The following is a 288,358-nucleotide window of genomic DNA, read 5'->3' on the forward strand; positions in this document are numbered from 1 at the left end:
CTGTCTCCCAAAGCTGTGTAATTTGTAAATTACGAACGAACGTTTTCCTATTGTCCTTGAGTAAACGAAAACTGAATAAAAAATATCTCTGACAGAATCCAGAAGCCGGGAAAATCATTTATTTGACAAGAATAATAACACTGTGAATTATTCATTTATATGTCTTGGGTGCATATTTGAATCAATTTCTCTGCCAAGTTAAAACCATCCCTAAACGAGACAAGAATCTTTTTTTTTTCATTTATTACCCGCCTGTTCGGGAATATTCGGACGTGCACTCTACCGCTGCACATCAGAGCTGGAAGTGGACCATCGCAGCGTCGCATTGATCAATGCCGGTTTTAAGTCAACGTTCATAGTTACCACGCTGATTCCAGATTCAGGAATCGTGGACAACGATGTCATCAGTCGGACAGAGCCACGAGTCGCCCTCGCTATCTCTTAAACAGGAGAACTCTATCAGTATTTGACTGACAGTTGTTCATCTGACTTCCCGAAGAATTGAACCAATAGCCGAGCGGGACACATCCAGTATTGACTCGCGCGCAGAGGTCAGAGTGCGCGGCGTGTTGCAGACGATTAACTCGACTGTGGAGTAGTGAACTGGCGGACCAGTTGATCGTATGGACTGACAGACACGAGGAACCATGGACGCATTTCTGACATTTGGAGTTTCTCTTGTGTTCATATTTTTATCGCTTCGGACAACTAACCAGTCATCAGGTAGGTGCCCCTTGTTTTCAAACACACACACACACACACACACACACACACCTCACGTGTCCAGTTAGGAAATTGAAACAGTCATCTTACACTCTAAAAGTACTGACAGAAAAAGCTCATAGACAGTTAACATGGCTGTATGATAACCAATCTGAAGGCATTATTAAGTCATTGCTGGAGTCCAAGCTTGGAAGAGGGGGTGAGTATGATAGCCTAGCGGTTAAAGCGTTCGCTCTTCACGCCCAAGGCCCGAGTTCGATTGCCCTCGTGGACACAATGTTTGAAGCTCCTTTCTGATGTCCCTTGTCGCGATAAAGCTGTTATAATTGTTTGTTTTGTTTGGTTGTTGTTTAACGCCGCTCTCAACAGTATTCCAGCTGTATGACGGCGATCTGTAAATAATCGAGTCTGGACCAGACAACCCATGATTGATATCATGAGCATCGATCCAAGCAATTGGGAACGATGAATGTATCAACCAAGTCAGCAAGCCTGACTACCCGATCCCGTTAGTCGCCTCTTACGACAAGCATAGTCGCCTTTTGTAATATTGCTAAATGCGGCGCAAGAAACCAGCTCGCACTAAGCTTAGATGTTCGTATATTGCTTCCATGTCTATGCAACATGATTTGGGATAACTTGAAAACTATAACAATCAAATACCTGTCAGTCATTGTCTAAGAAGCATCTAAACAGTGTGTGTGGAGGTGCGGACTGTGCACTCAAACATTTACCTAAATTATTTAAATTGATGACGCTAGGTGTTGCAGTACTAATTGATTTAGTGGCTGTGCCCTCGATGGGGGGTTTAAGAAGCGTAATATTATTGAGAAGGTATCGTAAGTCCAAGTCAGTCAAAGCATCTCTGTATCTACCATTGTCTTAAACGTAGAATATTTGTCATCTTAATGTTTAACCACAGGCTGAAGGAATATTGTTGTTGTTTTTGTTTGATGTTTAACGCCGCACTCAGCAATATTCCAGCTATATGACGACAGTCTGTAAATAATCGAGTCTGGACCAGACAATCCAGTGATTGACATGAGCATCGATCCACACACTTGGGATACCATGACATCCATCAACCAAGTCAGCAAGCCTGACCAACCGATCCCATTAGTCGCCTCTAACAACAAGCATAGTCGCCTTTTACGGCATGGGTTGCTGAAGACCTATTCCACCCCGGATCTTCACGGGTCGAAGGAATAGTGTAAATCCTACTGGGTAACCGCGCAGGTAGAGGAAGTATCGTTAATCCCCACCGCACTTAACATGGTCGCCAAACTTGGACTGCTGGCGATCTAAAGCTCATTTTTATGATGTATTGTTTTGTAATGTGATGTAATTTTATGGTTACATGCTACGTTTAAATATCAATCTATGATAAATCTATTTTTTTTATTGTTCTTTGTTGACAGGCTAGTTAAAATGTTTCTGATATGTTTAACCTTTAAAAGTCACGATATGGCCGAAATATTGCTGTTGTGACTTTGAATTTAACTCATACTCACTCACTTATTGATTTAGTTTGTTTGTTTGTTGTTTGACACCACACCCACCAATATTCCACCTATATGACGGCTGTCTGTAAATAATCGAGTCTGGGCCAGATAATCCAGTGATTGACATCATAAGCATCGATCTACGTAACTGGGATACGATGACATGCATCATTCAAGTCAGCGAGACTGACCACCCGATCCCGTTAGTCGCCTCTCACGACAAGCATAGTCACCTGTTACGGCAAGCATGGGTGCCGAAGACCTCTTCTTACTCGGATAATTTACAGACCGCCGTCATATAGCTGGAATATTGATGTGTGCTGCGTTAAAAAAAAAACAAGCACAAGAGCCGTCTAAATAAAGATCGGGTGGTCAGATTTGTGATTTAGCTGACTGCATGTCGTCGTGTTTCAATTGCGACCAATCAATCACAGGTGTATCTGGTCCACCCTCGATTATATACAGACGGTCGTGATAGAGCTGGAACATTACTGAGTGCGGCGTTACACAACACTCACTCAACTTAACCTTGCTCTCTCCAACATCAGTCTTTCAATGATACTTTTCCGAACACCTCAACAAATTAAATCTTATGCAGCAATCAAAGTAAGAGGCAAATCATCTTTAAGAAAAGGTATGCATCTCCAACCCTTCACCCCTTATCGTGAGGACTGGAAGCAACTGAATCCTAAAAAGGGCCCCATGTTTAACCATACCATTCATTAGGCACCCCTCCTTCCAACACACACGTTATATTATGTTAATTGACCAGTCCCTAAACAATTTTCGAATTAACACCTTATTTACTTGAATAATAGAATAATCATGAATACAGTTTTAATATACAGGCGATCCCCCTCATTTTTCATGACCCCTTAATCTCAACCCTCCCATATAAAATTATCAGTGCGGAAGTTTTTTTACATGCTATTGGCATATTATAAAAAATATCATAATCGATTAATCTGTAGAACTTAGCACAAAAGCTTATTGATATCGCGCCCACAACATACAGAATCATTTCATCGAAAGGTTTGGTACACCTCAGGTTTACCTGTGTTGTGATGCGGCTTTACAGCATCAGTGATGCTGCAGTCGCTCCGCACAGTACCCAATCCCCGCCAGGTTCATGCTTGAAATAGTGAAAACTCTCATATGACATCTGAAACCGGCTATCTCGATTTGAAACCATGAATATTTTACAACAGTTGGAAGATGGGGCTGATGATGAAGGAGAGTTGTCTGACGCTTGGAGGTTCCATATCAATCACAAAATCAACATCAGTCGCTGCGGCCTTTTAGAACTTTCAATATTTCATATGTATCCATTTCCAGTCATTTAATATGCGCATTAGCATTTATTATACCATAGTATTCAATTACCCAGTGAATGATCTAACATGCCATGATCATGCTATTTATCAGAATTAAATTGCAAGATGGTAGGCTGGATAATGGAGAATGTAAGGCTCACCAATTTAATCAGTACTTATGAGACTCAATTGTAAATCAAATGGTCTCAATTTCCCTCCAAATAGCCCCATCACTTGATATTTTCGAGTCAAGACTTAAAGCTTTTTCGCTTGACAACTGCGCCTCATTACTCCAGTGTAATATGAGTGTGTTTTGTCCGCGCTTTTGAGCAAAACCTATCTGTGTGTCTGCGAACTCAAATTGTCAGGTGTAGATCAATCTAGAAGTTTGAGATGACACTGATGGCACAGATAATGTCTCAATTTCACAAATTGCACTAATAACAACGTGTAAACCTGACTTTGAGATCCAGAGCGTGACTTACGTCTTCTGAAATGCCTACCCGATTTCTTAGAGACTGAAATAAGGTGAGGTGCGGTGAGGTGAGGTGAGGTGAGGTGAGGTGAGGTGAGGTGAGGTGCATGTGGCTGCTTGCACAAGTCAGGATGGTTGGTTGGTTGTTTAACGCCGCACCTAGCAATATTCCAGCTATATGGCGGAGGTCTGTACCAAAACGAGTCTGGACGGCAATCCAGTGATTAATATCATGAGCATCGATCCACACAATTTGGATCGATGACATGCATCAACCAAGTCAGCGAGCCTGACCACCCGATCCCGTTGGTCGCCTCTTACGACAAGCATAGTCGCTTTTTACGGCAAGCATGGAATGCTAAAGACCTATTCTACCCCGGATCTTCACGGGTCGCACTAGTCAGGACTGATGCCAGTTTTATAGTGCTAGCCCCTGAGATAACACGCCGCAGTTTAACATGAATACCCCACTCAGACACAGTATACAGACTCCGAAACGAGTCTTGTTTTATCCACTTAATGCCGAACACCAGGCAGGGTAACAACAAGTACCATCTTTTGACGTATTTTGGTATGACACGGCTGGGGATCGAACCCCGGGCCTTCTTCTCTTCGACTGAATATAAGGTTTGGTATGTTCCAATGGAAGGTGTTAATATGTTGAATGAGGCGATTAAATGCCATCAGTGACACATTTTGTCAGCCTGACTTTTGAGAGACGTTTGAGGTTTCAAACATTTTGAAAGCCTTTTCACAAAACGAAAATGCAATAACCTGTCACTGATTATAAATTCTAGTGGAACTCCTCCTTTCAATATAAACCGAAAATGGTTCTTTTCAAGAAATAAATAATTATTTCATAAAGCTAGCGCATAACTTCATGTAAACTTCATCCACGGCGACACAGACACGTTGTAAGAATATACACTCCGTGAAATATTGCAGCAATACAACATATGTTCATGGAAATAACGTAGACAAATGCCATGAGCTAACTCCACTCGTGATTAAATTGCCGTCCCGATCTTCACCGTGAGTATAGTTATAGTACGTGTTGATGGATTAATAATGTCACAGTCAGCGTAGTTTGCATCATTCCCCTGCGCCATCAGCAACAACAGCCCGACATTGTCATCCAACAGAATACAACTGCCGGTACCTAATCTACCTGCCCATCACATACTCAAAGCGCATTTCCCCACTCGGCCAATCATTCCCTTCAATAATCATGTCTCGCAGGGCAGCGAATATCTTGATTGACTTATTAATTATCTCTGACAAGACTTTCTGTAGATGCATTCAGGCACGAACGTACATTAAACTCAATGGGGGCAGCTTTTTATCCATAATTGATACGGTTAATTGGCAATCTGAATAAGAAAAGTGGGGTATTTCACAAGCGCTGGTGGAAATACGTCACAACTGGCGTGAACCGTGTGCAGCAGTGATTTTGGGAAACTAATTACTTGGAAGTCAATTGCATATATTCATTATTATATGAATGTACTTTGAAGATGAGGTGAACAGAATGGCCTGGTATTAGCAGATTAAGCTAGACCTGAACTCCAGTTTGACACTTTGGTGGATTTTATGAAATCCTAATGAGAAATCATTGGTCAAAGTGGATTACGGAGGCAAATCAATGAGTTCACCTAAAAGACGTGAAACACCAGAAGCTATAAACTTTGGTTATAGAAGGCCATTGTAATGTATAAACCTTGGACAAATTAGAACAACGGTCGTCAGTGATGTTGTATTTCATTGCACCCCCATGTGCAGATCCATTAGACTCTAAACGCCATCCCAACGGAGAAATATCTCATTATGCTATATTCTGTATATGTAGTTCCAGTACTCGCGTGTAGTCCTGCTGAATACCGGCACGATCTTGCCAATCAGCTGCGGCTCTTCACGCTTCGTGACACACACATAAAACGCTAATCCAGCCGTTCTCAGATGCCGATCAGCGAGAGCTCTGCCTGCAAGGTCAATAAGACTTTTAATGAAATATTGCTGTTTGCAGTGAGGGAGTGAGTGAGTGGGTGAGTGAGTGATTGGGTGGATGAGTGAGTGAAACCTATACTTGCAAGGTCGTTCAAACTATGTGTGAATGAGTGAGTGAGTTGGGTTTAACGCCGCTTTTAACAGTATTCCAGTTATATCACGGCGTGTCAGCTTAATTTGGGAGGAAAGCCCGAAGTGATGCAGGTCTAAGACGTTTACCACTACGGTGAAACCCACGAGCACGGGTATGGTGCTGACAAACCTAGAAACATAATCGGGGCGAACTGGGATTCGAACCCACAATCATAGGTTTCTTGCGTGCCCAAGGGACGCAACTCTGCACAGCGAATCGCGGCGCCTTAGACGACTGGGCCACCCGTGCCCCCGTTCAAACTATGAAATATTGCTGTTTTCAGTGATGTAACTGAGAAAGAGCTTTCTTTTATTTGTTTGTTTGTTGTTTAACGCCGTACTCGGCAATATTCCAACTATATGACGGCTGTCTGTAAATAATCGAGTCTGGGCCAGACAATCCAGTGATTGACATTATGAGCATCGATCCACGCATTTGGGATACAATGACATGCATCAACCAAATCAAACGAGCCTGACCACCCGATCCCGTTAGTCGCCTCTTACGACAAGCATGGTCACTTGTTACGGCAAGCATGAGTTGCTGAAGACCTATTCTACCCCGGATCTTCACGGGCCTGCTTTCGTTTAGTAACACTCAAGCAATATCAAGGGAGGGACACCAGAAGCGGACTTAACACATTGTACCACATGGGTAGTCGAACCCGGGCATTCAGTGCGACGAATGCTATCCTACCTCCTCTGATTCTTTGACTGGTTGAGTTAGGTTTATCACTGCTTTCCGACATCATTTCAGTTATATAGTGGATTGTCAGAGTAAAGCCGGAAGTGAAGGAGTTCGTTGGCAATGAACGCTGCCTCCATTGTTGCAAAGCCACAAGCAGGGGCATGGTGCTGACAGACCAAGGATCATAGGCGAGGCATATTTGAGATTCAAACCCAAACTCAGCAGATCCTGGCACGGCTAAGGGACGCAAGTCCATGCATCAAAATTACGAACACAGGGTCATTCGTACTCCAGACGATTGAAAAGCATCAATCAGGGGTATGGTGCTGACAGACCAAGGATCATAGGCGGGGAACACTTGAGAATCAAACCCAAACTCAGTAGATGCCGGCACAACTAAGGGACGCAAGTCCACGCATCAAATTACGACTACAGGGTCATTCGTACTCCAGACGATTGCGAAATCTGTCTTAGGACAGTGGATTGAACGTTTTCTAATTGTACAGAAACGCCAGAGTCACAAGAAATTTGCATGTCAGACAGAAAGATTATACCAGGTTATTTGTCGTTCCATGCTTACGGGTGAAAGATGATTGTTTTTGGTGGGGTTTTTAATGTTATTGAAACGTCGATGTCATAATTTCCTTAGGAAAAAGGAAATTTGGTCGATATGGAATATGCATATGTCCTGAAGGGTTACCATAGATACCACGAGGGAACGCCATTAAGGTGGTGTACAGGCCTTTCTGTCTCTGTGTTAAAACAAACCACTATGTAATGAGGTATTAAAGCTACACGTCCATGTATTCTATTGCGGATTCGAATTCGATTCATTGTTTGTCTGCACCATACCCGTGCTTTTGGATTTCACCACAATTGTTTGTTTGTTTGTTGTTTAACGCCGCACTCGGCAATATTTCAGCTATATGACGGCGGTCTGTAATTAATCAAGTCTGGACCAGACAATCCAGTGATTGACATCACGAGCATCGATCCACGCAATTGGGATCGATGACATGCAACAACCAAATCAGCGAGTCTGACCACCCGATCCCGTTAGTCGCCTGTTGTGACAAGCGCAGTCACCTTTTACGGCAAGCATGTGTTGCTGAAGACCTATTCTACCCCAAATCTTAACGGTTATAAAAGGCAAAGGATCGATAGGATAGCCCACTATTAATGTACCACTATGGTATCGCTGAGCTTTTTTCAATCGTCATAAACCATACCCTCTTGCACTGGCTATAACAGACTGATCTCTTGACTACGTCTTCCTATTAACCCTATTCTGTTTTCTCAATCCCTTTGTGCCTGCCACATAATACGGCTGTGTTGTGTAATAGTCACTGCATCTCCACAGCCTATGTGTTATTTTCTGATAACCAGCTACTCACTGTGGTTCTGGCTGTGTGTGGTCACGCAATAGTACCATTTCTCTTTGTGTACTCATTTGACGCGCCTCTCCGTGAGGCTCTTGCGCATCACTTGATGAGGCTCTGGCGGATTTCCATCCTGCGCATTTGACATTCAAGATTACTCCCATGATCAAACCTTCTGCGTCACATATGACGTGAGTATGGCTCCTGAATATTTGTTTTGTTGAACGAATGAAGGCGTATTAGCGCCTTCTGATAGTTCATCACCAGTTTAGCATAGCAACTCCGTGAGTCTCTTATACACATAGAATGAAGGATGGCTCTTGCTGTGATCATACCAAATTGCGAGTCGTTGCTTTGGGGGATTGCCTAAAAGTCGGGCCAAGAAAAGCCGGACCGGGCCGGGCCAGCGGGTAATACTAAAAATGGATTGCAGAATATTAAAACGAAACGTGCATATCGAGGCAGATCTCAAATGTCCACAAACGTATAGTTTTGCTCATTTAATTGATTAGCCAATAACACTTTGGCCCGTCATGGCCCGGCCCGCCCCGACCCGGTCCGACTTTAAGGCAATGCTTTGCTTTGGAGTCCATAACCTTTAGATTTCTTAGGAGGGGATAACGCTGGTTCTTCTTCTGATCTGCTGTGGTTTCTCAGCATATTACCCCCGGGTACCCGTCTAGGGAGACATTTAATTGTTTTTTATCTCTGTTAGTCAGTTCTGCTGTGTGATGCCTCCGTGTGTAACCCATTACATTGTTAGACTGTCTCTCCGTAGTCAGTTCTGCTTTAGGAATGACAATGTGAGGTGTTGTCTCTCCGCGTGAGACCGCCTTCGTTGTCCAGTGGTAGAGCGTCCGCCCGGAGAGCGGCAGGTCGTAGGTTCGATCCCAGGCCGCGTCATACCGCAAGACATTAAAATATTGTACTTGTTGTTACCCTGCCCGCGACATGGTATCCAAGTGGGCTAGCACATCGGCATTAGGCCGGACTAGTACAAGCAGCCACACGTGCAGCCAAGCATGCACGTCGCTATGTAAGTGCAATAATCTTGACCGTGACGTTAAACCCCATTTCACCTCACCGCACCTCTCCGCGTGAGCCTCAGGACATGCGACTCTGCTACCTCCAAACCGTGGCATATTCATATTTTGTGAAATAATTTAAACTAAACACAGGATTGACGATGTCAGGAGGGCACCCTGTTTTGAATCAATCATTTCGCTTGTCTGGGAGGGCCGGAGTCCACAGTGTCAATGGTGGCGTGGGTCAGAAATAATCCCGATAGTGATCCTTGGGGTGAACACCAAGTTCATGGGTTGCACCAAATAATAAGACACAACCCGTGCCACCCAGGGCTTCCGTTCTTGATAGGCTGAGTTGCGTTTAACGCCACTATTAGTGTAACACTATGATATTGCTGAGCTATTTTTCCAACGTCATAAACCATACCGTCTTACATTGGCTATAACAGACTGATTTCTTGACGTAGTCGTCTTCCTATTAACCCCATTCTGTATACTCAATCCGTTTATGCTTGCCACGTGATACAGTGACTATTACACAACACAGCCGTATCCCCACAGCCTCAGTTGATGGCCCCAATAGTATTGATACATAACGTTCCACACCTCTGTGGCCAATCTTTAGACAGACTGACAAACAGAATTATTTCGTATATATGGCCATGAGGCCAATAGTACAATGTGTTGAACAGTGAGTGAGTGAGTATGGCTTTACGCCGCTTTTAGGAATATTCCAGCAATATCATAGTGGGGGACACCAAAATAGGATTCATATATCGAACCCGGGTCTTCAGCCTGACGGGCGAACACTTTAACCAGTAAGCTATGCAACCACCCCGTATGTTGAATACAATACCTGTCTCAACGTAATCTGACACAGCAGTGTGATCAACGAAGATTCTGGTTTTAGTAGCCATAGTAGCTTTAAAGTATCGGAGTAGCTCTCTTCGTGACAACGATTCCGGTTGTCTCTTCAACTCAACACAACACAGTGCCTGAATAGGTAATTGTTAATTCTCATAATACAATATCAACCTGAATGGCAGCGTCATGTCCGTAACAGACTCAGGCAGGGTAACAACAAGTACCACTTTTTAACAGCTGGATCGAACCACCGACCTTCCGTTCACCGACCAAACGCTCTATCCAGTACACCAGGGAGGCGGTCAGATCAAGATTAGAACCTACGAATTATTTTGCATATATATGACACTAATTAATGCTGAACTATTGAAGAATATCAGTCAAATCGTAGGTTCGACACAGACTTTAAATCACCCGAACTCGGACAGTTTATAATTGTCTTTGTAAAGTTTTATAATGGAGTGGAGTAATTTTATCTTGAAGTTCCGTCTGTAACATAAACTACAATTAACCACAACGAACATCCCATATCGACAAGGCATAGATCTATTTTCTATTTATTCTACACCGCGTAATACGTCCTGCTGTCACAATTATGTATTTCCCCTGTCTCCATTTGTCGCCTTACAGCACATTATGTGCGGTTGATGACCGTAACGTCGAAACCACGTCGCTCCAGTGCAACGTTCCTTACACTCTTTTAACTTCAGCAAATGTTGTAAAAGTCCCTTTTCACTAGAGAAACCATATCGACCTGTCTCTTAGATTCCAACCTTGACACTCATTGTCGCTGCGCTTGATCTACATGTACACGTCCATTTTGACACGTTTCGATTACAGTAAAGTACGTTTATAACAAACACGCTTATAACGAACTGACGGATATAACGAACTGATTTTTTTCTCCCGACTATTTGCTATGGTTATGCTGTATAAATGCTTATAACGAACTACGGTTATATCAAACTAAAGTTAGTGGTCCCTTTGAGTTCGTTATAACCGTAATTTACTGTATTTTACTCACTCACACGTTAAATACAATCACAGTCTCTAAACTGTAGTTGGCATGCTGATCAAATATACTCATCCGATAAAATAATGCGACACAGCACCTTGTGATGAACCATATCCATAAGTCTAGTTTCAGTTGCCACAGTAGCTTAGTAGCTCTGCTCGTTACAAGGTTCTCAGTCTACATGTGGGATGGCTCTTCTACTCAATACAACAAAGTACCTTCAAAGGTAACTGTCAATTCCCTAAATGAGCTCTCAGCCTGAGTGGCAGCGTCATGTCATGCAGAAAGCGTATAAGGTATTCTTAGGGATTGACCTGGGTGACTTTCTCATTTCTGATAGAAACCTAACGACAGTTGTTTCATCCCAAATGACTAATCAATGCCAATGCTCTTCACTCAGGTAATATAGACGGTGATTGTTACCACTGGTTTCACCCATCTGGCTTTAGTAGACTACCATGGCAAAATAGCTACTTATTCAGTCTACGGATCGTGTGTATGTCCACAGCAACGTTATGTCATTAGGCCTTTTGTGTGATGGCGGCTGACGAAAACATATTTGGAAAATCGAATTTCTGTGTAAGAATATTATTTTCAAAAACATCTGTTCTGAACTATTGGTTTGAGCTGGATCTAACAATGCCAGACGATCTCCGGTTGTGTTTTGTTCGCTTTAGTTTAGGCACGAATTTCCGTGTATGAATATTATTTTCAAAAACGTCTGTTCTGAACTATTGGTTTGAGCTGGATCTAACTATGCGAGACGATCTCCAGTTGTGTTTTGTTCGCTTTAGTTTTTAGGCACGGGTGGCCCAGTCGTCTAATGTACCACAATAAGCTGTGAAGAGTTGCGTCCCTTAGACATGCCAGGAACCTATGCTAGTTGGTTCGAATCCAGATTCTGCCTTATCATGTTCCTAGGTGTGTCAGTTTCATTCCTCAGCTCGTATAAATTCACTAATGTGGTAATTGTCTAAGCCCTTCTGGGGGGCACGCGTGGCCTAGTCGTCTAAGGCACCGCGATTCGCTGTGCAGAGTTGCGTCCCTTGGGCACGCCAGAAACCTATGATTGTGGGTTCGGATCCTGGTTCGCCCCGATTATGTTTCTAGGTTTGTCAGCACCATACCCTTGCTCGTGGGTTTCACCGAAGTGGTAAACGTCTGAGACCTGCATCACTTCGGCTTTCCTCCCACATTAAGCTGACACGCCGTGATATAACTAAAATACTGTTAAAAACGGCGTTAAACCCAAGTCACTCACTCACTTAGCCCTCCTAATCTTGGGCGGTCCATATCAATTAATACACTTTGATGTAACTGAAATACTGTTCAAAGTGGGACATTTTGTTGTTGTTGTGCGACTAAAATTCTGATCTGTGCTTGCACTAGAAAAATAATAAATCGTTAAGACTATGTTAAGTTATAAGAGTTTCAACAGAGAGTAGCACTAAGACTGCTCAGCTTTTTAGATGGATACAGTCAGAATAGTTATTACAAGGAGGCTGAAAAACATGTACCATTTACCATTTACCCATTCATTCCATGTCAAGTGGTTTGTGGCCACCGGATATCGTTAACTCAAGGTAACAAAGATTATTTATCACTCTATTGCATGAGTGTATCACCATTAACGGGCAAGGATGTGGCCCCGTTGTGAAAGCGTTCGCTCGTCACGCCGAAGACCTGGGTTCGAATCCCAACATGGGTACAATGTGTCAAACCAGATGATGGTGTTCCTGGCGTGTTTTTGCCGGAATATTGCTGAAAAGCGGCGTGAAACACTATTTACCAACTGACTCCCAATTAAAAGTAGATCAGTTTTAGGCTTATCACCAGATGAATACGGTCGGATGTACCCCATGTATGGGCGTGCACCCGATCCGATAACCCAACAGAGGGTCTTCAAACCGTATTCTATTTATTTATTGTTTGTTTGTTCAACGCCGCACTCAGCAATATTCCAGCTATATGACGGCGGTCTGTAAGTAATCGAGTCTGGGCCAGACAATCCAGTGATTGACATCATGAGCATCGATGCAATATTCCAGCTATATGACGGCAGTCTGTAAGTAATCGAGTCTGAACCAGTCAATCCAGTGACTGACATCATGAGCATCGATCAACACAATTGGGATAAGATAACATACAAGCCAAGCCAGCGAACCTGTCCACCCAATCCGGTTAGTCACCTCTTACGACAGGCAAGGGTTGCTGAAGACCTATTCTAACCCAGATTTTCACGGGTTCAAACCGTATTCCATGAGCCATAAGCCTACTGCGAATTGATCGTACCGCCATGTTTATGATTTACCAACATATTCAAACGGAGATTGAAATCCTGAGCGTTTGTTTGTCGTCATGTTGCCTGGTGTGCTCTTGACGACAATTTATATTTTTATACACTACGCATTATACATTTTCAGACGTCGTCTAGTTGAGTGAGTGAGTGAGTATGGTTTTACGCCGCTTTTGGCAATATTCCAGCAATATCACGGCGGGGTACCCCAGAAATGGACTTCACACATTGTACCCATGTATAATTCAAGTATGATACATGTAAGTGACATAATTTCTTTTGTATAACTCGTGTGATGTTGTGGTTGGAAGAGACGCGACTCGTCGCTTGGGCGTTCACCACCTTCGTGAACCACCTAACCAAGGGTCATAATCGCAGGGAGATTGAGATTAGGGTAGAGGTGAAATATGGGTTTAACGTCGCGTTCAATGTTATTACACTATTGTAGCGCCTGCGTGCGTGCGCGCGTGCGTGCGTGTGTGTGTGTGTGTGTGTGTGTGTCTGCTTGTACCAGTCCGGAATAATGCCAGACTTATAGTGCTAGCCCACTGAGATACCATGCCGCAGTTGAACATGGATGACCCACTCATTCATTGTATACTGACTTCGATACAAACAGTCTTTGTTTTATCACCTTGATAACGAGCGTCAGGAAGGGTAACAACAAGTACCATCTCTTAGCTGTGGGATCGAACATCGACCTTCCGATCTCCACTACACCACGGAGGCGGACAGATTGAGATTAGAACCTACGTCGTGCGCCGTCTATCTCTCATATACTTACTGCTGAGCTATTGTAGGATGTCAATCGAATCGGCCGGTTCGACAAAGACTCTAAATCAGTACAGCATACGAACTGACAAAGTATATAATTATCTTTGTAAAGTTGCATGGAGAGTAGATCAATTTCACCTTGACATTCCGTCTGTAACATAAACTACAATTAATCACAACGAACATCCCATATCGACCAGGCATAAATCTATTTTCTATTTAATCCACAACACGTAATGCACCCTCCTGTCCCAATTTTATATTTTCCCTGTCTCCATTTGTCGCCCTACGGCACATTATATGCGGTTGATGACCGTGACGTCGAAACCACGTCGCACCAGTGCAGCGTTTACTTACACTCGTTTAACTTCAGCAAATGTTGCAAAAGTCCCTTTTCACAAGAGAAACCATATCGACCTGTCTCTTAGATTCCAACACTGACGATCGTTGTCGGTGCGCTTACTCCATGTGTACACGCTATAGAGAATCCTATTTCTCATCACTCCGACTACGTTTAATTGATAAATTTGCCTGCAATAGTCTCAGAAATTGATTATACTCATCCTAAAGTGGCAGTCATGTATCTCGCCGACTGATTATTGAAACGTTTCAGCGGCTTGCAGCTATCCGGGTATTAGTAATTCACGGCGTTTCACGCCATCGTCGACGATGGAAGTCTACACCACCGCGAACCACTACAAGGGGACGCTCATAGACCCAGACAGATTAAGTCCGTCGGAAAGAACATTAAAGAGAGGAATGGGTTATGTAATTCTCTGTTGACCGGATGAATATGGTCTGTGTTGGTTAGACTGATTTTATTGGCAGAGGTTCTATTAATCTCTGGAGTTAGTTGGATTTAAGTGCTCTGATTTCATACGCAGTATGGCACCACTCATCTCTGTTGTATGTCCGCCAACACTGCTTCCACTGGTGTCGCTTGTATGAATATCGTCTGGCAGTGCTTTGAAAGAGATGGATGATACCTTTACTGTTGCACCCCTGTAGAACAATGTCTGAGTGAATGTTAGCAAAACTATTTTCTCTTATTTGATATGTAAATCCCTCTGACTGGAGTCTGGATGGACGCTTTTGGTATTTCCTATTAGCAGGAATCCCTACAGAAACATGAGTAAAGTTCAACACTATTGGTGTTTAAATTGGCACAGATCAGTGTAAAAACGTACTTTTGTTATACACCTCAGAATGTTGTGGGTTTTAACTAATGTATATTATACAGAATAACAATATGACTGTAGAATATCGCCGGGTATGAACTATGATACCTTGTAGGTGAGAAAATAAAATATTACTTTTGAAGAGGATGTTGTGGAACGGCGGATGTAGATAGCCAGTCGGTAAAATATTCGTTCTTTCAAATTCGGTCTGCAATGGCCATGTCACCTTCAATGCTGGTCCATTAGAGTTTGCTCTGTTGTCGAAGAGCAAGGATGTATACTGTTCTGTAATCTTGTCAATCAACGTTCGCGTTCAGTGAATGTGTCAAGAAATGTGTTCAGTAAATGTGTCAAGACGGGCGTTCAGTAAATATGTCAATACATGCGCTCAGTAAATGTGTCAAGACGGGCGTTCAGTAAATATGTCAATACAGGCGTTCAGTGAATGCGTCAATACACGCGCTCAGTAAATGTGTCAAGACGGGCGTTCAGTAAATGTGTCATGACAAGCGTTCAGTAAATGTGTCAAGACGGGCGTTCAGTAAATGTGTCATGACGGGCGTTCAGTAAATGTCTCAAGACGGGCGTTCAGTAAATGTCTCAAGACGGGCGTTCAGTAAATGTGTCGAGACGAGTTCAGTAAATGTGTCAAGACGAGTTCAGTAAATGTGTCAAGACGGGCGTTCAGTAAATGTGTCAATACACGCGTTCAGTAAATGTGTCAATACACGCGCTCAGTAAATGTGTCATGACGGGCGTTCAGTAAATGTGTCATGACAAGCGTTCTGTAAATGTGTCATGTTAAGCGTTCAGTAAATGTGTCAAGACAAGCGTTCAGTAAATGTGTCAAGACGGGCGTTCAGTAAATGTGTCATGACAAGCGTTCAGTAAATGTGTCAAGACAAGCGTTCAGTAAATGTGTCAAGACGGGCGTTCAGTAAATGTGTCAAGACGAGCTTTCAGTAAATGTTCAGTAAATGTGTCATGTTAAGCGTTCAGTAAATGTATCATGACGGGCGTTCAGTAAATGTGTCATGACAAGCGTTCTGTAAATGTGTCAAGACGGGCGTTCAGTAAATGTGTCAAGACGGGCGTTCAGTAAATGTGTCAAGACGAGCGTTCAGTAAATGTTCTGTAAATGTGTCATGACGGGCGTTCAGTAAATGTGTCAAGACGGGCGTTCAGTAAATGTGTCATGACAAGCGTTCTGTAAATGTGTCAAGACGGGCGTTCAGTAAATGTGTCAAGACGGGCGTTCAGTAAATGTGTCAAGACGAGCGTTCAGTAAATGTTCTGTAAATGTGTCATGTTAAGCGTTCAGTAAATGTATCATGACGGGCGTTCAGTAAATGTGTCATGACAAGCGTTCTGTAAATGTGTCAAGACGGGCGTTCAGTAAATGTGTCAAGACGGGCGTTCAGTAAATGTGTCAAGACGAGCGTTCAGTAAATGTTCTGTAAATGTGTCATGACGGGCGTTCAGTAAATGTGTCAAGACGGGCGTTCAGTAAATGTGTCATGACAAGCGTTCTGTAAATGTGTCAAGACGGGCGTTCAGTAAATGTGTCAAGACGGGCGTTCAGTAAATGTGTCAAGACGAGCGTTCAGTAAATGTTCTGTAAATGTGTCATGACGGGCGTTCATTAAATGTGTCAAGACGGGCGTTCAGTAAATGTGTCAAGACGGGCGTTCAGTAAATGTGTCAAGACGGGCGTTCAGTAAATGTGTCAAGACGAGCGTTCAGTAAATGTTCAGTAAATGTGTCATGCTAAGCGTTCAGTAAATGTGTCAAGACAAGCGTTCAGTAAATGTGTCAAGACAAGCGTTCAGTAAATGTGTCAAGACAAGCGTTCAGTAAATGTGTCAAGACGGGCGTTCAGTAAATGTGTCAAGACGGGCGTTCAGTAAATGTGTCAAGACGAGCGTTCAGTAAATGTTCAGTAAATGTGTCATGTTAAGCGTTCAGTAAATGTATCATGACGGGCGTTCAGTAAATGTGTCATGACAAGCGTTCTGTAAATGTGTCAAGACGGGCGTTCAGTAAATGTGTCATGACAAGCGTTCTGTAAATGTGTCAAGACGAGCGTTCAGTAAATGTTCTGCAAATGTGTCATGTTAAGCGTTCAGTAAATGTGTCAAGACGGGCGTTCAGTAAATGTGTCAAGACGGGCGTTCAGTAAATGTGTCATGACAAGCGTTCTGTAAATGTGTCAAGACGGGCGTTCAGTAAATGTGTCATGACAAGCGTTCTGTAAATGTGTCAAGACGAGCGTTCAGTAAATGTTCTGCAAATGTGTCATGTTAAGCGTTCAGTAAATGTGTCAAGACGGGCGTTCAGTAAATGTGTCAAGACGGGCGTTCAGTAAATGTGTCATGTTAAGCGTTCAGTAAATGTGTCAAGACGGGCGTTACGTAAATGTGTCAAGACGGGCGTTCAGTAAATGTGTCAAGACAAGCGTTAAGTAAATGTTCAGTAAATGTGTCAATACACGTGTTCAGTACTTAAACAAATTTGCTTAGGCCACGCGTTCAGTTAAAGGATGAACTTAGCGAGACCAACTGTGGACCCGCACTGATAACCCAACAGAGGATCTTCAAACCGTATTCTATTTATTGTTTGTTTGTTGTTTAACGCCGCACTGAACAATATTCCAGCTATATGACGGCAAGCATAGTCGTCTTTTACGGCAAGCATGGGTTGCTGAAGACCTATTCTACCCCGCATCTTCACGGGTTTTATACAGTGGATAATCGCGTTTGTCTGTTCAAGTAATGATGTTTCTTGGTGTCTATAAATCTCCACCCGAACGAAATTCCTTAAAATTACATGAACAATAGCATAAATTACGTTTGATGCATCTTGTTTAGTTATTAAAAACACAGCTGCAAATTCCGCCAAGAAGGTCATCACAGATTCGACTAAGCTTGACCCAGATGAGCTTCCATTAAATATTGATATCCCTTGGCACATATCAATTCATACACTAGCCATGGACCGCGGTAATGATGTTTCATACTCAGATATATATGAAGTTCGCGTGACGCGAGTAGCATAATTCCTATTTTCAACCTTATTTCATTAAAGGCGTCACTATTTTGTGTGTTTGCTGATAAATATCGCTTACCGAGTGTGTGGACGCATGCATAATAGATGCCCTCTCCGCCCCTGATCTAATGTTCCGTTGTTGTAGAGTTTCATCTTGGCCATCACTTAGATCTATGTCTTCTCTCGGCCAATCGATTGGGTCTTTGTTGCATCTATCCCTCACGCGCTCGGGTCTCCCCTTGGTAAAGCGCTTTGATACTTCAATATCGGCTAACCTCAGTTGTCACAATACTGTTAGACTTATTTAGACGCTAACCTTGAAACTATACATTCTACGCACATATTCAGGAAGCAATTTAGAACTTTCGCTCTGAACGCTTCGCGCTTAACCTGCTCGTTCGCGACTCTTTTCTTTTCACCCGCAACTCCTTTACTAAGCATTCCCATTCGAAGGGGGCACGGGTGGCTCAGTCGTCTAAGGCGCCCTTGGGCACGCCACAAACCTATGATTTTGGTTAGCCCCGATTATGATTCTAGGTTTGTCAGCCCCATAAACTGCTCGTGGGTTTCACCGAAGTGGTAAACGTCTGAGACCTGCATCACTTCGGGCTTCCCTCCCACATTAAGCTGACACGCCGCGATATAACTGGAATACTGTTAAATTCGGCGGTAAACCCAACTCACTCACGCTCTCATTCCCATTCGATCTCAGCGCGTTTCTATTTGCTCTCCACGAGTTCTGATACGACCTCAGCGCGCTCCTATGCGATCGCAACGCGTGCACATTCGCTCGCAACACGCTTTCGTTAAAGTCAGCACATAGTACCAATTTGTTTCAAAGTATTGAGCCACCTGTGATTATCCTTGGGTTCAATTGTATTAACTTTTTCAGCAACATGAAATCATTCCATGACGGTTTAATGTGGTAATCACCCAACCAAGTCAAACAAACGGTCCTTGATTCAGTTGACTTCCGGGACATCTATCCAAGGGTGGGGCCCGCGCCCTATTTAGCCAACTAGCTGTAATCACAGATCGCTTTCACTACAAGGATGTGGGCGATATTCTACACTTTAATACACATGGGAGGTCTTGTCGATTGGGTAGCCGGGAGGTGAGCGGGTCCTTTCGTCCTGCACTATATAATGTTCGATTTTCAAAATACAAGGCTGGTGCACGACAAAGCCTCATGTTCCCTCGTGTAAATCAAACATAAATATGCCTGGGAGGTATAAGTTGTGTATCCACGCACTCAGTGAATGTGTATACTTGAATAAACCATGTATTGAGGTACATCCCTGCATTCTTAAGGACTCCTTTAGTAAATGAAACAGGAGCTGAAAAAACGTTTTCTTAATTGAAATGTTTTGTTCTTTAAAAAAATATAAATTGCACCAATGCCATTAGCATAAACAGAACATGACACTGTACATCGCCTAGAGGTAATTGTACTTAGCTACATACCATTCACTCACAGATATAAGGTCAAATGAGAATTTAGCATGATAGAAATGTCATACACTGCTTAAAGCTTCGCGATTTGATCGTTATATCGGATGCATTAGACGCAGCGGGAACATTTGCTTGTACATAGTCAATTAATTACTGAAGAAGAGTCCTACGTGGTGGTCTCGTGGTATTGTATTTGACTACCTAAACATGTGTAATCGATCTTTTTGCTAATAATATGTAACGGTTTTTCATGTACATCACCGCTGGATTGCAAACAAGGTGTAATGTACACCGAGACAGGTGTATCGTACGGACAATGTTCATGGCTTAAACTAATATTAGCGGAGCATACCCGATACTGCGTGATCCGTTTGCGTTGAAATTCTCTTTTCGGTTTGATCTCACAAAAAAAACAACCTTTCAATCAGTTGTCAGGATGGGTTTATATTGATTTGGGTGTAAATGCGGGCGTGGAATGTAAAATGGATACAGAGTGCGAGAAAGCTCTTTTTGATCTGAAGGTTTTGATGTGTTAAGAATTGAATGGTCATCAATTCTAAATCAGTTATCTCTGTGAAATTGTGCGTGTTGATTAAATGTCCATTTGTCTTATGGCCCGTTTGTGTGTGTACATTGTAATGAAAAGTGTTTAGGTAACACACGGGTTGAAATTTATGGACGGAGGCTAATTGCACTAAACTATCTTGAATGAAACCTGTTAGAATGGAGGTTCCTATAGGTTAAGTGTGGGTGAATACTGCTTAGGGCAGTCAGCAATCCTCAGCGGCTTGTGAATATTCGAGTCTGGTCAAGACAAGGCGCTGGGGACGTGTTGAGTGGATGGTTTATAATTTGTTATATATTTTTATTCTTTCCTTCAGGGTGGAGGACAGCCTAGTGGTTAAAGCGTTCACTCGTCACACCGAAGACCCGGGTTCGATTCCCGACATGGGTACAATGTGTGAAGCCCTCTTGTTGTCCCTCATAGTGATATTGCTGGAATATTGCTCGGAGCGACATAAAACCTTACTCACCCACTCATTCACTCATCGCTCCTTCGGTAATGCTAACTCGTACAGACATTTAACAAATTTGATAGCAAATGCTGTTTCTATGGCCTTTTTGTTAATGTTCTTCAATACAGCAAAAAATTATCGGATTTTAACGAAACGAAATAAGTTCTCCCGAAAATTATGCAAAAAGACAGTTGAAAACAAGAAGAAATTGCCCCTCATAAAAAAACACTGTAGCGAGGATTTTTTAAAAAGAAAATTCAAGCTCATAGTTTTAAATAAAAAATATTTCGGTTTGGAGCTGTAGGTGAAAAATATCTAATATCGAGATTAAATCCGAGGCACGGGGTGGAGGGTCGTGTAAGGCACCACAGTTCGCTGTACACAGTTGCGTCCCTTAGGCATACCAGGATCCCATAATCGTGGGTTAGATTCGCATATGTTAATGATCATCACCGTTCTTGTTGGCTTCATCCATCAAATGAAACACAATCAGAGGGGCGATCATAGGATTCTGGTACGCTTAAGGGGCGTAACTCTGAACAATGAATTGCGGCGCCTCAGACGACTGGGCCACCAGTGATACGAGTGTGAATAGCGCTAATGACTACAAGACTACATGTAAAGATAAAGTTTTGTTGAGGTTATATAAATAATTTAACACAAATTATCTGCTTTGTACAAAATTATTCTTAATGCATATTTTAACCTTATCTACATTCACAAATACCATTCGTACTGCCGAATGTCACGGTGACTTGACAACTAAACCTTCATGTTTGCAGCGTGTTGTGTTGTGGTCTGCAAATTAAATACAATGCAAAAAGGTTTTGTTCGGTTAATCAATAGGAGTGTGTCTGTTAATTATGACGTGCGAGTACTGTTATGCGATATCGCCACAGCTGCATATTATAGTGATTGCAGCATATCAACAGCAGCGACATTTGCGTGTTTTAATGATGTACAAACAACGGCAATCCACGGCGGATACCAGGTAATGATGTTGCCTACGCATCGTTCTATAGAACGTAATGTAATAATGATCCCTGACTCAAATATTCATTTGGGAGGATAATTCAGAATTTTGTTAAGAAATTAGTAGTTTTTGTGGCAAGGTGAAAATAATCAATAGCAGGTTGAGCTCATATGGTCTTGGAATTTAACATTTGAAAAATATTTCATCACAGAGTTAAAAACGCACTGAACAGCTACACGCACTAGGGTTCGTCCTTGGCTCCAGTAACGGTAGAGCAGCGTAGTGGTCAAAAGCGCTTGCTCGTCTTGCCGACATACCGGGTTCGATCCCCCATATGATATAACGTGTGAAGCCTATTCTTGATGTCGTCCTCCTTGATACAGCCGGAATATTGTTGAGGTGGCGTAGAAGCTACCTCTGGTGACGTCATGGAATTCTTTATAAACATACTGAACAATTACATAGGAAAAAGGCTACAGGGTGATGAAGCGGTGGTGGAGTCATGTGGTTAAAGTATTTGCTTGTCTTGCTGAACACCGTGTTCGACTCATACATGATACAGCGTGAGAAAACCTTTCCCTGTGATATTGCTTGAATATTGCTGAAAGTGGCGTAGAACCTAGCTCACTCACACCCCAGACCGCAGTACAGCCCTGCTTCCTGACTGTGGAATGCCTGCGTTTGATGTAATCAAAACCAACCTACATGACAAGCCTAGCTTGGTATCAGCAGCAGACTAACTAAGTTCAACAAATATGTTTATGGCGCAATAAAAGCTTTTACTACATGTTAGTGTGACGGTAAAACAGACCAGATTTAGTCTGAGTCTAACCAGTATCATGTATCATGTTGAGAGATCTGATGATTTCTGATGGTGATAGAATGCCTACAGGAATGAAATACTTCACTCAGAAGAAAAGTCCCTGATTACTAACGGTGTTAGTAAATAAACACTCACAGGCTAAAGTGACTGTGGTCGTGTTCTTATTAATCATATTGTCATTTCTCGGATTTTAATCAAAGAATGTTGAAATTGTACGCTTGTTTAAGTGGACCGCAAAGGAACCAATGATCTGCCCAAGGAATATCAATTTTGTTTAATTAAATTTGAACAAGTTCAAACTTTCACATTCATATTGAGACTTGAATGTTTGTGTTCTGTCAACAATGTACTGTTAAAATGTCTGTTTATTTTTTAAACACATTTGGTCTTTACAGCAGTTTAAAAGATACAGACGGATTTTCTTTGAAGATTTTTTTTTTATGTACATGGACGGTTCGCAATCGATAAAGCCATATAGTTCAAATCATCGTTAACATTTATTTGCCGCCATCATTTATTTTATATGATCACAGTAAGTTTTGCCTTTTAAAGTATAGGTTATTATTTTGAAGTTTTTATATTGTCAAAGAAAATGTGCACATAAAACTGCTGGAATGATTGTTCTTAAGCGCATGCGTAGGCTGTAGTCACATGTGTGTTTAAATGGCACTGAACAACCTATTAGTGGCAGTTGGCTTTGTCATTGTGAAAAGTAGTGGAAAAGATCAATATCTTTCTGAAATAGGTTCGTGTGACAAGTAAATGGGAAGTGCTCAGAAACTTAATGTCTTTACGAGCCGATGTGAGTGAGTATGGTTTTACGCCGCTTTTAGCAATATACCAGCAATATCACGGCGGGGGACATCAGAAACGGGCTTCACACATTGTACTCATGTCGGGAATCGAACCCGGGTCCCAAGAGCCGATGTGAGTTACCGTACCTCTTTGGTACCCGTGATGACGATTACCATGGGGATGATGAAGCGTCCAGTCCAGATGCCGAATGACCAGTACTGACCCCAACAGACGCCCTACCTGGTCTACAGATGTGTCTTTACGCTGACGTCATGTTTAGGTGATGTGAAATTTGCTTAAAGGGTCGCATTCAAGATTATTTCACTCATATAGCCAGGCAGGGAAACAACAAATACCTTCATCATCGAATCCCCCACCTCTATCCACCACACCACGGAAGCGGTCTATGTTAATGTATGGGGAGTAAGAGTGAGTGAGTGAGTTGGGTTTAACGCCGCTTTTAACAGTATTCCAGTTATATCACGGCGTGTCAGCTTAATGTGGGAGGAAAGCCCGAAGTGATGCAGGTCTCAGACGTTTACCACTTCGGTGAAACCCACGAGCACGGGCATGCTGACAAACATAGAAACATAATCGGGGCGGGGATTCGAACCCACAATCATAGGTTTCTGGCGTGCCCAAGGGACGCAACTCTGTACAGCGAATCGCGGCGCCTTAGACGACTGGGCCACCCGTGCCCCCTGGGGAGTAAGAACCCTCGTGACGCAGGACCGAACACTGCCTTAGGTGGTATTGTACTCCGACAGTGTGGCTCGATGCTTTGTTTACGCCAGGCCTATGTGAACTCATTCACACTGAGAACAAAGAGGTTGTTTATCAAATACTTCAACCAAATGCCACGGGTACTACCCGTACGATGAAATATCGAGTGTAATGACACATAATCAGAAGAACGGTTGCAAACTTAGCGTCTCTGAAGGGCGTACAGGTGCCCAGTCGTCTAAGGTACCGCTAATTGATGTGCAGAGTTGCGTCCCTTGGGCGTGCCAGGAACCTATGATCGTGAATTCGAACCCCATTTCGCGTTGATTGTTTCTACGTTTGCCATGCCCATAGCCGTGTTTGTTGGTCTCTGACGTAATTTCGGTCATCAAACTGACACGATGTGATATATCTGAAATACTGTTCAAAGCGTGGTTAAACCAAACTGACTCACTGAGACTTTTAACACAGACGCGTTGATGTTTGTATTGAAGGTTGTTTTAAAAAAAATAATTTTTTTTTTGTACGACCCCAACTTTAACCCGTATATGAATATGTTACAAATAAAAGCGACAAGACCTTTTCCAGGTACACCATTTTTCTTTTGTAGTGGGTGATTATTGTTTTACTCCGCTTTAAGCAATATTCCAGCAGAACAGCCCTGCACCTTGACTGCGGAATGCCTGCGTTAATGTTATCAAAACCTGCCTAGATGAGTGAGTGAGTGAGTGAGTATGGTCTTGCGCAGCTTTTAGCAATATCCAGCAATATCACGACGGGGGACACCAGAAATGGGCTTCACACGTTGTACCCATATGGGGAATCGAACCTGGTTCTTCCGTGTGATTAGCAAACGCTTTAACCACTAGGCTATCCCACCGCCCCAACTCTTTTTGTTATAAACAACATCAAGTAGGTGAGATCAATGTATGTAAGCAATACAAATGTTTTCCTGGTAAAAGCTTTCAAAGAATATTTAGTGGTAGAGTGTTTTTCCGCTTCAGGGCAGTTCAATCAAGACAACGTGATCAGTCTAAATATATATTTTGCCTCTGTAGCTCCATCGGTTAAGGGGTTGATAACCCCCTGAAGATCCGGTTTAGAATTAGTCTTCGCCAAAGCATGCCTGCCTCGACTAACGGGATCGGATGGTCAGGCTAGCTGGCTTGGTTGATGCATGTCATCGTATCCCATTTGCGAAGAAAGATGGTCATGATGTCAATCACTGGATATCTATATTCAACTAGTTACAGACTGTCATCATTTTGTCTGTAATATTGCTGAGTGCGGCGTCACATAACAAACAGGGTAACACCGAGGACCGACATCAGATTGACGCTACAAAGACAACACACAAAATTAAAAGTACTGCTATTACCATGGCTCGTTGAAATTATTGAACGGTACAGGACTCCGTGTCTGAATTAGTCCCTGGAACCCCTGGTGTGTACAGGCCGACGAAACCGATGATTCGGTGGCTACAAAAATATACCTGTATAATTGAGTCACGATGGCGCGGAACATTGTGCATTCAATCAACCACTAGTTATCCTCGCACAGCCTCGATTACATGAAGGTGGCAATGATAAAGTTAGAATATTGCTAGTTGTCGTGAAAATATAAAACGTCAACGCCAGAGAAAGATCTGACGAAAACAATTCCATTGAGCGTAAAAGGCAAAATGGCGGTGACAATCATATGAACGGATCAGTGAAAATTAGGATGACACCAGGTGTTCCCGAAAACAATTTCAAACTCATCAGTTTAAGTAATATGAACCCGTTTGGGAGGTTTTAGGTTGTTTTGACCTGAAATAGAGGTTATGGGGTAGCCTAGTGGCTACGTTGTTCGCTCTTCACGCCAAAAGCTTGGGTTCACTACCACCCGTAGGTAAAATGAGTCATATCCATCTCCCTGATTTAAACTGACCCCTCACATACTCCAAAGGAAATACGTTCATGTTTGCGAAACGGCCGTATTATAAAAGCAGAAGTACGGTGAAGACAGTTGCGGATCGGTAAATAACGTGCTTAATGATGGCGCTATAATGCGATACATGGCAAATTCAGAAGATATTGGTGTCAATCAAAGAATATCTAGCTGTTAGCTGGACGGGCTCCGAGATAAGTGACACTGATATTGACACTGATGCTAACCTGAAAAGCCTTATTGATATAAGATATTGACAACTGGTAATGAAGTGATGTTATAGCTCTTATCTCACCTAAGGTATATATGTTTAACCTCCTATGGTAATGATACATCACATCCGTAAATGAAACTACATCTTTTTGCAAGTCAGATGTGCATTATTTTGCGCTGGGGCAAATATGAACAATCCGATTAAGTGAACCTTAGCATATATGGACAAGGAAAACAAACACGTTCTTAAGCCGAATTAATACGGTAGAAACTTTAACTCTAGCCATTTGTAAAAAAGGTAACATAAAGATTAAGATGACCTTGTAGTGTTGTTCAAGGTCACACTTTCGGTCTGTGGTTTAGTCGTGCTGAATCAGAGCCTTCGAATTAATAATTTATAAGAATAGGGCCGTTTTCACAGCAAATGAGATGGGAAAGCTCCGATTTCCTTCCACCCCGGGTCATTTTGATAAGAAATATATCTTTTGTGTATATTGTGCTTTAGTAGGTTTGGAAAATGACAACATGATGGAGACGCATATGGTATGCTGGCTGTTCTCGAAAGCCGATGAGAATGTTAATTATTCACGATCTGTCAAACCCGGATGAAAAGCTATACCGTTGTTGGCGATCTCACAGTGTTCAAGTTTGTGAAGCGTTGTCCTATAGGAATCCGCCGTATAAGATGTTTGGTGTTTGTAACAGGATTAAACCTAAACGCTATTCCCGAGTGGACGATGCTCTTTAATAATACATGTTATATAAGCCAGAAATAAATTGTGATTCGTCCAGTTTCTATTTTCCATCCATTACAAACCACGATCAATATAACATTAGGGCCTTGTTTACAAAGCAACTTACAGAATGGCGGCACGAAAACTGTTTAGTGGTGCCGCCAATACCAAAGAAAAGTGTTCCGTGTAGCAGGAATTGTACATGCAGTTCCGCAAGGGAGACAATCGATGCGACACAGAGGTGTCTGTGGAAGCAACTTGTTCGTTTCTGATTGCAGTTATTTCAGGTCATACACAACCTTCTGAGAACAGGCATCACGATGATGGCATTTGTTTGTTTACAGAAACATTGTAAGGGTGATACAAGAAGATTAAAAATACTGATGGCATGTGAAAGTCGAGCTGTAAGGTTATCAAGACTCTGCCCTTTCACGTCATTACGCAACTTGGGATGAATAATATATAAGCGGAACACGCCTTACGAGAAGCAGACCTAAAAAGGATTTTCACGATGGTTACTCCCTAGATGGAGCATTGTAAATCTTTTATAAGATTATCGACCCGCGGCTGAATGTTGAAATGATGTGACGACTGTTGGTCTGATGAGTCCTCCCTTTGTCTGATATTTGAACGCTTAGGGGGTTCGGGGGCCCGCTTGTCTAAGCCACCACAATTCGCTATACAGAGTTGTGTCCCTTTGAAGTGCCAGCACCATATGACTTCGAACCTCAGTTCGCCGTGATTATGTTTCCAGACATGTCATTTCCATTCCCTCATTACGGGTTTCAGGAAGGTGATAAACGTCTGAAACAGCCATCATTTCTGCCACTTCAAACTGACATGCCGTAATATATTTCAAATACTGTTCAAAGCGGCATTAAACCAAACTCACCCTCTCTGGAACGCTCATCGTAGTGACCAGTACAGTTTGTAACACATTTCACCATTACATCCTACTCGAAACATATGGAAAAAAGCAAACCCGATCCTTGACAGGAGCTCGAAAATCACGTTACCAAGATTTCCAAATATTTAATTAAGGTCTACACAAATATACTCTGAAAATGGGAAACTTTTTCCACATGTAATATTTGCTCTGGATAACGCCCAATTGTCACCGGATGAAGTCAATCACAAAAAAGCTGCTTCAGCTAAGAGCTTCTATTGGCTCTGTGGGCAACAGGAACCCAACGCCAATAATGTCAACACAACCCTCCGTTTCAACAACGAAGCAAATTATAGAAATTACCGAACTCCCATGGGCTTCAAGAGAGTCAATAAAGTGTTTTGTTTTATTTGATATTAATCATTCGAAGATAATGCTCCATGATTAAGGAAGTCTCCCAGGGAATAGATATTGATGTGGACGTTTGTGTTAATGTACATACTCACGTGGCCCATGTCAATCCCTCATGCTTTAGTTGGACGTAACAGGCCCAATGCGTGTCCTTCTTGTAGTCCGATTATTATATATATAATCTATATTATCTATCTATTACTCATTCACGTCGATAAGATTAGGGTAGTTCGCAAACTTTGACAACCAGAGTACAAGACAGTCATGTAATTTGCACGTATAGCGTGTCTTACCTTCATCTATAATCCGTTGGCGGTTCGGTAAAATAACGCTGGCGTTGATCAACGTGATATTTTCTTCGGAAAATGGATATATTGATATATGCTATGCGTTTGCTATCGGCATGCCTAACTACAATAAACCTCGCTTTCTCTGTCTTAATTTTCTGTCTTGTATACTTTAGAAGAAAACTAGATAGGAGAGCCTGGCATCAATTTTAAATCAACGATAAATAAATGATCGTTGAGCATGTCTACATGTTGTGTACGGGTTGAGGTTGTAATAACATTGGTCATGCCATGTCGGTTATATGTGCAGCTTGCGTAGCCCATGACGTCATTGTTGGACAGTCAGTGGGTGAGTGAGTTGTGTTTAACGACCCTTGGAACAATAGTTCACTTTAATCGTGTGGTCATCTTCCCGAGGCAGGGCGTTTAACTGACTATGAAAGTCCAATTTCCACCCTTGCCGAACAAGACTTGAGTTTGATATTGACTGGACTAACGAGTCTATGCATAGTCCAATAAAAATGTGTAACGATCTAGACATCCGGTTCGTAAACAACATGGATTTCAAGTGCTGTTTTCGGTCGACTGCAGGATTTGCAAAGCATATGTACAGCTAACGGGGCGTCGACAGGTATTTTGTAAATCTTTTCATGTTTTAAATCAAGGTGCTCAAGTGATTTGGTGAACTTTGCTGGGTCAGCCCCGTTTTAGTACATTTAAAATCAGATCGTCTTGACTGGGCGCTGCCATTTTGTTTGAAGCAAATGCAAGTGATATGTGAGATGGAATATGATTGGTCAATAGTAGGGATATAGAGGGGACATAACTACTAATAGTCACTTGTGGCGCCAGGATCGAGTCTGGAAATTTCAGTTTAGTTCGGCAAGGGTGGAAACGGAACTGTAATAGTCAGTATACGCCCTTGCCTCGGGAAGATGGCGTGTGGCGGGAAAGCCCAGGGAACAACACGTACATTTTGACACATGGATTATGTATACGATCCTTAGTATTTCAGCACCACTCGTGGATTTCACGGGGCGGTCGGGTAGCCTAGTGGTTAAAGCGTTCGCTCGTCACGCCGAAGACCCGCGTTCGATTCCCGACATGGGTACAATGTGTGAAGCCCATTTCTGGTGTCCCCCGCCGTGATATTGCTGGTATATTGCTAAAAGCGGCGTAAAACCATACTCACTCACTCACTCACTCAAAGAAGAATCAGTTTATGGGTAACAACTTCATTAATATACCATTTATTATAGCGACGTCTCGGTATAGACCCTTATATTCTCATAAAACAATAGCCCCATCTCCTTTACACATAATCCCACCTGGGTCTACTTAATTCTGTTTGATTGGCTTCTTCGTCATATGTTCTCTGTCCATCATGTTTCATTGTTATGCCTCTATTAAGAATAATGCAATTCCATTGGTTAATCCGTGCCACGTGACGAAACAATACATAAAATGATTTCAATGTTGACCCCCAAAATGATGTGACTGACACTGACCTCAAATATTGACCCGTCACATGACCAGTATTGACCGGACACGTTATGAATAATGACGCGTCTGCTAGAAAACAAGATGGCGTCTGGTATACTAACAATTTACGGTTAGCAGCTAGGTTCCTGACGGTGTAATGAAACAGATGACGGTTTAGGATATTGACCTCGTGAAGAGTAATTATTTGTATTATATCTTCCCTCTTAGGTTATTGTTAACCCATTCATGTTAATCTCTTTCATGTATATTATCAGTCTTCGCTTGACAATGGTATATGGATCTATACAGAAACGTCGCTATACTAGTATATTAAAGAAGTTGTTATCAATAAATTGTGTCCACTTTGTCATCCGTCACCTTCCGCTATCAATATATTGATGGTAAAAGGTGATTGGGTGGTTATGCTGGCTACTAACTGAATAGTAAAAATTCATTTAACATCAGTTAAATATTGTGGACATTTAGTTCATCTCGGGGATATAGATGAGTGCCTGATTTGTGCCAACAAAGTTTACTGAGCGGTAAATATAGACAGGGGAAGTAACTGCTTAGTGACCAACCCGCGCAATTCATCCTGGGGTAGAAGTGACAACATTTCAACAGGTTCCTGAGGTGGAGGAGCGTTGATCTGACGGGCACAGAGGAAATCACGGTCTGAATTAGGGATCTCTTCAGTTGACGAGTTCGGGCGATCTCTGCCACAGATTACAATGTGACGGCCATGGAATTCCAGAATGGGGAGAAGCAACTCTTTGAGGTGCGCCTTGGGAGACATCGGAAGTAATGGCGGCAGTGAACGTAAGGGACCCCATTCAAGCCTAAGACGATCAGAATCCAGTGGCATGTCTTACAGAGCGAGCTCATTACCTCGTCAGTTTAGGGGCCGTGTTATCTTCGATGGTTATGTTCGCGCATGCAGATGGTGCAGATGACGGTTTTTGTGTGAAAATACGGAAATTAATTATTTAGTTGAGATTGATGGATTAGGTGTAAGGAACAGCTGTCTCAATGTCAAACCTTCGAGGTCGAGTGTCGTTTATGCATAAAGCATATCGATAGTATGGAAAATATTAATAATTTGTTTTAAAATCGTTTTGCGTTTCCTGGTATTATAGGCAACATGTGTTATGTTTGAATCATTTTGTGTTAAAAGTGTTAGATCTCCTTTGTAAGTGTGCAATGTGCCAACGTGTGCAATGATGGAGGGTTAGGGATTTGTAATGTGCAGTGTGTTCAACTGACTCCCAGTATACGGTGCAATTTAATACAAATTGCCTTTATAGCTTGATGTGTGAGACTTAAGATGCGTTCTTCGTAAGGTGCGAGGCTTAAAATGTGTCTTTGTAGACTGCAAGACTTTATATTAGAGGTGGCCTAGGCGGTGTTTATTACTTAGAAGGTGGATTTCGTGGTGTGTAATAATTAGGATGGGTCGTTCGTAAGGTGCAAGACATAATATGTGCCCTTTCGTAAGGTGCAAAAGCATAAGATGTGCCCTTCGTTAGGTGCAAAAGCATAAGATGTGTCCTTCGTTAGGTGCAAAAGTATAAGATGTGTCCTTCGTTAGGTGCAAAAGCATAAGATGTGTCCTTGGTTAGGTGCAAAAGTATAAGATGTGTCCTTGGTTAGGTGCAAAAGCATAAGATGTGTCCTTGGTTAGGTGCAAAAGCATAAGATGTGCCCTTCGTTAGGTGCAAAAGCATAAGATGTGCCCTTCGTTAGGTGCAAAAGCATAAGATGTGTCCTTCGTTAGGTGCAAAAGCATAAGATGTGTCCTTCGTTAGGTGCAAAAGCATAAGATGTGCCCTTCGTTAGGTGCAAAAGCGTAAGATGTGCCCTTCGTAAGGTGCAAGACATTGTATGTGCCCTTTCGTAAGGGGCAAAAGCATAAGTGTCCTTCGTAAGGTGCAAGACATTTTAATGTGCCCTTTCGTAAGGTGCAAAAGCATAAGATGTGTCCTTTATAAGGTGAAAGACATTTTAATGTGCCCTTTTGTAAGGTGCAAAAGCATAAGATGCGTCCTTCTTAAGGTGCAGACGTGTCTTTGTGAGGTTTAAGACTTGTGACCGGTAGACAATTGATAATGTTATAGGAGGTTTGAATCGAAAGAAATACGAATGTTGTTGTTTTTCCAACAACAACAATATTTATAATAAGAATCACTACATGCACAGTGTTGATGCACAGATGATGATGATTGTTTTGCTTGTTTTTGTAACATTGGGTCTTGTTAAGATCTCATCGTGTCACCCCCAGCAATAGGTGTAACAAGATGATGATGATTGTTTTGCTTGTTTTTGTAACAATGGGTCTGGTTAAGATCTCACAGTAACAGGCTGAGTATAAACAAAACAAAACTGAAATCAATCTTTGCCAGTAATTTTGATCATCCGGAGCCCGCTCACAATCCCAGTAAGGAGTTTGGTAGCAGATTCTCTTCAAGAAATCTGTTTTCAAATTAAGCCCGGCATTAGTGTCTCATCGATCTCGCTTTGTTCAGTATAGAATTTCGCTTTGACAGCGCTGAGCTCTGACGCTGCTCGTTTTGAAAACTTTTTGATCCTCGTATTAATCGTTCAGCTTTAACTTCAAGTCAGGTTCTTACTATTTAATCATTTGGGTTAGCTTTCTGGCAGTAGAGGTGTTGAGAGGATTTTCATTTTCCCTAGGTCAGTGCCTGCATGCATATCACGTGAAGTAAAATACACAGCGGTGTACAACGCGATTGTGAATGAGTGAGACAGGATTTACGCAATTATTCCAGCAATATTACGGTTGGGGCTTCACACGTTGTACCCATGTTAAGAGTGAGTGAGTATGGTTTAACGCCGCTTTTAGCAACATTCCAGCAATATCACGACGGGGGACATCAGAAATGAGCTTCACACATTGTACCCATGTCGGGAATCAAACCCGGGTCTTCGGCGTGACGAGCGAACGCTTTAACCACTAGGCTACCTGACAACCCAACCCATGTTAAGAACATGGTCGTGAAATAGCTGCAATGGAATGTGGCGACTTAAATTTAGATAAATCTAATGCTAAGAAGAGAGTACGATCCACTGTATGATTCCGACTTTACCGTTGGCATGTTTTAAACCTGTTTACTCAAATGAAAAAAATTGAGAAACTGTGTATGAATACAATGTTTGAGTGAACCGCCTCATATATAATGTAGTTCCATAATATTAGCAGCCATACTTGTCTACAGAAAAACACACATTTCGGGAAACCCGTATCAAAACATGTTTGGAATGTCAGTCAATAATATATTGATCAAGCAGACATTGCATCGATGTATTGGGATTAAAAGTAGTTCCTAGGTGACCTCATTTTATGACCCGTGAAGATCTGGGTTAAATTTGAAAAATGTATGCCATTATTAAATGTTTTGTTTAGTGTGATTATTGAACAAGTAGATTGTGAACATACTACCAAGGCTTATCAAAGGAAACGTGAGTTCCAAACATAGAAATGTGTTTGTTATTTGCACACTGAATTACAGTAAAGTACGGTTATAACGAACTCAAAGGGACTACTAATTTTAGTTCGTTATAACCGTAGTTCGTTATAAGCATATATACAGCGTAACTACAGCAAATGGTCGGGACCAAAATAGTAAGTTCGTTATATCCGTCAGTTCGTTATAAGCGTGTTCGTTATAACCGTAGTTTACTGTATCCACTAGCAGAACTATGAGACGGTATGCATTCCAGCTGACTCCTCGTTTACTGAAAATATTGTCGAACATTGTCGAACATTGTCGAACTCAACCCAGCGAAAAGTTGTAGTGTGCAAAAAGTACGCATATTTCTGCTAGTCGATACTTTAGTGTGCAACATAGACAAGCCATAAGTGAGAGAATATATTGATGTCAACTTCTTTATTATGAGGAACACAACGTTTCGGAGGTGAATGAATGCCATGAGGCAGATGTGAGGTGAGGTGAAATGGGGTTTAACGTCGCGTCCAAGATTATTGCACTTATATAGCGACGTACATGTACGTGTGTGTGTGTGTGGCTGCTTGTGCTAGTCCGGACTGATGCCGATTTATAGTGCTAGCTCACTGAGATACCATGCCACAGTTTAACATGAATGCCCCACTCAGACACAGTATACTGACTCCGAGCCGACCAGTCCTTGTTTTAGCCCCTGAATGCCGAGCGCCAGACAGAGTAGCAACAAGTACCATCTTTTATCGTCTTTTGGTATGACGCGGTCGGGGATCGAACCCCGGATCTTCCGCTCTCCGGGTGGACGCTCTACCACTAGAGGCAGAGAGCATATATATGTACATGTAAGGACAACAAAATTAATAACAAAAGGTGGAAAATATTAACAAAGGGTAGAAACTAACAACAGATGATTGGTGCTGATAGGTGATTGACAATAGACAATAATAAAGAAGTTGACATCCATATATTCTCATCCTTATGTACCCGTGAAGATCCGGGTTAGAATAGGTCTTCAGCAACCCATGCTTGTCGTAAAATGCGACTAACGGGACGAGTGGTCAGACTCGCTGACTTGGTTGATACATGTCATCGATCCAAATTGCGTGGATGGATGCTCATGATATCAATCAGTGGATTGTTTGTTCCAGACTCGATTATTTACACACCGCCGTCATATAGTTGGAATATTGCTGAGTGCGGCGTTAAACAATAAACCAACCAACAACCAGTCTTCCTAATGTGTGTCACTTCTAAATACCTTTCAAAGACCTGATAGACAAGCCATTTCTTATTTTCTTTCTTTGGTTGGTATATAATCTAACCCTGCTTGCTGATTACATGTGACCTTTTTCAACGCCTTACATCACAAATTATGTTTCATGAAATTGTACACGGATGACAGTTTATCGGAAATCCACTAAGCTCTCACGACAGTAGTGCCATAGATCTGAATTCAGTGCAACCCACTAACAGATCGAAGCCAGACATATAAATTCTTCACACTGCTCCAGTACGTCAGGGATTGATACATGAAGGTTATTAGGTCCCCCTGTCTGTTATCCCCTGTCCGTAGAGAACACCACCACTCTACCCTAACCACCCCTACCCCCACACGCACTGGATAGCCTCTTGCTGTTACCTCTTGCTTTAATCATTCGGGGACACGGGTGGCCCAGTAGTCTAAGGCGCCGCGATTCGCTGTGCAGAGTGGCGTCTCTTGGGAACGCCAGAAACCTATGATTGTGGGTTCGAATCCCGGTTCTCCCCGATTATGTTTCTAGCATCATACCCGTACTCGCGGGTTTCACAAAAGTGGTAAACGTTTGAGACCTGCATCACTTCTCACACTTTAATCATTCATACATTGATAATCCCTAATCATTGCATTACCCTTTACCAACGTAATACGTTGTATGACTCGACAATGCATTGCCCCGTTGTGTTGCCCGTTAGAATATAACAATAATTGTTTGATATGTATGATTGTCGTCACAATACAGTTTGGATGTTGAGAAATGTTCTGTTCAATGGGCACGGATGGCCTTTCATCAGCTCTGCGCAGTGAAGAGTTTTGTCCCTTTGGTGACAGGATCTGTTGGTCGCGGGTTCGAATCCCTGATTCGCCCCGATTATACTCCTTGGTCAGAACCCTACTTTCTGTGACACATCTTTAATATCTAACACCGCGATATAACTAAAATACTGTTAAAAGCGGAGTTAAACCCAACTCACTCACTCCAATATTTAACTTAGAGCCGGGATGTGATAAAAATAAAGTCACGTTAACCCCAAACACACCCACTCACTCGCAGTTACCAATCGCTCCAGAATCGGTTATTTCGGTAAACAGACCTAATACATATTGAGCGTACATTGGTGTAATTAATGTGTCATTTCGATGATTTGGGGGTAGTCTTTGAACTGACTATAGAATGGCAGGAGTAAATACGATATTAATACCGTGTCTTCAAAGACAGTAAATACGTCAAATGTTATAATTATTATGTAAGTTTGCGCCAGACAAGATCAAACACTGCGACTATGTTTGTGAATGGCTGTAAAAGAACTGGCATGTTAGACATGCCGATATCAATATTGTGGAACTTACTCATCATTATGCTACTGCGTTCTGCGTTAAGATTCTAGTTTCGATCTTCTGACCCCTACGTTATGTTGCTTGTTGTGTTACCACTCCCTCGTCATCATAGGTTACCCATCACCGTAATCGTTGGGTTTACCCATTACAGTAACCGTTAGGTTACCATCACCATAATCGTTAGGTTTCCCATTACAAGAACTGTTAGGTTACCCACTGCCGTAATCGTTAGGTCAACCATCACCGTAATCATTAGGTCACCTATCACCGTAATCATTAGGTAACCCATCACCGTAATCGTTAGGAAACCCATCACCTTAATCGTTAGGTTACCCATCACCGTAATCGTTAGGTCACCCATCACCGTAATCGTTAGGTCACCCATCACCGTAATCTTTAGGTTACCCATCACCGTAATCGTTAGATTCCACATCACCGTAATCGTAAGGTTACCCATCACCGTAATCGTTAGGTTACCCATCACTGTAATCGTTAGGTTACCCATCACCGTAATCGTTAGGTAACCCATCACAGTAACCTTTAGGTTACCCACTGTCCATAACCGTAATCGTTAGGTTACCCATCACCGTAATCGTTAGGTCACCCATCACCGTAATCGCTAGGAAACCCATCACCGTAATCGTTAGGGAATTCATTGACGTAATCTTTAGGTAACCGATTGGTAATGCGTACAATTACGGTGAGCGTGACTTTTAAATAAGCCAGACAGAAACTACTGAACGTTATTATAAAAAATACTTGAAATGAAATTCCCCATGAGTATACATCTGCTATGCGTCAAAAATAAGTGCTGCACCTATTTTCAACTCGTCGGATCTCATCGCGTGCACAATTCGGTTGCAGTGTCTTTATCTGTGCATAAACATGCATGACGTGCGAAAAACAGACCACGCTCACTATAAGATTACGGTTTCCTAACTGCCTGATAATAGAGTGGTCGTCTTTGCGCTGGGAGATGTCAATGATTTCGTACAGCTCTGCATTTTTTATGTTAATGACTACATACACAATCCGGGGAGTAATTATTGTTAATTTTGTTATTTCACTCTTTTGTGTTCACCGGCATAAACGTTCAATTTCCATAAATGCAGTTTTGTTTTATTGACGTCAATTATCAAATATACCACAGCCGTAGTGTGAAGCCGGTATTATGGGCTCAGAGACTCGTTGCTGAAGAAAGCATCAGTCTGTCGCACTTAGTCTCCTGCATCACCTCTGTCTTGAGGAACGGTAAAGGTTAAGCAGCTATATGCAGCGGTCAATGCGAGAGTCGTTTATGAGTCACAGATGGATATTTATGTTTTTGCTTATTTAGATCAATGGCATTACCTTAGTTATTACTCAGACCTCTAAATGTCAACGCAAAAACTTTGCATGTCGACCTTTTCTTCAGCTTTTATCATCCGTCTGACTCAGAAAGTGGGTTGAGTAAAATACATCTGAACAACTTTCTCAAGCATTAACTCCCCTGTTTCATAAACATGCCTTTGAAACTAGGAGTTTTGTTTGTTTGTTTGTTGTTTAACGCCCCGCTCAGTATTATTCTAGATGTATGACGGCGGTCTGTAAGTAATCGAGTCTGGACCAAACAATCCAGTGATCAGGCTCGCTGACTTGGTTGATGCATGTCATCGTACCCCAATTGCGCAGATGGATGCTCATGATGTCAATCACTGGATTGTCTGGTCCAGACCAGATTACAGACCGCCGTCATATATCTGGAATATTGCTGAGTGCGGCGTTAAACAACAAACAAACCAAACCAATCAAGACATCAAATAAATTCTCTTTATGGAGGAACGGTCTATTGAATTATTTTTTGGGTTAGAGCTGAGGCCAGTGTTTTTCTTGGACAAATTCCGTCTTCTTCCCAGTATAACTTGTGGCCGGTCCCTTATTTTTGCACCAGTAAAAAGACAACTCGCCCACAAAACACATTCCTAAGAAAAGAACTCCCAATGTGAAAAGGTCCAAATTGTAAAGATCCACCATATTTTTTAAGTCAGAGTCAGAGTCCTGTCTAGCCCAGTTCTAGTAATCCTCACAGAACCTCCCCACAAAGAACCTGGAGAAACTGCACAGTCAGCTATAAATGTCTCCAATAGCTACATTTACTTATACAACTTTGTCCCTAGGAGACAATTTTAAACATGAACGCCATATTTGTCCGACGACTCTACCAAAACAAAATCTCCTCCCTGTTGAAGTAGAACTCATATGGTTTACTTTGATCTAACACTAACCCCTCAATTTAATTATTCCTCTTCTGTTTACACACGGGGTGAGATCGGGTTACCCCCGAGGCAGACAATGGGACAAGGCTGGTTACTGAGCGAAGCAATCTCCCACTCGTCACCATGTCGCTGAAGTGCTATATCGCCGGATCTGCTGATACCCTTCGATTTTCATCCAAGGCCTAACTTCAAAGGAGTCCTTGAGGATTTGGCTGTGATGTTTTCGTTGTCGCTAGCCTAATAGCTATCTAGTCCTATTTAACGTCGGAATGCTGTCCCGGTCACGTGGTACCCTTGTAGATATGAACGAGGATCCACTATATTCCGGAGTCGAATCGCTTCAGAGGCTCCATTTGAAATCTCGGTTGTCTCTAGACTCGCGTTTCCTTACCGCTCTTTACCCCAGACTGTTAGCAAGCAGTCTGCGGCGATAGAGATAATCGAAGTAGGCTTAGGTATACCAGTGTAAGTTTATCAGATTCCTCTTGATTATGTTTCTAGGTTTGTCAAAAGCATAGTCGTGTTTTCCCAAAGTCCTGTATCACTTTGGGCTTTCCCACCAAAGAAGTTGACGAGCCGAGATACAAATGAAATACAGTTCTAAACGTCGGTAAACCATACCCGATGACTCATTAACACATCGTACATGATCTAAAAGTACTCAATGGCTAGATATCCTAGAAATAACGGAGGGAGTCGAGACGTGATTTGTTTTCACCGATCCTGTTTCCTACAAGGGCCTTATAAACCTCTCCCTCAACAAATCAGACAATACGACTCGAATATAAAACTTAAGGAAATCAGATCAGATATAAAGTATGTTTCGTCTGAAAATGCATCGTTTGTTCCACGTTGTAGCAAGACACTCCTAATCCTATGGTAACTTTACTATGGTGTGTTCTACACGTTTTACGAGATAAGTAATGTTATAACATTTGGATCAGTTATAACAAGTACAGATTGATTATTCGTGAGATTTAAAGTTGGTTGAAAATACGGAAGTTCAAGGTTGCATTAGTTAATTGAGTTTTATTTTGAAGAAAGTCTTTGGATTATTTCCTTTTGGGTAATATAGGCTCAGTCTCCTTCCAATCTAAGTCAATTCAGACTTTTTGTCCCGATACGAAACTTCTCTGCGTAAACACCTGTGGACACCTCAATACGAACTTTGACCGTCCAATCTAGATCAAGGATCCCAGGGATTCTGAACCAATCAGTTGTCAGCTTTCCAAAACAATAAATTTCGAATTTAGCTAAAAACACAACAGAACACAAAGAGTGTAGATTCCATGGCGCTCAGATGCAGGATACATAAGATATCCACAACAATATAATTGCGCTTTATGCGTTTGTTTTCGGAACTCCCCGATTGTATTCGTTTTCGACATACAGAAATGAGATATGTTTGTCAGTATGCTTCATTCACTTGTGCTGAGAATTCTGAAGTATCGACGCTGACTGACAGATCAGAACGTTCACCTGAGGCGACCTATTAAGGAGGTCTTCAGGTAGCGTATCGAAGTAAGACATCCAATTTTAATGAGATTGAGTCTCCATCACGTCATTTTTGAATTGATATATTCCCCAATTTTGAAAGTGTGCGCACGGGTGGCCCATCGATCGACTTAGGCGCCACAAATTGTGCCAGAAACCGAGCTAGTCTTGATTAGCACAATCAGACACACACACGCACGCACGCACGCACGCACGCACGCACGCACGCGTGCATGTATATAAGTGCAATAATCTTGAACGAGACTTTAAGCCCAATTTCACCTCACCTCACCGGAAGCCAGAAACCTATGATCGTGTAATACGTTGAATACTGCTTAATGTTGAAAAAAACATGGAATACGTTGAAAAAGTTCGCCTAGATTAAGTTTCTAGGTTCGTTAGCACCAGGGGCTTTGAGGTAGCCCAGTGGTTCGCTCGTCACGCCGAAGACCCGGATTCGGTTCCCCACATGGGTACAATGTGTGAAGTCCATTTCTGGTGTCCCTCGTCGTGATATTGCCGGAATATTGCTAAAAGAAGCGAAAAAAGATACTCACTCACCCACTCCCTCTTCAGCACCCATGTGGTAAACGTCTACGACCTGCATCAGTATTTCCACATCAAGATGACACGCCGTGAAGATCCGGGGTAGAATAGGTCTTCAGCAACCCATGCTTGCTGTAAAAGGCGACTATGCTTGTCGTAAGAGGTGAATAACGGGATCGGGTGGTCAGGCTCGCTGTCTTGGTTGATGCATGTCATCGTATCCCAATTGCGTGGATCGATGCTTATTATGTCATTCACGGGATTGTCTGGTCTAGACTTGATTATTTACAGACCGCTGTCATATAGCTGGAATAATGCCGATTGTGGTGTTAAACAACAAACAATGACAACAACAACGACACACCGTGATGCGGAGATACTGTTCAAAGCGATGTTTAGCCCAATTCACTCATTCACTCACTCACTCACTAACACACCTGGGGTTTATTAGAAACACTAAGAGAAGCCGCATCAGTTATCGTCCAGCCGATGGCGTTTTGCGCATGTCACGCCAGTCACAACGAACGTGACTTTCTTTCGAGTTTTTTTCTGGCCAAGTATCTTGAAGTTTTAGTGTGTAGGACAACACAGACCTTGATATGTTTATTTGTATGGAAAACGTAATGAAAAATAAAATTAAGTAACTGAAAGGTTATCGTCACGGAATTAAATCAAATGTCTTCTGTTTACCTGTAATAACAATGACAGTTAAAATGAAAAATAAAATGTCCTTTAGCAAGGTTATCCTTTAATAGTTCTACTTTTATACTAGTGACGTACTTCTTCAGACTATATATCAAATAGCATGAGACAGTAATTACGTACCTTAAACAAAGAAGTTTTTTGTGAGATGAAAGTATATGTGAGCGAGTGTATGATTCCAACCAAATGGGTAAATACATGAAATGCGTTTTATTTGTTTGAGGTAGATAAAACCAACATATCAAATAATTTCACATTTTTTTCATGTGCAATACAAATGAAGCATGTGGTGCCTAACCTTTTCCAAGTGCATATATGCGTAATATACTGAACCGCTAAAGAAACGTCACCATGGAAAGATATATGAGAAACCTTATTTTTCCAAACCAGTTAGCATATTTTGAGACATATTAAAAAGGTGAAATTTGGCAAAACTGATCATCAAGGTTGAAATTAAAGTGTCAAATGTTTAAAGTGAAACACAACACTAGTCTCTGAGAGTCAGAGTCACAAGTCAGTATCTCGTGTGTCCGCCAGGTGCATTGATGACTGCCGTGCAACGTCGATACATGGAATGGATGAGGCCTTTGATGAAGGCCATAAGCACTTGATCCCACACTCTGAGGAACGCCTGACCCAGTTTAGCTGCAGTTGTCGGCCTTGCCAAACAGGCTTTTTCAAAGAAGTGACCGAAAACAAGCACATCTGGAGTATCCTAGCCAAAGTGGGGAACATAATATGAACTGTTTTTTTAAATGAAAATAACAATGAAAACGAGTCGTCTCAGAGTTTGGCGTGTTTTTGTGAGGTTACTTTTTCGCGAAGCTGACCAACCCAATGTGTTTTTCGGCTGAATAATAACACGTAATGTTGTAGGTGAATTTAGGTGCATGTAGGTGCATGTAGGTGCATGTAACTGTACACAAAGGCCGCGGGACACGTTGTTTGACTCACTGTCGAGGATCCATATATAAAGCAGTTTTATGCATGTGTCTATCACACGATGCAAGACAACCTTACGGCAGCCGTGATCCTTACAAACTGTTCAACTTGCTTCCGTTAGCTTTTGTCTTCAAATCAAAGTGTATAATACATCATCTCTTTTATGAACAGAATAACACATCTTATAACTGACTTTAAAAATTCAGCTTCCGCCTTTGCCGAAGTAGGCTTGAATTTAGTGACTCGATCGTAGCGTCACCAGTGGCTATTTCGAGGTCATGTCCCATCTATGTCCCTTCTATTTTCCAATCAGATTCAACCTATCGTATTATATTACTTGCATTTTCTTCACACAAAATGACGGCGCCCATTCTAGACGATCTGATCGATAATCAAGATCTATATCGTTATAAAACGGGTCTTATCTCGCGAAGTGCATCAAATTTCTTGTGCACTTTCAATGAAAACATGAAATGATAATATCTGTTAACGTTACACAAGCTTTGCAAGTCCTGCAATTGACCTAAATCTGCGCGGCAGTTTACGAACCGGATGTCGATTTTGTTAGGCGATTTTTATTTGACTATGCATAGACTCGTAACTACACCCAAAACAGAACTCCGAAGTCCCAGCCTGGTTCGGCGAGGGTAGAAACTGGACTTTTATTGTCAGTAACTCCCTTGCATTTGCCACTGGAAAATGAGAATAACATGTCTTCAAAACGAGCGTTATGTTATTGAAAGTATCTGGAGGTACACGGTTTAAAGCGAATTCATGCATCATCACCTATCATGCAGTAGCTAACGGATGAAGCCGAATGGACCCGAGGGCCAGCGGAAAAGGGACCACGTGTAACATGTCTTGTGATTGGTCTGTTGTAGTTTCATAATACCTGTGATTGGTCGTTTGGGCCATGCTTGGACGGTCGGGTAGCCTTGTGGTTAAAGCGTTCGCTCATCACGCCGAAGACCCGGGTTCGATTCTCGACATGGGTACAATGTGTGAAGCCCATTTCTGGTGTCCCCCCGCCGTGATATTGCTGGTATATTGCTAAAAGCGGCGTAAAACCATACTCACTCACTCGTACAACTTCAAGATTACAAGGTTCAAATATGGGGAAGTACGAAATGTTTGGGTTGTCTGAATAGATCATTTTATGATGCATTTCAGTCTAGCAAATATCGGCAGCCTTTATCACGCAGTGAAAATGTTTCAGTTTCACACGAAGCAGTAACTACAACGTCCGGAGTTTAACGAGATATGAGCATCAGACGGTTGAGTGTAGCCCCCTTTAAACAGAACGTGACATTCCACGTTTCTCACGGGCTGCTGAACGCCTGTCTGCGAGCTGCCCTGTGTTCCGTGTATCACACAAGTAACAATCCACGTACAATCTCCAGCTCCCATTCATTACTGTCAGATGCCAGGCATCGGTTGTAGAATCAATCACACACGCGATAGGCTTCTGTTCGGGCTTAGACCTAATTCCCGAATCTGATCTGAACGTATGAACGGGACACTATTCCCCAGCTTCCATATGCTGATCAGGAGTAGATAGTAGAATATTTATGTGGTATCCATTTCGTTGTGGGATACGTCTCGGTGGCAAGTCCGTCTCAGCACGATGCTAGCACGGCCCTATTGTCGTATAATCGTATATGTCTTTAACGGAGGCACGGGGGTCGCAATTCGCTGTGAGTTCTATCCCTTGAGCACGCCAGGAACCTAAGATCGTGGGTTCGAATCCCGGTTTGTTCCGATTATGTTTCTTGGTTTGTCAGCACCATACCCGTGCTCGTGGGTTTCACCGAAGTGGTAAACGTCTGAGACCTGCATCACCTCGGGCTTTCCTCACACATTAAGCTGACACACCGTGATATAACTGGAATACTGTTATAAGCGGCGTTAAACCCAACTCACTCACTCACTCGAATAACCACTTGTTTGTCTCATTTGCAGCAACCATCAAACATGGGCGTATATAGGAGTTTAGTAGTATAAGTATATCTGTATGTTATAACAATCAGATGAGTGGGTTAGTTTATAGTGTTATAACTGGAATACTGTTGAAAGCGGCGTTAAACTCAACTCACGCGCTTTGTATGTACCGTTATTTTCCTTGGTCCCCTGCAACGGATTAGCCGACTCATTGGTTCATTTGGTCGGCTTCGGGGTTTTCCGTGGTTTGTACTCGGACGGTGTTGGGCGTTGCTCAAAATGTTATTCATTGGCTTTTCCAGCCCAGACTTTTTTTTACTTATTATGATGTGACCACCGTCATATAGAAGGAATATTTCGCTGGCGTGATAATCAAATAAACGCTTTTCCAAGGTAACTCTATATTTTGATGCGTAATCAGCGCACACACTTTAGCGATAATGGTCGGTACACGTATGTTGGTTTGAAGTTGGGTCTGGGTATCCTAATCGTTTGAACATGCCTTGTGACAGCGACACTTCGGGCCTTCCTCCACATTAAGCTGACACGCCGTGATATAACTGGAATAATGCTAAAAGCGGCGTTAAACACAACTCACTCACTCGCTGTGACGGCGAAGTACTGGGTTCGATTTCCAACAGCGTGTGAAGTGTGTTCGTGGCGTCTCGCTGCGATATGACCAAAATAATGCTAATAATGGGTAGAATCAAACCCGGGTCTTCTACGTGGCGAGCCAGTGCAATAACCACTGGGCTACCCCACAGCATCCAGAGTTTGAACACTCGGTCAATAAATATTAATTCAAACAAATAAGTAACTGTCATCCTGTTTTATGTGTCATTCTGTGAATGTCTAAAAACACACAACTCAGAGGTCCTTATTTTGTCTCGGAAGATTGAAGTTAATTAACTTTAATTAGGTTGAAAATGGATCCCATAGGATTTGAATTAAAATTCGAACAAAATGAAAATTCAAAATGTCAATTTTGGCTTGCCGTTTTCTTTTCCAGTGTGCTCTCTACAGAAATTGTTTCGCAATGACTGGTAATGTTCATTCCCAATTAGAAATGTACAACAATACGAAAAAGAAGGGAATTTGAAACTTTGTGAACTTTGGAACACCACGCATTAAACGCCAAGCTACCGTATCTGTCGACGTCTTTACGTGTGGTTTGTTGTACAATTATAATCTCGATCATACTGTAAAGCCTTAAAGTCATTTTCATCATCATCATCATCATCATCATCATCATCATCATCATCATCATTTGTATTATGATTATTATTAGTGTTAGTATTAGCAGTTGTGCTAATATTACTACTACTTCTACTAGTAGTAGTTGAAGTAGTAGCAGTAGTAGTAGTAGCAGTAGTAGTAGTAGTAGTAGTAGTAGTAGCAGCAGCAGTTGTATACTTTGTTTGTTGTTTAACGCCGCACTCAGCAATATTCCAGCTATATAACAGCGGTTGGTAAATAATCGAGTCTGGACCAGACAATCCAGTGATTGAACAATGAGCACAATTGGGATACGATGACATTCATCAACCAAGTCAGTGAGTCCGATGCCGTTAGTCGCCTCTCACGACAAGCATAGGTTGCTGAAGATCCATCCCCACCCGCATCTTCACGGGGGTCATCAGAAATGATGTCCATATTCATACCCCAACTTAACATCATATCTCTTTGCAATCTAAGTTCTGATTTAGTTTACGGCGTGGTCTTGGGAGGTCGTTGTGCTAAGACGCTCTTACGACAAGCATGCTGAAGATCAATTCTATCCCGGATCTTCACGTGGATATATATCCTGCAGGACAAAACAAAGTATACACTTAATACTTGGATTTTGCGAATAAATTACAAACGTTATCGAAATGTTATATTAGTAGGGTGGAAAAGTCGCCGAAACACAACTTTGATACCTGTATCAAATAATCCACAATCGAATCACCACTGGGAGCACGGATGGCCCAGTCGTCTATGTCGCCGCGATTCGCCGTGCAGAGTTGCGTCCCTTGGGCACGCCAGAAACCTATGATTGTGGGTTCGAACCCCGGTTAGCCCCGATTATGTTTCTAGGTTTGTCAGCACTATACCCCTGCTCGTGGGTTTCACCGAAGTGGTAAACGTCTGAGACCTGCATCACTTCGGGCTTTCCTCCCACATTAAGCTGACACCCCGCGATATAACTGGAATACTGTTAAAAGCGGCGTTAAACCCAACTCACTCAGTCACTCGAATAGCCATTTTTTTGTTTCATTTTTAGCCACCATCAACCATCAAGCATGGGCGTACAATTTCTTTTGCTCGGAAGTTTAGCAGTATAAGTATATCTGTATGTTATAACAATCAAATGAGTGGGTAAATTTATAGTGTTCTCGTGTTCCCTAACTTATAAGAAGTTTGAGAAATTCAATCAAAAGCAACAAAATACGACAGAATTCATTTGACAAACTTCATGAAAATCAAATCATATCAAGTGACTTGAAATAATGAAATATAAGCCATGCATCCTGTCTTACCATAAATAGTACGGTACAGCCATACATGTCCATGGTACTACATGATAAAGGATTAACATGATACAAAGGATGAATCTTGAACGTCAAACTCTATCTACAGTATGGCGCTTCCTGAAACTGTCACCTGCACTAGCGATGTTAATCCACCAGACGTCGTGATTGCCCAACGCAGCCATCCCAGATTACACGTGCCATATTTCTTTAACTGGATGCGTCTTCAATATTACAGCCCAAAGCCACGATCAAAAGACGATGGGGAAGTTTCCGACACATATATTGTCGTCGGAAGTCACCATAGTGGTCTGCATAGTGATTACCTGCATTGCATTGGATCATAAATCAGTCTGATGAATAGGAATAAGTAGTTTCACGAAACTTATTACGTAACACATGTTTATTCATACATATCCTAACGCTCTTATAATCGTGAGTCTGTCTAAGTCTTTAAACCGACCCGCGAAGTTCCGGGGTAGAATTGATCTTCAGCAACCCACGCTTGCCGTAAAAGGTGACTATGCTTGTCGTAAGAGGCGACTAACGGGATCGGGTGGTCAGGCTCGCTGACTTTGTTTGATGCATGTCATCGTTTCCCAATGGCGTTGATCGATGCTCATGCTGTCAATCACTGGATTGTCTGGTCCAGACTCGATTATTTACAGACCGCCGTCATATTGCTGGAATATTGCTGAGTGCGGCGTTAAACAACAAACAAAGTATACAACTGCTGCTACTACTACTACTACTACTTCTACTACTACTACTACTACTACTACTACTACTACTTCTACTACTACTACTACTACTACTACTACTACTACTACTACTGCTACTACTTCAACTAATACTAGTAGTAGAAACGAACAAGTCTGTCTCAGTCTTTCAACCATACCATTTATCCTTGCCCTTGCGGTAATTCCCTATACTGATTGTCTTAAGGTTCTCAATCTCCCATCTCACTGGGGCACATTTGTCAGTTTATAAGTAGTTGCTGGTTTCTCTCAAAAATTGTTGATATTTCATATTCAGAGACAAAGGGTAAGTCTAGTCTAATCTATGCACAGCATGATTGTATGGTATTAATTCATATTGGGTATGCCGCCCGTTTGGTTAAAAACATTTCTGTTGCGCTGTGTCTACCAATGCGCACATATGTCCAAACCGTTTGCAGCTTAAGTATAATTTTCAGACACGTGTTAACGACACATAGAACTCTGTCAGGGTATTATTAACGATACTAGATACCACATACATGTACACCGCTAAAAGCAAACAATAAAAACTGAGTCCATTTAATTGATCATTGTCAAGACTGATAGATGAGAAACCTTTTCCTAGGGAATTAAGTGATTAGTTCTTGTCGATGGTATTTTTGCCGCTTTAGAGAACAATGGCCAGCTTGTGATGGTTGAGCAAGCAGTGGCCTGGTCCAAGGTCTATCCCATGGATTACAATTTCCTGGTCTTTCTAGCCGTGTCGGTTGCTCAGCGTAAAAGGCGGATATTAAAACCATTCCCCGGAAATAATATTTATTTCTCTGGAGACTTTGCTCTTTGGCGGTTTGGGCTTTATCACATCTGTTTCACCATGGTATAATTAAAATCAGGGTAACGCAAAATTACCACTCGCCTTTTCGTGGCTTTACTTCTTTCAATTTGTGCCTTAGAGGAATATTAGTGTTTTAGTAAATATGTTATTGCAAGTCAGCGTTTTATTATACATCTCTCAAAATTAAATCTGTTACACGACGTACCGCTGAGAGTGCGTTATTTTCAAGTAGCTTGGATATTATTATTTAGTGTAATAGCCAATAAAGGTTTCTTTTCGTATGGTCCTTCTTAGTAGAGTTTTACGCTACTGCTTACAATATTCCAGAAATATCTCTGCGTGGGACACTAGAAATGCCGTGAAGAACGGGATAGAAAAGGCCTTCAGCAACCCATGCTTGTCGTAAGAGGTGACTTACGGGATCAGGTGGTCAGGCTCGTTGACATAGTTGATACATGTCATTGATCCCAACTACGTGGATCGATGCTCATGATATTAATAACTGGATTGTCTGGTCCAGACTCGATTATGTACAGACCGCCGTCATATAGCTGGAATAATGCCGAGTGCGGCGTTAGACAACAAACAAACAACACTCACTTACTGAGAACTCAGATAAAGAACAAAAAACATGGATGCCAGGTTAAATGGGGAAAGCTGGTCAGTATCCCAAGCTAGAAAGTTTCAATATTAAGATGTTCCCCGCCGTGATATTGCTGGAATATTGCTAATAGAGGCGTAAAACCATACTCACTCATTTGAAACTAGCAGCCCGGCTCTGGTAGGGAAACATGTAATGTATAGTAACAAGGATGCTGACTAGCCGGCTAAAATTTCCATTTTAAGGAGACATGCTTTAACACCATGAAAAAACTGATGTTTGTTTTTTTAGATTAATTTAAACATCTCAATCTGTCACTTTATCAGATTTGAGATGCCGCAGCTTCCCGCAGTCCTCTAAATGTGATTGCACCGAAGATCTATCCCCCTTCCCTCTCCCCACCCCAATCTCGCCATTTGCAACATGCTTTGTAATAAGGACAAAAAATACCGTTACAACAGGCTGAAGCGACTGCATGAGTGATATTGTATTAAATGGAATCTGTTTTTTATTTACGTTGACGGGACTTAAGATTACGAGAGTCTAGTGCTGTAACAGCCCTCTGGAATGAGGCCATCTGGGTGTTCCCTTAGTGCCAAGAATGGCGTTATGAATGTACCGCGTGTTGAAAAACGATGTGTGGCTTTTCACTGTGTAGAACACACGCATTTTATAGCAGGGATTTCATGCATTATCTAACGCTCCTTTACAGCTAGCGTCATGCTGAGTGTTTAACAGGTTTTTGTCATGTTTTTCCTGGAACTATGAAGCCTATAGCGGGAAGCAGAATGTTTTGGTACTGAGACACTGTTTTGGCCGCTATGTTCAATGAGATGGGAGAGGTTTGGGCAGTTTTGATTGCTATGATTATGAGAAAAAAACGGATATGCTTAAATTTGGTTACAACCCGGCACCTGCTGTACTTGTCTTTTGGAGGATTAGATTTCGGGCAACTTGATAACTAAGTCTTGTTTATATGTCTACTCTTTGGCGTTTGATTAACAAGTAGTTTGTGGGTGTAGTTGGGTGGTAGGTATTTGTATGCTGGCTGGGGTGTAGATGTCGGTGTGGTTGGGTGGTAGGTATTTGTATGCTGAATGGGGTGTAGATGTCGTTGTGGTTGGGTTCTAGGTATTTGTATGCTGGCTAGAGTGTAGATGTCGTTGTGATTGGGTGATAGGTATTTGTATGCTGGCTGGGGTGTAGATGTCGGTGTGGTTGGGTGGTAGGTATTTGTATGCTGGCTGGAGTGTAGATGTCGGTGTGGTTGTGTGGTAGGTATTTGTATGCTGGCTGGGGTGTAGATGTCGGTGTGGTTGGGTGGTAGGTATTTGTATGCTGGCTGGAGTGTAGATGTCGGTGTGGTTGTGCGGTAGGTATTTGTATGCTGGCTGGGGTGTAGATGTCGGTGTGGTTGGGTGGTAGGTATTTGTATGCTGGCTGGAGTGTAGATGTCGGTGTGGATGGGTGATAGGTGTGGGTGTGGCTAGGTGCTAAGGTGTGGGTGTGGTTGCGTGTTAGAGGAAGGTGTTGGTGGCTCAGTGGTGGGTGTGGCTGGGTGGTAGGTGTAGGTGTGGCTGTGGTTGGTTTGTAGGTGTGCGTTCTGGGTTTTTTAGGATGTGATACTGTTACCTTGCAACAAGTCATTTCAGACAGGTGATGTTCGTCCTGGGTATGACTTCTCCATCCTTGGGAGTACACGTGGCCCAATCCTCTGTGTAGAGTAGCGTCCCTTTATCGAGCCAGGATCCTCTGATCCTTCCGTATGATCCTTGGCCAGACAGCACCATACCTGTGCTACTGGGTTTCACCAGTTTTCCACCATTGTTTCAACAATTTTCACCAGTTGCAGACATCTACATCCTGCATCTTTTCTCTCTTTCCCCAACTATCAATTAACCCCCAACTATCAATTAACCTGCAACGCCGTGACATCAAAACACCTAATAATGGTATTTCATTTGATATTCTCAAGTACTTTATCACCTGATGATATTTAGTGAAAAGACAATATTTTTAATTCCACCCCTTTTCTTGGCGCATTTGTATCCGAATGAGAACCCCATTTGAAAGATCTACGTTGTGGATCCGATATTACATTCCTATGAAATGTAAAGTTAATATTAATAACACTGAAAAGAGTACAATTACTCCACGTACGTATTATTTATCTATATAAATAGCGATAAAGGGGGCGGTAGGGTTGCCTTGTGATTAAAGCTTTCGCTCGTCACGCCTAAGACCCGGGTTGGATTTCCCACATGGGTGCAATGTGTGAGACCAATTTCTGTTGTCCCCCGCTGTGATATTGGCGGAATGGTGTAAAAAGCGTTTGAAAACCATACTCACTCACTATATGAACATGTGTTTAAGAGTAAAAGCGACAGTATGAAACAATGGTAATATTCTCTTTAAACTAACTGTTTATCGGTGTGTTTCAATTAGAAACCTGCCCGACTGTACCAGATCATGGCGCCACAACGACGTTTTGTCTGCCAACCACTGACTCGGCATTCCCTCCCTGAGAGTCAAGGGCAATATTCAGCATTCGCATAAAGAAAATTTGTCAGCCAGGCATTAAACCAGTTTTTCAAGAAAACGGCTTTTTTGTCGTCTTTGACATAATGGGGCGATTGGTTAGCCCAGTGGTTAAAGCGTTCGCCAAAGACCCACATGTTTGAAGCCCATTTCTGGTGTCCCCCGTCGTGATATCGCAGAAATATTGCTAAAAGCTGTGTAAAACCAAACTCTCTTTGACCAAATCGTGGTCTTCTCATGAAAAGTCAGTAGTGCAAGATTTTAGACATCATGGGAAAAGTTCTTATAAAAAGTTTCAAGCTCACAAAACTTTATTCAAAATATTCTTCGATAATTTCAATCGTAATCAACTCGCCAACTGCAGAAAAAGCATGAAAGAAGCACGGCAACCCTTCTGATGACCGGAAGTTCATTTCAGACGCCCCCTGGAATTGCTACTCTCGAAGCCAATGTGTGTCATGTTCATTTCCCGTTCTTAATGGGGTCCTTATACCTTTGATCCGAGCCAGGCATTCTCCCGTTGAGAAGTAATTTGTCTTTTCTTTTCTGAGAGCTTTACTAAACGGCTTGTCTTTATCTCGCCAGGTTCGGACGCCCTGTGGTCACGCTGGTGGACGTATACTGGACAGGCAGGTAGGCACAGGATTTCAGCGTCATGTTGTAAATTGTTCAAGTGGCGCCGAGGCTATATACGTTGATGATGTGTGAATGCGATAAACCCAAAGCGTGAGAAAGGATAAATCACAAACGTTATGAGTTTCATTTTACTGATCAAATTCAAACGCGGTGATTATCGAGTCCCATGACGATGCGAAAATGATTGCATGGAGCTTTAAATTTGTATTTTCCCATTACGCACCAGTCTAAGATAACAGGATTTATGATACCGGGGTTTAAGGGTCAGTTCGAGTCTAGGTACGGTAGCGGTAAACGGCTTAAGAAGCTCTGTCTGCTGCTAGAGGTATTAACCTTTTGGCACCATCCACTGTAGAGTAAACAGATTCGCTTATGGACGCTGTCAGTGATCATAGATTATTAGTCATTTGGGAAGATCAGCCGTCGACCGTGCTAGATCGACTCTCCACTCGCGACAACCACGTCATTTATTCTGAGATTTGCTCAGTCTGAAAACTCCCAGCTTACCCCCAACACTCTGTGGACACAAAGTGGGGTCATTCAATATAAAGCTTGGGGCGAGGGGTGTAGCTTTTATATTACCCTCACGAGAGCAAGAAGCGGACTGGACAGAGTCTTCAGGCGTGAGATAAAACTGGAATCCAGACAATTACGGAATTAGAATCCGATGGTACTGAAGTTCACTCTATTTGGGTCAATTAATCACTATCAAGATCTGTTATGTTGCGATAGACGAGAATTTTATGGGAACTGTTACTTATTTCCTCACTGTCAGGTTGTTCATAGTCTGACAGTTATAAGATAAAGGTAAACTTGGGTACGGTAGTGAGGAACGACACTGATTAGCCGGGGTAATATTGTGAAGAGTGTGTGAGTTTGGTGTAACGCTGCTTATATATATAATATATATGTATATAATATATATGTACTATGTACAAAATTGTAGGGTAATATATCGAAGAAACTATACAAAATCCTAGGGTAATATATAGAAGAAACTATACAAAATCCTAAGGTAATATAAAGAAGAAACTATACAAAATCCAAGGGTTATATATAGAAGAAACTATACAAAATCCTAGGGTAATATATAGAGAAACTATACAAAATCCAAGGGTAATATATAGAAGAAACTATACAAAATCCAAGGGTAATATATAGAAGAAACTATACAAAATCCTAGGGTAATATATAGAGAAACTATACAAAATCCAAGGGTTATATGTAGAAGAAACTATATAAAATCAAATGGTAATATAGATCAGAAACTATACAAAGTCCAAGGGTAATATATAGAAGAAACTATACAAAATCAAAGGGTTATATGTAGAAGAAACTATACAAAATCCAAGGGTAAAGGAATAGAAGAAACTATATTCAAAATCCAAAGGTTATATGTAGAAGAAACTATAAAAAATCCAAGGGTAATATATAGAAGAAACTATACAAAATCCTAGGGTAATATATAGAAGAAACTATACAAAATCCAAGGTTAATATATAGAAGAAACTATACAAAATCAAAGGGTTATATGTAGAAGAAACTATATAAAATCCAAGGGTAATATATAGAAGAAACTATACAAAATCCTAGGGTAATATATAGAAGAAACTATACAAAATCCAAGGTTAATATATAGAAGAAACTATACAAAATCCAAGGGTAATATATAGAAGAAACTATAGAAAATCCAAGGGTCATATATAAAAGAAACTTTAAAAAACCTAAGGTAGTATGTAGAATAAACAAGCCAAATTCCTAGTGCAATATACAGTGCAAACTATAGAAAATCTGATAATATAATAAATATATAGAGAAGAAACTGTAGTAATAACATCAGGTCATACATGGAAGAACATGCAGCAATAACTCCTAGGTATAGAGTGAAATCTGTGCTCTTCTGTTAACCACATCGCTTGAAAGAAAAACGTTTATTGTTTAAGGGTTTCCGTTCCTTTCATTCACAAGATCAAGTGGACAGTCTGGAAACTCCGCCGTGTCATTAATCAGTGCCACTCGATGCAACGCTATCTCGTTGTTCAATACCGCGGTGTTACTGTAACGGTAATTGCAACAATATTTCAAAAGTTTCAAACCATCTGCTGGCGCGTGTGAAAACAAATAGCTCACTGCCACATGCCATGACTCGTCCCTCGAGTTCACGCCCCGAAAACACTCGCCGAGTTTAATATGAGGACGCTAGATTTTCCCCTTTGAATGCAGATGTTTCCCAATTGATTATACTTGTTTTTGCACTTTATCAAAATGTTATTTAATACTGCATGGGCGTTGCACTGTTATCGCTTATCTCGAAAAATAACTACGCACTTATTGTTAGGTCGCACAAAAATGGTTGACAGGCGACGTACAAGGTACCTATTCTGTATTCATACGCCCTTTTTAACCAGTGATGTTTTGCCTTCAGACAATATGCACAGTGTTAATTCCTTTTGTGCTTTTGTTGATTCGTTCATTTCAATACATTTAATCCTTCAATAGAATATCTGTTAGGCTGATTCTCTGATATATGATTAACAGCTGGTCCACAGTGCGATCCTTGATATGTAATGTAAATATAGATTGTCAATGCAAGAAAATAACCAGTCTAGATTATCCGCCAAAACAGATTTAAATTTGGCGTAAAGGGCAAAATAGCGGTGAAAATTATATGAATGGATCACTGAAAACAAACCAGACAATCAAGTGATCGATGAACCTGATAATCAAGTGACACGATAGTGCAATTACTGCGGCCAGTGAGGGTCAAATTGGGAAAATGTGAATGATGTCACACACATTGACTTAATTTCTGATCTTAGTGGGATATAATCGTATTTGATGCCGATGATGAATAAATACACGTTAATATACTCTTCAAAAAAAGAAACTTGACACTGACTTTCAAAATGTAATATAATGCGATTGTTTCAAAATAGGACACAGAAACCATAATTGAAACACTGTTCAAAATATTAATCGTGTCACCTAGACAGACACACGTACACGATACAGTTAATGTCACTGGGGTACATAAAATGTCAGTATCGCTTGTGCCCACCACGTGCATCAATCACCGCTTGACACCGACGACCCATAGATGCAATCAAGTTGTCAATAACACGCTGTTGGATGTGCTGCCATTCATGCTGAAGGGCATCAAGAAGCGCCGGAAGTGTTTGGGGCGGTGGATTCCTTCTGCGAACGCGTCGATCCAACTCGTCCCACAGATGCTCAATCGGGGACAAATCTGATGACCGGGCTGGCCAAGGTTATGTCTGGATGTTGTTGTGCTGTAAGAAGTCCAGACAAACACGTGCAATATGCGGTCGAGCGTTGTCCTGCAGGAACTGTCCGCCATGAACGTTGACGCGAGGAAGAACGTAAAGCTGAAGGATCAAGTCTCTGTAACGCACACCTGTCAATGCACCTGCCGGATGCACGAGAGGCGTCCTACCACCGTGATGAATTCCGGCCCATACCATGACACTCCCGCCGCCAAATGGGACAACCTGCTGCACACAGCTTGGGGCGTAACGTTCACCCCGACGTCTGTAGACACGTGCGCGCCAATCAACACGTGTGAGTAGGAAACGGGACTCGTCAGTAAACAGTACATTTCTCCACCTTGCACGTGCCCCTCTAACCCTCTGTTGGCACCAAAGCAGACGGTCCGCCAGATGACGTGGGGTCAATACACGACGTCGAACAGGACTTCGTGCAAAAAGTCCAGCCTCCCTCAGTCTGTTGCGTACCGTTTGATCTGATATTCTGCGTACCCAAGGGATCTGTGTGGTTGTAGTCGTGGCTGTGGTAGTGCGGTCTCGGAGGTGTCGCAGTCGGATGTATATCGATCTTGTGCTTGGGTTGTCACCCTTGGTCAGTCGTCAACTCTGTTGGTGTTGTTGTATCGAGTCCACAGTTCGGAGATTGTCTGTCTGGCCACTTCTTGCTGAGTTGCTCCAGCTTGTAATCTCCCAATGGCGTTGTTACGTTGAGCCGCATTCAGTCTTGGCATTCTGTCACCGCCTCTATTGCCGTTATAAGGACTGTATGAACAGCCGTTGATGTGGATTTTTATACCCATTCAGCAGTGGGGCCTGCATGCCTAAATGCAGGATCCTGTGCTGCACGTTTTTTACAGGCGGTTGTGTTTGGATGAAGCTGTAAAATTGATCCCCAAACGCTACGTTTATGTGCTTTGCATGTGTTTTCGCGAATTATAGACACATCATCTTTCTGTTTGACTTATTTCGTTCTCATTTAATGTAATTATTTTAGATATTTGGCAAAAAATGGTTTTACATCTATGTCAAGTTTCTTTTTTTGAAGAGTATACATAGAGCCGGGGTAAGGGAAAAATATATCCTTGCTCACTCACTCACTCACTCAGGCCATATTCATATGCTACATTAATTAAGTCATGGTTTTACGCGACGCAGTAATGTGCGTCCAGTACGCACATGTGTCTAGTAGAATTGATGCAGAAATAAATATTGCGTCCCGAAGCACAATAATTAATAAGAAATATAAAGGTCCTGTAATTATCAAATCTGTCAGCACAGTTCACGATTTCATTACTTTACAGGACCCTCATTATTCCAGTAAGGACCCTTGAAATTAGTCATTGGGGGTCCCTAGATCCCTAGTTTTGTTGGTCAAGGTAAATCTGATTAAGCTCAATGTGTAATCAGCTGTGAACTCTAGAACACACCATAGAAGCGACATCACACATCACAATTGCGGTGATTGTGACAAAACCCTAGACAGAAAAAGAAAATACGCTTTCGTAAAAGTTCATGTGAATGCACGAAGAAAATATGCAGTACGGCAGTTATTAACTGAATAGTTGAATGAAGTACAGAAAGTTTTCTTAACTTAACACTTTCCAAACGAAACCGAAATTATTAAACAAGATAAGAGCCATTTATGACAACTCGTTTTTTACACACCCACGTGAAAAACCTAATAACAAACCACAATGAAACAAAATACATCTCGACAGTATTCCTCATTTGTACAAAAGTTTTGGTATTCTGCTAATGGCCGCTGGGAAAAAGAATACTGTCGGAAATGATTTTACAAACTGGGATCCCGCTCCCCTCGTGTACAATAACCTGATTGATTTACATAGAACCCTATATCAAAGAACAGCCGAGGGGCGTCTGGGGATGAAAGGAGTAAAACTAGTTTAAAACACGGTTGGCTTCTGTAGGAATTATGAAAATAGAAACATGTTGGTGGGCCTTTGAAATAATCTTTGGAAGAAATTCTCAGACGGTGGTGTTCTGAAATAGGTTCAGTATCGCCATTGTTGGGGGTCATGTCTGGTTTAAGTCCAGTGTTGTTAATGGAAAGTTAGAAATAGTGATCGAAGAATTATCGGTTCGGTTTGTTGGGCGTTTATGCCCACATAGACTGGAAGCAGTTCCTGTTTCAATATCAATTTAAACAATAATTGAAAAAATCCGAGATATATTTTTGCATGTGCCTGGTGTGTTCCGAGTGCATAAATTGACCTCGCAACAGACTATTTCACAACTTTTTTTAACAATGTTTCAAAATATATTATTAGGTGCATTTCGTTGTTTGCTAGTATCAAGGTATTTGAAACATTACTTACATACTATTATAATAAAATGGAGATTGTTCTGACAAAATAAATATTTTTTCAAACCGAGCACTGGTTTTGAATACCACCCGAGACACCTCACCGGCCTCTATGAACTAGTCAAGATACACTCCCAGGGCCCCTTCACCTATATACCCCATCAAGGTACCCGCCTATATACTCCATCAAGGTACCCGCATATATACTCCATCAAGGTACCCGCCTATATACCCCATCAAGGTACCCCTAAATACCCTATCAAGGTACCCGCCTATATACTCCATCAAGGTACCCGCCTATATACTCCATCAAGGTACCCGCCTATATACTCCATCAAGGTACCCGCCTATATACCCCATCAAGGTACCCCTAAATACCCTATCAAGGTACCCGCCTATATACTCCCTCAAGGTACCCGCCTATATACCCCATCAAGGTACCCGCCTATAAACTCCATCAAGGTACCCGCCTATATACCCCATCAAGGTACCCGCCTATATAACTCCATCAAGGTACCCGCCTATATACCCCATCAAGGTACCCGCTGTATACTCCATCGAAATAACCTACGCCGATACCACAACAATATAGGGCATATCCACCGACCCCACATATCTATACACCGCGGAGATGAATACAAATAATCATGCTGCGAAACCACAACGATATACTCGACCGATATATCCCGACATACGCGGCGATGTGTCCACCGATATACTCTACAACAATACATGTATACCCAACCGAGATACCACAAGATTAGACGCTTCCCGAGATACCCCGATATGTACCCCAATATATCTAGCCTAGACACCCTAGAGACCCGGAGAAAGCCATACTGGTGTACTCATTCTATCTATATTAGAGTCATTAATGGACGTCATTTCAAATTTACGATTTTATCCAAAAATCAGCTATAATGCGAAAATACAAACTCCGTTCACATACCATCCCCGAGTATCCAGGATACTATATCCATTATATTGTGTAATTATTGTAATAGAATGGAGAGATGATACATTTAATATTCCAAAATATTCACATGCAAATTCCATCAAAATGTGCAGTCATTCACTATGCAGAGGGATGCGAATGATTCATAATACAAATCTCAAGAGAAGAACGCGTTTGCTTGCTAAGCACATCCTGTGAATTGTTATGGAAACATTTTTTCTTAACAGATAGCTATCAATCACAATTATTCTGATTCTGAATCATTCGGATGCTGCTTGAAAGGTACAGTAACCATTTCACGCCCATGTTTGTCCTGGCGCTGAAGCATTTGTACAGTGATTAATCCCAACAAACATAAAACAATTTCAGGAAACGTAGTTTCTTGGTTCTATCCCCTGAAGTCATTTCTTTAAGTATTTCGGGTTTAATTCTTGAACCGCAGACATAAACGTTTCAACAGAATGTCTTCCATTAATGGCAAACTTGAAAATGTTCCCAAATGCGATTTTGTTGCTCTCAACTTTGCCGGCGAAAGCGGAAGCTGGGAAGTTTTTCAGTCATTAATACGCTGAAATTAGAAACGGTTCACTTTACGAAGGAAACAATCTAAACGTAACTTTCAACATTAATGTGGTTTTGTTTCCTTTCACGTGCACTTAGGCCCCCCATCAGTCAGTTTTCCTTTTCGAGGATTTTGATAGTTTAGGATAAAATAAACATAATTATTTCACTAACGGATAGGTGTTAACACGCAAAGCATCGGCTTCTGATTTCACGCGTTATTGAAAGGCTGGTTGTATTATTTCGGCGATCAATAGGGTTTTCATAGTTAAGACTTGAACAAACAGTTATTTTACATGGTCTCTAATAGGTATTTCCTGCAAAACAGCTTGCCACGCACATGTCCATGAAGTATGGGCCTCGTGGATCGTGAATATCATATTTGATCGAAGTTAAGCCTCATCAACTCCCTCTTAATGCGGACCCTTGATATTTACGATACATAAACACACTCGGCTAATAATCTCTACATATTGGCCACGTCAGTGCGGACAATTTACCAGAAAGCCAACCGTCTTCACTGACAAGTTATCGCTAAGCGTGTTGTGTACTAGTAGACTGAGTGTGTATGGTTTTACACCGCTTTTGGCAATATTCCAGCTATATCACCGCGGGCGACACCAGAAATGGGCTTCACACATTGTACCCATGTCGGGAATCGAACCCGGGTCTTCGGCGTGACGAGCGAACGCTTTAACCACTAGGCTACCCCCACCGCCCCTATGTACTGTTAGAGATTAAGATACGATTATTACAGAGATAATTGCAAAATTATAAATTTCAATCTGTAATTTGGATTTACATTTGTATTAAAGAAGCGCATAGGCTAACTGGGGGGATCGGGAGTGACCACCGTGTGCTGTTATCACTGCTCTCCACCCCTTTGGGGTAGGGGGTGGGGGGTAGCCTAGTGGTTTAAGCGTTCGCTCGTCGCGCCGGAGACCGGGTTCGACTCCCAACATGGGTACAATGTCTGGTGCCCACTTCTGGTGCCCCCCGCCGTGATATTGCTGAAATATTGCTAAAAGCGTCGTGAAACTCACTCACTCAAATACCACCTCCTTGGTACAGATTGAGTAAGTTTACGGATTGTGTCCTGTGGAGTTCTCCTCCATTTTTCTTCAATGCGTTGGCCATTTGTGCAAGTGTCTGTGGCGTATGCTGACGTTGACATACACGTCTATCGAGCCCATCCCACAGATGCTCTATCGGGTTCTGATCCTGAGATCTGGAAGGCCATGGCAAGACATTGACGTTTGAATCATGAAGAACGTCACGAGTTACACGAGCTGTGCGTGGTATAACGTTGTCAGGTTAAACAGCTCTCTCTCTCTCTGTCGGTTGATAATCAGAAGAAAGGTGACTTTGAAGATTTTGATCGGTGTACCGATTCGCGGTCAGATCCCACCACCAAGTCAGATCTCTGTGTGGGGGATATGACCTGTCGAACGCAGTCCGGTGCAACTCGAGTCCATGCCTGTACGGTGTAGCTCCATCGCATACGTTGTCGTCGACGCAAACGTCTCAAGACAGGGACAAATACCGGGTTTTCCTACCTCTCGCGGACGATTCCTGATGTTTTTCGTCTGATACCCTCCTCAAACCAGACACATATCCTGCCGTCTCAGTAGCAGCAGCATGTCGATGACGTAGGTGAAAGACCCGGATCTTGTGCAGGGACGGTATCCCTTGGTCCACCGCTTCTCGGGCGATCTTGGGTTGAATTGAGGCAGGTGTACCGTGACATAAACGAGAAATGGTGCTCTTGTGTACATTGAAATGACGTGCAAAAGCAGATTGGGACTCTCCAGCTTAAAGACGTCCTATGGCGGTATTGCGATTGGCAGCATTCTGTTTCAGCATGTTCCAACGTTCAATAAGTCGACAAGCGTATGAGTGAGTGAGTATGGTTTTATGCCGCTCCTAGCAATATTCCACCAATATCACGGCGGGGGACACCAGAAATGGGATCTTATATATAACCAGCTGTTGTAAAATTATTACCTGGAGAGTTATTTACATAAGCAAGTTTTGCTTGTTTACCGATCCAGATTTCTTTTGAAATAAAAATATGTTTAAACCAAACGGGCTTCACGCATTTGCACCCACGTCGGGAATCGAACCCGGGTCTTCGGTGTGACGAGCGAGTGCTTTAACCGCCCCGGCAAGCGTATGACAAAATGTTGACTGACGTTTGACCTTTTATAATCATTATCACTGCACATGATTGTCACAATTTGCACGTGTACTCTACTCGTGATTTCCTTTCCATGTCTTTTTTGTGCAGTCTTATAAAAGATTCTGAAAAATGCTTAGTTTAAAACGGTTGCGTTTGTGCACTACACCAGTTAACGAACATGTGACTAACATCGTTCAATCAAAAGTATTGCATTTGTATTGAATGTTTCATGAATAATCAAAATCAACATTCTCATTATCTCCAATGCGTTTCCTTTTGTGAAGAGGGGCACGGGTGGCCCAGTCGTCTAAGGCGCCGCGATTCGCTGTGCAGAGTTGCGTCCCTTGGGCACGCCAGAAACCTAGGATTGTGGGTTCGAATCCCGGTTCGCCCCAATTATGTTTCTAGGTTTGTCAGCACCATATCCGTGCTCGTGGGTTTCACCGAAGTGGTAAACGTCTGAGACCTGCATCACTTCGGGCTTTCCTCCCATATTAAGCTGACACGCTGCGATATAACTGGAATATTGTTAAAAGCGGCGTTAAACCCAACTCACTCAATCCTTTTGTGAAGGGTGTACATGTAGGTTTACAGACAAACCATGTGTTTTTCGATTAAGGGCTCCGTTCGAATTCCTGATAAAAATATTAATTCCTTAATGTTTGTCTGATAACTTAATGAATTCAGTAATTTAATTGCCATCGAACCTTTGTATCGCTCCCCAATAGCATTATGAACCAACTATAACAATAATGTTACTCTCCTGTTACTTTTTCCAAGATTGCGAAAATATTCAATGGCAAGGTCTAAGACGCCCCAATTCGCCTTGCAGAGTTGTATCCCATGACTATGCCAGAATCCAATGATTGTGTTTTTCGAATCCCATACTCGCCCTGGGCCACTTTCACAAAGCGATCATAGCGCTGCGATTAGCGTAAAGCTATTTTAGAGTATCGGAGTTAAAATCAACATAGCTTTGTGCAAGTGGACCCAGATCGTGTTTCTAGATTTGTCAGCAAACCCAACTCACCCGCTCACTTGCTAGATCAAGGTTCACTTAATACGAGTCTAACAGTTGGACAATGTACCTGGCTTTCAACTGTAGGAGTCAAGAAACAAGAAAATTGGATTTGGAAAGAAGCCATGTACAAAATCGAAGGCTTACAATGGACGTGAGAAAAGGCAAATAAACAAGGTTTATTCCCTTACTGAAAAAGCTTTTAGCAGTTTTGCAGTCATCTTGGGGTTGTAACACGCATTGGCTCTTTGTGCACTTGCCTCAACAGCCTGACATGTCACGACTCTTCAGTATGTGTGTTTAGGGAGATGACTTATTGTGATACAAGTGCATCCCTGTCTCGGCAACCTATCTTTGCGATGGGCTTCTTTACATTGCTTATATCTGCTTATGCCTTGCTTACCTCTACTTATGCTGTTCTAATATTGCCGTATGCCTCGTACAGGCCGTGGTTATATCTGCTTATCTCGTGGTTATATCTGATAATGCTTGGCTTATATCTAATTATGCCTGTATATATGAAAGCTACGCGATAAACCGCAAAGAACATTCTATTTGTTTTATCATAAGTAAGGATAAGACATATGGATGAACAACTTTTTATTACAATTAGGAACGACGTTACGGTGTAGGTTCTAACACCGTTATCAAGCAAATTATGTACAGTGTATGGTTGACAAGTTGTTGTTGTTGTTGCATTAAGTGTTTAAGAGGTCGCCTTCTGCCTAGGCAATTTCGGCTGACCTGTCCCTCTTTGGGACTCCTGTGTGTGAGAAGGGTACACATATCTATTGTGAGTTCGGTGTTCACATAATTTCTGTTTTTGCATTGATATGATTTCTATTTTCTTATATTGATATGATTTCATTTTTATCCTTGGCTGCTCTGTTTATATACGTTCGAGTAGCTGTCCATCTCTCATAGATAGAGTTAGTTTGGCCTTCGCTATTGCATCTCTTGGCTTTAGGAGATATATGACAGATAGCGGATCTAACTGCGATTCTTGTTTTAACCTAGCCCGGGCTGGGGCATGGTCTTGACATTCTAGTAACACGTGGTCAATGGTTTCAGCCTGATTGCAAGATGAACAAACCTTGTCATAGTGCTTTTTGTGACCAAGTCTGAGGCGTGAGATAGCAATTTCAATTTTCCTTTCATTTGAGTATATGAGTTTGGCTTTTGTTGGACCTTGGGTTGAATTTTGTATAGCCATCTGCCGATCTTCCTTGCGTTCCATTGGGCTTGCCATCTTTCTGCTATGGAGTCTTTGATTTTGATTTTTTTGCTTTTTATCTCTAGTTTACTAAAGGGAATAGGCTGTATATCCGCTTTGTCTAGAGCTACCTTCGCCAGTGAGTCTGCTTTTTCATTTGTTCTATACTTATGATCCGCAGTGGACAATAGTCAGTAGATAGGTTCCATATTTATGACGGTTGGTGGACAATAGTCAGTAGATAGGTTCAATATTTATGACGGTTGGTGGACAATAGACAGTAGATAGGTTAAATATTTATGACGGTTGGTGGACAATAGTCAGTAGATAGGTTCAATATTTATGACGGTTGATGGACAATAGACAGTAGATAGGTTAAATATATATTGTGGACATAGTTTTCAAAGATGCAACTATCTAGAATTGCTTCGTGTCCCGTTCGAACTGGCAACAGGCCTGCCAGTGCCTGCTCGCCTATTCTGTGTAACCACACTGATCACCTCCATGGCCTAGTGAATAGAGTATTTGCCTGGAGAGCGAAGGCCTGTGGTTTGATCCCATGCTACTCGGATCGGAGTCAGTATACTGTGTCTGAGAGGGGCAAAACATGTTAAACTGCGGCATGGCTCTGTGGGCTAGCGCTATAAATCCGACATCAGTCCGTACCAGTACACACACACACACACACGCACACAGACACACCACACACACATGCGCACGCACACACACACACACATGCGCGCGCACTCACACACACACAAACCACACGCGCACACATCACACACACACGCGCGCACACGCACACGCACGCACGCACGCACGCACGCACACACACACAAACACACACGCACACACACACACACACACACACACACACACACACACACAGGTGCCTCCACGTCGCAAAATAAGTGCCATGATCTTAAACGCGGCATTTCACCCCATGTCACCTCACGTTACCACACTCGTCTTGGATATGGTCCATGTATGTCAAGTTCAGATCACACAGACTGTGTCAAGCTCGTTTGGTCAAGTGCTGCTCTGGAATTGGCTTTCTTGATTAATGGTCGGGACTGCAGTAGTCTGTTGTGGGAACTCTATTTTGGTGACTCATGCGTTTGTTCACCCTCGCCGACTCGTGTATACAGACCGCTCTCATATAGCTTGAATATTGCACAGTGTGGCGATAAACAACCACAAAACAAATGATTTGATGAAAAACACTGTCATTAGACAATTTATGGAAAAAAATAATTTCGCTGAATAAGAACTCAAAGTTCGTAGTCACTTTTACTCCCAACGTGACGCTATCTTTAAACAAACAAAGAATATGACGAAATATTATGTTCAAAAACAAATATTTATGGATAAAAATATTCGATATATAGGAAGTGAAATTTCGTATTCACTTTTACTCCTTGCGACAAGTAATTCGTCCCCCGTTATAACGTGACGCCATCGTCCCACCCCCTGGTGCCACTGTGCGTGTAAACGAACGCTGAACTTAATTTGTGCGGTCTTTATATTAAAGCAGTTCAAAAACAAATCAAATAAATCATTTTTTGGACTAAAATACGTTGAAACTGAAAGTTCGTGGTCGCGTTTACTCCTGGTACATGTATTTAGTCCCGGGTTTCAACGTGACGCCATCTTCATGACGTCTGGTGCAACTATGTACGTATATGGCGAACACTGAGTCTTTTGTTAGTGGTCTCATGGAGCAATTGAGTATTCCAACTGACTTCCGAGTCAGCGTGCTATCTGCCGGGAAATGCCGGACTGAAGCTCAGTGGTAATCCTCTTTGCTGTATTCAGAGATGGCAAGCGGTCCCCGGAGACGCCGTAATGGAATGGAGGTGTCATGTCGGATGCAGATAGTGCTACGAGTCACAGATCTTTCACACATACGTGCAGGAGAAGGTTCTGAATGCGGATGTAACATTAACGCGTAATCTAGCGTACTGCTGCTTGGGACGATGAGAAGGGGGTGGTGTGGGGAGAATGTGATAAATGAACGCATTGCGATGACTGAAATGTTATTACAACTTTAAAAGCTTTATGTATTGGCGGTGTCTATTGGCTTTGCTGACACGTTACCTGAGATTTGAGATAATACACAACATCCATACAATATATGGCTCACACTCACGCACGCCTCTGTAGTAAATCGCTGACACGTGGGCACTGATGGTTGACCCCCGGGTGACAGCGGGCTAGATATGTCCCCAGCAACCCATGCTGGTCGTAAAAGGCGAGTGGTCAGACTGGGTTAAAGTTTCTTACCCCCACGGTATGGACCATGCTTGCCGTAAAAGGCGACTATGCTTGTTGTAAAAGGCGACTAACAGTATCGGGTGGTCAGGCTCGCTGACTTGGTTCATGCATGACATTGATCCCAATTGCGTGGATTGATGTTCATGATGGCAATCACTGGATTGTCTGGTCAATACTTAATTATTTACAGACCGACGTCGTATTGCTGGAATATTGCTGAGTGCGGCGTAAAACAACAAACCAACTAACCCACGGTATGGGTCATAGGATCAATCACTGGATTGTCTGTTCCACACTGTACTATTTCCAGGCTGCCGTCATACAGCTGGAATATTTCTGAGTATGGCGTAAAAGAGAACTAAACCAAAAAAAACAAAGGTTGACAGCGTGAGAGAGGACGATCAATATTGTACTTCGCAATACTCGTGTTTAAGATATGTTATACGCTACTTATCCTCTTGCACGCGTCCAGTTCTGTTCCTTTTGTATTTATTACTGTAATATTACACCAGTCAGGTATTTTGTTTCATTTTGCGTATTCAACGGCGTTCGTGACTTCCAATTTTCCAAAATGAACTGAAAACTCGTTTGATATCAGGAAGTTTCGCGTGTCTGTCTACGTGACTTGAGTGCAGAATCAAATTAATTTGTGGTTTTGCAACCGTTCCAGATAAAACCCTATATTTTCTCTAATCATATGGCATCTCTGCTAAAAGCGGAGTCCATGTACGTTTCAAACTTTATCGTAAGCATGTGTTTATGAATCACTATGAAATAGTGGTGTATCATGTGTTCGCTAGACGGTGAACACTTGTGGTAGTCACAAATTCATGCAAAGACAAGTCAATTGTTCACCTGAAAAAAACACTGGAACATATGGTACAAGTCCACTTTTGGGCAAGAGTTGTATGACGCTCTTTGAGAGAGTGAGTGAGTTGGGTTTAACGCCGCTTTTAACAGTATTCCAGTTATATCACAGCATGTCAGCTTTATGTGGGAGGAAAACCTGAAGTGATGCAGGTCTCAGACGTTTACCACTTCGGGGAAACCCACGAGCACGGGTATTGTGCTGACAAACCTAGAAACATCATCGGGGCGAACCGGAATTAGAACCCACAATCCTAGGTTTCTGGCATGTTCAAGGGAAGCAACTCTGCACAGCTAATCGCGGCGCCTTAGACGACTGGGCCACCCGTGCCCCCTGATGCTCTTTGAAATCTTCGTTGAAACAACATGCTCGATTGTATTTCAACAGGTGTGAAATGAGTCCGTTAGCTGGAAATGAAGGGAAAGTTGACTACTTGAAAGTCAGCCCTTTTGCCATATGGATAGTTTTTAGCCACCGTGAATCTTTATGCATAGATCTAAATATATGCGATTTTGATGCGAGATGAATTATATTTTCAGCTTTGGCAGGCCAGATACCTATGTAGGTTCGAATCCTGGTTCGTCAAGATTATATTTCTTGATTTGCCAGCACCATACACGTGAACTTGATTATGTTTCTAGGTGTGATGACAGTGCTTGTCTGTTTCATCAAAGTGGGGAGGCACGGGTGGCCCAGTCGTCTAAGCGCCGCGATTCGCTGTGCAGAGTTGCGTCCCCATGGGACGCCAGAAACGTTTGATTGTGTGTTCGAATCCCGGTTCGCTCCAAATATGCCAGCACCAAACCCGTGATCTTGGGTTTAACCGAAGTGGTAACCGTCTGAGACCTGCATCACGGTCTTTCCTCCTACATTAATCTGGCACGCCGTGATATAACTGAAATGATGTTCAATGCGGCGTTAAACAAAACGCACTCACACTACAACTATCTTTAATCTCAAACTGGAGACACTATCAACACACGCAGATAATATCGATGTCTACACAATGAACAAAGTGGCTGTATCGACTTCGCATTGAGTCCTCGTAGAGAGGTCGCGAGCCAGGCCGTAGACGCCGCAGAGACAGCGATCGGTCAAGAGAACACATAGCATGGTAAAGCGCTTTCGAAACAGTGGCCCGCGGGAATGACCGAGGGTGGCAGAGCAGTCACGTGTTTCATTCAATTTAACCTTCCTAACGGAAGATGATAGCGACGATTGTTTGCTCGAGATCATGTCTTGGGATGCAGCCTAGTCGCAGTTACACCAACGGTCGACTCAGATTACAGATAAAAAACGACTTCAGCATCGTCTTGATACAAATTGACGGCTCACGGGAGCGAATGAAAGAAGTTTCAAACTTGTAAATAAAGTACTGTTCTGCTGATATAAGAACTATTCAATGAAACTTGAAACTTGAATTCCTCACGTTTTTCTCTTCATTACAAGAGGCTCAACACATTGGAATTGCGATTGTCTGATTTTCTTCAGATGTTTTATTCCCCGTGCACAAATAATACACACTTAACGCTCAAATAATACAATTATTGTCCATGTACACATCGATTTCACACTGCGTTAAAACAAGCTATCCGTGTTTCTACGTCAAGCTTACGAAAGACGCCGGTTGCCCAAATTTCAACTTTATACATCAGACTCTAAGAAAAGAGATATTTTTAGCCTTTATTGGATTTTATCCGACGTGGTAAAACGCCCCAGAAAGACCTTCTTATCCCTAGAGGAAGTCTCTGGGATCGTTGAATGGTCCAACACAATGCATGTTGACAGATCTTCTTACTCTGTCCTCGCTGGTGACGTCTTCGTGCGAGGGACTGCTCTCCAACAAACCAAATAGACCATTCTCTTCTAACTGCTGGGGAAAATTACATCACTTATTCAATTATTTAGATTGATGGGCTGATTTGTTGGATCTCCTTGGCTTAGATGGTTCTATCTGTGTGGACAATGCCGCCCAATTAGACAGTTCCCTTGCTAGCCAAGCACGGCGCCAACGCATTTCTATCCAGACGGTATTGCTGCTAAATGCTTGCATGAACCAGACGAGGATGATCCGATGCTGTGAAAGCCTGTGTTTATGGCAGGTTTCCAGATTTTACTATTGATCCAAATACGTAACTTGGTTGTATTTTATCCTCATCGTTTTAATGTGTAAAAAAGGGCTGACCAGAAACGTCTTCCATACACAATAGGCACAACGATCTTGGTTTCTTGTGATCACAGTCAAGCGATGAGTAATTCTTTGATTCGCACTTCGCATGGTAGACTTTTCTGATGTACAAAGTCAGCGGGTAAGTTACACACACTATCAACATGATATGGAATAACTTACAAAGATCTTTTTGAGTGGGAAACAAGTCTCCAAACTTTAGAGGACACATCGATGTAATCTTTGATTGGAACTGCTCTGCTTAAACTACCGGAGAGCTGTTGGCTGCTTGTACATATTTAGGAATCAATTACAAAGGAACTTTCTTTTAGCGTCTGTTTAACGTCATGTTGCTTCTCACCAACATGGGGCACGGGTGGCCCAGTCGTCTAAGGCGCCGCGATTCGCTGTGCAGTGTTGCGTCCCTTGGCCACGCCAGAAATCTATGTTTGTGGGTTCGAATCCCGGTTCGCCCCGATTATGTTTCTAGGTTTCTCGGCACACACCCGAGCTCGTTGGTTTCACCGAAGTAGTAAACGTCTGAGACCTGCATCACTTCGGGCTTTCCTCCCACATTAAGCTGACACGCCGTGATATAACTGGAAAACTGGAAAAGCGGCGTTAAACCCAACTCACTCACTCATTCACCAACCAACGTTGTTCATGTTTGCGTTGAAGAATATCATGTGAATGTTTAATGTTGTGAACCAGAAATCACGAACTAGCCGACCTTGTTCTTGCCTGTTGCATTATTAAAATAGCCAAAAAGGCAAAGGTGTATGGCGCAAGTGCACCACTTTTTGTCACCATCTGAACAATTTACACTTTAAGCTTGTCTTCGTGGAAACATAGGGCACAATTTGTATACAATGCTGATGTAAGTAAGTGAGTGAGTGAGTATGGATTTACGCCGCTTTTAGCAATATTCCAGCAATAATACAGCGGGCCACACCAGAAGTGGGCTTCACACATTGTACCCAATTGGGGAATCGAACCCGGGTCTTCGGCGTGACGAGCGAACGCTTTAACCACTAGGCTACCCCACCGCCCCGAATGCTGATGTAAGGGATATGTACATTCTGTTGGAAAGTGAAGAAGGTTTACAAAAGTTAATGTCGAATAGTATACTTCAAAGCAGTGAGTAGCAGCCATCTTCCTATGAACATAACCCGTTTCGAAACAGTGCGTATCCTATCCTGAAAGAGACGGTGTTTTCAAATACGATACAAATTGTATCCAAACATCACGTAAGCGAACGAAAACACACAACATAATTACGACATGGTTGTATCTCGCGATCGATTCAACAGAAATTATTGTCGTTTTCTTATAGATGACGATTAAGTTAGTAATGAGTAACCACGTATATCCGTTTGCAGGTTAAGTATTGGGATTATTCTTCACTTCAACTAAACTTCCTTTCCATGAGCGTGGTTGGACCACTGGTTGGTTCGTTGTCCCACTATCGACCTCTTGACAGGTCGTTGTCCCACTGCCGACCACTAGTTGGTTCGTCATTTCACTGTCAAACACTGGTTGGGTCGTTGTCCCACTATCGACCTCTTGATAGGTCGTTGTTCCACTATCGACCGCCAGTTTGTTCGTCAATGCACTATCGAACACTGGTTGGGTCGTTGTCCCACTATCGACCACTGGTTGGGTCTTTGTTCTACTATCGATCACTGGATGGATCGTCGTCCAACTATCGACCACTGGTTAGTTGGTTTATTTTCCCAGTAGGGACCCCTGGTTGGTTGTTGTCTACCTATAGACCACTAGTGTGTCTATTCCAGGATCAGTGTCATACGGACTCAACAGTTTTTATCGAAATGACGTAAATAGGTACGCCGTAAAATAATATGACTTACTCACGCAATTCATCAATATAAAACGCCAAGAAGGAAACCCAATAATGCACTAAGTGGAACGCGTGTGGTAAAAGTGGATTTGTTAATATAGTTAAAGGCACCTGAATAAATTGAACCTATTGCGTAAGCAAGGAATTAAATTGAGTCCTAGAGAGAGACCCTTGTGTATATGTTTGTAGGAAACTGTATTAGTCTGAGGCATAGGGTTCCAGTTAGGGATAGTCCATTTAATATATCGGGGGCCTCGGGTTTTTGTTGGAAGACAAATACAGCAAAAAATAATTAACAAATATTTTTCAGAAAAAATGAAAAACAATGAAATTCTTCGGCTTCTCTCGCACACACCCTAAAAATATTTTGAAGCTGTGACTGAATAAATATCCTGTCGCTACCTAAAATCCAAGCAGCCCTCTGAACATTACATGGAATGGTCCCTAATGACGTAGACCTGAGACGTCCGGTGGTGTTAAAGATGATAACATCACGCCGCTGTCTGTACGAGTCCAGCATGCCTTCTCAAACACATGTGTTGAGTCAAATAATATTGAGACAATTGATAAAACCAAATGCAAAGTCTAATAAATATGGAGATTGTTCAAGGTTCAAAGCGCAGGACAGCAGAATCAATTGTGTCAATTCTCTGCTTCCTTTCAACATTAATAGCGGGTATGCTTAGCGATGGACCGGAAATTGAAATATGCAAATGTTTCGCTACCCGTCATCGGAGTGGTTAACATGCAAATATGTCCAAAGAGAATTAAACTAAGGTCGTGCTTCTTTAATCACTCCGTCTGTGACTTTGACATAGCTCAAAGTTTGCTTTGGCTCTAACGTTTAGAACACGTTTAGCCTACAAACCTTCTCGAACGAACATGATGAACCCACAATAGAACCGTTTACACCAATTAGTTCTCAGAAATATACGATTGCATGTAGATTTACTAGTTTCGGCAGAAATTCTGTTATCGATTGGGTTTAACACTAGCTAATCAATATATAGTCCATCGGTCATAAGAATGATTGTCCTCTCGCTTAATGTAATATGACAACATTGGCTGATATTAAGTAACAAATTGAGCGTCATTAAGATAATGCCTGCAGTCGATTTTGTTCGCCATGGCGCCATAAGAAAACGCTTCAGGGCAAAAGTGTTTCCTAACTATATCTCATGTTTAGTTGGCGCGAACAGGGCGAGTATATTTCAGCCATTCAGCCCCGACTGGGCGTAAATCATGAAGGGTTGGTGATTAGGAATTTCTGCCTGTATGAGTAGGCTCCATGAACGGTGTTTGTGACGTTGACGTTATCGAGTGGTCATTCTACGGAATCATTAGGCGAAAACGCACCGTCTGTACATATAGTAATTTGCCCTCATATACTGGTGTAATTATAGGGATCGTTATGCTGATTTACTAAGGCAGCGAGAGCTGACACGAGTCTGTACATGTCAGCTCAAGTTAGCCTTGTCGCAGAGGTTCCACCTTCAGTCTCGAAATACGTTCATCCAGTCTGGTCATTTGTGTCTTGCTCCAAGAATAACGCGTTCTTGTCATTATAAATTAATTAGTGTTCTTCCCGAAAAACTACTTACTGATGACATTGGAAATACGTTAGATGCATCGGTAATATTTCTCAAAAGAAGTCAAGGACGACCCGATTCTTTCATATTAGTTAATGCGTCACATGACATCAACTAGAGTAATTAGGATTTAAACAAACTGTGTTTACAATATAGAGCTAGGTAACCTGTAGATTTAACCGCGCTAAATTGAACTTGGAACCGAACTGACAGCGTGATGTGTCAAACAGAGGTTTCAAATCACAATACAGCCCCCTCTATCTGCGCGCGCGGTTCGAAATTCAATTTAGCGCGGTTAAATCTACAGGTAACCAAGCTGTACATTGAAAACATGGTGTTATCTCCTAATTTGATGCAGTGATGGGTTTGTAATGGCAGTTTCACTGCACAAAAACATGGCAGATAGTGAGATAGTGATAAGCAGATAGTGAGTGAGTGAGTTGGGTTTAACGCCGCTTTTAACAGTATTCCAGTTATATCGCGGCTTGTCAGCTTAATGTGTGAGGAAAGCCCGAAGTGATGCAGGTCTCAGATGTTTACCACTTCGGTGAAACCCACGAGCATGGGTATGGTGCTGACAAACCTAGAAACATAATCGGCGTGAATCGGGATTCGAACCCACAATCATAGGTTTCTGGCGCGTCCTATGATACGCAACTCTGCACAGCGAATCGCGGCGCCTTAGACGATAAGGCCACCCATGCCCCCGAATAAGCAAATAACAGCTAGTGGCCATTGGTGTCGTCTTTCCAGTAATGGTTATAGAGAAGACTAATCAACCTGTTCCAAACCCGTCCTGTTTTTCAGTTTACTTGGACATTTTCTAAATATAAGATGGTCGCCATTTACAACAAGTGTTATTCATTATGGGTGAAGATCCGGGTTAGAATAGGTCTTCAGCAACCAATGCTTGCCGTAAGTGGCGACTATGTTTGTAGTAAGAGGCGACCAACGGCATCGGGCGGTCAAGCTCTCTGACTTCCGTTGATGCATGTCATCGAGTACCAATTGCGTGGCAAACATTGATCGGTAGGGGGACGAATTTTCCTGCTGGTTACGGAAAGGGTCGAGTGGTGACGACTGTAGTGAGTTCACTCATCTCGACTTTTGAAATAACCTTGTATGGGGAGTTTATCTCTTACGAAACCATTGCCAGATTGCGTCACATGAACATTCTCGAGAAACTAACTGCTCTCGTTACGTGAGGAAATGTGATCTCTGTCTTTTCGTTTTAAAAAGCAAAGTGGCTAGGATCCATATGTACTGTGTACGTCATGTCATAAATGTAAGTATAACTTTTAATCAACTCATGCTTACTTCTTACATTTTCGAGGATATCAAAATTCACCTGCATCGTTGTTATAGGCTTTGATATGGTGTTACTTGGAAAGTAACCATTGTGTATCCAGTTGCTTTATTAAGCTTCCTTCAGTATCACTTGCTACATTATACCTTTGAAACATAACATAACAACTGTATCTTGTAAGAACATTTCCACATGTTTGAATCACAAGTTAACTAACTGTATATCTGGCTATTACGTTTCATGGGGAGGTAACTCTATACAATCCTTGCAATTTTCCGAGATTAGAACAATTTTGAATCTGTAAATGTCACCAAGTCGGAACACGAAACGTTTATGAATAAGACGAATGGGTAGATTATGTTTTTACTCAAAGTAATGTATTTATGTGATTCCATTGCGTCTCTATCCTGTACGTATCTATCTCTCATATTTAAAATGTGGACCCAGTTAATTTTAACTTGGATATTTTTATAATATGTTTGTCTACAGTTTTTTTTAGAGTGAATGAGACGTAATTCAAAATTAGCATATCGTTTTTTTTAGTTTCGATAGAATAATTAAATGGAGTTTTGGGTTCGTCGGTCTGGTTTGTTTACAGGCGCATGGCAGGAGTTCTTGGTGTGCAGGCAATAAATGCTTACTTTCCAATGCGAATTATATGAATGGTCGGTGCTACCGATAGGGCATGATATGATCACCCTTTTCTAAAACACACTGATTTTCAGTGGTCCATTCATATAATTTTCACAGCTATTTCGCTCTTTACGCCAGATGGAATCTGTTTTGGCGGATAATCTAGACCCGTTGTTCCCTTGGAGTGACAATGTATATTTATCATGAAGTATATCAGACAATACGCCGTGTAGTCAGTCGTCTCTGTCAGTTGTCGCTCCTCGTAACGTACGGTGCTCAGAGCGCCCAGTGGTTCTGTTGTCACTAGCATCCAGTGGCCATTGGTTCGGATACCCAATTCATCCCTATTTGGATCTATCAACATAACACCCTTGTTCGTGGATTTAAATTACGTGGAAAACAATTTGCCTCAGGTTTTACGAAAGAAATCAATTGTTGTATGGACATGCTGGGCATCTTGAAAACGTGTCTTGTGAAAAACAATTGTTCGGCGTCTTCTGTCAGAGACACAAATGTACATCTTGAAGCGATGACCGAAACATATTCCGCTCTTACCAAAACAAAATACTCCATCATAGTCCGGCAGAGAAATGAATATTTTCCCACAACCCAGAATTAGGGGATAAAGTTTTTTTTATTGCTGGATTTGTTTAATGATGTACTTTAGATTATGAAACTGACTGATGACACTCTGTCATCTTTGGGCATTTTGAAATATTCAAGATGGCCGACAAGATGGCCGCCAAAACATGAAAATATCGCTTCCTTGCTAACAGTATGGAATATGATACCACTTTTGGAGCAAATCACTAATATTTTGATTTCAACTAATTAGAATATGGTATTCTAAATGAACTGGTATCATTTAAAACATAATTTGATTCTTAAATAAGCAAGATAACTGGCAAAATGCCTGTCGAAACATTATAAAGTCAACAAGCACGGCATTCTTTTTAAGGATAATTCTGAACTTTCAAAAATGAATATTGGCTCAAGGTTTTCTTCACATACATACAATCATCATCAACAACATGGTTAGTGAGTTGGTTGAAGCAGACACTGGAGCTACAACGTAATAGGAGAAGGCCTCGTAAGTGTGTCACTTGTGCCTAATCCATTTGGTTTTCCGAAATTAAATATGTTTAAATCAATACCGCAGCTGGTAGTTTAATTTGTGAAAAATAGCAGCTGTCGGGGCTATGGGTCAGTGGGTGATTGACGATTTGCGATGGCGCCAGCTGGGGTAGGAGACGACACACTTTCCAAATTATTTCTCAACCTTATCTGATGCTAATTCAACAAGAAACACAGAGACACATAGTTTTTGATAGAGGCTACTTGTTATACTATATTGTTGATTAAAATATGTAAAACTATGTATCTCTGGCTGTATTGTCATCCCTTCAATCAGTAAAGTGGACTATTCCAACTACCCACATTACCTAATTATAAATCTCATCCAGGCATGGCATACCCACATCACCTAATTGTATTTTGGTACCTTGTGGGGAGAAAATAGGCGATCTGGGAGGACACCGTTATATCATCTAACATGTCCAACTCTGCTCTTAAGTAAACAAGAACCTAATCAGTGAGGGGTCCTTTATCATCCATATTTGACTGCTTATAAAAATCTTATATCTCTCCTCACAGCTGGTTATCATATTTTTGCTGCTGAATATTCGAAACAGAGTGATTGAGTTGGTACAACACATGTATACGGTTCCATTTTAAATGACTGCAGCGCTCCATTATGAAAACAAGTTGTTTTAACGCCGCTCTCAGCAGCATTCCAGTGATATATGACGGCAGCCTGTTGTATATGAAATAAATGCAAATTGAATCTTGAATCTTGAAAGTTGCAGCTTTTCCGCAAATCAGTATGACATGCAGTATACAGTATATCAACTGCAATTTACTGTATACAACATGCAGTATACAGTGTGTCGCGAGCTCCGCGCTGGGCTGGAGCACACATTTCCTGCCCCTCTCCCTTCGGCAAACACCTCATGGGGGGTGTAATGAGGTCACAGGTCAGGCGTGCACTCGTCAGTTGTCTGATACGGTCAAGAGTAAGATCTTCCGGACTATCACAGCACTAGAGGAATGTGGATTGTTGATGAGGTACAACGTGTTTGAAACTGGGAGTTGAACACAAACACTTATAGAGAAGAGCTCACCATAAAACGTTATGGACTCGCGGACGGACTTGTGTTTTCAGTTCAAGACGTACATGTATCAAGTTGAACTTCTACGACAGCTATAACTTGGTTACCGCTTCCTAACTGTAACATTAACTGAACATTACGCCTTTTATACATATTTGTGATGGGGCGACAATGCGACAGCGAGACATATTTTGACAATGAAAAATGTCGCGTTACGGCATTGTCGCCCTTTTGTAAAATATAGAAAAAGATTATTCAAAGAGCGACAATGCGACAACGCGACAATGCGACAAATTGCCAAAATATCGCGTTGTCGAATTGTCGTGCTTTGGTTAATTTCGACACATTTTGCTTGTTTTTGTAAAGGCGTCAATGCGGCAATACGACAACGCGACAATGTCCCTTCCAAGATTCCATAGTGATCCGTGCAAATAAAACTGAGTTATGAAATAGAAGTTTAACATGCCAGTTAAAAGATAAAGTGTAAAAATGCGCTGATGAGTTCATCTGCATGCCGAGTCTATACGCTGTGATGAACAATAATGCTCTGAGCCAATACATTTTGTCAAATGTATGACATGTATTACCTGTAGGAACATATATTTATACTCGTCCATATTTTTGACGGACAATATAATATACATGCTCGGTAATAGTGAGGACGGGCATCATTGTGTGTTTCCGTGCTCACCTTTCGCGAACACCCGTTGGATGGCCTGAACCACTTCGGATTTTTATCCCACATCAGTCTGATACACCGTGATATAACTAAAATACTGTTCAAAGTGGTGTTTAATGCGATCACCGTAGTGTGTTACTGCAACTGTCCAAATTTTGTGTAGTGATATTATGTAATATGTAAAATAAAGCATATTCAATTATCCAATTGATTTGATTAGAATATACTTGCGTCAGTGTATTTTATTAACGCCCAAAACCGTATTTGTTAAACACATATAATAACAGATCATATACACGCATGGTGCCTTGACTTACTATTAGCTTTAATAGGCCATTCCGGAATAAAATAGTTCCCCCCAAATGCGAAGAACATCTGTTTTAGTTTGTTTACAAGAAATGTATTCCAAAAAATACCCTCATTAGATGAGAAGGTCCATTAAGAACTACCTCAGTAAGTCAATCACAATGACAGAGCGTTGTAATACATTTACATCAAGTACAAAATGGCCGACACGATAAACGTGACGGGAGATATTTCCGAAGTTGTTAATTAACCTATGACGATTTCAAGCCTTTGTCATCACTGATCAATTGGCCGATCATTGAAAGGTGATTGTAAAGATGTGTCAAATAGATACTAAGGTAAATTCATAGATTGCTGTAGATTGTCACTACGATAGTTTGGATTTTTGGGTTGTTTTTTTTCTCTAGGATGGGTATCCTTGAACGGCATGCAACCAAACTGTATGACTTATCCCAGAGTATGCTAAGACGCTACGTTCAAAATTAAATTGTCTAAATGATGAAAAAAACCGCTTCTGTATGAATTCTTACTTGGGAATTCCCAGGGTTTTCCCCAGGAATGTGGAAGTAGTCAGTGTTTACGTAATTTCAAGAATACATTCACCTGATAAACGTCATGTGACCCACCTCTCGTCCCATGGAAAAGCCGTATATCGTGTAAACTTCACATTACAAAATTAGTTACTGTTATAACCAAATGAAACACAACCCATTATCCGATAGAGGTAACTGTTCATAGCGGAGGGATATGTTATCTCAATAAACTTGGTAGCATGGTTTGGTTTGACTTCTTGGCACGTGTCTGAATTCCATTAACATGTTACATATCCTAAAACTGACTTATCAGCAATTTTTTAGTCGTTTTTCCGTCCAATGACCATATACGGAAAAAAACGTCGTTTTCGTGTTTGCAGTGCATGCTGAGATGTCAAGTTCAAGCTTTGAGGCAGCCATTGAAAGGGACCAGTCATTAATTGTTCCATTCTTTTTTTCCAAAAAAGTTGGCCCAATCTTTTTTGGCCCAGTTTGTTTTGGCATGAATTTCTTAAAAGTGTTTAACACAATTTAATACAACCATGTGTATAACAGACATAATAGGTTTTGCTTTATTTGCACCTCTTTTGAGGTTACTATTATTTTTATTTATCTTTATTGTTTTTTATAATTTCATTTCAAAATGCAGTGGGAATTTATCTTATTTTGTAACTATAGAACATTAACAATCGTTAGAAAATCCACAAGCATCCCAGTTGACACTGAATAATATAATAACAAATGTATATATAACGATATATACTGATTTGGGGTTTTTCATAGACAATATTGCCTATTATTTTGATTAATTACATTTCCAAATGAAACTATTTCATTAAGAATAACATATTCTAATATGTTGATGGCAAAACAATAGTGATATGCACCAAAAGTAGTCCCATATTCCATACAATTAGCACGGAAGAGATATTTTCATGTTTTAGCGGCCATCTTGGCGGCCATCTTGAATATTTTAAAATGCCCAAAGATGACAGAGTGTCATCAGTCAATTTCATAACCTAGAATGTGTACTTAAACAAATCCAGCAATAAAAAAAACTTTATCCCCCAATTCTTGGATTTTGTCCTCTCTGCCGGACTATCAACAAAACCGCCGAAAGCAAACTACGAACTAAGTCTGTATTTGCAACATTAACAAATGCGCCTCAAAAGCAAATTAATCAAGCAATTATCAACATACGAACATAATCTGTATTTACACAATTAACACAACCTTTCAAGCAAACTACAAGCTCAGTCTGCATTTACACCATCAACAAAGCCTTGCAAGCAAACTACAAGCTTAGTCTGTATGTACACCATCAACAAAACCTTGCAAGCAAACTACAAGCTTAGTCTGTATTTACCCATCAACAAAACCTTGCAAGCAAACTACAAGCCTAGTCTGTATTTACCCATCAACAAAACCTTTCAAGCAAACTACAAGCTTAGTCTGTATGTACACCATCAACAAAACCTTGCAAGCAAACTACAAGCCTAGTCTGTATTTACCCATCAACAAAACCTTGCAAGCAAACTACAAGCTTAGTCTGCATTTACATCATCAACAAAATCTTGCAAGCAAACTACAAGCCTAGTCTGTATTTACCCATCAACAAAACCTTTCAAGCAAACTACAAGCTTAGTCTGTATTTACCCATCAACAAAGCCTTGCAAGCAAACTACAAGCTTAGTCTGTATTTACCCATCAACAAAGCCTTTCAAGCAAACTACAAGCCTAGTCTGTATTTACACCATTAATAAAGGCTTGCAAGCAACCTACAAGCCTAGTCTGTATTTACGCCAACAACAAAACCTTTCAAGCAAACTACATGCTAATTTTGTATTTACACCATCAAAACCTCCCAAGCAAACTGCAAGCTTAATCTGTATTTACACCATCAACAAAGGTTAGCAAGCAAACTACCAACGTTTCGTAACTTTCCGGATATAATACTCTTTCATTTGATTCTTAATTGTAAGTTTATTGAGGCCTGGCAGACCCGAGTTTCCAAGTCGGTGCCTCTGGACAAGCTGATTTTTGTTCACTGATTACTTTCGTGAAGACTTAATCAATATTCTGGAGGACAATATTGTCACTCGGAATAATTTGTGTTCCCTCTGCCGTCTGTCAAGGGTTTAAACGCGAATGACGGTTGATGAAGGACCTCGTTTTGAATGTCGGTTCTGCCAGTTGATTCCAGACTGAGGCAGTGCAATGTGAAATTGAATGCCGCGAGAAACGTAACGGCATGGAAATCAGGTTGGGTAAAATCGTTTTGGTCACGATTCACAAGAGCTAGCGGGGTAGGCTGCTCGTTATGTGTCCATCTAATTGATTTGATTTTGTTTAAGAGATGGCATCGGCTGATGTCCCTACCGCTTCTGAGACTGGTTCATGAATCAACTTTATTGTTTTACGACAGAGTTCGACTTAACGCGAACAGGATCTACGACCTCTCAAGGTCACGGAATCTTCTTGAAGGGAATCTCACTGTGACGCACACTCAAATTACACAAACGATGCTATGAGCTTTGGATACCGACCGTTGTATTCGATATTCAGGAATGGGTAAGGAGAAAAAACATATAAGGCTCCAAATTTAGGAGAGAGAAACATTGAACGTTGGCCAAGAATATTAAACGGTCGGTCCCTGACACGCATGCGGTATTGTATGGCATATCGTCGTGATACAAATCCAGAGCCAATGGGGACGTCCCCTGATCAGATACGTCACTGCCAACGTCACTTTCAACGCCAACGGCAGTTTCAACGTCAACATCAACGCCCTTCTGTTGAAGAAGGTTGTTATTGCAAGATACCATGTTACCATTTCACGATTACCCGATCAGTAACTTTTCTTTACCGTGTCATCATTTGAGTTTTTCATGTAATTGTGGTATAGTCGGAATTGTACAATGATTTTGGAAAGGGCTTTATCGATTTTATTTCCGTTGAATGCGTACTCTGCTGGCCAGTGACCATGGCTGGTGATTTTGGTTTGAACGCCACAAGCTTATGATTTCATCAAATGTCAGAGATGGTAGGCTTGTTATATTTTACCCCTGAGACCTTGATGACTTTGTCGGGCATACACAGGTGATGTGTCATGGGAGTAAATAGGCAACCACGCGCTTTGTTTAACTACTGGTGCGTTTTGATTTGAGTAAATGTGGGATGATATTCAAGAAAGGCCACCAGAAGTCACCCCCCTTGAACTTTACTAATATCCATTTTGTTTCATTTGAATGAATGGTGAATACCGCTACCTTTCCCATTCTGTTTCACGTAGGTCGGGGTCACTGATAATGTCTTCGCATGAGTGAGTTGGGTCTAACGCCCCTTTTAACAGTATTCCGGTGATTCGCGTGTGTCAGTTTAATGTGGGAGGAAAGCCAGAAGTGATGCAGGTCTCAGACGTTTACCACTTTGGTGAAACCCACAATCACCGGTAAGGTGGTGACACATTTAGAAATATAATCAGGGTGAACCGGGATTCGAACCCACAATCACAGGTTTCTGGCCTAATGGACGCTACACTTCACAGCGAGTTGCGGTACCCGTTCCCCCAATGTCATTCAGTCAAACGTTAAAAGAGTGTGCTCTTTAAACTGTAATGGCGATATGATTTAAATACTTCTGTATAAACACATCGCATTCCATTTTGGCATTTTCTGTCATTTCATTGGTTGGTCTAGAAGGCGAACAAACAAATATGCAGTTCATATGCTGATTAACTTGCTTCCTTCAAAAAGAGGTGGCACGGGTGGCCCAGTCGTCTAAGGCGCCGCGATTCGCTGTGCAGAGTTGCGTCCCTTGGGCACGCCAGAAACCTATGATTGTGGGTTCGAAACCCAGTTCGCCCCGATGATGTTTCTAGGTTTGTCAGCACCATACCCGTGCTCGTGGGTTTCACCGAAGTGATAAACGTCTGAGACCTGCATCACTTCGGGATTTCCTCACACATTAAGCTGACACTCCGTGATATAACTTGAATACTGTTAAAAGCGGCGTTAACCAAACTCACTCACTCACCCACTCCTTCAACTAGAGATATCACATCAACACTCGTCCATAATTTTTTTATCTACTTGCGTTGATATATTTTATATGACAAGATTCTCGAGTGAGATTCCCTAATATATATTCTTTGTTTTATATGATAGCTCTTGGAACCACACGCGGGTTGAAGGTTTAGAGGGTTGTGGTCTGAAGTGTGCTGGGCTTAGCACCCATCCTTGTCTGAGCGTTTTATTTATGGACGTTTTATAGGAGAACTGATATGCAGAGGCTTAACGTACTGAATGGCACCATAACTAAGTCATTTGGTCAAACTATGTTTTTAAACTAAATTGTAAGAATGATAAGCAACTATGATCATTTGCATTCAACCAACACTTATGAATGCATGATACAAAATGTACACCTCCTTTTATAAACACTATCCGCGTTTGGGTACATACGCGTAGGACCTGTGAAGATCCGGGTTAGAATTTATCTTCAGCAACCTATGCTTGTCTTAAAGGGTGACTTTGCTTGTCGTAAGAGGCGACTGACGGGATTGGTTCATGCATGTATCCCAGTTGCGCAGATCGATGCTCATGATATCAGTCACTGGATTGTCTTGTCCAGACTCGATTTTTTCAGACTGCCGTCATATAGCTGGAATATTGCTGAGTACGGGTTTATAGAAACAAACCAATGATCGTGGGTTCGAATCCCAATTCTAGGTTTGTCAGCACCAAACCTGTACTCGTGGTAAACGTCTGAGACCTGCATCACTTTGAGCTTTCCTCCCACATTAAGCTGACACGCCGCGATATAACTGGATTATTTTTCAAATCGGTGTTAAATCCAACTCACTCACTCACTCACTCACTCACTCACTCACTAAGGTAACCATTGTGGCAGCTCGTGTCTTCACATTCCGCTTTTCTCAGACGGCTTCGTCCGTTGTTCAACATGAACATGGTGTTGTGTTAGGGTTTTGTTCCAGGTAATGGTATAATTAAAAACTGTTCACCTAAATTATTCAGGTTTAAATGTTGCCATTGCTGACGATAATTGTCTTTGGTTTAAGTTTGACAACAATTAATATTTCTTTTATAGCTACTTATAAATGCAGTTTTTCTCCGCGATTATTCTGATATGAATAATAGAGCAAAATAATCATCCAATTGTGACAACAAATATGTTTCGCTGTCATTTTGAAAATTCGCTATATTTGGGATTTGTGTGTGTGGCTGCTTGTACTAATCCGGACTGAAGCCGATTTATAGTGCTAATCCACTGAGATATCATCAGACACAGATTACTGACTCCGAGCCTACCAGTCCTGGTTTTAGCCTCTGAAGGCCGAGCAGGGTAACAATAAGTACCATCTTTTTCAGCAACGCATGCTAGACGACTAACGGGATCAGGAGATCAGACTCCCTGATGCATGTCATCCCAAATCGATGCTCATGATTTCAGTCACTAGAATACATGGTCCAGACTCGATTACTTACAGACCGCCGTCATATAGCTGGAATTTTGCTGAGTTGGCGTTAAACAACAAACAAAAAACATGAAATATTGATCATGCCATTTGATGTAGCATGAGCGATAACGATAAGATCATAGCTATGTATCTTTAGTATGAGAGACATGTAATAAGATACATGTCTGTCTTTGAGTGTTTTGATTATTGAATCAAAAGATGAGATTACGGCAAAGTAAAAGATGCTTCAGTTTTAGATAGACTGACAAGGTTCCCTGCAATTCAATTCTCAACATGAATCCCTCTATTTTGATTAATATAGATTAGAAAAAAAACGACGCATGTTATTATATCGTTATGAAACATATTACATTGTTAAATACAAAATTAAATTGTACAAAATTAAAGGTACTTTAATATTACAGTTATATATACTCTTCAAAAATGGAACGCAAAAAAGGTTATTTATGGCCTTAGAGCCAAATTAGCCGACCAAGAGGTGCAAAATGAAGAGGTCTAATGTGGTTTTGTATCAGTGCCAAATTTCCAGGATAAAAATGATCACAACAAGGACATGCAAACAATTAGTCGGGAAATACGTACGATTCGGAACAAAAGGGCCATGCAGCAGCACTATTAATGGTATTAAAGTTCAGGGAGTGTGAATGCCTGTCAATCGAACAGTGACAGTTCAACAACGTGCCAAGATTAACAGAAGTGCAAAGAAACAACGTCATAGGACGCTTGCGGGCAGGGGAATCCCGATCAGCTATAGCCAGGGTATTCAATGAAGCGCCCAGCACCATCACAAGGCTATGGGATCGGTTTCAACGGCATGGGTCAACGGCCAAGGTCGGGACAACCAAGAGTAACCATCCCCGCCCAAGATCGCTTCATCCGACTGCGCCACCTACGTGAAAGGACGACCACAGCCACCCCAACCGCATCCCAAATACCCGGACTGCGCAGAATCACCGACCAGACCGTACGAAACCGTTTAAGAGCAGCAGGTCTACGAGCAAGACGCCCTGTTCGACGCGTCATATTGAGTCGACAGCATCATCAACAACGACTGCATTGGTGTCGTCAACACAGGGGGTGGCCTCAACTGCGATGGAGAGATGTCTGGTTCAGTGACGAATCAAGATTTCTCATCTGTCGAGGGGATGGAAGAGCACGGGTCTTCAGACGTCGGGGAGGATGTTACGCCGGAAACAGCGTACAGGAAGTGGACAGGTTTGGTGAGGGTAGCCGTTATGATGTGGGCGGCTATTTCTCATCTTGGCAGGACAGGTTTGGTCCATTTCCAGGGCAATCGTACGGCTCAACGATTCATTAACGAAATTCTCCTACCACACGTCCTAACGATTGCCTGCCAACGATAACGGTGTATTCCAGCAGGACAACGCTCGAACCGCATACAGCACGGATCACAAGAGACGGTCTACACAACAACAACGTTGATGTTCTCCCCTGGCCCTCCAGATCCCCGGATTTGAACCCAATAGAGCACCTGTGGGATGAATTGGATAGACTGCTACGCCGACGTCAACCACAACCCCAGACGTTGCAGCAGTTGGCTTTCGCGTTTCAGGCCGAGTGGGCTACCATTCCCAAGGATGTGATTCGCATACTCGTCTGTTCCATGGGCAGGATATGTCAGGCCGCTGCCAATTCCAACGGGATACATACACGTTATTGATGGTAGCTGACCTTCACCTTGGACTTTTCCTATGTACCGATAACTGAGATGACTACAATCACCAAGTGTTCTCTCCACAACATTATAGCTCAATATTTTGTAGGTTCCTCGTATAAATGCGGGGGAACGGGTGGCCCAGTCGCCTAAGGTGCCGCGATACGCTGTGCAGAGTTGCGTCCCTTGGGCACACCAGAAACCTATGATCATGGGTTCGAATCCCGGTTCGCCCCGATTATGTTTCTAGGTTTGTAAGCACCATACCCGTGCTCGTGGGTTTCACCGAAGTGGTAAACGTTTGAGACCTGCATCACTTCGGGCTTTCCTCCCACATTAAGCTGACACACCGTGATAAAACTGGAATACTGTTAAAAGCGGCGTTAAACCCAACTCACTCACTCAATCATCAAAGTGGTAAATATCACTTCATCACTTCAGGCTTTCCCCCAATATCAGACTGACACGCCGTGACATAACTTAAGGCGCCGTTGAACTCAACTCACCAACTCACTCACTGATCTACAAACAGTATTATTACTGTCCCTTGGACATATATTTAAGGTTATATGAGACACAAATGAAAAATGTTATTTAAAACATTCCAAATAAATTCGTTCCGCGGCTTCTCACGTTCGGGCAATAACAAGTAGGTCAATCGTTGGCGCGTGGAAGAGCCCGGATGTGCTCTCTAGGGCGTGATAACATATCGGTTAATACTGGGAATTCGCAAAATGACACTCTTGCAATATCAGAATGAATATTCACATTTTCTACACGGGTAATTATCCTCTGAACCACATATCCATCATGTCAGTTATACAAAAAAACACAAGAACATCAAAAACACGGCTATCTACGACGGCTATTGCTAACAACCGCTTCCTTTCACCGCCACAATTGATTATACGTGAAGCTTTCCATCGGACACTTATGTTGATTTAGTCAAGCTTTTAAAAAACCGACGTTCTTTGATTAAAAACCTGACAGTTCCGTTCCAACGACAAAACCAAAGTTGTTCACACCGTAACGGGAAAAGCAATATTGATTTGAAAAACATGTTTAGGGAAAATATAGAGCGATTAAGTTGGCCTCCTCATACTCTACGGCATTGCTTTTTCTTTGAGACGCTGTAGGGAATTCACTGAGGTTATTTCGCACACCAGTAAGCCATTACAATGGAGGCAGTAATTCGCTCATGTCCATTTAGCGGGGACACCAGCATTTAACCTGTGCTTGGCACCAAGCTTACATTAATAGCGACAGTATTGATCACGGATGTTATAGAGGAATGAATATTTACCGATATTTGCCGATTCCTACTACAAATACAGCAGTGAAGATCAATGGATCCGTCAATCCCCGAACCCGCCATTAGAATACGTTCCAACGGTGAAGGGTTATCGCCTAGCATATTCAATAAGGTTATTATTCTATCTAAACATTTTCACAATAATTGCGGAATACCAAAGAAGGAGATTCTTCCTTCGGTTAACGTAACCGAAGATCGATTCGATCGGAATATCGTGCTTGTTGCAAGACTCGGGATGAATTATGAGGTTGATAAATATGCTGGGGCGGAGATATGCGACTAGAACCCTGTAAATACAGGACAAATCTCGCACATCGCAGTATGCTCGTAAATCTTCTCGAACACAGAAATGGAAACAGACTGGAAAGTCAGTATTTCGCACGAAATAGAAATATACTCTTCAAAAAACGAAACCCAAAGCCAGATTTGTGTGAGCTAGGAAAATGCATTTATACGAGTGAGTGAGTGAGTGAGATGGGTTTAACGCCGCTTTTAACATTATTCCAGTTATATCGCGGCGTGTCAGCTTAATGTGGGAGGAAAGCCCGAAGTGATGCAGGTCGCAGACTTTTACCACGAAACATAATCAGGGCGAAACTGGGACAGGAACGAAAGATTTTTTTAAAGGGTCTCGGGCATGCCAAGGAGACGCAATTCCGCACAGCGCATTGTGGCAACTTAGATTACCCAGTTCGATTCCTCACATGGGTACAATGTGTGGAGCCAATATCTGGCGGCCCCCCGTTAAATCCCATCTCAACAATCTTCTGATCATGCTTTGTTATTTCAGAATTCCATGTTAGCAATATTTTAACAATGGGAACAAGGGTATACATTTCAATACTCACTGGCTGTGGGATAGACTATTAGTTAGAGTTCAATTCATTGTCTCGTAACTTAAATCCGCCGTGGTATTGCTTGAATAGTGCTAAAAGCGGCGTAAAGCCATACTCACTCACTAACTTAAATATCGCTGTGGAAGTAGGGTAGTCTAGTGGTGAAGGTGTTTGTACGCTTTTGGGTATGTGTGAATCTAATTGATTGTCCGGTCATGATATAGCTGGAATATTGCCCAAAAAAGGTGTAAAACCATACTAACGCAAATATTGCAGCTATGCTGCTAAAGCCACAATCACCACCCACGAAGGGACAATCGAATAAATGACGTGTGCGGCATACTCCCACAAACTCTCCAAAAGTGGCATATATGAAAATGATGACAATCCTCAATGACATTTGAAAAACAAATAATACAGAAATCACGATACCAAAGTAAACTATTTATCAACAGAACTAACGAAACACAACCAACACACCTACATCTGTTTTTGAACAGGCACAATCGTTTTGTTTTTCTTCTTGTTTTATCTACGATAGTTATGATGTTCATTTTAGAGTAAAAATATAACAATAAAAAGCTGGTTTTTATTCATTTGGCTCAACTGTAAAAACCTTGAAAAGTTTATTTTGCCTCTTGGGAACTTTCAAACCCGTCAGTCCCTACCCCAAAACCGACACCGACTGTTGTATTGCACCCTAAATCTGCTCAAACATGCCAAGCTTTCACGACCCAGTAAAATCTAGAATATCTAAGGTCGTAATTTCTATATTTATAACCCTTGCGTAAATAGAAGTGAAAACATTTATGCCAAACCATTTTTATGGTTCTAAGTTAATACGAACCGCATTCTAGGATATTGACAACGACATTTTCAATAAGCGAGTTCATTTCAGTAGGTGATCGTGTCTTAAAATATAGTTCCACCAGTAGATAGCAATTCTAGCTTTACACGAAACACGCTTTAACTATCAGACACTGGGACTGCGTGCGATATCGAGCATAGAATCCGTCTTTCTGCGATTGATCCTCAGTGTCAAAACACGTAAGCTAGATAAAAATATCCTATTATTGATGTGGCAATGCCCGAATAAATCTTTCGAGATTCAATTTCTCCGAGTCGGTCCTATTTCATGAATTTAATCATAACCAGTAAGGTAAGGCTTCGTTTGATACCAGGAACTATTGGCCGTCTGGATTCCTTGTGGGTTATTGATTATCCCATAAATCTTGCTCTAGTTTTTATGCCCCTTCTCTTCATTTTGCAAACACTAGAGTCTAAAAAGTTTATCCATTTGCGACAAAAACTGTCCCTCTATTGACTGATGCCATATCTGGACTTGAGTTTTCTATTTTGCGTATTGCCGACCAGCGTTCGTTAATTGATTTAGCTTCTTCTGGTTTAGGCTTAATGTGGTTTTAATTTCTCGGTACAAAATGAAAGCTGTATGATGTAATAGATGGTTGTTTTCTTTCAGGTCCGCGCTTCTGGGGGAATCTCAGCCCTGATTGGTCCTTATGCGCAACAGGAAAGTACCAATCACCGATCGATATTAAACCACGTGCCCTTCTCTTCGATCCCAGTCTTCGTCGGCTCACTATAGAAATACCAATAACGGTTCGTAGTAATTGATTATCTACTCAAGATTTTTTTACACTGTTTAAACACTGGGTAACAGCCAAGGATATCCTTGGATTTTTTAACACGAAACAAAGTTTAGAACTTAAGTCACTGTGTCAGATTGATACCGTATTCGACGTAATAAGCGCCCAAAATTAGAAATATAGGGCTCTAATTAGAATATTTTTTGTGTGGAAAAAACAGAGTTGAAAGATAAATTTCGTGGTTTATGCTGACGGCCTGACTGTTTATATACGACAGATATTTTTTTTCCAGAATTTAATTGCCCATAATTAAGAGTACATATAACACACGAGTGCGTTTTATACACGAATAAATAGGTCTTGTGTACATTGATAAATCAGAAGGGGTGCTAATTGGGATTGTTCACTTGCCAATATATCAGCAAATATCGCCGTCGGCGATTATTAGAGCGGGGTGCTTATTACGTCGAATACGGTATAGACATTAGAGACATCGTCTGATGAAGAAATAGTACCTGGGTGTGCTGATTGTTAAATATGTTATTTATATGAACCAGAAGTACTTTCAGGATATTGTGTGTTTTTTTGTGAAAGATTAAATCTCGTTTTTGGGGTTTGTTTTTTAACCATATTTGAAGATTCCATATTGACCTCTTCAACGATTTAATACCACATCGTTGAAAAAACATTTGCCCGGAGAGTGAAATGTCTGTGGTTCGATCCCCTGACCGCATCATACCAAAAACGTTAAGAGATTGTGCTTATTGTTTCCTTGTCTGGCATTCGGCATTGACGGGCTAAAACATATACTGTGTCTGAGTGGGGTATCCATGTTAAATTGCAGTATGGCATCTCAGTGGGGTATCCATGCTAAATTGCAGTATGGCATCTCAGTGGGGTATCCATGCTAAATTGCAGTATGGCATCTCAGTGGGGTATCCATGCTAAATTGCAGTATGGCATCTCAGTGGGGAATCACGTGTCCGGGCTAGTATAAGCACACCCACATAAACACACACACACGCACGCACGCACGCACGCACGCACGCACACACACACGCACATGCACATACACGTCTCTGTAGAAGCCCAATAGTCCTGTAAGCGACCTCAAGCCCAAGTTCACTTCATCAAACCTACAACGCTTTCAGGTCACCTAACGTTTATTCTTTGATAAGCCGTGAACTTCCCCTTGTGAAATGCCATCCTTTCAATGATGCTCTTGAAATCAATGTGCCACTTTGACTTTCACCATCATCATCCTATTAAGCTTAATGTTGCATTAACCAAATGATAACTCCACAAACGAATGTTCCCAAGCACACTACCAAAAACATTCCTGATTCATCAGCTTTGAGCTGGAACTTTTATGTTTTGCGTAGGTTGAAGTCTAATAGAGCTTTATGTACGTACAGAACAAAATAGCGGTATGTTAGTTGATACCCATCTCAATCATAACCGATCCTTTGATCAACGATTTTACTGCAATCGGTTTATGACAGTGGCTACTTTGGGGAAGGTAATACAGGTTGCTCTCTGGTAGTTGGTTTCGTGTTTAGCTCGTCTGTGTCAAGAATCCTGTTCCACGTTATATTACAACGCAGCTGGGGTTGGGGTTAGCTGTTGTCATTGGCAATAAATAGATCAGATATTTAATGGCCCTGTCATTCTTCTACCTGGGTGGCCCGACTGGTAGGCACCAACGGTTCCCATCACCGTCAACCAATGAGATTCTGATGCAATGTTAAATGGTATTTTTTTACTCACTAACTGAACTAATGGCTTGTTACGCTGTTCGTTGATACGGCCAATAATTGTCTAACTTAATGAGAAATCGATGCCTGTTAATGCAGGTGAGTGTTATGTAAGATGCAGAATTAATCCGTGTTTGGTGTATTGTACTCGGTGCATGCGGAAGCACCAATGTCATTCAGGGACAATCGGAGTACTGCGAGGATCTTACGGAAACATGCCTCGATGATGAATGGTGTAATTACTGTGGTCATTTTGGCATTTGATACAGTGGACACTAGCACGTTTGTGTTCTATATATATGCCAACGTATATCAGGCTATTTCATTGAAGCTGACCGAGAAGCTAATCAAGCGAACGTCACGCGGATTTTACAATGTCTGGTTCCGTGAATAACTAGATTGTGGCTGATGTGTTGCGGAGAAGGAAATCACACTAATGTAAACAATTCCAGCCTTTCCATGCCGTCACGAAAGGTACAGTACTTGAATTAAATGTGAAAGTATCACCAGTATTGAGTACGTCTTCTTTTAAGATATATTTAATCTTGAAATTAGCATATAATATCCAAAAACTGAACTGTACTGACGCTTAGTCAACACTCAAAGAATAACTTTTTTAAATAAAATTTGATTAAAACAGCATTTTAAAAATTCTAAAACAGTTTGCATTATACACAACGGCTGACATTTGATCTTTGAAAATTCATCAATTCGACTTTTTTCAGCACAAATTTACATTTGGAACATGCTGGGGGTCAAGTGTTTGTAAATTAATTTCTTACCCCAGTCTTCTTTTAACCGATTTCTTTTAACACAAAATTACGACCCACTGAAGAAGGCTGGACTCAACTTCTTCTTCCCTTTCAATCTGAGGTTATGCCACCGTATATCAACATATCAACGACTTGCCTTTTTTCTAGTCTTCATTTTGTTCAGATTTCCTAATCATGTTCTGAGAATTATGTCAGCAGAAGGTATAGGCCATTTGTTAAATAGGTTCTTCAGTGTTTGACGTACATCAACTGCAATAGAGTGAATGCGTTTGGTTCAACGCCGCTATGAGAGGAAAGCCCAAAGTTATAGAGGATTTAGACATTTACCAGTGTTGTGAAACGTGCATAGGTATGGTGCTGACGAACCTCAAAACATAATCAGGGCGAACCGGGATTAGAACTCACCATCATAGGTTCCTTGAGTGCCCAAGGGCCGCAACTCAACACAGTAGCCTCGTATGCGACAGTTATTTCCAGACTTCACCATTGCGCACTTCATGTTCTTAAGCATCATGTTCCTGGTGATGAAAAACCCCTGTTGTGATGCAGACAGAACAGTCAATTACATTACCGCACATACAACTTCTTTGTAAGTCAAGGAGCATCTCGTTCCATCTAAATCATGCAAAGGGTTTTGTTCACAAACACGATTCAATCTTTCCAAAACACAATAAACTGACATTATTTTTTCAAAAATAATGACAAAATCGCATTGTAAAATGAAACGACTGGATTTATTTTGACAAAAGCCAAAACCTTATTACAATCTATCGACCTGTTCGGCCTGAAAAAAACTTATCGTCAAAGCAAACTCTGAACTTATGGTTGGAATATTCGTTTTTGCCAAAGCCTTGTGTTTTCTTATGACGATAATGATCAAAGGCAAGGACGTCAAAACTAAACTCCGAGCATCGCTGGGCGTCTTTTCGAGGAATCCTTTAAGAAAAAACCCTGATGCTTTATATTGTAATTGATTATGGCAGTGCACATCTCCCGTTTGGCAATCTGAAGCACAATTACATAGCCGCCTGTTTGAGGATTACGTCGTTCTATGCCAATTACTGAATAAATTACAGGTTTTTCTAAGCAAATACGCTCCTTTAGAGTAATTACTGTTTCCTGCGCGTACATGTGCCAGCCCCAGTGGACGCTGCGTACCTCAAGTCTGGTTCTCTGTCCACTCTGCGCAAAATTCCTGCGTCATCTGCAACCGAATGCGATCTTGTTTAACGATCCGAGTTCTTTCATCTGTATGTTTCGCCTATTCTTGTTACTTGTAGTTTTTGTGCGTATATTTACAATACGTATGATTACAGGATTGTGTCGAATCCAATTAAGACACGCTATAATAGTTGCAGGGTGAGACCCCCTTGGTATCGTGTACGAACATCTTTAAGCAGTTGTTGAGCTTGACCAGGGTATCAATATTTGAATGTATTTCAGTTATCATGGAGTCTCGTGTTGAGGTACGCAGCGATGGTTTTATCGTAGTGACTACATGCAGCCTAGAGTTGATGCCATCTTAATCAAGACATAAATGAAACGTGTTTCGTATTTCTATGGGTGATTCCTAATTTGCATCGTAATTAAATTACTATTACTAGATCAGTTAGCACTATAACCGTGGTCTTGTGTTTCATCCAAGTAGTAAACGTCTTACATCCATACCACTTCATGTTGTTCCGTGTTGCCGTGATATGCTGAAATGATCTTCAGAGCTGCGCTAAACAAAACTCAGTGGACAGTGGAATGTCGGTGGTTCGATCCCCTAGCCGCGTCATACTATGAGACGCTAAAAGATGGTACTTGTTGTTTACCTACCTGGCGTTCGGCATTAAAGTGATAAAACATATACAAGTCAGCATACAGTGTCTGAGTGGGGTATACATGTTAAACTGTAGCATGGCATCTCAGTGAGCTGGCACTATAACTACGGACTAGTATAAACAGTTATATACACACACGCAGACTTGCACTTCGCTGTAGAAGTGCAATAATCTGGAACGTGATCTTAAACCCTTTCAGATGACGCTTTTAGGTCACCTAACGTTTATTCTTTGATAAGCAGTGAACTTGCCCTTGTGAAATGCCATCCTTTCAATAATGCTCTTGTAATCAATATGCCACTTTGACTTTCACTATCTTCATCCTATTTAGCTTAATGTTGCATTAACCAAATGATAACTCCACAAACGAATGCTAATGTTCCCAAGCACACTACCAAAAACATTACTGATTCATCAGCTTTGAGCTGGAACTTTTATATTTTGCGTAGGTTGAAGTCTAATAGAGCTTTATGTACGTTCAGAACAAAATAGCGGTATGTTAGTTGATACCCATCTCAATCATAACCGATCCTTTGATCAACGATTTTACTGCAATCGGTTTATGACAGTGGCTACTTTGGGGAAGGTAATACAGGTTGCTCTTTGGTAGTTGATTTCGTGTTTAGCTCGTCTGTGTCAAGAATCCTGTTCCACTTATGTTACAACGCAGCTGGGGTTGGGGTTAGCTGTTGTCATTGGCAATAAATAGATCAGATATTTAATGGCCGTGTCATTCTTCTACCTGGGTGGCCCGACTGGTAGGCACCAACGGTTCCCATCACCGTCAACCAATGAGATTCTGATGCAATGTTAAATGGTATTTTTTTACTCACTAACTGAACTAATGGCTTGTTACGCTGTTCGTTGATACGGCCAATAATTGTCTAACTTAATGAGAAATCGATGCCTGTTAATGCAGGTGAGTGTTATGTAAGATGCAGAATTAATCCGTGTTTGGTGTATTGTACTCGGTGCATGCGGAAGCACCAATGTCATTCAGGGACAATCGGAGTACTGCGAGGATCTTACGGAAACATGCCTCGATGATGAATGGTGTAATTACTGTGGTCATTTTGGCATTTGATACAGTGGACACTAGCACGTTTGTGTTCTATATATATGCCAACGTATATCAGGCTATTTCATTGAAGCTGACCGAGAAGCTAATCAAGCGAACGTCACGCGGATTTTACAATGTCTGGTTCCGTGAATAACTAGATTGTGGCTGATGTGTTGCGGAGAAGGAAATCACACTAATGTAAACAATTCCAGCCTTTCCATGCCGTCACGAAAGGTACAGTACTTGAATTAAATGTGAAAGTATCACCAGTATTGAGTACGTCTTCTTTTAAGATATATTTAATCTTGAAATTAGCATATAATATCCAAAAACTGAACTGTACTGACGCTTAGTCAACACTCAAAGAATAACTTTTTTAAATAAAATTTGATTAAAACAGCATTTTAAAAATTCTAAAACAGTTTGCATTATACACAACGGCTGACATTTGATCTTTGAAAATTCATCAATTCGACTTTTTTCAGCACAAATTTACATTTGGAACATGCTGGGGGTCAAGTGTTTGTAAATTAATTTCTTACCCCAGTCTTCTTTTAACCGATTTCTTTTAACACAAAATTACGACCCACTGAAGAAGGCTGGACTCAACTTCTTCTTCCCTTTCAATCTGAGGTTATGCCACCGTATATCAACATATCAACGACTTGCCTTTTTTCTAGTCTTCATTTTGTTCAGATTTCCTAATCATGTTCTGAGAATTATGTCAGCAGAAGGTATAGGCCATTTGTTAAATAGGTTCTTCAGTGTTTGACGTACATCAACTGCAATAGAGTGAATGCGTTTGGTTCAACGCCGCTATGAGAGGAAAGCCCAAAGTTATAGAGGATTTAGACATTTACCAGTGTTGTGAAACGTGCATAGGTATGGTGCTGACGAACCTCAAAACATAATCAGGGCGAACCGGGATTAGAACTCACCATCATAGGTTCCTTGAGTGCCCAAGGGCCGCAACTCAACACAGTAGCCTCGTATGCGACAGTTATTTCCAGACTTCACCATTGCGCACTTCATGTTCTTAAGCATCATGTTCCTGGTGATGAAAAACCCCTGTTGTGATGCAGACAGAACAGTCAATTACATTACCGCACATACAACTTCTTTGTAAGTCAAGGAGCATCTCGTTCCATCTAAATCATGCAAAGGGTTTTGTTCACAAACACGATTCAATCTTTCCAAAACACAATAAACTGACATTATTTTTTCAAAAATAATGACAAAATCGCATTGTAAAATGAAACGACTGGATTTATTTTGACAAAAGCCAAAACCTTATTACAATCTATCGACCTGTTCGGCCTGAAAAAAACTTATCGTCAAAGCAAACTCTGAACTTATGGTTGGAATATTCGTTTTTGCCAAAGCCTTGTGTTTTCTTATGACGATAATGATCAAAGGCAAGGACGTCAAAACTAAACTCCGAGCATCGCTGGGCGTCTTTTCGAGGAATCCTTTAAGAAAAAACCCTGATGCTTTATATTGTAATTGATTATGGCAGTGCACATCTCCCGTTTGGCAATCTGAAGCACAATTACATAGCCGCCTGTTTGAGGATTACGTCGTTCTATGCCAATTACTGAATAAATTACAGGTTTTTCTAAGCAAATACGCTCCTTTAGAGTAATTACTGTTTCCTGCGCGTACATGTGCCAGCCCCAGTGGACGCTGCGTACCTCAAGTCTGGTTCTCTGTCCACTCTGCGCAAAATTCCTGCGTCATCTGCAACCGAATGCGATCTTGTTTAACGATCCGAGTTCTTTCATCTGTATGTTTCGCCTATTCTTGTTACTTGTAGTTTTTGTGCGTATATTTACAATACGTATGATTACAGGATTGTGTCGAATCCAATTAAGACACGCTATAATAGTTGCAGGGTGAGACCCCCTTGGTATCGTGTACGAACATCTTTAAGCAGTTGTTGAGCTTGACCAGGGTATCAATATTTGAATGTATTTCAGTTATCATGGAGTCTCGTGTTGAGGTACGCAGCGATGGTTTTATCGTAGTGACTACATGCAGCCTAGAGTTGATGCCATCTTAATCAAGACATAAATGAAACGTGTTTCGTATTTCTATGGGTGATTCCTAATTTGCATCGTAATTAAATTACTATTACTAGATCAGTTAGCACTATAACCGTGGTCTTGTGTTTCATCCAAGTAGTAAACGTCTTACATCCATACCACTTCATGTTGTTCCGTGTTGCCGTGATATGCTGAAATGATCTTCAGAGCTGCGCTAAACAAAACTCAGTGGACAGTGGAATGTCGGTGGTTCGATCCCCTAGCCGCGTCATACTATGAGACGCTAAAAGATGGTACTTGTTGTTTACCTACCTGGCGTTCGGCATTAAAGTGATAAAACATATACAAGTCAGCATACAGTGTCTGAGTGGGGTATACATGTTAAACTGTAGCATGGCATCTCAGTGAGCTGGCACTATAACTACGGACTAGTATAAACAGTTATATACACACACGCAGACTTGCACTTCGCTGTAGAAGTGCAATAATCTGGAACGTGATCTTAAACCCTTTCAGATGACGCTTTTAGGTCACCTAACGTTTATTCTTTGATAAGCAGTGAACTTGCCCTTGTGAAATGCCATCCTTTCAATAATGCTCTTGTAATCAATATGCCACTTTGACTTTCACTATCTTCATCCTATTTAGCTTAATGTTGCATTAACCAAATGATAACTCCACAAACGAATGCTAATGTTCCCAAGCACACTACCAAAAACATTACTGATTCATCAGCTTTGAGCTGGAACTTTTATATTTTGCGTAGGTTGAAGTCTAATAGAGCTTTATGTACGTTCAGAACAAAATAGCGGTATGTTAGTTGATACCCATCTCAATCATAACCGATCCTTTGATCAACGATTTTACTGCAATCGGTTTATGACAGTGGCTACTTTGGGGAAGGTAATACAGGTTGCTCTTTGGTAGTTGATTTCGTGTTTAGCTCGTCTGTGTCAAGAATCCTGTTCCACTTATGTTACAACGCAGCTGGGGTTGGGGTTAGCTGTTGTCATTGGCAATAAATAGATCAGATATTTAATGGCCGTGTCATTCTTCTACCTGGGTGGCCCGACTGGTAGGCACCAACGGTTCCCATCACCGTCAACCAATGAGATTCTGATGCAATGTTAAATCATGGTATTTTCAACTCTGTAACTCTTCTAAAGGCTTGTTACGCTGTTCGTTGATACGGCCAATAATTGTCTAACTTAATGAGAAATCGATGCCTGTTAATGCAGGTGAGTGTTATGTAAGAAGCAGAATTAAACCGTGTTTGGTGTATTGTACTCAGTGCATGCGGAAGCACCAATGTCATTCAGGGACAATCGGAGTACTGCGAGGATCTTACGGAAACATGCCTCGATGATGAATGGTGTAATTACTGCGGTCATTTTGGCATTTGATACAGTGGACACAAGCACGTTTGTGTTCTATATATATGCCAACGTATATCAGGCTATTTCATTGAAGCTGACCGATGAGATAATCAAGCGAACGTCACGCGGATTTTACAATGTCTGGTTCCGTGAATAACTAGATTGTGGCTGATGTGTTGCGGACAAGGAAATCACACTAATGTAAACAATTCCAGCCTTTCCATGCCGTCACGAAAGGTACAGTACTTGAATTAAATGTGAAAGTATCACCAGTATTGAGTATGCCTTCTTTTAAGATATATTTTGATATATATGTTAAAAGAATCGTGTTTCTATTACAGTGACATAATTGTACACTGTTTTGACAATGTGTAACAGCGGTACTCTGGTCCTCTCAAAGATAAGAGAGTACTTGTTGGGTTCAAGGGATTTATTTTCAATGGGCGTAGAGAACTACACGGTAGTCCGGATCTGCCCTAAAACATACATAACTTGATATAAATATCATGGGTATCATTATAAAGGCACTATATAACAACAATACTAATTATACATTTCAATCTATAATTCCTTACTTTTGGCATATATATATATTAACAAATCCTTCCACATAAAACAAATTACACTCTATATATATATACAATTAATAATGCATAATTAATAAAACATAAATAGCATACCTCGTCTCAGGGACGCAGGCTGGAAACTCTCTTATGGAGACGTGCAGTGAAATAGCCCTGCACAAATAAGTATACTACATATAAGTACATGTATACTACTTATAAATATATCACATAGCCACAGTTACACTAGCATGTATGGAATACGAGCATTATAAATTCTACAAAATACTATACATATATACATGATACATATACATATATCACTTCTAACCAATTTAAACCTATTTTATATATAAATGTACATTTGGCTATTACCTCAGTCAAATACACAGTTAAGTTGAATAAAGAATACACTACAATGTCATAATACAATGCTAGCTAAAATACTATATCCAACAACCATGATTAAAATACATAACCTAAGCTCCCAGATAAATAAAGTAATAATTAAATGAACTTACCCTATATGATTCAGTGTAGAGAACGTGTTGAGAAAATAGGTGTTGACTGACCAGTAGAAGTGTGATCAGTGTCCCCACATAATTGCAGAGAACATGCAACAAAGCTAGATCACAAAGAGCACCTAATCACAGGCCAAGCCTGTGACCAACCCATTGACAATAGCCAAGAAAGAAATGTCTGAACTACCCAAGCTATATACAGAACTAGCTTACCTGTGAATTAGTAGATTTGTGCAAGTGCTGAAGTTAACACAAGTATTTAGGAACATAAATGTTAAATATTTAGGTTAGCTTATTAATTTAATTCATGTTTGGTTACTATGATGATACTTTAAAATCTAACAATATTCTATTTACAAGCATACTGCTACATTCTCCCCTGCCACAGAAAATGGCGTCCCGAAATATATTCTATGTTACAGCAGAACCAGTTATCAGAAATAGCATAGCCTTGTAGGCGTCTTCTGGGAGGTCCTGCAAAAGTCTGCCTTCAGCTAGAGTCTTAAGAAATGATGCTCTTGTTTTCCAGTCTGTCAACAATGTTGGTGCTTGACTCATACAAAACTCTCCTCTTCCCATCCAGGCTGGCGGCTGACGCTGTCTTGTAGATCGCCTAGGTGGTAGAGTTGGTAGAACTCTCTTAGGCACCCTAATAGGTTCTGGATCTGGTTCTGGATCTGTTTTTGGATCTGGTTCTGGTTCTGGTTCCTGTTCTGGCTCTGGTTCTGGTTCCTGTTCCGGCTTTGCCGCTCCTTCTTCCTCAGCTTCCAGTTGAGGACTATCACCAGCTGTGGAATTACCTCCTTCTTCCCCCTCTTGAACCATTGCAGCAGTGGAATCTTCTAATTCCACATCTACATAGGTTTCATGTCCATCTGCTTCAGCTTGTGGGGCAGCATTTGACGGAATGCTAACCACTGAAGACACATCACTCAGGTCCACAGGTTGTGACTCAACCAGTACTATGGGATCATCGTCAGACTCGCTGTCTGATAGTGATTGGGTCGACTCTTGTTCCTTCACTATTGGTCCCAGGTACTTCGTTCTTGGCTTTGGAACGGGAACCGTCCTATTCATGTCAGTGTTGATCTCTAGTGAACCCACTGGCAGCAACAAGTTTCGATGAAGCGTCCTTAGCCGTCCATCTCCATCTTCCTTTTGTACACAGTACACTGGGATTTCTGGGTTGGGCTGGTCCCTCACAACATATGTGCTTTCTTCCCACTTGTCTGCCAGTTTGTGCTTTCCATCAAATGCAAGCTGCTTCACTAAGACTCTGTCTCCAATGTTGAGAATGGCTCCTCTGATCTTGATGTCATACCTACTCTTCTGTCTCTCCCTGGCTCTATGTGCAGCAGCTGTTGCAAACTTGTAGGAGTCAGCAAGCCGTTGGCGCAGATCTTTGATGTAGGTGGTCTTAGATTGTCTACCTTGTGGAGAACCTATTCCAAATGCAATGTCAACAGGTAAACGTGGCTGTCTGCCAAACATAAGAAAAAAAAGGACTTTCTCCGGTCGATTCATGTCGTGTTGCATTGTAAGCATGAACGAGTGGTGCTACATATGACTTCCAGTTGGTCTTCTGGGATGGTTGCAAAGAACCTAACATACTTATCAGTGTCCGATTGAATCTTTCTGTCATTCCATTTCCTTGTGGGTGGTAAGGTGTGGTCCTGCTTTTTTTTATTCCCGCCAGCTTACATAGTTCCTTGATTAGGTTACTCTCAAAGTTGGCGCCTTGATCTGCATGTAGTCTTTGTGGGAAGCCATAGTGTACAAAGAAGTTGTTAAATAGGACTTCTGCAGTGGTCTTCGCAGTCATGTTCCTAGTAGGGTAGGCCTGAGCATATCTTGTAAAATGGTCAGTCAGAACAAGAATATGTTGATATCCTCCCTTTGACATCTCCAGTGTAAGGAAGTCGACGCAAACTAACTCAAGAGCTGGCTGGTAGTGATGGAGAGAAGAGGAGCTCTGGCTTCTGCTGGTGTTCTTCTGAAGCATCTGTCACAGTTTTTTATCCACTGATCCACATCTTTAGCCATTCCAGGCCAGTAAAATCTGTCCCTGCAGAGAGCTAGAGTCCGATCTCGGCCGAGATGTCCAATCTCATCATGAAGTCCGTTTAGTGTTCTTTTGATGAATTCTGCTGGGAGAACAAGTTGCTTCCTTTCTTCTCCATCCATGGTAGTAATTCTGTACAACACTCCCTGTTGTAATTGGAGATGACTGAATTCTCTGAGAAGACCAGTAGGAATATCCTCTGGTATCGTGTGGTGATGTAGTCCGTCAATGACTCTGTTGAGTACTGGATCCCTGTCTTGTGCTTTCCTCCAATCCCTTAGAGTGAAGCTAGATATGTTGTTCCTGTATTCAACGTCGTCATCTGCAATAACTTCAGCTGCAAAGCATAAACTCTCAATGTAGTTAGATGTCTGACAACTATTGCAGATCGCCTTTACAGATGTAGTAGCTATAGTATCTGTCTCTTCTTCTTGTGGCAACCTTGAGAGCGCATCAGCATCTATGTTACCTTTTCCTGGACGATACTTAATATCAAAGTTGAATGCGGAAAGAGCTGCAATCCACCTGTGTCCAGTAGCATCCAATTTGGCTGTAGTCAAAACGTATGTGAGAGGGTTGTTGTCCGTCAGTACAGTGAACTGATTTCCGTAGAGATAGTCATAAAATTTCTCCGATACTGCCCATTTTAATGCTAGGAACTCCAACTTGTGTGCTGGGTAGTTCCTCTCTGCTTTATTCAGACCTCTGCTGGCATAGGCGATGACTCTCTTTTGTCCTTCTTGTTCTTGGTAGAGAATGGCACCTAATCCGAGTGAACTTGCATCTGTATGAACTTCAAAAGGAAGACCATAATTTGCATATCCAAGAATAGGTGGCTTTGACAAAGCATCTTTCAGTTGCTTGAAGGCTGATTCCTGATCCTGACCCCAAGTCCATTTAACTTTCAAGTCTGTTTTCTTCTTGAAGCGATTATTCTTCACAGTTGGAGGGAGCAACTGTGAGAGAGGCCAAGCGATATTAGAGAAATTCTTAACAAATTTTCTGTAGTATCCGGCAAACCCAAGGAATTGACGAACTTCCTCTGGACTCTTAGGAGTTGGCCAATTCAGTACCTTCTCAATCTTTGCAGGGTCAGTTTGAACTCCATTTGCTGATACAATGTGGCCGACAAACTTTGCTTGTTCTTGTAAGAAGTTACACTTCTTGGGTGCCAACTTTATTCCACTTTTCCTCAGACGTTGGAAAATCCTTTCTAATCGAATGAGATGCTCTTCAAAAGTATCAGAAAACACGATGAGATCATCCAGGTATATCATGCAAATTTCCAAATGAAGATCTCCTAACATATGTTCCATCTGGCGTTGATATGTAGCTGGAGCATTTACGAGTCCAAAAGGCAAGCGATTGTACTCATAAAACCCAAGAGGTCCAACTGTAAAGGCTGTTCTTGCTTTGTGACCTTCCTCTATTTCTATCTGATGGTAGCCCGACTTCATGTCCATAACAGTGAAAAACTTGGATCCTGCAAGTCTGTCAAAGATTTCTTCTGCGCGTGGTAAAGCGTAGGCATCTTTAACCGTGCAACGGTTGAGTGATCTAAAATCTATACACATACGCAGAGATCCATCAGCCTTGCGTACAAGGACTACATTAGATGCCCATGGGCTATAAGAACGTCTGATGATTCCACAAGCAAGTAACTGTTGGAGATGGTCCTTCACCTCTTGAAACATAGATGGCGGTATGCGTCGATGTCTTTCCTTGAATGGTGTAGGGTCTGTCAACTCAATCCGATGTTTCACATCAGTGTAGTGGCCAACATCTAAATCTCCTGTTGAAAATACATCGCTGTATTTCTGAATTAACTCTTCACCCATCTTCTTCTGTTCATCAGTAACTTTATGAGATATGTTCACCTTGTCCAGTGGGTGCTGTTTTACTTCAGTGGCAATCTGTTCCAAGTTGATGGGTGCAACTTTCTCAATTTGGACTGGTTGTATCTCACAGATGATTGTCCTAGGGGAAACAACTATGGTCTGGTTGGTCAGGTTTGACAATTGAACAGGAACTTGTAGTGATCGCTTGTACTGGTAGCGGAATAATGCAGGAGTTATCTCTATCCCCGGTGATATACATGTCTTCTTGGCTGGATGAAGCATAACACAAGTTTCTCTATAAGGCAGTTCCTTGTAGAGTGAACACTTGACTGTTACAGTTCTGTTGGGAGGTACAACTACTTTTGACACCTCACAGCTACGCATAAGTCCAAGGGTCCCATCTTTCCTTTTAAGTTCCTTGTCCTGCAAAATGATACTCCTAAAGGCAAGATACCAAGGTGTGTGCATTTTGCTGACTTGAAGAAAGTTAGGTCCAGTTGCCTCCCTGCAGCTCTCAAGAGCTGGGATAAGGTAATTAGTCCCCAGTAAAACAGGTACACTCTTGTTGTACTCACTGTCTGGGATGACTAACAATAAACAATTACTTTTGAGACCTGGAGATAACCCAGTAGTTTCAACTGGAACTTCCACATATCCCATATAAGGCAATGCCTCACCATCAGCACATTCAATACGAATGAAATCACCTAAGGTCTTAATCTCCAATGATGATAAACACTCCTTATGGAAACTTTCCGGGATAGTTGACACTGATGATCCTGTATCTAGGAGGGCCTTATGTGAAACACCATTGATGATGACATTTGTCTCGTTAGCTGTTCCAATCAATCCAGCTGGTATCTTGGAATGGACGACTTCAGTGGAGCTCTGTCTGAAAGAACCTAATGTCTGCCCCTTGACATTGGTCCTCTGCCATTTAAAGGTCCACGCCTCATATGATCTATGTTGACACGACAGCCTCTCATAAGGTGACCATATTGTCCACACCTATAGCACTGGACTCCAGACTGTAGTTCAAAATCATGAGGTAGTTGTGCAGGGTTATCAGGATTACCATGATGATGTTGATAATGATATTGTCCCTTGTGTTGTGCCTGGGATGCGGTAGGAGTGAACTGATTCATCCTTGCCTCCAGATTATCAATCTTGGATGACAGCTTGTCAATGACTCCCATCAACGCTGATACTTCAGAGGTTGGTTGAAGTGAAGCCATGACCTTGGCTGGTACAGGTTTCTTCTGTACTTCCAGTTTCCTTTGCTCCTGGTCATATTCAATTCTCCTAATAGCGACTCGGAGCTGGTCGAAATCCTGTATGGTGTCAAATTTGTGTCCTGTTGAGTCCTTCAGTTCCTGCCTGAGTCCTGACCAGAAGACTGTCCTGAGAACAGAGCTTGATCTATCCTGTTGGATGAAACCTTGTAAGACAAGCCTGTCTAACATGTCCTCAAGTCTGCAACCCCATGTTGTAGCATCCTCCTTTTCCCCTTGGCGTGCACCATAAAACTGGGCCATAAGGACTTCACCTTGCTCCATGACTGATGGACTGAATACACTTTTCAGTTTATTAAGAACTGAAGTGAGTGATGCAGTGTGACCTAACCTCATTATGACACGGGCAGCTTCACCCCTAAGGGCTCTCCTGAGCGCCTGTAAGATCTCCTCCTCAGAATGAGTCTTACTGCAAACGAAACTTTCAACCTCGTAGTGCCACACATCAAATGAAGTTTCACCTTTGGCCATTGGATCACCAGAAAAACAAGAAAAACGAGGTGCTTGTTTAAAACTAAACGAACTGGGCAAACTTTGGGTTGATGGAATTGCATGATGCTCTGACTCCTCAGATTTAAACTGTGGACTACCAGTAGCGCCCTGCAACTCCTGTATTGCTACCATACCTGCTACCCAATCCCTGAGCTCGTCCTCAGTCTTACCTTTTGGTGTAACACCTAGCTTCTCAAATCCCGCAAGAAAAGAAGCCAACTCATCAGAAGATAATTGGGACATGATGATAATGTAGGGATACAATTACGAATGAATCCGAAGTGAAGGTAATAGCTTTACCTTAAATGAACACGAACACAAAAATGTAAAGCTTATAAGACCTACATGGAGAAACAATGCATAATTAACGTAAAGGTAATCCTGTATACAACTTAAGGGTTAAGAGTTTATAGTTTAGTTTTGCTTTATCAACTATCAAGTTTACGATAGTAATGGTTTAGGTTTAGTTAGATAACAAAATTAGTTTAGTTTACCAAGTGTTGTGGGTTAGTAACATTTACCTGACAAATTAATCCATACTGTACTCATACAACTGACCACAAGACCACACAAACAGGATAGGACAGGTGTGCTGAAAGAGGTGTAGTGCAAACCTACCTTATATAATATTAATTAACTATGTATAATATTAATTAAATGCTGAGACACAGTGACAACACAACTGAACAGTAACTTAACAATATACTCTTTTATGGTATATGCCAAGATTAGCTAAATCTTAGATAATAACACTACCTAACAGTGCAATCATTAGGTCTGTGTTCTTGCAAAAGATGTCAACTATTAAACCAAGTAATGAATCAGTTAATTACAGTAAAATGTATGAACAAAGTAGACTATCTAAAACTAATTAAACTAAACTAACTAATACAAACTAAACTAAGGGCCCATAATACTAATTATGTACAATCACCGCAGCAGAGCTCAATATGGCTGCACAAAAAAACATACCCATTCTCATGCTCACATAAACAACATGGGTGAAAAAAACAACAACACCAACATGTCTGTTAAATAATAATGGCACCAAAGAATTATCAAAAATATGAAATACAGCTGTAAATATTAAGGATATCCTGTGTCAATAGCCTGTATACAGACGCAAGTGTCTCTGATCACAAATAGGGACAGTTCATGTACACATATTTACACATGTTCACTTGATAATAGTGTCGGGCACAACTTCATACACTATCACTGCAGGGGCTGCTGCTGATGTTCCTCTCACTCTCCTGGCTCCATTGAAAATCAAGATCCCACCGGGGATGCCATTGTAACAGCGGTACTCTGGTCCTCTCAAAGATAAGAGAGTACTTGTTGGGTTCAAGGGATTTATTTTCAATGGGCGTAGAGAACTACACGGTAGTCCGGATCTGCCCTAAAACATACATAACTTGATATAAATATCATGGGTATCATTATAAAGGCACTATATAACAACAATACTAATTATACATTTCAATCTATAATTCCTTACTTTTGGCATATATATATATTAACAAATCCTTCCACATAAAACAAATTACACTCTATATATATATACAATTAATAATGCATAATTAATAAAACATAAATAGCATACCTCGTCTCAGGGACGCAGGCTGGAAACTCTCTTATGGAGACGTGCAGTGAAATAGCCCTGCACAAATAAGTATACTACATATAAGTACATGTATACTACTTATAAATATATCACATAGCCACAGTTACACTAGCATGTATGGAATACGAGCATTATAAATTCTACAAAATACTATACATATATACATGATACATATACATATATCACTTCTAACCAATTTAAACCTATTTTATATATAAATGTACATTTGGCTATTACCTCAGTCAAATACACAGTTAAGTTGAATAAAGAATACATTACAATGTCATAATACAATGCTAGCTAAAATACTATATCCAACAACCATGATTAAAATACATAACCTAAGCTCCCAGATAAATAAAGTAATAATTAAATGAACTTACCCTATATGATTCAGTGTAGAGAACGTGTTGAGAAAATAGGTGTTGACTGACCAGTAGAAGTGTGATCAGTGTCCCCACATAATTGCAGAGAACATGCAACAAAGCTAGATCACAAAGAGCACCTAATCACAGGCCAAGCCTGTGACCAACCCATTGACAATAGCCAAGAAAGAAATGTCTGAACTACCCAAGCTATATACAGAACTAGCTTACCTGTGAATTAGTAGATTTGTGCAAGTGCTGAAGTTAACACAAGTATTTAGGAACATAAATGTTAAATATTTAGGTTAGCTTATTAATTTAATTCATGTTTGGTTACTATGATGATACTTTAAAATCTAACAATATTCTATTTACAAGCATACTGCTACATGCTACAAATGTATACAAGTAAATATTTAATAAACTTTTACTTCACTTCCTCACAGTGTTGAGTTACATATCGTTTAGAAAATATCTTGAAATTAGCATATAATATCAAAAACTGAACTGTACTGACGCTTAGTCAACACTCAAAGAATAACTTTTTTTAAATAAAATGTGATTAAAACAGCATTTTAAAAACTCTAAAACAGTTTGCATTATACACAACGGCTGATAGCTATATTGGACATTTTATCTTTGAAACTTCATCAATTCGACTTTTTTTCTGCACAAATTTACATTTCGAACATGCTTGGGGTCATGTGTTTGTAAATTAATTTCTTACCCCAGTATTCTTTTAACCGATTTCTTTTAACACAAAATTACGACCCACTGAAGAAGGCTGGACTCAACTTCTTCTTCCCTTTCAATCTGAGGTTATTCCACCGTATATCATCATATCAACGACTTGCCTTTTTTCTAGTCTTCATTTTGTTCAGATTTCCTAATCATGTTCTGAGAATTATGTCAGCAGAAGGTACAGGCCATTTGTTAAATAGGTTCTTCAGTGTTTGTCGTACACCAACTGCAATAGAGTGAATGCGTTTGGTTCAACGCCGCTATGAGAGGAAAGCCCAAAGTGATGCAGGATTTAGACATTTACCAGTGTTGTGAAACGGCGATCATGGGTATGGTGCTGACAAACTTCAAAACATAATCAGGGCGAACAGGAATTAGAAGTCACCATCATAGGTTCCTTGAGTGCCCAAGGGCCGCAACTCAACACAGTGACCTCGTATGCGACAGTTATTTCCAGACTTCACCATTGCGCACTTCGTGTTCTTAAGCATCATGTTCCTGGTAATGAAAAACCCCTGTTGTGTTGCAGACAGAACAGTCAATCACATTACCGCACATACAACTTCTTTGTAAGTCAAGGAGCATCTCGTTCCATCTAAATCATGCAAAGGGTTTTGTTCACATACACGACTCAATCTTTCAAAAACACAATAAACTGACATTATTTTTGAAAAAATAATGACAAAATCGCATTGTAAAATGAAACGACTGGATTTATTTTGACAAAAGCCAAAACCTTATTACAATCTATCGACCTGTTCGGCCTGAAAAAAACTTATTGTCAAAGCAAACTCTGAACTTTTGGTTTGAATATTCGTTTTTGCCAAAGCCTTTTGTTTTCTTATGACGATAATGATCAAAGGCAAGGATGTCAAAACTAAACTCCGAGCATCGCTGGGCGTCTTTTCGAGGAATCCTTTAAGAAAAAGCTATGATGCTTTATAGTGTAATTGATTATGGCAGCGCACATCTCCCGTTTGGCAATCTGAAGCACAATTACATAGCCGCCTGTTTGAGGATTACGTCGTTCCATGCCAATTACTGAATAAATTACAGGTTTTTCTAAGCAAATACGCTCCTTTGAGAGTAATTACTGTTTCCTGCGCGTACATGTGCCAGCCCCAGTGGACGCTGCGTACCTCTAGTCTGGTTCTATGTCCACTCTGCGCAAAATTCCTGCGTCATTTGCAACCGAATGCGATCTTGTTTAACGATCCGAGTTCTTTCATCTGTATGTTTCGCCTATTCTTGTTACTTGTAGTTTTTGTGCGTATATTTACAATACGTATGATTACAGGATTGTGTCGAATCCAGTTAAGACACGCTATAATAGTTGCAGGGTGAGACCCCCTTGGTATCGTGTACAAACAACTTGGAGTAATTGTTGAGCTTGACCAGGGTATCATTGTTTGAATGTCTTTCAGTTACCATGGAGTCTCGTGTTGAGGTACGCAGCGATGATTATATCGTAGTGACTACATGCAGCCTAGAGTTGATGCCATCTTAATCAAGACATAAATGAAACGTGTTTCGTATTTCTATGGGCGATTCCTAATTTGCATCGTAATTAAATTACTATTACTAGATCAGTTAGCACTATAACCGTGGTCTTGGGTTTCATCCAAGTAGTAAACGTCTTACATCCATACCACTTCATGTTGTTCCGCTTTGCCGTGATATGCTGAAATGATCTTCAGAGCTGCGCTAAACAAAACTCAGTGGACAGTGGAATGTCGGTGGTTCGATCCCCTAGCCGCGTCATACTATGAGACGCTAAAAGATGGTACTTGTTGTTTACCTACCTTGCGTTCGGCATTAAAGTGATAAAACATATACAAGTCAGCATACAGTGTCTGAGTGGGGTATAAATGTTAAACTGTAGCATGGCATCTCAGTGAGCTGGCACTATAACTACGGACTAGTATAAACAGTTATATACACACACACGCAGACTTGCACTTCGCTGTAGAAGTGCAATAATCTGGAACGTGATCTTAAACCCTTTCAGATGACGCTTTTAGGTCACCTAACGTTTATTTTTTGATAAGCCGTGAACTTTACCTTGAGAAATGCCATCCTTTCAATGATGCTCTTGTAATCAATATGCCACTTTGACTTTCACCATCTTCATCCTATTTAGCTTAATGTTGCATTAACCAAATGATAACTCCACAAACGAAAGCTAAAGTTCCCAAGCACACTACCAAAAACATTACTGATTCATCAGCTTTGAGCTGGAACTTTTATGTTTTGCGTAGGTTGAAGTCTAATAGAGCTTTATGTACGTACAGAACAAAATAGCGGTGTGTTAGTTGGTACCCATCTCAATCATAACCGATCCTTTGATCAACGATTTTACTGCAATCGGTTTATGACAGTGGCTACTTTGGGGAAGGTAATACAGGTTGCTCTCTGGTAGTTGGTTTCGTGTTTAGCTCGTCTGTGTCAAGAATCCTGTTCCACGTTATATTACAACGCAGCTGGGGTTGGGGTTAGCTGTTGTCACTGGCAATAAATAGATCAGAGATTTAATGGCCCTGTCATTCTTCTACCTGGGCGGCCGGACTGGTAGGCACCAACGGTTCCCATCACCGTCAACCAATGAGATTCTGATGCAATGTTAAATGGTATTTTCAACTTTCTAACTCTTCTAAAGGCTTGTTACGCTGTTAGTTGATACGGCCAATAATTGTCTAACTTAATGAGAAATCGATGCCTGTTAATGCAGGTGAGTGTTATGTAAGATGCAGAATTAATCCGTGTTTGATGTATTGTACTCAGTGCATTCGGAAGCACCAGTGTCATTCAGGGACAGTCGGAGGATTGCAAGGATCTTACGGAAACATGCCGCGATGATGAATGGTGTAATTACTGCGGTCATTTTGGCATTTGATACAGTGGACACAAGCACGTTTGTGTTCTATATATATGCCAACGTATATCAGCTATTTCATTGAAGCTGACTGATGAGATAATCAAGCGAACGTCATGCAGATTTTACAATGTCTGGTTCCGTGAATAACTAGATTGTGGCTGATGTGTTGCGGACAAGGAAATCACACTAATGTAAACAATTCCAGCCTTTTCATGCCGTCACGAAAGGTACTGTACTTGAATTAAATGTGAAAGTATCACCAGTATTGAGTACGCCTTCTTTTAAGATATATTTTGATATATGTGTAAAAAGAATCGTGTTTCTATTACAGTGACGTAATTGTACACTGTTTTGACAATGTATACAAGTACATATTTAATAAACTTTTACTTCACTTCCTCACAGTGTTGAGTTACATATCGTTTAGAAAATAATTAGCATATAATATCCAAAAACTGAACTGTACTGACGCTTAGTCAACACTCAAAGAATAACTTTTTTTTAAAAAAAAATGTGATTAAAACAGCATTTTAAAAACTCTAAAACAGTTTGGATTATACACAACGGCTGATAGCATTTTATCTTTGAAAATTCATCAATTCGACTTTTTTCAGCACAAATTTACATTTCGAACATGCTTGGGGTCATGTATTTGTAAATTAATTTCTTACCCCAGTCTTCTTTGAACCGATTTCTTTAAACACAGAATTACGACCCACCGAAGAAGGCTGGACTCAACTTCTTCTTCCCTTTCAATCTGAGGTTATTCCACCGTATATCAACATATCAACGACTTGCCTTTTTTCTAGTCTTCATTTTGTTCAGAGTTCCTAATCATGTTCTGAGAATTATGTCAGCAGAAGGTATAGGCCATTTGTTAAATAGGTTCTTCAGTGTTTGACGTACATCAACTGCAATAGAGTGAATGCGTTTGTTTTTTCAACGCCGCTGTGAGAGGAAAGCCCAAAGTTATAGAGGATTTAGACATTTACCAGTGTTGGGAAACGGACATGGGTTTGGTGCTGACAAACCTCAAAACATAATCAGGGCGAACAGGGATTAGAACTCACCATCATAGGTTCCTTGAGTGCCCAAGGGCCGCAACTCAACACAGTGACCTCGTATGCGACAGTTATTTCCAGACTTCACCATTGCGCACTTCGTGTTCTTAAGCATCATGTTCCTGGTGATGAAAAACCCCTGTTGTGTTGCAGACAGAACAGTCAATCACATTACCGCACATACATCTTCTTTGTAAGTCAAGGAGCATCTCGTTCCATCTAAATCATGCAAAGGGTTTTGTTCACAAACACGACTCAATCTTTCAAAAACACAATAAACTGACATTATTTTTGAAAAAATAATGACAAAATCGCATTGTAAAATGAAACGACTGGATTTATTTTGACAAAAGCCAAAACCTTATTACAATCTATCGACCTGTTCGGCCTGAAAAAAACTTATCGTCAAAGCAAACTCTGAACTTATGGTTTTAATATTCGTTTTTGCCAAAGCCTTTTGTTTTCTTATGAAGATAATGATCAAAGGCAAGGATGTCAAAACTAAACTCCGAGCATCGCTGGGCGTCTTTCCGAGGAATCCTTTAAGAAAAAGCTATGATGCTGTATAGTGTAATTGATTATGGCAGCGCACATCTCCCGTTTGGCAATCTGAAGCACAATTACATTGCCGCCTGTTTGAGGATTACGTCGTTCCATGCCAATTACTGAATAAATTACAGGTTTTTCTAAGCAAATACGCTCCTTTGAGAGTAATTACTGTTTCCTGCGCGTACATGTGCCAGCCCCAGTGGACGCTGCGTACCTCTAGTCTGGTTCTATGTCCACTCTGCGCAAAATTCCTGCGTCATCTGCAAACGAATGCGATCTTGTTTAACGATCTGAGTTCTTTCATCTGTATGTTTCGCCTATTCTTGTTACTTGTAGTGTGTTTTTTTTGCGTATATTTACAATACGTATGATTACAGGATTATGTCCAATCCAACTAAAACACGAAATAATAGTTGCAGGGTGAGACCCCCTTGGTATCGTGTACGAACATCTTTAAGCAGTTGTTGAGCTTGACCAGGGTATCATTGTTTGAATGTCTTTCAGTTACCATGGAGTCTCGTGTTGGGGGTACGCAGCGATGATTATATCGTAGTGACTACATGCAGCCTAGAGTTGATGTCATCTTAATTAAGACATAAATAAAACGTATTTCGTATTTCTATGGGCGATTCCTAATTTGCATCGTAATTAAATTACTATTACTAGATCAGTTAGCACTATACCCGTGGTCTTGGGTTTCATCCAAGTAGTAAACGTCTTACATCCATACCACTTCATGTTGTTCAGATGACGCTTTTAGATCACCTAACGTTTATTCTTTGATAAGCCATGAACTTTACCTTGAGAAATGCCATCCTTTCAATGATGCTCTTGTAATCAACATGCCACTTTGACTTTCACCATCTTAATCCTATTAAGCTAAATGTTGCATTAACCAAATGACAACTCCACAAACGAATGCTAATGTTCCCAAGCACACTACCAAAAACACGACTGATTCATCAACTTTGAGCTGGCACTTTTATGTTTTGCGTAGGTTGAAGTCTAATAGAGCGTTATGTACGTACAGAACAAAATAGCCGTATGTTAGTTGATACCCATCTCAATCATAACCAATCCTTTGATCAACGATTTTACTGCAATCGGTTTATGACAGTGGCTACTTTGGGGAAGGTAATACAGGTTGCCCTCTGGTAGTTGGTTTCGTGTTTAGCTCGTCTGTGTCAAGAATCCTGTTCCACTTATATTACAACGCAGCTGGGGTTGGGGTTAGCTGTTGTCACTGGCAATAAATAGATCAGATATTTAATGGCCCTGTCATTCTTCTACCTGGGTGGCCCGACTGGTAGGCACCAACGGTTCCCATCACCGTCAACCAATGAGATTCTGATGCAATGTTAAATCATGGTATTTTCAACTCTCTAACTCTTCTAAAGGCTTGTTACGCTGTTAGTTGATACGGCCAATAATTGTCTAACTTAATGAGAAATCGATGCCTGTTAATGCAGGTGTGTGTTATGTAAGATGCAGAATTAATCCGTGTTTGGTGTATTGTACTCAGTGCATGCGGAAGCACCAGTGTCATTCAGGGACAATCGGAGTACTGCGAAGATCTTACGGAAACATGCCTCGATGATGAATGGTGTAATTACTGCGGTCATTTTGGCATTTGATACAGTGGACACAAGCACGTTTGTGTTCTATATATATGCCAACGTATATCAGGCTATTTCACTGAAGCTGACAAAGAAGCTAATCAAGCGAACGTCACGCGGATTTTACAATGTCTGGTTCCGTGAATAACTAGATTGTGGCTGATGTGTTGCGGACAAGGAAATCACACTAATGTAAACAATTTCAGCCTTTTCATGCCGTCACGAAAGGTACAGTACTTGAATTAAATGTGAAAGTATCACCAGTATTGAGTATGCCTTCTTTTAAGATATATTTTGATATATATGTTAAAAGAATCGTGTTTCTATTACAGTGACATAATTGTACACTGTTTTGACAATGTATACAAGTACATATTTAATAAACTTTTACTTCACTTCCTCACAGTGTGGAGTTACATATCGTTTAGAAAATATCTTAAAATTAGCATATAATATCCAAAAACTGAACTGTACTGACGCTTAGTCAACACTCAAAAAATAACTTTTTTGAATAAAATTTGATTAAAACAGCATTTAAAAAACTCTAAAACAGTTTGCATTATACACAGCGGCTGAAAGTATATTGGACATTTTATCTTTGAAACTTCATCAATTCGACTTTTTTTCAGCACAAATTAACATTTCGAACATGCTTGGGGTCATGTGTTTGTAAATTAATTTCTTACCCCAGTCTTCTTTGAACCGATTTCTTTTAACACAAAATTACGACCCACTGAAGAAGGCTGGACTCAACTTCTTCTTCCCTTTCAATCTGAGGTTATTCCACCGTATATCATCATATACGGGAATTATGTCAGCAGAAGGTATAGGCCATTTGTTAAATAGGTTCTTCTGTGTTTTTCGTACACCAACTGCATTAGAGTGAATGCGTTTGGTTCAACGCCGCTATGAGAGGAAAGCCCAAAGTTATAGAGGATTTAGACATTTACCAGTGTTGTGAAACGTGCATGGGTATGGTGCTGACGAACCTCAAATCATAATCAGGGCGAACAGGAATTAGAACTCACCATCATAGGTTCCTTGAGTGCCCAAGGGACGCAACTCAACACAGTAGCCTCGTATGCGACAGTTATTTCCAGACTTCACCATTTCATGTTCTTAAGCATCATGTTCCTGGTGATGAAAAACCCCTGTTGTGATGCAGACAGAACAGTCAATTACATTACCGCACATACAACTTCTTTGTAAGTCAAGGAGCATCTCGTTCCATCTAAATCATGCAAAGGGTTTTGTTCACAAATACGATTCAATGTTTCCAAAACACAATAAACTGACATTATTTTTGAAAAAATAATGACAAAATCGCATTGTAAAATGAAACGACTGGATTTATTTTGACAAAAGCCAAAACCTTATTACAATCTATCGACCTGTTCGGCCTGAAAAAAACTTATCGTCAAAGCAAACTCTGAACTTATGGTTTTAATATTCGTTTTTGCCAAAGCCTTTTGTTTTCTTATGACGATAATGATCAAAGGCAAGGATGTCAAAACTAAACCCCGAGCATCGCTGGGCGTCTTTCCGAGGAATCCTTTAAGAAAAAGCTATGAAGCTTCATATTGTAATTGATTATGGCAGCGCACATCTCCCGTTTGGCAATCTGAAGCACAATTACATAGCCGCCTGTTTGAGGATTACGTCGTTCCATGCCAATTACTGAATAAATTACAGGTTTTTCTAAGCAAATACGCTCCTTTGAGAGTAATTACTGTTTCCTGCGCGTACATGTGCCAGCCCCAGTGGACGCTGCGTACCTCTAGTCTGGTTCTCTGTCCACTCTGCGCAAAATTCCTGCTTCATCTGCAACCGAATGCGATCTTGTTTAACGATCCGAGTTGTTTCATCTGTATGTTTCGCCTATTCTTGTTACTTGTAGTTTTTGTGCGTATATTTACAATACGTATGATTACAGGATTGTGTCGAATCCAGTTAAGACACGCTATAATAGTTGCAGGTTGAGACCCCCTTGGTATCGTGTACGAACATCTTTAAGCAGTTGTTGAGCTTGACCAGGGTATCATTGTTTGAATGTCTTTCAGTTACCATGGAGTCTCGTGTTGAAGTACGCAGCGATGGTTTTATCGTAGTGACTACATGTAGCCTAGAGTTGATGCCATCTTAATAAAGACATAAATGAAACGTGTTTCGTATTTCTATGGGTGATTCCTAATTTGCATCGTAATTAAATTACTATTACTAGATCAGTTAGCACTATAACCGTGGTCTTGGGTTTCATCCAAGTAGTAAACGTCTTACATCCATACCACTTCATGTTGTTCCGCTTTGCCGTGATATGCTGAAATGATCTTCAGAGCTGCGCTAAACAAAACTCAGTGGACAGTGGAATGTCGGTGGTTCGATCCCCTAGCCGCGTCATACTATGAGACGCTAAAAGATGGTACTTGTTGTTTACCTACCTGGCGTTCGGCATTAAAGTGATAAATCATATACAAGTCAGCATACAGTGTCTGAGTGGGGTATAAATGTTAAACTGTAGCATGGCATCTCAGTGAGCTGGCACTATAACTACGGACTAGTATAAACAGTTATATACACACACGCAGACTTGCACTTCGCTGTAGAAGTGCAATAATCTGGAACGCGATCTTAAACCCTTTCAGATGACGCTTTTAGGTCACCTAACGTTTATTTTTTGATAAGCCGTGAACTTTACCTTGAGAAATGCCATCCTTTCAATGATGCTCTTGAAATCAATATGCCACTTTGACTTTCACCATCTTCATCCTATTAAGCTAAATGTTGCATTAACCAAATGATAACTCCACAAACGAATGCTAATGTTCCCAAGCACACTACCAAAACATTACTGATTCATCAGCTTTGAGCTGGAACTTTTATGTTTTGCGTAGGTTGAAGTCTAATAGAGCTTTATGTACGTACAGAACAAAACAGTGGTATGTTAGTTGATACCCATCTCAATCATAACCGATCCTTTGATCAACGATTTTACTGCAATCGGTTTATGACAGTGGCTACTTTGGGGAAGGTAATACAGGTTGCTCTCTGGTAGTTGGTTTCGTGTTTAGCTCTTCTGTTTCAAGCATCCTGTTCCACGTTATATTACAACGCAGCTGGGGTTGGGGTTAGCTGTTGTCACTGGCAATAAATAGATCAGATATTTAATGGCCGTGTCATTCTTCTACCTGGGCGGCCCGACTAGTAGGCACCAACGGTTCCAATCACAGTCAACCAATGAGATTCTGATGCAATGTTAAATGTTTTTTTCAACTCTCTAACTGTTAATGCAGGTGAGTGTTATGTAAGATGCAGAATTAAACCGTGTTTGGTGTATTGTACTCAGTGCATGCGGAAGCACCAATGTCATTCAGGGACAATCGGAGGATTGCAAGGATCTTACGGAAACATGCCTCAGAGTACTCCGATGCCTTGATGATGAATGGTATAAGTACTGCAGTCAGTTAGGTATTTGATACAGCGGACACAAGAACGTACATAGATTTATCAGGTTATTTCATTGTAGCTTACCGAGGAACTAATCAAGCGAACGTCACGCGGTTTTTACAATATCTGGGTTTGCGAATAGCTAGATTGTGGTTGATGTGTTGCCGTATTCAGATAAGGAAATCTAACTGGTGTAAACAATCCTAGCCTTTCTATGTCATCAAAAAAGGTACTTGAATTGAATGTGAGAGTACCATTGCACCCTTCGTGTTCTAAAGCATCATGTTCCTGTTGATGAAAAAAACCCTGTTGTGATGCAGACAGAACAGTCAATTACATTACCGCACATACAACTTCTGTGTAAGTCAAGGAGCAAACACATTACCGCACATCCAACTTCTGTGTAAGTCAAGGAGCAAACACATTACCGCACATCCAACTTCTGTGTAAGTCAAGGAGCAAACACATAACGGCACATCCAACTTCTGTGTAAGTCAAGGAGCAAACACATTACCGCACATCCAACTTCTGTGTAAGTCAAGGAGCAAACACATAACGGCACATCCAACTTCTGTGTAAGTCAAGGAGCAAACACATTACCGCACATCCAACTTCTGTGTAAGTCAAGGAGCAAACACATAACGGCACATCCAACTTCTGTGTAAGTCAAGGAGCAAACACATTACCGCACATCCAACTTCTGTGTAAGTCAAGGAGCAAACACATTACCGCACATCCAACTTCTGTGTAAGTCAAGGAGCAAACACATAACGGCACATCCAACTTCTGTGTAAGTCAAGGAGCAAACACATTACCGCACATCCAACTTCTGTGTAAGTCAAGGAGCAAACACATAACGGCACATACAACTTCTGTGTAAGTCAAGGAGCATCTCGTTCCATCTAAATCATGCACAGGGTTTTGTTCACAAACACGATTCAAAGTTTCAAAAACACATCAAACGGACATGATTTTTTCAAAGATAATGACAAAATTTCATAGTAAATTGAAACGACTGGACTTTTATTTCGACAGAAGCCGAAACCTTATTACAATCTATCGACCTGTTCATCCTTAAAAAAAAGTATCGTCAATGAAAATGGTCCCGAACTTATGGCTAGGAATATTCTGTTTTTCCTGAACTGTACTGACCTTTATTACACTCAGGCCTGTCTGTAGCATAAGAGGTACAATATGTACAATGCTATGATAAACTACATTATGTACAAGTCATATACATGTGTAGTTCTGCGCTTGGCGGCGACAAATATATACATACAAAATACATACAGAATATAGAGTATAACTTCTTTGAGTGGCATTTAGAAGTTAGAATGGTAACTAAGAAAAAATTGTTATGGATGAGCAACTTCTCATTTGCTTGACAACGGTGTTAGAATCTACACCGAAACGTCGCCCAATTGTAATAAAGAAGTTGCTCATCCATAACAATTTTGTCTTAGAATATAGAGTAGTACGGTGTTTTCTGAATGTAGCCATAAGTTTATTGCAAAACTTATACAGTTTTCTCGGTATTCTCAAGTTTAAGCTATTAGAGAGATAAGTCATTTTGTTTACATTTGGTGTAACATATTCATGAACAAAACATTTCCAGTCATGTTCCAATGACTGGCATACAAATCGGTAGTAAAATTCATCTCCGACATCATTGAGATTGCATAGGTTACATTTCCCATCAATTACAAGGATATTTTTCCATCTTCCGGTCTCAACCGGCAGATAGTTATTTGACGTCCTGAATTTTAATAAGATTTTCCAGTTAGGTTCTTGCAAATACAATAAGTACTACTCACATTTTATATCTGGAGATTTCATAATTTTATCTGTTACCCCTTTCGAAGAATTTTCTAGAAGTTGCTATCCATGTTTACTTATGGATATATTATGCAAGTTATCGATTTTTATGATTATATTTCCCCCAAATAGTGTCCTTATGTATAAGCTTATACACTAACAGAGATCATTTGGAGGCTTTTAAAGTTAAGAGTTTAATATTTCTGCTAAAAACTAGGTTTACAAGTGTGTATCTACCAAGTTCTCCATTAATTATAAAATACGAGTACCTTTCCTGTGTAAACATAAATATTTAAGGAATCCTACATGTATATTTTCAACATGAGATATATTTTCAAAACCACATACTTTCGAACCATAACGAAGAAACGGAGTTATTTAAAAACAGCCAACAGACAGATTCAGTTATCTACCTTTGCTTAAAACGAAAAGCATAGCTTTGGTTCCATTTTTCATTTCGTATTTGCTTAGTTAGTAAATTTGTTAGTTTTATGAAAGGTGACGTCTAAGGTATTGAGAATAGTCAACATTATCTTCAAAATCATTACCAATTTTGGGGGCTTGCACATAATCCATTTTAGTCCCGCCAAATATCATTATCTTCAAAGAATTGGTGTTAAGCTTCCAACTAACACTATACCTATGGAATGAATCTAACATATTCTGGGAATCAGTAGGATCGTAGAATAATAGAGACGTATCGTCCGTATATAACAATGGAAAAAAAGCTATCAATTTTTCCAGACAGTTATGGTAATCACTAGGATGTAATTTCACACCAGCACAAACATCCTCATAAAGTATTGTTTCAAGGGCATTTACAAACATAGAAAACAAAACCAGACATAAGTTTTTTCCTTGTCTCACACCAGATTTACATGAGGAGAAGTTCGTAAGGTTATCGCCTTAAAACATGATGCTATATTCCCAAGGGACGTAACTCACCACAGCCAATAACACAGCGACTTGGGACAGTCTCAAATGGGAAGCAGTTATTTCCAGACTTCACCATTGCATTCCTCGTGTTCTTGAACACCATGTAATGTTTGATAAAAAATCTATGTTGTGTTGTAGACAAAACAGGCAATTATATTACTGCACATACCGGTTTCTTTGTAAGTCAGGGAACATCTCGTTCCATCTAAATCATGCAAAGGGATCCCCCCATAAACACGATTCAGTGTTTCAAAAACGGATTTAACTGACATCATGTTTGCAAACATAATGACAAAATTGTCATTGTGAAATGAAACGACTGGACATTTATTTCGACAGAAGCCAAAACCTCATTACGATCTATCGACCTGTTTGAGAAGAAAAGGTTTTCGTCAAAGCCAAAGCCTTGTGTTTTCTTGTGACGATAATGTTCAAAGGAAGAACGTCACAACTTGACTCCGAACCACGCTGGGCGTCTTTTAAGTGAATCTTTTAAGAAAAAACCCTGATGCTTGATATTGTAATATATAGTAGTGTATGTAGTATATTGTGATATGTGGACCGCACATCTCCAGTTCAATCTGGAGCACAATTACATAACCGTCTGTTTACAGGTTTTTCGAAGCAAATACGGTCCTTTGAGAGTAATTATCGTTTCCTGATCTTACATATTCAAGCCTCGGCAGACGCTGTGTAACTCATATCTGGTTCTCTGTCCTCGCTGCGCGAAATTCCTGCATCATCTGCAATCAAATGCGATCACGTTTAACGATCCGAGGTCTTTCATCGGTATGATTCGCTTATTGCTATTACTTAGTAGTTTTTGTGCGTATATTTACAACGTGTATGATTACAGGATTGTGTCGAGTCCAGTTAAGACAAGAAATAATAGTTGCCGGGGAAGACTTCCATGGTATCGTGAACGAACATCTTGGAGTAATTGTTGAGCTTGACAATGGAATCATCGTTTTAATTATGTCAAGCAGTTATGCAGTCTCGCGTTAAGTGAGTGACTTGTGCTTAACGCCCGAAGTGATGCAGGTCTTAGACGTTTACCACTTCGGTGAAACCCACGAGCACAGGTATGGTGCTGACAAACCTAGAAACATAATCGGGGCGAGCCGGGATTCGAACCTACAATCATAAATTTCTGGCGTGCCCAAGGGACGCAAATCTACACATCGAATTGCGGCGCCTCAGAGGGCTGGGCCACACGTGTCCCCGTCTCGCGTTAAGGTATGCAGCGATGAACATATCGTAGTGGCTGCTTGCAGCCAAGCGTTGATGTCGTCTAAATTAAGAGATAAATATAACTGGTTTCTACTTACTATGGGTGAATGCTGGTTGGTATGGTGATTTAATTTCTATTACTTGATCAGTGGAAGGTTGGGTAGTCTTGTGGTTAAGGTGTTCGCTCTTCACGCCGAAGGCCCAGGTTCGATTCCCCTCTTGGGTACAATGTTTGAAGCTTTTTTCGATGTCCCCGCCGTGATATTGCTGAAATATTGCTAAAAGAGAGATGTAAAATCCAACTTACTCAATCAGATCACTAGATCAGTGACTGCTGTACATCTCATAGGTGCGCCAGAAACTTGTGGCGGTGGCTTCACATCCAATTAACATTCATCCTGATATGTTTTTCGGTTTGTCAGAACCAAACCTTTAGTCTTGGGTTTCATCAAAGTGGTAAGCACGCTTGTAGTAAACACTCACTACTGAGGGTTGTTTTTTCCACACGCAGTCACATCCTGAAATAGTCTTCTAAGCTTCACGAGTCCAAACTCACCCACTCAGTCCTCAACGGTATGATGACATTTGAAGGAGCATAGTAGAGTGTCGGTGGTTCACTCCCCTGGTCACGTCATTCCAAATGGGGTTAAAAGACGGTATTCGTTGTTACCCTGTCTGGCGTTTGTCATTAGGGGATAAACAAATACAAGTTAGTACACTGTGTCTGAGTGGGGTATCCATGTTAAACTGCGGTATGGCTATCAGTGGGCTAGCTTAAGTCTGGACTAGTATAAGCAGTTACGCATACAGAGATATACACGTCTCTGTAGAAGTGCAATAATATTGAATGCGACCTTAAAACCATCATCACTTCATCTAACCTACACCGCTTTCAGGTCACCTAACGTTTATTCTTTGATAAGCCGTGAACTTTACCTTGTGAAATGCCATCCTTTCAATGATGCTCTTGTAATCAATATGCCACTTTGACTTTCACCATCTTCATCCTATTAAGCTAAATGTTGCATTGACCAAATGATAACTCCACAAACGAATGCTAAAGTTCCCAAGTACACTACCAAAAACATTACTGATTCATCAGCTTTGAGCTGGAACTTTTATGTTTTGCGTAGGTTGAAGTCTAATAGAGCTTCATGTACGTACAGAACAAAATAGCGGTATGTTAGTTGGTACCCATCTCAATCATAACCGATCCTTTGATGAACGATTTTACTGCAATTGGTTTATGACAGTGGCTACTTTGGGGAAGGTAATACAGGTTTCTCTCTGGTAGTTGGTTTCGTGTTTAGCTCGTCTGTGTCAAGAATCCTGTTCCACGTTATATTACAACGCAGCTGGGGTTGGGGTTAGCTGTTGTCACTGGCAATAAATAGATCAGAGATTTAATGGCCCTGTCATTCTAAGACACAAAATTTCGACCCACTGAAGAAGGCTGGACTCAACTACTTCTTCCCAGGCTTTCAATCTGAGGTTATCCACCGTATGTCAACATATCAACGACTTGTCTTTTTTCTAGCCTTCATTTTTCTGCCATACAGGGTTCCTAATCATGTACTGAGAATCATATCAGCAGAAGGTATAGGCCATTTGTTAAATAGGCTCTTCAGTGTTTGTCGTACATCAACTGCAATAGAGTGGATGCGTTTGGTTCAACGCCGCTGTGAGAGGAGAGCCCAAAGTGATGCAGGATTTAGACATTTACCAGTGTTGTGAAACGGCGACCATGGGTATGGTACTGACAATCGGAGTACTGCGAGGATCTTACGGAAACATGCCTCGATGATGAATGGTGTAATTACTGTGGTCATTTTGGCATTTGATACAGTGGACACAAGCACGTTTGTGTTCTATATATATGCCAACGTATATCAGGCTATTTCATTGAAGCTGACAGAGAAGCTAATCAAGCGAACGTCACGCGGATTTTACAATGTCTGGTTCCGTGAATAACTAGATTGTGGCTGATGTGTTGCGGATAAAGGAAATCACACTAATGTAAACAATTCCAGCCTTTCCATGCCGTCACGAAAGGTACAGTACTTGAATTAAATATGAAAGTATCACCAGTATTGAGTATGCCTTCTTTTAAGATATATTTTGATATATATGTTAAAAGAATCGTGTTTCTATTACAGTGACGTAATAGTACACTGTTTTTACAATGTATACAAGTACATATTTAATTAACTTTTACTTCACTTCCTCACAGTGTTGAGTTACATATCGTTTAGAAAATATCTTAAAATTAGCATATAATATCCAAAAAAAGAACTGTACTGACGCTTAGTCAACACTCAAAAAATAACTTTTTAAAAATAAAATTTGATTAAAACAGCATTTTAAAAATTCTAAAACAGTTTGCATTATACACAACGGCTGAAAGCTATATTGGACATTTTATCTTTGAAACTTTATCAATTCGACTTTTTTTCAGCAGAAATTTACATTTCGAACATGCTTGGGGTCATGTGTTTGTAAATTAATTTCTTACCCCAGTCTTCTTTGAACCGATTTCTTTTAACACAGAATTACGACCCACTGAAGAAGGCTGGACTCAACTTCTTCTTCCCTTTCAATCTGAGTTTTTTATTCCACCGTATATCATCATATCAACGACTTGCCTTTTTTCTAGTCTTCATTTTGTTCAGAGTTCCTAATCATGTTCTGAGAATTATGTCAGCAGAAGGTATAGGCCATTTGTTAAATAGGTTCTTCAGTGTTTGACGTACACCAACTGCAATAGAGTGAATGCGTTTGGTTCAACGCCGCTATGAGCGGAAAGCCCAAAGTGATGCAGGATTTAGACATTTACCAGTGTTGTGAAACGACGGCCATGGGTATGGTGCTGACAAAACCTCAAAACATAATCAGGGCGAACAGGGATTAGAACTCACCATCATAGGTTCCTGGACTGCCCAAGGGACGCAACTCAACACAGTGACTACGTGTGCGACAGTTATTTCCAGACTTCACCATTGCGCACTTCATGTTCTTAAGCATCATGTTCCTGGTGATGAAAAAACCCCTGTTGTGTTGCAGACAGAACAGTCAATCACATTACTGCACATACAACTTCTTTGTAAGTCAAGGAACATCTCGTTCCATCTAAATCATGCAAAGGGTTTTGTTCACAAACACGATTCAATGTTTCAAAAACACATCAAACGGACATTATTTTTTCAAACATAATGACAAAATTTCATAGTAAAATGAAACGATTGGACATTTATTTCGAGAGAAGTCAAAACCTTATTACAATCTATCGACCTGTTCGGCCTGGAAAAAAACTATCGTCAAAGCAAACTCTTGGAATATTCGTTTTGGCCAAAGCTTTGTGTTTTCTTATGATGATAATGATCAAAGGCAAGGACGTCAAAACTTTACTCTGAGCATCGCTGGGCGTCTTTTCGAGGAATCCTTTAAGAAAAAGCCTTGGTGCTTTATAGTGTAATTGATTATGGCAGCGCACATCTCCCGTTTGGCAATCTGAAGCACAATTATATAGCCGCCTGTTTGAGGATTACGTCGTTCTATGCCAATTATTGAATAAATTACAGGTTTTTCTAAGCAAATACGCTCCTTTGAGAGTAATTAGCTTTTCCTGAGCGTACATATGACAGCCCCAGTGGACGCTGTGTAACTCATGTCTGGTTCTCTGTCGGTCATCAGCAACCGAATGCGATCCGAGTTCTTTCATCTGTATGTTTCGCCTGTTCTTGTTACTTGTAGTTTTTGTGCGTATATTTACAATACGTATGATTACAGGATTGTGTCGAATCCAGTTAAGACACACTATAATAGTTGCAGGATGAGACCCCCACGGTATCGTGTACGAACATCTTCGAGCAGTTGTTGAGCTTGACCAGGGTATCAATATTTGAATGTTTTTCTGTTACCATGGAGTCTCGTGGAGGTAGGCAGCAATGGTTTTATCGTAGTGACTACATGCAGCCCAGAGTTGATGTCATCTTAATTAAGACATAAATGAAACTGGTTTCTTCTTACGATGTGTAATTGCTGGTTGGTATGGTGATTTAGTTACCAATATGTGATCGGTGGACGGTTAGTAGTCTTATGGTTAAAGCGTTAGCTCGTCACGCCGAAGGCCCAGGTTCGTTTCCCCAAATGGGTACACTGTGTGAAGCTCATTTTTGGGTGTTCACCCTGGACTATTGCTTAAAGCGTATCGTAGATATATTTTCCAGAATTTAATTGCCCATAATTAAGGGTGCATATAACAAATGTATTATGAACGAATAAACAGTCTTGTGTACATTTATCAATCGGAAGGGGTGCTAATTGGGATTGTTCATTAGCCAGTATATTAGCAAATATCGCCGTGGGCGCTTATTAGAGCGGGGCGCTTATTACGTCGAATATGGTAACAAAAAAACGAACTATACCGTAATGAGCTACGGCTGAAGCATACCCTTACACTCGACATCCTGCTTCCAGATTCACGGGACGCTGGTGAACACAGGGCGCGACGTTACCCTGGTTGTGGACGAGTCCAGCTACAGCTCCCTCAACATCAGCGACGGCCCTCTGATGTATCACTACAGGGTGGCGCAAATAAAACTACACTTCGGTAGCGAGGATGACCACGGCTCAGAACATACGATTGAAGGGACGCCATTTTCAGCAGAGGTGAGAGCAAGAATCTACCAATCTTTGACATGAGCATACATATACCTTAATAACAGTCATAAATCCACGAAATTATGAATAATATATTATTACAAGAACTTCAGAATCGCTCGACGTTTTGCCCTAAGAGAGGAAGTGTTATCACGTTTGTGTAAGTTAGTCCATGTCCTTGTCCTGATTTGAAAAGACATGATCTGATATCGTTCAATAACAATCAATTAGCCATTTCCCTTCTCCTGAACTAGAAATAAAGGAGACTAGTGAGACCGCCTCATCTGTTTCATATTAAGATCTATGCATACAGGACCGCCTCCGCGGCCTAGAGGTAGAGCGTCCGCCCGGAGAGCGGAAGGTCCGGGGTTCGATCCCCGGCTGCGTCATACCAAATACGTTAAAAAATGGTATTTGTTGTTACCCTGTCTGGTGCTCGGCATTAAGGGGCTATAACAAGGACTGTCGGCTCGGAGTCAGTATACTGTGTCTGAGTGGGGTATTCATGTTAAACTGCGGCATGGTATCTCAGTGAGCTAGCACTAGCAATTCCCTATTTTGACTTGTACTAGATGTCCCCGTGTTTTTTTCCGGTGAACAATTGACTTGCCTTTGCATGTGTTTGTGACCGTTAACACCGGTGGGGCAGGATACGCTCACCTTTTCGCGAACACCTGGTATCTTTACTTTTGATAGTGATGCATGCTCATGATATAGTCGGAATCGTACAATTGACTGTTTTATGAAGAGACTTTTATTGGATATAGCAACGACTATGTCGCTTTATTTTACAAGATTAGAAATAACGCTAACCACAGCAGCCAACCTTACGATGCTCTATCTTTTATTATGCAATTAGAGCAATAATGCCAGTTAAAGCTTTAGTTCGTCTAGACCTAAAACCGGGATCGATTCACAAAATGGGTGGAGTAAGCCCCCCAATTAACGACGTCATCAAGTTGCGAGCGCATGTTCCAATTTCCAGAGTCATGATAGAACAATGATTTACCGGTAAATAAACCACGCTTCGTTCTTTATTGTTTTTTACGAGTTATCCTGTAGCTATCTTATATAAAACAATAAACTGCAGTCGATAATGCTGCCAAAACGAATAGCGTTCACTGGAGGTGTTGGGTGATCTGAAAGAATGATGTGTTGTTAGTAAGAATATATGTTGTCGGTTTCTCCTGCAGCAAGAAGAGTGTACGTCGTGAAGCGCTGACTAATATAATGTTCGGTATCAGACAGACGTAGGAAGTATGTACTGTCTTCAGTTCTTCTTCGTCTACGTTGCTTGTAGTTTGTGACAGCGAAGAATTTATGACACAATACTAAAATATGAAAAGCCAATCAATCAATCGCTAATCAATCATATTAATCGTCGCTCACTATCTCATTAAATAATCATCTCGAACTCTCAGTCTCCCCTCATTAATCAATCATCTCAAATACTTACTCTCCCCTCGTTAATCAATCATCTCAAATACTCACTCCTCGTTAATCAATCATCTCAAAACATGTAACTCACTCGTCGTTCGCTCTTTGTTTCTTCTCAATCAATCAACATCCCACCGCTTATCAGTCATCTAAAACATTCGCACCTCACTCGCCCTTAACCAACTCACTCATCAATCATCAGACTCGCCAACTCGCACCTCACTCGCCCTTCACCAGCTCACTCATCAATCATCACACTCGCCAACTCGCCCTTCACCAGCTCACTCATCAATCATCACACTCGCCAACTCGCACCTCACTCGCCCTTCACCAGCTCACTCATCAATCATGACACTCGCCAACTCGCGCCTCACTCGCCCTTCACCAGCTCACTCATCAATCATCACACTCGCCAACTCGCATCTCACCAACTCACTCATCATTCATCACACTCGCCAACTCGCATCTCACTCGCCCTTCACCAGCTCACTCATCAATCATCACACTCGCCAACTCGCACCTCACTCGCCCTTCACCAGCTCACTCATCAATCATCACACTCGCCAACTCGCATCTCACCAACTCACTCATTAATCATCACACTCGCCAACTCGCACCTCACTCGCCCTTAACCAACTCACTCATCAATCATGACACTCGCCAACTCGCGCCTCACTCGCCCTTCACCAGCTCACTCATCAATCATCACACTCGCCAACTCGCATCTCACCAACTCACTCATCATTCATCACACTCGCCAACTCGCACCTCACTCGCCCTTAACCAACTCACTCATCAATCATGACACTCGCCAACTCGCGCCTCACTCGCCCTTCACCAGCTCACTCATCAATCATCACACTCGCCAACTCGCATCTCACCAACTCACTCATCATTCATCACACTCGCCAACTCGCATCTCACTCGCCCTTCACCAACCCACTCATAAATCATCAGACTCGCCAACTCGCACCTCACTCGCCCTTCACCAACTCACTCATCAATCATCACACTCGCCAACTCGCACCTCACTAAGTCACTCATCAATCATCACACTCGCCAACTCGCATCTCATCAAGTCACTCATCATTCATCACACTCGCCAACTCGCACCTCACTCGCCCTTAACCAGCTCACTCATCAATCATCACATTCGCCAACTCGCATCTCACGAAGTCACTCATCAATCATCACAGTCGCCAACTCGCATCTCACCAAGTCACTCATCATTCATCACACTCGCCAACTCGCATCTCACTCGCCCTTCACCAACCCACTCATCAATCATCACACTCGCCAACTCGCACCTCACTCGCCCTTCACCAGCTCACTCATCAATCATCACAATCGCCAACTCGCATCTCACTAAGTCACTCATCAATCATCACAGTCGCAAACTCGCATCTCACCAAGTCACTCATCATTCATCACACTCGCCAACTCGCATCTCACTCGCCCTTCACCAACCCACTCATCAATCATCACACTCGCCAACTCGCACCTCACTCGCCCTTCACCAACTCACTCATCAATCATCACACTCGCCAACTCGCATCTCACTAAGTCACTCATCAATCATCACAGTCGCCAACTCGCATCTCACCAAGTCACTCATCATTCATCACACTCGCCAACTCGCACCTCACTCGCCCTTCACCAGCTCACTCATCAATCATCACACTCGCCAACTCGCATCTCACTCGCCCTTCACCAACCCACTCATCAATCATCACAATCGCCAACTCGCATCTCACTAAGTCACTCATCAATCATCACAGTCGCCAACTCGCATCTCACCAAGTCACTCATCATTCATCACACTCGCCAACTCGCACCTCACTCGCCCTTCACCAGCTCACTCATCAATCATCACACTCGCCAACTCGCATCTCACTCGCCCTTCACCAACCCACTCATCAATCATCACAATCGCCAACTCGCATCTCACTAAGTCACTCATCAATCATCACAGTCGCCAACTCGCATCTCACCAAGTCACTCATCATTCATCACACTCGCCAACTCGCACCTCACTCGCCCTTCACCAGCTCACTCATCAATCATCACAATCGCCAACTCGCTCCTCACAAACTCTCTCATCAATCATCTCAATATCTCACTCGCACCTCACCAACTCTCTTATCAATCATCTCAGTGTCTCACCCGCACCTCACCAACTCCTTCATCAATCATCTCAGTGTCTCACTCGCACCTCACCAACTCTCTCATCAATCATCTCAATGTCTCACTCTCATCTCACCAACTCTCTCATCAATCATCTCAATGTCTCACTCGCACCTCACCAACTCTCTCATCAATCATCTCTAGTCCTTACTCGCCCCTCACTTATTCACTCTTCAACCACCCATAAACACACTCGCCCAAACTCATTCACCCGAACGTCCTTCGTGTCAACGGTTCACCACACAAAGTCGCCTTATTTAACCAAGATGGGGTTATCGGCGACTGTGTTAACGTTTCGCTTCCCTGCCAACTCGGGTGAGATCAATAAACATATTGTTATCACGTCTTGCTCATGCTGATAGCCAATTTCTATTCAAAATTGTTTTGATGACTGATTTGGTCGCCTCACGTAACTAGTTTTTGAGTTTTAAGCCGTCGCTAATCACCTAGCTATTTCCATCAGAGATCGTAATGGGCAGTTATCTTCAGGAGGTTAAAGTGTGCAAAACATTACGGCTGAAATTAAGACAAAGCAGGGTCCTCATCGGAAAGAACATGATAATAACAAATCCATATCTGCCCTGCTTGTTATTAACATAACCTACTTGTCATACTAAATTACGAAAAAAATCCATTTTGGGTCAGGTTTTATATTTCAGATCAAATGCATTAATAAACCATCCCTAGAGGTCGTGTTACCATTATAATGAGCTGCCAATCTAACCGAGTTTTACCGTTAGTTCTTTAAGCATAAATATTGATGTAAACTTTAAACGTGGTGGAACAACATCCTCTTGAAGTGATTTACTTCATTTTTATGATCGGACTGGAGAGGATTAAGCGGCAAGTAAAACGCAGTATATCTGCAGGGGAGACAACTCGGCGACCCATTTTCTATACAAAATGAAGACGCAGCCTTGGGAAGCTGTTTTAAAGGGCGATGATGATCCCGGCAACACTTTCACCGTCCACGCATCCCGGTTAATATATGAAGCTGTCCCAACCTCGGTAACGGCAACAGCTCCACCACTGAGACGGGTAATAACGCTCCTTGGGTTACAATGAACCTGTCAATCCGCGACCCTTCCATCGCTATTTATGTCTAAATAATACAGGCCGTGGAATTCCATGCACAAAATGTCCGTGCAAATTGCATCTGCCAAGGAGTAACTACCCATCAAATTCTCCTAACCTAATTATCCTGGAAATAGCTGAAAATATAAATCCAAGTTACGCGGGGAGTATTGTCCCGCAGTTCGGCAGATAGGAAGAACGGGGTTCGGTGTTAGGGGGAAATTCATAAAGAAGTTAATACTTTCTCTTATAACCATGGTAGCATTGGCGCTTCATCTCATCGGATTCCCATCACGTGTGATACTTGAAACACGGGACACACGAGGCTTCCAAAGAAACTGTGCTGCTGAATTTTATTCGTATCTTTTATTGATCAATTTTCATGTCGTTTTTACGCGCAGCTGATTTTGTTTTGTCCGCACTATGGTCGTGTACGGTAACTACTGAAGACGTGGTCGTTAGGTATAGGACTGCGCGTGTGTGTGAATAACCAGACAGGAAGCTAGGGTCATGTGACGAGCCTAACCAATTACAGTTGATAACGTAATAAGAGTAAAGAGGGTATTAACAGAACATGCTACAGTTAGTCTGAATAATGGCACCTTATAATGGATTTCACATCTTCAATTAGAATAACGTGATGTCTTAAACTCCCTTGCCAATATCAATACTTTATTCTAATAGGCACCGGTCTCTTGAGTGGAACAAGAAGATGTGATTTTTCAACCTGTATCATCAACTCTCGTATGCATGTACAGGAGGCGCTTGGCTGAGACCCCTTTGGGCCTACTTGACATGTTCAGATGAAAATTATCAGATGTGTTCAGATGGCTGACCGCTAGTCTTTTCTCCTTCTTACACGTTCGACCTTTAGACTTCTGATATAAGACCCGCGAGGATCCAGGTTAGAATTGGTCTTCAGCAACGGCGACACTGAATGTTCAAAACAATAATTAATAATATGGTGAAGTAAGTTAATACAATGAGGATTTCGTAGTACTTCTGCCGGTATACCGTCTACCCCAGCCGCTTTTCCTGTCTTCATCTGCATAACAGCAAGGTCAACTGCTTGGTCTTCAGCAACCCATGCTTGTCGCAAGAACTGACTGACGGGATCGGTGGTCAGACTTGCTGACTTGTCTTCATATCTCGGGGCGGTTGGGTAGCTTAGTGGATAAAGCGTTCGCTCGTCATGCCGAAGCCCCGGGCTCGATTCCCGACATGGGTAGAATGTGTGATATTGCTGGAACGGTACTAAAAGCGGCGTTAAACTATACTCACTCAGTCTTCATATCTCAGTTGCGGTGATCGATGCTCATAATGTAATAACTGTACATACATACATACATACATACATACATACATACATACATACATACATACATACATACATACATACATACAAACATACATACATACATGCATGCACGCACGCACGCACGCACACACACACACATACATAACAGTCATACAAGTCATACATACATACTTGGCTTAAAAATGAAATTGCCTTCTTTTAACCGTGTTGTAAATTGATTTGGCTAAAATACATTGAAGCGATTCTTCGTTCATAATAAAAAAATAAATTCTAAACTACTCATATAATGAAATGCATTATCAACTGAAATTGCTTCTTTAGCTAAGTTGTATCTTAAATCATCATAAAATGGACATTCTTTTAAAAAGTGACATTCATCTTCAACATAATTTACATGATCATTAATAGGATTGGCGTGACAATATTTACAAGTCCTATCAAACAGTGGGGTAGGTGGCTTGGCGTAACGGCCGGTCTCAACATGTAAAGGTAAAATACCACATCGAAACGATGCTAAAAGTCTTCGATGATCTCTAAAGCGTACATGACATAAATAAGGCTCAGCAATAGGTAATGTTTTGTACATTCTGTATGTGCGTAATTTATTGCCATTTGGATTATTCTTGTCATTCCAAAGCGCAGTATACCACATATCACAATCCTCAGCAGTTAAGAAACACTTTACACGGTCAACACACTGTTTAATGCCTGTATCCACAATAAGGTAAAAATGACAAATTATAGTGAGCTAAAATATTTACGATTTTTTTATCCCAGGATTGTGATCGGATTTTGGACCAATTTTGAATGATAAGAGGAAGATGATGGGCCTGCATATTCTGAATTCTGAAATATAATCTAAAGCATTCAACATGCTGTGACACTTTAACAGAACACCAGCCCATGTCCCCCCTAATAGCAGTAACTGGGCCATTTTTTCTTACGCCTAGAAACAAACGACAAGCCTTATTTTGAATTATTTCTACTTCCTTATACTTATTCAAACCCCAAATGCCAGCACCATCAAATAGAACAGGTTCTACAAGAGCTTTATAAAGCTTGTTAAATACTTCGTAGGAAATGCCACCCGCGTGTTTAAACTTTGAATACAACGCAGAAAGAGCTCTGCTAGCCGATTTACACAACACCTGGACTGTTTTGTGCATATCTAAATGCTCATTAAAAGTTAAACCAAGATATTTGTAAGAGCTTTCATAATCAATAATAGATTTGTCGCATACAAATACTCACTCAGATCTAGCCACAGATTTGTTTCTGAAATGCATGATTTTGGTTTTGTCTGCATTAATATCCAAACGCCATTTTTGACACCATATATTTAAAACATTTAACATTTTCTGTAACGTGTTTTCGTCTTCGGCTAACAAGGCTACATCATCAGCATACAACAGAACTGATAACACAGAACTTTCAATAGGTATGCCACAGTTTAACTTATTAATTTCTAACACCAAATCATTAATATAAAAAGTAAATAACGTTGGCGATAACTTGCACCCTTGTTTAACGCCAAAGGTTTCATTAAAAGATTCAGTGATAAAACCATTGAGCTTAACTGCACACGTTACGTCCATATATAGGGCTTGTATAGCTTGTAGACATAAGCTTGTACCAAAGGCAATTGCGATTAACCCTATCAAACGCCTTCTTAATATCAACAAAACAGGCATACGTAGATCGTTTAGAGGCTTTGCGGTTATTAACAATATTATAAAGTGCATATAAATTATCAGTACGGTTTCTCTTAGGTCTAAAACCATTTTGCTCTTCTACAAGAATATTATTTCACTCCAACCACTTCTGTATCCTGCAGTTCAGTATACACGTGTAGACTTTACATGGTATTGATATGAGAGTAATGCCCCTGTAAGACAAAGGATCTGACAAGGTACTTTTGTCCATAGGAATAGGAGTTATTAGTCCTGCTCCCCACTTAGACGGCGACACTGAATGTTCAAAATAATAATTAATAATAATTATGGTGAAGTAAGTTAATACAATGAGGATTTCGTAGTACTTCTGCCGGTATACCGTCTAACCCAGCCGCTTTTCCTGTCTTCATCTGCATAACAGCAAGGTCAACTGCTTGGTCTTCAGCAACCCATGCTTGTCGCAAGAACTGACTGACGGGATCGGTGGTCAGACTTGCTGACTTGCCTTCATATCTCGGGGCGGTCGGGTAGCTTAGTGGTTAAAGCGTTCACTCGTCACGCCGAAGACCCGGGCTCGATTCCCGACATGGGTACATTGTGTGAAGCCCATTTCTGGTGTCCCCCGCCGTGATATTGTTTGAATAGTGCTAAAAGCGGCGTAAAATCATTCTCACTCATTCTTCATATCTCAGTTGCGTTGATCGATGCTCATAATGTAATAACTGGATTGTCTGTTCCAGACTCGAGTATTCATAGACCGCCGTCATATAGCTGGAATATTGCTGAGTGAGGCGTTAAACAACAAACAAACAAAAGAAAAACGTCTGATGTTATGAAATTCATATGTATGGCAGAACTGTGTGCAATTGGGTGAGTTTTCGAAATTTTAGAGAATTACTAAGCGTAAGACAGAAATGCAAGGAAAATCAGCTTGGGTCAAAATCTTGCTATTGTTTCCATAGGAACAGAAAAACGCTTCCCGAAAACCTCGAAAATCAGCCTTTTAAAAATATTTTAGCCTTTAGCTTACCTATACGATTAGGGTTATTATGATTCCAAAACATGCAACTGTTGAAAAGAACAAAATTAAGTTCTCATTGATGTAAACAAATCTGTTGAGACAAATTATTTGTCAAGGTTTTTCCTCATACGCGTATCCTTTTGGCCAAAAAGGCCCTTATTATGTAGTTTAATATTCCACCTACACATGTATGTGACCGCAATCTATTAATAATCGAGTTTGGACAAGATAAATTAGTGGTTGATGTAATGAGCATCCAATACGAAATTGAGATACGCTGACATGCATCAATTAAGTCAACGAACCTGATCACCCGAACCCGTTAGTCAACTCTTTCGATGAGCATGAATTGCTGAAGACCTATTCTACCCTGAATCCTCAGGGGCCTTTGTTTTTATTAATTAGTTCTTGATGGTTCTGAGTGAGTGAGTGAGTTGGGTTTAACGCCGCTTTTAACAGTATTCCAGTTACATCACGGCGTGTCAGCTTAATGTGGGAGGAAAGCCCGAAGTGATGCAGGTCTCAGACGTTTACCACTTCGGTGAAACCCACGAGCACGGGTATGGTGCTGACAAACCTAGAAACATAATCGGGGCGAACCGGGATTCGAACCCACAATCATAGGTTTCTGGCGTGCCCAAGGGACGCAACTCTGCACAGCGAATCGCGGCGCCTTAGACGACTGGGCCACCCGTGCCCCCTGATGGTTCTGAACACAAGAACTTCATCCTTACTTCTATATATAAACATGCTTCAATAGCGGAGTCACAGACAACGATGCAATTATTCACAAACAAATTCGATCTAAAATTGCCGATTTTATCAAGGGACATTTGATTGACAGGGCTTGAAATTAGATTTTCGCAATTTTCGAATATATTTTTTATGAGTAAAAGTGGCAATCATGTTCTGAAGAGGTATCGAGTACCTGTCGAATACCTGTCAACCGCGCGTAACGGTCCAGGGCAGGTATCGCCGTGTTTGTCTCAGTAGTGCGGCATCGACTCTGTGATACTTGTTAAGCAAGGCGCAGTTTCCACCGTGTCGTAATTGACATGTATTCAATTGACGCAACTGACACCTTTTCTTTTGTTTTAACTGTTTTCTTGATTGGTTAGAATTGCCACTCCTGAATTGACGTGACAGCAGCAGTTTTTAAAGCATACTCGCGTGTGCCGAAACGCTGTCAGGGAACAGATCAAACCCTTCTCACGAAGCCGGCTGAGAGATTCGATACCCAAAGTGTATGTTTAAGATGGGAGTTTTGACAGTCGCATTGCAGAACGGGACTCTTGGGGTTCTTAAAGTGTTATCACAAATTAATAGTTCTGCATAATCAGCAAATTTAACAAGGAGGCTACGTGATGGAATTCACATAGGAATAGGTCTTTATCAAATTACAACATGGAATAGCGACAGCGGGCGATCCAGAGCTGTGTCACTACCGGTAAACACTGGATAGAAAACCTCGATCTGACGACTGAACCTGATGAATATTCATGAGAGGCATAGGTCATTACGTTCAAGGGAGGAAGGGTAGTAATTAGCACGTTAGGTACATGTCAGGTGGATCCGTGAAGATCCGGGCTAGAATAGGTCTTCAGCCACCCATGCTTGCTGTAAAAGGCGACTATATATGCTTGTCGTAAGAGGCGACTAACGGGATCGGGTGGTCAGGCTTGCTAACTTGGTTGATGCATGTCATCGACCCCATATTGCGTTGATCAATGCTCATGATAATCACTGGATTGTCTGGTCCAGACTCGGTTATTTACAGACCGCCGTCAAACAGCTGGAATAATACTGAGTGCAGTGTACAAAGAAATTGAACAGATCCATTTGTTAGCATGCAAACATTTTTTTGGCGTTAAGTCTTCGAGACAAGATCATGTCGTAAGAGGCGAGTGCGGTCGATATCCTTTGTACATTTCAGCATATAAGCGTTGTATTACTTACTGGTGTAAGATTATATCTATGCCTAATAGTCGTTATCCAAGAAAGAGCTATAATCTGTTGTTTAAAGAAGCTAGCAAGATTAATAGGGTATCCAAGGTTAAAAATACCTTATATAAATTTGTTTTCGGCTGTGTTCGGGAAAACCAAACCTTATCCAAAACCCTTTGTATTGGAATTTGTATCCCGATAAAAATATATGTATGGACAAGAATGACATTCAGATATTGTTAGTAGACCGAAAATGCATACCTATTCTTTATTTAGATTATTTTTTTGTGTTGAACCGTATCTTCTTAACATCAATATTGATAAATGTCGTACTGCGCTTTTCCCCTCGTTGTAGTTCTCCATATTGAAGTGGGTAGATATCATAATGTCCCAAGAGACCAAAGACTTTGTAACCTCTGTAACATTGGTCTTATCGAAAACGAATAGCATTTTCTGTTAATTTGTAAAACATATAACAATCTTAGAAACAAGTATAATCCGGGAAAATATTCTGTCCATCCTACATTACATAAATTTAACATATTGTTGTCACCATGCCATGCTGAAACCATGAAAAACCTCTCATTATATATATTGGCCATGCCATGAATATCAGAAGCTCGTTAATGTCCATTGTGGACCTGACTATCTAAATGTACAGTGGGCCGAAGGCCCACAGTGCGAAATGAATAAAGAAATATCGAAATTATCGTGCGGCGTTAAACAAACAAACAAACAAAGCATGTTAGATGTATGGCGGGGACTTACTTTAGTATCAGTGCAAGTGTCTGAACATGGCTTGATGTTCAGTGCACCTCTCCTTTTGAAATAAAAAATGATTCATATGGACCCCTTTAATCTCCTCCTCAAAACTAACAGAAATGTGACCCCATCCTTTTAAGAATCCGGGATCCCCGTTTTGTATCTATTGGATTTCATCCAAATCCAGTGATTGACATTATGAGCATCGACCCACGCAATTGGGATACGATGACAAAGGTTTCAGTTCTTAATGCTTGGGCCTTCCCTACGTGGGTTCGAATCCCACATTTTTTACTGATTGTAACACGTGGTCCGTCACCACCATACCTGTACTCACTCAACTCATTGTACTCATTGGGCGGTCGGGTAGCCTAGTGGTAAAAGCATTCGCTCGTCACGCCGAAGACCCGGGTTCTATCTCCGACATGGGTACAATGTGTGAAGCCCATATCTGATGTCCCTGCCGTGATATTGCTGGAATATTGCTAAAAGCGGCGTTAAACCATACTCTCACTCACTCACTCACTCACTCATTACCATCTTCAGCAACCCATGCTTATCGTAATAGGCGACAAAGGCGTAATAGGGTCGGGTGGTCTATCATGGTTGATGCACGTCATCGTATCCCAGTTGTGTAATAGATGTTCATGACGTCAGTAGAATGTCTAGTCCAGACTCGATTATTTACAAACCGCCGTCATATAGATGGAATATTCCCAAGCGCGGCGTTAAACAACAAACAGACGTGGTGATCAAGATTATTGCACTTATGTTAGCGACGTGCATGCATGTGTATTGCTGTTCACACAAGTTCAGGACTTCTGCCGGTTTTATAGTGCTAGACCACTGAGATACCATACCGCAAGTTGAATATAGTCACAAAAATAGTCACATGCAGGCGAATGTCAAAGGAATACAGTTATTTATTTACAGTATTTGTTTTAGGTAAGTGAGCTCCTAAGCATGAAAACAATGCTGGTCTCAAAGCACAGAGTATCACTGGTTTTCAAACTGAAACCGATATCCATTAAATTATTAAATGCTACCTTGGAATTTCCAAATTCTAGATGAGTCGACGTTAGGTTTAAAGCTTAATATGTTTGCTATACTAAATGTACTTTTACGAAAAGCATGTCATATATTATTTGTGAGGAATTCATTTGTGTTGGCAATCAGGAAGTGAAAATACCATCCAAAGAATCAGTACACGTAGATCCTGAATCTAGGACAATCTGTCTAATACCCCAAATGTAAAACCTATTTTTCCAGAACGTCCTTTCGTCGTACTTAACTATGCACATAATGCGCCCATGACTGAGTATAGGCTATTAAATGGGGAATGCTTATAAATATTCAAACTAAATGCCCTTTTGCGCTTAGTTTGATTACCGATTAGTTTGATCAGTGTTGCTTACGACAGTAAAACTAAATAATAATAATAATAATAATAATAATAAAATTCTGCTCTACTATTTTTGCAACTGTGTAAAACAATTCATTAGCAGCTTAACGTAACGGTGGCAAGATTTAACATGTCGGCCGTAAGGAGTGAGTGGCTTAATACCGTAATACAACAACAACTGACGACGGCCTATAAATGATCGTTTATCAGTCAGGCAAACCTGGTTTTATTTCGAACAATGACGAACGCAGTCGGGGTACGATAACACACGGTCAACCAGGACACATAGTGTGACCACCTCAGTTTGTCTGCCCTTACGACACGCCTGGGGTAATAGGGAGCATTATACCGCTTGTACCATGTGTACCAGAGTCTCTTTCAAAGCATCAGTGTAGGTTAGTTTACCGTATATATCAGGGCCCCGTTCCACAAAGCGGTCTTAGCGCTACGGCAATTGTAAATCTGAATAGTATGTTAAGGTGTGGGTGTGACGGTTGTCTTACCGCTGAGGTCTCTTTGTGAAACGGGGCCTTGGATCCAGTTCAATCGCAGCTCGTTGCTATTTTCCACACATGTGAAACTACTGAGCCAAAATTTAGCTGAAACTGTGCAATGATGGCCCCATCAGATGTAAAACTCATACTTGCTCCAACAAATTCAACATGGCCACCATATTGTATTATACCATATTGTAATTACGATTTGTGACCCTAACTCAGCCATTTCTGAATGTATGTTCATGAAATTGCATATGAAGTAATTAAGTTAAGTGAGAAATAAGGCGACTGACGATTTGAAATTTGACACAATTTCAACAGTTACCGTTTAATCAGACAGTTGTTTACATATTTTCGTGTTGTTTATCCCAGGATAAATATGTGTATAGATGCTATCTAAAATAATGATTCAGAGAAGTTCAGGTGAACTACAGCGCCTTGTGGCTTTATTTTTATTCGACTGCGAAACCATCGAAAAACTACTTTACATCAACGGACAATTACATCCTTCTCGTCGGCTTTTAGAGCAAGCACTGGGGACCAATTTTGCCCCGGAAAATCCACGGGGGATTTTCCAAACAGAGCTAATGTACTAAAAGTACACACTACTGTGAGTTAACCATCATATCTGTTCCTTCAAACTGCAATAACAAATTGAATCAAATACTGAATACTGAAATGCGGTAACAAGTAGCTCAAATATGTTTTGAAAGGATAATTTGATTTTCAGAAACATATTTGGATGATACATACGTTTATGATGCATTTGTGACTAACGAGTACATACATGGCTTGTGGGGTTTCTTTCAACTCGAGTAGAAATCTGTCTTGTGAGTATTGTGGGGTTGTTAAGATTTCGGCACTGAAGTTGTAATGGAAGTGAATGGTGGAAGAACGGTCCGTGTGTTCTGTTGCGCGCTCAAATATTTATATTACCCCAGCTTCTCTTCAAAGCCATTTGGACCAACTCCTAGCAGAGATACTCCTCCCAGCAGATTTTTCCCCTGCAGAATTTCTGTGACCTCCATCTTTCTTGCATAATGAAATTATTTTGGATTATGCATTTTAATTAGTTCTTTGTTGTCATGGTTTGACAACACTTCTTTCATACAAGTTTCCACCGAACAAAGCATGATAATGTCGCGCCCTTGTCGCGTTCGAGGGAATATTCATTTATTTTGACAACTAAATGATCTACAGCACAAAGACGCGAGGGAGCGCGAGGTATTCGTCACCCTATCGCCAACGAGTGGTAGTTTCCTTTGAACAGTAGTATACTATATTTCAGTTAGTGAGCGTTGATAAACCACACTCGTCACATTCTAGCTATATTCGTCACCCTATCGCCAACAAGTGGTAGTTTCCTTTGAACAGTAGTATACTGTATTTCAGTTAGTGAGCGTTGATAAACCACAGTCGTCACATTCTAGCTATATCACGGCACCATGTGAACAATCTGTATCTGAGCCACGCAAAGTAGGACTGTACACAACTGTCACTACCCGACTGTCATAAGCCTGAGTGCCCGAATGATAAGCACCCATGAGGCGACCAAGGATAGGTCTCCAGCTCGCTATTGTTGGCTCATAAACTGAAGTATTCCTAATGATAGCAATAATCTGTTTGTATGCGGCCGTGATATATAGCTGGAACATTGCTAGGTACGGCGTTAAACTAACGACAAACAGGACTACTTGGGATTTATTGATGCCCGGAATCTCTGAGGGACATACCATACCTCGTCTGTCTAAAAGGGGGCGATGAGTAGCCTTTGTGGTTTGTTTAAGCGTTCGCTCGTCACGCCGAAGACGGTGTTCGATTCCCCACTTGGGTAGAATCTGTAAAGCACATGTCTCGTGTCCTCCGCTGTGATATTGCTGGAATATTTCTAAAAGTGGCGTAAAACCATACTCACATCGTTGCTCATAATGTCATTCACTGTATTGGCATGTCCATGACATGACCAACATAAGACTCGCGTCTATTTTTCAATTATGAAATTTATGAAATAGTTTCTCAAAGACGTTTTCTTATAAAACAAACAAACGTTTTCCATTGGCCGATGTTGTCTTCAGGTTACCATGTATTTTTGATTGTCATCTACACTGACAGCAGCCCCAAGGCGACAAAAGGGAAAAAAGCTCTCAAGTTCAATATCCCTCAAGCCGTCATATGTAATGAGAACTAATTTAATTAAAAAATGCAACTGTCCATCAATCAGTTTTTAGAAGTCAACGATATCAAATTTACACAAATTTACGCTGAACCATTTCTGGTGTCTATGACAGTGCCGTGTCATATGCCCAACCAGTACGACCCGCCTGACTTGTAGCCTTGACCGAGTTTCATGAACGATGTGAGTGAGGTGTTGATTTGCGCTACTTGTATCAATATAAACCTACTTGCTGTTTGAAATGGAGTTTTTGAAATTGTGGTAACACCTCGTAGGAGTTATTACAACGATTATAACATGTAATGAAATGTAAAATCAAATGACAAATAATTAAATTTTCGTTGTGTTCATGGAAATTCCTGCATTCTGATTAGCTGAATTGGTCACGTGTTATTGCATTCATTTCCCAATGAATGTAAAAGATTAAGCCACGCCCACCGCGGCGCACTACTTTTATTATCGCGGAATGTCGGGGAATCCCAATATTACAGTCGAGGGAATTCCCTTTCTGCTCACGTGTATCGTCATGCACAGGACATTTAGCGACTTTCATGCATATTCATTGTCTAAACTACCCTTTGAAACCGAAGGCCGAGAATGAATGAAACAGCAATCGTGCAGGCTCGCTCGCCTGTTTTTTTCCCGCTCGCCTCGGTTCAACTTTCGTGTCTTCGGGTTGCATTTCTAACTAGCATTTCTCCAACTGTGTTTTACCGTAATCAGGGAAGAAATGTTTGAGGCACGCGTTAAATGACCATGTTATTTGAAACAGCCGCCTTCTCTCGGACACATTTCTTCCGGTTCGTTACAGTTTGACTGTTGCAGTTCTTTTCGCCTCTTGCCTTAATTGACAGGTCCAATGAATTTTGTTTTAATCCCACTCTCCGTTGATTGGCTACTGACTGTGTAGGCGTGTCAAGTTATGTGCATAAATTAAACGATCACCTGATTTATGTCACACCACTGTATGTATTCCTACACCTGGAATGTTTATCAATGTCGTCATTTTTTTCTGTTTTGATATATGCAACTGTTTTGGGTTAAACTTTTGTAGATAAAACATGGTTTACGTTGTCGAATTTAATTATAAGCATTGACTGTATATTTTTTTCGGTTCATTGAGGTATGAATCGAAAAACCGACGTGCAAACTTTAGTAAGAATCCGCTACGCGGATTCATACAGTTTGCCTATCGGTTTTTCGATTCATACCTCAATGAACCGAAAAAAAACAACAGTCAATCCTTAAATGTTTTCTGTATATTCCCAAGGATCGGGAACCTCCACATCTGTAGCCCAGTGAGTATACCACAAGGCTACAGATGTGTTGATAAGTAGCTTTGCTTTTTAGAATGTCCTTTTCAAGACCCGTACGCCAGCAACAGGCTGTGCAATGAATGAGCGTCAGTCAAAGCAAAACGTGTGATAGTCTCAGCCTACGAGACGCACGTGCAGATTTCGTGCCATTGCGAGACGCACGTGCAGATGTCGCACCGTTGCGAAACCGACGTGCTGAGATCACCGGTTTCATTGAACCGAGTTCACGACTGCAGGCGATATTTCATCTCCGATACAGGTTATACATTTGAGAATTTTTATTACTAGTTATTTCATTAAAAACGTTGTCTATGCGATGAGTCGGTATATAAGTTGGACAAACCATGTCTCCTCGAGATTACTAGAGATTGTAAACCCTCACATTCGGGAACGTTCCTCATGTGCGGGTTTACAATCTCTAGTAATCCCTCGGAGACATGGTTTCTCCTACATATATAACCATATAACGGCGGTGATCACTAGGAATGGCCTCCTTACTGTACAATCGTTTGGAAGCGGAGCCGGTCTCCTATGCGACGTGTCAGTGCTGTAAATAAGAACTGTGTTCGTCGCTGCCCCTTTGATAGCTTAAGCATGGCTTTGAACCACTACCCACGTGTTACGGGGGCACGGGTGGCCCAGTCGTCTAAGGCGACGCGATTCGCTGTGCAGAGTTGCGTCCCTTGGGCACGCTAGAAACCTATGATTGTGGGTTCGAATCCCGGTTCGCCCCGATTATGTTTCTAGGTTTGTCAGCACCATACCCGTGCTCGTGGGTTTCACCGAAGTGGTAAACGTCTGAGACCTGCATCACTTCGGGCTTTCCTCCCACATTAAGCTGACACGCCGCGATATAACTGGAATACTGTTAAAAGCGGCGTTAAACCCAACTAACTCACTCATGTTACGATTTAAACAAAATCAACCTGGCCAGTTATAGTTACCACGAAATCCCTATTTCAGTCGGCTCTTACAAGCACAGATCACTAGGAATCTATTCTGTATTAGACTTCCTACGAGGGTCAATAAGAACTATATTACTTCAAGGTGTTTTTCTGATATTATTATATTACATTTACAGATTCAACTTGTGGCTTACAACACTGATATCTACTCCTCGTTCCGAGAGGCGCTACAAGCTCCATATGGCATTGCAATCGTGTCAGTGTTCGCAGAGGTATGTAACGTGTAAATATGGAACGGGAGTAACCCTCATTTGAAACCTCCGATGACGTCATCTATTGTTTTCGGAGGGATTGCCCAGTCGTCTAAGACGCCGCGATTCGCTGTGCAGAGTTGCGTCCCTTGGGCACGCCAGAAATCTATGATTGTGGGTTCAAATCCCGGTACGCCCCGATTATGTTTCTAGGTTTGTCAGCACCATACCCGTGCTCGTGGGTTTCACCGAAGTGGTAAACGTCTGAGAACTGCATCACTTCGGGCTTTCCTCTCACATTAAGCTGTGATATAACTGGAATATTGTTAAAAACGGCGATAAACCCAACTCACTCACTCTCTGACCTAGCACACAATTCCTCATATTCGGACAGCTACTTTTAACATCGTGATGTTTGACTCGGATCAAAACGACACAATTGCTGCGAGTGTGGCAACGTATTGGTCTAGGTCGGGTATCCATCAAATAGAATGGAGATATAATGCTCTGAACAGCTAAAGAAACAATTCATCAGCTCTAAACATTAATTAAGTTATGTTTTGTCCTGTGTTGTTCTGTTCCTCTGGGCGACACTTGGAAACTGCAATACGGCACGCAATGGTTTCAAATATCGCTGATTCTCCAACTTCTCCTGCCAGAAATCCGTGACAGCTACATCTATCACTGTGCGACGCATCTCGCCAGTCCACACATCACAATATTGAACCATTACCGTAACAATGGCCGATTCGCGTGACAATAGCCAGACGTTATAACTTATAACGCAATAGCCATGGACTGCATCCAATTGAACGTGGACGTCCATGACACCATCATCTCCACAACTGATGGCGTATGGAGATAAATGTCTCAGCCAAACGCTGTAGCATTGACAATTTCTCCACCTCCATCCCTGAAAGATATGAACAATGTCCCTCACCCTGTCACCCGTATTACCCGTGCTTTATGGGGGAGACGGAAAGATCACCCAAGATAACTATAAATCTGTTACAGCAGCCGAGTTATCTTTAATCAATGTCCTTGATTTCTCGCAGATTGGTCAGCCTGTGAACGAAGCCTTTAAAACCATGGCAACCTTTGCGCAACGGATATTGTGGAAAGGTAAATCACATTTTTTCATCTAAATGATCATTACTGTTCTCTACAGAAGTAATCAGTCTTTTTAACTGAAACTACCCCATGACGGAGCGTCCTTGGTAGGTATATGTGTTGGAATACTCAAGGTGATAAGTAGAGGAACAGATGTCGGGGAACGGTTTAGTTTAAGGCGAATGGGTTTGTTTCAATGCAGGGAATGATTTGATCTTTACTGGGATACTCTCCACCTGACGATTTGACAGTGGTCGATTTCACGGCTACGATTGTGGGACACTAAACATGGCATTCATTGATTCTTGGTATCGAATGAAAGCAAATAGTGGACTACTTAAAATGTCTTTGTGAAGTAAACTTGCTCTCGCCCAAACTTACACAAGCAGAACAGTTTGTTGGTGGAGAGAGAGTCTCCATGTGTATTTACATTCGTGCTACGCATGCGCACCTATAACCAGATATGGGACAGCGGTTACCACATGTTTTGACGGTACCCTGGTAGCCTACATTCGTCACCACTCGCTCCTTTCCGTAACCTGCAAGAAGACTCGCCCCCCTATGGATGAAAGTTATGTTCGAAAATACGACAAAGCAATCAAACCCCGGGTATGACCTCAAGTACTTCGGTCAAAGAATTCTTCAGGAATCATGTTTTACTTTATATATGCCTTGCATCTATAAGACACAGTTAAATGTGTATAATTCTGTATAATACCATAAGTTACTATGTGTTTTAAATAGCATCTGAAAAATATATATTTGGGGAAAATATATGTGTATCATTACGTAACGAGTTGACAATTCTTTTAGCTATGCCCGTTTGCGCTCAGACGGAACCCAGTTGCAAAAATTGGCCACAAGACGGGCACGAGTCGCTTTTCGGCTTGTTCCGGAATAACATGAGTTGGCAATGGGTAGCTCATAGCGTTAAACCTACTGCGCAAACCAAACAGAGGAACCAGTTTAGATTGCAAAGCAACTAGGATGGTCACAGTGGGATGGGTGGTGGGTGATTTGGGCACATTGCGTGGGAAAGTCTGGGCGGGGATGGAGGGGAGGGTTCGACATTGGTTATCACGACATCGGTTATCACGACATCGGTTATCACGAAGGGGTTGGGTTTGGTTAAGAGCGGGATAACATTTTGATCGTGATTAATGGATCAGGTTTGTCATAATGCGAGGGGAAACGGTTGTTGACTATGCAGTGAAACGGTTTGTTCGCAACTGGTTGGTTGGTTTGTTGTTTAACGCCGCACTCAGCAATATTCCAGCTATATGACGGCGGTCTGTAAATAATCGAGTCTGGACCAGATAATCCAGTGATTGATATCATGAACATCGATCCACGCCATTGGGATACGATGACATGCATCAACCAAGTCAGCGAGCCTGACCACCCGATCCCGTTAGTCGCCTCTTACGACAAGCACAGGCGCCTCTTACGGCAAGCATGGGTTGCTGAAGACCTAGTCTAACCCAGATCTTCACGGGTTCGCAACTGGGGACGCACAGCGAATTGCAGCGCCTTAGATTCCTAGGCCACCGGTGCCTCCCTAGTCATAAAACGGAAGAACGGTTTGATGCTGGTTCATTATGATGCGCAAACACAGTTTGGAAACTGTTTATCAATCTTATATAGAAAGCAAAAAATATTGAATGTTTTCAGATAAAGTACAATTTACACTTGAAACCGTCTAGCTGACGACATTTGAAATACGATCTGATGGACGATTTTCCTTTATCATATTATACTGATTGCGTTTGCTTAAAACAGCTTGGCGTCACCAGAGTAGGAAAAAGCACATTTTTATGTGTATTTGCGTTTTCTTTTTTTTTATATGTCCCTAGAATAGCACCAAGACGATAAACCTGGTTTCTCGATTCATCAAGAATCACACACGAATGGTGCAGAATCAAGATGTTATTATTCATTCAAGACGCCAGGCAGTCACCATAAATAAACTATATTTGGTCGTAGCCAGTTATTTAAAGGACAACTTGGGGTGAAAGTGTCAGTGTTGCTGCGTGACACTGCAGGGGCCACGGATCGTCCGTCACGTTAGAAATGTCTGCCGATTGGCGCTGTAGGCTTTACAACCTACAACTTTGAATGGATAAATTAGTTTTAGTATCTAAATATGAATCTACTCCTTAATCATTTACCTCCAAATACGTATATGTGAACTTTGAAGAAAACAATAATCGATGGTCTTTTTTGTGTCGGCTGCCATATTGTTTTCCTTGTACACTTTTCTGTCTCTATTGAACTAGTGAAGGCTGTTTGTACACACATGCACACAACTACCCTCTCCTCCCTCGGCCGGGGATCCAAACCCCTACCTTCCGCTTTCCAGGCGGACGCTTAACCACTAGACCACGGAGACGGTCGACAACAGAAATGGGCTTCACATATTGTACCCATGTGGGGAATCGAACCTGTGCTCTCGGCGTGACGAGCGAATGCTTCTACTACTTGGCTACCCCTCCGCCCGTAGTGTGACGAGTGAACACTTAAACAAGGCGTCTACCTCGCCCCCATGTTCAGAAACAAAATCTCCCACTAAATACTCATTAAATACCAATGTCATTACTCGTGATAAGCAGCAATTAGTTTCTAACGAGGTGATTAAATGTTAGAGGAATTTATTTCTCCTTAATCTGTAGCCATATTGAGCAGTATTTATCTCCATGCTAGGGAAGCGGATAGGTCTGTGGCGATGACGTCAATTGATACAAGTGTCTAATTTAACAGTTGGACTGGCCCGTTACCAATGGAACAAACAGAGATGTCTAAATGGGTTTTGAATTCACGTTATCTGAGCTCATGGACTCCAGTGAGAGGTTTTAGAGTTTATTAAGTGTCGGAAATCAATATAACACTATGCTAGTCACAGAAGCTTTCGGTCTAATCTCTCGTTGGGAGACAACTTGAAGTTATTAAAGATATTATTATTCGTTGACGTTACATCATGTTGTTCAGATACGATGGGGCTTCTCTTAAATACTAACAACGTGTTTCGCCTTTATAAAAGGTTTTTTTTCCTGATTTGTTTTTATTCCTCATGATACTTTCTCGTGTTTCGATTTATTTCCAAATATTCTTCATATGCGTTGTCAAATTCCGGTTGTGATAACCTAACCTACTAAATGCTGTGGTGCTTCGTCTTAAGACCAGATCTTGTTTTGCCTGCCAAATCTCGTCTGACCTACCAAATCTCGGACAACATCGCTATGTATGCCAAACCATACGTGACTTCACTTTATAGACCAATTGTCGCAGTCCTTCGTTTTGCAGGATTAATGTACTCTCCATCAAAGTATGTTTCAAACCACCCGATGTCCCCTTAACATATTTCTTGAGAGATCTGTCTCATATATAAATCTCCAATTATGATACGTCTCGTGCGTCTCTCGTGCGGGTTTATGTATTCTCAAACCAGGCTCTATGTTGTGTGACAGTCACTTCATCATTTGCCTCTCGCAGGGCATCCTACAAGATCTCTTCAATCCCCGGCCCCGTCATACCAAAAGACGTTAACAGATGGTTATTGTTATTCTATCTGGCGCTTGGCATTGAGGGGATAAAACCAGTACTGGTCGTCTCGGAGTCGTGCACTCCGTCTGTGTGGAGTATCTATGTTAAACTGCGGCATGCGCTATGAAAATGGCTGAAGTCTGGACAAGTACAAGCAGCAACACACCCGTCAATAATATTTACGCGACGTTAACCTAAACTCAACTCAACTCAACTCAACTCAACGCACCTGTGCTTCAGAGGGTCGTCAGTGACCATGTCGTCTGAAGTGCAGCAGATCGCTGTGGGCATACCAGACACCTTTGATCAGAAGTTTGAATCCTGATTCGCCCCGATTATGTTTCTAGGTTTGTCAGCACAAAACCCGTGCTCGACGATGTCACCAAAGTGGTAAACGTCCGAGACCTGCCTCACTTCGGCTTTCCTCCCACATCAAGCTGGCCTCATGATATCATTGACATACTGTTTAAAGCGGTGTTAAACCCAACTCACTCACTTACACTTCGCTTCACTCTTGCCCTGCCGAGCCTGTTATCAGCTTCTGGCGGGGCCACGGGTGGCCCAGTCGTCTAAGGCGCAGAGCAGAGTTGCGTCCCTTGGGCACGTCAGAAACCTATAATTATGGGTTCGAATCCCGGTACTCCCCGATTATGTTTGTCACCCAAAGGACTAAGTTTGTCAGCACCATACCCGTGCTCGTGGGTTTCATCGAATTAGAAAACGTCTGAGACCTGCATCACTTCGGGCTTTCCTCCCACATTAAGCTGACACGCCGTGATATAACTGGAATACTGTTAAAAGCGGCGTTAAACCCAACTCACACACTCACTCACTCAGCTTCTGGATGACGCGCTAGCCAGGCTAATATCAGGAACCATTTATTAGAAACCAGCGACAGCATGTCATCAGTCAGATAGTTTGCAAGAAACGCGAGGCTCTGTAGTATCTATACGTTCTTTATGACGCTGCCGCGATTTGTTTTAGGTCACCTTTATATTCGTGTGAGAACATACCATGGCATTTTGTCCATCGTCCGTCCATCAAGAGCAGGACAAAAGTCAATGAAGCTCACCTAATACCATCTACCAATAAGGACTTATATTCTGAATATGCTTGCCTGTCTGAAGATCAATAGTGTGTCACCGCAACTCGCGTTCCCGTGGCAGATCATTATGTATGTATAATGAAGCAAGTGTATGTGTCTCACTATTCCCTTGGATCTTTACCGGTAAGTGATATAATAAAATATGGCAGCTACACTGGCTCCAGTTGTTGAAGCGTTGTAAAGAAAGGAAATATCCAAACGGCGGCAACGGTGGCGGACGACACGTGTGGCCCGCCATCTTCCCGAGGCAAGGAAGTTAACTGACTATAAAAGTCCAGTAGTTAACTCCCTTGCCGCGGGATCATGGCGGCCGGCTTATATTAAGTTACATTCATCACGTTTACGGAGACAAATTTATTCATTTATTGAATCTGTTAAGTGAATGACTGTTTGTCTGTGTATATAAAAAAACTAAGTTTTTCGAGCTACCGATCAATAATGGCTGCCTCCGTGTACTAGCTAATAAAGCGTCATCCCGGATAGCATAAGCTCGGAAGGTTCGACACCCGGCTGCGTCATACCAAAAAGAAGTAAAATGATGGTAATTGTTGTTATCCTGCCTGGCGCTTAGCATTAAGGGGATAAAACAAGAACTGTCGGCTCAGAGTCAGTATACAGTGTCTAAATGGGGTATCCTTGTTCAACTGTGTAATAATCTTGAACGTGACAATAAACCTCACCATCAATAATTGTAAAAGGTGTCTTGTTCGTACCTTGATATAATAATACACTTGTTTTCTTCACAAACAGGGGGTACGGGTGGCCCAGTCGTCTAAGGCGCCGCGATTCGCTGTGCAGAATTGCGTCCCTTGGGCACGTCAGAAACCTATGATTGTGGGTTCGAATCCCGGTTCGCCCCGATTATGTTTCTAGGTTTGTCAGCACTATACCCATGTTCGTGGGTTTCACCGAAGTGGTAAACGTCTGAGACCTGCATCACTTCGGGCTTTCCTCCCACATTAAGCTGACACGCCGCGATATAACTGGAATACTGTTAAAAGTGGCGTTAAACCCAACTCACTCACTCACTCACTCACTCTTCACAAACAAACTTCAGGTTTTGTGCTATTTATTTTTATTAGACATCGAGGACCAATGAATGCTAGGTTAAGTGTCGCTGTGTCGCAGCCTGTGAGAAATCAACCAAAACCTGTCTAGTCGTTCAGCTAGACAGAACCCAGTCAGTCCTCAACTTCACGAGACTTGTAACCACGACGACATGGTCAGAACCACATGACACCAAAGCTTGCCAAAGGGGAGTGGTGTGATTGTGATATACAATAATTATTTGGCGTGTATGGCGTCATCAGACGGACTACCAACTCTTGCCACTCAATATCCGGGACACGACGAATGTTGATACGCACATGCGCAGTAGAAGGAACAAATATAAGAGCACCCAAAGGATTAAATAAACCTTTACCCAAGCAGATGTGTTTCAATACCCTGAGAGAGATTGCAAGATTTTAATTACTATGTTATGCCTTGGAAGTGTGTTAGCAGCTGATGAGGCAATCTCTCGCTGCTGTTCGTATTCTATAAAGCATGTACTTTGTGACGTGAGTTCTTTTAAGGGGCCTTTTATTTGCCGTCATTCTGTCAACGCGATGATTGAATTGTTAGGTTTGTTCTGATGACGTTCTCGATAATTAAAGAAGGCAATGGCTGACATCCCGTTAGAAGGAGAGCGTCCACTTCATCAATTCCCCAAACTGCTGTAAAATCGTCGCAGTCGTCAGATATTAAAACAAGTTTCGTTGCTGCGTTCATAGAGATGCTGAACCGACGATGAAATCACGTGCGTGTCTACGGGAGATGCGAGGCTGTGGTCACCGTGGCCCTTCATCCGGTCATATTTTAGTGTCAGTGTTGCTGCGTGACACTGCAGGGGCCACGGATCGTCCGTCACGTTAGAAATGTCTGCCGATTGGCGCTGTAGGCTTTACAACCTACAACTTCGAATGAATAAAATAATTTTAATATCTAAATATGACGAAGAAAACAATAATCGATGGTCTTTTTGTGTCGGCTGCCATATTGTTTTCCTTTTACACTTTTCTGTCTCTCTTGAACTAGTGAAGGTTGTTTTTACACACATGCACACAACTACACCTCTCTCTCTCTCTCTCTCTCTCTCTCTCTCTCTCTCTCTCTCTCATCCAAGGTACCAGGGCAATCCATCTTTAGTCGGTTCAATGAACTCGACCCAGGGAACGTTTGCACTTTGCGGTTTCCTGATGTCTTTAATAGCATTCAATATTCAATATCATTCCACTGCACAACATGCACGCATTTATAATCTCTTCCAACATTTTATTACTCAATTCCATGAAATAAACGCAAACATATAAATTATGCATTACATTAGAAAGATTTTATGTTTGATAACATGCAAATATCAAGTGTTGTAAAATTGAAAATTCACCCAAAGTTTACCTTTGGTCCTGCCCACTCGCCAGTGTTAATACACAAATCCCGCATCGAAGCATTGTTTCCCCCACTAAAGTTATGCTTTAAAAATTACAGGTTTTTTAATCGTCAAGGCGTAAAGCAAAGTTAGAAATACGATCACGTACAATTCGGGAATATTTTTTTTTAAAATCTGATTTGATCAAAATTTGTTGACGAGCACTGGATTTTTGGGTTAACTTATTTGCACGCTAAAGTGTGGCTGCATAACCAGGGGCTGCAGCTTCTGTTTCTTGTAAGAAGCATTTCTCATCCTTAGTTTCAGCATGCATCATCTTATATTCTGAATGTCTGTATTATCTTCCTGTCGAGTCTTGATTGTGTCCACTTGGTGCTATGTTCATGAATCAGATGGGTCTTGAGTGAACGCTATTACAAACATACACCATTGGCACTGCTATAGGGAAGAGGGGCCACGGGTGGCCCAGTCGACTAAGGCGCCGCGATTCGCTGTGCAGGGTTACGTCACTTGGGCACGCCAGAAACCTAGGATTGTCGGTTCAAATCCCGGTTCTCCCCGATTATGTTTCTAGGCGTGTCAGCACCATACCCATGCTCGTGAGTTTCACCGAAGTGGTAAACGTCTGAGACCCGCATCACTTCGGGCTTTCCTCCCACATTAAGCTGACACGCCGTGATATAACTGGAATACTGTTAAAAGCGGCGTGAAACCCAACTCACTCACTCAATCATCAAAGTGGTAAATATCACTTCATCACTTCAGGCTTTCCCCAAATATCAGGCTGACACGCCGTTAAATCTCACGCACTCACGAATCAGATGGGTCTTGACAAACATACACCCTTGCCACTGCTGTAGGGATGACATTTCCCGATTGTCGCTAATCGCAACAGTTTCACGATTGTATCGCCAAAATGCCGCATGTGTGAGGTGTCGTAATATACCAAATAGTACCATACTGCAGAGGTGTGAAAATGTCTACTATTGACGTCGGGGCGGGTGGGTAACCTGGTGGTTAAAGCGTTCGATCGTCACGTGGAAATTTCTAGAATATTGCTAAAGGCGGCGCAAAACAATCCTCACTCTCTTACCACTGACGTTCTTGGTATCATCTTCACCGGGAACAGATCTTTTTGCAACGGCGCGGACGTTTCAGGCTAAAGAAATTTAAAAAGATTCACGTATGAGGCATTTAAAAAATGCTTCGTATTTCCGTGAAAAAGCGCGTCGCCCATCTGGAGTTAAAAACTTAATTTGTGTCTATAACTTGACTGAACCTGAAACTTGACGTCAGTCAGATGGGTTTACGTTTCTATTCCCGTTACAAGAAACGTATAATGATATTTCCCTGTCGGAGTGACTTCCTGGAGTAGACTCAGATATGACAGCTAATGTATCTCCCCTGCGGTGGGTAAATACTCTTGGCTGTGTGGAGGAAACCCTAGTGATCCCTAGGGGTCGGGAATACATATCACAGTCAAGGCCCGCCCGCATAGACCAGATCGAGTCACCAGTGGGACCTCACGAGACTGAGCGCGCTCGGTTTGCTGTGTGTGGGGTAGGAAGTTAGCTTCAGTACAAATTAGGGGGTGGGGGGGGGGGGGATGTCAAGTTTCTCTCCAATAATGTAAAACATGTATGCTGAAATGCCATAAACTGAAACAGATTAAGACACTGTCAGTGTTTTAGGGGCGATGTTAGATCGTTAATCTGATGAAAAAAACGTACAAGTGACGGCCAGTTTAATGATGCTCTGTATTTTCGACGCAACAGGGTCTCGTATCGGATAGATCCGTGTGGTTTATTACTGATGCATGTCTATCAAATGATACTTTTTCACATCAGGATGTCCTGTCTGAGTGAGAGTGAGTTGGGTGTTACGCCGATACCACATTTATCACGGCGTGGCAGCTTCATTTCGGTTGAAGACCAACAATGACTAAGAATTTAGATATTTACAACGCTTGTGAAAAACCACGGCCACAGATGTGGTTCCGAGAAAGAAAAAAAAGTTATATTCGGGGCGAATCTGGGATTCGATCACGAAATCAGTGGATCCTGGCAGGCAGGGACGTAACTCTGCCCAGCGAAATGGGTAAACCACAGCACTTTGCCTATTAACCGTTAGTTAACGGACTGGTGTGTGGTGTTGGTGCGCACGCTCGGCTGTGAGGCAGAATAAGGAAACATGACAACATAATGACAAAAAATATAACTGATGTTGTATTTACATCTGACAAGAGATGGGTTATTCAAGCAACTCAATCTCTTTAAGCAAGCTTTTTCTCTTAAAATGAAATATCTTCCGTCTATCATTTACGAAAGAAAACCGTGATTGACTTTGTGAACTTTAGGATATCTGTTTTTTGACGTTATTTCTGTATAGCTGTATCGATGCGATGATTATAACTTGGAATGTACATTAAAACATCCGGAGATAAGCGGTTCCACTGCAGACATGGCTTTTATCTGGTGTTGCTGCAGTCCTTTGACATTTTACTTCAGCTATTATCCTATTAATTTTTTATCGAGTCTTTTTCTGTCTCTTATTATAGAGCAGAAATGTGAGGCAGAATGGTCTCTGGCGCCGCAATTAGATGTGAAGCGTTTCTTCCCTTACCCACACCAGGATCCGCTTCAAGGGTTTTATTATCCCAGATTTTCCGCCATTATATTCCGCAGTATGTCAGGTTTTTTTTAGCGTGTTTAAAATTTGAACTAGTGTTGGGGAATTTTGGAGCTGAGCTTGTAACGTTGATGTTACAGAGTCTGTATAAATGAAGAGGCGGTTGGTTAGTCCAGTGGTTAAGCGTTGGCGGGTCACGGGATGATCCCGGTTCGATTCTCAATATGTTTCCGATAATACTAAAACTGACTTCAAATCATACTCGATAATACACTAACTGGGCTTGTTGATATATATATATATATATATATATATATATATATATATATATATATATATATATATATATATATATTGATATATATATATATATTGATATATATATATATATATATATATATATATATATATATATATGGATTTCTGTCACGTTAAAACAAACTAATCACCCACTCTGCTCAAAGCGCGACACTGTTCTTTTCCTTCTCATCTTCCTTGGTACTATACAACCCAAGCTGCCTGTGAGGCTCTAGAAGGTAAGCTGTCGCATTGAATTCTCATCCTAGCTGGTACCCATTGACTGCTGAGTGAACAAAGGCCTGTCTCGAGCAAAGGTCCTGGCCTAAGGAGACACCACATGTTGATTGGTTGGTTTGTTGTTTAACGCCGCACTCAGCAATATTCCAGCTATATGACGGCGGTCTGTAAATAATCGGGTCTGGACCAGACAATCCAGTGATTGATATCATGAGCATCGATCCTCGCAATGTGGGATCGATGACATGCATCAACCAAGTCAGCGAGCCTTAACACCCGATCCCGTTAGTCGCCTTTTACGACAAGCATAGTCGCGTTTTACGGCAAGCATGGGCTGCTGAAGACCTATTCTACCCCGGATCCTCACGGGTCACATGTAACATGTACTTAAGCATGGGGCAGCCTACCTATGATATCCGTGAAACCGCTCAATACTGATGCCCGCGGCGTTAAACAACATTCACTCACATGAAATTAAAATACGAACGAATCAAACATCAGCTGTAATAAAGAGCACATAATTTCAATCGTCGTCTTTCTTGATGTAATCTGTTGAAGGAAATCCATTGACATTTTCTGAATTGGAAATGGGATTTTAGTAGCTTTTAAGCTGGAATTTAGATGAAAATTGAAGAAGTTATGATTAAGATCACACTGTTTTTCAGTCGGACCGTTATATCCTTTCGAATTCAGTAGTAGAAACGGATGAGGTTTATCGACCGTCCATCTGGAGTTGGAACAACGTTGCGCTTTAGTTTGACTGTTCTTGTTAAACTGATATGTTGTTAAATATGAAATATGCTCCCAGTAATACAACATGGTCAGAGAATGACTGTATTGTTGTGGTATATGCGATGTAATTTTATGTTTGGGCTATTTGTGATTTCTTTTAATCCAACATCTATATTCCTTAGAAATCGTTTTTAAGCAGAATCAGGAGGCACATGTTGCCCAGCCGTCCGAGGCGCCGCGGTTTGCTGTGAGTGAGTGAGTAAGTGAGTGAGTTGGGTTTAACGCCGCTGTTAACATTATTCCAGTTATATCACGGCGTGTCAGCTTAATGTGGGAGGAAGGCCCGAAGTGATGCAGGCCTCAGACGTTTACCACTTCGGTGAAACCCACGAGCCCGGGTATGGTGCTGACAAACCTAGAAACATAATCGGGGCGAACCGGGATTCGAACCGACAATCATAGGTTTCTGGCGTGTCCAGGGGACGCAACTCTGCACAGCGAATCGCGGCGCCTTAGACGACTGGGCCACCCGTGCCACCCGGTTTGCTGTGAGTTGCGTCCCTTAGGCGTACCAGCACACGATGATACTGGGCTCGAAACCTTGATTCGCCTTGATTATGTTTCTGTCAGCACTATACCCGTATTCTTTGGTATGAAAGTTATTAACGCCTAACATATGCAGCGAGGCTTTCCTTCCAAATCAAACTGACGCGCCGGCATATGCTAGATACTGAAGTACTGTTCATAGTGGCGTTAAACTCAACTCACTCACTTACCTAAACAGGATCAAATTATATTGGTTATAGAATCTATCGCCCAACAGCGTGCACTTCCTAATCGTGTGTGTGGTGTACTGAGATCTTTCACCTGTGGGTGCAATATGCCTGGAATAAGACGCATGTTATTGGCATTAACAATAAAACATCATATGTTAATTAAAACAGCATGTTAAGTAAAACAGCACTAGGATTAGCACGGAGTTCATAATAACCGATATCTCGATAAAAAAAACCCGACTTGGTTGTAACCGGAGTTGAACGTGCGTGACCATTCACCGATATCACTAACATAATGGTCCGAATTTACACCAAGTCGCAAGTCAGGACATGCGTGCGTACGTGCGTGCGTGTGTGCGTGCGGCTTCAGTCCTGCAATAGGTAAATGAAGGGCTTAAAGAATCGGTCGTTTGATATTCTTCGGATGACTGGGGGTGTTTATTTTGTTTTAAAATAACTTCTCCACCCACCAGAATATCAAATAATCGGCCTCTAACAGGGCGAAGTTATTCTCCCTCCGCACGTTCACACCTCTACAGATACGGCAATGCTTAATGCAACAGCCTCACTGTGTCACGACATTCCTGTTATGTGTTTATGTGTGTGGACATGTTTTATCGTGCTTTGTCTAACGTAACAGATCAGCTGCAGGTTTACATTTCATGCTTTGTGGAAACAATGATCTGCTAGTTTCTCACGTCGCCGTAGGAGGTTGATGAAGTTGGTTGAAACACAGGCCGTCGTAGCGTGAAATTAGGTCCCGTCGTAATATGGTCCCCTGGGACATCCGATCACTGAGACATGAGGCCATTAGATAGGACTTGGATATCTGTTCACAAGCAGATTTTACCATTTGTGAAACTTTATTTAACTAGACATCCGTAAATAACATGTTCCTCATTATGTAATTTTAAGTATGGTAGTGCTTTGTCCCCTATAGTCGTGTGCTACTTTACGCCTTATAACCAGTGTTTCAGCATTTTTGAGGCACAATAGACCCGTGAAGATCCGGGGTAGAATAGGTCTTCAGCAACCAATGCTTGCCGTAAGAGGCAACTAACTAAACGGATCGGGTGGTCAGGCTCGCTGACTTGGTTGATACAGACTCGATTATTTCCAGACCGTTGTCATATAGCTGGAATATTGCTGATTGAGGCGTTAAACAATCATTTATGTTATATGTTTAAACATTCATGTTTCAACATGTACTACTTCCAGGCGGTGGGATAGTGTAGCGGGTAAAGTTGTTGCTCATCACGCTGGAGCAATGGTTTGATTCCTCACATTGGTTCTATGTATGTGAAGCCTATACGTGATCTCCTCTGCTGTGATACGGCTGTGAATATTGCTAAAATTGACGTAGAATCTTACTCACTTCCTTTACCCATCACAGTGTAACATAGTTCCGATTTCTCCCTGTTTTAAAGCACTGTTCAAGGCTGGTCCAATGAAAAGTCGTCATTTGATCACGTGGAGTAAGACCGCCTGCGTGGTGTAGTGGTAGAGCGTCCGCCCAGAGAGCGGAAGGTCCGGGGTTCGATCCCCGGCCGCGTCTTACCAAAAGACGTTTAAAGATGGTACTTGTTGTTACCCTGTCTGGTGCTCGGCATTAAGGGGCTAAAACAAGGACTGGTCGGCTCGGAGTCAGTATACTGTGTCTGAGTGTGGTATTCATGTTAAACTGCGGCATGGTATCTCAGTGGGCTAGCACTATAAATCGGCATCAGTCCGGACTAGTACAAGCAGCCACACAAACACACACACGTGCATGCACGTCGCTATATAAGTGCAATAATCTTGGACTCGACGTTAAACGCAATTTCACCTCACGTGGAGTACATCTCAAGTCTTGTAAATGCATTGACTGGTTCTACTGTTGGTTTGCGCTACTAGTTTCTCGCTTGAAGTCAATGAAGCGGCCAAAAATTGCGGTACGAATCTATACTGAACAAAAAGGTTAGGGACCATGAATGGTATTGTGGGTATTTTTATGAAACTGTAAAATCACTTTTCTCTGAAAAAAAAATGTCCTAATATATATTTATGATCCCTAAATTTTGTTGTTCCTTATATGTACCATGTTTGGTTAGCCGTGCGTAAAATCGGCAAGTACGAATGTGACCACACCCCCATAAAAATTAAAACAAATGCAGATGTGGGGGGTGGGAAGATGGGTGGAGGGGTCAGATGGTGGTTGGAATTTTTTATTTTGACTATACCTTCATTTCTGTCACTGTTTCAAAACATGCAGAAAAGAACACTTTTTACAGCATCTCCTGCATATTTAGCCAAAATGTTGTTTTTTTGTGAAATATTTTGTATAAAAGTCTTTTTTGTATTTTCGGCAGCAAAGTATTTTGTTCTTAAATATCGACGTTTATCTGTTCCCAGGCCAGTCGACTCGGGTGGAGACGATCCCCGCCAAGGCCCTCTTCCCCAACACCAACTATTACGTCACGTACGAGGGGTCGCTCACACAACCCGGATGTTATGAGACCGTCACGTGGGTTATATTCAACAAGCCCATATACATTTCAAAAGATATGGTAAGAATATTACTTTATATATTTGTTAACTTCCACGGTTACGTGTTATCTTGAGGGCAGATAGTCACCACCCCACCACCCCTTTTTATTTCGAAAAAAATCTTTATTTCTGTATAAATTACCACCAAAGACAATAAATATATCTTAATTGTTCTCTTATTCTCTGACTTTGCTAATGCATGTCATCATATCACAGTTGCGTAGTTCGATGCTCCTGACGTCAGTCACTGGATTGCTCCTTGGTTTGGGGGGTGGGGGTGGGGTGGGGGGGTGGGGGGACGTGAAGATTTAAGACTGTCTCCTTTTGACCTGCGCCCTTGTGTTGTCATAGACAGAGACAGAAAGAGTTATCTTTCCTTGTCTTAACGAGGATCCAGTGTATAACGTGTCCATTCTGTTATGATCAATCATCACCACAGTTTCGTCACCTCAATTTCTCGTATCAGTAACTGGCACAGACGTTCTTTCGCTCATAGGGGTAATTTGATTGGGCTTCACACATTGTACCCTTGTCGGGAGTCGAACCCTCGAGGAAATATTAAGTTGAAGCTAGGTAAGCTACATGCCACGCGCAATACTTTAAAAGTCGACCGTCTTTGTTGAGTATTTTGAACTTATTTATCATTCGGTGAAGACTTGATGTGGCATTTTGGCTGAGTGTGTATGTCACACCTTGCCCTGGCGATGAGGTAAAGAATACCAGCCACGACCATATCGATATACACTTGACATTTAACAGTGAGAGGCACAGCGGATATCAACAGTCGATGGCGATGTCAAATACGATGGCATATTGAGAATGTGAACGAACTCTTCTAAAGACTCGATATGTTTCCAGCCAGGTCTATTGATTTGGCATTTATCTGGACAAAACTGACACGCTGATATATTCTGAGGACCTTGAATTTATCAATAATTTGTTCTTTTTTGGTTACTTTCCTCCACGAAGACGGCAACAGTCGCCAACAGTCGCCGTAAGCTTTTCATTGCGTCCAATAAACCCTGTTGACTACCGAGTGCTGGGAAAGTCGATATTGAAGTTTCAGAAATCAACAATGAGTTCACCTTGGTTTTATCGGGAAAAAATATATTGTCACCGAAAATTCGTGAAAAAAATAATTATGCTTCACTGTGTTAAAAAAAAGAATTCTTGCCACAAAAATTAGATTGATGCATGGTGTTTTTCTTAAATACAATTCAGGCTCATCATTTCAAATAAGACTTATCTGGTTTTGTAGCTGTAGCTGGAAAGGTATCTAATTTCGATACAAAATCCCAGCATATTTTTTGTGCTCACAGCCTGGTGTGTTCAGTCATTCGTAATAGTGTGAGTGAATGAGTTGGGTTTAACGCCGCTTTTAACAGTATTTCAGTTATATCACGGCGTGTCAGCTTGATGTGGGAGGAAAGTCCAAAGTGATGCAGATAACAGACGTTTACCACTTCGATGAAACCCATGAGCACGGGTATGGTGCTGACAAACCTAGAAACATAATCGAGGCGAACCGGGATTCGAACCCACAATCATAGGTTTCTGGTGTGCCCGAGTGAATCAGCTCTGCACAGCGAATCGCGGCGCCTTCGACGACCCCCGTGAAGAGAGTGAAGGAATTGGTATGAGAAGAATGAGTGATGGAGAGAGTAAACAGCCATTGTAATTGTTTATCGTCATCACGGCTGCTTGCACGGGTTGCTGAATCTGGTTCAACAACCCAGTGGAAAGTGCAAGTATCAATCATATTGTGGACATGCGATCACCGTTAAAGTCTGCCTTCTATGATAAGCATTTGTTGTCTGTTGTCGCTATTTTCAATTAATCTAACGCGTTGATATATTCATATATTTTGTTTGTTGCAGCTAACGTCATTGCGGCGTCTCCAGCAAGGTATAAACGACGACCCCAGCAACACCGTGGCCAACAACAACCGTCCCATCATGCCGATAAACAACAGAGTGATTCGTACAAATATCAACCATCCAGGAACGGTAGGATATCAGCTTTACACTGACTGAAGCTGCTTGGTACTCTTTTGATACTGTTCTACAACCTCTCCGTTACCAATTAGCATCCCCACTCGAAGACACATATACACTTATACTGTTTGATGAGATACTAGACAGATGAGATAAACAGAGAGAGGGAGTTAGAGAGAGAGAGATAGATAGAGAGAGAGAGAGAGAGAGCGGGAGAGAGGGAGAGAGAGAGACGACTAACGGGATCGGATGGTCAGGCTCGCTGACTTGGTTGATGCATGTCATCGTCTGCCAATTGTGTGGATCGATGCTCATGATATCAATCACTGGATTGGCCGGTCCAGACTCGATTATTAACAGACCGCCGTCATATAGCTGGAATATTGCTGAGTGCTGTGTTAAACAACAAACATAACTGCCAGTTTTCACGACGCTGATGGTTGACGACAACATAACCTACCGGGTACCCGCCAACTCTGATAAAGCGGCGTCGAAATGTGTTGTTCAGAGTTATGTCCTTTAAGCGTGGCAGAAATTGTAGGTTCGAATCCCACATACCCTAATGTAGGTTTCACAAAAGTGGTAAGCGTCTAAGACTGGTATCACGTTGGGCTTTCCTCCGACGCTGTGATATAAATAAAATAATGTTCAACGCGGCGTTAAACGAAACTAACTCACACTTGCTAATATCAATTAAGGGAAGTACGATAAAACACGGTGGTTCACTCACAAAACCCCTCAGGTGCTGAAACAGAAGAGGGAGATTTTGATTGAAATATATTTCTTTCCCAAATGGAAGCAGTTTTTTTAGGAGATTCATCTTTCTTTGACGGGAATCGATGTCACTTTTGATTGAAATATTCTTTATGAGCTCGAGCCTGTTTGGAAAATTCGATAACTGCATAAATACAATTGAAGAAACAAATTCAAAGATGACAGCTCTTGTTATATCTTATCCAGGTTGACTTGTGTATTACTGAGTTACACGTGGTTGGACGTTTCAGTGAATACGTACAATTCAGTCAGGGCAAGGTGACACCGCATATCAGAATGTCTGGGTCACGGAAAGCCGCTGCAATTCAGAATGCAGAGTTACCTCTCTTAATTGTGCTAGGATCCGCTGATTGTGGGTTTGAATCCAAATTATTATTATATGGAACAAATTTCACTTGCTAACTCATGTAAATGAGGACCCCAGTCGTCTAAGGCGCTACAATTCGCTGTGTAGAGTTGCTTCCCTTAGGTCAGACAGGATCCGTTGATTGTGGGTTTGAATACCCGATTCGCCCTGATTATTATTATTATTGGTTTGTGGTTAACTTCTATGACCGTTTAACTTTGGGTCTTAATCCAACATTAAATGCGTGAGTGAATATTGTTTTTCACCGACGTCAGCAATATTTAATCTGCATCACGATGCTCTTAAATAATCGATTCTGGGCCAGACAAACCAGTGTTTGGTTGCTTGAGAACCAACCCAGCGCACACACTAAGTCCATCAATATCTGGCTGGGGACATCGAATGTCGATCACAGACGCATTGATCTGAACCCATATAAGTGTCCTGTAATTGCTGCTCCTCCCAAGAAAACCCACGAACACCGAGTGTTCCGTGGGCAAGGAAAGACGCCTTCTCCACAAACAAGTGGTTGCGATGGCGTGTGATGTGCACGTGGAGTTCATGCTCTCCGCGTATTCGCCAATGCGCCACGTCGACTATCCAACCAGCAAACGTTTCGCCACTGCTGTTATCGCCTGCACGGATTATGCAAATACCGGGTTCGGGTCAGCTCGTAGGTTTCCGTAACTTTGTTTGGCAGGTAAACCGCATTCGTGACCACTCGCCCCTTTCCGTACGTGCAAGAAGACTCGTCCCCCTGTTATGTGCGGAAATACGACAAACCAATCAGAATGCGCGTATGATTTCAAGTTCTTCGTCAAAGAACCCTCAGGAATAATGTTTGATTTTACATATGTCTTGCATCTGAAAATTTACACACGACACAGTGAAATTTGTCCAATCATACCGTATAATTCCGCATGTCCCGATGTGCTTTAAATTGCATCTGAAATATACCTGATAAATGGGGAAATATATGTGACCTATTGCGCAACGAGTTGACAATTGTTTTAGGTATGCCCGTTTGCGCTAAGACGGAACCCGGTCGAAAAAATGGCCACGAGAGGGGCACGAGTTGCTATTCGGCTTGATCCAGAGTAACACGACTTGGTCAGGAATGAGTTAAACCGATCACTGGATAACTAAAAACCAATATTTCTTGTGGCATTAAGTTACCTGTATTTTTTATATAATTAAAATGGATTTTTCTCTTTTCAGAGCACAAGCAACATATGCGGAATGACTCGATATACGTTTTATCAAAGTAAGTAGGAGTATGTGTGATATTAATATTTGGAGCATTTGCTTTATCACTTTATTTTTAAGACAATATTTTACACCTAATGTTTTCTGTCTCTACAATTACTGCTTGAAACTTTCCGGTTTGATTTTGGTAATTGGGTTTTCTCTGTGTACAGCTTTAATATGATGAGACCTTTTTCACCCACGCAAGGCTTCAACATGTTAGGAAACCGATTGGACTTGTTCGTATGATTGACAGCTACCTCTTTTTGTTTTCATCACTTTCAAGGTTGGGGCTTATGGTTTGATTTAAAGGGGCACTGATCTAACGCAATTCCCCGGGACTGGTTGTTGCCTTTGTTATTGTTTTTTCCCAGTGAGTACCCGGATGTAGAGCAGAAATCTAGACTAGCTCGCGACCTCTGTTGCGCCATTCGTAAGCGCATTAGTCACTTTTATGGATACCGGTAGTAATAAGGGCGTATGGCCACATTGATCAACAAAATGAAATACAGTTTTCGAGATAATAAGGAAATGTAGGTATCTTTGTGGGTAGCATCGGTAATGGTGACGAAGTTTTGATAAGTCACTGCTTGGTAATTTTCGTTTACACTATTTTGACTTGCAACTCAAAGTAAATATTTCATCTGAGCATTGCCTTTTTATAGTGTGTATATTTTTTTACTGTCAAAATGTGTAACATATTTATTATACGTATAAATATTCAGTTATTTTACAAAGTGACTGAAAAACATTTCCATCTGTATTATTATGATAACGAATTCCAAACATTTTGATGTTTAATGTCATCACCAAGAGACTGAAAATGTTACGTTGAAAAGTACATTTCTATGTTGTTTGGCTTCTAATCCTACATAATAATCTGTTGTGATGTTTGTAGGCCCTTTTGATCGTCTTAATCAATCTGGACAGATTTTTTAGTCAAAATGACTGAAATATTTACACATTTTATAAATTGCCTGAGAGAATCACATTTTACAAATTGACGGTAATCTATACACGCTTACAAAGGAAATGACCTGTGAAAACAACGTCTATCGCGCATTGAAGAGTTTCCCAACCAAGACGTAGAGAAACAAGAACGAATCGGTTCAAATGAAGGAAATCAAAATGCAAATACCATAATTACAACTTACCAAATTTATGTGTATAAATAGGCAGCTTCCTTGTTCGAGGAATGTATCCGTGAATATCCACACAAAGGAATAATGTCCCACTCATCTGCAGCTATACAAAATAACTTATTCCATGTCACGTGTCTCTGTAACTATCAAATATTCTAAAAGATATATATCGTTTCGGGATATTATAACCAGTGTTCGTTTCTCAACTGATCACTTGGATTGTTTCAGGTGTTTCACATAGGTGTCAAGTCTCAAGGGTTGGCTGAGAAAGGCCACGTGACAACTATTTTCATTACGTCCACGGTTCCTAAAAAATCCACTGAGTTTGATAACAATGAGCAACCAATCAACGTATTATCAGTTAACCCTTTGAACAAAGTATGTTGTTTTTACATCGGCACTTCACGCCATGATATGAGTGTATTCCCTTTGTTTTAGTAAACCTAGACATGTAAACACTCACTTTTGACATATCCACTGTGCAAGATAACAGTGATTAATCAATCAACGTATTTTCTGTTAATCCTTTGATGACTAGGAACGATCCGTTGATTTACCTAAAAAAGTAAATCAACTGATCATTCATCTCTTGCTGGGCTGCCACGTGCATATTACATAACGCACATTTCACCTCACTTCAAACCTGGATTTAGATTGAATAATTACCCCAGACACAATAAATGCCAAATGAGAACCTTTGTCAGGTAATCTAAGTGGTGCTACCACTAATTGTACCTGTAATAAATTCATTAACTGAGCATCAAGTGAATGACGACAAATACACAAGTGTAGGGTTATACGAGAAAACGTGGATGACAACAAGGGAGTAGTAATCGTATTACACAATCCGAAATCCGAAAATGCTTTCACTGCATGGATACTTTTTTTTAGTATTAAACTATAACCATCTGGGGGATTTCCAAATGACGACTTCCGATGAGCTCCGCCGTTCCTTTTGTCTGTTTGTTTAGGCTGAAGAAATTAATTAACATGCGCCCTTTGTCGAATCTTTATAGATCACATTTAACCAATCAGTGTTTATTCAAAAATGCGTAAAACAAATATTGCCTCCAGCCTCCAAGTTTATTTAGCTGTCCTTGCAGACGGTAGCCCAGTCTCTGGTCACGCTCAGTTGCGTTGCGTATCATCCGGGTACTCACGGGGGAAAAAACAATAACAAAGGCAACAACCAGTCCGGGGAATGGCGTTAGATCAGTGCCCCTTTAAAAAGTAGTGTCGAAAATAGAAAAAAAAAAATTTTCTCGTTTCAAATCAAAGTGGTGGGAATTAAAAATATCCACAAATATTGTTTGAGGTAATTAGGTGAGAGTGTTTTTTTATACTGCCACTTTGCAGGAGGAAAATTCGTGAAGTTTTGTCAGTGCAATAAAAAAATATTAATTTCGGGTAATAAATATATGGAAACAAACTTTTATTTTTTCAGATAGCCTGATGTAACCAATTAACTATAATTAATACTAAATATATGTTCAGTTAGTTTCAGCATAAAGTGTCATAGCATCATAGGCATTGATAATTGTTTAAACATTTCGTGACAACATTTGGTTTCGTTGGTCAATGTAGGTTACACGCAACCAAATGTTTTCCCATGGACTTATATGGTAGCGTTATATATTTTTTAGATAACTAAGCATTCAACAGCTATTACCTGTACGTGTGTGCACAGTTTGGCCTTAGAGCAGCAATAAAAAATAAAAAATGACTAGCTTAGCCAGCTTCTTTTCCGAGAACAGGAAGCTAAACACACCACCCCCAGTTTCGCACCAAATGTCACCTACTTGAAAATAGCTGTGGTCACATTCAGCATAAGTCATCATGTTGAAAAAGACAGAACTATATATAGAAAAACGTGGTCAGTTTTAATAACTGGATGGATGTACATTTGAAAGACATAAAAATCTTTCAGAATATCCTCCAATCACAGCCTGCAGATATCTCTCGATCTGCACTGAAGGCTACGAAAACCGCACTGTCCAAACTAGTTCTGATTTGGTGTAGTAGAACCTGTAGGGGTCGTTGCAAAAGTGAATTTGAGATGAAATCTAAACTAAATCGGAATAGTTTTGATAGCAGTTGAACACACATACAATGTGCAGCTTACCCATAGGCAAGATAAAACGAAATGCTTACAGGATCACAGAGGAATTACAGACACAATCTTTGTATGATTTGGACAACCATAAAAAGTTTTGAGATGGACCCTGTCGCGAAAAGACCGTCTAGGAAATAAACGTCAATTGATTAAACCTGATGTGAAAACTGAAGTCCACGTTAATTTTACAAGTGAACACCGTTTTGGGACAAGCCATTCTGATATTTCGTAAGCATATACATTTTATACTGCTAATTTTGTATGGCTAAATTGAGTGAAAAATGATGTCTTCGAAACGCCAAAATCAGCTGGCCTCAGACACCCTGAAACCATTAAGTAAGCCTTGTGTGCCTATTTCATCCCTGTCTCTCTTTTATTTATTGTTTTGGTGTTGTTATAAGTTCTAAACATGAAAGTATTGAAGAAAACAAAGTTTAGTTCTCAATCATATGAACATCTCTCAAGACTTTGATAACGATAAGTTCATAAGTTTTCCGGGTGGCACTGTCGGCAAAGGCACCGCAATTCGCTGAGCAGAGTTTCGTCCCTCTGAACTACTATTCAAAGCGACCACCTCTGTGGTCTTGTGGATAGAGGGTCTGAGTGGAGAGTGGGAGGTCGGTGGTCCAGCCCCTGGACATGATACCAAAAGGCGTTAAAATATTTTACTTCTTGTTACACTGACTGGTTCTCGGCAATGAAGTCGAGAAAACCTGGTGTCAGTGTTGTATCCATGTTAAACTGCGGCATGGTATCTCAGTGGTCCAGCACTATAAAACCGGACTAATACAAGAATCCACACAAAGGCGTGCCTGCACGTCGCTATAAAAGTGCAATAATCTTGAAGGCGACGTTTAACCCCAATTTCACTTCACCCGTTCAACGCGGCACTAAAATCACTCGGTCTTCAGCAAACCCATGCTTGTCGTAAGAGGCGACTATTGGGATCGGGGTCAGGCTCGCTGACGTGGTTGATGCATGTCATCGTATCCCAATTGCGTGGATCGATGCTCATGATGTCAATCACTGGATTGTCTGGCCCAGACTCGATTATTTACAGACATCCGTCAAGTAGCTGGAATATTGCAGAGTGCGGCGTTAAACAACAAACAAACAAACTCAACTAAACTCCCTCACTCACATACGTTTTAACCTGTTCCTACTCCTGTTTTACAGTAAACCCGTCCCTTGATGTCTGACGGAAGCCCAGGATGCAGTATAATCGTGCTGGCGCCAAACTTCAACAATGTAACATAATTTATGCATGTCGCGTTTTCGGTCATATTTATATATTTTTGTACAAATGTAGAGTTGTAATAAAGAACGAAAATTAGAAATGAAGGAATGAGTTGTTTTCTTTCTGCAGCTGCCGGGTCCACGAGCACAAAGCGACCTTAGCGCTACGACTGTCGTAAGTCTATGTTGAAGTCTTAACGTAACGTGTAGTCTACTAAATGTCGCTTTGTGCACGTGGTTCCAGGGCCCAGATGTCGTCGCTACGTCCTCGAACAACTGGAATGGGTCTCGAATTCAGACGGTGGTTTCAAGGTTTTGTTTGATTGTTGTTTAACGCCCCGCTCATCTATATCCTAGCTACTTGTATATGACGGCGGTCCAGTGATTGACATCCAGTGATTGACATCATGAGCATCGATCCGCGCCATTTGGATACGATGACATGCATCAACAAAGTCTGCGAGCCTGACCACCCGATCCCGTTAGTCGGCTCTTACGACAAGCCTAGTCACTTTTTACGGCAAGCATGGGTTACTGAAGACCTATTCTAGCCCGGAATCTTCACGGGTCGGTACAGGGTGGGAGCTGGCAGAGCATGTTAGCGTACTGGTTGTTAGTTGTGATGTTCTTCTTTGGTATTCCTGGCTAAGATTTCAAATTTGTGGAAATTAACCTTCATTCACTCACTTGACCCCTTGACCCCTCATGGGGACATGATTAACAGGCAGAGAATGGGAAAGTGAGACTATGCAGAGTTGCTTCCCTTAGTCGGGTCAGGCTCGCACTGATTACGTTTTAATCAGTACCATACCCGTTCTCGTGGGTGTCACCAATAGATATGATATTGTTGTATCAACTGTGTACATGTTCCGATGGCCTACAAAACAGAAAAAAACTTACTAACTTATTCATCAAAAAGCAAACACGCATACAGCTTATTGGGGGGGGTGTTTGCGGTTAGTGACCTGGCAATATTCGTTAGTAGTGTTCATAATATATCACCTAATGAGTTGGGGTGTTTTTTGTTTCTAAAACGTTTTACCTGGATCATCACCCATAAAACTTCCTAATGCACAATGCTTAGTTTGCTTCATTACGACGGTGTGCGCATCCCTGTACCGCCCCTCCCAGAGTGCGAAATCGATTCCTCCAGAAGCGCTCGTTAAATCTCCATCTTCATCATCCAGCTTCCTCCACCTTGAAACCGCGTATGTTGGAGTGTATGTTTTCAGATTTATTCTCGTGGGTTGACTGGCTGCCCATGAGGACAACATTTACCTCATGTAAAGATATAAATCTGTAAAGGCACCGGCACGGAGGCTTCCACAAACTGATGCCGAAGATTTGACAGATGTAACTTCGTGTGACAAATGACCAATAATAGAGTTTCATTGTCACAGGGAAAGACCAGTGTCAAACACGTCACGTGTTTCCAAGCATTCGTTGTCATGTTTTTACTGATTAACAAAGACGTCAATCCTTATTTTCGGCAAATCCGACAAGAATGATTTGCATCGGTTTGATCAAATTTAGATTAAACCTAAACTCCAACGTTTCCATCTCACCTTGTGTCAACCGCGGCGTAGTATGCACTGTATCATAGAGCCCGAAGCCACAGCTTCGCAGATAAAGTACCCCGTTGCCTTGGGTGTGGTTTAATAATACAGAAAGTATTATCTCATACAGATCGGCTGTAGCCACGTATAAATCTGTCTCGGGGCCTTGCGCCATAATTCTTTTAATTACAAGTCACTGGATAATACCATAATATATTGATTTGGAGATTGTCATCGATGCTTCTCAACTTTAAAAAATGTCCCAAATGGAGTTATTAACTAATCTGGGGCGGGGGGAGACAAAAAACCTATACCTCTTAGTTGATTTTATCACGTGTTTGCTTTCAATTGAAACTATTTTAAATAGCGATGCTACATCCAAGACATTAACTGTTCTGACGCTTTGTCAGCAGTCCAAGAATACTTCTCCATGGTTTTTAGGTTTTAAAATGTATTTTGATGTTTTTTTTAAATTGAAAAAACGCATAATACACAACTGCTGATGGGTATCTTAGACATCTTATCTTTGAAAATAAAGTTACATCATTTCAAACACGGTAGGGGTCATGTGTTTGCAAAATCATTTCTTACCCCAGTTTCTTTATTGAACCAATATATTTTTACGCAAAGCTACTCAGCCACAAATTACTTTTTACAAACTGTTGCAGGAATGAGTTATGAATAAATAGACATAATCAAACTTAACAACAGTTCTTTCAATTTTCAATTAATTTAAAAACGGGGTACACTTTCCTACACCGCATCTTCCTGTAGCCGGAACAAGACGTTCTTTGAATGTCGGGAGAATATTAATTTTCAAATGATAAATTATCTCCATCTTACGTTTGAGTGAGTGAGTGAGTGAGTGAGTTTGGTTTAACGCCGCTTTTAACAGTATTCCAGTTATATCACGGTGTGTCAGCTTAATGTGGGAGGAAAGCCCGAAGTGATGCAGGTCTCAGACATTTACCACTTCGGTGAAACCCACGAGCACGGGTATGGTGCTGACAAACCTAGAAACACAATCGGATCGAACCTCTATTCGAACCCATAATCATAGGCTTCTGGTGTGCCCAAGGGACGCAACTCTGCACAGCAAATCGCGGCGCCTTAGACGACTGGGTCATCCGTGGCCCCTTAAGGTGAAATGATATGAATGGATATGTAGATTTGAATATTGTAAAATTAATCAATGTTTAAATATTGATTATTATCGGAACCATTATTCCAGCTTTCTTATTTTGATATCAGAATTGTTGCTCTGCATGGTATAGTCTAGTGGTTAAAGCGTTCGCTCGTCACTCCTTAGGCTCGGGTTCGGTTCCTCACATGAGTTGAGAGTGTGAAACCCGTTTCATGTGCCCATCGCCGTGATATTGCTTGAATGTTGCTAAAAGCGTCGTTAACACTACACTCGCTCGCTCTCTCGTCTACTCAGTATCATTTGGGGCGGTGGGGTAGCGCAGTGGTTAACGCTTTCGCTCATCGCTCCGAAGTCCAGGGTTCAATTCTTCAAATGGATTCAAAAGCAACCAAAAAACACACACAGCATCTAGTTTAGCATGAAAGACTAATAAACAGCTTTGGGACTTTTTTACACGTAAGAAATAGTTGTCTGAGCACCGAAGTCTATTTGGCAGGCCATCGTCTTTAGCATGAAAGAGCCCGCCTTTATTTCCGACCCAGCCTGTTATAGGCGTTTCTATGTAAAAGCACGACTTATTTTAATCAGTGTCAGATTCACGTGTAGATTTTCCTCAACAGTATCCAAATCACGTATGCTACTTTCCTTCCAGCGGCGTGAATATAATTTATCTAGAAGGCAAACAGATACTCATTTATTTAACTTCTTCCTACGAAATCCTGTAATCAGTACGCGTGCAAAAAGAGTTTAGTTTGATTAACAGCGTATGTTTACAGAACATGGCGGCATTTAGCAGTGAGTGTCATTTTGACATTAAGGGTGCTAAGTCCATGATTGCATGCAGCGGTTATTTGGCAGGGTTAGATATTTTTGTTTCCAGTTGGAAAGAAATGAACACTTATTTAATTGACGAAACGTTTGAATTGCGCAAAAAATGTATTGCAACATCACGGAATTCAACAACCAGTCTCAGAAGAATCAGAGCTTGCGTCACTTTTGTGAGGGTCATTTTAGCGGTACGCCGCTTAAGCAGAAAGTGGCTGAAGCGGACTGAAAATATTGCCATCCATCTGTTGTCTTGAAACGTCTCCTTCGCAACACATTATCTGCTCACACATACAACCAATGACCCCTGTGACACAGTGGAATTGTCCGCTCGAAATGCACGTGCGTATCGCGAGCACGTGGTCAACTGATTCAAAGCAGGTGTATATTACTTTCCTTTTGATATTTCTAAATAATAACATTAATCTCATTAAAATCAGGTCTAAGTTTTCGCTGCAGCTAAACAACTGGGAACTAGGATCTGATTTTAATGAGATTGAACAAAACATTCAGTGATGGCTGGATGATGTGATGCATGACCAAGTGACACTTTCACCGACACCGAAACCGACACCTACCGACACCGACCGACACCGACACCGACACCTACCGACACCTACCGACACCGACCGACACCGACACCAACACGTCGAGCTTCACACTGCATCAGCTATGTGTATTTTTGGCGTAACAGACCTCCTCCTTGGTCTAGTGGTCGAACGTCCGCCCGGAGAGCGGAAGGTCCGGGGTTCGATCCCCGGAAGCGTCACACTAAAAGCCGTTAAAAGATCGTTTTTGTTGTTACCCTGCCTAGCGCTCGGTATTCAGGGGCCAAAGCAAGGACTGGTAGGCTCGGAGTCAGAATACTGTGTCTGAGTAGGGTATTCATGTTAAACTGCAGCATGGTATCTCAGTGGGTTAGCACTATAAAATCGGCATTAGCCCGCACTAGCGCGCGCGCACACACACACACACACACACACACACATGTACGTCGCTATTTAAGTGCAAAAATCTTGGACTCGACGTTAACCCCCACTTCACCTCAGGTGCTTGCGTAACAGAGAAATGATTGACAATGTAAGTGCGAGTGACTAAGATTAAACGAGAGGTAGGGATATATTGATATTTTTTAACTTGAAAAGGAATATGATGAAAGGGTAATAATAACTGAATTGTATCCATGATTGAAGGAAAGGATTTGTGTGAGTGAGTTTGGTTTAACGCCGCTTTTAACAGTATTGCAGTTATATCACGGCGTGTCAGCTTAATGTGGGAGGAAAGCCCGAAGTGACGCAACTCTGCACAGCGAATCGCGGCGCCTTAGACAACTGGGCCACCCGTGCCCCTAATTTGTTTTCAGACTTTGGGTGATGTTGTTCTCGTGGTGACATATCCCAGGACCCCCCTTCAGGAGTATCCTAACCTTTATTGTGTCATTCTTTACCAACCGAAGAACTGAGATACCAACTGCGCATTAACACGTTTTGCAGAGTTGTGCCCCTTTAGCATGCCAGTATCCTATGATGTTGGTTTGAATCATACATTTGCCCTGATTTTGATTCATGTTTTTTTATGGCGATGGTGTTCACTGACGCGACAGTTTGGGCTTTCTCCAGCATGAAGTTGGTTGATGTAAACAGCTGTTCAAATGGTGGTCACAACGACACGACGACATGCCTTCAACAGAATTCAGGGGAGGTCACGCTTAAACCTTTGCGCATTGCCTTTGTCATTCGTGACCAACACCATTCGTCACCACTCGCCCCTTTCCGTCACCTGAAAGAAGACTCGTCCCCCCTATCGATGAATGTTATGCGCGAAAATACGACAAACCAATCAGAATGCGCGTATGACTTCAAGTTCTTCGTCAAAGAATCCCTCAGGAATAATTTTTGATTTTACATGTTTTGCATCTAAAAATATACCCAAGACACAGTTTAATGTGCATGTCCCGATGTTCCGATGTGCTTAAAATTGCATCTATATATATGTGGGGAAATATATGTGAACCATTACGCAACGAGTTGACGATTGTTTTAGGTATGCCCGTTTGCGCTAAGACGGAACCCCGTCGCAAAATGGACATGAGAGGGACACGAGTCGCTATTCGGTTTGTCCCGGAATAACACGAGTTGTTCACGAATCGACCAACACGGGTGTAGCGACCAGGGTTCGGATAAACACCACGTGTCCCTCAGTTATGTATTTAATCGACAACAGTTTATAACAGAAAAATCACCTGCACTATTTGTGATCATCTTCTTGTAGGATACGGAGAGAGGCGATGTTGGCCGACTGGAAGTTCCCGTGTGTGAAAATGAGTGAAGCATTCGTAATATATCCTTGTGACAAATGTTTGTGTCCTTTCCAAAACGAAACTAACTTTATTTATCAACGGAAGCGAAACATATTGTCGAATGAGAATTAATCATATCGACATATAAATATTTACATACTAATTACATAAGATTGTCTTCCTTAAAAGCAAAAAATTTCATATTTCGGGGACAATACAATTGGGATTCAAGGTTAAAATATAAACAAAGTTTTAATAGGCAGCAAAAGACGGATATATACAATAGAAAAGGGACATATTACTTATCTAGGTTGTCCATGTGCCTGAAACATGAGACCTACTTATTTTGTTTCCTTGTTCAGGGAAGTCTTTTTGACAGATTTGTCTTTTAAAAGATTCAATAACCAAAAATCTATATGAATTGATTTTCATTCCTCTGAAAATGATAAATAGCTACACAACAAGACAGAAAGCATAGAAAATCGACAGCTTAGGACAGTGTTAAACCACCCATCAGTAATTCGTAATGATTTTGTTTTGTTAAATATCTCGGAAAACACATTGATACACATCCTAAGATAGCCCAGTAAAGCATATATTGACACAAAGGTTCGCTGGTATGAAATATTAATGTCCTTTTCACGCTGAAAAGCACCTTGTGTTGACTCGTCTCTATCATGCCAAAGTGACATCAAAAGTAATGTTAAACATATTGAACGTTTTATTGAGTGTGCATGACATAAGCTCGATTTAGTTCAAAATATATAATTATCAAAAGGGCTAAAATCATTTGAAGGCTCCACGGAATTTTTACAACCTATGCTTTCCGTGAAAGGCAACTATGCTTGTCGTAACAGGCAACTAACGGGATCGGTTGGACAGGCTCGTTTACCAAGTTTATGCATGTCGTCGTATCCCAACTGCGTTGATCGATGCTCATAATGTCAATCACTGGATTGTCTAGTCCAGACTCGATTATTTACAGACCGCCGTCACATTGCTGAGTGCGGCGTTAAACAACAAACAAACAAACTTTTACGATCTGACCCGTTTATCTGGACGTGATGAACATATTTAAATGAAGTCACCAGTTGTATTGTATTTGCTTGTGTTTTCAATGGCAGAGTGACAAAGAGGTCTATCATCTTGCAGTGTAGTGAATACAGACCTTATATTATTATTTTTTCACCCCGACCTAAAAACAAACAAAAAAAAGTCGCATATTGCAAAACATAATTTGTATTTTTTTATTTTCATTTTATTTTTATTTCGACCCCCTACTCTGAATTTTCGTAGAAAATATCCGCGAACCAAGTGATTTCAAAATGGCCGAACTAAGAGCATATGCAACACTACTCGCTGGTGCGTGGTATATGCTTTTGTCGATTTACTCATAATCAGATCGTGTACTTTTTTTCCTTCTCAAAACGAATAATATAGACTAACGCTACTTGACAATCCAGTCGTGTGAATGGTTTTTTTTCTCATTTCTCCCTGTCCTGTGTGGAAAGCAATTTTGTTCAAACTGACAAGACAGCAAAAATACAACATCGATTATAGCGTTGCCGTCAGCTGTATTCGTGCTGTGACTACCAAGGTTTTTATACATGTACATAATTATGAAAGTAGTGTCACAATCTATTTCACGTCCATAAACGCCTTGCATAATATGTATTTGATTGCAAACCCAAACATTGTAATTGTTTGTTGGACATGCTGTGTGTAAACGATATCCCGTCCATAACATTCTCCCGAATTCGCTCTTCCGTTGTACTATAATTGTATAAAATGTCCGGATCAGTTTTTAAAAAAGGAAATTATTCGAGTGGTTCTAAGGTAAATACCACCTACATGTCAAAATGTTATTTGACGTTCACAAATAACACTGAGATCATTATTTTTCATATATAACAGAAAAGTGATGAGATAACGGCAAAAGTAAATTGACTATGTATTGGCACCTGAAGTCAATGAATACCAGAAATAGAAAAAACGGGCTGAGCAATCCTCGCATTACAATTTGCCGAATGTTATTTTTCTCGTAGTTCACAAAATGCACGTGCAAATCATGCTTCTTCAGCCCAATCTCGCCGTGTCAGAAGCACGTCGCATAGATTTTTGACACCTGGGCTCGAGCGGCGGAGGACCAGGTGCGCAGGTGTTCAATCGATGTTCACGGAGAACGTTGTATATGCCACAATCAAGCTCTTAACGCCTGACACCTTTACCCTCCCAGTTTTTTGTTTGTTTGTTTTTTTGTTTTTTTTTTGGTTTAACGCCGCACTCAGCAATATTATAGCTATATGACGGCGGTATGTAAAAAATCGAGTCTTGACCAGGCAATCCAGTGAGTGACATCATGAGCATCGATCCACGCAATTGGGATGACCACCCGCTCCCGTCAGTCACCTTTTACGACATGCATAGTCGCCTTTTACGACAAGCATGGGTTGCTGAAGACCTATTCTACCCCGGATCTTCACGGGTAGACAGGCATGGGTTGGTGAAGACCTATTCTACCCCGGATCTTTACGGGTAGACAAGCATGGGTTGGTGAAGACCTATTCTACCCCGGATCTTCACGGGTAGACAGGCATGGGTTGCTGAAGACCTATTCTACCCGGATCTTCACGGGTAGACAGGCATGGGTTGCTGAAGACCTATTCTACCCCGGATCTTCACGGGTAGACAGGCATGGGTTGCTGAAGACCTATTCTACCCCGGATCTTCACGGGTAGACAGGCATGGGTTGCTGAAGACCTATTCTACCCCGGATCTTCACGGGTAGACAGGCATGGGTTGCTGAAGACCTATTCTACCCCGGATCTTCACGGGTAGACAGGCATGGGTTGGTGAAGACCTATTCTACCCCGGATCTTCACGGGTAGACAGGCATGGGTTGCTGAAGACCTATTCTACCCCGGATCTTCACGGGTAGACAGGCATGGGTTGCTGAAGACCTATTCTACCCCGGATCTTCACGGGTAGACAGGCATGGGTTGCTGAAGACCTATTCTACCCCGGATCTTCACGGGTAGACAGGCATGGTTTGCTGAAGACCTATCCTACGCCGGATCTTCACGGGTAGACAGGCATGGGTTGCTGAAGACCTATTCTACCCCGGATCTTCACGGGTAGACAGGCATGGGTTGCTGAAGACCTATTCTACCCAGGATCTTCACGGGTAGACAAGCATGGGTTGGTGAAGACCTATTCTACCCCGGATCTTCACGGGTAGACGGGCTTGGGGTGGTGAAGACCTATTCTACCCCGGATCTTCACGGGTAGACAGGCATGGATTGCTGCAGACCTATTCTACCCCGGATCTTCACGGGTAGACAGGCATGGGTTGGTGAAGACCTATTCTACCCCGGATCTTCACGGGTCTCCCTTCCGGTAACATCACTGCCCACCAGTACAAGATTTTTGGATTTTTTCCCTCTTTCCCAAAATGTTGTGATATTTATATTTTTGTGTGTCTTTGGGAATACGATTCTTATGAATTGGGAAAAGGTTTACGACTGACTATTGGTTCGAGATTGCAGAGTAGTAATTCCAAAATTACATGACAGCTAAAATGGTATTTGCTGTTACCCTGCCTGACGCTCGACATATAGGGCAAGAGCGAGTAATGGCAAGCTCGGAGTTCGTATAAATTGTATGAGTGAGGTATCCATATTAAACTGCTCCATGGTATTCAAATGCGCTAGCAGCTATAAAACCGGCATAAGTCGGTCGGAAGTACGTGCATGTACAGTGAAATATATAATGTACATACGTGAGCAATGTTAAACCCCATTTGACGTCATCACCTTAACACTCGCCACCTTGAACTGGATACCACCATCGCGACAACCCCCCCCCCCCCCCCCCCCCCCCACACACACACACACACACCCTCCCCCACCCCACTTGCCCCCGCCCCGCACCTGCCGAAAGCCCGAGCGGTACATTCTTAACCACACCCGAGGGGGAGTGTTCCATCTGTCTTGTACATCAACAGAAAGATCTGAAACAACATTTAAAATATAAACAATTTCATGTTTCTAACTATCTTTCCCAGAGCCTTAGGAAACGGACGTAAAATATCTCTTAGTCGCATACATGTTCTTGAAAAAAAGAGGTTATTGTGCAGTGTGATTTCTCAGCGCCTTTGTCGCCTTCTAGTCCACTCACTTATTTCGCACCCCAGGCTACAAGTACGAAGGTGATATAATGATGTTCGAGTGAGTGAGTTTGGTTTGACGACACTTTTAGCAATATTCCAGCAATATCACGGCTTCACACATCGAACACGGGTCTTCGGCGTGACGGGCGAACGCTTTAACCGCCAGGCTCTCGCTGAAATATATGTCACATTTGTTTGATAAGACCGCACATTTCCTTGAGTTAGCATTGTATTGTGTTTGTTTGTTGAAACAATGGATTTCTTTGTTGTTTAACGCAGCAATGTTACAGCTATATGACGGGAGTCTGTAAATACTCGAGTCTGGACGAGATAACCCAGTGATTGACACAATGAGTATCGATCTACGTAATTAGGATAATTAGGGGGACATGCATCAATCAGGTCACCGAATCTGACCACCCGATCCTGTTAGTCGCCTTTTACGGTAATAAAGGTGATATAGGGTCTTTTGAAGCATGGATTAACGTACATGATTGTTTCCCTTGGCCGTGACAGGATTCGAGGTCAAACCCGAAACCCGAAAGCAAAGTGGCTTCTTAAGACAAGCATGGTTTGCTCCAGACCGCATGTGTGCATGTTAACTGCGCCCTCCATCAAGTCCCCCCTCAACCTCCTGGACCCACCACACGGCATACACGGGGGAAGGGATGGCCCAGTCGTCTAAGGCGCGCGATACGCTGTGCAGAGTTGCGTCCCTTGGGCACGGCAGAAACCTATGATTGTGGGTTCGAATCCCGGTTCGCCCCGATTATGTTTCTAGGTTTGTCAGCACCATGCCGTGGGTTTCATCGAAGTGGTAAACGCCTGAGACCTGCATCACTTCGGGCTATCCTCCAACATTAAGCTGACACGCCGTGATATAACTGGAATACTGTTAAAAGCGGCGTTAAACCGAATTCAGTCACACACTCAGGGCATACCCTATCGGAGTAAAATATCTGTCATGGCTGGTGACGTTATCCTGTTGATGGAGCAAGAGTTGTACACCAAACACGAGTGTACATCCGGACAGGGTGACACGCAACGCTATCAGCGGTCAGACAGTAGTATAGATAATGCCCACTGTCACATCGCTCTAGGCTGCTTGTCAGTTCAGGGTCACCTCAAGCTTATTCCACACACTTGGGATACAATGACATGCATCAACCAAGTCAAGCCTGTGTGTGTGTGTTTGTTTGGGGTGGGGTGGGGGGGGGGGGGGGGATAGAGTTAAGCAGCCGGAATAGCAGCAATATACTAGCTTAATAACGGTGCTCCATAATCGAGTCTGGACCTGACAAGCAAATGATTGACGTCATGAGCATCGATATACGTAACTGAGATACGATGATATGCATCAACAAAGTTACCGAGCCTGGCCACCAGATCCCGTTAGTCGCCTCTTACGACAAGCATGGGTTGCTGAAGACATTCTCTACCCGGATGTTTGTTACATATATGAAATAGCCACTACCAGACATGGCCATATGGCGATGATTGATTTCACACGGTTTTGGGACGTAGAAAGAAGTGGCGAAACAGCTGGGGATAAAAAACTGGTTAAAATAGGTCCGCCACGGCCCACTTGCACAAAGCGATCTTAGCGCTACAACTATTGTAAGCCTCTGTTAAAGAGTGTGCTTGTTGTAAGAGGTGGCGATTTGGATTGTGTGGTCAGACTGATCCAGGCTCCGGGACATAGTACAGCTGATTATAATTGATGGTGTAGTGGGGTAGCCTAGTGGTTAAAGCGTTCGCTTGTCACACCTAAGGCCCGGGTTTGATTCCCCAATATGGGTACATTTCTGGAGTCACCCGTCGTGATGTTGCTGGAATATTGCTAAAAGCGACGTAAACCGTACTCACTTATTTTCGTTAATAATTGATAGCGTGACATTGCACTCCGACGGCGTTATTGCTTCACACACTATTAATGTGGGGAATCGAACCCGAATCTTCGGCGTAACGAGCGAACGCTTTCACCAAGAAGCTACCCCAACGCCAAGTTTTGAAAAGCATACATTAGTCATGTTACGCCACATGTCGGTATTGTGTAGACCCATTTGCGCATTTCGTAGACACTTACCATACATGATAAGCCAGGGGACAGGTTATGGTACACATATATACGATGGCTCGTCACCTGGGCGAATTTCGGGTTTGACCTCGAATCCTGCCACGGCCAAGGGAAACAATCCTGTACGTTAATCTTTAAAAGACAATATATATCACCTCTATTACTGTAAAAGGTGACTATGCTTGCCATAAGATGCGAGTAACGGTATCGGGTGGTCAGGCTCGCTTACTAGGTTGATGCATGTGATCCCAATCGCGTCGATCGATGCTCATGATGTCAATCACTGGGCTGTCTGGTCCAGACTCGATTATTTACAGACCGCGTCATTTAGCTGGAATATTGCCAAGTGCGGCGTTAAACAACAAACAAACAAAAGCTTTATTACCATAGTTTGCTCTATAACGAGGTGTTTCAGTCATAGCGCGGTCAATGAGACATTCTAGATCATGACGCTGAATCACGTTTAGAAATAACACCGTTTGACACAGTTATACCAAAACCACAATAACGACACCGAGCATCATAGCGCTCAACAATCGTTTCAGAACGATGTGGACGCATTGGTCATTTAAAATAATTTATTCACCAAAACGATTAAATGTAATGTACGCCTGGCTCGTGTACCAACGCGCTGTGACGTCACAAGTTTCACTGCTATAAAATTATTGTATCCAAAAAAATATAATAATCAGCTGTATCTTTAATTAATGGGATTGACTGCGTGAGACGGGGCAGGTGATGTGTGTATATCTATCTAGAACGGACCTATCTCTCGTGGTACGGGTCACAGGATCGACACAGCCCCAGTGCCTTGCTGTGGATAGTAATCGCTACTTACCACCTCGTCATGCATGGTCCGCGATCGTTACAGTGAAGCGGTCGCGAAACTCGAATGACGTGGGTCTAGCTAGGCTTCAGCTTCCCTGTAAACACGGCTTTCATTTCCACAAGATGCCCACGTAGAGGACACAGCGTCGACGATGTTGTCGCGGCTCAGGACGACGTTTAAAAGCCGCAAAGGCAGTACTATTGTCAGGCCGGATTATGACAAGCTGAATACTTCTAATCTCCCGGATAAATTTGTGTATTCAAGGCCTAGCTTTTTAAACATTGACGATGACTCTCTGGGGTCAGATCACTCCGTCAGGGCGATCCTCACCCCCCTCGATCTGACAGTCCTACCCTGGAGGAGTGGGTATGCTGAGTAAGTATACGGGGTTTAGACATCGTGTTTTCTATTTATACTTTTGGTGTTATTGGACCTGTGTAACATGGTCAGGGAAAAGGGGGCGTGGTTGTTTACTTCGATTCACCATCAGTGTTGAACGCTACTTCCGTGTTTTGTAGCGTTTGTGATGTTTCACTGTCAACTCTGAAACGAACGAGTTGATATACTGCGTGTGCATTTTAGTTTTAATCAATATTGTATTGTGCCACGTGTCATTTCCCTGTTTAACTGAGACACAGATCAAATTACTGTGTGAACATTGTACACGATAGGTACAAATACCAACTACATATAAAGGTCACTGCAACCGTTTGTCGTTTGTACTCGATGTGTAGTTTTATGTAACAAGAGGTTCACGTGTTCCACGCTGTGACATGGGTATCTAGTGGTACCATTCGGGTATTTCATGTTCCACGTTGTGAAATGGCTACCCGCTTGAACCATTCAGGTATTTCATGCTCCACGTTGTAATATGGGTACCCGCTTGTACCATTCAGATATCTCATGCTCCACGTTGTGAAATGGCTACCCGCTTGTACCATTCCGGTATTTCATGTTCCATGTTGTGAAATGGCTACCCGCTTGAACCATTCAGGTATTTCATGCTCCACGTTGTGAAATGGCTACCCGCTTGAACCATTCAGGTATTTCATGTTCCACGTTGTGAAATGGCTACCCGCTTGAACCATTCCGGTATTTCATGTTCCACGTTGTGAAATGGCTACCCGCTTGTACCATTCCGGTATTTCATGTTCCACGTTGTGAAATGGCTACCCGCTTGTACCATTCAGGTATTTCATGTTCCACGTTGTGAAATGGCTACCCGCTTGAACCATTCAGGTATTTCATGTTCCACGTTGTGAAATGGCTACCCGCTTGTACCATTCCGGTATTTCATGTTCCAAGCTGTTAAATGGGTACCCGCTTGTACCATTCAGATATTTCATGTTCCACGTTTATTTGTATCAATATACGGCGTGTATCCCAAAAAGCTGTAGAACATGATGTTTTATCGTTTGAACTCTAAACCATATAACGTCATTAATTACTTCACAGTCATTGCTCAGTTGTCAATTAGGTGCCCAGTTGTACGTTTCAATAATAAGAGTCACTGTGTATTTATGTCCTGGTGCAGGGATGGTCGCTGTGCAGTGTTGCGTCCCTTGGGCACGCCAGGAACCTATGATTGTGGGTTCAACACCCTCCTGATGGCTCTCTAATACCCAATCTCGATCATCAAGTGAAATATTTCTCCATTTTATTACAATACATATTCTTGCACCGTTGCACCACAAATGCTTCGATATCATCAGTATACTCATCGCATACACACACGTCGCATACACATACACACACGTCGCATACACATACACACACGTCGCATACACATACACACACGTCGCATACACATACACACACGCACAGGCACATGCCACACACACCACCCTAACATATTATCTCTCTCTCTCTCTCTCTCTCTCTCTCTCTCTCTCTCTCTCTCTCTCATTCACTCTCACTCACTCACACCAACCTAATATACTCTCACACAGAGACGCACGCACGCACGTACGCACACACACGCACGCACGCACGCACGCACGCCCACACACACACCCACACACACAACACACCACCACCACCCCTCCCTGAATTGAAAATATCTTTTCCAGCTAAAAGTTCTTTCATAGCTTGTTTTTTATGTTATTGAGTCGTGGTCGAAAAAAGTCAGAAAATACTATCAGGCAGACGTGGTGACGTCACTTACGGAAGGAAGGTATTATGGCCAATCGGTCGAGGGTATTTATACCAACAGAATGGATATATGTTATATACACTGGATGGTCCGAGGCAGTCGGTACAGGAGAACTGAAATCATCAGCCTCGGGTATCGTCTTGGTGATTTTCACTCTGTGTGCCTTACGCCTGGCTGAGCCATCTGATAACATGCTGTATTCGTATAAAGGTTATAATTGAATATTTGATCACTGGAGCTGAATGCCAATTGCCGGAATGAGCTACCCAGAACACGTCTCCACCCTGTTCTGTCCTGTATGGAGACAATTGATCTATAAAAATACACTTTCTGTTTAAAAATATCGCATGTGATTATAGTACATGTGCTGTCTTGTTCCCACGCTGTCAAATTTAGTAGTGGTCATTTAAATGTCGCAACCGACTTCAGTCAAACAGTCCCACGCTGTGACATTGATGAATGTTTTGGATAAATGTCGCAAACTGACCACAGTCAAACATATGTTTTTTTCAATGTTTGTCGTAATAGCTTTCAACTGAATCTCACCTTAACCGACGGTTCATCCGTACTACTGATAATCTAAGATACGCTGAACAACTCACAAAACGCGTTTGAGACAAGTAGAATTTGGGCAAACAGGAAGAGAGGAGGTGCGCATGTTGTGCGCATGTTGTGCACGTGAATATCATGACGATAAAATTGACTACGCTCCCTAGACACACGTGTTGCTCATGAGACTATTAAGAGCAATCGTGACCAACTCGTGTTATTCCGAGACAAGCCGAATAGCGACTGGTGTCCCTCTCATGGCCATTTTTGCGACGGGGTTCAGTCTTAGCGCAAACGGGCATACCTAAAACAATCGTCAACTCGTTGCGTAATGGTTCACATATATTGCCCTATATATTATATATATATATTTCAGATGCAATCTAAAGCACATCGGGACATGCGTAATTTTACAGTGTGATTGAGTAAATGTAACTGTGTCTCCGGTGTATATTTTTAGATGCAAGACATATGTAAAATCAAAAAAATATTCCTGAGGGATTCTTTGACCGAAGTACTTGAAGTCATACCCGCATTCCGATTGGTTTGTCGTATTTTCGCACATAACATTGATCGATAGGGGGACGAGTCTTATTGCAGCTTACGGAAAGGGGCGAGTGGTGACGAATGGGACGAGTCTTCTTGCAGATGACGGAAAGGGGCGAGTGGTGACGATAGTATTAAGAGGCCGGTGTGACAAGTCGATACAAGAATTCTCATAAAAGTCGTTTGATATGCTATTATTATCCAGTTATCTCACTATATCCAGCTATGTTTGCAGTATGCTGAACCCCATACACAATCGAGTCTGGGCCAGACAATCCAGTAACTGACATCCTGAGCATCGATCCACGCAATTAGGATCGATGACATGCATCAACAAAGTCAGCGAGCCTGACCACCCGATCCCGTTAGCACCTCCTACGACAAGCATAGTCGCCTTTTACGGCAAGCATGGGTTGCTGAAGATCAATTCTACCCCGGGTCTTCACGGGTCTGCTCTCTGGGGTGAACAAATAGTATTCCACTTTTACAGCGAATGATTTCACTTCATTGTCACGATACTTCTCAACTGTTGTTTTCTGTGCAAATATGCTGTCGCCGTTTTCACAATCATCGGGTACCTCACATCAGCACGTACTGTTATGTGATGTTGAACTCGCCACTAGAGTGAGTGATTGAGTATGGTTTAACGCCGCTTTTAGCAATATTCCAGCAATATCACGGCGGGGGACACCAGAAATGGGCTTCACACATTGTACCCATGTCAGGAATCGAACCCTTGTCTTTGGCGTAATGAGCGAATGATTTAACCACTAGGCTAACCGACCGCCCCTCGCCACTAGGACTCGTTGTTTGTCGAGACGGAAACGCACATATCCATCATTATATTTGTCGTGGACCACCTGCTACCCCTTTCTTCACAATGGTACGCGCCAGTGGGCGGGCCTCCTACATGGTCATACGGGTTTTGGGGTCAGGTCACAACACAACTTATCATGGCTTACCAGTAAGCTATTGAATCTGCTTGTCGTAAGACCCGAGTTTTAAGGCTCGAGTGTGACAGTGTTCGAACTGGTTGATGGTTCGTCATCGATGCCGTACCAGACGGAGTTAGCTGTTGGCAGTACCAATGGGGGACGATATTTCACAAACGGGTGTCCAGGCATCGCTATTCAGAGTTGCGTCCCTGGGGCACGCCAGAAACCTGTGATCGTGGGTTCGAATCCCACCTCGACCCAATCATGTTTCTAGGTTTCTCAGCACCATTCCCGTGCTCATGGTTTCACCGAAGTGGTAAATGTCTGAGACCTGCATCACTTCGAGCTGACACGGCGAGATATAACTAGAACACTATTAACAGCGGACCCGTGAACATCCGGGGTAGAATAGGTCTTCAGCAAGCCATGCTTGCGGTAAAAGGCACCTAAGCTTGTGGTAAGAAGCGACTAACGGGATCGGGTGGTCAAGATCGCTGACTTGGTTGATGCATGTCATCGATGCATGTCAACCATTTGTTCGGATTTATGCTCATGATGTCAATCACTGGACTGGATTTTTTTTATAAATATTTAGGCTCATAGATTTAATTAAAAATAGTTTAGTTAAAAAATATCTGGTGAAAAAGATATCAAAACATACAAAACCCTCCCAAGTCGTCGAGCCTGACGACCCGACCCCGTTTGTCGCCTCTTACGACAAGCATGGGTCCCTCTCACGAGAAGCATAGTAGCCTCTTACGACAAGCATGGGTTGCTGGAGACGTAGTCTTTCCCAGATGTTTACGGGTCGGTTGATGCATGGCATCGTATCCCGATTTCGTCGATCGATGCTCATGATGTCAGTCACTGGATTCTCGATTATTTACAGACCGCCGTCATATATCGGGCATTAAACAACAACAACAACAAACGAACAAACAAACAATATGAAGTGTTAATTTTACTTTTGTCATTGCAGGTGCGTGAATGGCGGCAAGTCGCGCTATAACGAGGACCAGGCGGCTGCAAGTCAGTTCTACTTAACGTGCAGGCAACAGACCCCAAACGGTTCCGTAACAAACAACAATAGGCCTAAGTCTCCAAGCTCGCAGGTAGGGATACATAAGAACCGGTTCATAGCGTCTCTGTGGTTGGTGACGAGTTGAGGGATTATGACACGCTATACAGGTATTTAACGAATGTGGGCCGTGCCTGTTGTTAGCGGCATGGCGATGCACTGGATGATGGTCAGGCATCCATGGCGGCAGTGTAATGTCGGTACACGTGCACTCACTCGTCCTGCCAGTTTGTGTGTACAGGACAATTATTTCTAGTAAGTCTTCAAATTAGGTGTTAATTTTAGTGCAGTTTTTTTTAGATGTAGTGTGGACAAATGTTCTCATCGTCCTTCACGATGTGAACACCTACCCGAACATCCTGTGAACACCAACACGAACATCTTGTGAACACCCAGTGGAAATCATTTTCCTTATCTGACCATTCATCAGAATACCTATTCTTTATGTGAACGCCCATAGTTTCATTTATTATGTGAACACCCAAAGAACGTTTCATTTATAATGTGAACACCCACAGAAGGTTCTTTCATGATGTGAACACACACATAAAGCTCCATGCGAACTCCTGAACCATCCGCCTGCCCAACTACCTCCTGGGTCATGGTTCGGGTGAGTCTCATCCGACCAGGGTTCGAATCCCGGTTCGCCCCGATCATGTTTCTAGGTTTGTCAGCACCATACCCGTGCTCGTGGGTTTCACCGAAGTGGTAAACGTCTGAAGCATGAATCACATCGGGCTTTCCTCCCACATTAAGCTGACACGCTGTGATATAACTGGAATACTGTTAAAAGCGGCGTTAAACCCAACTCACTCACTCACCCGTCTGACCATGTGTTACACAAAAGTATTGGTGCTCAATAACATACTCTAATGCAATGTATAAATAAAAGCGACAAAACCATTTCCAGATTCATCAAACACCACCAAAAAGTCGACTGTACGTTTCCGAGTATATAATGGGCATGCGTTTATGAATCACTATCAAATAGTGATGACACCAGGTGTTTATGAATCACTATCAAATAGTGATGACACCAGGTGTTTATGAATCACAATCAAATAGAGGTGACACCAGGTGTTTATGAATCACTATCAAATAGTGATGACACCAGGTGTTCACGAAAAGGTGAGCGTATTCTGCCCCACCGGTAATTATCTTTGTTGGGAATTTTACCTAATCACTGAAAAATATGATTATGTACGTTGTTTGGAAGTGTACCTATATAGTAAGTCCCCAAGTAAGCTACTCTTTGCTTGTAATATTGCGTTCACGAATATAGAACGCTTCTGTGTAAATTTCGTTGCTCGGATTATTATCTACGATAACATGTACATACCCCTGTAGAAGTAATTAGCGTTGCTCAGTGAGGTGAGGTGAGGTGAGGTGAAATGGGGTTTAACGTCGCGTCAAAGATTATTGCACTTATATAGCGACTTGCATCTGCGTATGTGTGTTTGTGTGGCTGCTTGTACTAGTCCGGACTGATGCCGATTTATAGTGCTAGCTCACTGAGGTACCATGCCGCAGTTTAACATGAATACCTCACTCAGACACAGTATACTGACTCCGAGCCGACCAGTCCTTGTTTTAGCCCCTTAATGCCGAGCGCCAGACAGGGTAACATCAAGTACCATCTTTTAACGTCATTTGGTATGACGCGGTCGGGGATCGAACCTCGGACCTTCCGCTCTCCGGGCGGACGCTCTACCACTAGATCACGGAGGCGGTCTCGAGAGAAGGAACACCACAGCACGTGTTTCCCTTGTTGCTCAGTGAGAATTTGAGGCGTTTAACTTCATTTATAGGGCAGGAAGTCGATTTATCAACTACTTTCTGAAAACACTTTGAGCCAAGCGATTGTCTCAAATATTCCGTCAGTTTCACAATTTAAACGAAATAAAAACATCTGCGTTGATCAGTATGACTTGGTTTCATGCTCACGTGAGTAATTCGCCTTTGCCCTAAACTGTATTGCAGTCGTATGTCTACAAATAGCTGCTACATGGGGTAAACCCCCAGCCCGTTATGTTGGCATTGTGTACTCGTGATGTGTGCTTGTGCAATGAAACTTCGATAGTCCGGACCCTTGTTGGTCCGGCCCTCTTAATCTGGACCCTCGTTAGTTTTGACCCTCGTAAGTCCGGTCCCTCGTTAGTCTGGACCTTCGTTAGGCAGGACCCTCGTTGGTCCGGCCCTCTTAATCTGGACCCTCGTTAATTTTGACCCTCGTAAGTCCGGTCCCTCGTTAGTCCGGACCCTCGTTAGTATGGACCTTCGTTAGGCAGGACTCTCGTTGGTCCGGCCCTCGTTAGTCTAGACCCTCGTTTGTACGGAACCCGTTTGTCCGGAAATTATACAAAGGAACACACGATACCCCACACATATGATTCGTTAATCCGGACGATTTCGCCGGCACCGTCCGTGTGTGTAAAATAAGTGCCCATATACAAGGTACACAGAATAACTTGGGTCATAAAACACACAGACAAACACATCGGTACGCATGAATTATACCGGACACCTGTCCGCCATGTTTGTTTGATGCTACTAATACAGACGAACGCGACAGCATCGCTATTTGACAAATAGGGCGATAAAGTTCAAAATATGCAGAAAATATGACCCCGCTTGCAATTGTATGGTTATTTTGGTTAAGCCTTGAAACTGAATATCAAAGTGATCCATAAACATCGAAACATCAACTTTGAAAAAGTACTCGAAAATACACTGTAAAATATTACCGTACAAACAACGTCACTTTTACTGTAATATTTTGACGGAATGTTACCATAAACCTCGTTTACAGTCACTACCACTACTATTACTGGACTGAAAAATATCTACGGTTTCGTGTGTTGTGTTGACGGTGTGGGCTGGTAAAACAGAGCACTGTGGGATAACATCCAGGCAAGTTTAGTCCGAGGCACACCTGGTTGTGTCGTAACTCGGTACTGAGAGGCACTGCATAGTGACCGGAATATATATGTTTTGACGATGTTACTGAGGCTCCTTGGTACAATGCTGTTTTTTTTCACTGGACGTGCATGCAGGGGTCGACTTAAACCAGTCGATGTCTAGGTTGTTTGAAATGCATCTTCCCGAGGCAAGGGAATTAACTGACTATAAAAGTCCAGTTCCCACCCTTGCCGAACTTGGATGGTATTATGGAGTTACATTTTGGCTGGACTAACGAGTCTATGCATTGTCCAATCAAAATCGCACAACAAGATCGAAATCCGGTTCGTAAAGTGTCATGCAGATTTCGGTCGATTGACACTTATTACGATAACTTCCCCGTGTCTGATAGACACGTATTACGATAATTTCCCCGGGTCTGATAGACACTTAGAAAACGTATTGTTTTAATGGCAATACCTTGAGACAATGTTTATTCTATGAAACCACAAATAAATAAAACAATCATATGAAAAATGATGAACATATGAACACGCTTAATGCACAGTACGATAAAAAAACACTGACATTTTGGTATTCAGAATTGAATATCTAGTCTTTGTGAAATGGCATTTATTATTCATCTAGTAGCACACTTTATTTCTAACGGGCACAACTAAACACCTTTATGTATGCCCTGGGGTACACTTGATGTTTGTTGTTTAACGCCGCACTCAGCAATATTTGGTCTGTAAATAATCGAGTCCGGACCAGACAATCTAGTGATTGACATTATGAGCACCGATTTACGCAATTGGGATCGATGACCTGCATCAACCACTCAGCGAGTCTGACCACCCGATCCCGTTTGTCGCCTCTAACGGCAAGCATGAGACCTATTTTCTACACTGGTACACTTGAAAAACAAATATGTTTCTATCCCTGCGTTGCACAAAAGAAGTGTTTCATATTGATGACAATAGTACTAGTATAAAGTAAACACAGGAACTGGAAATATATCGGAGCACGAGGAAGGAAACTTACCAACAAACGAACAAACAATGAGTTTGAAGGGTGCCCCCGTCACACAGACTGCAGACACAAGGAATGGGGAATCGAGACTTCATTTGCATATTTGACGAGGACTCATTTTACACATTTATAAGGATTTTGACCTTGGGGGAGTACTTTGTTATGAATAATGAATGATATTTTTTCGTTTTTATGACATGAAATGAATTATTTTCGTCAAAACAATTGGTCCGGGCTCTCGACGATTTGATGAAATGAAAATATGTTGGATAAAAAGTAATCACTCAAAATTATTAATACGTATAATGATCCACTTTTGTCGCCTCACGCAGGGGGTTTGGAGGGGGCATGCGCCCAACATAACGGCGTGAATTAAATTATTTAGTATGTAAATGTAATGTTATACGGTAAAAGTTCTGGCAGCTGGTTGCCATTTAAAGTATCGTACATGGAGACGTTCATACCGTACATACGGTACGCACGTATATCTTCGATCAGTGCGTTTTATGTATGGTTCTTATACTGGCAATCTAACCATCTGGCAGGACTTTTACGGTATGAGAGATACCATTTTTACCGTACAGATCCAGTGAGAGTGGTTACAAATTTTGTTTGTTTGTTTTGTTGTTTAACGCCGCACTCAGCAATATTCCAGCTTTATGACGGCGGTCTGTAAGTAATCGAGTCTGGACCAGGCAATACAGTGATTGACAACATGAGCATCGATCCACGCAATTGGGATCGATGACATGCATCAACCAGCCTGACCCCCCGATCCTGTTAGTCGCCTCTTACGACAAGCATAGACGCCTTTTACGGCAAGCATGGGTTGCTGAAGACCTGTTCTACCCCGGATCTTCACGGGCGTATAAAAACCGCATAAGATGCTTGAACTGACGTAAAGTGTCATGCAGATTTCGGTCGATTGTAAGATTTGCAAAGCATGTGCGCCGCCAACTCGTTGTGGACAGATATTTTCCAAATGTTTTCAGGTTTTTAATCAAGTAGCTAACGTGATTTGATGCGTTTCATGTAAGACCCATTATACCACAATATAGATCTTGATTATCGATCAGATCGTCCTGACTGGGCGCCGCCATTTTGTTTGAAGCAATTGCACGTGATACGAGAAGTAGAATCTGATTGGTCCATGGGAGAGGCTGAGAAGGGACATAACTAGTAAGAGCCACTGGTGGCGCTACGATCGAGCCCAGGAATTCCAGCCTAGTTCAGCAAGAGTGGAAACTGGACTTTTAAAGTCAGTTAACTCTCTTGCCTCGGGAAGATGCTGGCATAGTTGCGAACCTAGGGCATGTCAGAAACCTGTTTGTGGGTTCGAATCCCGTTCGCTCGGATTACGTTTGCCAGCACCATACCCGTGCGCGTGGGTTTTCCAAAGTGGTAAACGTCTGAGACATGCAGGGGCAGTCGGGTAGCCTAGCGGTTAAACTGTTCGCTCGTCACGCCGATGACCCAGGTTCGATTCCCAACATGGGTACAATGTGTCCCTCCGCCATGATATTGCTGGAATATTGCTAAAGCGGCGTAAAACCATACTCACTCAAATGACGGGAAATTGGGTACATTTGTATAATTGCTGCTGATTGGGTAATAACTGTTACAAATCATGGTCAACAGTAGCAAGAATAACTTTATCGTCAAGTAAATAGCTTAAAATAAGGAAATATATTACAACAGAAACCTCCAAGAAGGCAGCCTACACGGGTAAAAACTGTTAAATTTCCCCATCTAGTTTTCAAATAGTGTAAACACTCCTTAAGATATGAGTAAAAATATATAAGCCATAAGCATAAGGTATTTTAAGTAAATTATTATAAATTATGTACGGGTTAGATGAAGTCGTGCTGTATTCTCAATGAGGATATATTTTGACATAATCATCAGATGTGTATTGTCAGAATAGTTGCTGTAAAACTATTGAATTTAAATAAATGTACGTGTTCCTAGATTTCGTGTAACATTCTCAATAAGTCACAAAAGCCTGTAAACTGTGGTAAATGCGAAGGCTGTTACATGCAATTAAAACACTGTGTGTCTGATTGGAAAATGGCGCTTCCGGAAAGAGGCGGGGTTTGTCGATTGGAGCCATGGCTTCAGCACACAGCGACACTGCGCAGTGAAGGTTTTTCCAGCTGCGGTGATTCGGAAGCCATGCGACGTTGTTCTCTATTCCCGATGTTGTTTCTGCAACTGTTCGCATCCTAGATAAGGACTGCAACGTTTCGCAAAACAACAGTTGGAAATTGCAATGTTGTTTCTATTGTGCCCTGTATTTGCTAGACAGATTAATACTGCGTGCAAACTGAAAAAAGCTGGAAGAATGATTTTGAATGATAAATACGAATTGATATTTGATATATTGACGAGTGTTCATACGTTTGATATCAAATGATTTTCTATGATTCTATGAATCGTGATGGAACAATCTTATTGACAGTACCATTGCCTTAGGGACACCTTACTTCCCCCAAAATCTTGAAAAAAAGAATCCACGTGTTGTCCAGTTGAGCACAGTTAGCGATGTCACAACCAAGTCACTGCTTCCTGAATGCAACCAGGAACTATATATCACGGCGTGTCAGCATAATGTTGGAGGAAAGCCCGAAGTGATGCAGGTCTCAGACGTTTACCACTTCGGTGTAACCCACGAGCACGGGTAAGGTGCTGACAAACCTAGAAACATAATCGGGGTGAACCGGGATTCGAACCCAAAAATCATAGGTTTCTGGCGTGCCCAAGGGACACAACTCTGCACAGCGAATCGCGACGCCTTAGACGACTGGGCCACCCGTGCACATAGGGATATATATATATGACCACCCAGCCTATATACTACTCAACAAACGATAGGGGCATCCTGACTGTCCTGGTGGGGGTACATCTGACTGATTGTTTCGAGATGGCGTCCGTACTTTTTGGCTGGACCTGACGTATGTTAAGCTTCATTTCATAATACATAAAGTAATATTTATATACGTTGTTGTCTCGAGACTACGGGTCAACAAGCACAGTATTCCTATCATGAGTAGTTTAGCGTAGTATTGTTCACTCTCCCGCATGGAATTTCGAGTTATCCGTACTTCGAGACATGCGGAGAGAGTTGTTACTTGTAACGCGCGTTAGATTTTGTACCACGGAACGTTTAAAACCACAAGTACCCCGAGTGATACTGCTGCAACGAATGAATCTAACGACATATTTCATTCTGCAAGCGTGGGGGAAGCGTGCGGCCTTTTGCTTCGAAGCGGGGGATTTATTCTCCCGCCTAGAATGTTTTTTTTCCATCCCCATAGTATTTTATCAAGATCACGTGAACCAATCAGATCTCATCATTCTGACAAGGAGGCATGCTAATGTATTTTGTATGAAGAAGACATGCTTTCAATCTTAATTTGACCTTGACAAGAGGGGAAAGGCAAAAAAGTGTTCATACATTTTATCAATTATTTGCGAGCTGCATACGTATCACGCCATGCATTTCCCCTTTTGTAAGAGCCACGAGGGGTAATTCCCTTTCACGACATGAATACACTTCAGATGTATACATTTAACCAAATTTACTTTGCACGATGAAAGGAAGTAACCGACAGTGAAGTTTTTATCTGTTTCTCGGTTATATGTTTTCGTTGTCATGCTTGGAGCATCCTTGTGAATCTCAGGAAATGGGCACGAATCTGCCCGTGGACTCAATTTGCCTACCGTTTATATGTCCGCCCTCTGTGTATCCTGTGTTGTGGATATTAACACAGCATCCTGTGTTGTGAGTATTAACACAGCATCCTGTGCTGTGGGTATTTTTATAGTATTCTGTGCTGTGGGTACTCATACAGCATCCTGTGTTGTGAGTATTAACCCAGCATCCTGTGCTGTGGGTATTTTTATAGTATCCTGTGCTGTGGGTACTCATACAGCATCCTGTGTTGTGAGTATTAGCACAGCATCCTGTGCTGTGGGTATTTTTATAGTATCCTGTGCTGTGGGTACTCATACAGCATCCTGTGTTGTGAGTATTAACACAGCATCCTGTATTGTGAGTATTAACACAGCATCCTGTGCTGTGGGTATTTTTATAGTATCCTGTGCTGTGGGTACTCATACAGCATCCTGTGTTGTGAGTATTAACACAGGATCCTGTGCTGTGGTTATATTTTTATAGTATCCTGTGCTGTAAGTATTTATACAGTGGGCACTCATACAGTATCCTGTGATATTGGTACTAATACAGTATCCTGTGCTGTGGGTATATTTTTATAGTATCCTGTGCTGTAAGTATTTATACAGTGGGCACTCATACAGTATCATGTGATATTGGTACTAATACAGTATCCTGTGCTGTGGGTATATTTTTATAGTATCCTGTGCTGTGAGTATTTATAAAGTGTATACCAATACAGTATCCTGTGCTGTGGGTATTCCAATAAGAAAAAAAAGTATGGAAAAGAAACTTATGTTTTAATTCAAGTAAATTCCTTGTGGTGTTTGGGGCGGTCTGGTAGCCTAGTGCTTAAAGCGTTAGCTCGCCACGCCGAAGACCCGGGTTCGATTCCCGAGATGGGTACAATGTGTGAAGCCCATTTCTGGTGTCCCCCGCCTTGATATTGCTGGAATATTGCTAAAAGCGGCGTAAAACCATACTCACTCACTCACTCCTTGTGTTTATTAAAACCGCCAATGGTTGATGGTGTAATGGTCCCTCTGTTGCCCGGGTTGTTTCTCATACTTTAAACCCCTGGTTCGTCTGTTCAGGATTCGATTTGTACGGGCCGCGTTCACATTGGGACGTGTGTTTGTATGTCGGGTATATGTCAGTTTACTGTCTGTTTGTCGGGTGTTTGTGTGTCCAAATCATATTTATTACTCGACGATACTTCTTTGCCTTAAGATCTGACGGCACCTCCACTGGAGTCAGGTGAGCTTTCAAATCAGCAAATCAGCGTGGTGGCTTCTAAATTCTCCGTGCGAGAGGGCGAGGCATTCAGCTGCAGCCCATCTGATGTCTGTATCTCGAAAACAAAATTAAAAAGACAGCGCCTATATCGTTGAAGATATATTACACACAGCGTCGTTTCTGAGCGCCATGAAATCTGAACGAGAATTCCGATGAGAATTGATTGGTTACAGTGTGTGACCCGATTATTAGTGTGTGCTCATGCTATTAGCCCCTAGTTTGCGTGACGCAGACTCAGTTGTGTATCATAACTATCTACGATCTATTGCTTGAATATTGCGGACTGCCCTTGCGGAAGATCTAAGCCATGGCATGAGGGCGTGCGGCACACCTCTTGGAGGTACTTAGTTGGATTGTCTTATCTCCGAACTTGACCCGACTTCCATTGAATATTCTTGGGAGATATGTACCGCCGTAAACATGTCTATATTTGGGAATTAGAGTGATAGTGCCATACGACGACCTGAATAACTGCGATATATGCCTAATATGGTCGTACAATATGTCCTCCGCAAAGCGATCATTGCGCCACGACGCCATTGCCTAACACAGGTTTATCAGCCAACAGCTGTTACGAAAAGATCACTGGGGACGGGATCCTGGATTCTAGATCCGGGGCTTTGTCAACGGGATCATGGACACAACAATTAAAATCGCATGATATGAATTCCACACTTGTTTACGTGTGCATTCCTATTTTTCTTAAGTCCGAACGCTTTGTCAGAAACAAGTTTATTATATATGACCATACATTCCTGAGAAGTTTACGAATACGAAACTAGTTTACTCGAGCTGTAAAAGAAGTCAAAACGATTATTCAAAACAAAGTTATTTTTGCCATAAGTTCCTGAGAAACGTACGACCACGAGAATAGTGTAACAATCAGGACTTCAGGTGTACATGGGGGTCGTCAAGTTTATCACCGAGATAAACTGGTGGGTCATGGAGCAAGTGAACGATCGTGGAATACCGATAGCGACATACGTGGCTGTAGATAAACTCAATTATGTCAGCAATCAGAGCATGAATACCTGGCTGGTGGTAGGGGTATCTGAGTATTGTCGTCTGAGTCGAGGTGTATGGTGTGAGACGGGGCGCGTCGACCGCGCTGTTGTCTGACGGATGACGCGGCGATTCGTGTGTCGCACCTGTGTCATGATAATGTGTAGACTGTTGGCAGGCACACATTGTTCGTGTGTATGCTCACATCTCGCCAGAATCGAAACTATTAAAATAAAGTTATATTTATTTTAAGAAATGCTGTAACTTCTGAAATATTATGAGACATTTTGAGGTATGGCACGGCTCGCCGAGTCGTCAAAGGGCTGAAATTCCCATTGCAGAGTTGTCGTGATCCGATGACTGTAGGTTCGAATCTCATATTTGTCCTGGTTATAATCATTTGTTCTTCAGCACCATTATATAAAATTAATCGTCTAAGAACTGCATCACCCCGGGTTTTCCTCCTTCATATGGATGACATACTCCTTAAAATATTGTTGGAACTGAACTACTGTTCTCAAAGCGACTTAAAACATTTTTCACTCAATATCATCTGAATTCGTTTTATTCGACCAGGCCAAAGAAAAGCATGTTTCCGATTTCTCGCCGACCCCAATCTGAGCCCCCGAAACAAAACCTTTTTTGTCTCACATAGCTTTTAACACATCACGCTATTGTCTGTATGTCATGCCACCAGCGTAAAGTTCAACAGAGATCTGGTATTTGCTGACATACAGCATTACAGCATGTCAACCTCGCAAAAAAAGAAAATGGCGGCAGGGTAGCCTTGTGGATAAAGCGTTCGTTCGTTCGTTCGTTCGCCGAAGGCCCGGGGTTCGATTCCCCACATGGTTACAATGTGTCCCCACCGTGATATTACTAGAATATTGCTAAAAGCAGCGTAAAACCATACACATTTCCTTGAAAAAGGAAAACAGAAGCAAAAACCACCCGCCCTAATTTTGTTTGGGCTGATTTTGGAGACACGCGTTGTTCTTGGCCTATTAGTCCAAACGATAAGGATCCGCCCTCGTGGTGTAGTGGGTACAGCGTCTGACCTGAGAGAGGAAGTTCGGTAGTTCGATCCCCTGGTCGCCATAGAAAAGAGGATTGTACGGCTCGGAGTCAGTATACTATGTCTGAGTGGGGTATCCATGTTAAACTGCGGCATGGTATCTCAGTGGACTAGCACTATAAAATACGCATTAGTCCGGACTAATACAAGCACACGCGCACGCATGCACGTCGCTACATGAATGAAATTGTCCAGGACGCGTTAAGCGTTAAACACTTCATGCTATTAATAATAAAAATGCTGTTCAAAGCTACATTCAAATTAAATAAAACAAAATTTAATGTTGCTTTACAAGGATGCAAAACAATCGGATCCAGTGATATATTTTTATAACAATTAATCTTGATTTTATGTTCCCTTGGATATTTTTGGAAACGGGGACTGGCCCCAGTCTATATAGCTGTGTTCTAATTTATGTCCCGACAACGACAAGTGTGTTGTCACATGGGGTGTTAATATTTTCTGCCACCTGTCATAACATGTCTGCCGACGTCTCGCTGGGCGGGCTGCACGAGACATAATAGCTGATTCGTGTGCGCACGGCTTTGTTTGTTTTTGTTTACCACTGCTCTCAACATTATATGACGCCGATCTGTAAATATTCGGGTCTGGACCAGACAATGATTGACATCATGAGCATCGATCCACGCAATTAGATACGATGACATGCATCAACCAAGTCAGCGAGCGATCCCGTTAGTCTCCTCTTACGACAAGCTTGGGTTGCTGAAGACCAATTCTAACCCGGATCTTCACGAGGCCCATCTTTAAATTATGTAGTGGGACGATGGGGTAGCCTTGTGGTCGCGAAGTCCGGGTTCGATTCCCACACGTGAACTGGTGTTCTCCGCCAGTTGTTGTTTTTTTTACCAGTATGATAACGTCCGATATCAATTCAATAGCGTGTGCCAATAACATGAGCATCTCCGTACCAGGGCGTGCTAAGTATGCTGTCGATAACGCGTCTATATTCAAAATAGTGTCTAGATATGTCAACACGCTTGTACATGTACGTTCAGTTGTTGTGAGATATGCGATGTTGCATTGCCCAGGACGATAACATATTGGTCTGAAGGCTGGAAATAGTTTTAGAAAGGTTGCCAATTGGTAGGACTGGAGATTAACTCCGTGAATTTACTTATTCCTTTCTTTACACAAGTGCAGCTTGAGTGGGAGAGTGACAATGGTTCTGCTCCAATTTAAGCATTACAGCAATATCACTGCTTGAGCCATTTGTAACCTTAGTGGGGAGGGGGTTGGGTGTGTGTGTGTGATAAGAAACCGTTATTAATTTTAATTTAACAGGCAATTCAACATGTTCTCATGGTAGGGGTTTTGTTTACAAATAAATAGGGTTGTGGTGTTTGGGGGTAGGGTGGGGTGGGGAGGGGGTATTTCTACACACGTATGCACATATACACACATATGTATAGAGGCGCATGTGAACGGGGTATTAGTTTTAGATGGGTTCCCAGCCTGTCTGCCAAATACGTTTCGGAAACAATGCACACAAACACATCTCAACACTTGATTCCGACGTGTTTGGAATTTTGTATGCGCTTTATTTCAAATGTACTGACAGTAAAGCTTATTTCCCTGTATCTTTCATTTTTCCCTTCCTGGCTAACAATTTCACGCTGTGACAACGTTGTTATAACGTTGTGTTTACGTTGTGGTAACGTTGGGGATATTACGTCCATATAACGTTATTCTGTGAGCTCCCATTTATCTTGTCACAACGTCATGGCCTAACGTTATATTACGTCATAGTCACGTCGTCACAACGTTGTTATAACGTTGTATTTTGCGTTGTGGGAACGTTGTATTTTACGTTTTGGTACTATTGTATTTTACGTTGTGGCTATGTTATAATATTGCGTCCCTACAACGTTATTCTACGTACTACCATGGACGTTGTCACTCCGACGTGAAATAACTTTGTTACAAGGATGAAATACGTTGTAACACCGTTATCTCATGACCATTCCCCACAAAAATGTTGTAAAAGCATCTCAAAAACATTTTCCGGAATCTTTTCAGAATATGCTTTCGTCACGTGATTGTGTATGATTCGAGATACCCTTTACCAATGTTTGGAAACCAGGGCGTCGAATAACCCAGTTAACATTTAGGTCGTGTTTTGCTTTTCAAAATGTAAAATCACCCCTGAGCTGTTACCTAGGTACATATGACTATAACAAATAGTCAGACACCATTACCCTTTAGGCTTGTACTGCAGGAAACAAAATACGGATGTCGGACAGGTAAGGGGTTGACCATTTGATATTCTGTAGAGGGTTGGGGCCTGGAAATTTATCGAAAATATATATTGTCACCGAAACTTCTTTACAAAAATAATTATGCTTCAGAGTGTTGAAAAAATATTGCCTGCCACAAAAATGACATATATTATTCGTTTCCATCAGTATATTTACAACATTTAGAGTTTACAATAATATCCGTCAGATCTTACCTGGGTACCAATCCCTACATAGGTACAATGTGTGAAGCAGTAGTTTTACAAAATGTCTGGTTATTTTCCTGTGAATAAATTCATACTTCTTCTCCCCAGTATTCTGAGGTGATGGTCACCTACATGGGTATATTTGACGGCCACGCGGGGACGGGGGCGGCACTCACGGCATCTCATCTGCTGGAGACACACCTACAGGTGAGACATCGCTTGCGACATCGTAGAAACCAACTCGAGCCAATTCCACAAAGCTAAGGAAGCATGTTGGTTGTTGGTTTGTTTGTTTGTTGTTTTACGCCGCTCTCAGCAATATTCCAGCTATATGACGGCGGTCTGTAAACAATCGAGTCTAGACCAGACAATCCAGTGATTGACATCATGAACATCGATCCGTGCAATTGGGATCGATGACATGCATCAACCTAGTCAGCGAACCTGACCACCCGATCCCGTTAGTCGCCTCTTGCGACAAGCACAGTCGCATTTTACGGCAAGCATGGGCTGCTGAAGACCTATTCTACCCCGGATCGTCACGGGTCCTCTATATTAATGGGGCGGTTAGGTAGCCTAATGGTTACAGCTTCAAACTGAGGATCAGGGTTCGTTTCCCAAGTGGGTTCTATGTACGATGGTCATTTCTAGAGCTAAAACCGGCGTAAAACACTACTCACTCGGAAATGATTGTGATGATTATTAATTAATACTGATGTACAATGTGGCTTTACAGATTAATATGTTTACTAAAAGTGTAAACAACATACCACCAGGCTAGACCAAGATGTCAGCATTTGCCTGAAAGAGACAGTTACACTCTGCATCTTATTTCCTTGGTTAGTTAAGTTGCTTACCTCTGTCGCGTTCGAGAATAAGCAGGATTTCAAGCTGATGCGGAAGGAAACAAAAGAATTGTTTTTAGCCTTACTGTTGTTGAAGTTGTACATGTGAGCTGCACTGGTTGTGGTAACCATGGTAACTTAAATCCGTTTTCCAGGAGAAGCTGACCGAGGTGAGAGAAAGTCTGCTGGAACTTGGCGAGGGGGAGATGGTGACGTCATTGTACCCAGCCATCACCGCCGACAGTCTGATCATTGGCGCCATGGAGGCTGCGTTCTGCTCGCTGGTGAGCCCCGAACATAGGCATGCTTCACAAGTCAACACGATAGCATTTGAAACGGGTTTATACCATTTATTCAGGGGTTTTAGCTTGTAGGAACGTAAATACATCAATTTTCGTCAATTCAATAGGTGCAATTCATAAACTACTTTGATGGGGACAGGTGACAATTGCATAGTGTATGTTTGTTGTATTATAACAATAGGATTATGGCTTAAAGTTGTCGAAAATAAATTAGACTTTTGATTAGAAATCCCCATGAAACAGTTTTAGTTGTGTCTTCGTGTAACGACATCAACGTTTGTTGTCCTTGACCTTGCAGGATGAACAGATGGCAAGGGAGAGAACTACGTACGCCATTCGCGGTGGGTGCACAGCTCTCGTGGCCATGTTTCTTCTCGATAATTTATACGTGGCGAATGCAGGAGATTGCAGGTTAGTATAAACAGGATGGCTTGGAAGCTAGCATGTGTGATTGCACATTGGTCACGAGGGTACGGGTGACCCAGCTGTCCGAGGCTGTGCAGAGTTGCTTCTCTTGTTCGTGACAGAAACCTATGATTAGGGGTTCGAATCCCAGATTCGCCCTGATTTCTAGGTTTGTAAGCATCATACCCGTGCTCGTGGCTTTCCAGACCTGAATCAGTTCGGCTTTCCTCACACATCAGGCTGACATGACGTGATATAAATGGAATACTGTTCGGAGAGGCGTTAACCCCAACTCACAAAAACATTGATCGGGATTGGTGCAACAAAAACAGTGTGAACTTACCATTGATTATAAAGCGATGATTTATATTAAGACATCTCACAATTATGAAACATCATATGTGACCTTCGTCATGAATTAATATTATGTACGTGGGTTCAGTTATAGGTTTGATGTTTACATATGCTACAACAATTTATGAGCATCTTGAATTTTCATTACTTTTCACAGGACTCCACTGATGCCCATTTTCAGTATAAATGTAAGACTAGGAGTCGTAATCAGTGCGAGAGACATTACATGTGATCTGGTCGTGCAGAGTTGCGTCCCTTAGGCCTGCCAGAAATTTACGATCGGAGCTTCGAATCACAGGTTTGCCAGAACCTCAACTTAGACAAGTAGACAGCTGGGTTACTTACAGGTTCAAATGTTCGCTTGTTATGCCAAAGAGCTTGGTACACATGGGTACAATGTGTGAAGGCGTCAAAAAGGAGTTACTATACACAGAAGCGTTTGACCGAATTAAATTAAATTGGTTGGGGGGCTGCCCTTTTGCTGTCCCTTGTCTTGAAACATCATAATGAGTGGATAATAAGGGTCAGTCTTGAGACCGATTAAACTCTTTAAATCTTGATAATGATAAAGTGTTGAAATGTGGGTACGTTTCAGATTTAACACTGATTTAACACATCACTCGATGTACTTTTGTCTTTGTGTATGGTAGTAAACTGTGGAGGCGGTAGCCTAGTGGTTCAGGCGTTCGCTCGTCACGCCGAAGACCCGGGATCGATTCCCGACATGGGTACAATGTGTGGAGCCCATTTCTGGTGTCCCCCGCCGTGATATTGCTGGAATATTGCTAAAAGCGGCGTAAAACCTCACTCACTCACTCACTCACTCACACACTCACTCACTTACTCCCTCCCTCCCTCCCTCCCTCACTCACTCACTCACTCACCCACTCACCCACCCACCCACTCCGGAATTAGCTAAGTGGATCGGAGTCGATCTACTAGCGTGACCGAGAATCAGCAGGATTTCAAACTGACGCGGAAGGAAACAAAATAATTGTCTTTAGCCTTACTGTTGTGGAAGTAGTATATGTGAGCTGCACTGGTTGTGGTAACTATGGTAACTATATTCCAGTTTATGCATTCGGAACATCAAACTAACTATGCTGCACGCGAACACATGAAGTAAACATATATAACTTTGACACCCGTGTGTTAGGCATTTGACTCTAGGAGCAGTTAAACGCGTCCAAATTAGGTATAGGGAGAGGTTCATAATTATATTGATAATATATTTTATGTTATCATATTTACGTTATCAGAACAGCAGAGCCCCGTTATAACGCCCGTTTGTACCGATCGTCGTTTTTCTGATCGTTATCAGGAGGGGTTTTCTAGAGTCAGGGATACAAAGCAATATCAGATAACATAAAATATTTGCGATAAAACTCATATTGTTCTATTTTTGTAAGATAACGTCGATAAACATTTTTACTGGAATTTCTTTTGTGGGATGTTTTTTACATCAAATTTGGAAATTCAATGTTGCCGACAGATAGCTATTTTAAAAACCTTCAAAACTCTTCTTCTCCAGCACAGAAGCCTGAAGCCAGCTGTCTGGATGGCAGCAGCCATATAAAAAAAAAGAAATAAAAAAGAAATGTTTGGTTCCATCCTTCATAAACATCACTTCTCAGAAATCACTGTACCCACCAGTATTGATACCTAAAGATGGTACTTGATGTTACCCTGTCTGGCGCTCGACATTAAGGAGCTAAAACAAGGACTGGTCCGCTCGGAGTCAGTATACTGTTTCTGAGTGAGGGATTCATGTTAAACTGCGGCATGGTATCTCTGTGAGCTAGCACTATAAATCGGCATCAGTCCGGACTAGTACAAGCAGCCACACACACACACACACACACAAACACACACGTACATGCACGTTGCTATATAAGTGCGATAAATTAGGACGCGACGTTAAACCCCATTTCACCTCACCTCACCTCAAGGTATGACACTTAAAGTATGACACTTGAAAAGGGTTTTTGTAATGTGATTGTCTTTGTAGACATTTTACCATTTGACATATCCAGGTGAGCTACAGTTCCGTGGACATATTTTTATTTATATTTTATGTACAGTTTAAAAGATGCAAATCCTGAAGAAACGTCTCACGTTTTTCATTCAGTCACCAATCCTGCTCTATGTGTATTTCCAGGGCCATCCTGCACGTGAACGATGACATCATCCCCATGTCTAGGGAGCTGTGTCCGGGTGCGGAGATGCTTCGCCTACAGACAATGGTAAGTGGTATTTCGGAGATAAGCACTGAAATCTGTTACATGCTATTGGCATTTGATGTCCTGGAAAGTCATTTGTCGACGGCGATATATCTGACATACTCACTCATTCCGTATTTGGTGAAGTGAAGACACTGTTAAGACTTTTGGTATTTCAGGATTAACTTTTCTAACCTAATAACGAAGACTGCAAAACAGTGTGTCGTTAATGCAAATTTTTGTGTGATCTTTTGGGTTTTCCAGTTCCAAAGTATTAGTAAATAATTAATATATGTTTTTCAGGCATTTTCCAATCCCAGCCTTTTGCATAACGAGTTCAGTAACAGAGCCTTCAGTCGCCGAGTGTGGAAGGAGGATCTTGGGAAGAAGGTTCTCTGTCGGGAACCCTTGTCCCAGGGCTGGTGAGTGCCGCTCTTCCTTCTGTAGGGAACCCATGTCCCAGGGCTGGTGAGTGCCGCTCTTCCTTCTGTAGGGAACCCTTGTCCCAGGGCTGGTGAGTGCCGCTCTTCCTTCTGTAGGGAACCCTTGTCCCAGGGCTGGTGAGTGCCGCACTTCCTTCTGCAGGGAACCCTTGTCCCAGGGCTGGTGAGTGCCGCACTTCCTTCTGTTGGGAACCCATGTCCCAGGGCTGGAGAGTGCCGCACTTTCTTCTGTAGGGAACCCATGTCCCAGGGCTGGTGAGTGCCGCACTTCCTTCTATGGGGAACCCATGTCCCAGGGCTGGTGAGTGCCGCTCTTCCTTCTGTAGGGAACCCTTGCCCCAGGGCTGGTGAGTGCCGCTCTTCCTTTTGTAGGGAACCCATGTCCCAGGGCTGGTGAGTGCCGCTCTTCCTTCTGTAGGGAACCCTTGTCCCAGGGCTGGTGAGTGCCGCTCTTCCTTCTGTAGGGAACCCTTGCCCCAGGGCTGGTGAGTGCCGCTCTTCCTTTTGTAGGGAACCCATGTCCCAGGGCTGGTGAGTGCCGCACTTCCTTCTGCAGGGAACCCATGTCCCAGGGCTGGTGAGTGCCGCACTTCCTTCTGCAGGGAACCCATGTCCCAGGGCTGGAGAGTGCCGCACTTCCTTCTGTAGGGAACCCTTGTCCCAGGACTGGTGAGTGCCGCACTTCCTTCTGCAGGGAACCCATGTCCCAGGGCTGGTGAGTGCCGCACTTCCTTCTGTTGGGAACCCTTGCCCCAGGGCTGGTGAGTGCCGCACTTCCTTCTGTAGGGAACCCTTGCCCCAGGGCTGGTGAGTGCCGCACTTCCTTCTGTAGGGAACCCTTGTCCCAGGGCTGGTGAGTGCCGCACTTCCTTCTGTAGGGAACCCATGTCCCAGGGTTGGTGAGTGCCGCACTTCCTTCTGTAGGGAACCCTTGTCCCAGGGCTGGTGAGTGCCGCACTTCCTTCTGTAGGGAACCCTTGCCCCAGGGCTGGTGAGTGCCGCACTTCCTTCTGTAGGGTACCCATGTCCCAGGACTGGTGAGTGCCGCTCTTCCTTCTGTAGGGAACCCATGTCCCAGGGCTGGTGAGAGCCGCTCTTCCTTCTGTAGGGAACCCTTGTCCCAGGGCTGGTGAGTGCCGCTCTTCCTTCTGTAGAGAACCCTTGTCCCAGGGCTGGTGAGTGCCGCACTTCCTTCTGTAGGGAACCCTTGCCCCAGGGCTGGTGAGTGCCGCACTTCTTTCCGTAGGGAACCCTTGCCCCAGGACTGGTGAGTGCTGCACTTCCTTCTGTTGGGAACCCTTGCCCCAGGGTTGGTGAGTGCCGCACTTCTTTCCGTAGGGAACCCTTGCCCCAGGGCTGGTGAGTGCTGCACTTCCTTCTGTAGGGAACCCATGTCCCAGGGCTGGTGAGTGCCGCTCTGGTTTACGAGTGATATACTACGATGTCGTAACGTCTTTTGAATTGGGTCCAAGAGAAGGACTTTGCATAACAATATACTCATCTCAAATTATCTAGATCTGTGATGTAAAAATAATAACGCCACACTGGATTGATATGTCCGATAAACTGATTAACCGTTTTGTGTGTTCAGGGTATACCGGGAAGTGACTTCAGACGACATCCGGTCGCCCCTCATCCGAGGGGAAGGAAAGAAGGTATCATGTTTTCATGCATCGTGGCGACACTTTGTTGTAATCATTGGGGCTACGTCGGTCTTTATATTTGACAGAACCCGTTAAGCGTGGGTTCGAATCCAAGACTCGTCCTAATATAACTGAAACAGTCTTAAAATCCAACTGGTTTTACCTTCAGACAACCAATGTGTGTCGTACGATGCGACTTGATGGGCCCGGTGCTCACTCTCAAGGACTTGGCATCCTTTATATCTCCAGGGATAGCATATCCAACGTTAGACCTAGTAGCGTAGCCAATCCAAATGGCAAATGGAACTCACGGGCGGGTAATTTGAGATCGCGAGTACCACGGGAATGGATCCCGGGGTTCGTGTAAGTTTACCGAAATGCGAACCCTGAAGATATAGAGGAAGGTGACTAGGTTGATTGCGTGGATTCGTACCTCGATTATTTAGCTGAAATATAGCTGAAATATTGCTGAAATATTTCTGACTTCGACGTCAAACAAAACAAGCAAGAAAGGGTTGTAAAATGAATGACATGTCCATGCTATACTGTTATGGACATAATCAATTGATAACGGTACAGCGACGCACAGTAGTGTCGAAACAGGGTAATATAAATGAGTCGAACCTCAAATCATTTGCTTTTTTCAACAGTCACGTCTGATGGACACCATCGGTGTCTCGCGCTGTCTGGGTGACCATGACCTTCTCGTGTTTGGCACGGACATCAGGATCAAGCCATTCCTCATCCCAAATCCAGAGGTATGACCCTTGACAACATGTTTCTTGGAGACGCAACTCGCCCCTTAGCTGCCAGGATCCTCATGTCGTGGGTTCGACTCCCAGATAAAAGGCCTCCGTGGTTTATTGGTAGAGCGGAAGGTCCGAGGTTCGATTCCCGGCCGTGTCATACCAAAAGACGTTAAAAGATGGTACTTGTTGTTACCCTGTCTGGCGCTCGGCATTAAGGGGTTAAAACAAGGACTGGTCGGCACGGAGTCAGTATACTGTGTCTGAATGGGGTATTCATGTTAAACTGCGGCATGGTATCTCAGTGAGCTAGCACTATAAATCGGCATCAGTCCGGACGTGTACAAGCAGCCACAGCACACACACACACATGAACGTCGCTATATAAGTGCAATAATCTTGGACGCGACGTTAAACCCTATTTCACCTCACCTCACCCAGATAATGATTCTAGGCTTTTGTTAATACCTAATCAAGTACCTAAAGATGGGCAGGTGACACGGGTGGCTCAGTTGTCTAAGGCCCTGCAATTCGCTAAGCAGAACCGTCACCCTGAAGCATGCAGAAAACCTAGGATGTGGGTTCGAAACCTAAATGTTTCTAGGTTTGTCAGTACCATGCCCTTATTTATTGGTTTCAAATGGTAGACGTCGACGACCTGCATCTCCTCCCACCTCGTGACTGAAATATTGTTCAAAGCGGCGTTAAACCAAAACTAGTGTGTCAAATGCCCTATTCTGGAGAAGCTATCAATTGTTGATATACAACTACCTCTTCTTATGAATTCTAACCATTCAGGTGTTAATATATATGTAGTCAGTCATACAGCCATTCATAAGTGTTATCGTGTACGTCTTTGGCATTCTTTCTGAATTAATGGGTGCACAAGCCATATATTCACTGCAGAAGGTGACCCAAAACACTTTTTTAAAGCATTTATGATTTCTTACCCTCCTCTATTTTGGATGATCGTGTATGAGTAGAAACAACATTGCGCATTATTCATGTTCGTTAGTGATGTAAATGCATCCTGACACGTATATTGTGTGCGAGCATCAGTTAATAATGCTTTAAAAAGAGGCTGTTTTCAAATCTGACTTAAAGGTGAAGACTTTCAACTTCAACAAGATGTCTCTGACTGAGGATGACGTCCTGATCATGGGGAGCGATGGCTTGTGGGATGTGATGTCCAACCGAGACGCTGTCAGGATCGTCAAGGCAGTTCTGCAAAAGCACACAGCACAAGACCCACTGAGGTATTAAACTGGAAATACAGATTCTAGGACAGATATGAAATACAATCACTAGAAAACATATCGTACGATCACTAGAAAACCTCATTTCGTTCCCTAAACATAACTAAGTTTTATAATGTTCATTTCGTTCCCTAATCATAATTAAGTTTTATATTGTTCATATCTAGATATTGCTCATTCAAGATCGGAATATAAGATTTTAAGTTTCTGCAAGCGTTCGTTTTGTCTCATCTTAGTAACATGATAATACCTCCCCTATCTCCAAACTTAAGAAATTTAGATTTGTAACTCTCTAACTGCTCCCTAACTAAAGCTTATCCTTAACCCGTGAAGATCTGGGGTAAAATAGGTCCTCAGCAACCCATGCATGCTGTAAAAGGCGACTAAGCATGTAAGAGGCGACTATAGGGATCGGGTGGTCAGGTTCGCTGACTTGGTTGATACATGTCACCGTATACCAATTGCGTGAATCGATGCTCATGATGTCAATCACTGGATTGTCTGATCCAGACTCGATTTTTTACAGACCGCCGTCATATAGCTTGAATATTGCTGAGTGCGGCGGTGAACAACAAACAAACCATCAAACCTATTCTTAACCCAGTCTGTGGCGACCTTGGATGTACACCTTCTCAACAAGGGAAACACGTGCTACGGTGTTCCTTCTCTCGAGACCGCCCGGAGAGCAGAAGGTCCGGGGTTCGATCCCCGGCCGCGTCATACCAAAAGACGTTAAAAGATGGTACTTGTTGTTACCCTGTCTGGCGCTCGGCATTAAGGAGCTAAAACAAGTACTGGTCGGCTCGGAGTCAGTATACTGTGTCTGAGTGGGGTATTCATGTTAAACTGCGGCATGTTATCTCAGTGGGCTTGCACTATAAATCGGCATCAGTCAAGACTAGTACAAGCAGCCACACACCCACACGTGCATGCGCGTCGCTATATAAGTGCAATAATCTTGGACGCGACGTTAAACCCAATTTCATCTCACCTCACCTTCTCTCCAGGTACACAATAGCAGCCAAAGCTCTGGTAGCCCACTCCAGGGGCATGGTGACTGAAAAGGGCTGGCGGATGGACGACGACGAGGACGCCTCATTCGACGACATCACCGCGTTTGTCATACCCTTGCACCACAGGGTCAAGAAGATTGGTACCCGCCTCTGATGGGAGTGGCTGGGCCATAGAGACGTTTACAAAGATATGCTAGTTCTTCCGGACAGTGTGGACAACGGGAAGTGTTCCCGAAGCTTAACAGCCATGAAATCCAGTCCTCCATGAAACAGTGATGGTGATGGTGGTAACGACGATAGGTCGTTTTGGTCTCACAACGTTAATGCCCAAGGGTGTGCCATCTTCTAACAACAGAAGGCCTTCCACAATGCCAATAGCAGGTGCTTGTAACTTTTAAGCACAATTGAAGTGCTGAAGATCGGTGTTGTGATATTTTTGTACACAAAAATCGTATACCTGAGATAACTCAGACTTAATATCGTGTATACAAATATACCTCATATTCGCATTGAAGATAAGCGTTGGAGGATGAGCTCAAAGGCGTGTGTGCAATGCTATTGTACGACTCAAGCCACAACGTTGTCTTCTGGTGCTTGTCACACTATACCCTACTTACTGAATACACATAGGGGTGTTATACAGGACCTGATACTGTGCAATAACAGACCTGTGTCACCTTGTATATATTGCTGTAGCCCTGGACATGTATATACCGTCAAGATTCAAGACTTTGTTACTGGCTGGAGGGAGTAAGACGGGAATGATGAAAATCCACGATGGACAATTGGTGTGTTGTATTTTACTAACTTCAGTAACGATTTGAAATGTGAATCTCACGGCGAGTTTTCAAGATTAAAGTCGACTTGAGTGAAAGGTGCTGAGTTTAGCGGCACCCCTACACGTCGTGACAGGACTAAACTGCTGTTCGAAGCGACCGGTGTTGGCTCACATCCGAAAATTGATTGGGTAAACCTGCAGTAACGAGGTGGTGGAGGTGGAGGTTGGGGTGGGGGAGGAAGAGGAAAGGGAAGGAATGGAGAAGAGAAAGGCGAAAATAGAGGATGTGAAAGGATGTGGACAGAGAAGGAGGAGGGGGAAGAAAGAAGAAGGGGAGAAAAGAAAAGAAGAGGGGAGAAGAAAAGAAAGGGGGTAGAGGGGAGAAGGAGAGGAGAAAATATGATATAAGGAGGGGGAGAAGAGGAGGGTAGTGTGTGTAGGAAGGAAAGGAGAATTAGGCACAATTACATCCACTTTTGAATTAAGCACCACTTTTGTTTGGAAAGTAGTTGTTAAATATACAAACATGATTATCCAAATTACAGTAACAATGTCTCACAGTGCCCCCCCCCCCCCCCCCCACACACACACACACACACACTCCACCCCCCTTCCACCCTGCCCTGAGATACAGTTCAAAGCGGCCATAAGCCAAACTCAATTATTTTAAATGTGATTTTTATGGTCTGTACCCAGTTGTATCAAACTTTAATTATAGTGACAATTAAAGTGGCATTACACTTCGACCAATTAATGTGCCTCAAATTCGGTTGTATCAAACTTCCTTACATTATTAAGGATCTTTAACTTAGTGGTAGTTTGGTTAACTAACAGATTAATGGTACTCCCAAACAATCATAAAAATATGCGTATATACGTCCGATCAAAACTTGTATTTTGCAATGAAACCTAAAAATACCCACGTGAAGTACGTCATTAAATGAACGTCAGAAGTAATACATTTGGTAATAATATATATGACTTGCCAAACTTTCGAGTCGAGAGAACTGCTACCACTTGGTAGATGACAGGAAGGAGAATGTGTGGGCCAATCATAGGGGAATACCCCAATCTTAAACTTCCAGTATCATTAGCTTTTAACAATTTACTGTTGCTTTTTAACCCATTTTAATGTCAACATTAGGAGTCAAAGGTTTGCATTCAGTCACACACACACACACACACACACACACCCCACCCCACCCCCACACCCCTCCTAATATCCATTCGTCAGAATGGACGACATAAAAACTGTCAGTGCAGTTCAGTTTCTATCACAAAATAACCCATCGAAAATCTAACTGACGACGTTTAACGTAAACATATTTCGTAGTTTTTAAAGAGCCTAAGGGAAAAGGTAAGCTGTGTCAGTGCATAATCCACCATCGGGATACGATAACATGCAGCCAGTCAATACACAGGGCCGGACCACCCGATCCTCTTTTGGACAAGCATAGGTTACTTCATGAGGGACATTAGACGTTGACGATGGATGACGTCGACCTAATCGTCAACGTCGTGAATCCACCTTCAATATGGAGACAAATTCCATTAAAGGAAGCCATCGACCGACATCAAAAGGCAGGAAAACCTAAATATAGACGTTTATATGTCACAATGGAATCCCATTTCTGCACACGACACCAGTGCGACCATGATATAAAGATATAACGTCAACCAAAGGGACCACCCGCCGAAATAGGTTCCATTGGACGTGAAAGGCAAAATAGTGGTAAAAAATATATGAATGGATCGCTGAAAATCAGTGATGACACCAGGTGTTCGCGAAAACGATAAGTCTCGTTCTGGGATAAAACAGGGTACGATGACTACCTTTAAATATGAATTTTTTGTCATGTGCATGTATTATTTATTGTCTCTACCGGCACCATGTTTGCATCCGTATATTAAATGTATATATAATTATATCATTATAAAACAATAATGCTTCAATCACATATTTGTAAGCTCATTATGAAAAACAATAAAAACTAAATACGAACATATTTGTTTCTACAATGTGATACCGAGGAAATATAATTGGTATTCCATATTTTAATCAACATAATGTCCTCGATATTAAGTTTAAAAAGGGCGTGGACTGTCCAACCTCATCATAGCAAGTTCTAAAGAGGAATATTTAAACAAAACGGTGGTCACTGTCCCCCGATTACTTTTGGTTATGTTTGAGTGTGAGTGAGTGAGTTGGGTTTAAAGCCGCTTTTAACAGTATTCCGGTCATATATCACGGCGTGTCAGCTTAATGTGGGAGGAAAGCCCGAAGTAATGCAGGTCTCAGACGTTTACCACTTTGGTGAAACCCATGAGCACGGGTATGGTGCCGACAGACCTAGAAACATAATTGGGTTGAACCGGGATTCGAACCCACAATCATAGGTTTCTGGCGTGTCCAGGGGACACATCTCTGCACAGCGAATCGCTGTGCCTTAGACGACTGGGCCACACGTGCCCCCGTTTGTCGTAAGAGGCGACTATGCATGTCTTGAGTGGCGGTCATCGTATTCCAGTTGCGTTCATCGATGCTCATATCAATCACTGGATTGTCAGGTCCAGATTTGATAATTTACAGATGGAATACAGAGTGCTGCGTTAAACAAACAAAAATGTGCATATTGAAAAGTGAACCAGGATGTACCTCCACTGATTTGTTTTGCTCTTCAACCATCAAGGTTTGGATGTTTGTTGTTACACCACAGTCAGCAATAGTACACCTGTCACTGTAGCTTGTAAGTAATCAAGTCTTGACCAGACAAACCAGTGATTGGTACAGTCAGCAACGCCCCATACATGGCCGAATCAATCATATCACCTTGGCTGTCCATATTTATTCAGCCACCTGGTGTAAGGCTTATTCAAACCCAAAACACCCAGGGGGGAGATCCATAAGTGTATTCATGAACACTCTTGTTTTTAGACATCGATCTTCTTTAAGATACAAAAAAGGGTGGGTGGTGGCCAGTTCTCAAGTGCACTGACCTTATCATGATCAGGGGCGGTTGGGTAGCCTTGTGGTTTAAGTGTTCGCTCGTCATGCGAAGTCCCAGGTTCAATTCCCGACATGGATAAAATGTGTGAAGCCCATTTCTGGTGTCCCCCCGCCGTGATATTGCTGGAATATTGCTAAAAGCAGCATAAAACCATACTCACTCACTCACTCACACATCATGATCCCCTTCATGGGTGTAAGATGATTCTCAAGATCTGGAACAGTATATGCTCAGAATGGGTAACGTGGAAATTCAGAATAATCCGTACCAAGCTGATGCGTTTGTTTGATAACATTACAATCTGACTCATCAAATCAATCTGAGAGTAAACAAGTACTAAAATATCTACCGGGTACCCATTAACTGCTGGTGAAACAAGAGAGTGAGCTTGGGTAACCTGCTTTGGGCAGTTAGTGTGTTGCTTAAGGCTGCACCCAGCAATATCCAGCTATATGAGGTGGCCTGTAAAGAATCGTGTCTGGACCAGACAATCCAGTGATTGAAATTATGAGCATTGACCTATGCAACTGGTATACAATGATATGCATCAACAAAGTCAGAAAGCCTGACCACCCGATCTGCCTCTTACAACAAGCATGGGTTGCTAAAGGCCAATTCTAACCCGAGACCTTCACTGGTAATTTGAACAGTATTTCAATTACACCACAGGATGTCAGCTTCATGTGATGCAGGTCTTAGATGTAGAGGCACATCCATCTTTCAGAGATTTCACAAGCACTGTACTACCCCAACTACCGTGTACCCATTTACAACTTGATGAACGCTCACATCACACCACTTCCATACAACCACAACCCAAACCCATCCATTAAAAAACAACAAAACCATACAATCAGATAACTGAACTGGATTTAGTGTACTTTTGCACATACAAATAGCACATATTAATGCACAACATACACATTTATACACAAAACTGAAAAAGTGTAAAAACTCAGATTGTCAATATGAACAATCACTACAGTTTCAGTTGGGAATCAGTAGTACAAATATTACCAGACTGAGGACACTCTGGGTGAAAACATCTAAACAAGTCTAGCTGTTCCTAAGTTCAACATGATTTCACTTGGACTATTCCCAGTCACAAACTCTAGGACCAAACATCCTTGATACAAATTCAGTACCATACAAGCCGATAGGTGACAAGTCAAGATACACATTCTACCATCCAACACTTCCTGGCCACAAGTCAAAGAGATTAAAGGAAGAAAGTGCAGAAAGTTGTAAGCTGAAAGTTATAAGCAGTCAATGAAGGGCTGATGAAGAAAACACAAGTTGATGAGGAAGAAGAAACAGACTTGCCAGGGGTGATGCTAACCTCATATCCTAGGAACCAGTGATGCTAACCTCATATTGTGCTACTTACTTTGAACTGATTGGGACGAACTCATTCATCCTTACAATTCTGCATATACTGCATATCTTGTTAATTTTGTGATGTCAGTTGCAATGGGGGATTCACAATAAACAATCACTACATAAAGTGAGTTAAAATATTAAGGGTCTTGGTCCGCTTAGCCTTATAAAGCTAAAGGACTAGGTCAGCTGGGCTTCACAAAACTAACAGATAATCAAGTGGGCATCATTTAGCTTAAGGACTAGGTCCAGTGAGCTCTTCAGAGCTAATAGTCTTTCTAGTGGGCCAAAGGACTTTGACATAATTAAGCTGGTGGTCCCACAGTGTTAGTGGGACTGTCTAGTTGGATATAATAAGGCAATTGGACTTTGCCTCCTGAGCTTCATAGATCTTGACCAGTTACGCATAATGTAGCTTATGGACATCGAAACAAGGTCTTAACAGGATAAATGGACAACTGGGCTTAGCATGACTAACAAAGCTAACTGGGCTAGGTGTATCCCACATTGCATCTGAAGCCTGGTTCAAGGGTACATGTAACCTCACCCCTGTGAGCAGTGACAGATTGTGGCCGTGTATCGTGACTTGTGGCATTCCGGATGTGCATCCAAGATGTGCAACCCGGGCGTGCATCCCGGATGTGCAACCCAGAGGTGCATCCCGGATGTGAATCCCCTGCAGCCTCACTGTGCACATTACAACTACGTTAGTCAAATATTTACAAAACTGAGTGAAGTGCATCACATGTACTTGATGATATTATGTAAACTGACAGAACAATTCAATGAGCTGTGAAGTGAACAATGAATCAACAGCAATGGCTGGCAAATAAGAAAATGGAGTTTTTCAATAATACCATATGAACTAAGGTTAGGAAATGCACAGAATATGAACGGATTTTAGATGGTGTTTTTAACGATTGCGTATCATTACATAAATACTGAGAAAGTGTCATTTATACTGCTTGCACCAGGGTAGCTACACATAAGAGACACATATCTATCTGTTAATCTCATACAACTACTTACAATTATGTTATAATCTGGCATTTGAAAATAGGAAAAAGTTTCATAAAATGCCTTTGTTGTATTTTACATTCCTTGAAGGCAAACTAGCAAATTTATATGAACTAATGTGAATATTAACAAACATTTATCTTATGTGAGTGGTCCTGGAAAGGTTGCAATAGTTCCCAGCGGCTTGATTCACACAAATCCACAGCAAAACTGTTAACAAATGATTGAAGCAAGAACAAGAGTGTAGAAAAAATATGTAAAATTAAAATTTAGGTATTTTTCTTTTAAAATGCACAAATTCCAGATGATTCACAAAGTAAATTGACAAGAAAATAGATCTTCAACCAATAAAATAAATATCCCAAAGTTGCTGAGGATAATAGCCGAAAACAATAAATATTGCCTGGAACACCAACAAAGGGGTTTGCACACTGTACCCATGTGGGGAATCAAACTTGGTCCTTGGCCTGACAAGCAAACACCTGAACATTCGAGCTACCAAACTGCCTGTTCCGTTTCAGCTGACAAGTTGCATTTATCACTGCCTTGAACAGTATTTCATTAAAATAACCAGGTGAGAGAAAGTGAATTTGGTTTAACATTAGCAAAACATAAGGTGACAACAGGTCTTAGATGTCTACCACATCGGTGACACCAATGGACACGGTATGGTGACAACTAAGAACAGTATCAGTTCCAATCTGAACCTACTCTGCCCATAAACAATCTCAAGTCAGATATTCTACTCCGATACAAGATCTCTGTGTTAATACACGAGGACACCTTCCTTTGAGTGAGTGAGTGGGTTTAATGACGCTTTTAACAGTATTCCAGTTATATCACGGCATGTCAGCTTAAGGTGTGAGGAAAGCCCGAGGTGATGCAGGTCTCGGACGTTTACCACTTCGGGGAAACCCACCAGCATGGGTATGGTGCTGACAAACCTAGAAACAATCGGGCCAGGGGTGTCCACAGCAGAGGAGTAACAGATCTGATTCAATGGGCTGCTGGGCCACATGTACCCCCTGTCACCAGTACAAGACCCCTACTGCAACCAACTCTGACCTGACCTGACCTGACCTGACCTGACCTGACCTGACCTGACCTGACCTGACCTGACCATGTAGAATATGTCAAAACGAATCAGCATACAAAGAATAGTGTTGATGTTGATGTTGATGCTGCTGCTGATTGTATCGTTGATATTACTTTAAGTAGATTTTCCCCTCAGCAATCTGTGATATGATAATCAAGCGTGATATTGAGAAATGGTCTATGCTAATGCATAAGGATTTGTACAAGTGAGCCACTAATATTGACATGAATTCATTAAGTACCAGTACAATCTCAGGATATTGCAAATAAGAGAAACATCCGTAAGCGTCCTCCAATCAAGTCTACAGCAGCAGGTTTCATCTGCCCTTATTTCTACTCCATCTGAATAAATAACCTGGGGTATGTGGGAATTGATGCAAAACTGCTATCCAACAATAACTAAATTTTGTTCAGAATCATGACTTGAAATGAATTCTTGTTAATGTCTAGTTGATATCTGGATACTTAACGTCAGGTGCCAGCGTCTAGTCAAAGTCCTGTTTCCATGGCAACTGGGGGGTTAGGTGCCAGTGTCCAGTCTCAAAGTGAATTCTAGATGGACTGTTTACAGAAATACTGTGTAGTAAAGATGGCTAGTCAATCAAGCAATCACAGACCCATTGCCCCAACCACGGTGGAACGTCTTTCTCAATTGATGGGTGGGCTTTAGACATTCATGTAGTCACTCACACGCCTCATTTGGAATAATGAAAGCATGTAAATGACAAGTAAATAAAAAAAATAAACTCGAAACAATTCTAAATTATTTTGAACAATACACCATGTACACAATCCATAACACTAATTTCTGGCTTTCCTCGAATGCTTCAAATAAGACCACGAGTTTCCTCAAACCCATACCACCAATGACAATATTCATGAACTTTGAAACATGTGTATTGGAACAGATTATTTTCTAGATCCTTCCAACCTGTCAACGTAGCCAAGCTGAAGGACCCATCCTCAAACTTTCCTATTCTAAAATTTCAGAAAACCAGAGCAAAGAATGTCACTATGTTAAAATATTTGTAAATATCAACAGTACTGTGATAAAAATTTCATCAAACATATTACAGAATTTACATTGCAATAAGGTAGAACACAAAATATAATCTTCAATGAAAGAAAAAAAAGTCAAATTACACTATACTAGAATACCACTCACTGCCTGTCTGTAGGAAATATAAGAACCAATCAGATTTCTTGCATGGGTATCTGTTTGCCCAATAAAAATGTATTCCCCAGAGTGTGTGGAGTGTGTGGAACTACATATTGACACTGAACATATTGAAAAGTAAAGATATTTGAACAAATAATATTTTGCTCCATGTTTCAAGCCATGAATTTACTTCACAGGCCACTTGGACATTTTCCAATACAGTGAAACCATGTTAATCTGGACAGCACTTTTCCAAGGCATTCATCTGGAGCAACTAAAGTTCTGACTATAAATAACAAGAGTGAGTTTGGGTTAAAAGCCGCTTCGAACAATATTCCAGTCATATAACGGCATGTCAGCTTGATGTGGGAGGAAAGAACGAAGTGCTGCAGGTCTTACACATTTATGACATTTACCACTTTGGTGAAACACGGTTATGGTGCTGACAAACCTAGAAACATTACCAGGGCAAACCAGGTTTCAAACCCTGCAGTGAATTTTGGTGCCTTAGACAACTGGGCCACCTGCACATCTGATCATGACAAGATCATGACAAGATCATGACAAGATCATGACAAGGTCATGACAAGGTCAGGGCACTTGAAAACTGGCTGCCACACATCCCTCCTGTATCCTGTGATCCAGAAGAAGATTGATATCCAAAAACAGGAGTTAACCAGTGAGGGCACTGACTAACAAGGCTTCACTGTATATTATAAATGAACAAAAATACTGAAGTGCAAATAAGATGTCCATTAGAATTCAGTACATCAAGTACAAATCTGGACAAATCTGAAATCATTTCAACCAGACTGAAACGCTGAATTACCAGATTTCAGACAGTTTCATATGAAACATTAGTACAGGCGGGAGACCTTTCAGTACTAAACTGAAACACCGCAGTAGTTGGTGCTCAAAGTTTCATTTTAGTCTGGAACACAGATCAACTGCTTTAATGCAGGCGAGTATGATGGACATAGGCTGTAACCATATACCACAGTAGCGATGTATCACGATACTTGATACACGAAACAGGACGCTGTACGCATCTCATATGACTGGTGCATGTATCCATATGGAACGATAATATCCATATATGGTCATAGTTTACGGAACCAAATATGACTTGTATCATAGAATTTAAAGAAATATGGTTTGTTTTATTAACCAAAATGTGTGTTTAGGTTTCTAGTCGTTGAGATTGGAGGTTCCATTTATCGCATCACATCTAAGCGTATGGTTGCAGCCCTAGCAAAGCCCAAGAACCCAGATTACTCCTTTGAGCCAATCTATCCCAATCTATAATACATCCCTCGGTGCACACACTGACAATGTAGTGTAATCTTCGCCTCTACGTCAGGGAAATATGTTTCTCATAAGAAGCATGCTTTCAAATCGACATGGTTACCAGGACTTTCTTAGGCGTTACAACATGGCCGCAGCAAAGAAAGACAACTCTTTTTGGATAACCATAACTGGACAACCATGACAAACACCAGGCCAGATTTTTAAATGGACAAAATCAAACACTATTACTGCTCAGAAAATGACTGATAAAAGCCACCATGAGAAACATTGTTTGGTAACTTTAACGCTTTAATTGGAAATCAGCATTCAGACGTAAGCATTCACCATTTTATATCATACCATAATTTTGTTATCTTTGAATATTCCGAGCAAAACAATATCTGTTCCTTATGATAAAGTGGGTGGGAGGCACTCCCTTAGTAGTGAGCATGGTTAACTGCTGCCCAGCACGATTTGCAGTTATATCACAGCCAGCACTCACCAAAGTGAGATAGGAAGAATATTCTTGATTTACTGTATTGCACAGAATGATCAATGAATGCTTATGTGTAATTACTTCCAATGTGGTCCCACCCCTTCAATCACGACTCAACTAAATATGCAAACATAAACTAGAAAGGGTTACCATGGTTACATCTAACCTAATTACACATTTTCACCACATTAGAAAGAATACAAAAAGAAACAACCTTTTCCTGGGAATGAGTAAATCTCTTTACACCTGTAAGCCATGACTAAATCATTTATAGTCTAACATGTCTGTTCAATGTGAAATGTAACCATGACAACGGATGAAGGAACGTTGTCAAAGTCAAATTTTGATCATAAGTATGAACATGATGGATAACATATGGTATCAATCAGAGATGTTTAAGAACGAATTGCATTAGCAAATGTAAATTCACCTGCCATAACGCTGAAGAAAACAATTTAAGTTGTTGCAAGTCTCATTTCTCAACATTCCAGGACAAATGTTACCTGTAAAGGATGATCAGCCCTTTAAGTGAACGTATTACAATGTATAGTGTTAGTAGACACCTATTCTGCATATCATATTTCTATTATCATCAACGCTTCAAGGGTTTGATATACACTATGTTTCTCCATAAATATGAACACATACGGCTGCTATTTTAAACAATCGAATCTAGCAAGAGGGATGCCGGGATGCCTGGTTCAAGCAAGAGGGATGCCGTTATGCTTGGTTCAAGCAAGAGGGATGCCGGGTTCAAGCAAGAGGGATGCAGGGTTCAAGCAAGAGGGATGCCGTGATCCCTTGTTCAAGCAAGGGGAATGCCAGGTTCAAGCAAGAGGGATGCTGCGATGCCTGGTTCAAGGAAGGGGGATGCCGGGTTCAAGCAAGAGGGATGCCTGGTTCAAGCAAGAGGGATGCCGTGATCCCTTGTTCAAGCAAGGGGAATGCCGGGTTCAAGCAAGAGAGATGCTGTGATGCCTGGTTCAAGCAAGAGAGATGCCGTGATGCCTGGTTCAAGGAAGGGGGATGCCGGGTTCAAGCAAGAGGGACGCCGGGTTCAAGCAAGAGGGATGCCGTGATCCCTTGTTCAAGCAAGGGAAATGCCGGTTTCAAGCAAGAGGGATGCTGCGATGCCTGGTTCAAGGAAGGGGGATGCCTGGTTCAAGCAAGAGGGATGCCGGGTTCAAGCAAGAGAGATGCCGTGATGCTTGGTTAAAGGAAGGGGGATGCCTGGTTCAAGCAAGAGGGATGCCGGGTTCAAGCAAGAGGGATGCCTGGTTCAAGCAAGAGGGATGCCGGGTTCAAGCAAGAGAAATGCTGTGATGCCTGGTTCAAGCAAGAGAGATGCCGTGATGCCTGGTTCAAGGAAGGGGGATGCTGTGATGCCTGGTTCAAGGAAGGGGGATGCCATGATGCCTGGTTCAAGGAAGGGGGATGCCGTGTTCAAGCAAGAGGGATGCCGGGTTCAAGCAAGAGGGATGCCGTGATGCCTGGTTCAAGCAAAGGGATGCCGTGATGCCTGCTTCAATGAAGGGGGATGCCGGGCTTAGCTTACATCACACAAATGGCAATAAATCTCCCGAGATGTGTGCAACATGTTTCACAGCCTTGGGTCTGCCTGCTCTACAAGTCAGACAGTGTTAGGGTTCACACAAAATTCATGTACAGAGCAGGGCGTTTCAAATAGCCTCATTTCAGGTCTTACTGAAAATAGACACACGTAACTACTATGCCGCACATCAGTTCAACATATTCGTGGGTGATGGAGGAACACATTGTATACAAACCCAGGAAATAATGATGTAGTTTCATGTTCACAAAAAAAAAAGTCATTTGCTCCCCATGTGACTAGAGAGACATATTTCAAACATCTTTCAGTATGTTCAGTTAACTTTGGGTACACAGAAACCATGGCAGATCAAAACCCGAACTCCGGCCACAGCATCTCGATCATAAAGAGCTGACCACCACTGTTGGTCCTTTCGGACCAATGGCCATCGCAGCAGTGTTTGAAACTAAGTATTTCAATCCAGGGACCCCTTGAATATTTAACTTTTAACAATAGGCTTTGACAAAGGCCCTTGATCTTTATGCTTATTTTCGACCACTGCAAAGCCTATGAATAAACGAATACCCAGCCTGCATCAAAAACCATTTCATGTACAATTACAAGTCTGCCGGCATCATTTCAACAGATTGTATTCATATCAGATATTTTTAGCAAAGCTTACTAGACCAAAGATATTTTCACTAGACTAGACTAGACTGATTTAAGATGTAGACTATTCCACACCTGCTATATGGTTGCTCAAATCCTTCACAAAGAATTAAAATAACAAAAATACACCTGACAGCTTGAAAGAATTCCACTTAAAGTATCCTAATAAACAGGACGAGGAATGAAAAGGTAGGTTTGTAACAGCAGCGACTGAAAAAGAATCAGTCCCTTTTCATCCAGTAACTAAAACATGGCGATCATGGTTATGACTGTGGGTGTGTTGAGATTCTGTCCTGCCATCGGCCATGGTAACAATAGGGTGAGAACTCTGATGGATGTAAGATGTACTGTGTGGGTGAATGATGCATATCCTGAGCTTGGCGTGCAGTCTTTGTGTAGCGGACATCCGCGTCTCCCGTTCTACAGCCGATTGTTTGCCCGAGCCGATTGTTCCCCAGCGCGGCGTAGGATCAATCCTAGTGTTCTGATTGGTCGGGCAACTGGGGATGATTATGGCTGAAGTACAGCTGCCTTTTACACTACAGTAAATCTCATGACAACATTTATCACACACACTTGGATGTATGTCCACACTCTAGGTGAACCGCTCAGTCGTCAGTTACTGGTAACCAGAATGCCTGAAATTCAAAAGCATTTATTGTAAGTATATTTCCTATACAGAGATTTCTCTAGAATTCTTAAAAGTGCACATGGCAGGCAAATTGGAAAAATCCTTATTTTGTTCAAAACTGGGACTTGGTAAAAGTTAAATATTTTCTTAAAATCAGAGGTATTTTGAGATGGCATTTAATGCAATAATATTAATCAAAGCATTAAAACCGGTTCCTATTTATTATTTGTTTGTTTGTTGTTTAACACCAAACTCCGCAATAGTCCAGCTATATGATAGCCGTCTAAATAATCAAGTCCAGACCAGACAATCCATTGATTGACATCATGAACATGTAACCACGCAGTGACTGAAGACCTATTCTCTACCCGGATGTTCACGGGTCTATTTATTGGTCTTGCAATATGTGAATACAGGTTACTTCTACAAAGACATATAATTAGCTATGAGTTATATATATTAATACATTGCAACATGAATTGGGAAATGTTTAGTTTAAAATTTGGAATTGACAATTGCTGAAGACTTGGGGCAGAATAGTAGCCCCTGAGCAAGTCTAGATAGATCTCTGCTATATATATATATGTATGTTTGTTTCTTTGTTTAAAGTCAGCAATAATCCAGCTACCAAATAATCAAATAAGGACCTCATTCCACAAATCGATCGAAATGCTAAGTGTATCGAAATGCCAATACTTTAACATAGGCTCACGACAGGTGTAAAGCTACGATGACTTTGTGGAATGGGACCTAGGCTGGTGGATAGTATGAGCAACATTGCATGCCACCAGGTCACGATGACCCAATCAAACTTGTCACGAAGCCGGACCACCCGTTTCAATGGGAGCTTGGGACCTATTCTAACGCGATCAGTATGCATGAAAACACAGTCATACGCATATTGAAGAAGGATGTAGTTCTCCATCATAGCAATCAAAACAAATTACTGATCTGCCACGTCTAATAATAGTAGAAGGCACAGAGTGACACCTGTGGTGGCAAGTTCATCTCAGTCTGCCCCGATTGTGTTTCCAGGTTTGTCAGCACCACAACCGTGCTCGTGGTAAATGCCTGAGACCTGCATCACTTAGGGCTTGCCTTCAACATTAACTGACACACCATGACATAACTGGAATACTACTCAATTACTTCAGTTTACTCAACAGTTCCAACTGTTTTCATGCAGAAAAGCCTCAAAAGAAATCTTCAATTTTGTTTTGTTTGTTGTTTAACGTCACACTCTGCAATATTCCTCATGTTCCTGAATGACGGCAGCCTGTCTGGTCTGAGCCTGACAAACAAGGAAACTCAAAGTGACACTAGTCATAGACATTTTATTTGGATGAAACCCAATGATGCAGACATACCAATCATAATCTAAGATTCAAACCCAAACCCAAGCCCAGCAAATCCAGGCAGGGAAGGGACACAACTCTGTGCAGCAGACAGCCACACCCTAGACCACTGTTGCCCCCTGTAGATCAACAAGTCAGTTTGACAGGCACACAGAACTCACCATATTTGTACAAGCTGTGGCAAACATCATGTATTTGGGGTTGAACTGTACATGTTGGATGGGTCCCGGATGATCCCCCAGTAGCTCGGCTATCTTCTTCCCTGTCTCTGTGCTCCAACAATGTATCTTGCCATCCGTTGAACCTGGCCACAAACAGTTTCAGGACATTCAAATCACATTCAAATCAATCAGCATCAAGGTTTTAAATATGAATGTAAACAGAAAGTTCCAAGTGGATATTGATGTGGATATTTTATGGTTATTTGAGCATCATGGCTTCTTCACTCAAAGGGCGACTAACGAGGATAAGATTAAAATTTCCGGATTGAGGCGGTACAAAAATTAATTATTATCTTTTTTGAAAGCTGTTGTGATTGGCTCATGAACTCAGGGATCCTATATTTAGAATCGATGGTCAAAGTTCACTCAATTCACCTGACCTCCAATGGAAGTTTATCGTATATTCAAGCAGGGAGATGTTGGGTTAAAGTAAAAGATCTTATTCTAATGAGATTGCAGAATATTCAAGACATCTCTCATTTCTCAAACCAGTGAGACTTTTCTGGAGGAATATATCAGTGTAAGCATGACAAGAGTGCAGGTACCAGCATGTGAACAGTTATCTTCCTGCAAGACTCAGTGATATATCTAGGATATACATCTAAGTGCTTTGAGCAGGCAAACTGGGGAGAAACATGTTACCTTGCTAAAAATTGGGATGTTTTTAAAGTTCTTATTTTCAGATATTTTAAGATCGCATTTCAACACTACATTAAATCTAATAATCTAAACTTATAAGCCTCTTCCTAATTTTTGGTCCTGTGGACACCACAACCAAACCATCACATTTGTTAAGACTGTATTTACATGAAATAGGAACTTTTTATTCCCTTTTGGGATTTTTTTGCCAAGTCTAGACTAAACAATCCAGTGATTGACATAATGAGCAACGATCCATGCCACCGCAATCAACCAGGCCAGACCACCTGATCCATTAAGTCAGCTCCTTCAAACTGCACAGGCTGCTGGGGACCAATGCTAATGCAATATTCATTCAGGATTACAGAGACCTAACTAACCACAAACATTTATCTTTTACTTTGCTAAATCACTCAAACAAGAAGCCAGAGGTTTGGCCAATTACTCCATGCTTGTAAAATAAGCTGAAAAGAGTGGATATATTACGGGGAACCTACTGAAAATCAATCTGTTAATCAAGTTCAACCTGGAAAGCAGCCACTTTTGACTGAGGCTGCGACATGTGACAACAGCTACCTACCACAGAAGACGTAGCGCGAGTCTGGACTGAAGGATGCCTCTAAAGGCACCCCCTTTTGGTTGGTGATCCCCTGAAAATAACAACATAGCAATTAGCTGACAGTTCCATACATCATCAATAATTCACAGGTTTGAAGACAATACGTTTCTCCATCCCTGTGAATACATACTGTTTTGTGCAGCGTATGCAATGGGCTTTACAGTCTGCACATTGCTTCAATCTCAGGCAATGGTAGGTAGTCGTCGCAATTCATCGCTACACTGCTGCATCAGGCAAACTTTTCACGATACGATGCCCAATACACTTAATTTGGCATCGATTTACATTTAATCCAATATCGATTGTCCATGCTTATCTCGCATCGATATCAATAAGCAAGTACAAGGTATTTTTGAAAATTCCTCATAACTTTTGTGGTCGTCTTTCGGATACGACACTAGCCTGATAAGACTGACCATCTTTTTCTTGCTGCATGTCATCATACACTACCTAAACTGTTTCTAATTTTCTCATACAGAATAGTTAAGTTCACTCATAAGACATGTATGTCAGTTCCTTATGAGCGAGTTCATGGACTCTATTCCCAGTCTAATGACTGGGTTTTCCGTTGAATATATCATATATGCAGTATCAAGATATTTATCGTATTACCATGATTACGGCTTCGGTATTGAGATATATAACGAATCATGTGACGCCTGTAACATGACATCCCTAGTGGTAGGACTTGCTTGTCTTACACACAGACTTGGACTCATTTGAATTCACTGCATTAAACACAGCCTCATTTTGTGGTGTACAGAACACCAGTCACAATCAGGAAAATTTAAGCAACGTTGGTCACGTGGTGAATGTGTGACCGCATGGCTAAATCAAATTTTACATTTTAGAGCTTCGGTCCTGCACCACATGTAGTGCCTGCAGAGATTTTGTTTAAAAACCTGCCTCTGCTCTCACCCAGCAGTGAGTGGATGACCGGTATGATGACATGGTGATGCGACTAAACTTTCTCGTGCTTCTCCCAGGGACACAAAACTTGAATTTGAATCCACACTGAGTCACTTACATGGGTAATACTGTCTAGCAACGATGAGCACCTTTCCAAGTTGTAAGTCAGGCACTTTATAAATGCACATTATATCATATGGGTAAAATGATACATTGGAGCACAAGTGCATCGTGAGTTTACATGCGATGATACAGTATATGATTCATTTTCATCACCCCCAATGTTTTTGTCAGTGCGATATTGCAAAATGTGCTGTAATCAGCTTTTCAAGTTCACTAGAAAAAATATTCGCTACAATCATAGACTTTTCTCTCTACAGATAGCTTTTCCTTTGGAACCTGCTCTGAAATATTAAGTCAAGAGGTTTCCATGTGATTTGGCATAAAAATGTGCATTGCAGCATATGTTGTATCATGACCTTGCCATATAGTTTCAGCCCATTCATATTACATATTGATTACCTCACTAAACATGGACATTATCATGCCTCCATGTCAGAATGACGAGATCTGATTGGTCCACCTGATCTTGATAGAATACAATGAGTAAGTTCAGAATATAACACGATTTAAGAAGAGGAAAATACCTCTGGAGAAGACAGGTTATTTAACAGCAATTACTTACTGCATATATTTGAAGAGGTGCCCCCTGAAATGCATCAATTAAGCGGAGTACAGATCCGTTCGTTGAGATGAGAATAAGCTTCCCATCAGGGCTAAATTTGAGCTGTGTCCAATCACAGTCCTTGTCTTGTGGCAGCCTGAAGGTTGTGAATGGGCCCTGCAAATAGATCAAATCTACATCAACACAGATCACGATAATATCACGAGCACTTGGCAATATTCCAGTTCCATGATAATGACAGCCTGTTTTGTTGGTTCGTTGTTTAATGCCGCACTCAGCAGTTTCCCAGTGTATGATGGCGGTCTGTAAACAATCGAGTCTGCACCAGACAATCCAGTGATTGACATCATGAGGTGAAGTGAAATGGGGTTTAAAGTCGCGTCCAAGATTGTTGCACTTATATAGCGCTGTGCATGCACGTGTATGTGTGTGTGTGGCTGCTTGTACTAGTCTGGACTGACGCTGATTTATAGTGCTAGCACACTGAGATACCATGCCGCAGTTTGACATGAATACCCCACTCAGACACAGTATACTGACTCCGAGCCGACCAGTCCTTGTTTTAGCCCCTTAATGCTGAGCGCCAGAAAGGATAACAACAGATTGACAGCATGAGCATTTATCTCATATGATGACATGCATCATCCAAGTCAGAGAATCTGACCACCCGATTTTGTCAGTCGCCTCCTATGACAAGCATGAAGACAATTTCAACAATTAAAGGGGGCACGAGTAGCCCAGTCATCTAAGGCGCCACGATTCGCTGTGCAGAGTTGCGTCCCTTGGGCACACCAGAAACCTTGCATTGGAAACACGTCAAAGATGTTTTGACAGGTTTTAAGAAATTTGGAATGCAAGGTTTACTGGACACAAACTGTTGCATATGATACAGCTGTAAAAACATAAAGTGTCCACATACAATTCGTATCATGCCCCATTTTGCCAGTTGATAGTGAATCCTGTGGGAATTCCGGTTTAGAATGTTTCCTCTGCAACCTATGCAGGTCAAAAAGGCAACTTAATTGATTGGGTACCTTCTCAAACCTCCTCAAAACGTTCCCAATGGTCAAGATGAGTTTAATATCAGACTAAAATGGCAACCAACCTTTTTCAGTTACTTTTACTTCTAATTTAAATTCATCACGTATAATCAGCTTAACATGCTAAAGATCATCCTCTGTATCTCGAGGCCTAGCATTTCCATAAACCTATACTACCCCTGGATGCATTCCTGTGGTTCTCCTAATGTCAAATTACCCGAAATTGATTTGCTAATTTGATTGGCTCTGCTACTAGGTCTAACGTACCAATCGGAATGCAAGTTACAAACCAGCCTCAATGTTGGGTTGGCCAGTCCCATTGATAATGATTGAGTTTGTGAGAAAGAGAACAGTGAACAACTGACTGACACACACAAACAAAGCCCTCAAACATCTTTTTAATAAAAGGATGTCTCCATGTCCTTTAAAACTAGCAATGGCTTTGGATTCTAGGTAATATGAGTTACCTCCCTTACCCTCTCCCTTGTGTCGATGTTTGATACGTCAGTAAAATTTTAATGAAAATCAAAGGCAGGTAATTTGCAAAGGCAAGATCCATGGGAACGGATCCAGGGGTTAGTGTAGGGTTGCTGATATGCTGGCCCCGGAGATAGAGGATGGCTAGAGATACAATAGTTGCTTCACCACTCAGTTCTCTCTTACCTTGTCAAATGAGCGAAGATCATACAACTTCACACTTTCTGAATTAATTCCAGCTGCGAAAATTAATCCTTCTGGGTCAAATGCTGCCACAGGTCGCCCAGATAAATGCATCAGTCCCTGAAACAAGGTGTGATCTTATGAAGGTGGGATAACAAAGAATAGCACTTGGACGCAACATCTAAAACGAAGTGATTTGGTGAGTGAGTATGGTTTTACGCCGCTTTTCGCAATATTCCAGCAATATCACGGAGGGGGATACCAGAAATGGGCTTTACTCATTGTACCCATGTCCGGAATTGAACCCGTATCTTCGGCGTGACAAGCTAACGCTTTAACCACTAGGCTACCCCACCACCCCGATGTGATTGGACTTTCATCTGACCAACCAGAGCATCTCTTACCAGAACGAGAAAATGAAAGTCTGAATGTCTTCTCTAATCATGCAACCTCAAAAAGGTTTACAAGGGTGCGGTCCGAACAGGTTGTACAGCTGATACTGAATGCTAGCCATTAGGGCTGGGACGAGTCCAAATTTACTACAGGGGTACCACAGTGGGTCTCAGGGGATGCCTCAAAATGTCCCATAGGGAACTTTTTTAGCATAGCCCTGGGAAAACGTCTTTACATACATGTATTAAACAATTTGGTCATTCATTCAATGAAGTTGACTTAGCCACCCGACCCGGGTACCCGAGTTACCCGTCCCAGCCCTACTAGCCACTGTCCATCTCTCGCTTCAATGTGATAAACATTTGAAACATAAGAGACTTTCCATACTGACCATAGTGCACGGGAAGTATTGCCATACGATCTCGGCCATCTATTAGACATTCCAGAATTTCCGGATGTTCAGTTTCCAAATTTTGAACCAAGAACTACGTCAAAACTATTTGCAAACAATTTTAAATGCAGACTTCCTTTTAAATCATTTCATTGGTCGATCAAAGATCATTCTGATGTGACCAGCAAGGGGATGTTCTGATATCTTTGTGTAGGAGAAGTGAGCACTAGGACAAGATTGTAGTGAGATAGCCTATCACTGCAGCTGTACATTCCCACAGGAGAATTAGTTCAGCAACCTGTCAGGGCAGCGCTTGCTTTCCTTAATGTTGAGTAGTTCAAAGTCATTTCTCTAGGCATATAATGATATAGGTACAAAAGATACATGCCCGATATTTGCAGCCTGTATTGGAAGTTGTTCTTTCAGAATACAAAATTACTTGGTAAAACCTTTGAGGCAAGGAACTTGATCATGTTGATAACTTGAATAATATGTGTTACTTTGGTGTTTCTTTATGTGGTATTTCTGCAGGGTTCACTCTAGGAATTTTCTGACATGGGCCCTTTATGTGAAAAATGTCATATATTCCAGAGGTACGTCCATGCAGCACAATGTTAAAATGACCCATTGTATTTGAAAATGTGAAAAAATCTCAAATTTAGGAGCTAAAAGCACAAGGCCCCACCCTAGAACTATCCCTGTTTCTGGATTGTATCTTTTTTAATGTAGATAACAGAATATGTTTTAAACCTGCTTTTACTGTATTCTAAAGGTGCTCCACTTTATGTGCAAAGTCTTATGGGCCTGCTCAATAGTGCTTATGCACAGGAGTTTGCTGCCACCTACCTGACAATTTTGCGATCGCAGATCCCACAGACGGATTGTCTTGTCCATGGACCCAGACAAAAAAGTGTCGTCTATGGGGGACATGTTTAATGTCACAACTCTGAAAACAGAAGATAACAAACATAACCACCATTCCAGTTGTCATCCGGTTTGGAGTGCTATAACAGCAGGGTCCATAAATCTGACTAACAGATTCTGGTAGAACTGATCGACCTTCATCATGTTTGTTTTGTTTGTTGTTTAACGCCACACTCAGCAATATTCCAGCTATATGACAGCGGTCTGTAAATAATCAGGTCTGGACCAGACAATCTAGTGATTGACATCATGTGCATCGATCCAAGCAGTTTATATCGATGATATGCAACAACCAAGTCAGTGAGTCTTACCACTCGATCCTGTTAGTCGCCTCTTAGACGCAGTCGCCTTTTACAGCCAAGCATGGGTTGCTGAAGACCTATTCTACCTGAGATCTTCCCGGGTCTCATCATGTTTGTATTTACATGGCTTATTTGTTAAGTTATAGAACAATTAGCAATACTGAGAGTGAGTGAGTGAGTTTGATTTAACGCCGCTTTTAACAGTATTCCAGTTATATTGCGGCGTGTCAGCTTAATGTGGGAGGAAAGCCCGATGTGATGCAGGTCTTCAGACGTTTACCACTTCAGTGAAACCCACAAGCACGGGCATGGTGCTGACAAACCTAGAAACATAATCGGGGCGAACCGGGATTTGAAGCCTCAATCATAGGTTTCTGACGTGCCTAAGGGACGCAACTCTGCACAGCGAATCGCGGCGCCTTAGACGACTGGGCCACCCGTGCCCCCAGCAATACTGAGAAGAATGAGAGTTGGAATCAGGGTTGTAAGGTATACACTATGTTCCTCCATCACCCATCGATACATAGCCATTATGCAGTGTAGTACTAGTAGTAACACATGTCTATTTTCAGTCAGCTCATGACATGAGGCCATTTATTACTCATGGAAGTCAAATGAACCTAGCTCCATGCATGAACTTTGTGTGAAGCCTACCATTGCCAGACACTAAAGCAATGTGTAGAGCTGATATGACACATGTTCCCCAGACATGGGTTTTAACTGACTTTAGATGTCCAGTTTCCACCCTTGCCGAGCTACGCTGGAATTTCTGGGCTCGATCGTAGCGGCAACAGTGGCTATTACGAGTTTTGTACCTTCTATGTCCCCACTACTGACCAATCAGATTCCACCTCTAAAATCGCTTGTATTTGCTTCAAACAAAATGACGGCACCCAGTGAAGACGATCTGATCAATAATCGAATTCTTTATAAAACAGGTTTTACCTTGCGAAGTGCATCAAATCACTTGAGCATCTTGATTAAAACATGAAAAGATTTGGAAAATATCTATAAAACCAATTGACAGTACACATCCTCAGCAAATCCTCCAATCGAAGGAATATGGCATAGCAGTTGCCATGTTATTAATGAACCGGATGTCATTTTGTTATGTGGTTTTGACTGGACTATGCATAGAGTTGTTAGTCCAGCCAAAATAGGACTACATAATTCAGCAAGGGCAGAAACTGGACTTTTAAGGTCAGTTAACTCCCTTGCTTTGGGAAGATAGATACCACAAGACTATGGCACATGCTACACACACTATCAAGCAGGAAATACTGGCTTTGTGCCATGAAAGCTGAGCGTTCATTGGTTTCCCTCTTGCTGGATGCAGGCCTTTACTTGATTCGTTGGTTAAATATAGCATAACCATAGCATATGTATTCTCATGTGATTCAGGAACATAGTGTTAACAAACCTGGGAAGTATTGATAACAAGCTGGAATATGAAAGATGGCAGTAAGTCGGAGGGAATTAAGTCCCTTGGGCTCATGCCAGGATGCAACACTTGCAAGTCATCATCTCTCAGTTATTTTTTAAAGAAAACGTTGTATACTTACTTTTTTGTGTGCCCCGGAAAATACCTGATGTATTTGTTGTCATGTAACGATAAATACCGTATGGTATCTGAAAAAGAAATTGCCATCTATGACTATCTTCAAATGTATACATGGCATCAATTCTACATTCTATTCCAAATCTCAGCACTTTAACATACCCAAGCATTTCATTAGTCACTGATAGTCAAACCCTGTAAAAGGTGTGTGTCTATGTGTGTGTTGTTTAATGCAGCACTCAGCAATATATGATGGCTGCCTACAAACAGGGTCCGAAATAACTGCCTGGCCGTGGCTGGTAACTTTTCTGTCGGGCTGCAAGATTTTATTCTCGATCTGCCCGACTTTCTGGCACAAAATTTTAAACCAACTTACATATTCAGTTTTATCGTAACTCCTCGTAGATTCTCAAATAATTGTCAGCATTATTTCAACTGAGTCAACATGCAATTTATGATGCCTGAGTGTAGGAAGGAAACTTTGAAGATGAGCAGGTAACATTTATGGGCAACTTGCCCAACTGTTGGGTTCTAAAATTATTTCAAACACTGCCTACAAAAATGTCAGCCTGCACCAAACAATGCAGAAATTGATATTCTGAGTAACGACCCACACCATGAGGGTATGAAGACATGCAACAAAACCAAGTCACTGAGCCTGACCACCTCATCCTTTTGGTAAATGTGGGGGCCTATTCTCACACAGAATACCTACGCTTACCCCAGTAATGCAACAGCGCACCCACCCCTATTACTGTCATCTCTGCAGCATATCCAACACTGCCCCACCTCAGCTTTGAGCCACTAATAATTAAGTCAAATGGATACTTGATCAAATCTTTATTAATAATGTGCACATGGATCTATATACACATGCTCAGAGGCTGATATTCGACCCCAAGTATACAGCAATGTGTCATTAAAACTTCCCACATTGGAATTAAAAATTTCTCAATTCATGTTAATACAGTGAGTGATTGAGTATGGTTTTACGCCGTTTTTAGCAATATTCCAGCAATATTACGACAGGGGACACCAGAAATACATAGGAAGAGGTTTTAATGTTTAGTTTTACATTATTGCATTGAATGTAATATCCAAATACAATGCTAAAAAACAATTTGCTCAACAGGGACGCTTAAGATTACAATCCTGGATAATCCCTGATATATTTTATGGTAGGAGGGGGCACAAGGAGGAGACACTACAATGAGACCGCCTCTGTAGCCTCGTGGTAGAGCATCTGCCCAAAGAATGGAAGGACAGGCTTCGATCTCCGGGTATTTCATACCAAAAGACGTTAAAAAACAGTACTTGTTACCCCGCCTGCATTCGGCAGTAAGGGGCTTTATAAAACAAGGACTGGTCGGCTTGGAGTCAGTATACTGTGTCCATGTGGGATATTCATGTTAAACTGCAGCATGGTATCTCAGTGGGCTAGCACTGAAAAACTGCCATTAGTCTGGACTAGTACATGCAGCCACACACGCATGCATGCCCGTCACAATAAAAGTGCAATAATTTTTAATGGGACATTCAACCCCATTTCACCTCACCTCACCCATACTAAATGAATCAGAGTTCTTTCCAAATAGTATATCAGCATTGCTTACCATCGATTTTGGTTGAACAGTGCAAGGCTGTATTGACTGCATGGGTATAGCGTATCAAGTCCACTCCATATTTTTTGCTGTTCAAGGTCCTTTTAGGTCTGAAATGGAAACACTTCCCTCATAATCTTTGTTAAAGCATAATTCATTGACTATTTTTCAAGCAAATATGGGGGCCCAAATATGTAGTAGTGCTGATGTGTGAGTGCATATAAACTCAAGCTGGTGTTATGATTGTCTTTTATGCACACTAGCTCACTTATATGTGTTATAACCAAGCCAAAATAATGATCTTGACTACTGGGGCATGTTTAGGTGGACCTGTTGTATTTACCAGCACTAATTCATAACAGTATACTGTTTTCATTACCTTCATTACAAATATATATTTACACCTGTTAAGTCTAACATATTATCCAAACATGTCCATTACTTGAGCCCATACCACAGAGGCAAATACTCAAATTCTAACTATTGAAACAGGAAGGGGCAGAATTCACACTTTTTTTGTAAATAGGTCACACCATTTTCATAGTGATAGCATAAAATTACTATCAAACAGTATAAATATCCACCTCAATTTAATTTCAACACAACTGGGGAAGATACTGTGGATATAAAAAGAGTCTGTTATGTGAAATACACAGATGTGGACTGTCGAATGTTGAGAGTAAAAGTCGGCTACAAGCCAATAAGGTCATGTGAACTTTTCGTTTTAACAGTTCCCAAACCACTTCTAAAATATTGTTTTTGCATGCATCAACATTGCCTGCCTTTTTCTTCTCGAAATTACATGGTCGCTGGGACAGTAAGCGTTACTAAATATCTAATGTTAACGTGTGATGAGGGGGAATAACATGTAAATAAGGGAGTCAATGAATAGACTATTGTTTTGTCTCGGGGAGAGCCGGTGTCAATTTGCAGTCTTCACTTACGTTCCGTTTAAGCAATCATATATGACAATAGAATCATCGTCACTGCTTGTTATTATTGTTTCGCCATTAGTAGCGAAATCTACACTATTTATTCTATCCGTATTCTCTCTGAATATCTTTGCTACTTTGAAATCAATGACTGTACGATCAGAGAGCTTCATTTTTCCGAGGTAGCATGGCGGGCTACTAACAAGTGCGGACCTGTCCTGTCAATACGTAAATAGGTCATAAAACTGAATATCAGTATATTGTGGGTCCGTAATTTTTTCATAGGATTTAAATACTTTTCTGGTGAAAACAAAGGAGATTGTGGAATTTTTATCTAATGCAAATGTTTCGTTTTTCTGCGGAGTTATTATTTTACGCTCTTACAATCGACACACACTCTACAATACAACAGATTTCTCGGGTTAAACGGAAACACCCGAAGTGAACAGTGTTGTAACTCCTTTATCCATTCACGTTGTAGTAATATTGGCTGGATATGGAAGTCAGCGAGTTGCAGACGACGAACATGTCTATGTTGACAACCATAGTCGTGATAAACCAATGTGACATCTCACGTTTGGATATTTACTGACCACAATGACCATGTTCATGTAAGTCAACCTTGACTTATTGTTGTTTTTGGAATTTTGCTGTTTAGGTTTAGGGTTTGTTGTTTCAAAGCTATAAAGACAAAACAGCTTGACCTAGACACAATTTTGAGAATATGACATGGAAATAAAATTTAGGCCTAGCTTCAGTTTTAGGCAAGATAACACTTTCATCTTTTGGTCAAATCGTCTTTGTCTGGTATTTAAAATAGGCCAAGTCGACATTAGACATGTGCTTCAGAGATAAGGTGCCTCACCTTGACATTGTCATTGTGAACGTCGTTGATCGACTTGATGCCAATGATGGGTGAATATCCATCGTCCGCCCATCTCGCCATTAACATTCTACAGGGTGCACTTATTAAGATTCTTGTATTTTTGGATTGACTTTGTGCTTATGATGTGTATATGTCAATATGTGTGTGGGATGGGCGGTGGAGGGGCTAAGGCTTATTCAACAGGTTTACAAGGTTTTCTCTGAAAATAAAAGACAAAGAATTTCACTCCACTTTTTAAAACTAAAAGACAGCAACTAGATAATTGTTCATCTTTCAGAATGCTTTAAATATTGGTAGTCATCTTTGGGTGTGGTGTCTTCTACTTTAAAGGGACAGGACATTGACCATTCTGAAGCATTGTTTCATTTTGGCTTTTGTTTCCAAACAGGGAATAAGCTTATCACGTGACCAGACTGTTCACTTGTTCATAAACAAACACACTTATTCTGAAATAAGAACAGATGGGCCCAATACAAGTCTTTCCATGTGCTTTACATATTGTTTTGCACAATTATATAGACATACTTTGAGAACTGCGACAGTGAGGTGTATGACAGGTCTCTGTGGGTCTGTGACTGCACATGGAGGATAAATATGCAAATGGAAATAGTTTTTCACGTTTTAGGATATTTCCTAAATGAAAGTAATGTGTATGTAAATGTGTAGACTTGTCCCAAATTAAATGGATAAAAAACACATGAATGAACTGTGTAAGATGTGGCACACAAATGGGCAGTGGGGTAGCCTAGTGGTTAGAGCATTCACTTGTCATGCCAAAGACCCGTATGCGGGTTTGATTCTCCACATGGGTTCAATGTGTGAAGCCCATTTCTCGTGTCCCCCTCAGTGATATTGCTGGAATACTGCTAAAAGCACAGTAAAACAAAACTCACTCACACACAAACACTCACAATGAGATTCACCAGAGGCTGTCGAGTCTGAAAGACCAGTTCCAAGCCGGTTGAAGACTCCTTACTGCTTCCTTACTGCTTCCTGACATTTAACTAAGATGGACTAGTTATCCTAATGACTGAGAATGTGTGTTGTTGTGTGTCTAAAAATGTCACAACAATGAAAAATATCAAAAACATCCTTAATATTAACCATTTTAGTGTAAGAATATTAATGTAGGCATGTGTCCACCAGACCAAGCAGTACTATATACAGATTAAATTTCAAGGTTGAAGGTTGTAACTGAAAAAAAACAGTGGTGCATAAATTTGTTTATTGAACACTTTAGGCATTTGTCTCAGTAGACTTTTGTACCCTCCAACGATGTTGCTGGATTGTTGCTGACTGTTGCTGAAACAACACTCCCTCACTAACTCACTCTTGTAATTGGTTTTCAATACCCAATATAATAATATGTATTATGATTTTGTTTTATGACAAGATGATATATGACGGATTACATTGTGCATTTTTGACATCTCCTCTGAAACTACAAGGCCTATGAAGCTAAAACTTTGTATGAATGATCCCAGCTATGATGCCCACATAATTCAAATCGAACTTGAAACATGGCCACCATATTTCTTCATAATTCAGGTGAGCTACAGAGCCTTGTGGGTGTATACTTCTTATATAAAACTGTCTTGTGGTAATGTTACATGAAGGCAGTGATAAATGGAGGATGTGTGGGTTCTGCAGACAATCAGATATCATCTTTTTAGAATGATTTGGCGTTTCCTCACCACCTTGATTCATAAAAAAACACAACACAAAACCCTTGCACTCAGAAACAACAGGGTGTATAAAATATCCTGAACAATATAATATCACAGGTTTACTTTTTTGCATTCAGAACTTGCTGTTTATATTCATATTTGGTTTTGGGGTAGAGACAACAGACATGCAAGCTTGAGCGATTAACTCCCGCTTACCGAGAATAAAAAAGCTGTGATGCTTGGTAATTTCACCTGACTTGACTTTCTATGGATGTGTCCTCAAATCATTCTCTCATAGAGGTATCATAAGATCTGATTTTGATGAGATGGAACGGACAAAGAAAACAAAGATATATGAAATGTCTTTCTTGGTTTTGCTTCTCCTGCCATCTACAGGCTGGAATATTTCACACAAGAAATCTGTAAACCACAAACATGAAAAAATAACTCTACATAGGGAAGTGCACTGTTAAACGTTGAACCTAATTCATACATCTTAGTAAACGATGCTCTCTGTATGGTGAAAAGTATGACTGATAACATTTGGAGGTTATAGTGGGTCAGTTGGAGAGATATTTACTTTAAAACTAGGTTAGGTCAAATCTCCACATAGGCCTGTACACACAGAAGTCTAGTGTATTAGCAGTCATCAGGTATGCTACACATGGCTAGATGGTATATTTGTCTGCATATTCTGTTTGTGTCGAAATTATGGCAGTGTACATTATCTGAATAATTAATTATCAGACAACAGGCTGTCATGCATACCTATTCCTTAAAACCTGATAACCAAAGTATTTCTGTTTCAGTTGGGGATCTGCATTTTCTTCAACAAGGTTGCTAACTAGGAAGGCATTTAGACAACACGTTGTGTCCCAAATACGTAATATTGACACCCTGTCAAAAACAAGATCTGTGTTGAAGCCAAATATTGCCCTTAGGACTAGAACTGTATCTTCAACGCTTGTCCGAAGTTTTGATCAGACAAGAATTATGGAAGCTGATCCAGGAGAAACAATGGAAGGTGATGCGAGACAAATATTCCAGGCTGCTGTTGAGTCGGTGATGCCGAGGCCGATGCTAGAGAGGGAAGTGATGTACAGGAAGGAGACGAGGACTCTGTGTGTGGGGGGCAAGGAGTATCAGCTGCAGAAGAATGTGTTTGTTGTTGGCTTTGGTAAAGCGGTCAGCGGTATGGCACGAGTTGTGGAGGAAATGCTGGGTGATCACATCGTGAAGGGCATTATAAGCATTCCCATTGGGGCAACAGAGCAGTTAAAGAAGTTAAATAAACAGTAAGTTTGAAAAAGAAATTATAACTTGGTTTTTGGATCTGCTGACCCTTAATTTCACCTATGTGGAATAAATGTTTTTTTGCTTCTGCCAAGTCTGTTAAAATATTTCACTGAACAAAAATATTCTTGTCACAGACACAGGCCCATTTTTCAGTTCATACCATTTCTCATTTAAGCATTTTCTCACCGAACAAAGATCTGAAGACCTCCCATTACAATTTACAGGCATCTTCCCGATGCAATGGAGTTAGCTTTGAAAAAAATCTATTCAAATTTGCTTCTGAACGAAAAAAAATCTTCAAGGTCTAATAGCTGGACGAGATTGTATGGCAATAATTCCCACTGGCTGTGGACAGTCTCTTCTGTTTTAAAAGTATATCCACTGAAGCGAAAGACAGATGGTTATTTAGTCAGAATATGTCGTAGTAACTGTAGTTCGGAATATCCTGTATTAACCTTTTCAAGGTTGCATGATTAGAGAACACATTCTGACTGTCCCTTTCCCGATCTGGTAAGCAGCGCTCTGATTCACCGGATGAAAGATTCTGACATGGGCTGTAATGCGATGTCCTCCCATCCATGTTAACTGTTGCCAGAACTAAGATTGGATTTTAATGAGATTGATGGTATATAAGAGGGTATGTGTAATAATTGATACCTTTTCTTACAGTTTCGAGTATTGTCTGATTTAATAGTTGTCAAAGTGGTCATCTAATTTTTCTGACCATGCAAAGTTTCTAAATTTGACCACTAACGCTGTTGTGAAGTGATATTATCCTTATTAGAAAGTCGGCAAGTTGACATAGGTGCAGGGTTAGAAACTAACAGTTTTCGTCCACTAGTCCTTATAATGATAACATAAAGCAAAACCCTTAAAAATTGCAAATTTCTACGAGTCCTTATGATACCTTTACCATCGGGCAGTTTGGCAAGGACTATAGGACTAGTGCCAATTTCTCTCACCGAGGTGCCATTTCAAGTGTCTGACAAAATGGGCTGACAGAATTAAAGAAAGTATTTGGATTTATGACCCTGCTGTCATAGCAACCGATTCAGGACAACCTTTGTCTGAATGGACATTTAATTCCAAAGGCTAATTGTCATGACGCCATGACGTGAACGTATACCATTGTATACATTGTGTTTGTGACTAGAATCACTCAACTGCCATAACTTGAAAGATGCTAATCTATATTAATCGTTAATCCTCATCACCATTGTATTGTACATTTAATGTCAGTCAGCTTGAAGGAGCTGTGCAACAGTGTCACTTCTCATAAATTACTGTTACATTTATGACTTAATCCATGTGACCATGGCTATATAAGCCTTGGTCCAGATAGACAGAGAGTGAGATCTCACCCTCATTCTAGCTAGGGTTAAGCTATGTGCTCCAGGGCACCAGCATCACCACGATTATTATGTTCTGACCCGGCACATGGTGCTTCTTGTATATATCTACCTGTATATTGTATATATTTGTATATGCTGCAAGCTATCAACTCAATGCTGTCACTTCCTACTGTTTGTTGTTTAATGTCACACTCAGCAATATGATGGCACTCTGTAAATAAGTCCAGACAAGACAATCCAGTGGTTGACATCATGAGCATTGATCTACACAACTGGGATCGATGACATGCCTCTACCAAGTCACAAAGCCTGACCCCGTTAGTCACCTCTTACAACAAGCATAGTTGCCTTTTACGGCAAGCATGGGTTGCTGAAGACCTATTCTACCCCAGATCTTCACGGGTGACTTCCTACTGGGAGTCGCTCATGGACCCCTTGTGTACAGGAATAGGCAAACTATCATTATCAACGTAACAAGCATTGCTAACCCATGTGCCAACAGGGTATTACTGCTATAGCCTTATGTGTAATCATCATGACACATTCATACTGTTTTGTTGTATCACTTCTGGTATATATTTTGCATTTTTCATGTTTACAGAGATGTGTGCAACTTTTAAAGCATATAAGATACCAAAACAGTCCGCTGGAACATCAATGCCTCATCATGCTCATGTTAGTGACATGGTGTCCAAATATTAAAATCAAAGTACTCTTCATGGGTATTGCTTTGTTCTCATTAAAATCTGATCTTTACAGAGAAATGTCATGTCGTAGATCTGATTTTAATGAGAACAAAATAATATTTATTAAACACAATTTGACAATGACCACAAACAGGTCTACCTCTCAGCCATGAAACTTTACTAATCATCTGGGCCCATTGCACAAAGAGATCTTAGCGCTACGACTATTGTAAGCCTATGTTAAAGGGGCACTGATCTAATGCAATTCCCCGGACTGGTTGTTGCCTTTGTTATTGTTTTTCCCCCCGTGAGTACCCGGATGATACGCAACGCAACTGAGCGTGACCAGAGACTGGGCTACCGTCTGCAAGGACAGCTAAATAAACTTGGAGGCTGGAGGCAATATGTGTTTTACGAATTTTTGCATAAACACTGATTGGTTAACTGTGATCTATAAAGATTTCGACAAAGGGCGCATGTTAATTAATTTCTTCAGCCTAAACAAACAGACAAAAAGAAAGGCGGAGCTAATCGGATTTGGAAATACCCCAGATGGTTATAGTTTAATACTAAAAAAAGTATCTATGCAGTGAAAGCATTTTCGGATTTCAGATTGCGTCGATAATACGATTACTACTCCCTTGTTGTCATCCACGTTTTCTCGTATAACCTACACTTGTGTATTTGTCGTCATTCACTTGATGCTCAGTTAATGAATTTATTACAGGTACAATTAGTGGTAGCACCACTTAGATTACCTGACAAAGGTTCCCATGTGGCATTTATTGTGTCTGGGGTAATTATTCAATCTAAATCCAGGTTTGAAGTGAGGTGAAATGTGTGTTATGTAATATGCACGTGGCAGACCAGCAAGAGGTGAATGATCAATTGATTTACTTTTTTTTTGTAAATCAACGGATCGTTCCAGGTCATCAAAGGATTGACAGAAAATACGTTGATTGATTAATTACTGTTATCTTGCACAGTGGATATGTCAAAAGTGAGTGTTTACATGTCTAGGTTTACTAAAACAAAGGGAATACACTCATATCATGGCGTGAAGTGCTGATGTAAAAACAACATACTTTGTTCAAAGGGTTAACTGATAATACGTTGATTGATTGATCATTGTTATCTATCACTCAATGGAGTTTTTATGAACCGTGGACGTTATGAAAATAGTTGTCACGTGGGCTTTCTCAGCCGACCCTTGAGACTTGACACCTATGTGAAACACCTGAAACAATCCAAGTGATCAGTTCAGAAACGAACACGGGTTATAATATCCCGAAACGATATATATCATTTAAAATATTTGATTGTTACAGAGACACGTGACATCGAATAAGTTTCTTTGTACAGCTGCGGACGAGTGGAATATTGTTCCTTTGTGTGGATATTCACGGATACATTCCTCGAACAAGGAAGCTCCTAAAATTTATACACATAAATTTGGTAGGTTGCAATTATGGTATTTGCATTTTGTTTTCCTTCATTTGAACCGATTCGTTCATGTTTCTCTAAGTCTTGGTTGGGAAATTCTTCAATGCACGATAGACGTTGTTTTCACATGTCTTTCCTTTGTAAGCGTGTATATATTACAGTCAATTTGTAAAATGTGATTCTCTCAGTCAATTTATAAAATGTGTAAATATTTCAGTCTGTCCAGATTGATTAAGATGATCAAAAGGGCATACAAACATCACAACAGATCATTATGTAGGATTAGAAGCCAAACAACACAGAAATGTACTTTTCACCGTAACATTTTCAGTCTCTTGGTGATGACATTAAACATCAAAATGTTTGGAATTCGGTATCATACTAATACAAATGGAAATGTTTTTTAATCAGTTTGAATAAATTTGAAAATGTTACACATTTTGGCAGTAAAAAAATATACACACTATAAAAAAGCAATGCTCAGGTGAAGTATTTACTTTGTGTTGCAAGTCAAACTAGTTTAAACGAAAATCGCATAATTACCAAGCAAGTGACTTATCAAAACTTTGTCACCATTACCGATGCTACCCACAAAGATACCCACATTTCCTTTTTATCTCGAAAACTGTATTTCATTTTGTTGATCAATGTGACCATACACCCTTATTACTACCCATAAAAGTGACTGATGCGCTCACGAATTGCGCAGCAGAGGTCGCGAACTAGTCTAGATTTCTGCTATACATCCGGGTACTCACTGGGAAAAAACAATAACAAAGGCAACAACCAGTCCCGGGGAATTGCGTTAGATCAGTGCCCCTTTAAAGTATGGGAGTTACGATCATCTTAGTGCTAAGATCGATTTGTGCAAGTGGGCCCTGGTACCTGTTACATCTGATGCCAATATTACATGACGTTATAGAAGGACATATTGGTAGGTAACACTGTCATTCAACTTGGTCTAGATAGGGGAATCCCCAACTGTCATATTTACTGCATTAGAAATTAGCACTAGTCCTATAGTCCTTGCCAAACTGTCCAATAGTTAAGCTATCATAAGGACTAGTTGAAATTTGCCAATTTTAAGGGTTTTTCTATATGTTATCATTGTAAGGACTAGTGGACTATAACTGTTAGTTTCTACCCCTGATTTATAGTAACTACTATGCACAACATACATATTCCTTACTTATCATGCTTACCGTATTCGACGTAATAAGCCCCCCGCTCTAATAAGCGCCCAAAAATGTGATATTTGTGTCCTCTGCCCAGTGACATGCTGTTGGAGGCGAGCAGTAAGATCACAGTGTACGAGGGAGCCAAGGATAACCTCCCAGATGAGGACTCTCTCAAGGCTGCTGAAGAAATCCACAAACTGGTGTCAGCATTGGGAAAAGATGACATTCTCATTGTGCTTGTATCAGGTGATTTTACCGTTTAACCGTTGTCAATACTTGAGAGGTTTGTATACAAGTCATTCCTCCATCACTCGTGAATACATAAGCCTGATATGTGTTGCCGTAATGTCTATCAATAATAAACTATTGAAATAAGGCGTTCTTTTACTCAAATGAGCAGTGTTGAGAATTGGTTGTAAACCATTATTGATGATTGGTTCGCAACCAGTTGTTTATCAAAATTAATTGGTAAGGATAATGTTGCTGTTTGTGAATGTTAAGTTAAAGAAGCACCAGGCTCTATAATCATCTATAAATATTGATAAATGACAGTGAAATATTTCAGTTTTAAGGCAAGTGTGACATGACTTTTAGCCTTGAAAAGTGATTATTGCCATGAAAGGGCCTTAATAGGCCATACATTTGGTGGCTCAAGTTTTAATGAGCCATGTTTAACCCAGTGGGTCATTTTTCCTCCACCTATCCCTAGGTGGCGGATCAGCTCTGCTGCCTACCCCATGTCCCCCTATATCGCTGGGGGAAGAGATGGAGCTGACACGTCTACTGGCCAGCAAGGGGGCAACCATTCAGGAGCTCAACCTCATCCGCTCCAACATCGAGGTTCTCAAAGGAGGAGGACTTGCTCTGGAAGCCAGACCTGCCTCAGTGAGTTGTGTACACACTTCTCTTTTCTCCTTTGGATAATACATGTATTTTGAAATAAACAATGTCTAGGCATCATCTGTTGTCTATTTGATGGTGGTTAGATCCCAAGTCATGATAGTTAGACCTGCCTCAGTTTTTTTAAAAAATGTTTTCCAAATCTTTTCATTTTTAAAATCAAGGTGCTCGAGTAATCTGATGCACTTCGCGACAATATAGATTTTGATTATTGATTGTCTTGACTGGGCGCAACCAATTCATTTGAAGCAAATGCAAGTAATATCATAAGCAGAATCTGATTGGTCAATAGGAAGGACATAGACTGGACATAACTCAAAATATCCACTGGTGGCGCTATGATTGAGCCACAAAATTAAGGTGGAAACTCCCTTGCCACGGGAAGATGTCATTTATTACAATGCTCAAACATTAAGGAATTATATGGTACAGCCAACAATAACACATGTTTCTAAGGCAACTTCTGGAGTTATCGTTTGGCTGGCCTAACGAGTCTATACTTAGTCCAATCAATACTGTGTAATTAAATTTAACATCCGGGTTGATTACAGTATTCACAGAGCATGTTTTCTGTCGACTGGGTGACAGATATTTTCCAAATCTTTTCTTGATTTAAAAATGGTTTGATGCACTTTGCGTAAGAATCGTTATATTACAATATAGATCTTGTTTATCAATCAGATTGTCTTGACTAAGCACTGCCATTTTGTTTGAAGCAAATGCAAGTAATATGAGAGTTTGAATCTGAGGGATGTAGCCACTGTTCGGTTGACTGCAGGATTTGCAAAGCATGTGCATCGTCAACTCGTCAACAGATATTTTCCAAATCTTTTCATTTTTTAAATCAAGGTGCTCACGTGATTTGATGTACTTCGCGAAGTAAGAACTGTTTTATCACAAAATAGATCTTGATGGTCGATCAGATCGTCTTGACTGGGCGCCACCATTTTGTTTGAAGCAAATGCATGTGATACAAGAGGTGGAATCTGATTTGTCCATATGAAAGAGGCATAGAATGGACATAACTTGTAATAGCCACTGGTGGCGTTACGATCGAGCCCAGGAATTCCAGCCTAGTTCTGCAAGGTTGGAAACTGGACTTGTAAAGTCAGTTAATGCTCTTGCCTCGGGAAGATGTGTGTGATTGATCAACATGCTGTTACACCTGTATGGCCTTCCTTATCTAATAGGGGTGGTGGGGTATCCTAGTTGAGCTAATGTGTTCGCTCGTCACGTCCCATGAAATTTCTTTTGGAACTGTAAGTTTCATCCAGACTTAATTTCAAACAAACTATCTGCTTTTATCTATTTTATGAATATTAGTGTATAATGTAGGTATATTAATAGTTCTGAATGTTGCAGGTGATATCTCTCATCCTGTCCGATGTTATTGGAGACCCCCTTGACTTCATTGCCAGCGGTCCCACTTTCTGCAGTGCCACTGATGCCAGCCAGTGCATGCATCTTTTCAAAACATTCAACATTACAGACCAGGTTCCCAAGTCAGTCTTAGAATTCTTGGAGCGACGGAAGAAAGTGAAAAAAATGCCCATAACAGTTGACAGCCCTGATTTTGAACATTTGGCATGGGTTCAGAACCACATTGTTGGAAACAATGCCATAGCAACATCTACCGCAGGCAGCACAGCTAGAAACCTGGGTTACCTCCCCTTAGTTTTGTCAACATATTTAAGTGGGGACACCAGAGAAATTGCAGCCATGTTTGGGAAACTGGCCAAATATGTCCTACTGATATTCAGACGGAACTCTAAAGAATACAACCCTGTGTTGGCAACGCTGGAAGTCGATCTGGTTCGAACAGGAATCAGCAAAGATAAGCTGAACGAGGTTGTCACTTTAGTGGAGAAAGGTAAGAATATGCAGAAAGGGGTTTGTATTATAGCAGGAGGGGAGACAACTACCCTGGTGAAGGGCAGTGGACTTGGAGGGAGGAACCAGGAGATGGCTCTGGCTATTGCTCCATATCTGGCCGCCCTGAAAGGAGACTCGGTGTTCAAGACGTATAGTCAGATCTGCTTCCTGAGTGCAGGCACTGATGGACTTGATGGACCCACAGATGCTGCAGGGGCGGTGGTTGATATGGATTTCACCCAAATCCTGTCTGAGGAGGGAATGTCGCTGGACGAGTTCTTGCAGAATAATGACTCTTATAATCTGTTTCGCTTAGTCAGAAATGGGTCCAATCACATTAAGATTGGCCATACTGGGACGAATGTAATGGACATACAGATATTGTTGGTGAAGCATTAATTTTAGTGGCACTATTGATTGTGGTTTTCCAGACTATGTGATGTTTATTCCAGATTATGTCAAAGAGGACAGGGATTTCTTTAGTGTTTGTGTTGTACTAAGTATTAGGTCTCAGTTCAGTAATGTTCTTCCCCTAAACTGCCTGTGATGTGTGTGACTGAGCAGGGTTTTATGCAGATATTTTGGCCAATGTTGTTATGGCATACCCTCTGATACAAGGGTGGCCCAGTGGCAAAGGTGCAATTCTCTTTGCAGAGTTGGGTCGCTTTGGCATACCAACTATTGATGATCATGGGTTCGAATCCCATATGGACCCACATTATGGTTCTGAAACTGTCCCCATCACACCCATTGTCTGAGACAAAGTATCAAGTTATCTGAACTTTGTTTAGGTTTTGTGCAAGGTCATGGTCTCTAGAATGGACAAGGGCAATTTTTAAAGAAAAGTGGAGGATTTTGTCCAATACAGCGTTAGAAATTGGCACTCGTCCTGTAGTCCTTGCCAACTGCCCAACTGTTAGGGTGTCACAAGGACTAGTAGAAATGTGCCCTTTTTAAAGGTTTTGCTATATGTTATCATTGTAAGGACTAGTGGGCTGAAACTGTTAGTTTCTATCGCTGCAATATGATGTCAGAACAGTACAACAAACAACCAATCTCAATGAGATCACATCTCTTACTTTATAGGATATCTCTCTGCATGAAGATCTGACAACACCTCCATATAAGGTCGCATCAGGTGAAACCTGAGTGATCTTTGACTGCCCAGTGTAAAGAAGGATGTGTGGGTTTTGAGACAATTAAATCTCAGACTTCTGAAACGATTAAGCTTAATTTCTTTACCACCACGATTCTGAAATTTCCACCACAAAAAGAAGACCACCACGGAATACAATTTGTCCCTCTACTGCAACCCTTTGGGGCGTAGATGCAATGTTGCTCAGAAATGAGTGTATGTATTCCATATGTACAACCAAATAATAGTGTGGATTGATGTTTTTGCATCCAGAATTCCCTGATATTATCTGTTTTCAAGATAAAAAATCAAATTTGTTGGTCTCAATGCTACTGAGAATTTGGAAGCCTCAACTAGGGGCGATTGGCTGATTAGAACCAATCATCTGATGCGGCCTCCTTTGGAGGATTCATGCAAGGAGGTTTTAAATCTTTGTAAAAGATCTGATTTTATTGATACTGACAAACAACAAATGTATCTAGTGTATTTAGCATTCTTGTTGAAGTCATGTCTTCAGGAATGGGCAATAACTGTCCATGGTTTGTGATCATGGTTAGAATCTATGGTGCTGTGTTTGTAATCATGTACTTCTGCTGAATATTCGGCTTACAAATTTTCATGGTAAAAAAATCCATTGCTTGCTTTCATTAATAAGCATATATATATACCCAGGAATACATGATAAACATGCAAAAATAAAATAATGATATTAATGTCATCATTATAAATGTTATAGCTAACTTTCGTAATGTACAGTAAAACCTTATCAATTTTGATTGTTTCCAGCAAGAAATGTCCAGATTATTAAATTTGCAGATTAAGAAATCATGGTTTCTATTTATGTTGCTGTGTTATGTTCGTTTCTATTCTTGTGAGTCCAGACTTCATTTAACGCTATTATGATCAGTATCTGATTTATATGGCTTCATGAGAAAGGAATGACCCAATTGTTGCAGGTTGTATATGTGATATTTTTTTTTAAACTGTGCCAGAAAAAAACTGGAAAATAGGTTTCTTTGGGTGGACATAGTTGATGTCCTGAATCAAAGTGAAAGAAAAACGGCCGGCTCCTTCTCTCAGTGAAAAACATTGTGTCTTTAAACAATATTTCTTTCTCAAGCAAACTCTTAACTACTGGGTCACTCTTTGCCCAAATCTTTGACCTTCAGAGTTTCATACAGTTGAAGGGTAGATTTGGCAAGGGTTGCTCAATAATCTAGGGTGCATGGGTGGCCCAGTCGTCTTAGGTGCCGCAATTCGCTGTGCAGAGTTGCGTCCCTTGGGCATGCCAGACACCTATGATTGTAGGTTCGCCTCGATTATGTTTCTAGGTTTGTCAGCACAATACCCGTGCTCATGGGTTTCACCAAAGTGGTAAACATCTGAGACCTGCATCACTCCAGGCTTTCCTCCCACATTAAGCTGACACACCGTGATATAACTGAAATACTGTTAAAAGCGGCGTTAAACCCAACTCACTCACTCTCACTCACTCACTCACTCATCTAAGGTGCCACACTTGGCTGGGCAGAGTTGCTTCCTTTATGAGTGCAAGAGATGTATGATTGTGGATTTAAATCCCAGACTGTTGGAATGTCAGCAATATATTATCACGAAAGTGGTAAACGTCTATCACCTGCATCTCTTGCTACTTTCTTTGTCCATCAAGCAGACAAGTGGTGATTACAGAAATATTTTCGAATTTATCCAATTTCACTCACTCATGACGACATGCATGGTTTATTGTGGACATATTCTTACCCCAGTTCCAATGGGATCTTTGTACTGAAAACATCACGTTTGGAGCCCCTTTCTGACCCTCTCTAAGGCCCGACTGCCTCTGTGGTCTAGTGTTAGAGCATCCGCGAGAAAGATGGAAGGTCCGCGTTTGATGTCCCGCGGCATACAAAAAAACGTTTAAAGATGGTACTTGTTGGTACCCTGTCTGGCGCTCGGCATTAAGGGGCTAAAAACAAGGACTGGTCAGCTCGGAGTCAGAATACTGTGTCTGAGTGAGGTATTCATGTTAAACTGGGGCATGGTATCTGACTGGGCTAGCACTAATAATCAGTCCCGACTAAAGTACTCACGGAAATGAAAAAAACCTGTTTTTCTCAATTTAAAAATCGACACAAAGTGTTACGTAGCTGTAAATACGAAATAACAAAACAACTCGAAAAGTACTAGTCTGGATTTGCTAGTTTGATTTCAGTGAACAATACAAAATGTACTTTACAGGAGGTATTTTGTCGGCACTTTCAACATTCAAAAATAAAACTAAGTCCAAATTGACATAGCAGAAACAGACTATAGGCATTATGCACCTGTTCTCACCTGTCGTCAATGATTTCATAGGTCACCTTGATCAACTTACACCTGGTTATGCCCTGTTTCACAATAGTCTGTTTTATTCACATTTTTACACACTTTTTGTTTGAATATTTACATATTTTGTATATTAACTGCATTTATTTAAGATCTGAGGTCGAAAGAACAGGTTTTTTTCATTTCCGTGAGTACTTTAGTACAAGCAGACGCACGCACGCACGCACGCGCGCACACACACACACACACACACACACACACACACACACACACAAACACGTTGCTACATATGTGCGATAATCTTGGACGCCACGTTAAAACCCATACTCTAAGGCCCAGGGCCCATCAGTGATCTTGGTGGTACCACCGTTGGACATCAAATTCGTGGGGCTTCGTAACTGTGGCGACACAAGTATGTAGACGGGGTTTTCCATCGAAAATACAGCTTCTGGACGCTAAGCAAAAAGGACCACAGGATAGGGCGGCAAATACCCTGAATGTTTTCATTTTATAATTAGTTTTCTCAGCACAACAACTAAAGGATATCTAAAGACCACACCCGGGTAGAAAATAGGTCTTCAGTAACCCATGCTTGGCGAAAAAGGAGACTAACAGGATCGGGGGTGTTAGGCTCGCTGACTTAGTCGCTGCTGTTCATCGTTTCCCATTTGCTCATGATGTCAATCACTGGATTGTCTGGTCCAGACACGATTATTTACAGACCGCCCTCCTACAGCTGCTATATTACTGAGTGCGGCGTCAAACAAACTTAAAACCAGTCTCGGTTCAGCTGCCTCTCCTCCTGTATTACTGTCATCTTGTTGCTATTAGATCCAAGGAAGGAAAATAGAATGGCGTGTACCAAAAGAAAGTATCTGAATCGGGGCCAAAAAGGAAGAACGGTTCTATGATTAGAAGACAAATAAACATGGCAATGTCAAACCTTTGCCTATATACTCAAACGTCGGACATATGGTAGTTCACCACCAAGTGACCGTGGTCTAGTGGCAGAGCGGAAGGCCCGGGGTTCGATCCCCGGCACGTCATACCCAAAGACGTCAAAAGATGGTACTTGTTCCCCTGTCTGGTGCTCGGCTGGTCGGCTCGGAGTCGGTATACTGTGTCTGAGTGGGGTATTCATGTTAAACTGCGGCATGGTATCTCAGTGAGCTAGAGTACAAGCAGCCACACAAACACACACACGTACATGCACGTCGCTTTATAAGTGCAATAATCTTGGACGCGGCGTTAATCTCCAATTCACCTCACCTCACCTCACCTCACCTCACCCTCACCACCAAGTCGTGTCTGCCAGCTGTAAAAAAAACCATACTATTCACTCACTAAAGCCGTGTTAAGATTTTTATCAAAAACAAAAGTTAAGTATTCGTTTTCAGTTGGAAAGATCTGTGCCTTCCGATTCTATACACTCGCAGTCTCGATTATAATGGCCAATCATTGTTCGTTATTAACGGTATTTACATGAAAGATTGCTGCTGACAGACAAGCTGCGCAATTGGTCTTGAAAACTCTTTGCTACTAGGGTCTACTCCAGCCAATCAGAACCAGGTGTGACTGTGCCGTTTTGGTAGGGAGTCTTCAATACAGATCGAGAGATATCTGCAGGCTGTGCTTGGATGATATTGTGGAAGATTTGTATGTCATTTTAATGTACATTCATCCAGTTATTAAAACTGACCGTGTTTTGCTGTATTTAGTACTTTTTCAACATGATGACTTATGTTTGATGTGACCACAGATATTTTCAAGTAAAGTGACATTTGGCGTGGAACTGGGGATGGTGTGTTTAGCTTCCTGTACTCGGAAAAGGAGCTGGCTAAGCAAGTCATTTTAAAAAAATAAAAATATTGCTGCTCTAAGGCCAGACTTTGCACATGCGTACAGGTAATAGCTGTTGAATGCTTAATTATTATTTTATTGTTTAAAAATATAACATTATTATAGAAGTCTGTGGGAAAACATTTGGTTGTGTGTAACCACTAAACTCCTACTATTAAGCCGACAAGAGTGGTCTCCCTTTGCTCATTGGTCGAGAAGAAGCTGGATAAGGGACCGGTCCATCCATTCCCCACAAATACACAGGAGATACAAGCTAATTAACTTGCCTGTGGCATCACTTTGTTTATTGTATTCATGATTCGTTTAAGAATTTAACGCCGCCTCTACATGCTATTTCCAGCTGTATTACCACTCATCCAAATGCCAAGGCAGGGTCCCGGCTGTTTAACGAGTGCCAAGCCCCACTCCCCTGAATCCCGAAAACCAAGTACTTAACACAAATCTCAAAGGCATTGGCAAAAGGGTGTAGCATAAGGTTTACTTGCTAAAAAAATATCGATAACAAATTTAAAATATAAAGGAAATATTAACTTGCACCAATATTTTTATTTAAATGTTAAATCTGCGTCCCAAATGCGATTGTATTAGCTACCCGCGTACCACACTGCTGAATCCCTAATACCCTTTAAGTGAACCCCTGAATCCCGCGTACCAAAAGGGGGTTGGCAGCCTCTTTAATTGTAAGGCAAAGTACGTGTTCACCTGCTCGTAATGAGTGACCTGTTTTGACATTCATCATTGTTGTCCGTGCATGTATTTGGTCAGTCAACCTGATCTCCCCTCTGGTCAAGATAAAACGCCTCACTTTGATTTTAAGCTTCCCTACTTTTTAAACCATACATGATTATAGGTAGGCCGTATATTTATACCACTACTACTACTACTACCACCACCACAATTACTATTACTACTACTGTTTAAATTATTAGGTTGTTCCGTCCAATATACAGCTACACGCTGTAAATCTCCCAGGTCGACATAGAAGTAACGTGTCCCTTCTGTTCCCACTCAATGTTCAAGATGAATATACATGATGAATAAAACGTGAAAAGTCCATTATTTGTGCCTCCCTGCCGCGACATAGGGGAAGCGAACGATACTCACTCACCAAATTATTGACTTTGGAGTCACGGGGGTCAGTGTGGTAGCCTAGTGGTTAAAGCGTTCGCTCGTAACGCCGAGACCCGGGTTCGATTCCCTACATGGGTACAATGTGTGGAGCCCATTTCTGGTGTCCCCCGCCGTGATATGGTTGAAATATTGCTAAAACCAAACTCATTCACTTGGATTCATGGACGTGCATATGCATGGGGATATATTGGGATTTTCGTGTCTAAACATTCAAGGGGAGACTAGACCTGGTCAAATTGGCAGTCCTTGTCGGTTTGGTTCAAGTTTTTCAAACATAACTTTGTTTGCTTGATCGAATTGTATGTAGCCTATATCGATCTAAGAGTTCATGAGTACCCTAATTGTCCCAGTCTCATACAAGGCACTAATTACTACGTCTATACCTGGACTGAAAATAAGCGCTAGTCGAGGAGCAAAAGCCCCTTTTATTCTTAAAATATATCTAAATATCTAAAGACTCGGTAACGGTAAATCAGTCACAAACAGCGAAGGGAGACTACTCTCGATCATTCACGTTTTCATCAAACTTATAGTAAGTGAAGTGATCGTAAAATAACCAGTGTTCCGACATCAACTTCGTAGCTATGGCAACCCTTGTTGATCTATTAACTTCGGGTTTGCCGTCACAGACGGCTTGTAGAATACTCTCGGCTAGAAGACAGCAACACAGCGGGATAGGGCAAATGACCCCCTAAATATCTTTATTTGTTAATTAGTTTACTCTGTATAACAACTTCTTCAAGATATCTTAAGACCAGAGTCGGTTCAGCCGCCTCTCCTGTTGTGTTGCTGTCATCTTTTCGTTATTAGATCCAAGGAAGGAAGGAAAACAGACTCTTGTGTATACCATTCATCAATATTTATTTAGATATAATCAAGAAATAGAATGGCATGTGCCAAAAGAAAGTATCTGAATCAGGACCAAAAAGGAAGAACAGTGCTCTGATTAGAAGACAAATATACTTGGAAATGTTAGCCAAAGGGTATGCCAAAACATACTAGATCGAAAGAGTGAGTCCAAAAATAAGCCAAAAGGATGCAGCCAAAATAGACCAAAAGGGGGAATAGTTTATTAGACGAGCACCAAAACACATCCTTACAAAACCACTTACACCAGAACATGCACGCAAAACACATCTTCATCACCCATACACACTCACACACAATCACACATGCAAAACACACCCTCTCACGTGCACAAACAATCACACATGCAAAACACAGCCTCTCACATGCACAAACATTCACACATGCAAAATACATTCTCTCACATGCATACACAATCACACATGCAAAACAAACCCTCTCACATGCACACACAATCATGCAAAACACATCTCGCATGCACACCCATGCAATCGCACATGCAAAATCCATCCTCTCACTAAAACACACTTCCACCCAATCACTCATGCAAAACACATCCTCTCACATGAACATCCAATCAGACAAAACGCACCCTCACACTTATACACACTTACATCCAATCACACATGCAAAAAACACCCTATCGCACGCGCACGCACGCGCACACACACACACACACAGACACGCACGCACGCACACACAAGCACACTGGATGAGAAATCTACGAGAAGATTCTCCTCCAGAAGGCAGCAACTCTCCTCAGTGCCTTCCTCAGAGGATGAACCTCTCGGTCCTCCACGAAGCTGTCGTCGTCCTCGTCCTCATAGACCCAGTAGTCACTGTCGTCGTCACTAGGGGCAGGAAAGTAATCGACGTAGGTGATGGTGACTGGGGCTGGGAGCGTCTCGCCGTGGTCAGGGCGAGCCCAGAACGGGGTGAAAACACTCAGAGGATTGGGAACAGGGGTCGGGGACGCAGCCTGGGGACGCTACATCAGTGATGGGGGAGGGAGGGAGAAAGGAGGGTCATTGGGCGAGGTTTTAAGGAGGTTTTCAAAGACAAATTGCAAGAGAAAGTCAGAGTGCAATGCCCCTGGTTACACATGCTATGAGACGGTAGCCCACGACAAACAAGTTGATAGACTGTTAGAAAGAAATGTTATTGTATAAATGGGAGAGGGGTGCCCCGGGACTCATTTTCAGCACACCATAACGGTGGAAATATAATATAATGTCACTAGTATGCGTAAGAGGACATCGATACAAGGACAAAAGAAGCAAGCAATTCGGTTGAATCTGAAGAACAGGTAGATAAGATACATACACAGTCGGATTCCTCATCCAGCGACGGCCACAAACTCGCAGCAGGAGTGACATGATACCGGATCATATCTTCCCGTGCTGAAAAAAAACAAAAACAACACATTTAAATGCACGTTACATACATGGCGTGTACAATGGAAGCAAAACTATTTGGGGGCCGTCTGAAGGATAGCAGATTCCGATAATATACACCCTAGGGTTTATAGAGACCTTTTGGGGACACGTATAGGCCACGAGAATGCCTTCAAGGAAATAAAACGGGCATTTAATCGTTGTGTTGATACACAGTGCATCTTTCAGCAATAGGCCGCACGTTTGAAAGAGAAGTTTACAAATATAAATGTACCAAAGTTAAGTCTTATATATATGAAAAAAACATCTGCAGAAATTTAAGAACATCGTCCGTCATATGTAAATACCAACAGCTTCATTTCAGTCGCAGAAAAGACATTGACAAGATACAGATTTCTGAATTTTCACAAATTGCAAATGGCGGCCAGAGTCATCCCCACCGATCCTGCTGGTGAACAACGGCCAATTGCAGTGTAAATCTACATACTAACACTTTAAAATACAATAACTGTCTTCTTAAATACCTTGAATATGCAGCCTAGTAAACATCTTATTAGTAGAAGTCCTCGAAACCATGTTGTAGTCAACGAAATGCAGAGCGATAGGAAGCAAGAGCGATAGTGAGTCTGTTAAAAACAGAAGGGGACGTTGGCAACGACAACGGTTACTATGTTATGGAGACGAAGTCAGAACGAGGCGTCATCGTCCATTTCCGGCAACGTCAAACAGCCAGGTGTAGCTGCATGCCATGGAGCCAAACGCTTGGCGACTTTTAGGTTTCAAACCTTTGCCTATATACTCAAACGCCGGATATATGCTAGTTCACCACCAAGTCGTGCCTGTTAGCTGTTAAAAACATACAATTCACTCTCTAAAGCAGTGTTAAGATTTGTACCAAGAAGAAAAGTTTAGGATTCGTTTTCAGTTGGAAAGATCTGAGCCTTCCGATTCCTTTTTTTCGCTATTTCATAGCTGTTTATATAAGAAACAGACGTTCCAGTCTTTACACTCGCAGTCCCGATTATAATGGCCAATTATTGTTCGTTATTAACCCTATTTACATGATGCTGAAATATAGAGGATAAGTTTTCTGGACGGGGCCTTTGATTGTGATAAAGACTGGAAGAAAGTCCTAAACTGTCGGCGCAGAATCAAACGACTAAATAAAAGGAAGCAGATGATCCTGGTTAGACGGCCGTTGTCATGGTTTCCGTCGGTGATAAAATGAAGGCCAGGTTGTGTTTGTTTTGCCCGTTAGTATTAACTGGCTAACTGGGGAACGTATGTAATTGCTGGCAAAGACTATTCATCCGACCTGGGAACGGTCTGCTGGTGTGTAGCTCGTGATGTACGTTTAAGGTTGCCGGTAGCTGCAGCAATTGCTGCTGACAGACAAGCTGCGCAATTGGTCTTGAAAACTCTTTGCTACTAGGGTCTGCTCCAGCCAATCAGAACCAGGTGTGACTGTGCCGTTTTGGTAGGGAGTCTTCAATGCAGATCGAGAGATATCTGCAGGCTGTGCTTGGATGATATTGTGGAAGATTTGTATGTCATTTTAATGTACATTCATCCAGTTATTAAAACTGACCGTGTTTTGCTGTATTTAGTACTTTTTCAACATGATGACTTATGTTTGATGTGACCACAGATATTTTCAAGTAAAGTGACATTTGGCGCGGAACTGGGGATGGTGTGTTTAGCTTCCTGTACTCGGAAAAGGAGCTGGCTAAGCAAGTCATTTTAAAAAAATAAAAATATTGCTGCTCTAAGGCCAGACTTTGCACATGCGTACAGGTAATAGCTGTTGAATGCTTAATTATTATTTTATTGTTTAAAAATATAACATTATTATAGAAGTCTGTGGGAAAACATTTGGTTGTGTGTAACCACTAAACTCCTACTATTAAGCCGACAAGAGTGGTCTCCCTTTGTTCATTGGATAAGGGACCGGTCCATCCATTCCCCACAAATAAACAGGAGATATAAGCTAATTAACTTGCCTGTGGCATCACTTTTTTATTGTATTCATGATTCGTTTAAAAATTTAACGCCGCCTCTACATGCTATTTCCAGCTGTATTACCACTCATCCAAATGCCAAGGCAGGGTCCCGGCTGTTTAACGAGTGCCAAGCCCCACTCCCCTGAATCCCGAAAACCATCTAATTTTTCACTCTGAGTCTCATTGCTCAACCCTGAATCCCGAATACCAAGTACTTAACACAAATCTCAAAGGCATTGGCAAAAGGGTGTAGCATAAGGTTTACTTGCTAAAAAAATATCGATAACAAATTTAAAATATAAAGGAAATATTTACTTGCACCAATATTTTTATTTAAATGTAAAATCTGCGTACCAAATGCGATTGTATTAGCTACCCGCGTACCACACTGCTGAATCCCTAATACCCTTTTAATGAACCCCTGAATCCCGCGTACCAAAAGGGGGTTGACAGCCTCTTTAATTGTAAGGCAAAGTACGTGTTCACCTGCTCGTAATGAGTGACCTGTTTTGACATTCATCATTGTTGTCCGTGCATGTATTTGGTCAGTCAACCTGATCTACCCTCTGGTCAAGATTAAACGCCTCACTTTGATTTTAAGCTACCCTACTTTTGAAACCAAACATGATTATAGGTAGGCCGTATATTTATACCACTACTACTACTACCACCACCACAATTACTATTACTACTACTGTTTAAATTATTAGGTTGTTCCGTCCAATATACAGCTACACGCTGTAAATCTCCCAGGTCGACATAGAAGTAACGTGTCCCTTCTGTTCCCACTCAGTGTTCAAGATGAACATACATGATGAATAAAACGTGATAAGTCCATTATTTGTGCCTCCCTGCCGCGACATGGGGGAAGCGAACGATACTCACTCACCAAATTATTGACTTTGGAGTCACGGGGGTCAGTGTGGTAGCCTAGTGGTTAAAGCGTTCGCTCGTAACGCCGAGACCCGGGTTCGATTCCCTACATGGGTACAATGTGTGGAGCCCATTTCTGGTGTCCCCCGCCGTGATATGGTTGAAATATTGCTAAAACCATACTCATTCACTTGGATTTATGGACGTGCATATGCATGGGGATGTATTGGGATTTTCGTGTCTAAACATTCAAGGGGAGACTAGACCTGGTCAAATTGGCAGTCCTTGTCGGTTTGGTTCAAGTTTTTCAAACATAACTTTGTTTGCTTGATCGAATTGTATGTAGCCTATATCTAACTAAGAGTTCTTGAGTACCCTAATTGTCCCAGTCTCATACAAGGCGCTAATTACTACGTCTATACCTGGACTGAAAATAAGCGCTAGTCGAGGAGCAAAAGCCCCTTTTATTCTTAAAATATATCTAAATATCTAAAGACTCGGTAACGGTAAATCAGTCACAAACAGCGAAGGGAGACTACTCTCGATCATTCACGTTTTCATCAAACTTATAGTAAGTGAAGTGATCGTAAAATAACCAGTGTTCCGACATCAACTTCGTAGCTATGGCAACCCTTGTTGATCTATTAACTTCGGGTTTGCCATCACAGACGGCTTGTAGAATACTCTCGGCTAGAAGACAGCAACACAGCGGGATAGGGCAAATGACCCCCTAAATATCTGTATTTGTTAATTAGTTTACTCTGTATAACAACTTCTTCAAGATATCTTAAGACCAGAGTCGGTTCAGCCGCCTCTCCTGCTGTGTTGCTGTCATCTTTTCGTTATTAGATCCAAGGAAGGAAGGAAAACAGACTCTTGTGTATACCATTCATTAATATTTATTTAGATATAATCAAGAAATAGAATGGCATGTGCCAAAAGAAAGTATCTGAATCAGGACCAAAAAGGAAGAACAGTGCTCTGATTAGAAGACAAATATACTTGGAAATGTTAGCCAAAGGGTATGCCAAAACATACTAGATCGAAAGAGTGAGTCCAAAAATAAGCCAAAAGGATGCAGCCAAAATAGACCAAAAGGGGGAATAGTTTATTAGACGAGCACCAAAACACATCCTTACAAAACCACTTACACCCGAACATGCACGCAAAACACATCTTCATCACCCATACACACTCACACACAATCACACATCCAAAACACACCCTCTCACATGCACAAACAATCACCCATGCAAAACACACCCTCTCACATGCACAAACAATCACACATGCAAAACACACCCTCTCACATGCACAAACAATCACACATGCAAAATACATTCTCTCACATGCATACACAATCACACATGCAAAACAAACCCTCTCACATGCACACACAATCACACAATCATGCAAAACAAACCCTCTCACATGCACACACAATCACACAATCATGCAAAACAAACCCTCTCACATGCACACCCATGCAATCGCACATGCAAAATCCATCCTCTCACTAAAACACACTTCCACCCAATCACTCATGCAAAACACATCCTCTCACATGAACATCCAATCAGACAAAACGCACCCTCACACATATACACACTTACATCCAATCACACATGCAAAAAAACACCCTATCGCACGCGCACGCACGCACACACACACACACACACACACACACACAAACACACACACGCACGCACGCACGCACGCACGCACACACAAGCACACTGGATGAGAAATCTACGAGAAGATTCTCCTCCAGAAGGCAGCAACTCTCCTCAGTGCCTTCCTCAGAGGATGAACCTCTCGGTCCTCCACGAAGCTGTCGTCGTCCTCATCCTCATAGACCCAGTAGTCACTGTCGTCGTCACTAGGGGCAGGGTAATAATCGACGAAGGTGATGGTGACTGGGGCTGGGAGCGTCTCGCCGTGGTCAGGGCGGGCCCAGAACGGGGTGAAAACACTCAGAGGATTGGGAACGGGGGTCGGGGACGCAGCCTGGGGACGCTACATCAGTGATGGGGGAGGGAGGGAGAAAGGAGGGTCATTGGGCGAGGTTTTAAGGAGGTTTTCAAAGACAAATTGCAAGAGAAAGTCAGAGTGCAATGCCCCTGGTTACACATGCTATGAGACGGTAGCCCACAACAAACAAGTTGATAGACTGTTAGAAAGAAATGTTATTGTATAAATGGGAGAGGGGTGCCCCGGGACTCATTTTCAGCACACCATAACGTTGGAAATATAATATAATGTCACTAGTATGCGTAAGAGGACATCGATACAAGGACAAAAGAAGCAAGCAATTCGGTTGAATCTGAAGAACAGGTAGATAAGATACATACACAGTCGGATTCCTCATCCAGCGACGGCCACAAACTCGCAGCAGGAGTGACATGATACCGGATCATATCTTCCCGTGCTGAAAAAAAACAAAAACAACACATTTAAATGCACGTTACATACATGGCGTGTACAATGGAAGCAAAACTATTTGGGGGCCGTCTGAAGGATAGCAGATTCCGATAATATAGACCCTAGGGTTTATAGAGACCTTTTGGGGACACGTATAGGCCACGAGAATGCCTTCAAGGAAATAAAACGGGCATTTAATCGTTGTGTTGATACACAGTGCATCTTTCAGTAATAGGCCGCACGTTTGAAAGAGAAGTTTACAAATATAAATGTACAAAGGTTAAGTCTTATATATATGAAAAAAACATCTGCAGAAATTTAAGAACATCGTCCGTCATATGTAAATACCAACAGCTCTCATTTCAGTCGCAGAAAAGACATTGAGAAGATACAGATTTCTGAATTTTCACAAATTGCAAATGGCGGCCAGAGTCATCCCCACCGATCCTGCTGGTGAACAACGGCCAATTGCAGTGTAAATCTACATACTAACACTTTAAAATACAATAACTGTCTTCTTAAATACCTTGAATATGCAGCCTAGTAAACATCTTGTTAGTAGAAGTCCTCGAAACCATGTTGTAGTCAACGAAATGCAGAGCGATAGCAAGCAAGAGCGATAGTGAGTCTGTTAAAAACAGAAGGGGACGTTGGCAACGACAACGGTTACTATGTTATGGAGACGAAGTCAGAACGAGGCGTCATCGTCCATTTCCGGCAACGTCAAACAGCCAGGTGTAGCTACATGCCATGGAGCCAAACACTTGGCGACTTTTAGGTTTCAAACCTTTGCCTATATACTCAAACGCCGGATATATGGTAGTTCACCACCAAGTCGTGCCTGTTAGCTGTTAAAAACATACAATTCACTCTCTAAAGCCGTGTTAAGATTTGTACCAAGAAGAAAAGTTTAGGATTCGTTTTCAGTTGGAAAGATCTGTGCCTTCCGATTCCTTTTTTTCGCTATTTCATAGCTGTTTATATAAGAAACAGACGTTGCAGTCTATACACTTGCAGTCCCGATTATAATGGCCAATTATAGTTCGTTATTAACCCTATTTACATGATGCTGAAATATAGAGGATAAGATTTCTGGACGGGGCCTTTTGTTGTGATAAAGACTGGAAGAAAGTCCTAAACTGTCGACGCAGAATCAAACGACTAAATAAAAGGAAGCAGATGATCCTGGTTAGACGGCCGTTGTCATGGTTTCCGTCGGTGATAAAATGAAGGCCAGGTTGTGTTTGTTTTGACCGTGAGTATTAACTGGCTAACTGGGGAACGTATGTAATTGCTGGCAAAGACAATTCATCCGACCTGGGAACGGTCTGCTGGTGTGTAGCTCGTGATGTACGTTTAAGGTTGCCGGTAGCTGCACTAATTGCTGCAGACAGACAAGCTGCGCAATTGGTCTTGAAAACTCTTTGCCAGTAGGGTCTGCTCCAGCCAATAAGAACCAGGTGTGACTGTGCCGTTTTGGTAGGGAGTCTTCAATGCAGATCGAGAGATATCTGCAGGCTGTGCTTGGATGATATTGTGGAAGATTTGTATGTCATTTTAATGTACATTCATCCAGTTATTAAAACTGGCCATGTTTTTCTGTATTTAGTACTTTTTCAACATGATGACTTATGTTTGATGTGACCACAGATATTTTCAAGTAAAGTGACATTTGGCGCGGAACTGGGGATGGTGTGTTTAGCTTCCTGTACTCGGAAAAGGAGCTGGCTAAGCAAGTCATTTTAAAAAAATAAAAATATTGCTGCTCTAAGGCCAGACTTTGCACATGCGTACAGGTAATAGCTGTTGAATGCTTAATTATTATTTTATTGTTTAAAAATATAACATTATTATAGAAGTCTGTGGGAAAACATTTGGTTGTGTGTAACCACTAAACTCCTACTATTAAGCCGACAAGAGTGGTCTCCCTTTGTTCATTGGATAAGGGACCGGTCCATCCATTCCCCACAAATAAACAGGAGATATAAGCTAATTAACTTGCCTGTGGCATCACTTTTTTATTGTATTCATGATTCGTTTAAAAATTTAACGCCGCCTCTACATGCTATTTCCAGCTGTATTACCACTCATCCAAATGCCAAGGCAGGGTCCCGGCTGTTTAACGAGTGCCAAGCCCCACTCCCCTGAATCCCGAAAACCATCTAATTTTTCACTCTGAGTCTCATTGCTCAACCCTGAATCCCGAATACCAAGTACTTAACACAAATCTCAAAGGCATTGGCAAAAGGGTGTAGCGTACCAAAAGGGAACCCCTGAACCCGCGTACCAAAAGGGGGTTGACAGCCTCTTTAATTGTAAGGCAAAGTACGTGTTCACCTGCTCGTAATGAGTGACCTATTTGACATTCATCATTGTTGTCCGTGCATGTATTTGGTCAGTCAACCTGATCTACCCTCTGGTCAAGATTAAACGCCTCACTTTGATTTTAAGCTACCCTACTTTTGAAACCAAACATGATTATAGGTAGGCCGTATATTTATACCACTACTACTACTACCACCACCACAATTACTATTACTACTACTGTTTAAATTATTAGGTTGTTCCGTCCAATATACAGCTACACGCTGTAAATCTCCCAGGTCGACATAGAAGTAACGTGTCCCTTCTGTTCCCACTCAGTGTTCAAGATGAACATACATGATGAATAAAACGTGATAAGTCCATTATTTGTGCCTCCCTGCCGCGACATGGGGGAAGCGAACGATACTCACTCACCAAATTATTGACTTTGGAGTCACAGGGGTCAGTGTGGTAGCCTAGTGGTTAAAGCGTTCGCTCGTAACGCCGAGACCCGGGTTCGATTCCCTACATGGGTACAATGTGTGGAGCCCATTTCTGGTGTCCCCCGCCGTGATATGGTTGAAATATTGCTAAAACCATACTCATTCACTTGGATTTATGGACGTGCATATGCATGGGGATGTATTGGGATTTTCGTGTCTAAACATTCAAGGGGAGACTAGACCTGGTCAAATTGGCAGTCCTTGTCGGTTTGGTTCAAGTTTTTCAAACATAACTTTGTTTGCTTGATCGAATTGTATGTAGCCTATATCTAACTAAGAGTTCTTGAGTACCCTAATTGTCCCAGTCTCATACAAGGCGCTAATTACTACGTCTATACCTGGACTGAAAATAAGCGCTAGTCGAGGAGCAAAAGCCCCTTTTATTCTTAAAATATATCTAAATATCTAAAGACTCGGTAACGGTAAATCAGTCACAAACAGCGAAGGGAGACTACTCTCGATCATTCACGTTTTCATCAAACTTATAGTAAGTGAAGTGATCGTAAAATAACCAGTGTTCCGACATCAACTTCGTAGCTATGGCAACCCTTGTTGATCTATTAACTTCGGGTTTGCCATCACAGACGGCTTGTAGAATACTCTCGGCTAGAAGACAGCAACACAGCGGGATAGGGCAAATGACCCCCTAAATATCTGTATTTGTTAATTAGTTTACTCTGTATAACAACTTCTTCAAGATATCTTAAGACCAGAGTCGGTTCAGCCGCCTCTCCTGCTGTGTTGCTGTCATCTTTTCGTTATTAGATCCAAGGAAGGAAGGAAAACAGACTCTTGTGTATACCATTCATTAATATTTATTTAGATATAATCAAGAAATAGAATGGCATGTGCCAAAAGAAAGTATCTGAATCAGGACCAAAAAGGAAGAACAGTGCTCTGATTAGAAGACAAATATACTTGGAAATGTTAGCCAAAGGGTATGCCAAAACATACTAGATCGAAAGAGTGAGTCCAAAAATAAGCCAAAAGGATGCAGCCAAAATAGACCAAAAGGGGGAATAGTTTATTAGACGAGCACCAAAACACATCCTTACAAAACCACTTACACCCGAACATGCACGCAAAACACATCTTCATCACCCATACACACTCACACACAATCACACATCCAAAACACACCCTCTCACATGCACAAACAATCACCCATGCAAAACACACCCTCTCACATGCACAAACAATCACACATGCAAAACACACCCTCTCACATGCAGAAACAATCACACATGCAAAATACATTCTCTCACATGCATACACAATCACACATGCAAAACAAACCCTCTCACATGCACACACAATCACACAATCATGCAAAACAAACCCTCTCACATGCACACCCATGCAATCGCACATGCAAAATCCATCCTCTCACTAAAACACACTTCCACCCAATCACTCATGCAAAACACATCCTCTCACATGAACATCCAATCAGACAAAACGCACCCTCACACATATACACACTTACATCCAATCACACATGCAAAAAAACACCCTATCGCACGCGCACGCACGCACACACACACACACACACACACACACACACACACACACACACACACACACACACGCACGCACGCACGCACGCACGCACGCACGCACGCACGCACGCACGCACGCACACACAAGCACACTGGATGAGAAATCTACGAGAAGATTCTCCTCCAGAAGGCAGCAACTCTCCTCAGTGCCTTCCTCAGAGGATGAACCTCTCGGTCCTCCACGAAGCTGTCGTCGTCCTCATCCTCATAGACCCAGTAGTCACTGTCGTCGTCACTAGGGGCAGGGTAATAATCGACGAAGGTGATGGTGACTGGGGCTGGGAGCGTCTCGCCGTGGTCAGGGCGGGCCCAGAACGGGGTGAAAACACTCAGAGGATTGGGAACGGGGGTCGGGGACGCAGCCTGGGGACGCTACATCAGTGATGGGGGAGGGAGGGAGAAAGGAGGGTCATTGGGCGAGGTTTTAAGGAGGTTTTCAAAGACAAATTGCAAGAGAAAGTCAGAGTGCAATGCCCCTGGTTACACATGCTATGAGACGGTAGCCCACAACAAACAAGTTGATAGACTGTTAGAAAGAAATGTTATTGTATAAATGGGAGAGGGGTGCCCCGGGACTCATTTTCAGCACACCATAACGTTGGAAATATAATATAATGTCACTAGTATGCGTAAGAGGACATCGATACAAGGACAAAAGAAGCAAGCAATTCGGTTGAATCTGAAGAACAGGTAGATAAGATACATACACAGTCGGATTCCTCATCCAGCGACGGCCACAAACTCGCAGCAGGAGTGACATGATACCGGATCATATCTTCCCGTGCTGAAAAAAAACAAAAACAACACATTTAAATGCACGTTACATACATGGCGTGTACAATGGAAGCAAAACTATTTGGGGGCCGTCTGAAGGATAGCAGATTCCGATAATATAGACCCTAGGGTTTATAGAGACCTTTTGGGGACACGTATAGGCCACGAGAATGCCTTCAAGGAAATAAAACGGGCATTTAATCGTTGTGTTGATACACAGTGCATCTTTCAGTAATAGGCCGCACGTTTGAAAGAGAAGTTTACAAATATAAATGTACAAAGGTTAAGTCTTATATATATGAAAAAAACATCTGCAGAAATTTAAGAACATCGTCCGTCATATGTAAATACCAACAGCTCTCATTTCAGTCGCAGAAAAGACATTGAGAAGATACAGATTTCTGAATTTTCACAAATTGCAAATGGCGGCCAGAGTCATCCCCACCGATCCTGCTGGTGAACAACGGCCAATTGCAGTGTAAATCTACATACTAACACTTTAAAATACAATAACTGTCTTCTTAAATACCTTGAATATGCAGCCTAGTAAACATCTTGTTAGTAGAAGTCCTCGAAACCATGTTGTAGTCAACGAAATGCAGAGCGATAGCAAGCAAGAGCGATAGTGAGTCTGTTAAAAACAGAAGGGGACGTTGGCAACGACAACGGTTACTATGTTATGGAGACGAAGTCAGAACGAGGCGTCATCGTCCATTTCCGGCAACGTCAAACAGCCAGGTGTAGCTACATGCCATGGAGCCAAACACTTGGCGACTTTTAGGTTTCAAACCTTTGCCTATATACTCAAACGCCGGATATATGGTAGTTCACCACCAAGTCGTGCCTGTTAGCTGTTAAAAACATACAATTCACTCTCTAAAGCCGTGTTAAGATTTGTACCAAGAAGAAAAGTTTAGGATTCGTTTTCAGTTGGAAAGATCTGTGCCTTCCGATTCCTTTTTTTCGCTATTTCATAGCTGTTTATATAAGAAACAGACGTTGCAGTCTATACACTTGCAGTCCCGATTATAATGGCCAATTATAGTTCGTTATTAACCCTATTTACATGATGCTGAAATATAGAGGATAAGATTTCTGGACGGGGCCTTTTGTTGTGATAAAGACTGGAAGAAAGTCCTAAACTGTCGACGCAGAATCAAACGACTAAATAAAAGGAAGCAGATGATCCTGGTTAGACGGCCGTTGTCATGGTTTCCGTCGGTGATAAAATGAAGGCCAGGTTGTGTTTGTTTTGACCGTGAGTATTAACTGGCTAACTGGGGAACGTATGTAATTGCTGGCAAAGACAATTCATCCGACCTGGGAACGGTCTGCTGGTGTGTAGCTCGTGATGTACGTTTAAGGTTGCCGGTAGCTGCACTAATTGCTGCAGACAGACAAGCTGCGCAATTGGTCTTGAAAACTCTTTGCCAGTAGGGTCTGCTCCAGCCAATAAGAACCAGGTGTGACTGTGCCGTTTTGGTAGGGAGTCTTCAATGCAGATCGAGAGATATCTGCAGGCTGTGCTTGGATGATATTGTGGAAGATTTGTATGTCATTTTAATGTACATTCATCCAGTTATTAAAACTGGCCATGTTTTTCTGTATTTAGTACTTTTTCAACATGATGACTTATGTTTGATGTGACCACAGATATTTTCAAGTAAAGTGACATTTGGCGCGGAACTGGGGATGGTGTGTTTAGCTTCCTGTACTCGGAAAAGGAGCTGGCTAAGCAAGTCATTTTAAAAAAATAAAAATATTGCTGCTCTAAGGCCAGACTTTGCACATGCGTACAGGTAATAGCTGTTGAATGCTTAATTATTATTTTATTGTTTAAAAATATAACATTATTATAGAAGTCTGTGGGAAAACATTTGGTTGTGTGTAACCACTAAACTCCTACTATTAAGCCGACAAGAGTGGTCTCCCTTTGTTCATTGGATAAGGGACCGGTCCATCCATTCCCCACAAATAAACAGGAGATATAAGCTAATTAACTTGCCTGTGGCATCACTTTTTTATTGTATTCATGATTCGTTTAAAAATTTAACGCCGCCTCTACATGCTATTTCCAGCTGTATTACCACTCATCCAAATGCCAAGGCAGGGTCCCGGCTGTTTAACGAGTGCCAAGCCCCACTCCCCTGAATCCCGAAAACCATCTAATTTTTCACTCTGAGTCTCATTGCTCAACCCTGAATCCCGAATACCAAGTACTTAACACAAATCTCAAAGGCATTGGCAAAAGGGTGTAGCGTACCAAAAGGGAACCCCTGAACCCGCGTACCAAAAGGGGGTTGACAGCCTCTTTAATTGTAAGGCAAAGTACGTGTTCACCTGCTCGTAATGAGTGACCTATTTGACATTCATCATTGTTGTCCGTGCATGTATTTGGTCAGTCAACCTGATCTACCCTCTGGTCAAGATTAAACGCCTCACTTTGATTTTAAGCTACCCTACTTTTGAAACCAAACATGATTATAGGTAGGCCGTATATTTATACCACTACTACTACTACCACCACCACAATTACTATTACTACTACTGTTTAAATTATTAGGTTGTTCCGTCCAATATACAGCTACACGCTGTAAATCTCCCAGGTCGACATAGAAGTAACGTGTCCCTTCTGTTCCCACTCAGTGTTCAAGATGAACATACATGATGAATAAAACGTGATAAGTCCATTATTTGTGCCTCCCTGCCGCGACATGGGGGAAGCGAACGATACTCACTCACCAAATTATTGACTTTGGAGTCACAGGGGTCAGTGTGGTAGCCTAGTGGTTAAAGCGTTCGCTCGTAACGCCGAGACCCGGGTTCGATTCCCTACATGGGTACAATGTGTGGAGCCCATTTCTGGTGTCCCCCGCCGTGATATGGTTGAAATATTGCTAAAACCAAACTCATTCACTTGGATTTATGGACGTGCATATGCATGGGGATGTATTGGGATTTTCGTGTCTAAACATTCAAGGGGAGACTAGACCTGGTCAAATTGGCAGTCCTTGTCGGTTTGGTTCAAGTTTTTCAAACATAACTTTGTTTGCTTGATCGAATTGTATGTAGCCTATATCTAACTAAGAGTTCTTGAGTACCCTAATTGTCCCAGTCTCATACAAGGCGCTAATTACTACGTCTATACCTGGACTGAAAATAAGCGCTAGTCGAGGAGCAAAAGCCCCTTTTATTCTTAAAATATATCTAAATATCTAAAGACTCGGTAACGGTAAATCAGTCACAAACAGCGAAGGGAGACTACTCTCGATCATTCACGTTTTCATCAAACTTATAGTAAGTGAAGTGATCGTAAAATAACCAGTGTTCCGACATCAACTTCGTAGCTATGGCAACCCTTGTTGATCTATTAACTTCGGGTTTGCCATCACAGACGGCTTGTAGAATACTCTCGGCTAGAAGACAGCAACACAGCGGGATAGGGCAAATGACCCCCTAAATATCTGTATTTGTTAATTAGTTTACTCTGTATAACAACTTCTTCAAGATATCTTAAGACCAGAGTCGGTTCAGCCGCCTCTCCTGCTGTGTTGCTGTCATCTTTTCGTTATTAGATCCAAGGAAGGAAGGAAAACAGACTCTTGTGTATACCATTCATTAATATTTATTTAGATATAATCAAGAAATAGAATGGCATGTGCCAAAAGAAAGTATCTGAATCAGGACCAAAAAGGAAGAACAGTGCTCTGATTAGAAGACAAATATACTTGGAAATGTTAGCCAAAGGGTATGCCAAAACATACTAGATCGAAAGAGTGAGTCCAAAAATAAGCCAAAAGGATGCAGCCAAAATAGACCAAAAGGGGGAATAGTTTATTAGACGAGCACCAAAACACATCCTTACAAAACCACTTACACCCGAACATGCACGCAAAACACATCTTCATCACCCATACACACTCACACACAATCACACATCCAAAACACACCCTCTCACATGCACAAACAATCACCCATGCAAAACACACCCTCTCACATGCACAAACAATCACACATGCAAAACACACCCTCTCACATGCACAAACAATCACACATGCAAAATACATTCTCTCACATGCATACACAATCACACATGCAAAACAAACCCTCTCACATGCACACACAATCACACAATCATGCAAAACAAACCCTCTCACATGCACACCCATGCAATCGCACATGCAAAATCCATCCTCTCACTAAAACACACTTCCACCCAATCACTCATGCAAAACACATCCTCTCACATGAACATCCAATCAGACAAAACGCACCCTCACACATATACACACTTACATCCAATCACACATGCAAAAAAACACCCTATCGCACGCGCACGCACGCACACACACACACACACACACACACACACACACACACACACACACACACACACACACACACGCACGCACGCACGCACGCACGCACGCACGCACGCACGCACGCACGCACGCACGCACGCACACACAAGCACACTGGATGAGAAATCTACGAGAAGATTCTCCTCCAGAAGGCAGCAACTCTCCTCAGTGCCTTCCTCAGAGGATGAACCTCTCGGTCCTCCACGAAGCTGTCGTCGTCCTCATCCTCATAGACCCAGTAGTCACTGTCGTCGTCACTAGGGGCAGGGTAATAATCGACGAAGGTGATGGTGACTGGGGCTGGGAGCGTCTCGCCGTGGTCAGGGCGGGCCCAGAACGGGGTGAAAACACTCAGAGGATTGGGAACGGGGGTCGGGGACGCAGCCTGGGGACGCTACATCAGTGATGGGGGAGGGAGGGAGAAAGGAGGGTCATTGGGCGAGGTTTTAAGGAGGTTTTCAAAGACAAATTGCAAGAGAAAGTCAGAGTGCAATGCCCCTGGTTACACATGCTATGAGACGGTAGCCCACGACAAACAAGTTGATAGACTGTTAGAAAGAAATGTTATTGTATAAATGGGAGAGGGGTGCCCCGGGACTCATTTTCAGCACACCATAACGGTGGAAATATAATATAATGTCACTAGTATGCGTAAGAGGACATCGATACAAGGACAAAAGAAGCAAGCAATTCGGTTGAATCTGAAGAACAGGTAGATAAGATACATACACAGTCGGATTCCTCATCCAGCGACGGCCACAAACTCGCAGCAGGAGTGACATGATACCGGATCATATCTTCCCGTGCTGAAAAAAAACAAAAACAACACATTTAAATGCACGTTACATACATGGCGTGTACAATGGAAGCAAAACTATTTGGGGGCCGTCTGAAGGATAGCAGATTCCGATAATATAGACCCTAGGGTTTATAGAGACCTTTTGGGGACACGTATAGGCCACGAGAATGCCTTCAAGGAAATAAAACGGGCATTTAATCGTTGTGTTGATACACAGTGCATCTTTCAGTAATAGGCCGCACGTTTGAAAGAGAAGTTTACAAATATAAATGTACAAAGGTTAAGTCTTATATATATGAAAAAAACATCTGCAGAAATTTAAGAACATCGTCCGTCATATGTAAATACCAACAGCTCTCATTTCAGTCGCAGAAAAGACATTGACAAGATACAGATTTCTGAATTTTCACAAATTGCAAATGGCGGCCAGAGTCATCCCCACCGATCCTGCTGGTGAACAACGGCCAATTGCAGTGTAAATCTACATACTAACACTTTAAAATACAATAACTGTCTTCTTAAATACCTTGAATATGCAGCCTAGTAAACATCTTGTTAGTAGAAGTCCTCGAAACCATGTTGTAGTCAACGAAATGCAGAGCGATAGCAAGCAAGAGCGATAGTGAGTCTGTTAAAAACAGAAGGGGACGTTGGCAACGACAACGGTTACTATGTTATGAAGACGAAGTCAGAACGAGGCGTCATCGTCCATTTCCGGCAACGTCAAACAGCCAGGTGTAGCTACATGCCATGGAGCCAAACACTTGGCGACTTTTAGGTTTCAAACCTTTGCCTATATACTCAAACGCCGGATATATGGTAGTTCACCACCAAGTCGTGCCTGTTAGCTGTTAAAAACATACAATTCACTCTCTAAAGCCGTGTTAAGATTTGTACCAAGAAGAAAAGTTTAGGATTCGTGTTCAGTTGGAAAGATCTGTGCCTTCCGATTCCTTTTTTTCGCTATTTCATAGCTGTTTATATAAGAAACAGACGTTGCAGTCTATACACTTGCAGTCCCGATTATAATGGCCAATTATAGTTCGTTATTAACCCTATTTACATGATGCTGAAATATAGAGGATAAGATTTCTGGACGGGGCCTTTTGTTGTGATAAAGACGGGAAGAAAGTCCTAAACTGTCGACGCAGAATCAAACGACTAAATAAAAGGAAGCAGATGATCCTGGTTAGACGGCCGTTGTCATGGTTTCCGTCGGTGATAAAATGAAGGCCAGGTTGTGTTTGTTTTGACCGTGAGTATTAACTGGCTAACTGGGGAACGTATGTAATTGCTGGCAAAGACAATTCATCCGACCTGGGAACGGTCTGCTGGTGTGTAGCTCGTGATGTACGTTTAAGGTTGCCGGTAGCTGCACTAATTGCTGCAGACAGACAAGCTGCGCAATTGGTCTTGAAAACTCTTTGCCAGTAGGGTCTGCTCCAGCCAATCAGAACCAGGTGTGACTGTGCCGTTTTGGTAGGGAGTCTTCAATGCAGATCGAGAGATATCTGCAGGCTGTGCTTGGATGATATTGTGGAAGATTTGTATGTCATTTTAATGTACATTCATCCAGTTATTAAAACTGGCCATGTTTTTCTGTATTTAGTACTTTTTCAACATGATGACTTATGTTTGATGTGACCACAGATATTTTCAAGTAAAGTGACATTTGGCGCGGAACTGGGGATGGTGTGTTTAGCTTCCTGTACTCGGAAAAGGAGCTGGCTAAGCAAGTCATTTTAAAAAAATAAAAATATTGCTGCTCTAAGGCCAGACTTTGCACATGCGTACAGGTAATAGCTGTTGAATGCTTAATTATTATTTTATTGTTTAAAAATATAACATTATTATAGAAGTCTGTGGGAAAACATTTGGTTGTGTGTAACCACTAAACTCCTACTATTAAGCCGACAAGAGTGGTCTCCCTTTGTTCATTGGACAAGGGACCGGTCCATCCATTCCCCACAAATAAACAGGAGATATAAGCTAATTAACTTGCCTGTGGCATCACTTTTTTATTGTATTCATGATTCGTTTAAAAATTTAACGCCGCCTCTACATGCTATTTCCAGCTGTATTACCACTCATCCAAATGCCAAGGCAGGGTCCCGGCTGTTTAACGAGTGCCAAGCCCCACTCCCCTGAATCCCGAAAACCATCTAATTTTTCACTCTGAGTCTCATTGCTCAACCCTGAATCCCGAATACCAAGTACTTAACACAAATCTCAAAGGCATTGGCAAAAGGGTGTAGCATAAGGTTTACTTGCTAAAAAAATATCGATAACAAATTTAAAATATAAAGGAAATATTTACTTGCACCAATATTTTTATTTAAATGTAAAATCTGCGTACCAAATGCGATTGTATTAGCTACCCGCGTACCACACTGCTGAATCCCTAATACCCTTTTAATGAACCCCTGAATCCCGCGTACCAAAAGGGGGTTGACAGCCTCTTTAATTGTAAGGCAAAGTACGTGTTCACCTGCTCGTAATGAGTGACCTGTTTTGACATTCATCATTGTTGTCCGTGCATGTATTTGGTCAGTCAACCTGATCTACCCTCTGGTCAAGATTAAACGCCTCACTTTGATTTTAAGCTACCCTACTTTTGAAACCAAACATGATTATAGGTAGGCCGTATATTTATACCACTACTACTACTACCACCACCACAATTACTATTACTACTACTGTTTAAATTATTAGGTTGTTCCGTCCAATATACAGCTACACGCTGTAAATCTCCCAGGTCGACATAGAAGTAATGTGTCCCTTCTGTTCCCACTCAGTGTTCAAGATGAACATACATGATGAATAAAACGTGATAAGTCCATTATTTGTGCCTCCCTGCCGCGACATGGGGGAAGCGAACGATACTCACTCACCAAATTATTGACTTTGGAGTCACGGGGGTCAGTGTGGTAGCCTAGTGGTTAAAGCGTTCGCTCGTAACGCCGAGACCCGGGTTCGATTCCCTACATGGGTACAATGTGTGGAGCCCATTTCTGGTGTCCCCCGCCGTGATATGGTTGAAATATTGCTAAAACCATACTCATTCACTTGGATTTATGGACGTGCATATGCATGGGGATGTATTGGGATTTTCGTGTCTAAACATTCAAGGGGAGACTAGACCTGGTCAAATTGGCAGTCCTTGTCGGTTTGGTTCAAGTTTTTCAAACATAACTTTGTTTGCTTGATCGAATTGTATGTAGCCTATATCTAACTAAGAGTTCTTGAGTACCCTAATTGTCCCAGTCTCATACAAGGCGCTAATTACTACGTCTATACCTGGACTGAAAATAAGCGCTAGTCGAGGAGCAAAAGCCCCTTTTATTCTTAAAATATATCTAAATATCTAAAGACTCGGTAACGGTAAATCAGTCACAAACAGCGAAGGGAGACTACTCTCGATCATTCACGTTTTCATCAAACTTATAGTAAGTGAAGTGATCGTAAAATAACCAGTGTTCCGACATCAACTTCGTAGCTATGGCAACCCTTGTTGATCTATTAACTTCGGGTTTGCCATCACAGACGGCTTGTAGAATACTCTCGGCTAGAAGACAGCAACACAGCGGGATAGGGCAAATGACCCCCTAAATATCTGTATTTGTTAATTAGTTTACTCTGTATAACAACTTCTTCAAGATATCTTAAGACCAGAGTCGGTTCAGCCGCCTCTCCTGCTGTGTTGCTGTCATCTTTTCGTTATTAGATCCAAGGAAGGAAGGAAAACAGACTCTTGTGTATACCATTCATTAATATTTATTTAGATATAATCAAGAAATAGAATGGCATGTGCCAAAAGAAAGTATCTGAATCAGGACCAAAAAGGAAGAACAGTGCTCTGATTAGAAGACAAATATACTTGGAAATGTTAGCCAAAGGGTATGCCAAAACATACTAGATCGAAAGAGTGAGTCCAAAAATAAGCCAAAAGGATGCAGCCAAAATAGACCAAAAGGGGGAATAGTTTATTAGACGAGCACCAAAACACATCCTTACAAAACCACTTACACCCGAACATGCACGCAAAACACATCTTCATCACCCATACACACTCACACACAATCACACATCCAAAACACACCCTCTCACATGCACAAACAATCACCCATGCAAAACACACCCTCTCACATGCACAAACAATCACACATGCAAAACACACCCTCTCACATGCACAAACAATCACACATGCAAAACACACCCTCTCACATGCACAAACAATCACACATGCAAAATACATTCTCTCACATGCATACACAATCACACATGCAAAACAAACCCTCTCACATGCACACACAATCACACAATCATGCAAAACAAACCCTCTCACATGCACACACAATCACACAATCATGCAAAACAAACCCTCTCACATGCACACCCATGCAATCGCACATGCAAAATCCATCCTCTCACTAAAACACACTTCCACCCAATCACTCATGCAAAACACATCCTCTCACATGAACATCCAATCAGACAAAACGCACCCTCACACATATACACACTTACATCCAATCACACATGCAAAAAAACACCCTATCGCACGCGCACGCACGCACACACACACACACACACACGCACGCACGCACGCACGCACGCACGCACGCACGCACGCACGCACGCACGCACACACAAGCACACTGGATGAGAAATCTACGAGAAGATTCTCCTCCAGAAGGCAGCAACTCTCCTCAGTGCCTTCCTCAGAGGATGAACCTCTCGGTCCTCCACGAAGCTGTCGTCGTCCTCATCCTCATAGACCCAGTAGTCACTGTCGTCGTCACTAGGGGCAGGGTAATAATCGACGAAGGTGATGGTGACTGGGGCTGGGAGCGTCTCGCCGTGGTCAGGGCGGGCCCAGAACGGGGTGAAAACACTCAGAGGATTGGGAACGGGGGTCGGGGACGCAGCCTGGGGACGCTACATCAGTGATGGGGGAGGGAGGGAGAAAGGAGGGTCATTGGGCGAGGTTTTAAGGAGGTTTTCAAAGACAAATTGCAAGAGAAAGTCAGAGTGCAATGCCCCTGGTTACACATGCTATGAGACGGTAGCCCACGACAAACAAGTTGATAGACTGTTAGAAAGAAATGTTATTGTATAAATGGGAGAGGGGTGCCCCGGGACTCATTTTCAGCACACCATAACGGTGGAAATATAATATAATGTCACTAGTATGCGTAAGAGGACATCGATACAAGGACAAAAGAAGCAAGCAATTCGGTTGAATCTGAAGAACAGGTAGATAAGATACATACACAGTCGGATTCCTCATCCAGCGACGGCCACAAACTCGCAGCAGGAGTGACATGATACCGGATCATATCTTCCCGTGCTGAAAAAAAACAAAAACAACACATTTAAATGCACGTTACATACATGGCGTGTACAATGGAAGCAAAACTATTTGGGGGCCGTCTGAAGGATAGCAGATTCCGATAATATAGACCCTAGGGTTTATAGAGACCTTTTGGGGACACGTATAGGCCACGAGAATGCCTTCAAGGAAATAAAACGGGCATTTAATCGTTGTGTTGATACACAGTGCATCTTTCAGTAATAGGCCGCACGTTTGAAAGAGAAGTTTACAAATATAAATGTACAAAGGTTAAGTCTTATATATATGAAAAAAACATCTGCAGAAATTTAAGAACATCGTCCGTCATATGTAAATACCAACAGCTCTCATTTCAGTCGCAGAAAAGACATTGAGAAGATACAGATTTCTGAATTTTCACAAATTGCAAATGGCGGCCAGAGTCATCCCCACCGATCCTGCTGGTGAACAACGGCCAATTGCAGTGTAAATCTACATACTAACACTTTAAAATACAATAACTGTCTTCTTAAATACCTTGAATATGCAGCCTAGTAAACATCTTGTTAGTAGAAGTCCTCGAAACCATGTTGTAGTCAACGAAATGCAGAGCGATAGCAAGCAAGAGCGATAGTGAGTCTGTTAAAAACAGAAGGGGACGTTGGCAACGACAACGGTTACTATGTTATGGAGACGAAGTCAGAACGAGGCGTCATCGTCCATTTCCGGCAACGTCAAACAGCCAGGTGTAGCTACATGCCATGGAGCCAAACACTTGGCGACTTTTAGGTTTCAAACCTTTGCCTATATACTCAAACGCCGGATATATGGTAGTTCACCACCAAGTCGTGCCTGTTAGCTGTTAAAAACATACAATTCACTCTCTAAAGCCGTGTTAAGATTTGTACCAAGAAGAAAAGTTTAGGATTCGTGTTCAGTTGGAAAGATCTGTGCCTTCCGATTCCTTTTTTTCGCTATTTCATAGCTGTTTATATAAGAAACAGACGTTGCAGTCTATACACTTGCAGTCCCGATTATAATGGCCAATTATAGTTCGTTATTAACCCTATTTACATGATGCTGAAATATAGAGGATAAGATTTCTGGACGGGGCCTTTTGTTGTGATAAAGACGGGAAGAAAGTCCTAAACTGTCGACGCAGAATCAAACGACTAAATAAAAGGAAGCAGATGATCCTGGTTAGACGGCCGTTGTCATGGTTTCCGTCGGTGATAAAATGAAGGCCAGGTTGTGTTTGTTTTGACCGTGAGTATTAACTGGCTAACTGGGGAACGTATGTAATTGCTGGCAAAGACAATTCATCCGACCTGGGAACGGTCTGCTGGTGTGTAGCTCGTGATGTACGTTTAAGGTTGCCGGTAGCTGCACTAATTGCTGCAGACAGACAAGCTGCGCAATTGGTCTTGAAAACTCTTTGCCAGTAGGGTCTGCTCCAGCCAATCAGAACCAGGTGTGACTGTGCCGTTTTGGTAGGGAGTCTTCAATGCAGATCGAGAGATATCTGCAGGCTGTGCTTGGATGATATTGTGGAAGATTTGTATGTCATTTTAATGTACATTCATCCAGTTATTAAAACTGGCCATGTTTTTCTGTATTTAGTACTTTTTCAACATGATGACTTATGTTTGATGTGACCACAGATATTTTCAAGTAAAGTGACATTTGGCGCGGAACTGGGGATGGTGTGTTTAGCTTCCTGTACTCGGAAAAGGAGCTGGCTAAGCAAGTCATTTTAAAAAAATAAAAATATTGCTGCTCTAAGGCCAGACTTTGCACATGCGTACAGGTAATAGCTGTTGAATGCTTAATTATTATTTTATTGTTTAAAAATATAACATTATTATAGAAGTCTGTGGGAAAACATTTGGTTGTGTGTAACCACTAAACTCCTACTATTAAGCCGACAAGAGTGGTCTCCCTTTGTTCATTGGATAAGGGACCGGTCCATCCATTCCCCACAAATAAACAGGAGATATAAGCTAATTAACTTGCCTGTGGCATCACTTTTTTATTGTATTCATGATTCGTTTAAAAATTTAACGCCGCCTCTACATGCTATTTCCAGCTGTATTACCACTCATCCAAATGCCAAGGCAGGGTCCCGGCTGTTTAACGAGTGCCAAGCCCCACTCCCCTGAATCCCGAAAACCATCTAATTTTTCACTCTGAGTCTCATTGCTCAACCCTGAATCCCGAATACCAAGTACTTAACACAAATCTCAAAGGCATTGGCAAAAGGGTGTAGCATAAGGTTTACTTGCTAAAAAAATATCGATAACAAATTTAAAATATAAAGGAAATATTTACTTGCACCAATATTTTTATTTAAATGTAAAATCTGCGTACCAAATGCGATTGTATTAGCTACCCGCGTACCACACTGCTGAATCCCTAATACCCTTTTAATGAACCCCTGAATCCCGCGTACCAAAAGGGGGTTGACAGCCTCTTTAATTGTAAGGCAAAGTACGTGTTCACCTGCTCGTAATGAGTGACCTGTTTTGACATTCATCATTGTTGTCCGTGCATGTATTTGGTCAGTCAACCTGATCTACCCTCTGGTCAAGATTAAACGCCTCACTTTGATTTTAAGCTACCCTACTTTTGAAACCAAACATGATTATAGGTAGGCCGTATATTTATACCACTACTACTACTACCACCACCACAATTACTATTACTACTACTGTTTAAATTATTAGGTTGTTCCGTCCAATATACAGCTACACGCTGTAAATCTCCCAGGTCGACATAGAAGTAACGTGTCCCTTCTGTTCCCACTCAGTGTTCAAGATGAACATACATGATGAATAAAACGTGATAAGTCCATTATTTGTGCCTCCCTGCCGCGACATGGGGGAAGCGAACGATACTCACTCACCAAATTATTGACTTTGGAGTCACGGGGGTCAGTGTGGTAGCCTAGTGGTTAAAGCGTTCGCTCGTAACGCCGAGACCCGGGTTCGATTCCCTACATGGGTACAATGTGTGGAGCCCATTTCTGGTGTCCCCCGCCGTGATATGGTTGAAATATTGCTAAAACCATACTCATTCACTTGGATTTATGGACGTGCATATGCATGGGGATGTATTGGGATTTTCGTGTCTAAACATTCAAGGGGAGACTAGACCTGGTCAAATTGGCAGTCCTTGTCGGTTTGGTTCAAGTTTTTCAAACATAACTTTGTTTGCTTGATCGAATTGTATGTAGCCTATATCTAACTAAGAGTTCTTGAGTACCCTAATTGTCCCAGTCTCATACAAGGCGCTAATTACTACGTCTATACCTGGACTGAAAATAAGCGCTAGTCGAGGAGCAAAAGCCCCTTTTATTCTTAAAATATATCTAAATATCTAAAGACTCGGTAACGGTAAATCAGTCACAAACAGCGAAGGGAGACTACTCTCGATCATTCACGTTTTCATCAAACTTATAGTAAGTGAAGTGATCGTAAAATAACCAGTGTTCCGACATCAACTTCGTAGCTATGGCAACCCTTGTTGATCTATTAACTTCGGGTTTGCCATCACAGACGGCTTGTAGAATACTCTCGGCTAGAAGACAGCAACACAGCGGGATAGGGCAAATGACCCCCTAAATATCTGTATTTGTTAATTAGTTTACTCTGTATAACAACTTCTTCAAGATATCTTAAGACCAGAGTCGGTTCAGCCGCCTCTCCTGCTGTGTTGCTGTCATCTTTTCGTTATTAGATCCAAGGAAGGAAGGAAAACAGACTCTTGTGTATACCATTCATTAATATTTATTTAGATATAATCAAGAAATAGAATGGCATGTGCCAAAAGAAAGTATCTGAATCAGGACCAAAAAGGAAGAACAGTGCTCTGATTAGAAGACAAATATACTTGGAAATGTTAGCCAAAGGGTATGCCAAAACATACTAGATCGAAAGAGTGAGTCCAAAAATAAGCCAAAAGGATGCAGCCAAAATAGACCAAAAGGGGGAATAGTTTATTAGACGAGCACCAAAACACATCCTTACAAAACCACTTACACCCGAACATGCACGCAAAACACATCTTCATCACCCATACACACTCACACACAATCACACATCCAAAACACACCCTCTCACATGCACAAACAATCACCCATGCAAAACACACCCTCTCACATGCACAAACAATCACACATGCAAAACACACCCTCTCACATGCACAAACAATCACACATGCAAAACACACCCTCTCACATGCACAAACAATCACACATGCAAAATACATTCTCTCACATGCATACACAATCACACATGCAAAACAAACCCTCTCACATGCACACACAATCACACAATCATGCAAAACAAACCCTCTCACATGCACACACAATCACACAATCATGCAAAACAAACCCTCTCACATGCACACCCATGCAATCGCACATGCAAAATCCATCCTCTCACTAAAACACACTTCCACCCAATCACTCATGCAAAACACATCCTCTCACATGAACATCCAATCAGACAAAACGCACCCTCACACATATACACACTTACATCCAATCACACATGCAAAAAAACACCCTATCGCACGCGCACGCACGCACACACACACACACACACACACACACGCACGCACGCACGCACGCACGCACGCACGCACGCACACACAAGCACACTGGATGAGAAATCTACGAGAAGATTCTCCTCCAGAAGGCAGCAACTCTCCTCAGTGCCTTCCTCAGAGGATGAACCTCTCGGTCCTCCACGAAGCTGTCGTCGTCCTCATCCTCATAGACCCAGTAGTCACTGTCGTCGTCACTAGGGGCAGGGTAATAATCGACGAAGGTGATGGTGACTGGGACTGGGAGCGTCTCGCCGTGGTCAGGGCGGGCCCAGAACGGGGTGAAAACACTCAGAGGATTGGGAACGGGGGTCGGGGACGCAGCCTGGGGACGCTACATCAGTGATGGGGGAGGGAGGGAGAAAGGAGGGTCATTGGGCGAGGTTTTAAGGAGGTTTTCAAAGACAAATTGCAAGAGAAAGTCAGAGTGCAATGCCCCTGGTTACACATGCTATGAGACGGTAGCCCACGACAAACAAGTTGATAGACTGTTAGAAAGAAATGTTATTGTATAAATGGGAGAGGGGTGCCCCGGGACTCATTTTCAGCACACCATAACGGTGGAAATATAATATAATGTCACTAGTATGCGTAAGAGGACATCGATACAAGGACAAAAGAAGCAAGCAATTCGGTTGAATCTGAAGAACAGGTAGATAAGATACATACACAGTCGGATTCCTCATCCAGCGACGGCCACAAACTCGCAGCAGGAGTGACATGATACCGGATCATATCTTCCCGTGCTGAAAAAAAACAAAAACAACACATTTAAATGCACGTTACATACATGGCGTGTACAATGGAAGCAAAACTATTTGGGGGCCGTCTGAAGGATAGCAGATTCCGATAATATAGACCCTAGGGTTTATAGAGACCTTTTGGGGACACGTATAGGCCACGAGAATGCCTTCAAGGAAATAAAACGGGCATTTAATCGTTGTGTTGATACACAGTGCATCTTTCAGTAATAGGCCGCACGTTTGAAAGAGAAGTTTACAAATATAAATGTACAAAGGTTAAGTCTTATATATATGAAAAAAAACATCTGCAGAAATTTAAGAACATCGTCCGTCATATGTAAATACCAACAGCTCTCATTTCAGTCGCAGAAAAGACATTGACAAGATACAGATTTCTGAATTTTCACAAATTGCAAATGGCGGCCAGAGTCATCCCCACCGATCCTGCTGGTGAACAACGGCCAATTGCAGTGTAAATCTACATACTAACACTTTAAAATACAATAACTGTCTTCTTAAATACCTTGAATATGCAGCCTAGTAAACATCTTGTTAGTAGAAGTCCTCGAAACCATGTTGTAGTCAACGAAATGCAGAGCGATAGCAAGCAAGAGCGATAGTGAGTCTGTTAAAAACAGAAGGGGACGTTGGCAACGACAACGGTTACTATGTTATGAAGACGAAGTCAGAACGAGGCGTCATCGTCCATTTCCGGCAACGTCAAACAGCCAGGTGTAGCTACATGCCATGGAGCCAAACACTTGGCGACTTTTAGGTTTCAAACCTTTGCCTATATACTCAAACGCCGGATATATGGTAGTTCACCACCAAGTCGTGCCTGTTAGCTGTTAAAAACATACAATTCACTCTCTAAAGCCGTGTTAAGATTTGTACCAAGAAGAAAAGTTTAGGATTCGTGTTCAGTTGGAAAGATCTGTGCCTTCCGATTCCTTTTTTTCGCTATTTCATAGCTGTTTATATAAGAAACAGACGTTGCAGTCTATACACTTGCAGTCCCGATTATAATGGCCAATTATAGTTCGTTATTAACCCTATTTACATGATGCTGAAATATAGAGGATAAGATTTCTGGACGGGGCCTTTTGTTGTGATAAAGACGGGAAGAAAGTCCTAAACTGTCGACGCAGAATCAAACGACTAAATAAAAGGAAGCAGATGATCCTGGTTAGACGGCCGTTGTCATGGTTTCCGTCGGTGATAAAATGAAGGCCAGGTTGTGTTTGTTTTGACCGTGAGTATTAACTGGCTAACTGGGGAACGTATGTAATTGCTGGCAAAGACAATTCATCCGACCTGGGAACGGTCTGCTGGTGTGTAGCTCGTGATGTACGTTTAAGGTTGCCGGTAGCTGCACTAATTGCTGCAGACAGACAAGCTGCGCAATTGGTCTTGAAAACTCTTTGCCAGTAGGGTCTGCTCCAGCCAATCAGAACCAGGTGTGACTGTGCCGTTTTGGTAGGGAGTCTTCAATGCAGATCGAGAGATATCTGCAGGCTGTGCTTGGATGATATTGTGGAAGATTTGTATGTCATTTTAATGTACATTCATCCAGTTATTAAAACTGGCCATGTTTTTCTGTATTTAGTACTTTTTCAACATGATGACTTATGTTTGATGTGACCACAGATATTTTCAAGTAAAGTGACATTTGGCGCGGAACTGGGGATGGTGTGTTTAGCTTCCTGTACTCGGAAAAGGAGCTGGCTAAGCAAGTCATTTTAAAAAAATAAAAATATTGCTGCTCTAAGGCCAGACTTTGCACATGCGTACAGGTAATAGCTGTTGAATGCTTAATTATTATTTTATTGTTTAAAAATATAACATTATTATAGAAGTCTGTGGGAAAACATTTGGTTGTGTGTAACCACTAAACTCCTACTATTAAGCCGACAAGAGTGGTCTCCCTTTGTTCATTGGATAAGGGACCGGTCCATCCATTCCCCACAAATAAACAGGAGATATAAGCTAATTAACTTGCCTGTGGCATCACTTTTTTATTGTATTCATGATTCGTTTAAAAATTTAACGCCGCCTCTACATGCTATTTCCAGCTGTATTACCACTCATCCAAATGCCAAGGCAGGGTCCCGGCTGTTTAACGAGTGCCAAGCCCCACTCCCCTGAATCCCGAAAACCATCTAATTTTTCACTCTGAGTCTCATTGCTCAACCCTGAATCCCGAATACCAAGTACTTAACACAAATCTCAAAGGCATTGGCAAAAGGGTGTAGCGTACCAAAAGGGAACCCCTGAACCCGCGTACCAAAAGGGGGTTGACAGCCTCTTTAATTGTAAGGCAAAGTACGTGTTCACCTGCTCGTAATGAGTGACCTGTTTTGACATTCATCATTGTTGTCCGTGCATGTATTTGGTCAGTCAACCTGATCTACCCTCTGGTCAAGATTAAACGCCTCACTTTGATTTTAAGCTACCCTACTTTTGAAACCAAACATGATTATAGGTAGGCCGTATATTTATACCACTACTACTACTACCACCACCACAATTACTATTACTACTACTGTTTAAATTATTAGGTTGTTCCGTCCAATATACAGCTACACGCTGTAAATCTCCCAGGTCGACATAGAAGTAACGTGTCCCTTCTGTTCCCACTCAGTGTTCAAGATGAACATACATGATGAATAAAACGTGATAAGTCCATTATTTGTGCCTCCCTGCCGCGACATGGGGGAAGCGAACGATACTCACTCACCAAATTATTGACTTTGGAGTCACGGGGGTCAGTGTGGTAGCCTAGTGGTTAAAGCGTTCGCTCGTAACGCCGAGACCCGGGTTCGATTCCCTACATGGGTACAATGTGTGGAGCCCATTTCTGGTGTCCCCCGCCGTGATATGGTTGAAATATTGCTAAAACCATACTCATTCACTTGGATTTATGGACGTGCATATGCATGGGGATTTATTGGGATTTTCGTGTCTAAACATTCAAGGGGAGACTAGACCTGGTCAAATTGGCAGTCCTTGTCGGTTTGGTTCAAGTTTTTCAAACATAACTTTGTTTGCTTGATCGAATTGTATGTAGCCTATATCTAACTAAGAGTTCTTGAGTACCCTAATTGTCCCAGTCTCATACAAGGCGCTAATTACTACGTCTATACCTGGACTGAAAATAAGCGCTAGTCGAGGAGCAAAAGCCCCTTTTATTCTTAAAATATATCTAAATATCTAAAGACTCGGTAACGGTAAATCAGTCACAAACAGCGAAGGGAGACTACTCTCGATCATTCACGTTTTCATCAAACTTATAGTAAGTGAAGTGATCGTAAAATAACCAGTGTTCCGACATCAACTTCGTAGCTATGGCAACCCTTGTTGATCTATTAACTTCGGGTTTGCCATCACAGACGGCTTGTAGAATACTCTCGGCTAGAAGACAGCAACACAGCGGGATAGGGCAAATGACCCCCTAAATATCTGTATTTGTTAATTAGTTTACTCTGTATAACAACTTCTTCAAGATATCTTAAGACCAGAGTCGGTTCAGCCGCCTCTCCTGCTGTGTTGCTGTCATCTTTTCGTTATTAGATCCAAGGAAGGAAGGAAAACAGACTCTTGTGTATACCATTCATTAATATTTATTTAGATATAATCAAGAAATAGAATGGCATGTGCCAAAAGAAAGTATCTGAATCAGGACCAAAAAGGAAGAACAGTGCTCTGATTAGAAGACAAATATACTTGGAAATGTTAGTCAAAGGGTATGCCAAAACATACTAGATCGAAAGAGTGAGTCCAAAAATAAGCCAAAAGGATGCAGCCAAAATAGACCAAAAGGGGGAATAGTTTATTAGACGAGCACCAAAACACATCCTTACAAAACCACTTACACCCGAACATGCACGCAAAACACATCTTCATCACCCATACACACTCACACACAATCACACATCCAAAACACACCCTCTCACATGCACAAACAATCACCCATGCAAAACACACCCTCTCACATGCACAAACAATCACACATGCAAAATACATTCTCTCACATGCATACACAATCACACATGCAAAACAAACCCTCTCACATGCACACACAATCACACAATCATGCAAAACAAACCCTCTCACATGCACACCCATGCAATCGCACATGCAAAATCCATCCTCTCACTAAAACACACTTCCACCCAATCACTCATGCAAAACACATCCTCTCACATGAACATCCAATCAGACAAAACGCACCCTCACACATATACACACTTACATCCAATCACACATGCAAAAAAACACCCTATCGCACGCGCACGCACGCACACACACACACACACACACACACACACACACACACACACACACACGCACGCACGCACGCACGTACGCACGCACGCACGCACGCACGCACACACAAGCACACTGGATGAGAAATCTACGAGAAGATTCTCCTCCAGAAGGCAGCAACTCTCCTCAGTGCCTTCCTCAGAGGATGAACCTCTCGGTCCTCCACGAAGCTGTCGTCGTCCTCATCCTCATAGACCCAGTAGTCACTGTCGTCGTCACTAGGGGCAGGGTAATAATCGACGAAGGTGATGGTGACTGGGGCTGGGAGCGTCTCGCCGTGGTCAGGGCGGGCCCAGAACGGGGTGAAAACACTCAGAGGATTGGGAACGGGGGTCGGGGACGCAGCCTGGGGACGCTACATCAGTGATGGGGGAGGGAGGGAGAAAGGAGGGTCATTGGGCGAGGTTTTAAGGAGGTTTTCAAAGACAAATTGCAAGAGAAAGTCAGAGTGCAATGCCCCTGGTTACACATGCTATGAGACGGTAGCCCACGACAAACAAGTTGATAGACTGTTAGAAAGAAATGTTATTGTATAAATGGGAGAGGGGTGCCCCGGGACTCATTTTCAGCACACCATAACGGTGGAAATATAATATAATGTCACTAGTATGCGTAAGAGGACATCGATACAAGGACAAAAGAAGCAAGCAATTCGGTTGAATCTGAAGAACAGGTAGATAAGATACATACACAGTCGGATTCCTCATCCAGCGACGGCCACAAACTCGCAGCAGGAGTGACATGATACCGGATCATATCTTCCCGTGCTGAAAAAAAACAAAAACAACACATTTAAATGCACGTTACATACATGGCGTGTACAATGGAAGCAAAACTATTTGGGGGCCGTCTGAAGGATAGCAGATTCCGATAATATAGACCCTAGGGTTTATAGAGACCTTTTGGGGACACGTATAGGCCACGAGAATGCCTTCAAGGAAATAAAACGGGCATTTAATCGTTGTGTTGATACACAGTGCATCTTTCAGTAATAGGCCGCACGTTTGAAAGAGAAGTTTACAAATATAAATGTACAAAGGTTAAGTCTTATATATATGAAAAAAACATCTGCAGAAATTTAAGAACATCGTCCGTCATATGTAAATACCAACAGCTCTCATTTCAGTCGCAGAAAAGACATTGACAAGATACAGATTTCTGAATTTTCACAAATTGCAAATGGCGGCCAGAGTCATCCCCACCGATCCTGCTGGTGAACAACGGCCAATTGCAGTGTAAATCTACATACTAACACTTTAAAATACAATAACTGTCTTCTTAAATACCTTGAATATGCAGCCTAGTAAACATCTTGTTAGTAGAAGTCCTCGAAACCATGTTGTAGTCAACGAAATGCAGAGCGATAGCAAGCAAGAGCGATAGTGAGTCTGTTAAAAACAGAAGGGGACGTTGGCAACGACAACGGTTACTATGTTATGAAGACGAAGTCAGAACGAGGCGTCATCGTCCATTTCCGGCAACGTCAAACAGCCAGGTGTAGCTACATGCCATGGAGCCAAACACTTGGCGACTTTTAGGTTTCAAACCTTTGCCTATATACTCAAACGCCGGATATATGGTAGTTCACCACCAAGTCGTGCCTGTTAGCTGTTAAAAACATACAATTCACTCTCTAAAGCCGTGTTAAGATTTGTACCAAGAAGAAAAGTTTAGGATTCGTGTTCAGTTGGAAAGATCTGTGCCTTCCGATTCCTTTTTTTCGCTATTTCATAGCTGTTTATATAAGAAACAGACGTTGCAGTCTATACACTTGCAGTCCCGATTATAATGGCCAATTATAGTTCGTTATTAACCCTATTTACATGATGCTGAAATATAGAGGATAAGATTTCTGGACGGGGCCTTTTGTTGTGATAAAGACGGGAAGAAAGTCCTAAACTGTCGACGCAGAATCAAACGACTAAATAAAAGGAAGCAGATGATCCTGGTTAGACGGCCGTTGTCATGGTTTCCGTCGGTGATAAAATGAAGGCCAGGTTGTGTTTGTTTTGACCGTGAGTATTAACTGGCTAACTGGGGAACGTATGTAATTGCTGGCAAAGACAATTCATCCGACCTGGGAACGGTCTGCTGGTGTGTAGCTCGTGATGTACGTTTAAGGTTGCCGGTAGCTGCACTAATTGCTGCAGACAGACAAGCTGCGCAATTGGTCTTGAAAACTCTTTGCCAGTAGGGTCTGCTCCAGCCAATCAGAACCAGGTGTGACTGTGCCGTTTTGGTAGGGAGTCTTCAATGCAGATCGAGAGATATCTGCAGGCTGTGCTTGGATGATATTGTGGAAGATTTGTATGTCATTTTAATGTACATTCATCCAGTTATTAAAACTGGCCATGTTTTTCTGTATTTAGTACTTTTTCAACATGATGACTTATGTTTGATGTGACCACAGATATTTTCAAGTAAAGTGACATTTGGCGCGGAACTGGGGATGGTGTGTTTAGCTTCCTGTACTCGGAAAAGGAGCTGGCTAAGCAAGTCATTTTAAAAAAATAAAAATATTGCTGCTCTAAGGCCAAACTTTGCACATGCGTACAGGTAATAGCTGTTGAATGCTTAATTATTATTTTATTGTTTAAAAATATAACATTATTATAGAAGTCTGTGGGAAAACATTTGGTTGTGTGTAACCACTAAACTCGTACTATTAAGCCGACAAGAGTGGTCTCCCTTTGTTCATTGGATAAGGGACCGGTCCATCCATTCCCCACAAATAAACAGGAGATATAAGCTAATTAACTTGCCTGTGGCATCACTTTTTTATTGTATTCATGATTCGTTTAAAAATTTAACGCCGCCTCTACATGCTATTTCCAGCTGTATTACCACTCATCCAAATGCCAAGGCAGGGTCCCGGCTGTTTAACGAGTGCCAAGCCCCACTCCCCTGAATCCCGAAAACCATCTAATTTTTCACTCTGAGTCTCATTGCTCAACCCTGAATCCCGAATACCAAGTACTTAACACAAATCTCAAAGGCATTGGCAAAAGGGTGTAGCGTACCAAAAGGGAACCCCTGAACCCGCGTACCAAAAGGGGGTTGACAGCCTCTTTAATTGTAAGGCAAAGTACGTGTTCACCTGCTCGTAATGAGTGACCTGTTTTGACATTCATCATTGTTGTCCGTGCATGTATTTGGTCAGTCAACCTGATCTACCCTCTGGTCAAGATTAAACGCCTCACTTTGATTTTAAGCTACCCTACTTTTGAAACCAAACATGATTATAGGTAGGCCGTATATTTATACCACTACTACTACTACCACCACCACAATTACTATTACTACTACTGTTTAAATTATTAGGTTGTTCCGTCCAATATACAGCTACACGCTGTAAATCTCCCAGGTCGACATAGAAGTAACGTGTCCCTTCTGTTCCCACTCAGTGTTCAAGATGAACATACATGATGAATAAAACGTGATAAGTCCATTATTTGTGCCTCCCTGCCGCGACATGGGGGAAGCGAACGATACTCACTCACCAAATTATTGACTTTGGAGTCACGGGGGTCAGTGTGGTAGCCTAGTGGTTAAAGCGTTCGCTCGTAACGCCGAGACCCGGGTTCGATTCCCTACATGGGTACAATGTGTGGAGCCCATTTCTGGTGTCCCCCGCCGTGATATGGTTGAAATATTGCTAAAACCATACTCATTCACTTGGATTTATGGACGTGCATATGCATGGGGATGTATTGGGATTTTCGTGTCTAAACATTCAAGGGGAGACTAGACCTGGTCAAATTGGCAGTCCTTGTCGGTTTGGTTCAAGTTTTTCAAACATAACTTTGTTTGCTTGATCGAATTGTATGTAGCCTATATCTAACTAAGAGTTCTTGAGTACCCTAATTGTCCCAGTCTCATACAAGGCGCTAATTACTACGTCTATACCTGGACTGAAAATAAGCGCTAGTCGAGGAGCAAAAGCCCCTTTTATTCTTAAAATATATCTAAATATCTAAAGACTCGGTAACGGTAAATCAGTCACAAACAGCGAAGGGAGACTACTCTCGATCATTCACGTTTTCATCAAACTTATAGTAAGTGAAGTGATCGTAAAATAACCAGTGTTCCGACATCAACTTCGTAGCTATGGCAACCCTTGTTGATCTATTAACTTCGGGTTTGCCATCACAGACGGCTTGTAGAATACTCTC

General features: G+C 41.8%; 4 protein-coding genes and 2 long non-coding RNA genes across 7 annotated transcripts; 3 read left to right on the forward strand and 3 right to left on the reverse strand.

Annotated features, from left to right (window-relative positions):
* Window positions 1-619: 619 nt before the first annotated feature.
* LOC139445865 (carbonic anhydrase-related protein 10-like) lies at window positions 620-167,512 on the forward strand. 2 transcript variants are annotated; one of them, XM_071227099.1, is made up of 10 exons: window positions 620-723; window positions 51,878-51,925; window positions 88,646-88,785; window positions 125,104-125,295; window positions 143,169-143,264; window positions 144,299-144,365; window positions 158,491-158,645; window positions 160,503-160,631; window positions 162,958-163,003; window positions 167,416-167,512. In XM_071227099.1, exons 1-10 carry the CDS (start codon window positions 648-650, stop codon window positions 167,436-167,438), a joined length of 972 nt encoding a protein of 323 aa, XP_071083200.1. In that variant the 5' UTR covers window positions 620-647; the 3' UTR covers window positions 167,439-167,512. The 2 variants fall into 2 exon arrangements, with proteins under 2 accessions (XP_071083200.1, XP_071083201.1); XM_071227100.1 differs by lacking the exon at window positions 51,878-51,925.
* On the reverse strand, window positions 98,023-98,809 carry LOC139445866 (uncharacterized). Its single transcript, XR_011651888.1, has 3 exons — window positions 98,688-98,809; window positions 98,284-98,340; window positions 98,023-98,079 (listed from the first exon to the last, which is right to left on the reverse strand). It is a non-coding gene; the product is annotated as an uncharacterized lncRNA (long non-coding RNA).
* On the reverse strand, window positions 105,714-106,500 carry LOC139445867 (uncharacterized). The gene is made up of 3 exons (XR_011651889.1): window positions 106,379-106,500; window positions 105,975-106,031; window positions 105,714-105,770 (listed from the first exon to the last, which is right to left on the reverse strand). It is a non-coding gene; the product is annotated as an uncharacterized lncRNA (long non-coding RNA).
* Window positions 167,513-180,303: 12,791 nt separating the features above from the next.
* On the forward strand, window positions 180,304-209,043 carry LOC139444991 (protein phosphatase 1H-like). Its single transcript, XM_071226028.1, has 11 exons — window positions 180,304-180,748; window positions 185,535-185,667; window positions 199,182-199,280; window positions 200,074-200,202; window positions 200,519-200,631; window positions 203,138-203,222; window positions 203,502-203,620; window positions 205,233-205,296; window positions 205,935-206,042; window positions 207,135-207,286; window positions 208,294-209,043. The coding sequence occupies exons 1-11, from the start codon at window positions 180,525-180,527 to the stop codon at window positions 208,451-208,453; spliced, it is 1,386 nt and encodes a 461-aa protein (XP_071082129.1). The 5' UTR covers window positions 180,304-180,524; the 3' UTR covers window positions 208,454-209,043.
* A 10,964-nt stretch (window positions 209,044-220,007) lies between these two features.
* On the reverse strand, window positions 220,008-233,788 carry LOC139446827 (WD repeat-containing protein 82-like). The gene is made up of 9 exons (XM_071228165.1): window positions 233,607-233,788; window positions 232,675-232,772; window positions 231,066-231,132; window positions 229,124-229,223; window positions 227,497-227,613; window positions 225,794-225,949; window positions 224,161-224,230; window positions 222,882-223,024; window positions 220,008-221,372 (listed from the first exon to the last, which is right to left on the reverse strand). The coding sequence occupies exons 1-9, from the start codon at window positions 233,765-233,767 to the stop codon at window positions 221,343-221,345; spliced, it is 942 nt and encodes a 313-aa protein (XP_071084266.1). The 5' UTR covers window positions 233,768-233,788; the 3' UTR covers window positions 220,008-221,342.
* A 292-nt stretch (window positions 233,789-234,080) lies between these two features.
* On the forward strand, window positions 234,081-246,804 carry LOC139445144 (glycerate kinase-like). The gene is made up of 5 exons (XM_071226244.1): window positions 234,081-234,205; window positions 236,957-237,442; window positions 242,197-242,348; window positions 242,812-242,987; window positions 244,365-246,804. The coding sequence occupies exons 1-5, from the start codon at window positions 234,192-234,194 to the stop codon at window positions 245,271-245,273; spliced, it is 1,737 nt and encodes a 578-aa protein (XP_071082345.1). The 5' UTR covers window positions 234,081-234,191; the 3' UTR covers window positions 245,274-246,804.
* Window positions 246,805-288,358: the final 41,554 nt, after the last annotated feature.

This window comes from Haliotis cracherodii, unplaced genomic scaffold, assembly GCF_022045235.1.
Source record: "Haliotis cracherodii isolate W230 unplaced genomic scaffold, xgHalCrac1.p SCAF_6, whole genome shotgun sequence".
NCBI classification, from domain to species: Eukaryota; Metazoa; Mollusca; class Gastropoda; order Lepetellida; family Haliotidae; genus Haliotis; species Haliotis cracherodii.

What these genes read in the sequence shown, in the direction of transcription:
- LOC139445865 (XM_071227099.1), top strand. Translation starts at nt 648, where the DNA reads ATGGACGCATTTCTGACATTTGGAGTTTCTCTTGTGTTCATATTTTTA. An exon ending in GACAACTAACCAGTCATCAG is followed by an intron (nt 724 to 51,877) that starts GTAGGTGCCCCT and finishes TTATCTCGCCAG; the next exon opens with GTTCGGACGCCCTGTGGTCA. An exon ending in GGACGCCATTTTCAGCAGAG is followed by an intron (nt 125,296 to 143,168) that starts GTGAGAGCAAGA and finishes TTACATTTACAG; the next exon opens with ATTCAACTTGTGGCTTACAA.
- LOC139444991 (XM_071226028.1), top strand. Translation starts at nt 180,525, where the DNA reads ATGTTGTCGCGGCTCAGGACGACGTTTAAAAGCCGCAAAGGCAGTACT. An exon ending in GAACCCTTGTCCCAGGGCTG is followed by an intron (nt 203,621 to 205,232) that starts GTGAGTGCCGCT and finishes TTGTGTGTTCAG; the next exon opens with GGTATACCGGGAAGTGACTT. An exon ending in TCCTCATCCCAAATCCAGAG is followed by an intron (nt 206,043 to 207,134) that starts GTATGACCCTTG and finishes TCTGACTTAAAG; the next exon opens with GTGAAGACTTTCAACTTCAA.
- LOC139446827 (XM_071228165.1), bottom strand. Translation starts at nt 233,767, where the DNA reads ATGAAGCTCTCTGATCGTACAGTCATTGATTTCAAAGTAGCAAAGATA. An exon ending in CACCTCTTCAAATATATGCA is followed by an intron (nt 224,231 to 225,793) that starts GTAAGTAATTGC and finishes TGTTATTTTCAG; the next exon opens with GGGATCACCAACCAAAAGGG. An exon ending in CCACAGCTTGTACAAATATG is followed by an intron (nt 221,373 to 222,881) that starts GTGAGTTCTGTG and finishes TTTGAATTTCAG; the next exon opens with GCATTCTGGTTACCAGTAAC.
- LOC139445144 (XM_071226244.1), top strand. An exon ending in TCTCATTGTGCTTGTATCAG is followed by an intron (nt 242,349 to 242,811) that starts GTGATTTTACCG and finishes ACCTATCCCTAG; the next exon opens with GTGGCGGATCAGCTCTGCTG. An exon ending in TGGAAGCCAGACCTGCCTCA is followed by an intron (nt 242,988 to 244,364) that starts GTGAGTTGTGTA and finishes TGAATGTTGCAG; the next exon opens with GTGATATCTCTCATCCTGTC.